At 28.1% G+C, this 215343-nt stretch overlaps 20 protein-coding genes across 39 annotated transcripts in view; 12 read left to right on the top strand and 8 right to left on the bottom strand.

Moving 5' to 3' along the window:
* LOC122718958 (neurogenic protein mastermind) overlaps window positions 1–60840 on the top strand; it is a 221154-nt gene extending 160314 nt beyond the window's left edge. For 5 of the 7 annotated variants that reach the window (XM_043944406.1, XM_043944404.1, XM_043944409.1 and 2 more), the window contains exons 3-7: window positions 44803–45135; window positions 50488–50665; window positions 52289–52591; window positions 53078–53329; window positions 54239–60084. In XM_043944406.1, coding sequence (XP_043800341.1) covers window positions 44803–45135; window positions 50488–50665; window positions 52289–52591; window positions 53078–53329; window positions 54239–54483 — 1311 coding nt within the window. In that variant the 3' untranslated portion in view covers window positions 54484–60084. Of the gene's footprint in view, window positions 1–44802; window positions 45136–50487; window positions 50666–52288; window positions 52592–53077; window positions 53330–54238; window positions 60085–60604 lie in introns of those variants that run through there. The other 2 variants (XR_006347487.1, XR_006347486.1) reach the window with 2 other exon arrangements.
* A 5228-nt stretch (window positions 60841–66068) lies between these two features.
* Window positions 66069–69060, bottom strand: LOC122718650. Its single transcript, XM_043943870.1, has 8 exons — window positions 68904–69060; window positions 68464–68619; window positions 67985–68299; window positions 67689–67853; window positions 67100–67299; window positions 66822–66993; window positions 66591–66750; window positions 66069–66501 (listed from the first exon to the last, which is right to left on the bottom strand). Exons 1-8 carry the CDS (start codon window positions 68973–68975, stop codon window positions 66089–66091), a joined length of 1653 nt encoding a protein of 550 aa, XP_043799805.1. The 5' UTR covers window positions 68976–69060; the 3' UTR covers window positions 66069–66088.
* Window positions 69061–69637: 577 nt separating this feature from the next.
* LOC122718651 (39S ribosomal protein L50, mitochondrial) lies at window positions 69638–74649 on the bottom strand. Its single transcript, XM_043943871.1, has 5 exons — window positions 74411–74649; window positions 74189–74289; window positions 70436–70638; window positions 70215–70334; window positions 69638–69828 (listed from the first exon to the last, which is right to left on the bottom strand). Exons 1-5 carry the CDS (start codon window positions 74477–74479, stop codon window positions 69695–69697), a joined length of 627 nt encoding a protein of 208 aa, XP_043799806.1. The 5' UTR covers window positions 74480–74649; the 3' UTR covers window positions 69638–69694.
* On the top strand, window positions 74641–101116 carry LOC122718649 (mediator of RNA polymerase II transcription subunit 13). 3 transcript variants are annotated; one of them, XM_043943867.1, is made up of 17 exons: window positions 74641–74779; window positions 86048–86381; window positions 88771–88939; window positions 89070–89215; window positions 89372–89801; window positions 91081–91221; window positions 92441–93008; window positions 93082–93288; window positions 93371–95083; window positions 95150–95495; window positions 95773–96068; window positions 96277–96468; window positions 96635–96946; window positions 97282–97620; window positions 98172–98456; window positions 98862–99133; window positions 99475–101116. In XM_043943867.1, exons 1-17 carry the CDS (start codon window positions 74711–74713, stop codon window positions 99605–99607), a joined length of 5952 nt encoding a protein of 1983 aa, XP_043799802.1. In that variant the 5' UTR covers window positions 74641–74710; the 3' UTR covers window positions 99608–101116. The 3 variants fall into 3 exon arrangements, with proteins under 3 accessions (XP_043799802.1, XP_043799801.1, XP_043799803.1); XM_043943866.1 differs by having other exon boundaries at window positions 96602–96946; XM_043943868.1 differs by lacking the exon at window positions 91081–91221 and having other exon boundaries at window positions 96602–96946.
* A 474-nt stretch (window positions 101117–101590) lies between these two features.
* Window positions 101591–103876, bottom strand: LOC122718704 (glycoprotein-N-acetylgalactosamine 3-beta-galactosyltransferase 1). 2 transcript variants are annotated; one of them, XM_043943971.1, is made up of 5 exons: window positions 103828–103876; window positions 103293–103468; window positions 103013–103220; window positions 102814–102952; window positions 101591–102667 (listed from the first exon to the last, which is right to left on the bottom strand). In XM_043943971.1, exons 1-5 carry the CDS (start codon window positions 103874–103876, stop codon window positions 102121–102123), a joined length of 1119 nt encoding a protein of 372 aa, XP_043799906.1. In that variant the 3' UTR covers window positions 101591–102120. The 2 variants fall into 2 exon arrangements, with proteins under 2 accessions (XP_043799906.1, XP_043799907.1); XM_043943972.1 differs by lacking the exon at window positions 103828–103876 and adding an exon at window positions 103569–103605.
* Window positions 103877–106472: 2596 nt separating this feature from the next.
* Window positions 106473–107216, top strand: LOC122718761 (probable trafficking protein particle complex subunit 2). The gene is made up of 3 exons (XM_043944076.1): window positions 106473–106641; window positions 106719–106952; window positions 107027–107216. Exons 1-3 carry the CDS (start codon window positions 106552–106554, stop codon window positions 107123–107125), a joined length of 423 nt encoding a protein of 140 aa, XP_043800011.1. The 5' UTR covers window positions 106473–106551; the 3' UTR covers window positions 107126–107216.
* Window positions 107217–108116: 900 nt separating this feature from the next.
* On the top strand, window positions 108117–111721 carry LOC122718759 (beta-1,3-glucosyltransferase). Its single transcript, XM_043944075.1, has 10 exons — window positions 108117–108161; window positions 108669–108777; window positions 108850–108959; window positions 109045–109227; window positions 109297–109427; window positions 109546–109726; window positions 109836–109971; window positions 110062–110209; window positions 110290–110566; window positions 111457–111721. The coding sequence occupies exons 2-10, from the start codon at window positions 108705–108707 to the stop codon at window positions 111610–111612; spliced, it is 1395 nt and encodes a 464-aa protein (XP_043800010.1). The 5' UTR covers window positions 108117–108161; window positions 108669–108704; the 3' UTR covers window positions 111613–111721.
* Window positions 111722–112178: 457 nt separating this feature from the next.
* On the bottom strand, window positions 112179–115417 carry LOC122718740 (peroxisomal acyl-coenzyme A oxidase 3-like). Of its 2 annotated transcripts, XM_043944039.1 has the most exons (11): window positions 115096–115414; window positions 114866–114988; window positions 114625–114783; window positions 114277–114424; window positions 113902–114192; window positions 113656–113819; window positions 113331–113580; window positions 113025–113258; window positions 112800–112954; window positions 112433–112726; window positions 112179–112362 (listed from the first exon to the last, which is right to left on the bottom strand). In XM_043944039.1, the coding sequence occupies exons 1-11, from the start codon at window positions 115213–115215 to the stop codon at window positions 112270–112272; spliced, it is 2031 nt and encodes a 676-aa protein (XP_043799974.1). In that variant the 5' UTR covers window positions 115216–115414; the 3' UTR covers window positions 112179–112269. The 2 variants fall into 2 exon arrangements, with proteins under 2 accessions (XP_043799974.1, XP_043799975.1); XM_043944040.1 differs by lacking the exon at window positions 112179–112362 and having other exon boundaries at window positions 112514–112701; window positions 115096–115417.
* Window positions 115418–117673: 2256 nt separating this feature from the next.
* On the top strand, window positions 117674–122140 carry LOC122718739 (ionotropic receptor 21a-like). The gene is made up of 9 exons (XM_043944038.1): window positions 117674–117946; window positions 118064–118244; window positions 118310–118458; window positions 119836–120144; window positions 120227–120329; window positions 120452–120738; window positions 120831–121157; window positions 121373–121754; window positions 121856–122140. The coding sequence occupies exons 1-9, from the start codon at window positions 117897–117899 to the stop codon at window positions 122138–122140; spliced, it is 2073 nt and encodes a 690-aa protein (XP_043799973.1). The 5' UTR covers window positions 117674–117896.
* A 1033-nt stretch (window positions 122141–123173) lies between these two features.
* Window positions 123174–125327, top strand: LOC122718800 (GATOR complex protein NPRL2). The gene is made up of 9 exons (XM_043944139.1): window positions 123174–123236; window positions 123340–123470; window positions 123596–123687; window positions 123817–123973; window positions 124040–124157; window positions 124248–124482; window positions 124562–124692; window positions 124754–124923; window positions 125043–125327. The coding sequence occupies exons 2-9, from the start codon at window positions 123363–123365 to the stop codon at window positions 125217–125219; spliced, it is 1188 nt and encodes a 395-aa protein (XP_043800074.1). The 5' UTR covers window positions 123174–123236; window positions 123340–123362; the 3' UTR covers window positions 125220–125327.
* A 35-nt stretch (window positions 125328–125362) lies between these two features.
* LOC122718855 (cilia- and flagella-associated protein 45-like) lies at window positions 125363–127662 on the bottom strand. Its single transcript, XM_043944232.1, has 5 exons — window positions 127285–127662; window positions 126673–127058; window positions 126435–126567; window positions 125695–125988; window positions 125363–125560 (listed from the first exon to the last, which is right to left on the bottom strand). The coding sequence occupies exons 1-5, from the start codon at window positions 127660–127662 to the stop codon at window positions 125363–125365; spliced, it is 1389 nt and encodes a 462-aa protein (XP_043800167.1).
* A 4629-nt stretch (window positions 127663–132291) lies between these two features.
* LOC122718792 lies at window positions 132292–137914 on the top strand. The gene is made up of 7 exons (XM_043944126.1): window positions 132292–133014; window positions 133769–134419; window positions 134678–135852; window positions 135971–136041; window positions 136118–136319; window positions 136420–136650; window positions 136871–137914. The coding sequence occupies exons 1-7, from the start codon at window positions 132450–132452 to the stop codon at window positions 137912–137914; spliced, it is 3939 nt and encodes a 1312-aa protein (XP_043800061.1). The 5' UTR covers window positions 132292–132449.
* Window positions 137915–138727: 813 nt separating this feature from the next.
* Window positions 138728–140754, bottom strand: LOC122718979 (glutathione S-transferase theta-3-like). Its single transcript, XM_043944456.1, has 4 exons — window positions 140555–140754; window positions 139678–139828; window positions 139349–139529; window positions 138728–139104 (listed from the first exon to the last, which is right to left on the bottom strand). Exons 1-4 carry the CDS (start codon window positions 140752–140754, stop codon window positions 138947–138949), a joined length of 690 nt encoding a protein of 229 aa, XP_043800391.1. The 3' UTR covers window positions 138728–138946.
* Window positions 140755–141368: 614 nt separating this feature from the next.
* LOC122718977 (protein rogdi) lies at window positions 141369–144108 on the top strand. 2 transcript variants are annotated; one of them, XM_043944454.1, is made up of 6 exons: window positions 141369–141694; window positions 142664–142735; window positions 142828–142962; window positions 143125–143403; window positions 143638–143847; window positions 143918–144108. In XM_043944454.1, exons 1-6 carry the CDS (start codon window positions 141659–141661, stop codon window positions 143984–143986), a joined length of 801 nt encoding a protein of 266 aa, XP_043800389.1. In that variant the 5' UTR covers window positions 141369–141658; the 3' UTR covers window positions 143987–144108. The 2 variants fall into 2 exon arrangements, with proteins under 2 accessions (XP_043800389.1, XP_043800390.1); XM_043944455.1 differs by lacking the exon at window positions 141369–141694 and adding an exon at window positions 141995–142052.
* Window positions 144109–147010: 2902 nt separating this feature from the next.
* Window positions 147011–151015, top strand: LOC122718699 (sialin). 2 transcript variants are annotated; one of them, XM_043943961.1, is made up of 8 exons: window positions 147011–147320; window positions 147425–147609; window positions 148229–148452; window positions 149135–149371; window positions 149435–149522; window positions 149587–149807; window positions 149882–150409; window positions 150511–151015. In XM_043943961.1, exons 3-8 carry the CDS (start codon window positions 148327–148329, stop codon window positions 150631–150633), a joined length of 1323 nt encoding a protein of 440 aa, XP_043799896.1. In that variant the 5' UTR covers window positions 147011–147320; window positions 147425–147609; window positions 148229–148326; the 3' UTR covers window positions 150634–151015. The 2 variants fall into 2 exon arrangements, with proteins under 2 accessions (XP_043799896.1, XP_043799895.1); XM_043943960.1 differs by lacking the exon at window positions 147425–147609.
* A 1544-nt stretch (window positions 151016–152559) lies between these two features.
* LOC122718709 lies at window positions 152560–156587 on the bottom strand. Its single transcript, XM_043943983.1, has 10 exons — window positions 156213–156587; window positions 155773–155994; window positions 154982–155478; window positions 154722–154896; window positions 154324–154659; window positions 154030–154235; window positions 153579–153825; window positions 153272–153502; window positions 152948–153199; window positions 152560–152880 (listed from the first exon to the last, which is right to left on the bottom strand). The coding sequence occupies exons 1-10, from the start codon at window positions 156312–156314 to the stop codon at window positions 152653–152655; spliced, it is 2496 nt and encodes an 831-aa protein (XP_043799918.1). The 5' UTR covers window positions 156315–156587; the 3' UTR covers window positions 152560–152652.
* Window positions 156588–157276: 689 nt separating this feature from the next.
* On the top strand, window positions 157277–165649 carry LOC122718998 (ras-related protein Rab-5C). 8 transcript variants are annotated; one of them, XM_043944498.1, is made up of 6 exons: window positions 157277–157397; window positions 160670–160838; window positions 160961–161112; window positions 161616–161832; window positions 162482–162606; window positions 164829–165646. In XM_043944498.1, exons 2-5 carry the CDS (start codon window positions 160676–160678, stop codon window positions 162592–162594), a joined length of 645 nt encoding a protein of 214 aa, XP_043800433.1. In that variant the 5' UTR covers window positions 157277–157397; window positions 160670–160675; the 3' UTR covers window positions 162595–162606; window positions 164829–165646. The 8 variants fall into 8 exon arrangements, with proteins under 8 accessions (XP_043800433.1, XP_043800429.1, XP_043800430.1 ...); XM_043944494.1 differs by having other exon boundaries at window positions 157305–157942; window positions 162482–162624; window positions 164829–165649; XM_043944495.1 differs by having other exon boundaries at window positions 157305–157789.
* Window positions 165650–166642: 993 nt separating this feature from the next.
* LOC122718854 lies at window positions 166643–167341 on the top strand. Its single transcript, XM_043944231.1, has 2 exons — window positions 166643–167159; window positions 167235–167341. The coding sequence occupies exons 1-2, from the start codon at window positions 166823–166825 to the stop codon at window positions 167339–167341; spliced, it is 444 nt and encodes a 147-aa protein (XP_043800166.1). The 5' UTR covers window positions 166643–166822.
* A 1226-nt stretch (window positions 167342–168567) lies between these two features.
* On the bottom strand, window positions 168568–182353 carry LOC122718647 (uncharacterized protein PFB0765w-like). The gene is made up of 39 exons (XM_043943863.1): window positions 182029–182353; window positions 181345–181527; window positions 181060–181256; window positions 180886–180901; window positions 180423–180502; window positions 180152–180335; window positions 178490–178525; window positions 178260–178382; window positions 177513–177635; window positions 177378–177428; window positions 177063–177197; window positions 176894–176989; window positions 176688–176810; window positions 176475–176600; window positions 176307–176402; window positions 176044–176178; window positions 175855–175938; window positions 175671–175763; window positions 175435–175593; window positions 175246–175341; window positions 175019–175087; window positions 174855–174944; window positions 174572–174715; window positions 174389–174484; window positions 173711–173773; window positions 173517–173603; window positions 172646–172729; window positions 172399–172542; window positions 172102–172149; window positions 171919–172016; window positions 171353–171845; window positions 171005–171250; window positions 170801–170881; window positions 170488–170625; window positions 170182–170370; window positions 169928–170074; window positions 169595–169842; window positions 169316–169496; window positions 168568–168843 (listed from the first exon to the last, which is right to left on the bottom strand). The coding sequence occupies exons 1-39, from the start codon at window positions 182233–182235 to the stop codon at window positions 168646–168648; spliced, it is 5187 nt and encodes a 1728-aa protein (XP_043799798.1). The 5' UTR covers window positions 182236–182353; the 3' UTR covers window positions 168568–168645.
* Window positions 182354–183098: 745 nt separating this feature from the next.
* LOC122718789 (notchless protein homolog 1) lies at window positions 183099–185441 on the top strand. Its single transcript, XM_043944120.1, has 6 exons — window positions 183099–183515; window positions 183593–183832; window positions 183938–184191; window positions 184305–184542; window positions 184640–184861; window positions 185169–185441. Exons 1-6 carry the CDS (start codon window positions 183143–183145, stop codon window positions 185306–185308), a joined length of 1467 nt encoding a protein of 488 aa, XP_043800055.1. The 5' UTR covers window positions 183099–183142; the 3' UTR covers window positions 185309–185441.
* Window positions 185442–215343: the final 29902 nt, after the last annotated feature.

Raw genomic sequence — 215343 nt, 5'->3', positions numbered from 1 at the left:
AATCTATGAAGATCTATGAAATCTTTTTTTTCTCCAAAATTTTTCTCCAAAAGAATATCTTAATTTTTGGAAATTATTATTATCATTATTGTCATTTCATTATTCGTTAACACGAATCTATGAAGATCTATGAAATCTTTTTTTTCCTCAAAATTTTTCTCCAAAAGAATATCCATGATTGATACACTAATTTTTGGAAATTATTATTATCATTGTCGTCATTTCATTATTCACACGAATCTATTAAGATAACACGAATCTATTAAGTTAACACGAATCTATGAAGATCTATGAAATATTTTTTTTTCTCTAAAATTTTTCTCACCGTAGATAATACAAATTACAATTTTTCAATTAAATGAAGCTTGGAAACGAAAAAGCGTTGATTTCAAAAATCTCGAAGTGGATATCTTCCTCTCCTTCGAGAACTTGGCCTTGTATCGATAAAAAGATGGAAACGATTCTTCGGGCAATGGAATTTAAGAAATGCCTTCGAAGAAAAATTCAAATCCAAAACTCAGATTCTAACTAACAGCTCTCTGACAAGTTCTTTATACTTGTTAGCTGTGTATCGACGATACACCGCTCTATATTTTCCAGCCTCTGGCTACTTGTTTGCGCAACCACGCGACAATAAAATTCGTTTACGAGTGTATTAGGTCCGCGTGCACGGCTTTGTGCGATAGCCACTTCCGTTCCACTTGTAAATCACTGAATTTAGCGCACAGTGTCATTTCTCCACCGCGAAGTGCGCCTAGTACTCTCGCGCCTCTTCCATCATTTTCCTTTTCCCTTCTTTTTCTTTTTCTTTTAAACGTTCAAATGATCGTGAATGATTCGTTTTATCGATCACGATTTCATTTCTTCTTCTTTTAACTTCTTTAAATTTTTTCCAGTAGAGAGAATATTTTTAAAAAATGATGATAAAAGATGTGACAAAGAATCCTTGAAGAATCCTTCGGATTTTGGATTGGATCAAAAAGAAAAAAAAAAAAAAAAATGGTGGAGGAAAATCACCGCTCGAATTGAGATAACCGAGATATCCCTCGCTCGTTCGTACACAAAGAATGATAATTAGTGACGAAGAGATGTTTCCTAATGATACATCGAACGCTGTCTTCTTCTCGTACGCGTGATGACGTAAGCGTGATCCCCTTCGAGTTCACCGACTCGTGATTTATTGCATTGCTCGATTAAGCGAACGGAATCGTTGAAGGGTGTGGCCCAGACAACAACCGTTTTCGAAAACTCGTCGTAAATAGATATTGTAATATATTTTTATGCAACGAACGATTGAAGCGGATTTTTCGCTTGTTACGAAATTTTCGCCACCATATTTCACGAATTAGAAATATATATGAAAAAGTAATTGCGCGTATTGGTTTGTTTGTATAAAGGAGAATATTTTTTATTAAAAAATTAAAGAGCTTCGTGAAAGGATTATAAATACGCATACGGACGAGGGAAAGAAAATTTAATGAACCAAAGACTGTTGGAGTGTTAAGCGTTGTACGTTAACAGGAAGTTGAATGAATAAAGTAACGAGATCGAATTAATCTTTCATTGAAAAGTAAATTCAATGAAAGCATGATGTTTATATATATATGTGGAGGATGTGAAAAATGAATGTTTATAATTAACGATTTATTTGACGTGATTTTGACATAATTGTTTTGGAATTATTGTTAAAAAAAAAAAAAAAATGATGGATTATTAAACGGTAATCTGTTGGAGAGGAAAGGATTGAACGTCAATTGAGCTTCTTTTGTCTCGTATCTGTATAGATAGCGTGTTGTTGATTAGTTACGAACGAATGACGTCACTTGGTGTAGAAGAGGATAGATTGTATTTGTTTCATCGACCATTAATTGTAAATTAATACGAAAATTATTGATTCGAATAATTATAATAAATATAAAGAACGCGTTTCGACTCGCAAATTAATTTGACATTTAATAGATTAATTTAAATATGAAAGGGGATTTAATTAAGAATTATGTATCTTAGATTGTGTAGAGTAAATAAATTTCCAGAAATATGAAATATTATTAGAACGAACATTTTTTTTTTTTTAATTTAATCGTACATGCATAAACATGTTATTGATCAAATCGATCTGCTCGAGTCAGTATTATTGAAAACCATCGTATCATCGAGACCATTAATCATTAATCATTAATCTAATCGTAACATTTGATTTTTTCTAATCTTCTGTATTTCAGTGTTCAGCGTTTTAACTTTTCAACAAAAATCAATTTATCGGGTTTCTGAAAATTTGAACATTTTTTTACTTCGATCAACAAAATTTTTATTAAACGTAACAGGCGAAAAAAAATATCCTATCGCAACTTGGATCGCAATACCCAGATTCTGAATTTAATTCAGAAAATTGTGTACAGTTCACGATTATTATTCGATGCTAATTTCCTGTTATGTTAATTTGCATAAAAACGTCTAATTTGCGATTTTACAACGCGCAAATCGATATTTACGATTATATTACGTATGCGGATCGGAGAGGATGGAAAGGAAAAAGGTTTCGTTGGATCGAATAATTTTTCCTCTTCTTCTTCGATCATCGTCTTTTCTTAGACACTTCCGTTCCATATTTTATTTGAACTGTATGAAAATGTAATATTTTAGAGAATTTTAACACATCTGAATTATTTCCACCATTCGAAACTTTAATACAATTATCTCTCCTTATTAAATAATTTTTCACTTATTTGAATTTGTTACATTTTCTCCGTTTCTTAAAATAAAAAGATTTCTTAAAATTTTCACGTATCGTTGAACGATACTTTGCTTTTATATCGATCGAAGTTACTCTTCTTCTCCCTTTATATAAAATCGAAATTTAAATACGCAAATTCAAATATTTTTTTTTATCTAACAAAGAATAATAAAATAACAGCTAATAATTGAAAGATATATATATATATATATTCTTCCTACATTTTCTTCGTTTCTTAAAATAAAAAGATTTCTTAAAATTTTCACGTATCGTTGAACGATCTTTGCTTTTATATCGATCGAAGTTACTCTTCTTCTCCCTTTATATAAAATCGAAATTTAAATACGCAAATTCAAATATTTTTTTTTATCTAACAAAGAATAATAAAATAACAGCTAATAATTGAACGATATATATAACATGAATATCCATTTTTCCACGTACACGTCTTCTCTGTATTAATTTAAACAAGTTTCATTGAAATATTACCTTCAAATTTATAGAAATAATAAATCTGCTAAAAGTAGTAATGAAATTCGAATTCCCGCCATAATTTATGGATCATGGAAATAAAAATTATCCCAACGATACCATATTACGATTTTCCAACGAATCTCGTTTCTTTTTTCATTTCATTTCTTATTTCAAATTTCACTTTCCAGAAACCGCTCGATTTTCCAACAAGCGGTTTGTTTCCAAGCAACGCGAAACCCAAGCCAACATCCTCTAGAAACGCGATTCATAATTGCGCTCTTCCTTGTTCGAGCCGCAGAAATTAATCCACGTCCGCGGCACCATCCAAATTAGTCCACTTCTTGAATAATTAGGTTACTCGTCTAGCAGCCTAACGCGAAACCTGACACGCTGTTTGTCGCCGCTTTCTGAAACGCATGGGCAAGGTCGATTGCACGTTATCTCGGGGTATATAGTTGCGTCGATGTTGCATAATAAAGGCTTCTCGTTTCGACTCTTATCGAATTTTTCTTCTCTCTCTCTCTCTCTCTCTTTCTTTTTCGCCTCCTGATTAATTAATTGGGAAAAGGGATCGGTAGATTTTTGAAAATCGATTTTTCAAAAAAGCGATTTCGTTTTTCGTATGAAGCGAGATCGAGGGACCGATTGACGTAATCCGTGAAGTCGATTAGGATGTGAAAGTGATCAATGGAAATTGTGATTTATGTTTTTGTTGTACGTTTTGTTGTTGAACTGAATGGAACGATTCATCGACGATTTATCCGTAAGCAGAGATGTGGAACGATATATATATATGTACGTATGTATGGGTAATTAAAGTTGTTTTCGAAGAGAATTTCGTGTCGTCTGTATCGAAAGCAAATGAATTTATATATAGAAATTAGAGATTGGTGAAATATAATATCTGATATTCTCGTACTAGATACATCCGTTATTTAATCGCTTCGTTTATTCGCTGTCGATCTCTGATCAACAGTTTGAAAAAGTTTCGTATATGGTTTCGTATCGAAAAATATATAACTTTTTTATTATTCTACTTTTTTGGAAATAAAATTTATGAAAAAAAAAAAAAAAAAAAAAATTTGGATCAAATATTCATATACAGTTTCCTTCCATTGTTGAATTAAGGATTACGAATATCTTTTGTTGTTGATGTTCCAAATTTGAATATAATATAATTGTTCATGGTATTGTTACATTTACATTATTACAAATTTTATTAATACAAAGTGTTCGTTATTAGTCACGTTTATTATTATATCTCTTCCTGTGTGTTGGTAGTCTTGTTCTTTGATCAGATAATACAGACTCGTCGCTCGGTAAATCGTCGGTTTTAAATGGAATATGATACGATACGAATCAAGCTAGTGGAAAAAATAGCACACCGGATGCTCGTACAATAAACATATAATAAACGTTTCCTATTAACATGAATCCTAGAAAGGAAAACGGAAGACGAGGAGCGACTGCGATTGGGGATATCGTATTTTACCATCGATTCGCCAGAACGGTCTCAGTTTCGTGAAAACATCCACAAAGATCCATAAAAGAGAATATATATATACTACCATTCTACGTTATCATTTAAAAAAAAAAAAAAGAAAAATATCGATAATTAAGATATTACGAAAATCATTAAATATCCAATAATTATACAAAATTGGAACGTTACAAAAAGAAATAGAATACAATACTTTCAACGTTAAAAAATTCATTTTCCTCGATTGAGATCAACGGGAAGAAAATCGAAGAAAAAACTTCAACTTGAGGAAATACTCAAACAAATTAATTATCGTGGAAGCATCGCATCATAGCATCTAAAAAAATGATACAAGGATATAACCTTAAAATTAACCTCTATATATAAATCTCTGAAATCGTTTCATCCCTTTAATTGACCGAATACAGTCACTAAACTAAGTCCCGTTCTCGAAATATTTCCTTTTTTTCTTTTTCAAATAAAAACTCATACTTTTTTGCTTTAAAAATTTTCGATCGTTATTTACCATCTGTCGGTTTTCGATGATCCGCGAAACGGCGGGATCTCGCTTACATCGCTCCTTCCCTTCGCGGAAAGAGGTTATTAAACCTAGTAGTGCCTAGCCTAGGAGCGAGACAAAGATGGAAAGAGAGAAAAGAGTTACAGGTTGAGAACGTTGAAGAAAGAGAGAGAAAGAGAGAGAGGCACGTAGGACGAGAAAGAAAAGAGGAAAAGAGCAGGCGGGAAAAGAGTTGGTCGACATCTGCGCGGAGTTGGAGGGGGGATGGCCACCCTCGGGTGCAGTGCCGTATCAAACGGATGCCGTGGCCCGGCCGAGATCGATGCGTCGCGCGGCTCATCACTTATTTACGCCTTCATTACTGTAAACAATGCGTCTCCCTTTGCGTCCGGCCTCTCTCTTTCTCTCTCTCTCTCTCTCTTTCTCTCGTTCGCTCGTCAGTCGACGCCATTCCATCTCGTCTGCCCGATCCACCGAGGTTGGTTATCATTCGACACATTGGTATACGCGTCCATTTCAGAGAGGCTTTTTTTAAAACTATCTTTGGAGATTTTTACAGCCAATCTTTATGACTCTGGATCTTTCTTTGTGATTTACTTTTACGATTTTTTAGATTCTTGTTACCCGAAACATTATTCGTTACAAGAGAGGATGAATCGGATTTTTTAATTCGAATTTTGAATTTCGAATAGGGTTTTTTTTTTTTTTTTTTTTTGATGGGATATCTCGAATCGTGTGCGATTAATGTTAAATAATTAAAAGGATTGATCCTCGAATTTGGCACGTGTCACGATCTCGAAGGGCGAAGGTGGGTAGGTGTATGTGTAAACTTTGGTTGACCTTTACTATATACGTGGGACGGATTATGACGGAGGTAAAGGGAGTTGCACAGTGTCCAATGATAACGAATAGCAAGTAGGCGTCGAGTAGGAGTGTATAACAAAATTAATACACCCGCTTGTTTCAATTGTTTCAAAACAAACGTTCAAAATTTTGAAAACAATTTTTACACTTCCTTCCCTCCTTCCGATTTTTCCTCGATTTTCCCCCCACCCTCGAGGAATCGAGAAAGATTATTCGAGACCACGTCACAATATGCGACGTCTACGGTAACAACGTCCAACGGTGAATAATTTAGGGGCGCAATTAAAAGGAACGAGAGCCGCGGCGTGCACCTACACGACATTAACGTTCATTAATAAACCACGAATGGATGAGCGAAGGAAGCGAGAAGCTGCTGGGGGTGTCGGTTGGCGGAGAGAGAGAGAGAGAGAGAGAGAGAAAGAGAGTGAGAAAGAGAGAGAGAGAGGGCGATACCAGGGCGAGGAGGTATCGCGAGCCGAGGCGGCGTTTTCAATTAAAATGCCGACATCGCCGCATTGCAGCAGTCGGCGTCGGCGTCGGCGTCGGCGTCGCGCGCGTTATGTGCACAACGTGGCCGGCCCACGCGAACCGCACGCCGCCGCGTTTATCCGCTTTCCCGTCTTCATCGCGCCGCTTCCTTTTTTACCGACATCCGCCCCCCCCATCTACCTTCGATCCTATATTCACAGTCACTGTTTTCCCCGACTTTTTTTTTTTTTTTTTTATTTTATTACCACCCTCGAATATTACCCATGCTGGAGCTGGGGGATGGGAGGGAGAGGGGAGGGGGTTGGTCTCTGGTCTCTTTTCATGGGCGGTGTTCATGGGCACCTGGACGTGTTCCTGGGAGAGATTCTCGATCCTCTTTGCCCTTCCTTTTTGTATTTGCAGTTTTTATTTTATTTCTTTTTGTTTTTTTCTATTTCGTAGGCTTTGTTCTTCGGAGGAAGAGAGAGAGAATGGGTCTTTTGAAGTTTCTTTTTTTTTTTTTTTTTTTGGATTCGAGGGATGGATCGTTGTCTCGAGATTGGGAGAGAAAGAGGATTTTTGGACTCGTGGGAATTCATGGGAAAGCGGAATATGGTTAAATTTGGGCGAATTTGGGGGTAAAAACGGTGGTTTTGGCAATGAGAGATCGAGATTTTTTAAAAAAATTGCGTTTTGCGCTTTTTTTTACTTGAAGCGGAAATAGATCAACGATACGAGCGTTTTCGACATGGTGGGCAAATAAACGTCGTATCCAATCATCGAAATGGTTATGAAAGTTGAAGACGGTATACCAGTTGACACTTGTCAGTGACAAAAAAGTGTTTAAACATTGATGCCACTTTTTTTCCACCCGATTTCATGAATATAAAGCGTATAAACGGTTCGATCTGACCCGAAAAATAACTCTCGTGGGCATTCCGGCTCGCCTCGTGGAGGTCGAAATTCTAGGGCATCGTCATCACCCCTCCGTATCTATATTACCTATATTCTTTTATCACGAATTAACGAAATTTTGTTTGTAAATTTTCATTTGGATTTTTCGATGGCGAAAAATTCAAAAACTTTTAAATTTTCAAAAATCGTATTGAAACGTTCGAAAGCTCAAAAATTTAAAAATTCAACGTTTATACATTCATGATAGTGAAAATCGAATTGAACAAATTGGACGTTATTCGTGTTTCTCCACTTCTTCAGATTCAGAACAATCTATCAGAAGGTAATTCTCGCGCTCTCGAGAGCTAAATGAGAACGCTGTAGGTTCCTCGATTGGAATTCTCACGTGGCCCTTCTTCCCGCCCTCGGTGATAAAAGTTTAATCGAATCGCGGCATCGTCTCCACGAATATCGCATCATCGCGGATCCCACTTTGCATCTTTTCGATCTTGTCACTACCTTCCTATCTATCTAATCAATTTTAACGAGTCGTTCACGTTTTCATGGAAACGTCTACAACTCTGAAAGAGTGCAATGTGTGTTAATGATCACAATGTGTGAAATTATGTTCCTGCGAAGATTCTATTTTTTCGTTACAAGTTCCGAATTCTAGGGATCCCTAGATCGCTAAGGATATAATCAAATAGTTTCATGCGCAAAATTATTTTTTTAAAAACATCTCTACTTACAATTCAATACTTTTCCAACTTAAAAACCACAATTCTCACGTAGCCTTGGTGATAATAAAAATTTAATCGAATCACATCGTCTCTGAATATCGAATCATTACAGATTTCACTTTGCATCTTTTCGATTTTGTCACTACTTTCCTATCTATCTAGTCAACTTTAACGAGTCGTTCATGGAAACGTCTATAACTCTGAAAGAGTGCAATGTGTGTTAATGATCACAATGTGTAAAATTATGTTCTTGCGAAGATTCTATTCTTTCGTTACAAGTACCGAATTCTAGGGATTCCTAGATCGCTAAGGATATAATCAAATAGTTTCACGCGCAAAATTATTTTTTTAAAAACATCTCTACTTACAATTCAATACTTTTCCAACTTAAAAACAACAACTCTCACGTGGCCTTGGTGATAATAAAAATTTATTCGAATCATCTTCTCCGAATATCGAATCATTACAGATTTCACTTTGTATTTCTCCGATCTTATCACTACTTTTCTATCTATCTATCGTCAACTTTAATGAATCATTCACGTTTTCATGAAAACTCTGAAAAAGTGCAAAGGATCTTGTGTTAATGATCACGTGAAATTATGTTCCTGCGAAGATTCTATTCTTTCGTTACAAGTCCCGAATTCTAGGAATCCCTAGATCGCTAAGGATATAATCAAGTAATTTCACGCGCAAAATTATTATTTTTTTAAAAAACACCTCTATTTCACTTCATTTACAACTCAAAACGTTCCTTAACTTGAAAAACAACAAACTTTTTCAAATGCCCATCCACCACGAACAGCAATAGTAAGGTTTTGCCAACCGATCGCCACTTCAAACTTCCATTTCCTGTGGAAATACCAACACCCCTCGCCATATCGATTATTCATTCAATTCGCAAACCAGACCAAATACCCACACTCCCTTTAACAAGAAAATTCATAAACGGCCAAAATCCAACGATATCGCGTTCGTTCCCCTCCCGGCTGGATCGATCCGGCAACCGGAACTCGCCGTCAAAGGACAAACGAGTTTCAGAATTGAAGTTGATCGAAGATCGAATCAAACCCTGATATCACCACGCTATATCGTAATCCAATATTCCGTGGAATCGATGCTAAATGTTAAGTTACGATAAGAGCGAAACTGATTTCGACTTGGGAAGTGCATCATCGGTCGTCGAAGTGGAAAGTGAAAAGTTTCTAATTTACGGATTTGCGTTCTCGTTAAGTTTCTTTCTCTTCTTTTTTTGTAGAACCTTTTTCTCCAATTGTTTTTGAGTCGCGATATTCGAATAATTTTTTTTTTGCCCTCCATATAAATTAATAAATAAAATCAAAGAAATTAACATAATACTAGCTCTGAAATGAGATGCGTTCATTAATACCCTCTGTGTTCCGATCCTCTGTTTGCGTCTAGAGTAAAATTTTATCCCTTCAAAGAGATTTTCATTTTTGCTTATAAACCTTATAATTATTATTTCGCTAAAAGCAGAGACTTTTAAGTATCTGTTAAGAATATTCGTGGAAACAAATAAACACTACGATAGTCCACGAAGAATTATGCGAACAATATCCTAATATTTCTCGAATTGTATATTAAAATGGATAAGCGTTAAGAGTCATTACAATTAAATTATCGTCATTTGATCGTAGCTCCCTCTTTTCGATTAGAATCATAAAGTTGGCAATCATCGATGTAGTGGTGAAACTTTACGACTCGAGACAACCGAAACTTTGGCATTGTGCGAGTTAGGGCTACGTTGGATTTATATTTTGAGAGGAGGGGGTAAGTTGATGAGGGACGACACGTTCACGGGGGATGAAGAAAGGATTGGGTGTGAAATCAGACTGGTTTCAGGGAACTTTTGAAATAAGGATTTTGAACAGAGGAATGAGAGTGAATAAATTGTGGTTTTAAGGAGGCTGTGGTCGTGTCACCGAGAGGGTAATTTAATGGGAGGGAGATATTTAACGGGGATCGTCTTCGTCATTTCTCGAAATCAATCTTATTTTTTATTGTATAGAAAAAATGATTATTTTCTCAAGTCAAATTTTAATTCAACGAAAAAGTTTCTATGCCAACGAATAACAATATGCCCAGGAAAGATTTATTTATACGTTGTGTTATCATATATCGTTTTACCAAACTGCTGTGCGCATTATCATTAATATTAATACAACAATTTACGCGTAACCCGACATTCTAAAAGATTCATAAACGTAAAATAAATTCTACGAACTTGTTCTCTTTCTTTTTTTTCTTTTTTTTTTTTTTTTTTTCTCCCCTTTAACTTGGAAGCTTATTCCAACAATGGAATTAATAACCCGATCCTGTAAATAAATTTTGAATTTTTATTAAAAATGGCGCGTAACGGACACACGCAATTAACACGATTTAAAAACCTCGTGGAGATTCAAATTAAAAATCCCCGCGTGTGTTGGCGAAAATTTTTCCCCTCCCTCTCATTTTGTCTCCGGTTAAGTAGAGCTGGCTTTGCCTTCATGGAATTTTCCATTTACTTCCGGTGAAGGTTGCGCGCAAAATGCTGCTCCAAGCTTTGGGGGTGGCCGGCGTCTAATAGAAACACGCTTTTAAAACTACACACTGCACCGTGTGTTTTTCGCTCGTCAAAAAGAAAAAAAAAAAAAAAATTTGCCATCCATTTTCATCATATCCCTCGTCCTGGTCCCTATTCTTCCTCCATTGTTTCAACGTTTGCTGTGCACGAAAGCGCATTCTCTCTCTCTCTCTCTCCCTCTTTCTCTTTCTCTCTGTTTCCTCCCTTTGCTTACGATTCGTGTTTTTGCTGAAAATAGAACGGGGTTCCCTTCGACGGTGTACGAAACGTTTCGATCAAACGACGGTGACGTTTCTCTCCACGGTTTCTATTCCACGGAATCACGATAGCGCGGTTAATTTACCCTTACGCCCTTTTTGCCAATTAGGTAATCTAGGCAAGCCGTAATAGTAATCTTGGGTAAAGGGTCTCGAAGGAATGCGAATGAGAATATTGATTTTGTTGATAGGAGAAGACGAAGGAAAAGTGTTGCGTTTTATCAAATAACGTTATAATTTTTGAGAAAAAATTGGTTCTTGGTTTTTGCAATAAAAAAAAAGCACGTTTCTGGAATCGATGTATCCTCGACATTTTCTATAAAAAAAAAAAATATTCGAGCAAAAAAAGTCGAGAGATTAATATTACGGATTCGTGAAATATTATTTCGAAAAATTTTTTCCAAAAGATCTGTTATAGATCTCGTATCAAGCTCGTTAAGGAATCGGTGAGGAAGGAGGGAGTTATAGGCAATTGTATAAAGTTAAAGTAATTGTTCTTATCAATTCTCCATCGATAATAAAAACGAAACACTCGAGAAGAAGGATAGATTTATTAAGAAGGTGGATAAAAAAAAAAGAGAGAAAAGGAGGACAGAGAAATAGTTTAAGGATTTTCCATCGTTGTCGAGGAGGAATCTTTGTTCTTCTGCCATAAGTCGACGTCCTTCCCGTACGGCGATTTAAAAGGTTCAAAGATTAGGGCAAACGTAGCCTGTAAATATTTGTCCACGGACACTTGACACCGATCCCGAAGCCGTGTTTGAGAGGGTATACAGGCAATAGCTTTTCAAGTTTAGTTTTCAGTTTACCTTTTCCAACGCGGCCTCCGCGCTCGCTCCTCATTGTTTTTCTTTGCCCCGCGAGGATGCGGTATATTTCTGCGCTCCTTCTGCAAAACCAAACACGTCACAAGGTTACCTGGATTCGTTATAGATGACCCTCCCCCTCCCCCTCCTTTACTTTTGCTTTATTATTCGCGAAAAGAGAAAAAAAAAAAGCGACGAAGAATCGAATTTTAATTAGAGAACGAATAGCGAATAGTTCTATCTCGCCTCGTTGAGTCGTGTTCTCTCTCTCTCTACTTTAAAAAATTCCAAAAATAGGAGTTGAAGATCATTGAAAGGTTATTCATCAAGATCGCTTGAAGTTCCCTTAAATTCCTAATAATAATTCGAATTTACTCTTAGAAAAGAAAAGAAAAAAGTCACAAAAATGATCATCATTTCTATTACTTAATTTCCTCTTTGGACGCATTCCAATTCCTCTCTCGACGCATTAACAAATCAGGGGAAAAGTGGAAGGAATCCTCGGTCGAAAATCGCTCGAATACCCGAAGCATGAATGTATTCAAAGGGGTAGGCGGCCATTAACAGGCTCGAAGACGCGCGCGCGACAGAGAGAGAGAGAGAGAGAGAAAGAGAGAGAGAGAGAGAGAGAGAGAGAGAGAAAGAGAGAGGGACGGAGCAATTCGCGATGGCGGCGGATGCACAACCTCGAACGGCTGGCTCGCATCTACGGTTCCACCATAAACCACCCCCGCGACTTGACACTCCAGGCACGTAGTATAATTCTTTGCCCTCCTCGCCCCCTCCCACAGGATCCAGGGTCCGCAATATAACCAGCGGCACACCGAGGCAACACCGCGCCACGCCATCCCCCGCGTCATCACCGACACCCTCCCCCAAACCCGACCCAAGCTCCTCTCTCTCTCTCTCTCTCTCTCTCTCTCTCTCTCTCTCGCGTTTATCCTCTCGTCGTGTCCTCCTCGTCGTGTCCTTCTCTCGTGCTCTTCTCATCTTCCTCGTCTTCCCTCCCTCATCTTCTTCCCCTTCGTATTATCCCTCGTGAGAAACACGATACCGTATGGGAGGAGAGTGCAATGTTTTCCTGCGAATCGCGGTAAATTTCATCGCGCGTAATTTAAATTGCTTTGCTCTCCGAGAATTTCGGGAGAGGGTGTTGACGATCGACGACGAGGGCGATCAATTGTTCTCGAGAGAGAACAATGATATTATCCGCGACTGTCTTTTAATCGGTTAATGGGCCTTCGAGTTAGTTCTAGGAGTAGTTCATTAACGAAGGATAAATTCGAGCCAAGGTCGAGCGTATTTATATTAGTCAGTAATTGAATTCCAAGATTTTATCAATTTACCGATGCAGATAGATTATAGATTCCTTTTTAGGTAATAGGTAAGTGGGTCTGGATTCGAAAGCAGTGGTAATAAGCACAGTAGTGGAACACCGGTTCCATATTGCTTTTCGATCTACCTAGTGAGCTTGAAATCCCTCCACCTTCCAACTAGTTACCTTTGAACCACAAAGACGAGAGACAAGACGTGTTGAATTTCGACGAATTTTCACTCGAAGTATATATATATACTTCAAGTGAAAATATATACTTATAATATAAAATAAATATATATATATATATATATATATATATATGTAGCCTCAAGTTTCGATCCGATTTTGCAATATCTGACGATCGAACTTCAAGAAATCGTTTTATCACGATTATTTGAAAGCCATCGATTTTCGACAATGCGAGAAAAATTCGAAAGGAAAGCGAGCGAAGGCGTTGGCGAGGATGGAACCTCCCCCCTCCCCAGTTTTCCAACCCTCCAGCAGAACCACAAGTCCGCCGGTATCGCGTCATGTTGCATTAGAGAGGCGACGAGGCGGCACACGCCATCGTCCTCGGGGCTTCTTCCATTTCGACGTCCTGTGCCGTCCCCCGACGACGACGACGACGACCCGTTTCCAATCCCCCCCTCTCCCCGCCCTCCCTCTATGCACACGCGTCCTTCGTTCTACTTCTGTAACCGCGTTTCGCTCTGCTTCGCTCGAAGGCCTCGCGGGCCAACCAACCCCTTCGCACCAACCCCCCTTTCCTTTTCATCCTTAAACCGTCTGCGCTCGGTATTTCCGGCCTGATCGATTTTCTCCCCGCGTTTATTCCGGGATTTCGTCCGGCTTATATTTGTCCACTTTCCCCTCTCCTTTCTGCTTTTCTCGTTTTCGTTCTGTTCCCTTCTTTCGAAGATTATCTACTGTTGAGGGGTTGAGGTTGGAATTTAACCGAGTTTAACTTCAAGATTTTGGATTTGGGATGATTTAAAATGGTTTAAATTGTTATGATTGTTATGATCGTTCGTCAGAATATTTCGAAGAATGATCTTGGATACGTGATATGGGAAACGTAATTTATTTGTGTAAAAAGGAATTTCTTTTTTGATGTACTTATATTATTTCAGAAACTTTTGAACAATTTCAATTTTAATCTATAGCGAGAGAAGTTTGAGATTGAATGATGGAAAGAGAGAGTCAAAAGCAGAGTGGAGGACAACGGGATCATTCAACGTTGAATTGTGATATTTTTGAAAGCGATATCGATGTTACAGGGTTGTGATTTCTAATCTCATTATTTTCTGATGTTGTTAGAGAGGCTGGAGAGGCTGCGTTAGAAAATCTTCAAATATTGATCCTGAGGAGCGTTCAAACTCGAGATATATGCAAGGATTTGCTATTTGTTTAACAACGAAAGATTACAGGTTTGGAAAGAGAAAGACTTGAAATTAAATTAAGAAACGTTTAAAAATTACTGATGCGTCAGAAAAATGTTGAGAAGAGATATATCAAATTAGATGTATTTGCATGTTCCAAATAAAAAGTCTTGGGATATTTATCATATTTTTGACAAAATTTCGAAATAAGTAACTTTAGCAATTAAAAACTGTTTTTCAAGATTTTTAAATGTAAACGTAGAATTGAAATTTTGAAGTTTCCCTTCATGATATATACAGAAGATACGTATTCTATTCCAGTTTCTCTATTTCGATGTAAATTTCGTATTTGTGTATGGAAAGAACCATGGACGTTTTGAAAAATTCACGGTTTACCTGCAACTGTTTCGCAAATATCGTATGTTCTACATTGCAAATCAACCACGTGTCTCACTTGCGCAAATAACATAACCTCTTCCATCACTTTTGACATCGATTCAATCTTGCATCGTGTAACCCATCTCTTAACTCGAGTCATACTTAAATATACAATTGATTTGTTAAAAAGTTGTCATTAAACAATTTTCTAATTATATACGAATTATTTATCCTATAATTATTAAAATCATCTTCAATTTGACTAATCTTTCATCATCATCACTCTCGAATCACACGCATATTTGCTTCCATAGAATCAAGAACGATAGATAAAGCAATTAATTGTCGTCAAATTGTGTGAACAAAATATTCGATTAGATACTCAGAAAGAGAAACAGACTCAGTTTCGAGGAGAAAAAGATCCCCCCCCCCCCCCGATCTGAATTTTCATTCGACGCCACAAAAGCGCATGACCTGGAAGAACGAATCTGTCAAGCTTGGGGAGAAGAATAGGATGGAAAAACGAAGTGATAGGCGATGGAAAAAAAGTGCGATCTTGGCCCGAAGCTATTGACTTTCCTTAAGGTATTACCACTCTTGGATACCACGAGACCTGTCTCTGGTGAGGAAGGACTCTACCTACCCTTCTTCTCTCCTCTAACATCGCCTCGTCCAAGAGTAAGATGGTTTCCAGCCTCGATATGCAGGATACGGAAGGGGAGTGTTTTACGTGTAGGTGGATAGGATAAGACGTGGGTAGCTTCGAGTCCCAGATACCAAACTCTTGGCCGACACAAATCTCTCCGCGGGAAAAAACGATTCTTCTGATCGGCCCGACCTATTCTGGACGCGGCCTTCTCGTTTGTAATTTCGAGGGACTCGAAGGACTAATATCTCACTCTCTTTCCCTGAGCTGAGGATGCTCTCTTGACCTTAACTCCTCTTTAGATATTGCCAAGGTGAAGTCCTTGAGAAAGTTCTGGAAAAAAGATACGCGTGATACTTTTCAACCGTTGGACGTTTGTCGAATGCTAATGGGTGATCTTAACAGGATCGAAGAAGAGTTAGAGTTAAAATAATTTCTTATTAAAAATTCTTGTTAAAAATTATCATTTGGAAAATTACTTATCTCATTCACTGTTACCGCCATATTCTTAATCCATAGGGAACAGATTCTCAGGAAAATACCGATCAGGTTATCCGACTACAAAATCGTTTGTACGGGAAATCCGCCAATTATTTCGTCCATACGGCGTATTTAGAATTCTAACCTAACAGAACGTTCGGAACTTCGATACCATTCGACGGTTACAGAATCCATCGATACCGCCCCGTAGTTGCAGAATCGATAAGTTGGTTGCGTCCTCGTTCGTTATGCACCTTCGAGATTATCGGTGTATTCCTTTTGCCATTAGTGGGACGAGGGAGAAAGAGAGAGGAAAAGGTAGAATCGATCGTCTGCCAGGCTTCTGGATGACCTGGGATCCGTAGTCGCGATAGCGTTGCTTATCGATTACCGTTAAGGGTGGTCGTTAAACAAGTTACCTACCTACTTCTCGAAGGTAACAGTGCTCCACGTTCAATCTTCCAAATAGGTATACCTCTTCATAAATCGATGACGTTCGTTCGAATAGCGAAGGATGATATTTGCACGAGCGAAATTTTGGATAGTTTTAGGTTAAGATGAAATAAATCGACAAGAATAATACAATAAAGATTTTTCAAATTCTTTTTCGACGGTAAAAGTAGCATGATTAATTTCATACTTTCAAATTTCGAAATTCAAATCTTTTCCGATAGCAGCATTATACATGATATCGCGAACCGATTTCACCAAAGCTGAACGAATAGATAAAATCGGAAAACTAATCCATATTCTATTCTCGATATAGATAATCGATATACTATGAAATTTTTAGCAAACTGATTCTTTTTACCAACGAAAAAGATAATCATAATTTCACAGACACTTCTGATTGAAAAATTCATTTTAGGATGTGAATATATTTAATCAAGTCTCGAGAGTTTCAGAATCACGGCTATTCATTTTTCCATTGTTCTTTAAATCCGAAATAATTCAATCTAACCTAACCTCATAAGTGTGCAACCAGTGATATCCAAGCTCTTAAAACAACGTAGATTTTCACGAAATACCGAGAATCCACTCAATCTCCAGTGTCAACAATTGAATTCTCTTGTTTTTAACAAGCTCTCGTTCGCCAAAATCCACGAAGTTTTACACCACAGGTGCAAACGACCACGTGTACGCGCGCACCAGTTTCGTCGATACAAGCGACACGGTGTGCACAACGAGAAACAAGCGAAACGAGAATGAAGAGTGGGGGAAAGAGGAAGCAGAGTCCTCGAAGACGAGTGGTTTTGCGACGAGGAGTCAGAGTAGTGCCGAATAGTCTGCCATTACCGCACTGCCTCTCGGGTAATGAAGGCGGCACCAGTGTCGACGACGAGAACGATGCTGCCGGCGTCGGCGTAGGGCGCACCGGTGCAAAGTAACGGCGTGATCAATGCCGCAACGCTAATTAATTAACATTCCCTCGCGGAAGAGGTCTCTGGTAGACACACCTATACGCGAGAGAGGAAAGCGCCCTTTCTCTTCGTTCTGCCATGGTTAGCGCTATTCTCCCTCCCCTTCTTGCCCCTTTTGCCTTCGTATACCGTTTCTCTTGGATTGCATATAGTTGTCTCTTTCCCTCAAACGCGATCAACTTACACCGACGTACTTACTCTCGACTCGCTGCTGTTTCTCTCTCTCTCTCTCTTTCTATATATATATCTTTCGCTTTCCATCTTTAACGTTCTGTCTCGCTCTCGCTCTATCCTTTTCGTTCTAGCAACTTTAACGCCAACGATCGTTACCGTACCGCGATAACGACGACGCCGACTACGGCTACCAGCCGGTAGAAATATTCCGGAGAGGATTATTTCGTGGCGAACCGAGAGACGAAGTCTCGTGCCGCGGCGAATCTATGAAATTGAATACTAAAGCGTACGAATTGGAGAGATTCGAAAGAATTCAAATTCATGTTGCTGGATCGAAGAAATGCCTGTGTGTTTCTTACTTAAAATAGAGAAAACGATACAAGATGACGCGGAAAATTTTGTAAAGATTTTTCTTCTTCAATTTTTGATAAAGTAAAAATAAATTGATTTTGATTAATCAATTCTCCATATAGTTAACGGTATAAACGTAATGAGGCCAGTTCGGTGACTTCGGAGTTAAGTAAAGCACCGATCGATAAGTATTTCCGGAAAAATAAAACACGAAGCAATCCCATTAAATTTCTATCTTTCTCTCTACTCGAAGCCACGAAATAACTCAAAATATCGATTCGCGAAATAAAGTTCGCTCTCCTTCTGCAAAAATATTACAATCGAACGGTTTAAATTTTAAGTAACAAGGATAGCAAAAATTCGATCAACACACGAGACATATATTTATCCTACGACCGATATAAGATCATCGGCAAAAAAGAAAGAAATTATTCGAAGGAATTCTTTACTCGGCCAACGAAAACACGGTCCCACGAAAGAGGAGGAGGCCTCGCTCGATCGTTCCTCTTCAAAAATGAATCTGTCTATTTGCTTAAAAGCGAGTCGGGCTCTGCCGGCTTTTTCATCCGTCGCCTGACTATTTCACGAGGCAATCCGCTTTCGCGCGAACCGATAGCGACCGTTCGCTTAGACAGACTTGCTTGCCCCCTTCCGTGCACTCGTTCCTCTCCCGTAGGATTAAATCGCGTCTCATCCTCCGGGCTACCGGTCGATATCCAACTCTCTGCCCGATGGAAGAACGTTGACCAGGAGGCCGACGAAACTTACCAAGGATACATTTTCCGCATATGCTGTGTAGCACGCGCGCGCGCATCTCTACCATCTCCATGCATATACACGTGTAACCCCAAAGAGACAACTATGGATACTGAGACTTTCAATGCATTCATTCTTCGAAATTGATGATTGAATTTAAAAATTTCGAGGATTTATTGTACAGGAGACGTAGTTGGATTCGATAGATGATAAATTATTCGCATCTCGCGAATTCTAAAATTTTTTTGACTCTGCAAGAAGAATGGAAAATTCTCACGCAATCATTTGAATTGAAGTATGAAAAACCCAGCACAAGATTTTTTATTATCGAAAGTTCGTTATTACATAATTATCCTCATTAAGGTTTAATCATTTGGTTTCTGGAAAATATAATTTTGGCTCTAAAAGCACCTTTTTAAAATGGATCAAATTTTTGACTTCACTCGTTCTTTCGTAGAGACACCCATCTAGACACCCAGGAGCGAGTTGAGGTGAGTGAATTTAGTTGAATAGTCTCTTCACTTCACCAATGTTCTACTACCATACTAGAAAGCTTTATAAGAGATAGAATTATCAGTTTCATATTGGTTTTTGATCTACTCGGTAAGGTAGAAATCCCATTCGGCCTACCCTACTCTCTACCAGTCTCTCCAAACTAGGACAGCGAAGAAGGATTCTCGCCGCGAGCGAGACAGGGCGGAGGGAAGGCGCTGTGGATTTTTCCGACGTCAGAGTCGGAAAAGAACACGCCAACGTTTCCATTCGCGATGAAGTCTCGCATTATTGGAACCGTGCTACGCTTAACGAATAAATTAAAATCGCTTCGACGTACCGCTGCTCCATTGTTTCAATCGAATCGATCCTCCTCCGATACTTGATTCCGATACGTGATGTAACGCGATTAATTAATTCCCCCGTGTTTATATTCGCTGAAACGTGTATTGCTCATTTACCGCGGCATCTAAATAAATCAAAATTCGCACATTTTCTTTTTTTTGCAGTTATTACAGTACAAAATTAAATTACACAAGTTGCACAATACGGTCATATCGTTACATAAAAATTAGACAATCGATAATTTGAAAACGATTACTTAAACGATTATCTACAACATTTACGCATATAATATTCTCCAAAAAAGCAAGCACGAAAGATCAGATTTTTGAACAAACTTCTAAGAAGAAGGAAGAAAGGAAATTTTAAATTGGAATTATTTCTCCCGATAACATTCCCTTTTTTAAAGATCCTAGAGCAGTTTTTTGAAAGATAAAGAGTCAACGAAAGCTGGTTGAGAGATGGTGGTGACAGACCTAGATCGAGGAGGACAAGAGATAGATCTCGTATACGACAGCGTTAATTCCAGGCCGTGATCGTTTCGTTAATCCGCGCTAGGAGGAATCACGGGAGGATCGGCTCGAAGGAGTTTCAGAAAATCGATCAGGCCTCCTCCGTCCCTCCTCCGCCGTGCGTTGCTCCGTGAACCGGTTTAAAGCAGTTCGACGCAGGGTGGTTTTACTAATTGGTGCTGAGCATCGATTACCAACCACCTTTCCCTTCGCCCGCCCCCTCCCGTGTCGATGCACCGCGTTCCCTCCGCGTTCCCTCTTCAATTTCTCGGCCATATTCGAAGACCTCCTACGCCTCCTCGCGCGCCCTTATCGACGCTATGCGCGCCATACGGATTCGATAATATCTTCTCGTTGAATAACAATCGATAATATCGTTAATACTTGTTTTAAGGATACATGATGCTTCGTAAAAATCCTTTTCGAATATTATCGTTACGTGTATGCAATCACGCGGAGTGGTTTGGTGAACAGAAGAGGAGAAGGAGGAGGAGGAAGGACAATTTCTGACTCGATCGATTTCCATTCCGTTACGTAATACGTTTGTGTTTTGTAGACACGGTTTTGGACATTTCCAGGTTGTGGGAATTGGAAGAGGAGATTGCCTTCCCTTCTCTCGTTCGCGGTTGCAAATTTTTCTTGCCAAATTCGATAAGAAGTACGCGTGTGTACTGAAATTTTATTTGTGGTTTTATTATTGAATTATTGTGAGCAATCCCTATTTTATCTATTTGCTTTTCTTTGATTGACTTCAAATGTTTTGTAACCAGATAGGCACAATTACGTATAATTATATATATTTATATATTCATTCTAAATATTTTATTTATTGTTTTCAATCAATAATTAATCTAATTTTTTGAAAATTTACTTCTCTTATTATCTTTTATATATCATCTTGAAATTTTGCTATGATACACATACTTCAAATATTTTGTAAACAAATAGACACAATTACGTATAATTATATATATTTATATATTCATTCTAAATATTTTATTTATAGTTTTCAATCAATAATTAATCTATTTCTGAAAATTTACTTCTCTTATTGGATATCTTTTATATATCATCTTGAAATTTTGCTATGATACACATACTTCAAATATTTTGTAAACAAATAGGCACAATTACGTATAATTATATATATTCTGAAAATTTACTTCTCTTATTGGTTATCTTTTATATATCATCTTGAAATTTTGCTATAATACACATACTTCAAATATTTTGTAAACAATTGTAGGCACAATTACGTATAATTATATATATTCATATATTCATTCTAAATATTTTATTTATTGTTTTCAATCAACAATTAATCTATTTGTGAAAATTTACTTCTCTTATTATCTTTTATATATCATCTTGAAATTTTGCTATGATACGAGGTTTTTTACCTACGATGTTCTCAAGAAACTGGTTACGAAGCCAGTTACCTGCCCTGTGCACCCAGAAATACACTTCATCTCGGCTTCATTGTCGCGCTGGGGAGGGGGTGACAGGCGTCAAAACTGGGACAAGTTTGCCCGCCCATCGAGGCTGCAGTCGTTAGAGGGTTACTCGGAGCGAGATAGATGCGGTTGAAGCTGGAACGAGGCGTCGTACGCTTTCCGCGCCGCTTTCTTATTCATAATCGCGATCCGCTCGAGGTGAACAGATTCTGCGCTCAAAGACTGCGCTGTGGAAAAGAATCGTGCGGGCATCGATATCGAGGGGGGAGGCCCTTTCGTGGAGAGAAAGCGTGGAGAAGAGGGTGGCTGGCGCGAAAACGGAGAGAGCAGCAACGCCTCTACGCGATAATTAATACGCGGTCGAAGATGGCCGAGGTGGAAACCGAGTGATTAATGACGAGTTTACCGGCCTTCTTCCGACCATTGTGCCGACTAATTATGTCCTGGCCTATCGGACGGTCAGAAACGTGGTTCCTCTCCTCGTGTGGAAACCCTCGACCTATGGATGCAAATGAACTTTGAGATACGAGGCCATTAAGAAATGACTAGCATTTAATTCATCTCGTCACTTTTGTTTGTTTGTTTTTTTTTTTTTTGAAGAAGAAGAAGAAGAAGAAGAAGATTTTTTTGTTGGAACAGGGTGTTGAGATTGGAAGAAGATTTACAGGATGTAATTAGGGTGACAATGGATTTGGAGCTGTTCTAATAAAGAAGGATTACTTTAATAATGTGATATCAGTCGGTTTATCAATGTAACTATAACTTATCAAACTCAACCTGTCGTTCTTTGGATTTTTTTTATATCAATGGTACCATTTACCTTTTTCGAGTTGTTGTAATAAACAAGGATTACTTTAACGATCTGTATAATATAATATTATAGCTTTATCAATGCAACAATAATTTTGTCAAACTCAAGCTGTCGTTCTTTGGATTTTCCTTATATTATCAATGGTACCATTTACCTTTTTCGATTTGTTGTAATAAAGATTATTTTAACGATCTGATATTAATAGCTTTATCAATGCAATAATAATTTTGTCAAACTCAACCTATCACTCTTTGGATTTTCCATATTGTATCGATCACTCCAATAATCAATGATACCATTTACCTTTTTCGAGTTGTTATAATAAACAAGGATTATTTTAACGATCTGATATCAATAGCTTTATCAATGTAACTATAACTTTACCAAACTCAAGCTGTCATTCTTTGGATTTTTTTTATATCAATGGTACCATTTACCTTTTTCGAGTTGTTGTAATAAACAAGGATTACTTTAACGATCTGATATTAATAGCTTTATCAATGCAACAATAATTTTGTCAAACTCAAGCTGTCGTTCTTTGGATTTTTCTTATATTATCAATGGTACCATTTACCTTTTTCGATTTGTTGTAATAAAGATTATTTTAACGATCTGATATTAATAGCTTTATCAATGCAATAATAATTTTGTCAAACTCAACCTATCACTCTTTGGATTTTCCATATTGTATCGATCACTCCAATAATCAATGGTACCATTTACCTTTTTCGAGTTGTTATAATAAACAAGGATTATTTTAACGATCTGATATCAATAGCTTTATCAATGTAACTATAACTTTACCAAACTCAAGCTGTCATTCTTTGGATTTTCTTTATATCAATGGTACCATTTACCTTTTTCGAGTTGTTGTAATAAACAAGGATTACTTTAACGATCTGATATTAATAGCTTTATCAATGCAATAATAATTTTGTCAAACTCAACCTGTCATTCTTTGGATTTTCCTTATATTATCAATGGTACTATTTACCTTTTTCGATTTGTTGTAATAAAGATTATTTTAACGATCTGATATTAATAGCTTTATCAATGCAATAATAATTTTGTTAAACTCAACCTGTCACTCTCTGGATTTTCTATATTGTATCGATCACTCCAATAATCAATGGTACCATTTGGATTTTCCTTATATCAGTGGTACCATTTACCTTTCTCGAGTTGTAATAAATAAGGATTACTTTAGCGAATTTTTAACTGGATTTTCCATATCACTCCAATAATCAATGATACATTATTTCTCGAATTGTTATAATAAACAAGGATTACTTTAACGATCTGATATCAATAGCTTTATCAATGTAACTATAACTTTATCAAACTCAAGCTGTCGTTCTTTGGATTTTCTTTATATCAATGGTACCATTTACCTTTTTCGAGCTGTTCTAATAAACAAGGATTACTTTAACAATTTGATATCAATCGTTTCATCAATAATTTTATCAAACTCAACTTATCATTCTCCAAATTTCATCCAATCACTCCAATGACCAATGGTACGCCATTTACCTTTTTCTGTGCTCTTCTAATAAACAAATATTATAATAACTTTAACAATCTGAATTTGAAGTTTCTTTTAACGTATTAATTGGATATCTAGGAACAATAACTCTATCAAACTCGACCCACCTCAACTCTCTGAATTTTCCATATCCATTCTCATGCATCCTATTGTACCGATCACTCGAATGGTCAACGGTACACCTTTTCACTCGTCACTTGGATAAGCGGGCAAAGAGAGCCGGTTTACCCGGGTCAAAGTACCAAAACGTCAAACTTCGTCTCGACGTTCTCTCTCTCTCTCTCTCTCTCCTCTCTCTCTCTGTATTTCGCATCAGCCAACATAGGCCAGAGGCGCACCCTCTAGTAGCACCGCTCATCACCGGGTATACCTGTGATGGCCTCCGCATCGTCCCCATATCAGACACGTATGGGAGTAGACAGAATATACAGAGCACTAAATGCCGGTATCGGAAATCGATATCGTAGGAGCCACAGGCAGCAGCCACTCTTCGTACAGCCCCCTCTTCCCTCTCCACCCTCTCGAGCCCCTCTTTCACTTTCCTTCCACCTACAACCCATCCGTGTTCCGACTCTCGTCCCTCCCTTTCTCTCTCTCTCTCTCTCTCTCCCTCTCTCTCCCTCTTCTCCCTCCTTTCTTCTTTTCCTCGCAATTTCATTAGGTCCTCGCCCGCCTTACTTTCGACGGCATCTCGCCATCCTTCACTCCGGGTTTTTAACTGGAATTTTTCAAAATCAAGGTTCGAAATCAACCTCGCGCTTGTTATCGCTTCCCTCTAATTCCTTTGTTGACGCTTGTTGCTCTCGTGGGATCGTGGACGAGCAGCGCCCATTCTCAGATTCTCCGTTTTTCGAAATATATTTATCTCTTTCGACGGATCGAAAAATTCAATTTTCATATCGAAATGAAAAATTGAAAAAGTACTCTAGTCTCTATCAAATTTATTTACCATTTATTCTAAGAGTTATATATTTACATATCATTTATTCTATAAGTTATTCATTCTAAATTTATTCCCATTGGCAGCTTTACTTGTCTCTTTCAGCACACTTTCATCCCTTTTTTCGAGAATTGTCGATGCACAGTTACAGTTATATCGATATATCGACTTAGAAATCCTTACTTAGCTCACGCTCTCCTTCGCTAACTGCCTCCACGAATACTAAAGTTAAACAGTGTATCGATCACAACAGCGGCCGTAAGCTAGAAAGAGAGAGAGAGTGTGTGCGTGTAGCAACCCTTCTCCTCGGTAAACGCTTATTTTCGCGTGTGCTCGCGTATGAAAAAGGGTCTCAAAGGTAAAGAGAAATGGAGGAGGAGGGGAGGGGGAAGGGTGGCGCGTCGGCTGTATGGGAAAACGAGTAGAAAGGGGGAGAGGGTGGATGGTTGGAGAGCTCAAAATCACAGAGAAAATAGGGTGCAGACGTGTTCCTCCTGTTACATTAAACGCGGAGCAACGCGGTGTAACGCGCTTTGAGACGCGCTTGGAATTCGCCCAGCCGAGCTTTTAATTCCTCGCCGATCGCGCCACGCACTTTGCGCGAATCCTTTCCTCCTCGAGGAAAACTCTGGTCATCCGATCTTTCTCGAATTTTTCCTCGTCGCGTTTCAGATTATCTTCAACCTGTTTCATTTGTTTGCAACGAATGCAACGAAGAGTGTAATTCTTCTAAAAGATGCATAAATTTCGAAATAATTATTTATTGTGCCACGAGAACGTCTTTCTGCAAAGATGGTTGATACAGTTTCGTTAAGATGTATAATGTATATTCGTTAAGAAATATAATTAAATTATCGATATTATAAGACTTATTTCTGGAAGAGGAGATTTTGAAATTTTTATTATCCTTAAATTTTGTAATCCTTTCTTTGTATCGATTTTGTATAATTTTACACGCGCGATGAGTGAATTTAATAATCGAAGGAGAAGGCTTGTAAAAAAAAAAGAAAAACAGTTTCATTAAACATTTTATTAAACATGATTGGATATCATCGTGTCTTGGCAAAAAATTACATTCTCGAAAGACAAAGACGCCGCTTTCCTCGTTTCCTCGCCTTCTTTCTATTCTCATTGTTAGCCTCGACGATAAAAGGTGCAAAACTACGAAACGTGGTGACTTTCCTTACAACCTCGTTCGAAAACGGTTATCCAAGCGGGCGGATCGTGGAACGGAAATTAACTTATCGAATTTTCCCATACAAATACACAAATAATCATAGGTTGGTCGAAGAGAATGGAATATTTCTTTCAGTGAAAGGAAAAAAAATTTATTCGCACCACCAGCAGAGGGGAAGATCCACTTTCTCCTCGATTTCCTCGGTGGAGGAAATGCGTCCAATGCGCCTCGAATCTCTACGTGTTCCGTTTGGATAAAATGATCAAATTTAATTAATCAACACTTCAGAAACGATGGAAAACGCAAATAGATCCGCGACCGCGCGGAGATTTAAATGCCCATCGCGCGAGAACGCACGGTTCTAATTAAAAAGCTTGCAACTTTTGCGGATTCTCGTCGAATTTTATAAAAAAAAGACTGTATCGAGCGACGAGTGGATCTCGTTCATGAAGATACACACGCGAAATTAATACGAATTTACAGCGAAAGAAACTTACTTAATTAATCGTTCCAGGTAGATTCATTCCTTTGATCATCCCCTGTGAATGGGAAAATACGATAAATTATATATTTTTGATCCACCATAATTTTCCTTCTGTTCAATTAATACACAACTCGGTGATAATTATCCAAAAATGTATCTTTAACAGGATAAAGTGAATACGTTTAATCCTTTTTCAAGATTAAAAAAAATCTGGAAAATATAAAAGTTTGGAATCACTATTTCTCCACTTGTATATATAAATTTATTTATTATACATTAACAATAACAAAATTAATAGAAAAGAACTTCTTTTAACTTCTTGCTCACACGTCCTTTTATTTATTACATATAATTTCTTATTATATAATATATTATATAAATAATTTATTACATAAAAAATTCCCCTTACTGTTACACGATGAATAGATCATTATCGATATATCATAATCAATAGGAATAAAATTAGATACATAACGCGTATCATTTCCTCACTGTTACAGATCACGATGATTAGATCATTATCGGTATATCATAATCAATAGCGATAAAATTAGATGCATAAAGCGTGCGTTTCATTTTAGAAAAATTTCAGGATTACGTATCATTTCCTTTACAGATCACGATGAATAAGATCGATTATCGATATATCATAATCAATAGCGATAAAATTAGATGCATAACGCGTGCGTATCATTTTAGAAAAACGATGTATCATTTTTAATTGAGAAATGGAGAGCGAGTTTGGTTCGAGCGCGCATTCACACACGGTTTTTGCAACGGCAACGTGTTAATATCCGTTTGTTCGAAAGCAGGAAGGGAGATGTCGATCACGTCCCGCGCAATGTCCCATTCCGCAATGTCCACGCGGCCGGCTACTGTACTCTCTCTCTCTCTCTCTCTCCCGACGATTCGTAGCCTCTCAAAGCGCTAACCGCCTTCCTTTGAACCGTGCAATTTATGGTTCGCGTGACAGAAAGCGGGGAAGTTTTCACGGCGGGTTATTTATGTATCCTTGCGCAACTAAATTCGATTAAACCGGGCTTCCTCCCTCCCCCCGCTCGCTAAAATTAGGATGCATTAATTTCGTAACTAAACTTTGCATCGCTGAGTGAGTGAAACTCCCTATAGGCATTCATTTAAATTATTTCGTTTCACTTTTCTTCCTTATTCTCTCTCAATTCGGCTTATTAAAACACCATGATCCACGGTATCTCCTTATCAACCGTGGCCACTCAGCGATTTATGTACTCTTAAAGAAAGTAACCTCTTCGGTTTATAAAAGTAAAGTTTATTTTAGCTCGATTTTATTCACGTGTGATTATTTGTGTAAGAAGAGGTTAATTCGAAAAAAGGAATGTTAATGAAAATCATTACCTTTAAGTCACCTGCAACGCCTCAAACTTAATATAACTCTAAAAATAACTCTAACTCAAGAGATTAATCCTTCTTAACAAATTGGAGAAGTCTCAGCTTCACCTTATAACTCTAACTCAGTTTTATTCATATCCTTGTGATTATTTATAAGATAGAGAGGTTAATGACAATCCGAAAAAAGTAATGTTAAAGGAATTTCACTACTTCTAGATCAGACACCTGATGCCTCAAACTAATAATAACTCTAACTCAAGAATTAAAGAGATTACAACTTAACTATTCGACAACTCTCAACTTTACCTTATAAAAATAATTCTAATTCACTTTTATTCACATCCTTGTGATTATTTATAAGATGAAGAGGTTAATTCTTCCTGACAATCCGAAAAAAGTAATGTCAAAGGAGTCTTGAAATCACTACTTTCAGATCAGACATCTGTAACATCTCCTAAATGTATAACTCTAAAAATAACTAACTCTAAATCAAGAGTTAATTAAAAAGATTACAACTTAATAATTCTATAACTCTCACCTTATCAAAATAATTCTAACTCTAACTCAAGAATTAATTAAAGAGATTACAATACGACAACTCTCAACTTCACTTTATCAAAATAATTCTAACTCTAACTCTAACTCTAACTCTAACTCTAACTCAAGAGTTAACTAAAGAGATTACAACTTAACAATACGACAACTCTCAACTTCACCTTATCAAAATAATTCTAACTCTAACTCAGTTTTATTCAACGCCTAATATATATAACCTGATATAACTCTAACTCCAACTCTAACTCAAAATTTAACTAAAGAGATTACAACTTAATAATACGACAACTCTCAACTTCACTTTATCAAAATAATTCTAACTCTAACTCACTATTCTATTCTATTCACCTTGCCTAATACATAATAAACTCTAATATAACTCTAAAAATAACTCTAACTCAGTCTCACTCACATCCTTCCAATTACTTAAGAACGCGTCGATCCTTTCTGGCAAAAAAAAAAAAAAAAAAATAATCCCAAAGGAGTCTCGAAATCGGGATCAAACACTTGCACCGCCTCGAATCCTAAAAACCGATAAAACCGTTTTCGAAATTATAGAGTCGAAGGCTGCCTTATTAAAACACCATAACCCACGTTACGATACGTCCTTATCAACGTTGGCGACTCAGGATCGATCCGTCGACCAATTAGTCGCGCGAGGCGTCACTGCGAAATTTAAAGGGTACACGCTATATCCCCCGGATCGATCCGGGCGGAGTATGCGCCCCGTGTGATCGCAGCCGGGTTCAACCGTGTCTATCCGTGGTGGGTCAGGAGCTTTGGACGCGTGCACGGGCCCTTCGGCACGTCGGTTTGTCCCTGGGGTTGGTTAATCATCGAGTTACGCGATATCCGCGTGGACGGTGCACCCTGCACCCCGATATCGACCCAGGAAGCCTTAACCTACGCGGAAAGTGTCCCTCGGCCGAGAATATTGCGAACCGGGGCCCTCGACTTCTCGGCTTATACGCGCCATCCCCCGCTTCAACCGTGTTCAACCGTTTCCCTTTCACGATGCGTAACCCGACCTCTATCTCTATCTCTCTCTCTCTCTCTTTCCTCGCTTCGCTACATTCTTGCTCGCCCTTTCCACGAGTCATTAACCACGCGTTAAATTGTACCCTCTCTCTCTCTTTCTCTCGTGCGAGTACACGAGTACTCTCTCGAACCGGCCGAAAATTTGTCACCACTACTATCATCCTCGAGGAGGTTTGTCGACCGCCATCACGAGACCGATGGTGCAAATCGATACCGCTTCCATGTGAATATCGGCTTTTTCACGATCGAGTTGTGCGTAAAATATCCGGAGGGAGGGGTGGAGGAGGATTCAGAGCGATGAATTTTTTTCGGGGGGGATAGCTGTCCCTTTTGTCACAATTGCGGGGAGGAGGTTCGATTTAATACGGTACAAGTATAAGTAATACGCCAAGCTTTGTGCTTGGCGATCGATTTTTATATTTATATTGTAACGTTTTCGATTATACGTTTCGATAGATGTCAACGAGATTCCATAGTTGAGATATAATTGTATTTGCAAAAATTAATTAGTAAGAGTAAGAGAGTTGGAGAGTATACGTAGATGTTGAGAAGATGTTGCGCCTCGGGTTTCGAGAAAGCTTGTACAGGAAGCGGTAGGAAGCCCTCGTACAACGATGATGATGGAATGCAGAGAGCGACAGACATACGCGAAAGATTCCTGCTGGTAATCAGCTTAATTACCTTCCGCTCGAAAGTGGCGGACAACGTGAGCCGGTTAATGCACGGCGACTAATTGACCGCTGTAAGGGTTCACGAGCATGGCCATTTAACACCGGCGATCGTGCGCAGTGTGAATCATAATAATAGAACAAGTGCCGGCCGCCCGCGTGTAAACGTTTCAAACGTTTCGAACCTCCGACTGGTTCTACTTAAATGGCCGTTTCGTGGTATTTTTACCTCGATGGACGCTGCGAAGGAATCGGAGAGAAAACGTGCGGTCGAGTTTATAAAATTATACGTCTAGTTTGAAATCTGTCGAGATGAGTAAGGTGTAAAGTTTTGAAAGTAAAATATTTGTGTTCGCATGATAATTTTCAGATATGGATTTGTAAGTTATTTTATCCTTATCGCGTAATTGTTATTCGCAAAATAAAGTAGAAGAATATTTGAAATTATTTAGTTCTTTAAATCTTCGAGAGAGAAAAATATTATTTAATATTTTTTACATAACAGGTACTAGAAACACTCTTCAACGGCGGTGTGTAGTAGTCGGTTTCGTTTTTTACCAAGCATCGTCCCGCGCGATAATTAGCCACTTGAAACGTTTCTCGTCCTTCAGGGTGGCGCCACCACGGCCGCTCGATGAATCGCATTCTTCCCAGCACGTGAACGCGTAATGCGTTTCTTCCCCACTCTTTCGCCTCCACATACTCTCCCGTGTATTCTCGTTGCTCGTTTCCATCCACGATGCGCAGATGCGGCGACGGATCGAGCGCAGCGAAATTAAAATTATCGCGTCTCCGACGGCGTTTCGGACGCTGTAGTAACGTGGATCCGCGGATAACGAGCATTCCAACAAAAATTGAAGCGATAGAATCGACGAGAAAGTCCGACACTGTGACGATATGTATTGCATTACACATGTAGATGGCGCTGCTTTTGAGTTTCTTATCTGGAAATACGTTATTTTTTAAACATTTTTAAAGTATAATTGCGAGTAAAATTACAAAATACATTTTATAAATCAATATTATACTTATACTTATTTTTTCTAAAATATCTAAAATATTAGAAACCTACGAAGCAATAATCTAACATTATAATTATTCAAATAAAAATATTAATGAAGATGATTGCATTTAAAGAATTGTTTGAGTACAATTAAGAGAAAAAAGCAAAACTTTTTACAAATTCCCACATAAGATTTCAAAGTATGTTCGAAATATTTGCAAAGAGCTCGTGTGGATCAATAGCATACTACCGATTAGCGGATCGATCCAGCTCGATTGCACTAGTCCGCGAGAGGGCATGCCTGAGTACATCTCGCGGTACATAAATTTATCAGCATCCCGGTGATTTCCCCGACGTATTCAAGAGGTTATATCGGGAACGTCGATGCGTTCGCCTGTTGGTTCTCTCACCGCTTTCGCGCTCTCTCTCTCTCTCTCTCTCTCTCTCCTCTCTCTCTCTCTCTCTCTCTCTCTCTCTCACTCTCGACAGAGAGAGAGCGAGTTCCAGAGGCGGCGGGAATGGCAGTTCCTCGAATCAACCGTGTGCAATCCGTACGTGTACTCTGTTCGAGTGGCAAAGGGAATGAAGGGAATATAGTATAGAGGAAGAAAGACGATTCGAGAGAAGGTGAAACAAGAGAGAGATAGACAGAGTTGGGTGTGGAACGCACCCAAGAGGAGGAGGAGGAGGAGGAGGAGGAGGAAATAGTAGATTGGTGAATGCTATAGCTATGGAGGAGGGGGGGAGAAGGAAAAGATAGAGAAAGAAAAAGTTGAAGTTTCGTGTGTGCAGGCTCTCGAGTCGCGTGTGGCCTTCGAATTCTTCATGGAACTTGGCTCGCAAAACCCCCCTCCCCACCCGTTTTATCCGGCGGCTCTGTCACCGTCACAGTCACGTGACCACACCCTTGCGTGTGCCGGAAAACACCCCGCTGTATTTCACCTTTCAACCGCTCGCGGCTATCGTTCACGCGTTTTCTTCTTCCGTTTCTTACCGGACGAGGAATCGATGTAATTTCTTCTTAAAGCGCGGTGAAATGTTTTTATCGCGTCGTGCCTCGTATCGATAACAGCTGATAACGAAATAGAGATCGGTTGAATAATGGTTGGATAAGAGAGAGGAATCGATGTGAGGCACACCTGTTAACGTTTGTGGAACGATTATTCTCCTAGTTTCAGCGTGTTCCCACAGAAGGACACGTCTAAAGTTAAAATTACGATTCCAGGGGTTAATGATTTGTCGTGAAATCAAGGAAGTTTAAAGGATAGTTTAGTAAGCAAGTTTTCTTATATTAATTTAAAATTGATCAAAAAACAGTATTTGATCGTGTTTATTAGCTGTTTCGACAAGGATAAAGTCGTGACCGTTGTTAAAATAAAAGCCTTATGGTATATAGAGTGTTTTCAACTCGAGATAATTTCAGGCATATGTGTATCTTACAAGTGACATAAAACGATTCTAAATAAAGAAGTAAAGAGATCTAGCACAAATCATTGGCCACTTTAATGCCATTTATACTTTTTATCACCGCAAACGTTACATTATAATTTCACATATTGAAATATTATAATTGATTGTGAATATTATTTGCAACTTATAGCTTTAAAGATATAGCGTAATCATCGTGGATAGGTGGATGTTGATTTAAGCACGATTCCAATAAACGGGAGGATAAAAGCGAGCTTCCTTCTCTCGTGCCCGATCGTTTTTAGCCGAGCAGATCCGATCCGGATTATCAAGTAGCTAGGTGAGGAGAAAGGTCTGTCGTGTTCGACAAGAGGTACGGTTGTACTACTGAAAAGCGGCCTCCTCTCGCGTACGTCGGTGGCTACTCCGCTACCGATCTGTGCCCGCCTCGAAGGCTCGCCGATTTAAAGGCGGAGATGACTTGAAGAAATCGAGAGGGGGCGTGTGTTTGTTTGAGATTTCATTTTGTCGAAGGAGACGGTGCAGTGGGCAATTTGGATCGATTTGTAAGGTGACGTGAATACGTTGTATCTTTGGATGAAATGACACAAGATTATCATCTGAAAATATGGAAATTTTAGTATATATATATATTATAAGATTTGGGTAAAATGAAGTATTGTTTTAACATGGATGAATGTACATAGAGGGTTAATTGGGTTAAATATTTTTTGTTCAAATTGATTTATTTATTCAAGTTAAAATATATAATACGTGGATGTTACAATGAAGTAATATGCACGAATTAATTATACACATAGATGGATTGAAATTTCGAATTGATCAAATTTTGGAACGAGAAAATTTCCAGCAGAAAGATCGTCGCGAAAGAATTATAAATTCAATTTTAAAGGGGACGAAAGTTTCGTGTAGAGAGATTAATGAAAACGGAAACGTGAAACAATGAAGATAATGAAAAGGAAGCGAATACAATAAAGGGAGGAAATGGAAGAAATTTTGGAAGCCAATGAAAAATGAGAAATCCTCGTATTTGCTTCAAACACGATCTACCATAATATTTGATATATACATATGTGTATAAAAGAAACGTTTGTGCCACTCTTTCTTCATTCTTTCTTCTGAAAGAAGAAATCACACAATCTCTCGACTATACATCTCTACGATGTTTTGTTAACTTTTCAAATTGTATTTATATAATTGTGTGCATATTTCTCACAATTTCGTGATTGGATACCAACTTTGATAATTCTCGCTTCTAAAACCAGATGATTGATATAATTCGTGAAGAGAAGTTTGTCGAAGTTTTGTTTGTTCGTTTATTTAACAATAATAATTTTTAATTATCGATATTCCCAATAATAATAATAATAATAATAAAAATAATCAATATTTTTCAAATATATTATTCCCTCTGTAAATAGCAACGATTCGTTTAAAAGCATTTAAAAAAAAAATTCGAAGGAACCAAAATTTTGATTTTTCGTTGAATTTTCGGCGGTCAAAATGGCCGCCAACTAATGACGAAGAAGGAGGGAACATCGTGGTAAGAATAATCCGGTCGAAAAAGTTAACACCGTAGAACAATGGCGGTGCATCCCGTGCACTGGTAATCCCTCTCGTGGAAAGAAACTGCGATCAAGAGGATCCCCGATACTCTTTATCAGCCACCACGAGTTTAACAACGCCCCTTTTCTAATACGGCTTCTGCCCTTCCTTTTGAACAAATATGGCGCGTTATTATCTTCTCGCGAACGATGATCCACGCAAATGAAGATATCCTCTCAATGATGGACTCAACAATGAGAAAAGAAAACTGGAAGAAGAGGAGAGGATAGATTTACTCGAAAGAATTTTCAATTTTTAATTTATCCCAATCAAATTGAATTGATATTTTTATAAATTTGTATACAATATAATCTCTGATGGACTCAACAATGAGAAAAGAAAACTGGAAGAAGAGGGGAGGATAGATTTACTCGAAAGAATTTTCAATTTTTAATTTATCCCAATCAAATTGAATAGATATTTTTATAAATTTGTATACAATATAATCTTATTATCTATCAATTATCTATCAATAATAATCAATAATTGATATCAAGGGATGGATTTAAGTTGAGAGATAAGTGTACGTATATTTATTCACCTGTATACATAATGGTGTATATATATATATACGATTCTACGTTAAGGATAAACAGAGAAAAGAATAGAATCGTGTATAACCTCTTGGCTTGGTTAATAGAAATCTGATAACAAACGCAAATGATGCCTAATCGATAAAATCGATTCGAGTTTAATCCAGAGATAGGTGGCAGGTGGAAAAGCGCGCGAGGAGAGCGCGTGGTGGCACGTTTTCATGAATCGCGGGCCACAAATTGCGAATGCACGCTCTGCCCCCGTTTCAATTTGCCCCACAGTTCCGCCTTAATCCCCAGGATCAATTATTTCACCTGTGTCGAGATGTTGCGGTTCGATAAAAATCCTCCAGCTTTGGACTGGACTCGATAATTTCGAATTCTCAGATGACAACACTTTAAAATATTTTTTTAACATATTGTAAATTTTTATAACAGTAAAGAAAGTAAATTGGATAATTTCGAATCCTCGGGTGACTTTAAAAAATATTTTTTTAACATATTGTAAATTTTTATAACAGTAAAGAAAGTAAACTGGATAATTTCGAATCCTCGGGTGACTTTAAAAAATATTTTTTCACATATTGTAAATTTTTATAACAGTAAAAAAAGTAAACTCGACTCGATAATTTCGAATCCTCGGGTGACGACACTTTAAAATATTTAAATATTAAAATATTATTTTAAAATATTTTTTTAACATATTGTAAATTTTTATAACAGTAAAGAAAGTAAACTGGATAATTTCGAATCCTCGGGTGACTTTAAAAAATATTTTTTTAACATATTATAAATTTTTAGTAAAGAAACTGGATAATTTCGAATCCTCGGGACGACACTTTAAAATATTTTTTTAACATATTGTAAATTTTTATAACAGTAAAGAAAGTAAACTGGACTAGGATGACGACACTTTAAAATATTTTTTTAGCATATTGTAAATTTTTATAACAGTAAAGAAAATAAACTGGACTCGATAATTTCGAATTCTCGACCAACGACACTTTGGAATATATAATAAAGATCGAGAAAAAAAATATTCTTTCCTTTCCTAAAAATAATCTTATCGTCAGTTCACGATCTATTTTCAAATCAAGCCTCGACAGATTGTCCTCGATCTGATCATGATAGATGGCGGGTGCGTCGAGGATCATCACGGTATGCGTATGGTTGTTGGAGGTCACTGTCCTTGGGAGGCAGAGGGATCCTCTTTCCTTCCTCTATCTTCTCGAATGGCGTACGCCTGTTCCAGCGCGCCTCCACCGGCGTAAGCGGAGGATTACTGCTAGTCGAGCGCACTTTGGATTTTTCGTTGTGACCAGCACAGGGATTCCCCGTTACGCGAGACGAAAGTCGAGATGTGTGCATTAAGTATTAGGTTGAAGAAGTTATTTATTTTCAATTTGTAATCGCTTATTTCTTAAGATTCTCTTTAAAGGTTTATTATACTGCATTATCTTCAACACGAGCTCCATTTGAGAGTGAAATTCTCCAGAATATTGGAATATTTTTTTTTTTTTTTGACATGCGATTTCGATCGAATAGAGATCAGCGGATAGAAATATTTCTTTATATGATAATTTTTTACGTGTGACTTTTCAATTTCGTTTGAAGAGAGCAGCCGTGTTTTACTGGTGTAAAGATACGTAGAATTTCCTTTGCGTAGCTCTTATTATGGTTTCGTGGATCATTAGACATCGATGTTTGTTGTTAGCACTCGGATTCCTGTGGACTGGTTGCTTTGAGCGTTCAGCTTGCCAAGTGTTTTCTCGCAGCGGGATGTTTAGTTTCCGGTGACGCCATGTTTTCGCGGCGATCGGCTTGCTGTTTAGCTCTATCCAGATGGCGCTGTCCATTGTAAATGGAGTTCTTTTTGATAAATATATTGTTGAAAGCGCAACATGAGATCGTTAACACGATCGTTTATCGTTAGGGGCAGATACAAAGATGTATTAAGAGTATCGTTTTTTAAAATAAACAATAATCTTCGATATGTATAACGTTTCCATTTACAACGAGAGCTTTAAATTATCAAAAGTGTAAAAATATTCAACAATCGTTCGACAATACAAAATTATTCACAATCTTCATTATCTGCCTGATCATAAATCAGGAATCGAAAATCACCCAAAGATCCAACCAATTTCGACGAAATCGTAAATCGTAGACCCAAGAGAGCGCTGTGATTGGCAATTAATGCATCTATATTAAAGGACGATTCTTATTCGTGATTCAATCGTGAATCATGATCAATGATAAATTCGTAAGTTCCATGAAACGATGATAAACCGTGTATCATCAGCGTAAATCCACGTTTCCATCCACGATGAAGAGGTCTGTGTTATCTCTATGTTGTTATTTGTGCTCCATCGTGATTAATATCGTTCGTCTCAATGATGACCTTCTCTCGCGTCGAATTACCTTTGGTACTTTCAATTATGTGATATTATCCTCTGAGAGGGTAGTTCGAGTTGTTTAATACTTGATTCGATAGATTTTCGTATTATCTGCTTCAATGTGCTCTTAATATGATCTTCTCATATGATTCTCTCTCATCGAGATGAAATATTATTCTTACTTCAATATTTATAACAACTTGTAACGCGTTTAGAATTATTTCGAACATTTGTTGAAACAACTTCTCGATCATTTCTCAAGGAAACTTCTCTGGTGCTCGATATTATGATACAAGCCATGCTCCAGCTGTCCACGATGATAAAAATTTATAATTCTGATTAAAATAACATCGATAACTTCGAAATCTTGCAAAATACTCGAAACAGTCTCTCTCCGCATATTTTTTTTATTTATCATCATCTAACAAATAAGAGCATTCACTCTATAATCTGCAATCAAACCAAATCCAAATCTCAAAAGGAAAAAAAATTCTTAAATCCATCCAAAACTCTTCGTCCTCTCTCTCTTTCACTCGACTGTCCCCCATATCAGGCGAGCCCTATACATATACATATATATATATATATATATATATATATATATATATATACACATATTCCTCAGATCGATAACGCGCCGCTCACTCAGTCGCAATCACCGGCTCGAATGGATATTATTAATTACACGAGACGGCGCTAACCGTTCGCCGTAATTAATAACTAATAGCGGGGACAACCTCTAATTTCGGGATACTCGGGATACCTTGCGCCCCTTTGTGAACGCGTGAGCGCGAACGTGCTGCCCCCCTCTCCCGCCTCGATCGTCACTTGACTCCCCCCTCCACCCGCGTGTTATACGCGGCGTACGCGAAGCGAATACAACAGCAGCACGGTAATATAGAGAGCAGAGCACGAAGACGACGATTATGCGAAACACAAACGGAAGAGTCGTACGTACGGTCCGCGCTCGTACGTATGCAACCGTTGCTTATGGCTATCCCCACTCCACGAAGCCCCATCCATCGATCGATAAACACGTTCGGCGTGTTAGGTATGCACCAAAGTGGAATCGTTCGAGGAACGATATGTCGATCGTTAATGGTTACCACTGGGCATCGTCATTAACGAGTATTGCTCCATCGTATTCGTGTTCTAACGAGGATTGGAAAATGATATGATATATATCTTGTGGAGAATTTTCTCTCTTTTTTTTTTCTATTATATTCTCTGGTTGTTCGAGCAGAGTGAATATGTAATCGGTCTCGCTCTGTAATCCGATTGTTTCAAATCGTATTTGATGATACGAAGGGGATGTGTTAATGGAGGAGGAAAATGGAACCTAAATGGTGTTAGGAATTTTTTTTTGAGGGGAAGATTGTGTGTGTATGTGGAAAGGGAGGGGGAAAATATCTAGGATCGATCGTTCGATTATTATTACGTCTTCTTTGGCGAACGAACGTGAGATTAATTGTTTCTTCGGCGCAGAATCTCTAAACAACACCCTCCCTCCATCCCTCGAATTCGGGATTCGAAATCAAACCTCTCTCATCGCTACTTCATCGCATCAATTTCACGCCACATTCATCAACCCGTTTCAACACCATTAAACTCTCTTTCGATCCCTCTCGATTTACCTACACCGCCATCGAGCGCATCAAGCACCAACCAACACAGTGCCGTTTCATCATCCGGATGGAACGGAAGATACGTGAGGATTTTCATTGACGATTTTATGAAGGGATCGAAGGGAAGGAAAGCAGGCGATTTTCGAGTTCGAACGAATCGACAATTTATCTTTTCTTAAGATATTTTCCAACGATCATTATAATTGTTGTTGTTGTTGCAATAAAATATGGATGAAATAAGTAATATATATATAATATAAAATAATATATAATAGCAAGAGATCTAGAAAAAATTGAAATAAAAATAAAAATTTTTGAACTTTATCTAAATTCATTTAAATAATACCATACATTTACCAAATTTTCCAAAGAGACAGAGAAAGAAAAAAAACTAAATCTCTCAGAAAATTAATATTATAAAATTCAAATTTCCAAACCAAATTTTGAATCCAGGATATCGACAACAACAACAACACTGACAAAAATGGTATTCAGATCACCACTATGCAACCACTATTCAAAATGAAATAATCCAAACGATTATTTGCCCGAACAACACGAAGCACAACAGGGAACGTGTTAAGTCTCGATCTTCTAACGATAATCGTAGATAGAATGAGACAGAACGAGGCATCTTTATATCTCGAGCAGATTTAAGGTGTCCAAATGTGTCTTGTAATATGGCTAAAATCTTCCCCACCATGCATAGTATTCTGAATGGTGGGCTCGTTCTTGTCCACGGAAGCTATACGACAGTTTCCAACCAAAATTCCTGGCCGGTAAGCGAAGGATAACAAGACACGTGCTATGCAGATGTCGCGGCCAGCAGATCCCGTCGGGACACCCCGTCGTGATTTAGGCTAATTATGCGCGACCCTAGAGTAGTAGTAGGGAGGGAGGAGGAGAGGGGAGGAGGTGTTCCTCCTCTATGGCGTCATAACTAAAAGCCTACGGTGGTTCCGCCCAGCCACGACCGCTCGTTTCCGCGTTAGAATCTGGATTACGTACGGGGTGGTCTCTCGAGGAATTTAAACACCCCTTTGCCACGTCTTTCTTTTCGTCGTTGGAGAACGATTTTTTTTGTTCGAAATTTGTTCGAAAATTAAATAGTTTGATGATAGAAGAATAGGAAGAATTGAAATTTTTAAATATAAATTTTTAATTTCTTTTTTTGTGGATTTCCACGTTGTGGAAATATTAGAATTAACTTTATCTTTATATCATTTTTTTCTCAAGTTCTTTGTGAAACGCATAACATAATTATAAGAATATTTTTATTAGTTTTTCGCTGGTTAGAATTTGGATTATATTTTCGAGGAATTTAAACACCCCTTTGCCATATCTTTCTTTCCATCGTTGGAGAACTTTAGAATTTTAGTTCGAAAATTGGATAGTTTGATGATACTAGAAAAATAGGAAGAATTGGAATTTTTAAATGTTTGCAATTTTTTTTTGTAGTAGAATTAACTTTATCTTTATATCATTTTCTTCTCAAGTTCTTTGTGAAACGCATAATATAATTGTAAGAATATTTTTATTAGTTTTAGCTGGTTAGAATTTGGATTATACTTTCGAGGAATTTAAACACCCCTTTGCCACGTCTTTCTTTCCATCATTGGAGAACGATTGACAATTGGTAAATAAAAGATGTTCGTTATTCGAAAAATTAAAATTAATAATTGGATAGCTTAATAAAGAATATGATTTGAGAAAAATTGGAATTTTTAAACGTTTGTAATTTCTTTTTTTGTAGATTCGTTATGGAAATATTACAATTAATTTATCTTTGTATCTTCTCAAGTTGTTTGTGAAATAACTATAAAAATAATTGATAATACGGAATTGATAATACGGAAAAATAGGAAGAATTAGAATTTTTAAATGTTTGCAATTTTTTTTTGTAGTAGAATTAACTTTATCTTTATATCATTTTCTCCTCAAGTTCTTTGTAAAATACATAACATAATTATAAGAATATTTTTATAATTTCCGCGTTAAAATCTGGATTACACTATGGTCTCTCAAGGAATTTAAACATCCCTTTGCCACGTCTTTCTTTCCATCCGTTGGAGAACATTCATAAATAAAGGATGTTGGAAAATTGGAAAATTAGTTTTATAATACTGGAAGAATCGAAATTTTTAAATCTTTGCAATTTTTTATCACGAAGATAGATATGGATTCGAAATTGAAAATATTAGAATCAACAATCCTTTTGCAATTTCTTTCAAGTTCTTTGTTGAAATAACGTAATAAGGATAATCCACAATGATAAAATATACAAATTGTCGATAAAATTTTGGAATCATATGATCATCGATATCGATATTTTTGTTATTACTTGTTCAGCCCAGATCCGATCTGGAAGATCTGGAAAGATAGTATACGACTTTACGCGCAGACAGATACGCAGACGGCTGATGATTTGTGGCTGTTTGGAGAATCGATAGGTCGGGGTATAGATCATACGAGGGAGATTTAATCGATCGGGATAAAGGCTGGTCTATAATTAGGAACGAGAATGGCGAGTGTAATAAAATAGTCTGCTGAAACAGGTTGGCCTGTCGACCTTGAGATAGTCGACCTGCTCGCCATGATCATCACGAGAACAACAGTGCGTTTGAATTGTGGCTTTTAGATGGCTTATTGTTGATATATATCGATATACAATTTTCTCTATGCGAAATAAATTACGTAATAAAGTTTATATAATTTTTTCCCAAATTTTTAATCACTTCTAATCTAAAATTCTAATCTAACGATAATCAACAATTGAATTCCCCTATATAAATTTTCTTCCTCTTCTATATTCTCTTTTTTCCTTTTTCTCTAGAATTATTAAACTCTTAAACAAAAATTAACCGATCGACGAAGTGGAACAAAAAAGGGGCAAGTTATCCAATTACTGGAGAAATTCCTCTCGAAGCTCACCTCTCGAATTATTTACGAATTTATCTGCCATCTGACACAATGGTGGTTACTAGTAGCACGAGTAGAGCGTCGAAACAGGAGGACCGTCGGCCCGTTGTTAATTGCCATAATGAAGATTATTCGCGGCGCGGTTCGCGTAAAAGGGTGCGCCGTTGTCTCGGTAAAATGGCCGCGTGACCGTGCAGAAATTCGTTACAATAACCCCTCCCATCTTTTGATTTACAAATATTTTGCCGAGTTGCGAGAATTAGCGATACACAAATGTCGAATGGAATTTTTTTTAAAATTGATGTTGATCTCCTCTCGAGATATTATAAAGGGGGAAAGAAAAAGAGAGAATTTTGCAGTCTTTTTTTCTATTTTTTTTTTTTTTTTTTTTTTTTTTTAATTAAAGAAGCGTGTAATAAAAGTTAAAATCCGAACGGAATAATGTATGCATACGGTCGATGTGACAAAGATTACATACACACACACATGCACACATACATGCACACAACGAGTAATTAAATATTCTAGAATAATAAACATCGATTCTAAGAATATAAATTAGATACACGTATTGAGAATAATACGTGTCGTGTAGAAAATAAAAAAAAGTCGTTCATGACTTTACAATGAAGAATTATAAACAAGAGTCGTGTAATCGTTAGAATTAAGGAAACATCGCAATTGTGAGAGAATTATATAAACATATTTTTATTCATTTAATTACGTATATGCATAATTGATTCGCTCGATCCGTTCAATTTATATTCCTTTATTCAAATTTCAATTTTTGAATCATAGTAAAAACGAAGCATAAATGACATTTCATACCGTTGAAACTTTATTTCTCTGTAATATATATCAATTCTGATTGGCTAGTGATTTTATCAATTAAAAAGAAAAAGGGAAATTAGAATTCCTTCCTCGTCTTAAATAATTTGAATAATATATTATTTTTCTTTTTTAGATTATATATGTACGTATATTTTTTTAACAATAATTTAAACAAACGTAATTTTTTTTGACGAGAAATCGTTCGACAATAACGATATGTAAACGTTCACATACATGTATATATTCATAGACTATTAAATTATCAGAGTTTCCAAAAATTACTTGTTTATATAGCAACCAAGCGCGATAATTGTCATATCAGTGGTAAAGAATGTTTTTATCGCATCTGTTTATTTCATGGTATATGACGATACTTTTCAAGATACCAACAAAAGTAAGAAAACACTTTTAACAATATATTATCCAATGTTAAAAATGGCTGCATTGATAAATTTAATCTGTCCACTATCCAATGAGATTTATTTAAAAAAAATATACGTTCAAAACAATTATAGAATATTTGGATTAAAAATATATCGAAGTAGTATGAAATTCTTTACAGATTTTAAGAAAACAGAAATAATCGTTCAAGAATTGTTTAGATTCTCTTAGATATGATATTCAGAATATGTTATTCAGAAATTATTAAGTGAAAATTTGATATCTATAGAAGACGATCGAGGCTTGATTCGATTATAATACATACACGTGTCCAAGACCTCGTGTCACAGATCACGTTAGTCATTCGCTATAATAAAATATACTGTGACGAGAGGGAGCAATTTACATATTGTTCGGTCAACAAACAACGTCTCGAAGCCAAAGAGAAATGTATTATCCTCATTGTTCGGTTACTCGCGTTTGAAATTCGCGCGCAATGCGTTCAGTAAAAATGGCGACGCCTGTATATCGTACATATTTTCAATCCATACGTAGAAATTTAGAATATTCAGGATTTGAATCGTGCTAGAAATAAAAAGTAGATTTACAAATACGTAATTTCATTCAAAATATATTATTATTAATAAAAACAATGGATGAGAAATAATATCCATTGCGATAATCATAAAATTAGTTAAAATTAGTAAAAAAAAAATTGTTATTATTAATTTCTAATTAATTAAATTATTAAATAAATAATATAATTATTAATATAATTAATAATAATAAATAATAATTATTAAATAAAATTAATAAAAGAAAATTGTTATTATTAATTTCTAATTTATAAGATCGATAAGAATATTTATTTATTTGAGAAATGATAGTTGTTTCGTTATCATAAGGGTGAAGGAGGGGAGGAAAGCTCGAAGTTGAACTAGATTAACACGACTCGATTGTCGGGGTCAAGGGTCAATCGAAACCCGTACAGGACAACGCTCGTGCCTTATACTTCTCTCTCGATCCTTTATCCGTGTCCGGATGCGGATGAGATATTGAAGAACGGTAGCCATTTTGTATCATTGACCTAGCAACGAGCGAGGACAGGACAATAGTCGTCGCCACTTGTCCACCGCTTTTTTGCTAAAAATCAAATTCCAGCCCGCCTGTGGCGAAGCCTCTTGTTTGCCTCTGCACCTTTTTTTTTTTTTTGCTTTTCTCTCTTCTTTCTTTTTCTCTCGACGAGAACCACCTCGAGTCGATCCGATCCACGCTCGATTGTGGATCCATACCTTTAACCAGACCAAATCACATTCGCTGCACAGATCAACATGAGATTTATTTTTCTAATGCGAATAAGTTGAAAAATTGTTCGATTTTCGTAAAATACTTAAAATACTTCTTTAATCGAATAAGAATATTTTTTTTAAATTCTCGAATTTCTATCGTTCAAAGTTGTTTCACTAAGAAAAGGAAAAGCAATCGAATTATACAATCGTATTATCAAGTATATATTTCTGAGGAAGAAAGAGCTGTTAAATTTACAGACTTAATAAACAAACTATACATATTAATATAACTATAAATTGTTATATAATATAATTATATAAATGTTAATAATATCACCTATACAATGTTAATATAATCATGACACACATTTTAGTAAGATGATCTAAAGATGGCTCTACATTTATTTATTAAATTAAATTATTAAAACACAAAGCTGAATTATAACACAAAGCTTTCTCAAAATCCATAAACCCATATTTCTGTACATCAACTTTTCTATTTTCAATGTTCAATATCAATATACAATAATAACCAAATACAATTCAAAATTATCAATATACAATCCAGATTAAAAAAATAACAACCCATACTCCTCCTATATCCTTCGTAACGATCGAAAATAAAGAAATGATCGACAGTCGAAATAAATAAATAACAATAAATTTCTCGATCACTGTTTACAGGTGTCCGCGGGTCAGCACATGCAGCTAACAGGCGACCTGAAGCCGGGGGTGTCGGTGGCGGCCCAGCAAGGCATGTACTTCAGCCAGCAGCAAACGCAAAATCAATCGGCCGGTCAAACGGACACCTACTGCTCGGTGTCGCAGTCCCAGACCATCAACTTCACTCAGCAGAGCCTGAGACAGAGGGCCGCGGCCGCCGCGGCGGGCGGCGTCCCCCAACCTGCCGGCGCTGCGCCGGCACGCACCCATCCCCAGCAAGTGCAGCCGAATCAGGTGGATCAACATCAGCACGCGAAAATTCTTCAACAGCAGCAGCTGATGCGCGCCCAACAGGTACGTAGCTGTGCGCACATGCGTGTGTGTGTGTGTGTGTATTGTTGCCTCCCTCCTTTCTCTCTCTCTCTCTCTCTCTCTCTCTCTCTCTCTCTCTCTCTCTCTCTCTCTGTCTCTGTCTCTCTCTTCGATCGATCGAAGGATTTCCGAGGATAATAGCGCGATGGCGATAACCTCGGAGGGTGTGAAACCTCGTATAGGTGGTTTATGGTTTAATTATCTAATGGCAACTCGCGATGTTTATCTATGGTAATAGAAACGGTGTTACCTAGGTGATGGTAGGCTGGGGGGGATAAGTTAATTCGACGGGTAGGTTTTCAGTTTGATTTAAATGCTGATCTAAGGGAGAATTTTAATTTTGAGAATCGGTGACGTAATTTTTTGAAAGATTGAAGAGAAAGACGAGGAACGCGTTTGGTAAATAAATATTGTGAAATTCGTGTAAACCTGCGTAACGCGTTTCGACGACGAGACGTCTTATTATACGAGTAACGTATATAACGAGTCTCTCGTGAAACGTGAAATCTCGAAATTAGAATTAAAATATAAATGCAAATGAGATGTAAATCGAGACGTGAGCGTATAAATACAAATCGATAAAAATTCTCTTCACACTCTCTCTGTCTTCGATATCTTGGAAACTTTTTTCTAAATACAACGGAAGCCGTGACGTGGCGCGTTATTCGAAACATTAAGTTCGAAGCATCCGCTGGATGGCGTTCGACGCAACAGGTACCGCCAGGTCTCTCCTTCGCAACCAACTCCTCTCTATTCTCCAACTCTCTTGTTGAAAGAAACGGCGCAAATAGGACAACCGTCTTGGAAGCCACGGAACAATGAATAGAAACTTTTTCCGTAACCGGGAAATCTGCGTTCACGCGCACTTCCTGGAGAAAACGTAGTAGTAATGCCCGGTGTTATCGTGACCAAACGAGATCTCTTGGCTTTCTTATGGATGTTTACGGATGCGGTTTGCCTTGCTCGAGGGAGCCCGATCGAAGTAAAATTGTTGCGGTTTCTTATTCATTGTTTTCGTTTTCGTTTTATTCGCGCCCCACAGCGGCTCTCGTACGCCTTTCTTTTGACAATACGTGTTTCAATTCGAGATATAACATCTCTCTATATCGTCGTATTAGTAAAAGCTTCTCCTTTATAATTTTATTTATCTTTTTTTTTTTTTTTNNTTTTTTTTTTTTCTTTTTTGGAAATATTCTTCGATTCGATTTTTATCCCCCTTGATAAAAAAGGAAATCGCGTGTCGATTCCTCTTCTCTTAGAGAGAGAGGGAGAGACTTGCTTATTTAGTCAATCTAAGTCTTTCTTGAATAAAATATTAGAAAAAAATATAAAAAATAGGTTGTTGTAAAAATTATATTAATATTTGTAAATGGATATTCAATTAATTGTTTTCCTAATCATGTTAATATAATAAAATTATTAAAAAAAAATCAATAATAAATTTTATTTAATAGATTAAATTTATTATTTATTAAATTATTTTTATAAAGAATAGTGATATATAAAATTAAGATTGATATTACTAATCCAATTACTCCTCCTAATTTATTTGGGATTGCTCGTAAAATTGAATATGCAAATAAAAAATATCATTCAGGTTTAATGTGAGTTGGAGTATTTATAGGATTTGCAATTTTAAAGTTATCTGGATCACCTAAATAGTATGGATATTGAAGATTAATTAATATAAAAATTAATAAAATTAGATAAAATCCTAATAAATCTAAGTATAAATGAAGTATAAAAATGGATGGCAAAGAAGAAATGACGATCGTCGTAAAGATACATACGTCGTAATAATGAGTTCTTCGGGTATAATAAATGCACACGTTATTACCTTACGCCTTATTAGAGGATTTAAATTACAAGTAAACGCGTTAGTTTAACATGATTTCGAGCCGTTAAGCTGTTTACAATTTGCAATTTTTATCCGTAAAGTTATTGCTCTTTTGTGTGACAAAGGGGAAACAAAGAAAGGAGGAATGGAAGAAAAAGAAGTGAAGGGAGAAACTGTGCTCGCCTGTATCGGGTCGTCTGTTCTAGTTACACGTATGGGTACAATATAACGTCGGCAAGTTTGCAATCAGACAACATTTGCATGCAGTCATTTACATCTTGTCCGGCACCGTGTTCTTCATCTTTTATGCATTTCCAATTTGCATCCGAAGAAACTGTGTCCACGAGCTCAATTACTGTCACTGAATCGTCGTCTTCTTCTTCTTCTTCTTATTCTTCCACCACGAATTATCCTTGCTTGAACGCTCGCTCCCTATTGAAAAATCGCTAAAACATTGAATATAAAATTACACGACGAGCCATCGTGTTGTCACGACACCTGTCCACCTTTTTCTCACCTGTCGATCCCAGGATTTTTAACACACATAGTTCCAGAACTCAATGAGATCCCATCTGTCCTTTAAGATTAAGGTATATTAAATTTACGAATTTTCTTTTCACCGATACATTTAAATTTTCGTAATATCGTACGAATACGTTCTTTTCTTTTTTACAATTTTATTCTCGTCTTAAATTCACTTTCACCATAATTCAAATTTTCTTGAAAGATCAATTTCTAGATAGAAAGGATGATGGAAAAAAAGTAAGTTCCCTTTCGTGATATCAAAACTATCGTAAAGAGTAACATTAATTGTAAGAGTAAACATTAATTGAAAAGAATATTAACGGATCATTTATTCTATCATAGATAAAAGTATATAAATATTGATAATAAATCGATTCCCTCTTTCGAAATGAAATCGAGATTCAGAGAAATGATTTAATAACGATTTCTTAGTGCACGTTTTCCACTCGTGGACACGATTTATTAACGGATGACTCAGTTTGTAATAACGAGCAGTTTGCCTCGACGATGTTAAGATATCGAAGGCGGCTCTTCGATCGTGCTCCAATTACTAATTGCAGGTTTCACGCAATTGGTTAGTCATCCCTCGTCCCCTTCCCTCTCGAGGAAGAAAGCCTCGAAGAACGTATCCTCCTTCTCGCACGATCCGATAAAACAAACGGTTTGATAAGATAAACAACCGGATCGTTTGATCGTTTCGATCGAGGCTCGATTGAAATTGAGAGTTACGAAATGAAGAGAGAGAGAGAGAGAGAGAGAGAGAGAGAAAAAGAAAAGGAGTTTTTCGAGATTGCAGACGACGTTCGAGGGTCTACTTTCTATATAATCGAAGAGCAATCGTGTTTTTTAATTACCGTGAGAACGATGATGGTGTGGCATTTCGTTTCCTCGATCGATCCAATTTGAAAGATTTTGTCGTTTCGAGAGAGATTCTATGTTAAGTATCTTTGCATTCTTTAATTTTTTTTTTTTTAACGACAACTGCTTAATTCATTTACAAAAAGGATCTAAAAAGAGAATGTCAATAAAATATTGTGTAAAGTATTACAAAGTATTTGAAAGGAAAAGAAAAAGAAAACATTTTAAATTATTTTACAAGTTGTATAATGTCGATACTTCGACATAGGAGTCATAAAGGTTAATTAATAATTGTTAATGAATCGTGAATTTATTATGCGCCTAATATCGATTTTTAAAGATGTTCGTTTAAAGAGATCTCGATATCCAGTTCGAAACGAAATGTCATTTTTAATGGTTTTCAATTTTTGAAAAAAATATTGATTATTAAAGTGATTTAGTTTGAAATTAATTTATGAGAGAAGCATTTCACTTCCTTCTTTCGAAGGAGCGAATCGATCGGTAAACACGCGTGAAATTGTTACATGCTGATTTTAAGAACACTTCCTCCGTTCACCAGAAACCGTTTGTGAGAGCATGAGGGCGGTGCTCGGCTAATCGTAGGTTGTGCACGTCGAATAACGGAAAAATGCTTCTATCTGTCTGGAGAGAGTGCTCCATTTTTGCACATTTGTGTATCTGTGCATACTGTGGATAGAAAGTTTGGGAACGAAATAGTTTCGAAAGAAAACTATTAAACACATTGCAAAATGTATTTTTTTAAAGTAAAAATAACGACAAATGGAAAAAAATTTACGTTAATTAAATTATTTTCTACGTGAAAAAATAATCGAACAGTAATACCATTTAAAATTCATATACTTTGCATATACTTTCGATTCATCAGTATTATCAAAAAAAAAAAAAAAAAAAAAAAAANNNAAAAAAAAAAAAAAAAAAAAAAAGAAAGGAAACGAGAATTCAACGTAAAAATGGAACTTCACCTCGGAGGATTAACAATTAAGATAGAGTGTTCTCACTTCTGGCTCGCCATGTGTCAAAAGAAATGGAAAAATGCGGACAGAAAAGAGCATAAAGGGAGAAAGGCGAGGAGAAAATGTCGAGAAACATATACAGTGAATGTATATCTCGGTTGGTAACGAGGAAAATGCGCGGCCACACTGTCTCTGGTCGCCTTTCTGTCTTCATTGTCGTCGCTCGTGTACGCGAGAGCTTTCGTCGTCGGCGGCCACGGCGTAACACCAGGAAGTGGAAACGCAATCCACGAGGGCTTGTGCAACGACACCGATGCTAGGAACTTCCGTGCTAACCAGCCTCGACGACAATACGACTCGTAACGAGTCATCGATGCGTGCCGTGAGCGGACTCGCAATTATTCCCTCGTGGAATCTGTCGGCCAGCTTTCTAACTCGTATCGTTGTTCAAAGCCTCGTTGTTCAATCGTCGAATCGTCCAATTTCCATTTCGCTCGCTGATTCCAATATTTTGATGTTATACGTTCACAATCAGTGTCGATCATTGTGAAAATACTAATTGAGAATAATATTAAAGACTTACGATACGGTGTACGAATATCTTTTATAACTGTTATATGCAAGATATTCCAATTGAACATTAAAATTATTGTTTGAACGATTTCGTGGTATACTTAAGCTATAGGCATGGCGATCTTTCCTTTCTTTGCCGTCAGATGTCTCTAGTCACTTTCTCGCAAGTGAATTTTAATTTCTACGTGTACAAATTCGAATCGTATTTTTATTTATAGTAAAAATCTATAGTAATAAGAAATTCTTCTTGACATTAATTTTAGTCTTAATTAAAGAATAAAGGTATACTTAAAAAATGATAACTTCGTGATACGATAGTTAAAAGATTGGATTAAATTATTGGATATTATTGTTAACGAGATGTTTAATTTCTTACAATTTTTTGACTTTCATATGGAGAATAATTCCATTACTACTGTTTACGAAAATATGATGAGTAACCCTAAGGTTAGACGTTATTGTTATAATAATACAACAGAGGTACGCGTCGAGTTTCAAAGTCACAAGTATCCCGAAACACGTGATTTAATAATGTAATTGAAATCCATTGTTTGGTTGGTCTTTCAGGTGATGCAACAACAACAACACATGGCCGGAGGAATGGGTGGCGTGAGACCGCCACCACCCGAATACAAAGCGGCTCAGGCCCAAATGATGCACGCTGGTATCGGTATGGCTCAACAAGCTAGGTTTCCCAATACCGGGCCTATGCGCAGGGTTACGCAACAACCTATGCCACCTTCAGGTGAGTAGAAAATTGAAATTGAAATCGTTTCATCGTTTGCATCGATTAATAAAACTTTCTTAAAGAAACTCTAACTCTTAATTAAAAATCTAAATATAGGAAAACTATTCATATATTCGATTGTTAAATATTGAACAAATTATTGGATAAATATTAAAATAAAAGAAAAATATCCGCGTTAAATGATAAAAGGAGGAAAAAAAATAAATAAAAGAAATAACATAATAAAAAATGTTCATACGCGATCGAGGGAATAACTAATATGTTCGTACAAGTGGAAATCAACCGGCAAGATCCACTCTGTTAATTTTTTTACGCCGACACTAGTGACGGTTACGTCATTTTCATATGCACTGGAAGTCGGAAGGCACTTAGGGTAATGAGAATCTGGGCGCCTAGTATCGATTCTTTTCGTCGAAACGGCGAATGTTCTTTCGATGCGTGGATTTATTCAGCGGTAGATTTTCATTTACTTTCGAAATTTTATTGAAAAAAATAAAAAAAGAAGAAAAAAGAAAGAAAGAAAGAAAGATAAATGTGTGTGTACACATTTACCTTTCTATTTTATCTTTATTGCAAATTGCAATACCGAAAACTATAAAACTATTTTGAAATAAAATAACATAAATTACAAAAGTATGAAAATTACGATATATAATAAAATATATTTTAAAAATTTTAAACCGTGGAAAGAAAATTAAATTGTAATGAAAGTTTTTAGAATCGTGAAATTTAATTTAAAAATATTTGACGAAAAATATATATATATATATATATATATTTACGATGACATTTCTCAGTTGTGAGCTGAGGGCAAGTAGCAGCGATCGTCTATTAAAAAAAAAATATAAAGTGGAACAAAAATTCGCAATTTTTTTTCTTTCTCTCGAGAACCGATCAACCGAATTATTTCGATTACACGGAAGCAAACGGTGAATAATGGCGGAAAAATATTTAATTGGACGAAACGTCCATTCGAATAACGTTTACACTTAACTTCTTAACCATTAGATAAGTATCCGTGGAAAATGAATCTGATCTTTCTGCTCCAGGCTAAAAAGAACGAGATAGTGGTGAAGATGGGGGTGAAGAAAGGGGGATCGTAAATATTCTTATACGCGTACGAGGTTCCCTCTATCGATCGGCTCGAAGCTACTTTCATAAGATTCTATCCAAACGAAAATCCACAGAGCATTAAGGCTCCACGTTTCCATCGCAATACGTGTATCTTCGTTACGTATCTGGCTGAGCCAGAATGAAGAGACGTTTCTCTCCGGGATCGATCACTCTCCTCCTCTTCGATTCGATCGTGTGTTTCGATTCCCGTTAAACTTGCATAAAATTTTTCCATATAAATTAAATCTAACGAGAAAGATATTCTTCCTTTCCATTTGACGCTGACAATAAATACAGAATCGTTCGTATGGCATTTATTTCCATAATTTTTTTTTGAATTCCAATTCGAAAAACAGATAATAAATAATAAATAAATAAAACTGTAATAAGCAAAATGGAAATCAATGCTGTTTAACAATTTAATAAAATAAAATAAAGAAAGAAATTCTTCGTAAATTTTGAAATTATTAACAATATAATTTTTTTATCTTTTGTTTTCACCGTCAGGTCCGATGATGAGGCCGCAAATGGCGCAGCAACAACAACAGGCATTGCACGCTGCCGGTGGCAATATGTACATGGGCGGTGGTAGTATGGCCGCGATTGGCGGCATGCATCAAATGCATCAGCGTCTTGGATATCCTAGGACCAACAATCAACGGCCGCCTAACGTCAGCGTTGGCCCGCCCGATGGCCTTGGGAATAGCATCGCTGGCCGTGGCGCGCAGCAGGAGTGGCGACACGTTCTCATGCAGCAGCAGGGCTTTCAGGCGCAAATGCGATCGCAATTTAATCAGCAAGGTCACCAAGGTAAGCTTCTCCCCGGTAACGTAACTCGTAATATTCGTGCACTTCGCGCGAGGAATTCTAAGCAATTCTAAGCATTAATTAGTGGAAATCTTTTTTTTCGTTTAGTTAAAGTTGTTTGGTTAGTTATTAGATTTGTTCGAATGGTCTTCGATTATCTTTGATTTTAAGAATTAATTTCCACGGAAAATGGAATATTCAAAGGATCGTACGAGACGGATGTTATTTCCATTTTTAGTTGTTAATGTTACGACGAGGCATTGATGATATTGCGTAGAATGCGAGTTAAATTTTATGAAATTTATAGTTGTATCTTTTCTTAGAAAAGATATAATAGGAATGTGGTTAATTATGTGGTTTAAAAATTCAGACGTAAGAAACTTGTTTATGACAAATGGAAATTGAATTATTGTTTTTCTTTAACTAGTTATTATGAAATAAGCGTATAAATAATTGTGTTAAATCGTTTCACTTATCCTTATCTTCCAGGTGGATTCGGTATGGGTGGCACGGGTGGCATGCAGATGAACGCCGCACAAATGCAGCATCAACAGTTGATTCGCTCACAGAGTGGAGGTATCGCCGGCTCCGGTATGGCCAACAGCACTCAGATGCAGCAGCTACTGTCGCAGCAACACCAGCAGCAGACATTAGCCATGCAGCAGAGTAATAATCAGATGTCACTGCAGATGCAAATGTCGCAGTCCTCATCAGTCAACTCTGTCAGCAGTACTGGAACTGGTGAGTCTTGGACGATGATCATTCCCTGATTCTCATAAAGAGAAAAGTAATAATCGAGAGATAACGAGTTAAAGAAAAGTTATTTCAATTTAATTCGATCATCTGTTGATCGATCAACTAGATAATTTTATGAGTTAATATTAATATTAATAACATTGTTGATAGTATGAATGATAGTGATTTATTTAAATGATTTTATTTTAATTAAATAAATTTACCGCGAAAGATTGCAAAAATTTAGATAATGAATTATAAAATAGACACAAATAATAATTATAGTGTTAGTGATTTGTTAATGATTTTGTAATAATCAAGAAACATATACACAATAAAGTAATTAATCATTTTAATAATGTTTTTAGGAATCGAATTTCTATCGTTGAGATATATTTGATTTTAATCGTATTCTAATAATATATCGATATTTGCGTATAATATTTTATTACTGTTATTTCTATATTTAAATTTTTTAATATCGCTGATTCTAATCAAGTATGCATGTAACTGAATAAAAGCAGTCAATAAAATTCCTTGTCCCAATTAAAACATTGATAAATAATTAATATTTTATTATGTATATCTTAAATATAATAATTACTTACGATACTTATAATTATTACAATAGAATTTTACAATAATTACAATACATTAGTATATTTTTATAGTATATTTTTCCTATCAAAAATGCTTAATTATATCTATTATATATTATATATAGAAAACACCACTTCAATATGATACAAACATTTTAAACTATCTCTTTTATTATCATTTACATTCTCCATTTTTTTTATTAGAGTATAAAAGTATTACTCTTTTCTACTAATATATTATTATATTCACTCTCATTATACATATCACAAAATCCTTATGTTGTCATCAATCATGTTTGAACATAATTCCTTCCAGGTTCCCCTCTACACCCGCATCAACAATACGGCGCTGGCAGTCCAGGAGTGCGCAGTTTGCCACAACAGCAACAGCAGCATGCGCAACCGCCAGTCACTACTACCACGGATCCATCCGTAACCGCGGCGGACTTTAGCCTCGAATTTCTAGAGAATCTTCCGACCGGAGACACGTCGAACTTCAGCGCTCAGGAACTGCTGAATTCCCTTGACTCCACGGGGGGCTTCAACCTCGATATTCTGTAAGACCACGCCTATCGCGGTCTATTCGGAAAATCGGATTTTTATTCACTCAAAGACCGGTTTAAAACGTAAAAAAGAAAAAAAGAAAAAAAAAGTGAAAATGAAATAATAACGATAATTCGTTCACGCTTTAGGATCGATCACCCCTTTGAAAACAGATACAACGTCCATAAACAGACTCGCTTATCGTATCAGTGCAGCTATAATCTTCGTCGCGTGCTGTGCCGATGATTCGATTAACAGTTCCTCGAGATCGATGAATAACGATGGGACGTAATCGTCGCGTTGAAAGGAAGAAAAAAATAAATAATAGTAAAGGTTAGCCGATTCGTGGAATCTGATCGTGTCATTTCTTACTTTCTATAGTAAGAAAGGAATTATAAGAGCGCGGTGAATGGACTATAAATTAGTCGAAAGTAAAACAAATGAAGTGAAGGGGCAACGAGAATAAGATTATTGATTTCCGTGTTGTGACGAGCACTCGAACCGCGACGATCACGTTTCCCTGAAACGCGCGTCCTAACGATCCGTTCATCGATTGACTATAACTTCAAACGCACGGGGTGATTTGATCTAGTCGAATCGGAAAAAATGTCAATCTCGTGTATGATAAAGGTGTATATGATACTATACATATGTATACTAAATTTCTTCGGTTGTTCGGCTTATAGATGCTAAAGGATGAGCGAGTTTAAAAATTCGTCCGTCAGATGGCATCCGATTCGACGTCGCGTGCATGGAAACCGGTCATAGTGTATTTTCGGCAGCTAACCTTCCGGCTGGCGATTATTCTTCTAGGCAATCACTTTTAGTAAAATTTTATTTCTTAAATAATAACGCGAAGAAGCAACAGAGACAAGAGGTAAATAGAGCAAGATAAAACCAGTGGACGGTCGACAGCGTGGGAAATCAAGAGGGATCCGTAATATTCGTTTCGTTGCTCCGCGAACGTTTCATATTATAATAATATACAATAATACATAACACATTTAGTCGCCGTGTATTCGATCATTCGTATATTTTTATTTCGTTCCTCACCGTATTTTCTTTTAGTTAAAACGGTCGTTCCAGAATGAGGATCGATCGATCTTTCTCGAGTGCACGCGTCGACGACGCTACACGATGACTTCGACGCGCACTCCACGCGAAACGACCAATGATAAAATAAAATTTTTTTCTCTTGATTTTTCATGTAACGATTCGCGATTCGAGAATTATCAACAGTTAAACAGACAAAAGAAATCACTCTGTTAATCGTCTATTCATGATCGATCATTTTGTAATTTTTAGTTACACAATAACCAGTAATTAGTTCCATTCTTTGGATTAACGATTGAAAAGACTTTTGGCCGCTGGTTTTCTCGAGCAAATCAGCATTCGACCGTCGCTGAATTTCAATTTACGGTTAATTACATTATTACGGTAATGATAATTGCTAGAACTAGTAGCGTATTTAAACGAATGATACCGCGAATGATGTCGCGTATTCTACAATTAACAGAAAGTCAATTATGAGATATATTATTCGATTTCACGATGAATTCATCGTTGCCTGCGACGACGGGCTAATGTTTCGGTCCGATCGATCGGTCCACGTCTCGCAGGGTTCGCATCGCGTTTGATAATGAGAAGAAAAAGAGACGGAGCGAGTTAGAATGGAAGAGAAAGAGAGAATGAAGAAATCTTTCCTAAGAACGCAGTGTTAGTGTTGCTACAGAATAAATTACAATCTTGACTGTACATAAAACATATACAGCTACGTAAACGCAACATATACACATACACACATACACAGATACATGTAAGAGTTAGAAGAAAATACAGGACGATAAGTTCGCAAACTTTAGCCGATTAAAATATAAGAGCCCTACGATATAGGTGAATATATTATATATTACATATATTATATATGTATATATAATATATGAATATAAACAAATATAATGAGATAATAGTAATTGATGATGATGGTATGTGAGTTAAGAGCGAATGAGGGGGAGAGAAAGAAAGAAAAATAAAAAGTTAGAAAAAGATAGAAAGTTTGATGAAACGAAAGAAAGGTGAATATTAGTGAAATGAAAAAGTGAGACGAATGAATCGAAGAGGAAGAATGAGATGTCATGTGAATATAGTGTATATGTGTTCGCGCGGCGATAAAGCACATTTCCTCAATTCGAGCATATTTATTGAGTTTTAGTTCCACAGAATGTGCTGTGTCGCCGAATTCAAGTTGCACATGAAATAATCACGGTCAGCTACGACCACCACCGTTCTTGGTACGATGAACCGAATGCTCTCTTCGCGAATTTCCCGTTCCTTTTCGGCTCACGTCTCTGCATACGCGGAGAAGTTATTACAAGACAACATTAATATTTATTGTTCAATATAATTTTATTATTTTTAAGTCGGAATTCTTACGAAAAAATATCGAGAAAATAATTTATGAGATACATTGAGCTACAGTTCATCGTGATCAGATGGCGGGGATTCGTGACTAATCTTCCAAATAGTGATACATTCCATAGATAAAGGAAATTGAATAGAAGTTCACAGTTCGTCTAATCAAAACTATTGTTTCTAAAAAAAAAAAAGAGAGGTCGAAATAAGATAAAAACGAAATTAACGAGGAAACATCGAGATAAGATAGACGCGCGAGAATTCAAGAACACCGAGTGAAAAAATATAATGAACACACCCGGTAGAAACTAAAAAAAAAAAAAAAAATAGTAATGAAAGGAAAGTAAAAATAATGAAAAGTAAAATAATCCTCGACCGTTCGCCAAGAAATGCGCACGAATACCTTCCGATCGGAGTTTCGCTCGTTACTCATAGTTATACTCGACGCTCCAAAAGAGATCATATTTCCGATCTTGAGTGTACCATATGTCGAGTGTTCCACATGTCACGAAAATTAGCAACAAAAATAAAATATGAGTCGTTTTTTTAAAGTATGTAAAGTAAAGAAGTAAAAAAAAAAAAAAATATAAATAAAAATAAAAAAAAATAAATAAAAAAAATAAAAAAAATAAAAAAAGAAAGAAGAGAAATTCCTTAAATCGATCGGAATGATGTTATTATTGTCTTGTAAAATATTGGGGCCACGAAACATAATCTAAAGAATGAAAAAACGACATAAAAAAATAAAAAAAGGGAAGAAAGAATAATAATTTAAAAAAAGAGGGAATGAAGAAGACAGATGCTCTGATCGTATTACGTTGATTTAACAAGAACGTATAATGTAAATCGAGAGAATCAAGTACGGTGATGAGATGATGAGATATCAATCGCTACAGTGATTGTTCTGTTTTCTTTGTTTTTTTTTTTAAATTCTTAATAGAATTATAATATACATACATATGTTTACATATGTTTTTTTATGAACGAACGAAAGTGAAAGAGAAAAAGATTGCAAGAAAGGAAGTGTGAGCGAAATTAAGAAATTGAAATAAAATCAAGCACGAAAAACAGAAACGAGATAATTTGTTGTGAGAGAGAGAGAGAGAAAGAGAATGAGAGAATGAAAGAACGAGAGAGAATGAGAGTGAATGAGAGAGAGAAAAAGAGAGCATTAGGGACCAACCAAAAAGAGAGAAAAAAAATGGCGTGCAATGGTGTCGATTGTCGCGGTGGATCGTTTTTCTTTTTTATATGCACATTAAAACAAGAAAAAGAACAATGGAGAAAGTGAGACATCAGTGCCTCGACTTATTTCGCGACCGAATACCGAACTAATAATTTAACCTATATCATTCTTACGGGAACATCATGCGATATGTATAAAACATATCGTTTTCGATTTTCGCGAACACTCGATCTTCCATGTTTAAAAAAAAAAAAAAGAGAAATGGGTATAAAAATTGAAAAATAAATAACAATCATGCTGTTTATTTCTTGCACTGTCGATAGTTAATGATGGTTAAACGATATTCAGCCGAAAAAGATATAAAAAAAAAAAGGCTCTCGTGTAAATCACTTTATCGAGAAGTCTCGTGCTGGATAAATATATCTAATTATTTATAATATTTATAACTTTATATGATATACGGGCATTTCGCATAGAATAAATTTCATGTTGAATTTCGAACTGTTATTAATAAAAAGCGTTGAGTTCCTACAATGGTTTCTTTACTTCGCTTCTGGATAATTATTGTCTCATATCACAAATTGAAAGTTTCCAATTCGATTTTCCATTTTCCATACAATAAAAAACCAAAGAGAAATAAAGAGAAAAATTGATCGTGCAATTCAATGAAATTATGTTTTCATTCAAGTGAATGATAAACAACACATATAGAACACACTATAAACGTCGAATCGGCCACGTTGCTGTTTGTCGAATCTCGTAATTTCGCTAATTGTCGACTCGCATTAAACCCGCAACAAATCAGACTGTTCAATGCGTTTCAACGTCGATTATTTACACGACAAAACTAATCGAAACATAATTCCGCACAGAACAATTGCTAGAAAGGGATAGAGAATAGAGGACCAACCAGTCTCATTGATTTATCCATGATGGTATCTTCCATTCACTTTCAAATATTTTCTAATGTTTATACATTTCTCATATTAAACTATTTTCACAGCTATTCCTTTTAATTAAATTTAATTTTCGAAATGCATTTTTATCGATTCTTTTTGCAAAATCAAAGGCAAATAGATCTCTGTTTGAGAATGTTGGTGGCAATCGTGTAGAATTTACAGTAGCGCCCATCAATTAACACGGCGAAAAAGAGAAAGAAAAGCGAAAAGAGCGAACTCTAGGCGGTCAAATGATGGCGCATGCAAAGTGTATCCACATTGCTCGCGCGATAATCGTAATGAAACTTTGTTCGTTATCGATTCTTTCGAAACTGTTGTTGCTAAGCGGATTCGCGCTTTATGCTAATTTTTGTTCTTCATCGAATGTTTCTATTAATCGATACATAGTATTAGGCTTCATGCGAAGAAATCTCTTGATGTTTTCTCGTGAATCAACTAGTTAATGCGAAAATTTGTTACACAATCGCAGAAAGATAGCATCTGCGCTACGATGTTCCAACACTAGGTCGAACAGTGGTGGTCTAACGTATATAGTCGCGACGGACGCGCGCGCGGAAAGGGGAGGAGGATCAATATCATGGTTAGGGAGAGACCAGACTGAAAATAGGAGCGAGTGTAAAAGCAGCGATGAGGGATAAGGATTACAAGAAGAGAGGGAGAAGAAAAAAGGAGAGAAGCCAACCCGAAAATGTCAATTCGTCGGCCTTGATTCTTCGTGAAATTATAATTGTGACAAGGATGGCTCGTGGCCGATTTATATAGGCTCTTATTGTTTTACTGGAAAATTTTAGTGCGTAGAGCAAATGTTTATGATGATGAAGAAATATTTTTATGAATATTATTTTAAATTGAATTTTAGATTAAAAAAGGTCATAAATGTGAAAATTCACAATTTCTTTTTAAATCGTATTTTTTCATTGATCGATTTAAACTTTTCATAGAATTACGATTATATAGATCGCATTTATATATAATCTTGATTTTTCAATATTATTGAAATATTTTGTTAATTCGAAATTTTATAACTTATATGTTTTATATTTCTTTATATAATTTTCTTGATTTTTTATCTTATCATGTCAATTTATTATTATTAATTTAATTTAAAATTTTTAATTAATTTTGAATCTTATCAAAATTTGTTAACTAAAATTTTATAAAAAGAAATTTTTATAAAAAAAATTATCGTGCGTTATATAATGTTTAAAATGTTTGAATCAATTTAGAGTCCCATAATATTATTATCCCATTAGTATACAATGAAAATTATACATATTTTACGTAATCGTACGTAATCAAGATTATTTAATTAATGATTTTATTGTGTTAATATTAATTTTCTTGATTAAAGATCATGCATTTTGCATTATGATTAAAAAAAATCTCTTCTTTTATGCAATTTTAAATCGATCACTTTTCACCAACATTTTTTGTTAAAAATTAGTTGATAATATATTGTATAATAAATGATAAAAAAAAATTAAATCACTATAATCTCATCGTTATATTTTTCATGATAATAAGTTATATCAACTAGAAATAACTAAGAAATTTGAAATGAAATAATATTTCTTTTTTCTAGTTCAAAAATTTAATTGACAAAAGCACAATGACGATCCACCAGCGACCGACATCGACTAGGCATACAATATTCCACTATAAACACAACACCGAAAATGGCTCATGAAAATCCGTTATAAAACCATTAACTGACCTTTGCGATAGAAAAAGACAAATGACGTGTAATCATTTTTAATTAGAATCTATTCTTATTTTAAAATTACAATTTCTAGCTTCTACAAATTATTTAAACCTTAAATTATGTAGAAATTATAAATATATATTATATAAATTATATAATATAATTTATATAATTTATATAATATATAAATTTTATTTATATATTAATAATATAATAAAAAAAACATTAAATAATAAATATCTCTTGAATTATTTAAATAGTTAAAATAAACGAGAAATATAATTAATAAATTTTTATTTACAAGATAATATTTTGATTAATATTTATTAATAGAAATGTATTTTTAATAGAATAATAGAAACGTATTATGAACATAATTCACAAATATTTTTTTCCTAAAACAACGGATTTGAAATGTCAATCATCCTTCATCGTAAAGGTCAGCGAGATCTTTTCTAAGCTCTTATTCGACAAAGTATATACACACACATAAAATTTCATTCTCCTGCGTGAAACTAAAAAAAAAAAAAAAAAAAAAATGAAAAAAAATGAAAAAAAGAAAATAAAAATACGAAAAATTGGGCGATATATATTTCAAGGTTATATAAAACCAAACTCGTGGTTCTTGTATCCAGTTTATTTTATACTCGCTTGCCTTGTGTGTAGAGCGTCGACTAGATGATTTTCTACTGATCCTCTCTTTACAAGAATACGAAAAACAATCGTCGAGGTCGTCGCGAACATGAAATCAAAACCTCTTTTGAAACACCTTACTCATATAGCGTCATCTGAATTTCGTTTTTTCCAAGGCCGATCTGTTTAAAATCTATTTTTAAAAATTTTATTTTTTTTGATTTATATTTTGAGAAAAATCAATTTTTATCTATTATTTTGTAGTTTTTAAGAATTATATTGCAATTTATAAACAAATATTAATTTAATTATTAAAATCGTATTCTTTTCTTTAGTCTTACTCTTAGTCTTTCACGAATTTTCAATTCAAAGAGATGGCCTTTGGATAAAATGAAATAGATTCTACAATAGGAAGAAACGAGAAAAAGCAGAGTATAACTCAACGAGTTTGAAAATGTAATAATTATATGTATAGTATCTTTTTCTCGATGATTCTTCTCATTGTAATTAATTAACATTAATCAATAATTTTTATCGATACAATTAGTATTATTACATTAAAGTTCAGAACAACGCTTATGGGATCAGTATTTATAACAACATGAAGAGGTTTCGATAAATTAAATAAAAATAATATTCGACCAACACGATGACTACGACGACAATTCAGAATCACGGCGACAGAAGCATAGCAACGTATCGGTTTCTTTTTTCCTTCGTCGTATATTGTAAATAGCGTATAGTGTGTGTAAGCAGAGTACGGTTGGAAAGAAGTAGATAGAGACAAAGAGAAAGCGAGCGAAGCACGTGACTGTAATTTTTGCGGCTGACGGATAATCGGCGAACATCGCCGTGCCACGGAGTCTTGATGTTTTCTTCTTCGACCGAATTGCGGACGAGAGGGGATTGAGAATGCAAACGAAAGCCGTTTCTCTCCCTTCTCGGCGAGAAATCGCTTCGAACAGGTCATAGGATACGGTCTGTGGCGATACGTAATGGGCGTGCACAGTGACAATCTTGAAAAAATAAAAAAAAAATGAAATAATTAGATGTTCATACAATTCGAAAATTAGTTACATTGTTAAAGTTTTCCATCTTATAAATGATCGAATTGATATAAACAATAAGAAAAAAATATACAATTAAAAATAAATAATATCGATTTCAATTAAAATCGATCTTTCGAATTACGAAATTAAGGAACAAAAAGAAAAAAAACAAAGAAGAAACGTATGTGAACGGGATAAGCATGCTAGCGCCTTCATCGCAGATCCATCGACGCAGAATTAATACTCCCTTCATGCTATTGTTCTCAACGAGATTGTGATATATATATTGTTAACGCTATAACGATAATTAGAGCGCGTACATATAGAGGGCGCATTGTTCGTCGCGCGGACGTTTTAGTCAAAAAGGGGGCGCAGCAAGCAGTCATCCCGGAGACTCAAACGAAACGGATTTTTCGCGAGCTCGCCGATATGATTTTCGATGATCCGTGCCGTGAAACTTACGCCTCGCCGTTTCTTTCCGTTCGCGAATCCATGAAAGCAGATGGGGTCACCGAGAAAGACAAGATGAGCAAGCAATAAAATAATAGTGAAACAAAGGAAAGAGAGAAAAAAAAGAAATAAAAAGAAAGAGATAGAGATAGTGATAGAATGAGTGACATACGTTGATTGGATAGAGACGCGAGGGAAATAATGCCTGTAAATAAACGAACAAAACGGAAAAAAATGAAAGAAAGAAAACAATGTTGCGTTATAATTATTTATGTTCAAATCGAAGCGAATTCGAGAGTGAATTATTGTAATAATTCGTAATTTAACACGAAGTACGGAGGAAGGGAAATGAGAAATCATATACACAGATTATGTACATAAGCTAATGGGTAATATCTCCCTTGGTAAAGGATAGTTTATGAATAGTTTTTATTACAATTATTATTACTATAATTATTATTATTATTTCCAAGTAACTATTATTATTATTATTATTCTTAACATTATTATTATTGTCATTATTATTATTATTATTATTATTATTATTGCTATTGCTATTATTATTATTACTTATTATTATTGTCATTATTAATCTTGCAATGGCATACCAAGATTTTTTGTTATTTTAATAGAATACGCATTTTCTTTATTATATCGCAAAATTGTTGCAAATATAAATTTTATATAATTTTTTTTTATATTTATATAATTCAAAAATATATATTTAAAATTATATGAATGAATTTTCTTTATAATTTTTTGATATAGAGTGAAAGACTTGCTAAATTTGAAAGATCTTAATATCAATGAACTGAAAGAATAGTATGCCATTGGAGGCTTAATATTATAATTATCATTGTTATTCTTCGGCCAATGATCTCAAAAGAAAGATAATAATTGTGTTTGGATAAGAGTGTTACTAAATCTGAGCCGATTTCAATTTTTATCAAAGGCCACAATGAAAAAATTATTATCGTTTCATACATTCAACATAAATTTTACTTTTTCATCGTTTTCTCTTTTTCTATTTTCACTATTTCGTTTTTCCTTTTCTTCATATGTTCATTCCTTCCTTCTTTTTATTTTTATTTCTGGCCTATGTACTCTCTAAACATGTTTATGACGCACTCGAAACGAATTCTTCGTCTACAGTTGCGCTTTGTTTCCGGTTATAAATTCCGTTACATTTCTCATACGCGCGTATTCCAAAAAATGGCAAACGTGCGATTTTTATATTCTTTTCTTCGTTTCAATATGTTTTGAATCACTCAGACTTCTTCTGGCTTCAGGAACGTGTTAAATGAATGCATCAAAGAATGAACGTTCCTTTTTTTTATCGAGCCATGCATTCTTTCATTGCATAAGAAAGAACATGAACAAAATAAATAATCTATTATATCGATATAAATCCCGTTTACATAAAGTTTTTTATAAGTTTTTATCGGATAAACAAGAAACATGTTTATTTAAAAATTTGGAACTCCCATTTTTATTGTTTTTCCATCAATACACTTCCAAGATTCAAAAATGAATAATTACTTAATTTTCTCTCAATCCTATTAATGAATTCTTTGTGCGAGAATATTAAAAAAAGAAAAAAATAAATAAATAAATAGCGTTTTAATATAACGTAATTCGAAAGTGACCTATTGAATAAATTTAGTTAAAACTGATAGCGGTGCAACGCTGATCAAATTACTCATAAACATGTTTTATCGAATGAGAGTCAAGACATTTTGTCATGTCTTTGTATATTTTTATGCAATGTTGTAGAATGATATTGTTTCAAATATATTATACAGATAATAATAATAAACAAATTTATATGCCATAATCTCTATTTAATTTTCTTTCATTATATCCCACCATGAGTGTGTATATAATGGAACTTACAATTTAAGTTAATCAAAATATTCAAAAGGAATCTTGCAAAATATAGTTGAATTATAAATATATTTAGTATCGTTTTTCAAAGAATAATTTCTTCTATATATTTTTTTTAATATTTTGCAAATAAATAATAATTATCAAGTTTGAAATATATATGTATATATGGATATATATATATATTATAAAATATATATATAGCATGTAATATTGTTAAGATTTTTAATTAATAGATTAAACAAAGAAAACAGTAAAGTTAATTACATATCGAAATCAATTTTTAACATATTTTGCAAAACAAGTAAGAACAGAGAATAATGGAATAAAGACAAAAATTCAGGAATTAAGAAGAACATATAAAATAATAAGAGAAAAATAGAAATAAAATAAGAATTAACTATCAACTCCATCTTTTGAGTGATAAAAACAAAGATATTAAAAATATTTAAGATAGAAATAATCTTCAATTCTTCTGTTTTTAAAGAAATTTCTTTAAAAAATTAAGAGATGGCGATGATAGTTAATTCTTATCCTATTTTTATTCTTCTATTATTTGGTTTTCTTGTTTATATGTGTTTCATTTGTGATATTTTATTATAGAGAGGTATATATTTATTATATAGAGGTGGCGCTGATTTTTACCTTATCTTCTTCCACTATTTGTTCTACTTGTCTATAATTGGTCTTAGCATATAACATTAAAATTATAATATTAAAATTTATAATATTAAAATTTTTTCTGTACCTTATCTATATTTAAATTATATTTAAAATCGAACAAATTTTGACACGTCTTATCGATACGGCAGTTGAAACATAAATGTGACTTATCTTCATTTGGTAACCATAATTTATGGACAAAGTCAAGCGCGGAGAAAGTATCTACGCTATTTAGATTACAAACGAATATTTTAAAATATGAAATATTTAATATTATACCAATATTTTATTAATTATTAACATTTTTATTAATTTATATAATTTATTGATATAATATAGTAATTTATGATTTATAATTCTTTAAATTTCTCAACTTTCTATAATTTATTTTTATTAATTTTATTTTAATTAATAATTGATTTTTTCAAATTAAAATTAGATTTATAGTTCTAATATTAATTAATTTTTGTATTAAAATATTTTAAATGCCATTTTTATGAGAAAAATAATTGTAGAATACATATGAAATTGATTCATTACAATCTCATACTCATTAAAATCGATATATAATAATGATTCATGATATGAAATATTTATGATAAATTAAAAGTGCATTAATTAATTATTAAACATATTAAATTAAAAGTACGTAAAACATTCAATCATAAAATTTCATTTCAACATTTTATTTGTCACGAATCTCTCTTAAAAATTGTGCTAATTTAGGATTTACATTAATAGCCTTAAGTCTTCGTTCTAATGTTTCAAAATCCACTCTTTCAAGCCATGTAGGTGGATCGATTTCTTTTAAAGGAAGAGAACATAATAATCGTTCCACCGCGGCACATAAACCACACCAAGTTCTAAAATTTAAGGGTTCTTTAATTTCGCCAATTATAAGTTTCAAATATGTTTTTTGTTCTTGAGTTATAGGTTTCCCAATCATATCTTGAAGAGCTTCATGAACGTCATTTGGCAAAACATATTTATTATTCTGTATCATATCTTTTTGAAATTTGTTGAAAACTCTAGCAAAAATAAGTTTTCTTCCCAAGGAAACAAATACATGTTTGCTAAGATATTCCAAGATTGTTAATCCTAATTTTAAATATATTGTGAGAGATTTAGATTAAAAAAATTATTAATAATAATTTAAGATAAAAAAAAAAAATATTATGATTACTTACCACGTAAGCTTTCACTATCAAGAATTTCAAATCGAGCTGTTTGGCGCGAAAATGCTCGCGGTGTATCTACTAGTACAGGATTTGAAAATATTTGAGATTGTTTTGAATGTAAATATTTTTCACCTTTTACACGTAAAGCTTCCTCATATGCAATTTTTCTCTAAAATTATAAAATTCAAATATAATATAAATTAAAATATTAGAAAATTAAAATTTAGTTTAAGATCTCACTCGAATTGAAAATTCTGCTTCCACTTTATCGTTGTCTAATTCTCTGCATAAATGCTTTAAAATATCTGCATCAATAAAACTAGGAAGCATTGTAGAAAATTTATTATTTATTGGAGAAGTTTTCTTAGGAGAGCTTGTTATATTTTCCACATCATCATTATTTGTATGAATTCTATTATAAAAAAAAAATAGAAAAAAAGAATACATACAATTAAATTTCACAAATTATGTAAATAAAAAAGATACAATTTAAAATATAGTAAATTATTTTTACTAACGATGTTCTTCTAGATCCATCTCCTATATGTGAAATTTGAGTTTCTGTTGTTTCAAATAAGTCACGAACTTCTGTTTGTTGTCCATAGCCTGATCCTCTTCTATGCTTTCTTTTTCGTAATCGTTTTCCTCTTCTGCGTACAATTGTCATATCCTTATTTGATTTTTCTGTTTCTTCTTCTATCGCGTTTCTATTAGAATTCTAAAAGATTTTAAAATATGATTTCAGAATTATATAGCATGTAAATACGAAAATATTTATTATTATTAACCTATTTAATAAATTATAATTTCAAACAATAATTTTCAAAGTTATTAGTTAGAACAATAAATAGAATTTTTTTTAAGATGGTATATTATACAATGTAATTTCTTTTTCTTATATACAAATATTTAATATTAGTTTTTAAAAAATGATATTTTATATCATAAATGTTATACATATTTTTATATATCTTTAATAAAATTTTAAGAAATCATTTCAAAATTATATTTAAATGTTTATTAGTATATAATATTTTCTATATTATTCCACAAAATATTTGATTTTGAATTTTTTTATGCATATTATATTGATTTAATTATAAATACCGATTCATTAGAAGCATCTACATTTGGAATATCAATCGTCGAATCTGCATGAATCGAATTTTCTATCGCACGTCTTGAAGTCGGTTTAGATATAACAATCTCATTTTTTCGATGGGTTGGCGGTGGTTCTAAAGTCAATGCATGCCAACTAAATGTTTCATTTTCCTATAAGTAAATAAATTTTACTTTTTAAATATTAATAATATAATATATTATATAATTAATGATTAAAAAAAAATTAATAATTAAAAAAGCTTTAAATTTTGAATTCAACAGAATTAGCACAAATTACAAACCATCTGTTTTTGTGGATTCGTTCTAAGATCTAGAATCAACGTAGTTCGTTCTCTTAAATTGCAAGCCACCGGAAATTCTTCCTGAGTCGCTCTATTTGTCAAAGGAGGACCGCTAGCCAGTGTAGGTGCAGGAGTCAAAGGTCTCGAATCAGTCTCAGTATATTTTCGAAATAATTCCTCGGGAACAGTATTAGAATCATTAGTTACTTCAACTCCAGTATTTCCACTTACATCGGCATTATTGCCTACAGTTACTAAATTCGCTTTAATCATTTCCATTTCTTCTGGTAATAATAATGTTTTTCCTTCATTTGCCTAATATATAGAAGAAAAATTATTAAAAATATTTTTCATCTCATTATCTCTGTTTAGAACATTTCGATATATCTAATTTTTTAAAGATTTCTTGTTTGTCCAGGTGCAAGAATTAATTTTTTTTTTTTTTTTTTTTAATAGTACATTAAAAAAATAAGCTTTACCCATGAATCTTTAGCTCGTCTGAGAACTTCTCTTGCTTCACAATCTGCTGGATGATTACACAATATAGAACAGCCATAAGGATAAGGATTAAAGAGACCAGAAAAAGGACGAAGAATAAAAGGTGCTGGTTTAATAAAACCTGTAAGTTCCACATTCTATAACAAATAAAATATTCATAATTTGATTATTCATTTCTATACATAATACATAATCATAAAATACGATATGATTATAATGAAATTTTAATGTTATATTATAATTTAATTTTATAAATAGTAATTCAGTTTGCGAATTACTATATAATAATTCTATATTCTGTAAAATATTATATTATGAAAAATTATAATTGACTCATATCGTTATGTATACTTGCATTTATGCTGAATTATTTCATTATAATTAATTTGTTAATTTATTATCAATTTTTTTTAATAAATACCTTCGATTTAGGTCGATAAGTTGGTCGGATACGTGCTTCTAAAAGGCCTGTTGCACTTGCGATTCCTGGCATTATTTTATATTAGATTGTTACAATAACACAGTATCATAGGATTCTTTATCAAGGCGACAATAAATCAGTAGTTGATCACCTTGGAGGCCTGTTGCTAACGTGAGTTTGATGGATCGATTAATGAAGAAAATATTAGATTACTTTTTTTTTTATTTAATATTTCGTTATTATATAAGGAAGAAAAATTCAACAAAAAAATTTGAATGGTTTACGGTATATGTTCAAAAATTCTTAAAATTATTATTCCATTCGGTTTAATTTTATGGCAAATATTATATATGTAATTATTTAAAAATTTTTGTATTTGAATCTTAATTTACATTTTTTATTTTTTTAAAAATTTATTTTATTATTAATAGAAAAAAATTGATAAATTTTATTAATAAATAAAAATAAAATAAATAAAAAATTAAAGACTATATTATAAAAAAATATTCTCAGTATATTTTAATTTTTTTTTTATTATAATTTTTCTAATAATACAATTATATAATAATTTTTATTAATTAATCTAAAAAATAATATTTAAAAACATCTATTCAAACTTATAAACAATAATGAAACAATATGAAAATTTTTTATTATCAAATACTTATAATAAATTATTAAATAATATGAAATCAAATTGAAAAATATTTGTTAAATGTTATAATAATATTAGATAATTGTTTATTGTTGTTAAACAATTGTTTATTTATTTCTTGTATAGTCCAATTAATCTAAACCTTAAGCATATTATCTAAGAAAGGATTATCTTGATAATGTCCAGGATATTTTTTCTTATACTTTAATCCAGTTACAAGAGTAGAACTCTTCGGGAATGCTGTCTGACCATTGAACAATGTATCCGTATCTGAAATAATATTGTTTTAATTTATACAAAATTTTATATTTCAATAAAAAATAAATATAAAATATCATAAGAAATATAAATTCTCATTACATAATTATAAGAATTAAAAATTTTTTTGTTTTTTCTCTTTCTTTGTTTTTTAAATATACGTATTTACATTATTTAAATTAATTATTAAAAAATAATGAATTTTTGTATTAAGATTTTTAAGATTAAAAATTTTTTTATATTAAAATTTTATTCAGATTTAAAATTTTCTTTCATAATTTATATGCATAAATTTATAAAATGATGAAAAATATCTTACACAAATGAAAGTTGTATCGTTAAATGAATAAATCAATCATCACAAATAATTTAATTAAAAAATTATAAAAATTAGTTACCAGGATGAAATCGAATATATTCATAATTAATATGTAAATTCTTTGGTAAATCCATTGAACGCATAGCATCTAATGGAGTTACATTACCGATTGGGGTCTTATAGTAATTCTTCAAATCACCTAAAATATAATATAACAAATTGTAACTTAGTGAAAAAAAAATTTATTAATTACAATTTGATTATAATTTATACAATTAAAATTTTCTATATAAAACTTACCAATTGTTTCAATGTAACATAATACAGCATTCGTTATTGGATGTTGAAGTTCTTCTTCACATGCTAAAAAAAGATTGAAACGTTGTAATGGATCTTCGATTTTTGTTTCATCAACCGTTGAAATTTGTTGTGTTTCACAAATTTTATTTATCCTATCACATACATCTTCTGGCGGATTATATTTCTTCTGATATCTCAAAAATCTGTAACAATTGAATCAATTTGTTATATTGAAATATAAAAATATTAATGAATAGGTATTCAAGAAAGATAGACATTTAAATATTATATTATATTTACATTTTAGATTAAAAATCGTCATTCAAACTTTTATTAAACTTTTAAACTATTAAAGAATTATTAAAAATGTAAAAAGATTAATAAAAATATGAAGAAAGAATTAATAAAAATCAATCAGTTCCAATTTTTAATTATCTATCCTTATTTTAGAATAAATTATTTATAATTAAACCAATTTCAAAAATTATTGGATAGACTTTTGATAAACAAATGTGTAAACTAAAAAAAATATAGAAAAATCTTATACTATATATTCCAGATTTAAATCTGGAATTCCCAGACCTGATAACAGGTTTATTTTTCATTAAAATGCGCTCTTTTTTTTCGATATTATTGCTTTTTTTTATTTAATATAAATTTCGATTTCATTTATGCGATATCATTTATATAATTAAGTGATTATCGCATTTATGGAACTTTGGATACAGATACTTTGTTTTGTAAATTATAATGTAAAGGATTGAAGAAAAAATAAGGGAAATAAAAAATTGGATCCGTTTGATTTTTGAATCGGTAAGTCATAACTTTACATCCTTTACCAAGGATTATTTAAAAAAATTATTTACTTAAAAAAATATTTTTTTTAATAAAATATAATGTATTATATTTTTTTAATAAAATATAATGTATAAAATTAAAATATTTAAAAATAAAGAAATTTTCCAACAGTTTTTAGTAGATTTAATGTCTAAAAAAATAGACCGATATCTATTTTGAAAGTCATATAAAATTTATTTTATCACCCATTGTATTTATATATAGTTTGCGAAATTTAAGATTTGTTATTGTTGCCGATTTTATTGAGTTCAATTAATTACCTCAAGGATACTAAACAATGCTCTCACAATTTGTAAAAGTGCTCTAGTAAATCAAATCGTTACATAAGCTAATTTCGAAGTGCACTATTTCTCTCCCTAATAAATATGATGCAAAAGCAACAAAATGAAACAAATTGAAGCTATGAGCAATCTTCTCTCGATAAATGATTCTAATCAATGCATTATTTTTTTTTCGAAAAAATTTCAATATATTTTCTGATCCTTTTTTCTTCCTTTTTTGTTACATTAGAATTGTTCGAACAAGTAATTAATTTATTGTTCATTATATATTAATATAATTTATTAATAAGTAATAAATACGAATCATGAATTCCAAATTTAAAATCTAATATCAAAATCGGTTTAAAATCAAACATCAAAGTATAATTTTGTTGTTATTCATACAAACATATTATGTATCTTATCATAAAATAGATTTTATATAAAAAAAATTGATAGATATTTAATTAATGTTGAATTAATTTTTTATTGTATTTTTGATTGTAATATTTGTTAAAAAATAATTTGTTAAAAATTATATCTAAGAATGCGAATTTGAGAAATTTTTTGAAAATTAGTCTTGAAAATCATTTCTTGTTGGATTCTCGAGTGGACATTATATTGAAAGCGACAATTACTTTCAAATAATACTTTCAATATACTTGCAAAAAAATAACTTGTAAAAGCATTATTCTTAAATAAATTCACATCTTAATAATAGAAAGTATATTGTAGTGAGTAACACAATTTGTATTTCACATTTTTCTTCTCAAACATAAACCTGGTACCACACATATTTTTGCAGAGATTATCGTTGCCAATAGCCATTGATTTCGCATGTTAAAAATCAATATCGTCTCTTCTAGATTATCCCGACACGACTCGCGCCAAACTTTTCGTATTGTGCAAAAGAGTTTGGTTACCGGACGAAGCGCGGTAAGGGAGGCTTCCCTTAGAAGAAGTGGGCAATGGAGCGATGGAGGAGGAGAGGGGACAAGATCGATGACCAACTACCGTACAGTGGTGCCCTCAGTTGTATTTTCTCAGGATACAGTTATGGCCAATATTGGCCAGGAACGAAACAAAATATGGAAAAACCCTGTGATAAGGAAAATTTTTTGTATTCGACTAAAAATATAGTTTACATTAAGATTATCACAATTATTTAGTTAAATTTAAAAATTGATTAATTTTATAACTATTATTACAATTTGTTTATGCATATAATATATAAATGCATATAATAATATGTATTTTATACATATTATTTTTAATAACTATTAAAATTATTTGTTCACGGAAAATAAAAACCAATTTCAATCTTCTTTTGTTACTCATAAATCTTGATCTATGTAGCAGGAGACGGATAATAGTTCGTCAATGTTAATTACAAGGACAGAGAAACTTGGTCTTCGAAACAGGTGTTCTCAATAAAAACTGGCATACCCGGAGAACTAAAATATCCAGAACTATGTAAACTGTTTTTCATTTTTTTTTTCACTTTAAGTATGTTGTCACTTATTATAAATATAAATATTGATGTCATATTATACATATATATATTTTCTAAAAAACAATAATTTAAAAATCTTATATTACATACGTTTATAACAAATTTTTTCGTTTAATGAATTATAGCAAATAAAAAAATATAATTTAATGTTGATATATTTAAAAAAATGCAATTAGAAAATGTATACACCCCTAAATTATCACAATAAATTAGAATTCTCATGATTAACTGAAAACTTCTTATAGTTAGGCATAAAAGTATATCACTATAGTTGTTACGTCACATATAAAAGTGGAAACAAATTCAACTTGCTTATAGATATAGATATCTATGAATCAATTTAATATATTAAAACATTATTTAATTTAAATTTGTGTATTCCGAAAAGATTTATATTTTATTTAATGTACATACATAATATTTAATAAAATATAATCGATATGAAAATTTACGTATAAATTTACATCGAAATATTTGCATATAACATAAGAATACTATTTTAAATTGAATATTTCAATTGAATAATTCAATTATTAATCTTAGCCATGTTTTTAAATTTACATTACGATTTTGACATATTTATAATTATATATCTATCTTTTATTATAGCGATTTATGTATGTTCAAATTTTACATTCTATTATTTATAAAATATAATTTCTTTTGTTATATTTATAAAATTTTTAAGAATACAGTTTCTTCAGATCTAAATATTTTTTCGAGAAACAAATTAGAATAAAAAATTTTGACACATTTCATCAAAATTAATTTCATTTATCAAATGTAATTATCAAAATATTTATCAAAATATCATAAATCAAATAATAATAAAAATGAAATATATTTTGTTAAATTTCAATAATGTTTGCTTTAACTTTAATGTCATTTCATGTCACACGTGTATGAAAAGAAATTATACAAGAACTAGTGAAATGCAAGGGTGCTAAGCATACGCTCGTCTGCCCTGAGAAGCTGTCAAATCCAGCAGTTTATTGGTTGGTGTGTAAAAGAGAGGTGGTAAACGGCAATATGGCCACAGTGTGTCCTTTGCCTGTTAGCCAGCAGCGCGACGTAACGCGAATATTTCGATAAAATTTGTGTGTAAATTGACTAAATTCTTACCCTTTGCAAGAGAGAGACGTCTTTTCATCTTCAAATCTGCTAGTCTTCACTTCGGGACGTTTCTTGCTCTTAAAACGAGTTATATCATATCGTAGACTCGTCTGTAAAATGACGGTGGTTTCGTTAGTGCACGTAGTATATAAATTAAATTTGTTCACTCCCTGTTGGGAGTACTGTGTGATGATGGTGATTAAAAAGTGTACGTGAAGTGTCTACACTAACCGTGTTTACGGCAAGAAAAGTGGATGAACTTTTTAAGGAATTAAAACCATGCCTGATGAGCGCCGCCATCTTCTTCCTCGTCGTCGAAGCGAACTGCACGAGTGAGCAGTAGGGGGCGCCTCGGGCGGCTGCGCTTGTTGTTTCCCATCGTCCGCCATTTTACGGTCGCCATTGAGAAGTGAAAACCCTCCTAAATGTTCTCGAATAATAGCGGCCTCGCCGTGTGATTTTCGGGGCTGAGAGAGGCGCGCCGCCGCGAGAAGTGTTGCTAATGAGTGTACGGCGTACGATGGAGAAGCCATGACGCATCCGTCGCATCAAACAAACGGCGCTAGCCTGGAGGACTGCCACACGAATTTCTTCGCACTGGTGAGTGATCAGTGAGCCCACTCTTCGTAAGAGTCGGAGCACATATCTACTCTGTGTTTGGAGATTCGGAAGAACGAGACTTTGGCTTCACAGGACGGAAACCAGTTGTCCAACGGCTGTTTAACGGTACCGTGTAATGTTGCGAGCAGAAGTCGTCCGGGTTAACCTATATATTGGAGTATTCCCGTGGGCAGTACTCGATCGTTCGTGTCGACGTCGGTGTTGTGTATCGCGGCACTCCCCTCCCCTCCCTTCCATTACTGTGTATATAATATATATATATATATGTGTGTATACATACATATACGTACATAGTTGCATGTACATATGCCTATATATACATCTATATATGTACATATGTACATACATAAGTAGTTATATATATGCGCAAGCGTGTATGTGCGCGCGTCAGTGGGATTTGAAGTTTATGCGACCCAATGTCATGCCTGATTCATGTCGGCCCTGAGTTTTCCACTCGTGAAAGAATTAAGGAGGTTGTAGCAGGGCTGTCCGAAGACTGTTGCATGTATCCTTTGGTTATCGCAGTGAATATTGTTAATTTGTTGTGCTGTGTAGTTGGTGTTCTATTAGTGATCTTTCGATAAACTTGTGGTCGAAAACACGATCTTTTTACAACAGATAACAAGATCGTCTCTCATAACATTCCTTTCGCCTTTCAACAAAGCCACAAAACTGTGTCAGACATTGTTTGCACCACTTAAAAGTCCTCGTCTGCTCTGGTCCGGCGAGTCTAGGAACTTCTTTTCGTTGAACTCGACGAACCTCAAACGTGCTTATGTGATACATACCAACCTATTGATGTATATGGATTCTTCGTATACTTCTACTTGTCTACAGGACGTTTCGAAAATAGGTGCTCCAATACCAGGAGTGTATATTGCTCCTTTTCCTTTTGTGAATAGAATAATTTTTGTGAAAATAGTTTTTTCTTAAATTACAACTGATTTAGTTTGTTTTTTTAAAGTTCTTAAGAATACTTGACATATCTGTGAGATTGCGATTAAATTGTTTTTGATGGTGATACGTGATTATATGTGATTAAACATAATTCATATATGACAAAATTTGATTACATTTTATTATATTGCCGATGATGATATATTTTATTTTGAATTAAAAATGACAATAGAATCAAGTTTATATTTTTAATGAAATATATTTTCTTTCTTATGACTTATGATTCGAATCAATTTAATTTTTTTTTTTAATATAATATATAATCATTATTATTATATTAAGATAATAAATTATATGTATATTATTAAAAAATATTTTGCGTTTTAATAAATTTTTTTTTTCATTGGTTTTTAATATAGTTATTTTTCAAACATATGGTAAAAGAATTTTCTATAATTCGTTTTTAAATTATAAATAAATATTAATAATAAAAATATTTTGAGTGTATAGATTGTATTAAATGATATAATATATAAATATTTAAATATATCAATATGATAATAATTTATATAAATCAATAAAATTATTAAAAAATTCATAATATAAAAAAATATTTTTAATTTTCGTTTATGTTCAAGAAATTTCAAAATGCATAATATATTGAATGTATAATGATATAATATATTAATTTAAGAAATTACAAGTAAAAGAATAGCTAGTAATTTAACAAAACAAAACATCATTATAGTTAAAATATCTTATTTTATTTGTAAGATTGGCAGTATACGTGTCTAAAGTTTAACCACCTATTTTAGAAACGGCCTGTATGCAAGGCCTCTAGGCTGTCTCTTCCTCTTTCTCTTTCCATTTTGACCATGCAGTATGCGCGCGACTCGTGTATACACATACTTATCGCGCGTATAACGGCGAGACAGACACATTTTTCTGTTACATTCGTAGCGCACCGCATTCCCATGAACAGTCGATCAAAACATCTACCTTTAAATGAGATTATAGCGTTCGTTTCATTTATTCTCTTCTTTTTTCTTATTCCGTTAAATTTATGGTCATGTTTTCATAAATATAAATTGAAAAATCTTTTTGAAAATTATTTTAAGCAATTTTTCATCTAAAGTATCATCGAAATAACACATATGACAAAAATCGTGATAAAAGATATCCAAACAAAATCTAAAAAAATTGAAATTCAAAAAACATTAATTTCGGTCATAATTTCGATTATTTTTATATTTTTTTTTTTTTTTTTTTTTACATTTCATGATACGTTTTTATTGAGTTGTATTAAAATTTGAGGAAATTTAGTGTCGTGTCATTTCTATCTCTGTCGGTTGCAAAAACTATGCTTTCGTTTTGACTCCCCTCGTAGCTTTCCCCGATGAAATTCGTTTACTTCTAACGACAGTTCGTCGCCCTCCACTGTTCCGCATGAATTCGATTTAAGAAATTATTTCGAAATTTTTTTCAAACAACTTCGTAACGTGGCATGATTTCGAAGTACAGTATATTCACGCAGTATTTTTATCAATATTACGAAATATCATGATGTGATATCGTTGAGTTTTTAATTATTTTTACAAAGTTTAAAAAAATCTTTAGATATTAAATACATTATAAATTATTTTAAATATATTTTAATTAAAAAATTAATTTATTAATTTTTGTAAGTTAGAAGTATTAATGTATTTAAGATTTATCAAAAGTTACATAAATACTTCGAATAATGTAATATATATAATACTTTTGTTTGGAGAAATTTTGAGATGTTTCAAACAAAATAACTTTAAGATGACTTTTGTATATATACAATTTTATAATTTGTATTCATAGTAAAATTTGAACTGCAACGGTCAGATAGGAGCAATGCTCGGGACAGTGGTTCTCAATCAAAAATATATAGAAGCGTGTTCATCTATTATCTAAAGAGATTGTATAATATAATTAATCTGAAACATTGATAAGCATTGATTTTATCAATAAAAATATATATCAAAACATAGTTGTATATTAGATTATATTTATTTAATAATTTTATTTGCTTTATTCCATAAAAATTGTACTTAATAATTTTTAAATAAAATAAATACTTTTTTTTGTTACACAAATAAAATGTGTATATTACTTGAAGAGTCATTAATACAGATTATAGGATTATAATATTAATAAAATAGCAAGAGCGTGAATTTACTTCTTCGTTGACGTTAAACGGCTAAAATTTTAATATTTTAATTATTAATCACTATTCAAAAATTACAAAAAATTGATTTATTTGAATAAATTATAAATTTATTAAAAAATATTATTTATATATAATTATTTATTAGTAAATTATTTTTTTTTAATGGAAAATACAATAGAATATATATTTTTTATATAAATATTAGTAAAAAAAAAGAAAACTAAAATATATTTAAAATTCGTTAAGAAACATAATTTTAAGATATATTGGAAATAATAATAATATAACTAAAGATAAATTTTTAAAAACAAAAATAGATTCAAGTATGATCATAAATTTATTGTGTATATATAAATATTTAAAAAAAAAAAACTTTATAAATATTTAAAAAAATGTCACTGAAAGTAGACAAATACAAATTATTTTATATTTAACATATATTTAATTGTCAAAATTTTTCATTATCGTTATAAATCATATGATGAGAGAAAAAAATCAATTTCTCAGTTATGATTGACAATTAATTGAAAATATTAAAAAAGTACTTGTTAATTATTATTTTTTAATTTTAATCTAATTTAATCTTTATCTGCAATATCACTTTGAAACAAAGAATAAATAAAAATGATAATTTTCATATCAATAATTTATTACAAAAAATAAATCAAAATATCTCTTTGTTAACACAAATTTTTTGATAATCGTAAGATCTTCCATCTGCCATCAAAATAATTAGAATTTTTAATTCTGAATTAGTATTATGAATTGCCATAACAGTTTGAGTTAGATTTAGATTAGATTACTTAATAATATTATCACTTAAAATGTAGAATATAATTATAATGGAATATATTAAAATTAATATCTTCTTTGTAAAATTTTTTTAAATAATCCTAATTGGCAATTGTATCATATTCAATTTTATTATATATTTGTTACAAATATTTTTTTTTTTTTTTATTTAGCTTTTATATTTTTCACCTCTATCATAAAATTTTTGTTTTCATAATTTAGTTATTGAAAGGTTAAATAACTAAACTGTTGTGGATCATTAGTTTAGTCTAGTATCTAGTTTAGTATCTATAGCTCAATAAAACCAATTGAAAGTTAACATTAGAATTCCAGAAATGATTATTATGACTGCTCTTACTATTATTATTTTTTTTTATTTTTGAATATTCTGAATTAAATAAATAATTTAAAATTTACTGTTCACACACGCACGTACGCACGTATTAGTTTATTATATTAAAATATAGTACACAAGTTTTATATGTGATCGTTAAACTTTAATTGCATCAAATTTTATTCATTTAAAAATGAGGGCTCAAAAAATAAGAGAAAAAAAACGGTATTCCGAGGTCAGCACGAAACAAAAGTAGCGAGCTCAAAATCGGGCGATGTGTAAACTCTCTTGTAGTCTTAACACGTGACGTCCTCGCGGTGCAAGGCTTTCACCTAGGCTGGTCAAGCCCCCTTCGGCTTCTCCTGTTTCTCTCCACGGAGCACCAGTTTCAGCATAATCTAGCCGAGTGACTTCGTCGACGAAGAAGCCGCGTGCCTCGCGTATCTCGCTCGAGAAATCACCAGAACGGACTGATATATAATAGAGCAGTGTTTCCCAACATTTTTGGAATATACTCCTTTGTTATAATAGTTGTTATAATAATTGTCAAATAATCTGTCATTCCTATCTTTTCTCAAAATTATATAAAAGTAAATTATATAAATAAGATAAAATAAATATTGGAAATCTATTGTAGCAAATATGAAATATTTAATTATTTATTAATATATAATCGTGATAAATTTTTAATATTTTTTTTAGTATTTACTATCACTATTATAATATAATTTATTATCAGATAACTATATTGAAATAAATAAATGCTGAAAATTTTTATAAAATTTTCTATATAAATAATAGTAAATAAATAATTATTATAATCTCCTAAAAATCACTTGGCTTTTTCTCAGAGGTCACAAGTTGGGAAACACTGAAATAAAGAATATCCAGTGACTCTCTAATTCTTTTTTGAACGTGAACATTTTTTCTCATCTGATTTTATTCAGAATATGCAAAATAAAAGGAATGTAAATGAACAGTTAAATATAATTGAAGTACTGCATTTGATTAATTTTTGATTTATGTTCATTATAAATTACAAACATTTTGTCCATTTTTTTAAATTTTTAAATAATTATTTATAAGTCATGTCATAATCTAAATAATATAAAATAATGAATGATGAATTTATTGATCTCGAAATTCATAGTATTAAATTATATTTTTTACATATATTATTAAATTAAATTCAAAATAATAAACTGTATTTAAAATGAATAAAAAAATGTAGAAATAGAAAAAGAAATCAAATTATACATATTTTTAATTCTTTTAAAAGAATTCTTTTAAAGAATTATGCTAGAAAAATGAACGAAAGAAAAATAACAAGGATAGTCTTTTGTGCGATTGATAGTATAAAACTTGCTTAATTGCTTGATACAAGTTTAATTAAATATTTAACAGACTTTCTACATACTAATTTTAAAAACAGACTTGTATTATAAAACAAATCAATATTAAATTATGATATTTATCGATATCGATTTTTTTGTAATAAAAAACAAGTTAAATATTTAAAATACGATTTAAAAAAATTTTAAATTACAACATAATATTGTATTTAATTAATTTAGATATATTTAAGTTTAATATAAATTCCTAGATACTATTCATTTATATTATTTATTTCAAAATTGATAATTAATTTGCCATTTACCAATAAATAAATATATGAAAATTGTAAATAACAAATGAAAAAAAAATAATAAAAAAGTAGAAAAAATAGAAAATATTAAATCGTGGAAAAATCGTAAGAAAAATACATAGAATCTCAATGAAAGAAATCTCATATTTTTAATATAGAAATGTATTGTTTAAATTTAAATAATGGAATATATAATTTTTTATAAAGAAACATAATTAAAATAATTAATTCTTTTAATAATAAGAATATATAATATAATCTTAAACATGTTTTATTTTATTTTTACATTTTGTTTGATTAATAAATAATTTTTTTTTTTTGTACATATAATAAAGTCAATTATTCTAGTACATAATATATATATTTTGTCTACTTCTTATCAAAATATATTTTATAATAACACACGAATTAGTCATATATAAAATATTCTATAATGAATTCTATAATGAATTATATTTCTATAATGAAATATTCTATAATGAAAATTAAAAAAATCATTATTGCTTTAGTTTTAATAAAATTGATAATTAGTAATTGATTGAAAATACTTGATAATTTTTGCTACAAATAGTAAGATAAAAATAAGTTTGCATTTTTTTATGCTATATAATATATTATATAATATTATTTTAAAGATTTTTCTGAAAAATTGTTGAATTGATTTTTTTTTATTTTGCTGTAAGATGCTGAATTTGCAATCATATTTTACTAATTGAAATATATATTGAATATACTATTACATTCATTGTTAAAGATTCTTTAATATTATGTTTTATATTAGATATTTATATTAAGGTAAATGATTCTACGTACAATTATGAATAACTTTTTTAAATAACATTTACAATTTTAATTGTACATTGAATATTTATAAAAAATCTCGTTTAAACAATGAAATTCTATTTTTTTTTCTTTTTTTTAGATTTTCTTTATTTATTCTATATATATAAGAAGATATAAACTTTTAGAATTATTATAGAATTTCAAAAAGACAGATTCTTTAATTAACTTTATTTAACTTTAATTAACTTTAAAAACTTGTAAATCTTTATTCTAATTGAAAAAATTATAATGAATAATTGATAACCATAAATCATAATGTATATAATAATGAATATATATTTAATATTATCTTTGATGATATTCACAATCAAACTCAATATCCAAAAAAAATTTCTAAATTTCTAAAATAAGTATAAAATATCGATAAAAAATTATTCTTAAATAATACTTTATTTAAAAAATTAATATTTCTATATTTTAAAAAATTTTTTTATTTAAAAAAACTAGTAACGAATACTTTCGAATAATATTTATAAATCCTCATATTCAAATTTCATTTAGTTAAAATTTTAATTAATAAATATTATTTACAATTTTAAAAAATTGAAATATTAAAAAAATAATTGTATATATCATTATTAAAATAGTAATACTGTTTTATTGTAAAAAAAAGAATTTTTAAAATAATAAGATTCAAATAAAATTGGAAGAATTGACGCAGGAAGTACAATTTCATAGGAAAAAGAAAGACGAACGTCAGTGGCATCGTAGAGGCGTATACTCTATCCACTTTCGAGTGGCTTGTACGCAAGAGAATTCCGCTTCGTTACGCACGTGAATGTAATGTTCGTGCTGCTTTAACGGCAAGCGTATAAGGAGGGCAGTAAATGGGAATTTACAGCTGTAGCTGCATTCTATGCGCACCAAAACATTCTCTGTTGCTATAAAAATGAGATTGTATAGTTTCTTCTATATCTTCATTGATATTCGGCATTATTTCTCTCACCACACGATCAATAATTCGATATGCTACTGTGTATTTTTGACTCGAAATACGTGGATTGCAATCCATTGGAAATTATAATCGACGAAGGTTGTATCAGTAAATTGTCCATGATTGTTCTATCGTTCCATATGTTGTTTTTAATATTTTAACGAATTAAATAAAAGTCAAATATAAATTATCAATGATAAAGATATTTTGATGATACAACAAAATATTAAAATATCTTTGATATAAGATCATTTTTAAACCAATTTTTAGATTACTTAACAATAAAAGATGAGAATTATTTAAAATCATTTTTATCTTTTTGAAAGATAAATTTCATTTTTATTCATTTAGATATCATTTTCAAACGTAAATATTTAAAATCTTATACAAAATTTCAATTTTTTTAAAATTATTAGAAAATTAATTATATAGTTTATCAAATCTATAAAGATTCTATAAAAATATAAAAATTATTAAAATTTTAATACATAAACATTTCACTTTTAAATATATTGAATTAATATAAATAATATAATATTAATATAAATTTAAATAGACTATTATTAATATTATATATTATTTTAAAAATTTATTATTTATTATTTAACAAAGAAAAATTAGACTAATTCTTTTAAAAAAATTTTTTTTAAATAAATATAATTATTTATTTTAGATTCAAACAAATTCTAATAAGATAATTAAAAAAAAATTAAAATAATTAAAAAAAAATTTTTTTTTTAAAGTAAAAAAAAAAATCAAAAAGGGAAAAGAGGGAAAGAGACTGTGAAATGATACCGTGGGAGAAAAGGAATACGAATAGAGGCGCGTATGGCAGAATGGAACGAGGGAATGTGGCAGACTCGCGAGTTGAATCCACGCGGGCGGCCTTGCACGTCGCCTTGCTTGTATTGATCAGTAAGCTTGACAGCCCCGTAGCGTTACGATGGGCACCTTTGCTTACCGATTATTTCGTTGCGTCGACACGATAGGCGCCACTGCGCGCTCTTAATTTCTGAATCGATCTTTTTTTAATATTTTTTCTTTAAAACATAATAGAATTATATCTATTATAAGGAAATATTATTTATATCATTATTATATTTATGTTGTTATAAAATATATTAAAGTATTTAAATTAATATTAAAATTAATTTAATACTATACTTAATATCGATAAAAAATAAATGTCAATGCAAGATATTAATACTATTATTAAAATGAAAAATTTGATTATTTTTTTTAATATATTTCATAAGAATAATTTTTTTAATATTTGATGTATTATTCCTTCATTTACAATTATAAACATACATTTCTTATATGTTTAATATCATATACGTATATAACTATATTTATTCAAGAAATCTAAATTATTAATATCCATAAATTTTTTAATTAGTGTTTGTGAAATTATGTTTGATTTGTATATATAATAAAAAAATTTACAATTTTAAATATAAAATAAAAACTAATTTTTATAAAACTAATTAATACACAATATTAATGAGAAATAATTAAAACAATTATTAAATTTATATCTTATTAAAATATCTTATCTTATTTAAAATAAGTTTCCTCTTATTTAAATTATTCCGATTATGTCAGCTGACAATATGACGTAAGAAAAGGCGCGCATTTGATTGGTTGAGAAGCGCGCGACCTGCTTGCGACTGCGCGTGCCTTTATCAGTTCGTTGTGGCGCCACGATAAAAAGATATGTTTACGATCGTCACGATTTATGAAGATACATTGTACTAAGTAATGAAAAGATTTTGTAAGAAATTCTTTTTCGTTTCGTGTTGATATATCAAACGATGACAAAAAATTACTAAATAAATAATAACAATCTAAAACAATCTAAAATTTTTAAATAAATTAAATTTTGCCAAAATATAATATCCAATTAAGACTTTTAAATAATAATTAATAAAATATACAAAAGATTTATAAATTGTATTCTTTTAAATATGTTAATTGTGTATTTTAACAATTATAATAATATTAATATTAATCCATTTAATAATTTCTAATACTTGAAATAAAAAGAAAATGTTACTTACAATATATTTAATATATTTAAATTATAATAAATTTTAAATATATAAATTTTAAATGAAATTATATAATAAATATATAAAATTGTTTCAATATAAAATAATTTTATATGTAAAACACTTATATAATTATTTTCGTTGTTGTATTATTGAATGTAATTAATTTATAAATACGTGCCACGCCAATTATAATAATATATTTAATGTAAATGTATATAATTAACTGTGTAAATTGAATATCAGTAATTTACAAAAACATTAACTAATCATATATATGTAATCATATATATGTCAATAAAAAGTGTATGAATCAGGTATATTAGTTATCGGATTAGGGTGAATGAATTCTGACTACCAATGATAAGACATTTTATTTTAAATATCGACCTTAAATATAATTAAATGTTAACTAATGTATTATTTATCATTTTTTTTATTTTTATCAGACAATACAAGTTCATTAATATTTTCGGAAAATTTAATACAAACTTAATATAGAAAGTTATACATTTGACTATGAATATTTATATGAATATTTATGTTTTATTCATCGTTTTTCATTTTTTATCTAATATCCTTTAATAGATGATTTTGGTATAATTTCATTATTATTATTTGTTTATTATTATGTTTATTATATGTTTATTATATATTTGCAATATATTTTTAAATTCATATTCGATATGTACTTATATGTATACATTAAAGGAGAATCTTATTGTTCACGGTTAAATCAACGATTTGTTACGTTGCGTGACAAATGGAAATAGAATGCGGCGAAAGTTCAAGGACCGACCTTTCTCAACAGTCAACCAATGTTCCGATATATTCCCTATAATCTCTAATTTATCTTCGCTAATTGGGGAAGTTTGCGCAAGCGTCATATTATTCATATGAATTTCATATTTAATTATTGTTAATATATAAATAATAATTGTTAATATCTAGTGATAACGATATTTTAATTATTCTAATTTATAATCAAAAATATTAATTTAAAATATATTTTTCACTATAAATATTTATTTGATTTAATAAATTTCATTATAAAATATAAATATAATATTCAATATAAAACAATTAATGATATAAAAATGTCAATCTCAAAATCCATTTTTGTTCAATGTTCGACGCAATAAAAAAAAGATATTTCTTTTTCGTAATTAGATTATATTTTAATAAATCAATAATTTTAATTTTTTAATTAGCAAATATATTCACTTCATCAATAAATAATAGTATAATTTGATGTATAACTTGAACATAACATTGATCGATACAATATGAAAACACTTATGATATTCATCTCATGCATTCTTTTTTTATTAAAATTTATAATTAAAACATCTTATTCAATTTATATTGAATATAACTTTCATTATTGTTATTGCAAACAAATATATCCAAAAAAATTCATAAAATCAATTTAAAAAATCGAATATAATCAAAATGATCTGTAATGAGATATATAAGATAAATTTTATATACAAAAAAAATAGTTGAAATTTTAAAGATAACTAACAGATGATTTTATTATCGTTTCATTGGTAGACGGACCTCTGCGGTATCAAATGGAAGAAGCTCGTGTGGGGCGAAGTAGCCGGCGATTTCGGGGGTACTCCCCTCGAGGACCCGGTGTTGTCGAGCTTCTCGCGGTGCCTCGCGGGTGACATTCTCTGCGTGTGGCGGCGGGTTGCCGCTACGCCGGCCACCTCCGGCCCGGCAACCGCCTCGGCAACCGGAGCTGGCATCTTCGACCTGGGCATCGCACCCTCGCCCGCACCGCCACCCCTCTCCCTTACCGCCGCCAAGGAACTCTGGATTTTCTGGTATGGCGAGGAACCTGATCTCTCTGGTCTCGTGTCACCGGAACTCATCGCGTGCGGTGAGTAATGAAGCTCCTGTGTATTATATACTCTCCTATGGATCACTTCGATTCTCAATAGACACAGGAATTGGATGTTTATCTTTCCATCGGATAGACTTTATATATATAAATAATTAATAATAAAACAAGATATTAATAAATTTTAAAAACAATATTTTTTTCACAATAATATTAGCTAAAATTGAGAATATAATTTAATATTTTACTCTTTAATGATTCAATATTAAATGGCATAACCAAATTTCGTATTTTAAATATTCTTTGTTAGATTGTATATCTTCTGATATATAATGAAGAACTGCAATTTCAAGAATTTTCTGGAATTATTGCAATATATTGTGGTAAAATATATTCGTGTGATCAAATAATGTGATCAAAAATTTCGTCAATATGGTATGAATAACTAATATGGATTAAATCGGATTTATTCGTAAGAAAAACATAGATATTTCTATTTTCTTTATTAAATTTTCTTTATTAAAGCAGATTGAAATCTATAATTAAAAATTCTAATAAAAAATAAATTTATACAACAAAAGTATGTCTAAATGACTATATAATTCTATGTCCATCTAATTTTTGATCAGATTGTGTTAAAAGATATAACATTGATATGATTTCATAATAGTAAAACATAAAAAGAAAGAATTTTCAAATCAAAATAAAATATCAAAAAAAAAATAGAAAACATTTATTTTTAATAGATAAAATTTTATTATTTTAAGATTTAATGAAAAAATATTGCTTAAAAATAATGAATATTCATCATGAAACAAAGTGAAAAAATATCTTTGTTCTATTTCTAATTAATATTAATCTCAAGAATATTAATATGTGTTTTTTTTTATATATGTATTCATATGTATTCTTTATATATGTATTTATTTTTAAATTATTCTAAGATTCAATATTAGAGATTCAATTCAAAAAATGAAAAAATATAAATATATTTGTTACGGAAAATAAAATAGTGATTAAATAGTTTTATGAAAAACAATTGTACTTCAAAAATAGTACATCGCAAATTGTAGTGGACATTATTGTAGGAAATCCCGTATGCTTTTGTTTCGAAGAAAGAAGGTGTGCAAAGCGAGCGAAGCGGTAATGTTGGCTAGACCGTGTTTCTCTGCATAGGGTCGCTGAACCATGTACTTGTCTGCAACTCAGTGCGATGCAACGCAAGGTTCCATTATTGTATATCGCAAGAAGTACACCAATTGCGGAACGAACTGATAAACCGTTAGTCTTGGATGAATCCAATCTTTGAGTATCATGGACCAAAAAACTTCAGAAAACGTATATGTTGTATTAAAGATTTGAATGAATCATTGATAAACATAGATAGAAAAAAATATATTCTCAATAATTAACAAATATCTTCTTAACAAAAATCTTCTTAAAAAAATATGAGAAAGTAAAATTTGAAAAAAATTTGTTTTAAAAATTAACAATAAAATTATTTCATTTAATTAATTAGTTAAAAACAATTATAATTTTATTGATTAATATTGAATATAATGTAAAATATATACAATTCTTAAAATTAGAATAATTTTTATAACTATTTTTTTATTTATATTATTTTTATTCTTTACAATTTTAAACAATATTTTAAATTTGTAAAGATTTTAAGATAAAGATTATCTTATAATTTGCATAAAAATTATATTTCAAGATGATACGTAATTTATATTATTATTATTATAATTTTAATTCGTTTTAGAAAGTGAAAGAGAATATACCTTCACAATCACATTTGCAGAATTGATGTTCATAAAGCGTAAAGTTCATTACTATTTCACGAGTAAAGTAAAAATATGTTAAAACGCGAAATATTAGATTTATCATATAAAAATAAAAATACAAGTATAAAAAGGGAACAATTTGATTTTAGTTTATCAACATAAAATTCTAGAATTTTATTTTCTTGGTCAACTCTCTTTTGTCTTCCATGAATTGCCCAGTGTCGACGTGACTCGCTGTAATTTTATACACGAATTGCATTACTTTCACAGTGGAATCAGTCGTTTCTTTCCGCCAGTAAGAATTGTAGATCATAGAGGAAAGTAGATCACAGAAAAATAACAAAACATATTTGTTTCTAAAACAAAATTTCGCTATCTACGAAAAAAAAAATTGCGATGAATTATATATTTAATTTAATTTTTTTAAGAATCTTAATTATATATAAATATGTAATTATTATAAGAAATAGCATATAAAAATATTTAATAATATTTTTTAATTGTTATGTAAGATATTCAACAATCGATATATATCAATTGTATTAAAATTATAAATCTTTAAATATTATATAAAATAATAAGAATTATTACATTATAATAAATTAATTGTTTTTTAATATAAACACTTATTATTATTACAGAAAGTGAGCAAGGTTCTTGGGAAAGCGGATTATCATACGAGTGCCGGTCACTTCTTTTCAAAGCTTTGCATAACTTGATTGAACGGTGCTTATTATCTCGTGATTTTGTTCGCCTAGGAAAGTGGTTTGTACAACCTTATGATGGATTCGAAAAACACCGTTGCAGTAGGTATGTTCTTATATTATTATTAGTAATATTTTTTATTATATTAAAATGAATAATCTGCTACTATTATGAAATAATTAAATATTAACTTCCTTATAAAATTTAATTTAAATAATTTTATTATTCATTACAGTAGTCACTTGTCATTCTCATTTGCATTCTTTGTGCATGGAGAAAGCACTGTATGTGCAAGTGTGGATGTCAGGCAGCATCCTGCTGTGCGACATCTTACAAGGACTTGCTTACAACGTACTCAAACTTCCCAATCTGGTGTTAAAGGTATATATAATAAATTACTCAACTCAATATAATTAATATATAATTAGTATAAATTATATTTTGTATATATATATTTAATTTAATTTTTTTAAGAATTAATATAAATTATGATTAGATATATATAATTATTTGATATATTTACTAATTCTATTACAGTGATTCTAGCTCCTTACGGACTAGCAGGCACATTAATTGGTCCAGTGGGACGTATAGATAGTCAACTTCTTGAAGAATGGAAACACTTTTATCCAATCAATAGCAGTAACATAGAAGCAGGACTTCCACCTCTAGTAGAAGTACTTGTTGGTGGTGTCCGCATGCGTTATCCTTCTTGTTATGTCCTGGTCACAGATATGGATGATAGTCCACCTGATACTCCTCTTTCTCCACCAAGTAGTCCTACTAGTTGTGAACATCCTCTCTTGAGTCAGCAGGAATTACAAGCAGCTACAGAATTACCAGAACGTGTATGGGCAGAATGTACTTTGAGCTCACCAATTTCTGCTTCCAAAACAGAATCTTCCACAGAACTTGGAACCTGGACCTTTATCGATCCAACACAAAAGTCTTCCTGTATCTGTTCAAAGTAAGTAATTTTCATGATTTTTTATTTTATGAATTTAAATTTTACTGCATTGTAAAATTACTATATTTCATAATTTTATTTGTAATTTAAGAAATTAAAAATTTTTTAAAAATTTCATTCAAAAAATGTTTATCTCAAAAATTTTATTAAATAGTATTAAAATTTAATCGTTTTGTGTTATATCGATACAATATAATTAAAAATTACAATGCGGTAATAGTAATAATAATAATAATAACTTTTATTCAATTTCTAATATTATATAAAAGTATATGTAAAGAATGCATTTATGAAATTATTGTTAGATTTTTGACTATTATTTTCTTTGCATATTTATTACATGTAGCAATAAACATATACTTCTTTTGACTGCATTCTATGTTTATCTGATAATATTTAAAATATATAATGTTCGTAATGTTGTTATTGATTCTGTCTGCATGTTTTAGCACAATTTATAAAATGTAGATTATTTAAAATATTACAATATAGATAATAATTTTTTTAATGGCTGCTGCAATATATGCATGTAAATTTAGTTCTTGAGAATGGCTAAAATGCAATTATTTCTTTAAATTAGTATTCTTTATGACAACAAAACTATCCTATATCAAAAAGTTTAATAAAGAATATTATAAATTTTTTACTTTTTTTAAATTATAAAATCTATGCTATAATAAAACTGAATAATAATAAATAGAAATCAAAATATTAAATATTAAAATAAAAAATTATAAATACTATAAAATAATAAATGTGAGGCTAAAAATACTATCATTGCTAAGATTTTATTTATTTTCTTTGTATTTTAAATAAATAATTAAAAGTCTCATAATTTTAAAGTAAAAAATATGCATATTTTTAAAAAATTCTAAAAAAAAAATATTATATATATTATTACATCAGATGTAGGTTTGAAAAATTGTAAAAATAATTAAAATTGATATTAAGTTACAGTAATACTTTGCATTTTGACTACAGGTTGGAATTAAAACTGGATAACGTGTAAGGAAAGTTTGTATCAGGAATGAATAAAGGATAAAGTGAGACAGTATTATTTATGTTTTAGTTAGATAGGTCCATTAAAAGATTTATTTAATAGTTTTGTTCACAAAGATATGACTAAGAAATGACAATGATAGCAATGGTCAATTTGGAGAACAAAATACCAATCAGAATGCAAGACATTACTGTATTTATTTTTGCTCCATATATTGCTGTCCAATAAATAATACAAATAGAAATATAAAAAACAAGATATTAAATACATCGGTTGCAGGTCTGCCACCCCCGGGGGTTGGAAGAGCCTGGCCTTCTCTCAGGTTCAGAGGGATAAAGGTGGACGGAGGGTCGTACCGTTTCATCGACGCTCTACCACCCAGTGGGATGCTTGTCCCTCTGTCCCTACTAATGCCCCCAGGTGGGTAATTTCTGCCCCGATATCAATGAGAAAATCATTTTTTTTTTTTTTTCATATCTTAATTAATCACCGCAATAATGCAAATATCGTTTGATCGTTATAATACCATAACGTCATTTTTTAATTCACATTGCTTATGAAAGCTCCGCTACTTATTTAATCAGGAGTAACTAAACCTAATTGCACGAATAATGCATTAATCAATATTATTATATAATGTTTTCATTTTGTATGTGGGAAGTCTCATTTCTGAAAGAATTATAAATATTAATTATGATAAAGTGTAAACAAAAAAAATCATTTATTATAATTATATATTATAATAAATAACATACAAGATATTATTTAGTACAAATCTTATCTTTAATATTATTAAAGAAAAATAATATACACATTTTGTATATATACATTTAATATATATATTTTATATATACTTTAAATGAAAGCTATATATGCTTATAAATATTATAGTAAGTATATTCATGCAAAATTGGTAAATCAATATATATTGTATATGATGTTATAATATAAATAGTACTGAGGTATATTATAAAACTAAAAACCTTACATAAATATATTTCTCTTGAATAAAATTAATTTTTTTATTTATTTCATATATTATTATACAATTAATTTTCACTTTTAATATTGCATAAAATATTACAATAATTTAATAGAGAAAAATACATATTCTTATAAAATATTATTTAAATATTTATGTTTTGTTTTTCTTTTTCTTTCTTTTTGAAATTTTGCTTTTTTTATTTCGGGTAATTATTAAAGGATGCTTTGCATGTATGTTGTTGTTAAAGAATGCTTTGCAGTATTGTTCACAACTTCAGCATGATTTTTGTATTTATTATATTTCTCTTGCTATATTTATTATATTAATATTGTAATTGAATTTATAATTTTATTTTTGATTACATTTAAAAATATATTTGTAACAATTTTAATAGACAAGTTTTAATAGACAAATATATTAAGTTTATTTTTTTACAATAATTTTTAATGGAATGATTATAATTTCATTATAAAATTTTGTTCATATAAATATTTATTTTAAAAAATCATCATTTTTTATTTCGCATGAATCAGTTTTTGTCAATATTATTTATAAATCATTAAATCTAAAATATTAAATATATTATTAATCTCTATATAACATTTATTTTTTAAAAGAATCTTAATTTATGATTATATTCCTTAATTGGAATAGGTCTGTATTGAACAGAACAGAAGCGCCAAGTACACCACCAGGCGGACCTCCTTCTTATTCAAGAGGACCACCAACAGGAGGAGATTGTTTACCAGTTCCATCTGTTGGCTCACCAGGATCTCCTGCACCTTCACCTCTTCCAACTCCACATTCCGAGCCAGCATCGATTCCACCAGCAGAACCGACAATGCCTACACTCAGCCCTCAACCACCACCAAGTCATGCAAACACTGCCCCACCGCTAACTCCTTCTCAAGGCCCCAAATCAACTTCCTCTGCATGCAATAATCAAGTACATAGTCCAGCTCCTGGACCAACATTAAAACGACCAGTCCTAGTTTCTAGAGAATGTGAGGAGATTTATTTAGAAAATGAACAGTCGTTACGTTGTCTCTATGATTATTCAATACAAGAAGCATGGCTCAATCATCCTGTAAAACGTTTTAAGGAATCTAATAACAGTCCAATTAATGTGCGGAATAACACATTATATCCACCAATGAATTCTCAAATTCCTCAATCTCAAACACCCAAAATAGAAATTAAACAAGAACCAAATGTCAATGTTGTAAGTGATTTTTTCCAGTTATGTAATATTATTATACTATAAATTATAAATTATATCTATTAATGCTCAATAGGGAGATTGTATTGGAAGAAGAACAGATCCGTATGAGTTTGATGCAGCAGGTGAAGAAAACGGTACAAGCGTTGATGGACTTCGACGGCAAAGAGATGATCCTTCTAAACCAGGATCCTTATTTACTAGCGAAGGTCTTCAAGCGTCTTACAAAGATTTAGACCAAATTTTTGATAATTCTGATCCAGATACTTCCAGTGACGAAACTGTAAGTTTTGATTTTTCTTTTTTTACTTTTTATTATTTAATAATTTTTATAATTAAAATAAATTACTTAATACTTCTTGTAGAATTTGAACCAGCTTCAAGTACAAACTCCACCAGAATCAAATAGATCTGGTGGACTTCATGAAGAAACCAGAGTAGATGCCAATAACAGACATAGTAATAGAGGAGTAGGTGTGTTACGACCAGAAGAACTTTCCAAAATGTTTCCAACACCACCATCCTTAGAGCATAATCCAGTTGCTTCTCCTTGTCAATTGAATGACTCTTTAATGGACCAGACGGAACTTTCTGTACCTCAACGACCACTTAGGCATCTGCCTGATATATATCCGAACATGGGATCTCCTCAAGAAGAGCCTATCGATGATTGGTCTTACGTGTTCAAACCTGCGCCCATCTGTAAGATGGTTGGTTCTTCCAAATATGCTCCACTTACAAATCTGCCCAGCCAATCATTACCTCCTGTTACACTGCCATCGCACTGCGTATATAGACCTTCTTGGCAGTGCAATCCTACTTCCAACAATCCAGATAAACCACTTCCACCAACTAGACCTGGTTCAGTCCAACAACAACCTTGTCCTCCAAGTCCAGCACCATTGGGAGCACCATATCGCTCAGCAACTATTTCCGGAAGACCACCACCGCCACCATATGATCAACCGAGTCCTGCCACATCTACTACTTCATCGTATCTAAACAAAAATTTGAATAGCATCGAGGCGGATACACCAGGTCCTACTCGTGCACCAGAATCGAACTCTCTCATAGTGAATATCCTTTTAGGTGACACTGTGCTTAATATCTTTCGTGATCATAATTTCGACAGTTGCAGTCTTTGCGTGTGCAATGCAGGTCCAAAAGTTGTTGGTAATATTAAAGGTGCAGATGCTGGTGTGTATCTTACACACTCATGGTCAAGTGGAGCTCTGTTTCAAGATGATGATCAGATCAGGTGTAGTTGTGGTTTTAGTGCAGTTGTAAATCGGCGATTGGCTCATCAAGCTGGTTTGTTCTATGAAGATGAAATGGAAATCACTGGTATTGCAGAAGATCCAGCGGAAAAGAAAAAAGCGTCTTTGGTTGCTGTAGCCTGTGGAGGGGGTAAACCATCAGAAGGTTTAGATGTGATACCACCTAGTGTGTTAGAATTGCTTAGAGAACAGTGCCTGATCATACAGAGTTCTGCAAGTAGTCTTTACAGAGCATCGAGAATCTACGCTACAATGAAGAGTTATCCAATGCTCACGCCTACCGTAAATATGTTGGAGTTTAATGATGGAAACGAAGTTTCGCTAGCAGCTCTTGATCAGGGTAAAATTAACGGTACGCACAATGAAAGGACTAATCGTATAATTGGAGTGCATCGATGGGTGTTTCTTAGAGCAAAAGGTCCTCAATGCAGTGGTGATATTGTGCGAATGATGAGAGCTTTACAACCATTATTACAAGATGCAGTACAAAAAAAATGTACCACTCGAATGTGGGAAGCACCATATACTGTCGCAGGTCCTTTAACTTGGAGACAATTTCATCGCTTAGCTGGTCGTGGAACAGATGATCGTTGTGAACCTCAACCAATACCTGCACTAGTTGTTGGATATGATCGAGATTGGCTATCTTTGTCACCTTATGCTTTAAGTTACTGGGAAAAATTGCTATTGGAACCATATGCTGGACCGAGAGATGTTGCCTATGTAGTGGTAGCACCTGATAGCGATTGTGTTGTTAATAAAGTAAAATCATTTTTCCGTGAATTATCAACTACATATGAAGTAAGTAAATAGGTTTTTATATAACATATTTTTATTTTAGATTATAAAATTGTAATTTTTTATCAGATTTGTCGGTTAGGAAGGCATACACCTATTTCAAAAGCATTGCGTGATGGTATTCTTCGAGTTGGAAAATCATCTGTACAAAAACAAATCAAACAACCAATAGACGATTGGTTTAAACTTTTAGGAGAGAACCAATTAGGAGAATTGTTAAGATTATATGCCCAAGTCTGTAATCATCGATTAGCTCCATATTTAACACAAGTTATTCAAGATCGAAGTTTATTAGATCCCGGAGATTCGCAATCTAATAAGCAACAACAGCAACAGCAACCACAAACAACTATTCCCGTTACTGATACAATGCCAGCTACGCCCGATGTAATGTCAAGTAAACCTGAATCTATTGGTATGTTTTAATATTTTTCTTGATCATTTTGAATTTCATTGCACAATATATCGCATATATATTTATTGAAATATATTTTTAAAGAATGATTCTAGAGATCAAAACAAATACAAAAGTTAGTATACAAAATTATAAAGATATAAAAATCTCCATAAATATATTAACATCCTTTATATATGAATAATGCCATTAAACTTTTTTTTTTTAATTGAAATATATTACTAAAGTTTAATGTATTTATTTATAAAAAAATTATATAAAATTTGTAAATTTTTAGAAGGAGAAAATCCTAGAAGTGAAACCCCATCGTCAAACACAACAAATACTAATTCTAATACCGGTAATACAACACCAACTTCACAAACTGCCACAGTACACACTAATACCACATCGGGTCCAGATGAAGAGGAAGTTGAGCCTCCAGCTATAGTTGTTTATTTAATAGAACCTTTCTCATTGGGAGGTCCTGAAGATCCTGATCGTCGAAGACTTGCTATTTTAGCTTTGTTACGTGCATATTCGACAGCAATTAATAGCATGCCTGAAAACATTAGATCTAATATAAATGTTCAGGTGAGATTAAATTATAATTTTTCTTATATTTAAATAATTTGATCAATTTAAAAAAAGATAAAAAACAAATAAAAATTAGATTTATATATCAAAAGATCAGTATTTAATCGAATATATATATCTTATATTTTAATATGTAAGGATGCGTTGCATATAATTGTAAATAACTAATTGTAAATAATTAATTTGTAATTTATGTTTTCTTCAGATAATATCTTTGGAAAGTATAATGGAGTTAGGACGAGCTAGAGAAAGGCGTAAGATACAGGATGAGATGAGAGCTTTAGCATTAAATGTATTTCTACAAGGTCGTCGATTATTAAATCATAATTCCACAGTAAAAAGTCTTACTGGATTCGGTACTGCTGCGGCAGCAGATCTTTTTCTTAAAAGTAAAGATGTAAGATCCTATTTTTTATCTCTTGTGTTTAATTGTATCAATTTTTTAAAATAAATCAATTGTGTTGCCCGTGTGCCTATTAAAATGATAAAAATAGTAAAAGATAAACAGGCCATGACTCGATCATTTTCAGTCTTATAGTAATACTCTTGCAACTATACATCAGGAACGAAACAGAGCCCCGTACCGGTTATACTCACCAGCCTACGTCTTGGCTCCTCTACGGGCGAAAAGTGAAGCACCGGAGTCTTTTGGCATTGCTGGACCAGAAGAGTGTGCAGTTTTGTACCTCAGTTACTGCCTAAGCGAAGATCAATCTTGGCTACTTGCGGTTGCAACCGATGATCGTGGCGAAATATTCGAAACAGCTACTATCAATATTGATATACCCAATAGGAAAAGAAGAAAACGCGCCTCAGCCAGACGAATTGGATTACAAAAATTGATGGATTTTATATTGAGTGTAATGTCTCAAGGTGTAAGTAATTTATAAAACATAAAAAAATTAAATGAATTTTTTATATTTAATTCTTATTTTGTGTTCATAAAACGCTTATGATTATATAAATCTAGTCAATAAGTTTAATGAAAAAGTTATACAAATATTTTTAGATATATTTAAAAAGTAATAAATTTATTTAATACAAAAATAAAATTTAATATTAATATTCAATTATTTTAAAATATCAAAAAAATAATCAAAATATAATTAATGATAAAAATAAAAAATAGCAATAATAAATTATTATATTTAATATTTAAATAATTATAAATATTTTATTAAAATAAATACTTCTACATTCATTCATTTAGGTACAACCTTGGAGATTAGTAGTAGGTCGTGTAGGCCGTATTGGACATGGTGAATTAAAAGGTTGGAGTTGGTTATTATCGAGAAAAGCGCTTCTTAAAGCCTCTAAACATCTTAAAGAAATATGTGGCCAATGCAGCCTTTTATATCCGTCAGCAGCACCTTGTGTGCTCAGCGCCTGTTTAGTCTCCCTTGAACCAGATTCAACTCTCAGGCTTATGGCTGATCAGTTTACACCTGATGAAAGATTTAGTCAAGCATCGGTAAACTGCCAATTGTCTACACCACAAGATGTTACATGCACTCATATTCTCGTCTTTCCTACATCTGCTACCACACAGGTAACTTTTTGTTTAAATTTTATTTCAAAATATAAATAAAACATTTAACAAAAACCATTTGAAAAATTCATTAACAAAAATCATTTGAATATTCATTAAAAGAAAATATATAGAATTACAATTTTTTTTTATTAAAAGAAAACATATTTTTTTCAAAACATTAATTATTTTATTAATTTAATAATAAAATTCTTTTATTTATATATTATTTATATATTAATTCTTTTATGAAATTCTTTACTTAAAAAAAAACTTTATTTTCAATTTATCCTTCTTTGGAAATTATATTCTATATAATTCTAAAATATATTTAATAAATAAAAATAATAAAATATATTCTGCATCTTATCTGTACATTCCTATATAAATTAATATATTGAATATAACTATATTTAGAAAAAGTAAAATTTGTTTTTATAAATTAAAAAATAAATATATTTTTAAAAATTAATATATTTATTAAAAATTATTTTTAATAAAATTTCAATAAAATTCTCTTTTATTCAATATCTATAATTTTTAAATATCTAAGAATAATTTTTTTGCTATAGTCATCACAGACTGCATTTCAAGAGCAGCATATTAATGGACCAGAATTAGGAGATGATGAACTATTTTCTGCACTAAATGATGATATGCCAGAAGGTATGGAAGGCATGGGAGATTTCAACGATATTTTCAATGTATGGCCAGAAGCTGGTGCTGGTGGAGGGCAAAGTCCTGGAGGTAGTCCACATCGTCCTGAGGGATCTCCAATGGGTGGAGACGGTGGTGGTTCAGGTTTAGGCAATCATGATGGACCTGGTAGTCCATTTCCATGTAGTAACACACCAAGAGTAAGTTAATATATTATTCAAATTCAAATTTTTATTTAAATTTCTAAAATTAAATATAGTTTAAAAGATTCAATTCATTTCTATTTTAACTCTTGATGTTAGTAAATATAATTATACTTACGAATATTATTGAATATTACATAATTTTTTATTTATATTATATCATATTATATTAAATTATATTATATGAATTTTAATAATTTTATTTATTATTATATTTTTATTTTATTATTATATTATATTAAAAAATAATTTTATCATAAAAAAATTAAATAAAATAATAAGATTTTTACTAATACTTTAACTAAAATTTTAATTGAATTAAATATAACAAAATAAATGTTTTAATTATCATAATTATTATTTATATAAAATTAAGAAAAAAAATTAATTCATATTTGATAGGTTGCAGTTGCTGAACAAGCAGAAGAAGTAGGAACGCTATTACAACAACCTCTTGCTCTTGGTTATCTGGTATCTACTGCACCAACTGGACGAATGCCACCATGGTTTTGGTCAGCTTGTCCCCATCTTGAAGGAGTTTGCCCAGTATTTTTAAAGAATGCCTTACATTTGCATAGTCCAGCAATTCAGCAGAATAGTGATGATCTGTTACAACAACAAAGTGCACTCACTGCTCATCCATTAGATTCACAGTATACCACCGATGTGCTCAGGTTAATATTATTGTTTTCATTAATTATATATTTTTTCTTTTAATTATTTAAAATTTTTATTAGAAATATTATTATGACTAGTAATTTAAATATTCTGAAAATGACTTTTAATTACATCAAAAAGAGTGATATATTTTAAATTAAATTAAAAAATTTTACTATAGTATTTTAAAATTTTATTTAATACTTAATTTAGTAATTTACAATTTATGATATATATATATATATATATATATATTAAAATTTAGTTTAAAATATCATACATTCGTATATTAATAATCTATGTATTTGCTAAATTTTTGATAATATATTTGCTAATTATTATTACTAATATATTTCAGATATGTATTGGAGGGATATAATGCCCTATCATGGCTCGCAGTGGATGCGAATACGAAAGATCGTCTATCCTGCTTGCCAGTGCACGTACAAGCGCTCATGCAGCTCTACCATGCAGCAGCAGCTCTCGTCTGACCCACACCCTCTCCCTTCGTAGTGCAGTATGTGCACCTCTTTCATGCACTTCTTTACCATACCGTCACTTGGGGCTTTACGAGAGCAACTGGTTTCCTACGTCCGTCTTCAACTGTTTTTTAGAGACTTTGAGATTCTTCTGGATAACTGGAAGAACGATCTTTCGACCATTAGTCGAACCTCCAATGCGAAACCGACTTTTTTTTGTACTCGATTCTTTTTTAAATTAATGCGATAATACATCGTGATTGTAGCGTAAACTTGATGATTATCAATGCACAGTAATTCTTTTTAACATTTTTCTATTCGTGTAATTCGATATCCAAAAAAAAAAATAAATAGAATGTATTTTATGTTTTTCAATAATCGCGACAAACGAAAATAAGATAACACGAAATATTATGATGACCGTATATTGCCATATACCAAATGGAATCTAATGAATGGAAGGTAAAATTTTATGTGTGCGAGAGATTGATAGAACGAATGAACTTGTAAGAGAATGAAAGAGTGAATAAAAGAAAGTGTGAAAGAGAGGAAAGAAGAGAGAACGAGTGCGCGTGTATAAATGGAAAAAAGAGGAAACAAAAGAGAACGCGCCATAAGAAGTTAAACAATTGCCTCTCTGTCGGTAGATAGTTCAATTACAAATCAGAATCTCTAGAAAATTACATAACCAAAACGTTTTTAATTGTAAATTGAATTTTGTACAAAGCTTTTATTATTAATAACGACGAAGTAATATAAATAATATTACGTTGTTTTTTAATTTTATATAGATGATATAAATGAAAAAAAGAAGAACGGAAAGGGAGGCGATACTTCTTTTTTACAAATAAAATGCCTCGTACAAGCCCCTGGTGTGAGATAAGTACGACAATTATACATATATTATATTATATTATGCTCGCGCGGCACTGGGTCACTGTTATCATGTTTCCTGGACCCATTAGCGCAATTTTTCGATGCTGTTTGACAAATTTTATTCAAATTAGGTGACCTCTATATATTATACATACATTAATAGTGTAAAATATTGTTTTTAAATAATTTATGAAGTGAGAAACATCGCCGAGATATTAGATAATTGAAAATGAGCGAAAAAAGAGCAAGAATAAAAGAAAATGAAAGAAGGGCACAGAGAGGTTTGTTCCCTGAAATTTAGGAAAAAAAAATGATTTCATAAACAAATAAATGAGCGCGCAAACAAAGCGAAAAAGATATATAAGAAATAAATAAAAAGACAAGAGAAGAGAATACAGGGCGCGTCTGAATGGAAGCCGATGGTGGCTAATTGCGTCAGTCGCATAGTACAAATATGACTTGTACATAGCAATCCCTAATCCTCTCCCCCTTATAAAGTTAATTGGTTAATTTACTCACACACCACACTCACACTGTATCTATAGTATTTATTATCTGGGTAGAACATCATTATTGGGATTATTATTATTAATTATTATTATTATTATTACCATTACCATTATTATATTAATATTACGAAATACAGTTTTATGTGTATATATAATTATATACCTCATTTCACATAAAATATGTGTGAATTTTACAGCTTTGATGTTGCAAGCATAATAGAAATGGTATAATGTCTTTATTTCTGCAAAACTTATTATTAATGTAAAATTAATCATATATCATATTACTTAAAGAAATAAAAAATCTCAATATGTACAGAAAAAGAAAATATAAATTGCTGTAAATTAATGATAACAGATCAGATCATTATAAAATAACTTTCTTTTTTCTTTTTTAAAAAATGATTAATTAAAAAATTTAAAATTAAAAAAATAAATAACTTATAATAAAAATTTATCAAAATATATCTTTATTATTTTCATACTTCAAGAATAATTTCGATTAAATATTTGATGAAAAAATTAAATTTTATTGTATAAATTTATACATGTACAATTATTAAAACTAATTAATAAAAATTACTAAGTAATAATTTATAATTAATAATTAATAATATTCTAATATGCTTGTAACATTTATAAGAGTGCATACCTTGTTTTACTCTTACAATGAATTTATAAATTTTTCATCATTCATATATAGGTACGTATAAACATCATATATATCTATTACGGATATAAGCAAAAATGACACGAAATATCACATATATCACAAATTTTTATTTTTCAGTGAATATGTTAATATCTAATTCGTTGGCCTGAATGGACTAGTTATACTCATTAAAATAAAAAAAAAATTAATATCATCGATTCGAAATGCCGAATAATCAAATCTAAAAACGATTAGAATTTTAAAATGATTAAAAAAAAATTATCTCTGAATAATTACAACATTTAATTTATACAAAAAGTAATTTAAATAGGAAAAAGCTTAATTGCAAATTTTATCAATTGCAAAATTTTTATTTTTATTTTAATTATTAAATTTCAAAATATTTTTTTTTTAATCTCTATATTTGCTTAAAAATTTATAAAAAACAAAGATATTCATTATAGATTAAAATATAATAAGTATAAAGACTAGTATTCAGTCAATACAGTAATTGACTGATCTGTAGTAAGTTTCTCTATACTATGTGTGATACCATACGGTCTTAAGTGATAAATTAAGTACTCAAGAACATACATCATATTAGGTGACACATAGTGAAATGAAATCGCACTATCGGAACAACAATTGAGACCATCTTTGGTATCGTAATAAATATATTTCCAGTACCAGAAATTCTTATCCATGTGATTAGGAATTAAATGATGCTCTGGTACAAAGGGGAAAAATCTTCCACGACCATGTGGATCTCGAGTATCCATTGCTTTGACATTTACTTTTTCCAGGCACTTTCCCATTTCTACATCTTCTGCACCTCCACTGTCTGAACGACACTTTGTTTTATCAGGCAAAGCTTCTTCCACAAATTTACGCAAAGCTTCTTTACTAAGTACATATCCTGCACCACCACTCATGTATCCTTGTTTCACAAATGGCTTAAATCTACAGCCAAAATATAATGGGGAATTTGAGTCATAAGATGATAACATATATCGTAAATTTTCTATCACCACATATCTGAAAATTTAATAATTTTTAAATAATATTAATCATAAAATAAAAATACTTATATTAAAAAAAAATTTTGAATTTTAAATCTTTTTTATTAAATCATTTATTATTAAATATGATTTAAAAATTTGTAATTGCAATAAATTATTTACGTATCATCATCAGCTTTCATAAACCAATCAACTTTATCTTTGTACTTTTCATAAGCATATTTAAAAGCTTCTTTGGTTTTTGCCCATAAATTATCTCTTCCTTCTTTTACTGATAAAACAACTGTAGGTAAATTTGTATCTGGAAATTTATATTTTAAAATAATAATTTAAATTATTATTTATTATTATAATATTTTACCTTTAGCAGAACTCATAAATAAAAGAATATTGCAACGTTTTCCCCATGTTGCTTTCACATGTTGAGCTTTACTTTGGTGATTTTTTGGACCAGTCATAATCCAACACAAGACACGTACTTTTTTTGCAAGTTCTTGTGCAACTTTATCTTCATCTTTATGAAAATCCTCATCTGCACTATGAAATTTTACTTCTATTTCAGGACCAACCTATTACATTTATTAATAAAATAACAAAATTGAATATAAAGAGATTAAAAATAAATAATATAAAATAATTACTTCTGATTCCAATTCTGAATAGTGATGTGGATCTCTTGCAAGCATAAAACCACCAGAAAACCAATTAAACATATATGGCACATTTCTTGTAGAAATTATTAAAAGGCACGCTGAGATAAATCCAAAAATTATACCAATAAGAAGAGTTAATATAAAATGCTTACCATTTCTAACACCTATATAAAAAATAAAATTTATTAATAAAAAGATATACAACCAATGTTAGATTTTCATTATTTAATAATGAAAATCAATCATTTTAAAATATTAATTTACCATTAACATTTAAAAACCTTTGAATCATGATATATAAAAGTAAACTTTAATCCAGCTAAAGGATTTAATTATGTCAAATTACTGCAACAAAATGTATTTTTTTAGCTTATTAATGATTTTTATTAATTAAAAAGCATTAATTTTTTACATATTTAAATAAAATAAAAGAAATTATAAATAAATCGAAGTTAGGATACTATAAATTTTTAAAAATTTTTATCATATCTTTAATAATAATATCATAATTACATCAACATACCTATAAATTTTTGTAGACATAAGTAAAAATTTAAAATTATTTTATTCATTTTTAAAATGAATTATTTTTTATCGGACATCATTCATCAATTTGAAATTTCTTATATTAATATTTTTTTTAATTTAAAATATTGCTTCTGAAAAAAATTTTTTTTTTATGTCATTTATAAGAATATTATTTTAAAATATTATTATTATCATGTTAATAAATAAATTATTTTATATCTTTAACTTATTTTCACAATAGGGTTCAAAAAAAATATATTTATCTTTATGTTTGCAATTAATGACTTTAGATTTATATAAAATAAATATACTTTATATGTTTAATATTATTAAAAAATGATATATAAATATTGTAATAATTAGATTTATTGTTCAAAAAAATATATAAAATAATATTAAAAAATATACATATAATATAAAGACATCATATAATATAAAAACAAAAGTATGTCAAGAAAAAAATTAAGATTTATAAATTGATGAAAAAGTTTTATATTTAAATAAATTATATTATAATTTATATTATATTATATTATAATTATATTATAATTATAATAATATTATTTATAATATATTATTTATAATATATAATTAATATTATATTTTCAATCAATTATATTAATATAAAAAATTTGTCTGATTATATTATCACTTATACTATAAATTTGATACATAAATACATAAAATAACATTTAATTTTTATTATAATTAATTTAACTATAATTTTAAAGATAGTTTAATAATAAATCATAATTAACACTGAACAAAATTATATATATAACACGTATCAAATAATATAAAAAAATTCAAGTATCTACATTTTATATTTTATCAAATCTAATATCTTTTATACATTTTATATATAATCACAAGTGTTTTTTATTTACTTACATCAGCAAATATGTAAAGAGATAAAAAAGACGCGCTAAATAATACGAAAGAATTCATGATTATGATAATCTCATGATGAAAAGAATAAAATAATATTTTGCAAAGAAGTTGATTTAAATATTTCAATAAAATTTTGAGTCACATGATATTTTTTTGTCTAGTAGTTCAATAATAACTGAACATTTTATTCAACCAGTATACATATACAGATATATTGCAAATTTCTATCCAACCTAACTTTTTTTACATCAGCAAATATATATTATAAATATAATATATATTTATTACATACATTTATTATAATTATATAACATTTATTAGAATATTTATAATAATATTTACTATAAATATAATATAAGAAATTTAGAATAAAATATAGTTTTATTATTAGGATATTCGAATATATTTATAATTTTTATGATTTATAAAATATATTTATCTGGTTATAAAATATGCAATTTATCAAAAAATTATTTAATTATTTATGTAAAAAAGTTCATACAAAAAATGATTTCAAATAATATAATTTGTTGCAATTAATTTTTTTGTAAATGAACAAAAAGAAGTCATATATTTTTAAAATAGAAGTAAATAGTTTATATTTTTAAATATAATAATCTGTCTTGACATTTTTTAAAAAAATACAAATCGTACAAAAGTACATATTTATATTGAAAAATCAATAGTTTAAAAGATATTATAATTTTAATTGTGTCAAACTTTGTTACATGAAAGCATGGAAAGCATGAATAATAAAGTATCACTTCACATATTCATTATTTTGCTTATTTTATTCCTTATTTTTATTATTTTCATTATTTTGCAAATTTTAAATTAGAATATTTTTTAATGATTTTTAATTACAGCATAAATAGATTTTTTAATAAAGAATGTTGATCGATTATTTAAAAATTAATTATTCAAAATTACATGATTTCATAAGACTTCAATATTATATATGTTATATATTATAAAAATAATCATATGATTTCTATCTAATCATATACAAAAAACTAATAATATCATGTCTTTTTTAAAACTATTTTTATTTGAAACATTTTTTTATAAATATAATATAGTTTGTCAGTAATTTGTATAATTTATTTTATAACTGGATATTCTATGTAAATTATCATTGAAACTAAAAATTTTAACTTTTAAAATATATTCCTAGAATTTTAATTATTATTCGTTATTAAAATATGAAACATATATAAAAATATTGTTTGTTTGATTTTTGCAAATACGAATATTGAATTATTTTAAATAAATAATAAATAATTATAAAATTATATTTAGCTATTATGAATATATCGGAAAGTTTTATATTTTGTACAAAAAACTAATATTTTTGTAGATATTTTAATAATTATAATAAGTAAAGCGAAATTAAAAATTTTATTAAATTTTAATTTGGATATTCAAATTTTAAAAAAATTTTTTCATTTTGAAAAAAATTCAAGTTTTAATTATCAATAATGCAAAAATTATTTACATGCATTTTTATTACATTTTTTATTTAATTCAATTGATGAAATCACCAATAAAATTCAAATTTTATTAAAATTTTATTAAAAATAAAATTATTTTTTAATAATTAATATATTTTATAAATACGATAATTCAAAGCTATCTTATGTATATATAACTATAAATAAAACATTACGTATTATTTTGAAGTTTATTATATATCCAAACAGTTTTTCTTATGCATATAACTATTAGTTACGTATAGTATGATATACATTTATAAGTATATGTATGACGCTTAATAGAAAACTGTAATTAAAATATCAATGTCAAAATTAAAATATATTATATCAACACAATGACAGCGAATTATTATTTTGCAATTGTCGGACATACGGACAATCCTTTATTTGAAATTGAGTTCAATAATTCTGGGAAAGATACAAAGGTTCATTTTTTTAAAGGTTATGTTTAAACAGTATATAATTAACAAGAATAACACTTATATTTTTGCATTTTTTACAGAAAGAAGATTATACACATTTAAATCAATTTATTGCACATGCTGCTCTAGATCTTGTAGATGAACATACTTGGAAAACAACAAATATGCATTTAAAAGTTGTAGATAAATTTAATCAATGGTTTGTAAGTGCTTTTGTAACTGCAACTCATATACGATTTGTTATGGTACATGATAGTAAAAATGAAGATGGTATAAAAAATTTTTTTAATGAAATGTATGAAATGTATATAAAGGTAAGAAAGATATATTTAAATATTTGATATTTTTATTAAAATTATTTAATAATTATGTTTTATTTCCTTTGTAGTATTCTATGAATCCATTTTATAAATTAAACACACCTATTAAATCTATTGGTTTTGAGAAAAAAGCACAATTATATGGCAGAAAATATTTATCATCCTGAGTATTTATTATCATATTTTATATTTAAAGTTTCTATAATAACAAATCTAACATTATCATTTCGAAATTTAGAAATTTGATCTTTATATGTTTGTAATATGTATTACTTATATACATTATTTATATTCTTAATATTAAATATATATACATATAAAGCAACTTTAAATATAAAAATTTATCATTTAAAAAATTTATATAATATCAAAAGAAAACTGAAAAATGTAATAAAACATTATTAAAAATAATTTTAGTGCATATAGCGCATAAATGTAATTAATTGTCCAAAAAGAATATTGAATTATGATAAATAATATAGAAATTGAGGAAATAAAATTGTCTTTGATAATCAAAATAGATTGATATTAATTATAAAAAAGAATATTACTATACCATTAAATAGAATATTATTTTATATTTAATTAAAGTATTTTTTCTTAGTAAATATTTTTTTTTACTAAGTAATAAAAAACTTTTTTTAATAAATGATGATATAATATTTTTATATAATAGTAATATAATATAAAAAAATTATATATTGTATAAAAAGATTTTTATAAAAAAATAAATATATCTAGAAAGGGATAAAGAGAGTGATTTTAAAATAATACAAAAATTTCAAAAAATTCAAAATATATATTGATTTTTGTAATATTAAATTGATCAAGGAATTATTTTTTATTAAATTTATGATCAAATATGATAATAAAAGCATTTTATCAAAAAAAATAGAAAACAAAATTTTTATTTTGAGGTTATATTATAAAAATATTTATATGTAATTCATATAGTCTATAAACTTGAAATATAATCATAATATTTGCAAAATTTGATATCTTAAAAAAAGATATCTTATTTAAAATTTAAAATAAAATTTTTATATTCTTTAGTAATTTATTTTTTATTCCTATTAAAATTAAAAACCCTATACAAGACCGGCTATATACATAAATGTATATCTATATAAGTATACAAATTTCATAATGAAAAATATTCAAATAAAAAAAATTCAATGATAAACTATGCTTAAGGATATATATGTATGTATAATACACATGAGAATTTTTATTTATTTAATATTTAATATAATAAAGATCATATTTTTTGTATTATAAAAAGTATTTTTTACTTTTTTATTTTAGAAAGATGTTGGACATTATATACATTCCAAATTACATATATAAATAAATCAAAATATAAAATATATATTCTGTTCAAAATTAAATATTTTGTATCTTTTAATTAACACAATCGTGTTAATGTTAAAGATATTATTCTTTATAATATTTTTGAATTCATTAAGTATTTATATATTATCTATAAATTTTTATAATTTAAATTTAGAAATTTAGAATAATTATAATTTAAATTTAGAAATTATAGAATAAGAAAACATTAATGTACATAATTAATACTTCTTTTTAAATATATTTTTTAAATATATTATTAAATTTTTATATATATAATTATTATTTTTTATATTATTCTTATTTAATAATTTAATTAAATATTTTTATATTTTAAAATATTTAATTTTTTTCTTTAAGGAGTGGGTCAATTAATTTAAATTGTTAAGAATCATAATGTTTTTCATATATTCCATATATTTGATATTTTTATTATTATTCCTGAATAAGACTAATGTAAATGGTATAGGTAAGTTATATATAATAATAATTTTTTCTCACATGAAAATACAAAATATAAATGAAATATATTTATTTACAGATCCCAATGAAATAGTTATCGTAATATTAGATCAAAAAGAAGGCTATCATATAGCACATGCTAAAATGTTAGAAAAAAACATTTTTGAACAAGCAGATTCTCTTGACAAAGTATATTTACAATATTAAATATTGCTATATATTTAAAAATTATTATTCTATAATGTTAAAATATAGTAATTAATTTTTTCATTAGGATCCTCCCAAAATTGTTTTATCTCACAAATTAAATATTAATGGATCTTGGACAATAATACCACTTCTAAATTATTTATCAAATACATATACTACTTCAAAATGGTTTTTTTTTTGTCTAGAGAATACTGTAATTAGATTAAATAAACTATTAAATATTCTTTCCAAATTCAAAGAAAATAAAGTATGTATTTCTATTATTATTAAAAAATATATTCACAATTATATGTTTGTTAATAAATGTTTGTTTTAGAATATATGGATTGGTCATGCATTATATGATCATGAACCAACTATCATACATCATTTTGCAGAACATAATAAGAAATTTAAATATCCACACATAGCTTCAGGTTTTGCAATAACATCAATTTTGTTAACAAAGTATTAAAAAAATTTAAACATATAACTCAATTTTGTTAAGAAGATTTTATTTCAAAATATAATTTTATTTAATTTATATAAATTTTATTATTTCTCATTATAAATTTTATTTTTTTAGTTTAGTACATAAAATTATTAAAGATGAAGGACCTAAGGATGATTTTTCAATTGATGCATCATATGAATTTGCATCTTTCGTTTTAAAGATTGATAAAGGAATACGATTAATACATGTACCTCAAATATGTGTCATATCTAGTTCTGAATGTGCTACATATCCAAGATTTTTTCATCCATGTGTAAGTGTATATTATTTATATTATTTGTATTATTTTGTTTTATTGTATTGTATTCTATTATATTATTATTATATTTTTCTTTGTACTTATATAATTTTAAATAATAAAGGATTCATCTATAACTTCTAAAAATATATACTTTGCTGTAAAAACTTGTGCAAAATTTCATATTGAAAGAATTCCTATAATTAAAAAAACATGGGCAAAGTATGCTATAAATATTGGTTACTTTAGTGATATTGCTGGTATGATCATTTTTCTTATATAATTAATTAATTAATTACTATATATATATTAAATATTAGTAAAGTAGCAGTATGTTTTTTTTAGTATAGATAAATATCTAACTGATGCTTTTATTGTATCAAATACAACACAAGGACATTGTGCAAAGACCTATAATATTTTAGTTGAAGCAAGTAAAATTTTAAAAAAAAAAAATCTAAATTGGTTAATTATTAGTGATGATGATACACTTTTTAGGTATATATTTCTGTTTGTTACATATAATATATTATGTATAATGTAAAATATAAGAAATATTAATATAATATTATTTAAAGCGTGGCACGTTTAATACGTTTATTAACATGCTACAATCCAAACATTCCACTTGCTATTGGAGAACGATATGGTTTTCAATTATGGAACAGTTTTCATGGATATGAATACTTAACCGGTGGAGCTGGTGTTGCCTTATCTGCGCCTTTAGTACATGAAATGATAAAATTGGGTAAATGTGATTGTCCATCACCTACAACTCCTGACGACATGTATCTTTTTGGTATATGTCTAGCACGAGTTGGAATACAACCTATACATTCATCAATGTTTCATCAAGTATGTTATGTAAAATTATTTATTTTTAATATTAGAAAGATTTATTTTAGAAGATTTTTAAATATAATTTCTAATTTATATACGGATATAAAAATATATTAAAAATAAAATCCAAAGTCTTTCAACAGTTAAATTAATGGTTTTAAATATATATTATATGGAATATGTATAGCATGTATTAATAAGATATTAATAAGATTTAAAAATTTGCATTCTTGATACATGCACTTATACATAATTTACAATTTTGTATTAGAAAATATAATTAAAAAAAAATAATATGCGAAATTTTTCTTAGAATCTTGAAATATCATATGAATTATACATATATATATGATATAAAAATATATATAAATTAATATTATATGTAGAAACATAAAATATTTTATTTATAAGTTACACAAAGAAAACAAATTGAAAAATTTATTCATATTCTATCTCATAGATATTTAGATTCAGATGTTAAAGGACTAATAATATATTTCTTCTCAAACAATATCTCTTTGTCTTCTCAAACAATATCTTTTCTTTGATTTATTTATTTATTTTTTTTTTGTTTAATTTATGTATAAAATACTTTGTCAATATTTTATAAAAAAAAAATGTAGAGATTTCATATAAAATTATTTATTTTTATGATGTTTAAAAATATTCTAAATGTTCCAAAATAAGAAATTCGCAAGAATTATTTAGAAAATATAATTAATATTAAAAAAAAATAATATAGCAAAATAAAAAAATTTTTTGTTATTAACTAAGAAAATAATTAATAAAATTTGTATTAATTTATTTAAATATATTATTTAATTATTAATTTAGAAGATATATAATTTTAAATATTATTTACATGAAGATAAGTATAATTTTAAAATATAATGTTTTTATTATAGGCACGACCTATAGATTATGCTACCGCATATCTTGCTTCACAAGATCCCATATCATTCCATAAATTTTGGATGATTGATCCTCAACTAGTTTATGATGAATGGTTTGCAGAAGCGGACGAATCATTAATTACAGTTAAAAAACATATGGAATTATAATATTATTATAATTTACATTTAGTTCATAAATATTTATTAATGATAAAAAAAAATTAGTTATATTTTATATGTAATATTATAATATGTTAGTATCAAAATTTTTATTTAAAAAAATATATTTATTATACTTATTGTGCACAATAATTCATAATTAACCAGAAACAAAAAGATTTATATACAATAAAAAATAAGTTGAAAATATATTTTTTCGAAAACTAATTTTTAAATGAAAAAAAAAACTTATTTTATATTTTTTCTTATCATTACATATTAAATTATCTTTTATCGATAATTTATTCGTATCTAATTAGGAAATAGTCAACTTTTTATTTGTATTTAAAAAGTTTTCAAACTTAATTTATTTGAAAATGAAATTTCATTTTATATTTTATTAAAAATTTTATTCTATTTTCGATTAATTTTTTTATATTTATTATTTGATTGTACCAATTATAGGACATCTTATATATAATTTAAATTATAGATATAATGAATTTTTTCGATTTATTTAGAAATATTTTTAAAATAAAATTAATTGAATATAAATAGATTTTGTATAAATTTTATAATAAATTTTTATTGTCCGGAAATGTATAATTTTCATAATAGAAAATATTAAAAATATAACAACAAAATTAATTACATGCTATATACATATCATAATTTTGATCGTATTATTTCTCTCCACCATGATGGTCGTTCGAAGTTTTCTTTATGCTTGAATATTTCTTCTTTAATATGTTTGTATACCTGTATACACATATATAGAAAATAAAATTGGAATATTATAGATTGGACTCTAAAAATAAAATAAACATACTTGACCATCAGCCATTCCTAATGGAGACTTTAAGATAAAATCCGGCGGTGCTAAAACATCAACTAACGCTACTGCTTCTCGAACTAATTGCTTACATAAAATTATGATGCCTTCTCGTAATAATCTATCCATATTACTTTTAGTCGATGCATAACCACCAGCGTAAAAGTCTCCTAATCTTTTTTCTAAAATAACTGCTCCATAAAGCGAGCATAATTTTGTCAATATATTACGTTCTTCTGATCTCCACAAAGGATTTTGTATACATTCTATAAAATACTTCATTATCACATGCTATATAAAAATATTAACAAAATTAATTTAATAATTCAATAATTATTTTGCAATATTAAAAATAAAATATTACCTGTCCGTATAATATAGATAATGTTTGTGCAAAAAATACTTGTGTATTATTTCTTATATCAAAATCATCACAACCTTTGCGTTTTAAGTTTTGTGTTTGTTCATATGTTCTTTTTAAATAATAACATAATAACCATGTAAAGGATAAAAATAAATCTGTAAAAAGTAAGTGTGAAATAAAATCATAAATCATAAATTTTGAATTTTATTTAAATTATCTTCATACTTTCTGGTTTTAATATATCATCGACCGTTGTATAAGAAAATTTTTGTATTAAAATATTATTAGCATCTTTCATGAAATCTGCCGTTTTTAATGGAGAATTTATAGATTTTCCACTGAGTACATTTGACCATTGGTTTAATAACCAATTGCTTGCTTGCTGAATTAGTACATTATTTTCGCCCTCAAATGTACAAGTTACATCATTCTCAGCTCTTAGATCACCCAAACGAGAAACTAATAATTGAAAATAAAAATTAAATAATACAAAAATGAAATAAAAATTGTTTCATTATAATTAAAGCATACTTTTAAGATAACCGTGTCCTCCACAAGATTCTCTACAATCCTGAATAATATCCCGACTAGTCCATGAACACACGGGCTTCGTTGCAGAAGATAGTGCATGTATTTCCATACCTTCACTATCGATATTATCTTGATTTTTTGCATTTATTGTAATAAGTTTCAAATTAAATTCGAACATTTGATTTACAAATGCAACAGAAAATATTTTTATAGCATATGTTGCTGCCAAGTGAGGAAACAATCGCCATTGCTACATGTTTATGTTAAATTTTAATTGTACAACAATTTTATATTTGGTAGATTTTCATTCGACTCATTTAAATACCTGCGCTTGATATTCTATAACTGGCCATTCCTCAAATTCCGATGGTCCGAATTGTTTCCTTACGGCACAATATCGTATAGCAATGGTTATTGCAACAGATGTAAAGTTTGAGCATAATGATGTAATGGTAATACGTCCCGAAGATAATGCACCCAAGGATGCACCTACGCAAATTCAAATGTACTATTAGTATTCGAACTATTGAAATCGAATTAAAAATATTATAAAATTTTTTTAAATTCTCACCAAATCGTTTACTTTTATCCTTTACAGATGCTGTATAATTTCCATCTTCGGTAACATTTGCTGTTTTATTTAATAAACATGTTCGAGAAATGTAATAATTATGAAACATCATAAATCCATTGTCTACTCCATTTAACGCAATTTTTTCACCCATGTCTCCAACATTTATATTTGGGTAAGGTATATGAGTATTTGGATCTCTAATGGGTACAATAAATGTATGAAGTCCATGATTTTGTTTATCTGGTGTAATTAATTGAGCAAATACAATAGCATGAGTTGCAGTTTTTCCTAAAAAAGACATAAATCTTTATTTTATTTTATTTAAGAATTTTAATTTATAATTTATAAAGTGTATATTTTTTACTACATTACCTAAACCACCAACCCAACATTTTGCAGCTTCAAAGTCAGGAGTATTCAAGACAAAACTCTTCGATTTCACATCATACGTAGCTGTAGTTCTTATTCCTTTCGCATTCGTTCCATGCGATATTTCCGTCAGTGCAAAACAACATGTGTACTAAAAAATTATATTATATCAATAATGTTTCTATATAAAATATTTTAAAATTCTTAATAGAAATTCAAATTATAACTAAAATACAATTTTATATATTTTTAATTGTGTTGATTGAATCCTTTATTAAAATCGATATATAAATTTTAAAACTTTAAACAATAAAATATTTAAAAATATAAAACATGTCTCAAAATGCTTACTTGTCCGTTTTGAATTTTTGTTACCGTGTCATAATGATCTTGTGTGCCTAAAGCAAGAATTGTAATTGGAACCATACCATCCATCACACCCATTTTTATCGGTATAGAAGCTTCATATTGATATATTATAGTAAACCAATGTCTATGGATTAATGGATTCTGTAGAAAAATTATAGGTGACTTATATAAGTAAAAGTTAATTGTTTCTTTTTTTCTATTTTTCATTGTTAATAATATATACTGCAATATTGTTATCCTTTAATGCTCGAACACGAGCATTACAAAGTTTTCGTTGTTCATCTAATGTATCACAGACATGGTTTTGAAATATTGGTGACGTTTTTATAAAATCCCACAAAGTTTTCTGAAATGATAAAAATATTTGAAAAGCACTATTTATATCTTTCTTATATGAAAATTCAAAGATAAATTATTAAATATATTACTATAATAAAATTTCTTCCTAAATACCTGAAACTTTACAAAATCCTCTCCTTCTAAGTTGAATTTCAATAATTTCCAATCGAAAGTTGCACATTTTCTATAAGGATCTAAAGGTCCTTTTGGTAAGTCAGCTATTATATCCTTCATTTTAACTTTTTAATTAAAATACCTATATGATAAAAGAATGATTCAACACTGTTTTATTTATTAACATGTCACCATGATAAAGAAGCGACATAAATTTTTGCGGATGCTATATAATTCATGAATAATATCAATAAATTCGTGCAAAAATATTTAATAGTATCGATACATTATTATTAATATAATATAAACGTATACACAATTTTACAATCTTACAATTATTTTTTTATTAACATAGAACAAGAGAAATTTTTTTTTTATAGTAAAGAATATATCATTTAATCGTTTCAATTTAAAATTATGAATCTTATTTTTACAGAAAATTTTTATTATTCTATAAGATACTTAAATTTTTGTAATTCAATGTTTTATTCTAAATTAAAAGATATTCAAATTATAACCGAAAATATATTAACAAGCATATCAAATTTAGAAATAAACGAGAATGAAAATAATACAAAAAAATACTAGAATAGATAAGATAAAAAGATTTAACATATATAATGTTAATAATGTTTAAATATATTTCTAAAATCTGCAACTTATCTTCACTCTTCTCTCGCTATTCATTATTAATGTTTCAAGTTTCAACCTGACACAATTCGATAAAGTAAGAGAATAGACATAATTAGAGCAAGCGAGATACATAAATGCAAAACGTAAAGTAGTTAAAAAGAATGCCACGAAAAAAAACTAATATTGCAATAAAGAAAATTTTTATAATTTATACTTTTTTAAAGATAACATAATGGATTGTCAAGATTCTTTCGATTAAATGAAGGAAATTAATATGACAATATGAAAATACGACGTAAATCGAATTAGTTTTTGTAATTAATAATTAACAATCAATTAACAAATATCTATATTTATAGTTATCTATAATATAACATAATTATTAATAAATTTGAATTCATTTATAATCGAAAGAAAATCAATAATCCATTAATATTATTTTCAATAATTACATTTTTCTTTTCTTCAAATAGTAAGTATATGAAAAAAATAAAAGAAAAAAAAGTTTTATCGTTTTATGATTTACATTTCATTTACAATATGTGACATTTAAGTTTTTAAATAAAATGTTACATATTTTGTTGTATCGCATAAAGCTCTATATCGAAACGATTTCAATTATTTAAGATGCAATAATCTTGAAAATTATATATAAAGCAAAGAATAAAAGAAATAATTAAATATTTAATAATATATTTTTCATTAACTTTCGTTGTTTTATTGTTTTTTTTTATATTTTGTTTTCATATCATTATATTTTGTTTAAATATTCTGCCTAATGTTTAGATTGATGCATTTTTATTTTGCTCTATTGAATATATATTGTATAAATATATTCATTGAATGTTATTAGTAGAAATAAACATTACAATATAAAAATTAATTATGAATTTTGAAATGTTGTTCAATTCTATGAATAAGATATACGAAAATGATAATGATAAAAAATTATTTTTATCATAATCGATTTTGTATGACTTTAAAAATTATAATTTTAAATATGGTTGAATTTGTTTTTCATGCAAAATATATAACAAAATATTTATATTTATTTTTCGAAAAAAATTCAAACAAAAAATTGACATATACACATCGATATTATAAAAATTATATAAAAAATAATAAAATTTTTTTTTATTTTATCTATATACTTACCATTTGCAAAAATAATCATGGATACTAATTTTATAAACACTCTTTATATTATTATATATTTAAATATGTATTATTTAAATATGAATTTATTATTATTATTATTTTGTTATATTTTCTTATAAACAAAAATTTCTAATTAATAAAGTTTACGTTTGCATTAAGAAATATAATACATATAATACAATTTTTTCACAAAAAACAAGTAGAAATTGTCGAAAATTCATCGAAAAACTTAATATATTTTGCGAACGTTGATTTATATCGTAATAGAGGCCTACTTGTATATTAATAATATGTAAAATATGATTTCATTAACTTTCAAATGGGAAATATCAATTAAGTTGGTCGAAGAATTCGCAAAAATTCTCGATTAAATTAAACGATAAATAAATTTTTAAGGAATGAAAAAATTATTATATATATAGAACATTATATACATAATACTTAATTTATTCAGTAATGAATATCAGTTACATTGTAATAATAAATATTGTATTAATATAACTTAAAAATAATCAATATAATTAAAAAAAATTCTTTCATGAAAAAATAATAGATTAAGTAGATTAAAATTACATAGTTTAATGATATATATATATATATATTTAGAGATATTTACATTTAAATTTTATAATTAATTTATATGAATTTAATACAAATAATTAATCATATATATAATTAAGTAAAAAATATTTTATATTATTAGAAAAAATTGTTATAATACAAATTACAACTATAGCTACTATAGTCTACTGTAACTATATATTGTGTACATGTACAATTACACAATTGCTTTTTGACTTAAAATAAAAATAAACTGAATCCACCGTGACCTTATTCAAAATTGCCGTTTACTAACTTGCATTTGCATTATCGATTGCATTGCTTATCCAAGTTAATTCCCTAGTAAATGAGATCTCTAAATATTTGATTTCTTGTGATCGAAAAAGCAAATTAAAAAGACTGATTGAGTTAAATCAGCATTTCCATTTTGATAGTAGAATCGTCAAGCAATGTTACTTGTTACGTTGTTTCTTCAAATCATACTAGTATCCAGTAAAAGGTATTGATATTTTAATTAATTTTTATTTAATTTAATTTCAATTTAAATTAATTAATTTGTAATTTGTGAATATAATTGAAAAATAATTAATCATTAAATATTAATAAAAATGCATAGAGTATTTTATAAATTACATCAATGCGAGAATAATGAAGCAAATTTAAAATCTCTTGCTGAAGAAATCGTGGAGGAAATTATTGAACAAACAAATTGCATTATTTTTGTTACGGATTCGATTTATCAAAATCTTATAGATATTCAAAATATTAAAGGTTCTTCAAATGTATCAAAATATGAGGTAATATAAATATTCAAATTTATTTTTAGTTATTTTCATATAATTATTCATAATATGTATTGCAGATCTTATTACATGATAACGAACAATTTTCACGGCCAAGACGACGAATACAAAGAATTTTAGTCGACGGTAGAACAGTTGACTGTAACGCATATATTATGCTAATCAGTAATGGTTATTTGACAGCAGAATTTTTACAATATACAGAAAGGTAAATATATAAATAAAATTATAATAAATAAATATTATTTGAAATATTGTTAAAATAATTTTATGCAATTTTTTTTGCAAATTTTATATAAAAATATGTATATATTATATTGTATTCATTTTCATTGTAAATTCTAATTTTTTTTTCTGATTATTTTTAAGTGATTGAAAAATATATTTGAATAATATGATATTCGAAAATTTTGCGAACTTTCTAATATAAGTTAAATCTATAAACTTGATTAAATTATATTTCTGTCTCAGACAAATCCAATAGAAAATCTCATAAATTAAAACATTATTTTGAAACAACCTCTATTATCTTATGTAAACATATTTTTTTTTTAAATATAACCATATGATTTTTTTTGTATAAATTGATTTTTTGAATTATTTTTATATTATACGATATTTCATTTTTGAAAATTTAAAATAAGTATTCAAATTCAATATTATCTTTTAAACATTTTTTATTATTTTTTTGAAACTTTTTGAAATTATATTATTTAGTTGTTCAGTAATTAACATTGAATAATTGTGTCATTGCAATGCTTTTTAAATTATTATATAATTACATATAAGTTGATGATAAGAATAAATGTAAAAAAAAAAAGAAAATTAAGAAATTATTTTAAAAATTTATCAATAGCGTGTTATTTACATTACGAATATTTTTAATATACATAATTATAACAAAGTGTTAGATGTATAATTTGAAATGGCATATATCTCTAATTAAATAATTAAATTTAAATTTGAATAAATAAATTGAAATTTTTCTTTATATTTTGAGTTCAAATAATTATTTACAATAATATACACTCTTTTATTTGTTTATGATGTATTAAACAATATCTTCTATCTATATATTATATACCTACCGTATATTCAATTTCACGAAGTGATATATCATCTGAATAAAATTTAATTATAATTTTTTTATTCTTCTGTTGTGATTTTTTCACTTTTTGCACTAATTGATATTAATTATCTTCTTATTTTTTTTTCAATATACTAGCGAATAAATAAAATATTAAAAATAAATAATATGGAACAACGGAACGTAATAATAGGAAACATTCAACTAAACATTGCTTATACTTGCATTATATTTTTTTACAAATATATGTATTAATATATATTAATGTATGCTAATAATATGTATTTTAAACATTATATTTCTTCAACTATGAATTTATACATTATTATATGATTTATGTAATTATAATTATCATAAATATATTAACATTAACAATTTTTATCAATTTTAATTTATTTATTTTACTTTTTCATTCATATTCATATATTTTATGCTTTATTCATAAATTTTATATTTCAAATATTAAAATCTAAAATATCTCTAATTTTTTATTTTCAGAGAACGTCTAATTAATACTCATGGTTTATTTTTATTGTTATATGATTTACGTTTATTCCAATTAAATTTGTATTATCTTTGGAAAAAAATAATTAATGTAGTTTTTATCCGTCAATATAATGCATACAAACATCGTTCTGGTGAAATATCATTCAAAGAAAAAATTGATTTGAATACCGTCTATTTTCCTCCTCGTAAAAGAAAGCTTACTGCGACAAAATATATAGATACGTGGTATCAAGGCAAATTGCGTTATGGTACCAATCATTTTACAGAAAAAACTAATAATTTACAAAAAAGACACTTACAGTTTGTATAAAAAAATTATATATAACTATAATTATACTTATTACTTTTAAAACATTTTAATAACAATTCTGATATATTTTAGAATTGCTGTATTTGAACATATTCCAGCAGTAACAGAAAAATCAAAATTATATTATAATAAACAACCAAATAACATAATACAAGGTTTAGGAATAGAATTTGAAGTATGTATTATATATAAAATATAGTATAAGATATATACATATATATACAAAATAAGATATAAATAAAATAAAGATATAAATAAAATACGTTATTTTATATTTGTATTATTTCATTTTTTCAGTTAATACAGATCATATCAAAAGCAATGAATTTTAAACCAAAATATTATATACATCAAAATATTCCATTGAAACAAAAGGACATTGAAGGAAATAATCAAACTGATACTGGGCTAATAAGCAAAGCCATAGAAGAAAATGCTGCATTTTATTTGGGTGATTTACATTATACATTGCAAAATCTGAATTATCTTGATCTCACTATTCCATATAATATTGAATGTCTTACTTTTTTGACACCAGAATCATTAACTGAAAATTCATGGAAGTTGCTAATACTTCCATTTAAGCAAGTATAAAATGAAAAAAATATAATTCACAATAAATAAATTAAAGAAACATAATTAACAAGTAAATAATATATATATTTTTTGTTTTTAGATTTTACACTTGGATTGCACTTATTCTCACTTTGATTCTAGGAAGTATTATATTTTATTTTTTATCATTATCTTATAAGAAGCACATAAGTTCATATAAAAGTCAAAATACATCTATAAAAAATGAAACAAAGGGATTATACTTATTTACTGAAATAGGAAATAGTATTTTATATACTTATAGTATGTTATTTCAAGTTTCATTGCCACATTTACCAAGCCCTTGGGCTGTACGAATACTAATTGGATGGTGGTGGATTTATAGTATTTTAGTTGCAGTTGCTTATCGAGCTAGCATGACTGCAACTCTAGCAAATCCAGTTGCCAGGTAAAAATTAATAAAATTATTTATTAATAGAATTTATTAATAGAATTAATTCATATATAAATATAATATGCATATAATTTAATTTGTATTTAAATTTTAACAAGCTTATTAATATATTTCATTATAAATATTTAATACTTTAATATTTAATATTTTATATATTGAAATATTTGTATTATATTTTATATTATATTATTTATATAATTTGAATGTAGAGTTACTATTGATACATTAGCACAATTGGCAAAAAGTTCTATGGAAGTTGGGGGATTGAATGAAGAAAGCAAAAATTTTTTCTTGAAATCATCAGATTTCAGCAGCCAAGAAATTGGTAATAAATTTATAATAATTAAACATGAAGATGAAGCTATTGAAAAAGTGGCAAATGGTTCTTTTTGTTATTATGAGAACTCTTATTTACTTCAATATGCCCGTGTGAAACGACAGATATTCGAAAAAGAAAAAAAAAAAAATGAAACTACAAACAATATATCATCAAAACATAATTTACACATTATGGAGGAATGTATTATAAATATGCCAACAGCTCTTGGTATGGAAAAAAATTCACCATTGAAGCCAAAAGTTGATATTTTGGTACATATTCTTTTTTTATAAATTATTATTAAACCATTAAAAAAAGACATCTCATAATAATATGTCTTATGCAATATATGATATGCAATATATGTTCTTAGATAAGGCGCATGATAGAAATTGGATTAGTTCAAAAATGGTTAAATGATGTTATGGAATGGCCAAAAATTATGGAAATAAGACAAGAGGCAGAATCAGAAAAAGCATTAGTTAATCTTCATAAGTTACAAGGTGCATTTTTTGCTATTATTTCTGGTTATTTATTAGCTTTTATGATTTTAATAGGTGAAATCTTATATTGGAAATATATTGTATTAAAAGACCCAAAATTTGACAAGTATCATTTAGATATATTTTATAATAGTAATAATAATTCTAAAATATAAATTAACAAATTATAATTATTAATTTTTTAAAAATGTAAAAATATATTAATTATATTATAAATAAAATGTATTTTATTATTGTAATATAATTCTAGAAGAATATATTTACAATAAAATTGACTTTTTAAGATATATTTATAAAATTACAATACATATTAAACATTGTATTTAAAAAAAATATATATACATATTGTACATAAAAAATTCAAATAGAAAACATATGGTTATAGATTTTAATTTATGTATTATTAAAGTATTAATATATTAAAAGTAAAATATGATAAATATAATGAAAAAATTTATAAATTTTTAATTAAATGTCTATAGTATTACATACCAATATTATAACAAAGAAGGTTCAATATTCTTCCTCTCTTTGTTACACAAGCACTTGTTCTTACCTATTCATTGAATTGCTCTCTCTCTCTCTCTCTCTCTCTCTCTCTCTCTCTTCTCTTTCTCTCTCTCTCTTTCTCAATACTTCTCTTTCATTTTCTTCTTCATTCGTTATATATTATATATTTCTATCATTAATCTTAATCTTTATTTTTATTTATTTTTTTTCATTCACTTATATTATTATCATTATTTAAACTTATCTTTTATCAATTTATTAAGAAATATATTTATATTTATTTTTTCTTTTTTCCATTCATGTTTTTATTTTTTTTTTTATAATATAAACATTTTTTTTTTAATATGTATATTTAAATACAAATATATATGATATATATAGATATTATATAATAATGAAGTTTTGTAAAAAGTTTTGTATTTTAGAGAATATTTACTTCTATAAATATGAATCTATAAAAATTTATTATACATGTTATTTGAAATGAGATGTATTTTGACGTATTTATTATATTTATACATTAATTAATAAATAAATTACAAATTAATAATCCATTCTTCATTTATATAAATTCAAAATACTTAATAGAAATTAGAAAATTTCTCAATTTAATAAAATTTCAAGAAGTAATTATAAATATGGACATAAACATTGAAATTGAAATATTCATTGTTCAATTTTATCATTTAGCATGAAAATATTATCAAATTCTATAAAATTATAAAATAAAAAATAAATTAGGTTATTAATTGATAATAATACAAATATATAAATCAATAACATATTTTCTTTATCTGTTTCATTATAATAGGTTAATAGTACTTTATCTGTTTCATTACAATAGGTTAATAAACTTAATAAATAAAAATGACATCAGTAACAGAAAATACAAAGGACAAGGGACAAGAAGATCCAATTAGATGTATATTTTTTTCGGAATTTCATCATATTGTGGGTCCAATGATTACTTGTCAGGTTAACAGATGCTACATATAATCTATAATTTTAAATATTATTTGGGTATTTTTTTTTTGTTTTAAATTGTTTTTTTATCCATAATTTTTTAAAATTATTATTTATAATGATATTTTCTTAATTAGGTTCCAGATAATTTTATTTCAAAGGATATATTTGATACTGTCAGTGTTTATATAATACCAAAAGCAAAGTTACAACGCAGTACTATTACAGTGTAAGTTTAATTTAAAAAGTACATAATTATTTGAGTTAAGTCATTAAGTTTATATTTTATTTATATTTTTATTTTTTATATATATTATATATAAAATAATATATTTATATTTATATTTATATTTTACAGAACATTAAAAGATTATAAAATACTAGGATTTCCAGTGAAAATTGATGACAAAAAATATGCAAGAAATGCATTTTATTTTAATTTATGCTTTGTATGTGATGCAGAAGCACGTACTGTGCATTATGAACCTGTTGTAAAAAAAATGTCTGATTTCCTAGTAAGATTTTACATCTAGATAATAATTATTTTTATTAATTTTTTTGAAGTTAACTCAATTTTTTAGATGGCTCTTGAAGAGGAAAATTGTTTTTTATCTGCCTCAGAGGATAAAACAAGGTTAGCAGAAATGCTACAACAGGTAATGCACGATTTGAATTTACATAAGATGTGTACATTAACAGGTAAGTTAAGTAAAATGTGTTATAAACAATAATTTTGAATAAAAATATTATAATATAAAATAAATTAAATAGAATAAATTATTTTAATAGAGGGGACAATGACATCTCACTTGAAAGTTATAAAATTAGCACCTGAACCAAAACCAGTTCTTGATCATCAGGTACCAATATTTTTGGAAGGCCGAGAAACATTTCAAACTGATCAGTGGGATTTAACCACTCAGCAAGTATTGCCATATATAGATGGATTCAATCATGTTGCTCGAATAGCAGCTGAAGCAGATGTAGAAAACAATCTGGTTAAAAGCTGTGTACAGAATCTTATGTAAATATATAAATATAAAATTTTATTTTTTAAAATAAATGTGATATATTTTCAATATTAATATTATTTCAATTTTTAGTTATTATGGTGTTGTAACTTTGATTCCAATATTTCAATATAGCAATGTTTATGCTGCTACTCCAAAATTAAGAGAATTAGCCGAAAATACGAAGTTACAAGAACGATGTATAACTTATACTTCAAAATTTCGTAAGTTCTGTAATAAGTTTATAATAATAAAAAAAAACATTCTACAAAAATTTATTTTTAGCTAGACAACCTGCATATCTTAGAGATATATATCGAATGTATGCAAGTATGACACATGGTAGTAGTATGAGAGATTTATGTCAACGTCTCAATCCTCAGAATTTAAGAATTAATGAAAGACGATTAGTACAATTTGGTCTTATTGAAGGTTTTATTCGTAGAGTATATAAGGTTGGTTAAAACTATTCTTATTTCTTATTCTTTGAAATCCTTATGTCAATTTCAATAATTATTTATCTTTGTTAATTACTAATTACTTAATTACTACATACAATTTTTTTAATTTGTAGTATCCAATATATTTATCAGGTTCTCCTTGTAATGAAGAAACGAAGAACAATCCAGTTTATAAATATTTTACAGGAGCATATAGTCTTGATGAAATTTGCTGCAGTACAGGTCAATCAGCTGCGCAACTTGAAGATATTGTCGAACGCGATCCAAATGTTATTATGTTATGGAAGTAATATTTAAAAAGAATGAAATTTGATTTTTGTAATTTTGATAAATGTAATAAAATTCATTCATATAAGTAGAAATATGATAACACGCAGGATATATTATATATAATTTATAATGAATGATAAATAAATAAGTTATAGTTGCAAAGTTATTGTATATTATTGATCAATCGTTTCACTTCACTGATATACATTTCAGGCACTTTGTTCTTTCTCATTTCATCACATTTTTTATCCATTGTTTCGCGCAATTTTTTCTTACGCATCTCAGCTTCTGTACGAATTGCTAAACCTTCTTCAAACATTCTTTGTCTTGCTTCGATACGTTCTCTTTCTTTATTATTTACCTAATAAAAATATATAATATATAATATAATATAATACAATATATTTATTAATTTTAAATTCTAACATGCACGAGCATATTTAAATTTATTTGTTTTATTATAAAATATATAAAAATATAAATAAATTAACAAACCTGTTTTAGTATTTCGCTTCTATGAATTAATGCTTGTCTCTGTTTCTTTTCAAGTTCTTTTTGTTCTCGACAGAAGGCTTCCCTCTGAACGCGTACAATTTTTTCAAATTCACGTCGTTCCCTTTCAAGTTCAATTGCTTCCATTGTTCGTTTATTATTTATTTGTTTCTCTCTTTCTTTGATAAGTAATTTCTGTGCTTCTGCTTTTTTTAAAGCTTCTTCTTTTTCTTTTTGTCTCCATCGTCTCTCTACTTCTTCTTGAATTCTTGCAGCAGTCAACTCATCGAGTCGTTCCTATAAAAATAAAAAAAATCATTATTAAAATTTAAATAGAATTATACATAAAATTTTTTATTTATTAATATATTATTATATAATTATTTATTAATATAATATTTTAATGTAAATATTTAAATTTAACATTTATGATATGAATATATAAATAATATTTAAAATATAATAAAAATATTTTAAATAAATTTATATATATTATATATAGATTATAAGGACATATATATTTTTGCTCATGTTATAAATAAAAAATAAAATATTAAACATAGTAAAATTTTACTCAAATAAAAACAATAATTCTACTATATATATTTAATAATTTAAAAAAAAATTGTTTTAAATTGTAATATCAAAAGAGAAGTAAGAATTATAACATAAGTTGTAAAATTAAAAATAGAAAGATAATTAAAAAAAAGTAAATAATCATATTTAAAATTAAATTATTATACTTGAATATCTTTTTCTTGCAACTTCTGTGTTGCAAGAGTTTCTTTGGTTTTTTCTTTTTTTAATTTTTCCAATCTTCGTTCTTCTTTCAGTTTTGCTTCTCTTTCATCTTTATAGCGTTGATATTCTTTTATCCTATAAAATAATGTATAATTATATTATATATATACTATATATATATTATACTATAGTAATATTATTAACAGTTAATTAAAAACTTAATAATTTAATATATTCTACCTAAGATCAATGATTTTATTTTCTTGTTCTTCCATAGCTTTTAAGTGTTTCAATTGCTCATTTCCTTCAGCAAGTTGTTGTCGAATTAGTGCGTTTTCAATTTCTTTATTTCGTAGTTTTGAAATTTCTTCTTGTTGCCAATTAATATTGCTTAAATTAATTAATCGACTTTCTTCTTGCTTCTTTTCAAATTCTAATATCCTATTTTCTTCATTTTCTTTTATTTGATCCATTAAACTACTAGCAAATTTTTGTCGTTTTATTGCTTCTTCTTGTTCCTTTCTAATTTCTTCTTTGATTGCCCATCTTCTTTCGTTTTCCATCATATCATTCAGACGTTTTTCTTCTTCCTCCATCTCATGTTTAATTAACTTCTTTTCTTCTACCTGAAAAATTATATACTTAATAAATATTATGCAAAAATTTATACAAATTTAACTATTTAACAAATTTATATAAATAAATCTGTTTGTTATACGAGTATAATAATTATTTCAATAATTTAATAAATATATTTAATTTATCAGAATTTATTATAATATATTTTAATAATTAAATTAGAAAATTATTGCACTTTTTTATCAATTCTTCAAATAAAATTATAAATTTTACCTGGGCATCTCGAATGGCTCGACATTTAGTTTCTAAGATGATTCTATTGCATTTTTGAATTTCTTCCTCCTGTTCAAGTCTCATGTTCTCTGCTCTTTCAAGGACATACTTCGCTCTTCTTCTGGCTTCTTCTTCAATTTCGATCAATTGCGGACATTTTTCTCGAGGCCTTTCTTGATCTAATTTACGAAATTCTTCTTTTCTCTCCATACTCTCTTTTATAAGTCTTTCCTTTTCTTCTTTCTCTGCTTTAAGAACTGCTTCTTGTTCTTCCTTTGTCAAACGACTGTATTTCTGATATTCGTCATACTCTTTTTGTGTCAAAGTTTTTGAAGGTGCCGGTCTTTTTTTCTTCATAGCATGAACTTGTATTTTCATTTTAACTTTAGTTTTTTCCTTACCTAACTAAATATAATAATTTATTATACTATTATTATAATATATACGATCAAAATATTAATTGTAAATTATTATTAATTATTAAAATATTCATAAATACATTATTATTCAAATTCAAATATAACAATTTTTATAATTTATTTTATAATTTATGATATTTTAATTTAATTTTACTTAATTTATTTAATATTAGCATAGTATTTACCTTCTCATCTTCTACTGAATCCCTACATTCTGCAGTTTTCGCACAAGGACTGCGATTTGAACAAACTTGAACTTTAAATTTCGATTTATTTCGATTTGTTGGATTTCCAAATGATTGTGTGTAAGTTGTTTTTGACGCATTATTTCCCACTCTTTGTACCATTTTAAATTTTTAAAATTTCTTTTTTATTTTGTTAAAATAATATCTTCTGTACTTGTTGTTTAAAAAAATTAGAAAAAGATTAATTCTTAAATACTATTAAAGATAATTTCTTGACCAAATATTGATTTATTCTTGTGATTTGATAAAATATGTAAATCTTCTTCACGTTTTTTTCTTTGAACAAATAATTATCACAAAGTATCAATTTGAAATATTCTTGCGGTTTATTTCAATGATTTATAACTGAAGATATTTATGTTATTGTTGCTGTTATAAATGTTGATTAAATAAAAATAGAAATAGATTAATCAGAAAGAATTGATTCCAAGGATTGATATGAAACAAGTTTCTTCATTGTTTACAAATGGTAAACTGACGATTGCATCGTTTGTTTGATCAATAGTAATATGACAACATAATTCAATTTTGTTACATAAAGAATACCTTTTCTTCTTTTTATTAAAATGTAATTAATTTTATCAAAATGATCAAATAAAATTTTGATTGATGTAAAAGAAGAAAATTTTATATAAACTAATTTAATTTTATTTCTAAAAAAATTTTTATTTTAAAAAATGTATATATATATATATATATATATAATATAATTATTATAATAATTATATTTGATAATCTAAATGCTAAAAAAAAATTAAATAGTAAACAATAATATTTCAAATAGTATATATATAGTATATAAAAAGAAGACAACAAGAAAAACAACAAAATAAAAAAAAAAAAAAAAAGAAAAAGCAAAGAATCGTAAATTTTTATTTTAAGATTAGTCTCATGAATGGCATATTCAATTTGCATTGATTTGATTTTATTACTCGAGTAAAAAAATAGAAAACCCACAAGAAAAAGTATGATGGGGTGATTCACCCCTTTTATTCGTATATACGTTCGTTGCCGAGTTTCCCTATGTCGTCGACTTTCCTCTAGGTGGGAAAATGCACATATGACTATATGTCGTTTGTTAAGTGTTCATATTACAGACAAAATATACAATTTATATTTTTAGAATATTCGAAATATAAAGAATATTTATTATTTATTGGATTTTGAAATACAGCTAAAATAAAGTTTCATCAATAAAAGAAAATTTATTTTTTAAAATCTGAGGATTTTTAAAAGATCGATGTTAATAATAAATAATATCACAATATAAATTGATCTTTGTATTGAACTTATTATTAATTAAATTTTCAAATCGAAAATACATTAATTAATAATAAATTACAAATATTAAAGAATTATAATAATCAAAAATATTAAATAAAATATATTCTGCATTATGATAAACACTTTACATATTACATCTAATATAAGTTTTGAAATATTCAATATTTCTATTTCATACTTTTAAAAGTAAAACCTTTTAAAGCAAAGCGTTATCATGTTTTATATAGTTAGTAATAACTGTCCTCCGATGAGTTCTCGTGGGAAATATACAACACACCGATTATTTGGCGAATCGATTTTGCAAGGGGAACTTTTACATTTAAGCATTAAATAGTGTCTGAAGAATAAAAAAGTCGATCAATATCATATACATACAATGATCATTTTACACGTAGTAAGTTGCATATTGAGATGATACTATCTCGATATAATCAAAGAAGACACATTTTTTTTCAATTCACTCGTATCTCGTAGACGCGTTATTTATAGTAAGAAATACAGCAAATATAGCAACAATATTAATGGTTACTATATATAGTAAGTATGTAACCGATGAACTTGCAACTATAGAAATACAATAATTACATTGTATAGTATATAACGCTAAGTTATTTTATTTTCAGGTTCAGTAATAATGATATAATATTCCATGAAAAGTTTCAATAAATATATTTTCTTTTTAATTGTAAATATATGTATGTATGATTGTATAGTAGATTTATTATATATACTAAAATTTATTTATTATAATAAATAATAACATAATATTTGTATAAATTTTTATATGTATTGTACAAAAAGCAACAAAAAAAAAGTATTTAATTTGAGAATAATTTTTGTTAAAAAAAATTAATCTCTAATTAAATGACTCTAATAATTTGATAATAATAACAAGAGACAGTCATATAAAATAATTAACGATAATCAGCTAAAAATAAATAATAAAACTAAGAAAAATTTCTAAATAAACTAACTTTCTAAGAAATATATCAAAACTGCTATTATATAATTTCAAAATATAATATAATATATGTTGCTGTTATAAAAATTTTTGTTTTGAATCACATATTATGTTTAAATCTTCCTTTTTGGTATAAATAATGTATATTCTTGTATTGTATGTATGTATTATATAAAAAAAAAAAGAAGAGGGAAAAGTAAACCAATCTGTAACTACCACGTGCATCAAGTTCCAACAATTCCACTCTTCAATCTGTGATGAACAAAGATAGTACATATGTATCTAAGAACGAAAAATAGCTTTCGAAGGCCAGAGAAATATTTATTGTCCTTTTTCCTGCATTGCCAGTAAACATTATATTTCCAAGCTGCGCCAAACGATTGCGTTCTAGTCGACCAATTGCGAAGGGTTTCCCTAATAAGAATTTTTCTAGAAGTGGGAAACATGAGCGTACGTGTAAGATTCCATGCTTTCTGCCTTCACTTTTCGCGCGACACTCGTCTCGCTCTACTTTGATACACGTGCCACCTGAATCAGTTCAATTTAATGATTTTATTACACTTATTGTTAGATAAAATCACATTCTCGTCGAAGAAAATACGATTTTTCTTTTACAATTTTCAATTGCACGATAATATTTATTTTTCAATTAACAATTTATTCGATTTTTAACTTTTTCAGAACAGAATTATTACATTTGCATTAAAACGCACTCAAGATTGTTCTTTTTTGTGTTTTTTTTTTTTCATTTTTAATTGAATATGAATTTGAATTTAAAGAAGTAAAAGAATCAAATTGCATCCATTTTCTTTCAACATTTTTGAATTATTCGTTTATAAAAAATTGAATTAATAATCTATTAAATTATAATAATTTATAAAATTGCACGAGATTATTGTATTATTGCATCTTTTTTTATGTTTTCATTCTTTAATTTAATTCTTTGAATATGTGATTAAAAATTGTGAAATATAATTATACAATTTTGTGAACTGCGAATGATATTTTTTACTGTGATATTTAATATTAGTGCGCGCGTGTTTTATATAAAAAAAAAAAAATTATTTCATGGGATCAGAAATGATGAACAGATGAAGATGAAATAATTAAATATAATTAAATTATTTAATTACATGAAATGTACATATATTTGATGAATCGTGAGTATGAAGAAAATTAAGAATTATACATAAAAAATAATATATAAATAATATGTAAATAAACACACAATATATACCACGTACTATGATAAAAATTAATTATTGAACAAAAAATTTATATAATTAATATTTAATTGATATCTTATTGAATTAAAATTACAATATTTGAAATTTTATTCTGATGCAAATAAAAAATTCATTTCAATATAAAGTTTCGTTCCAAGGTAAAGAATTATAGAATAGAAAATATTTTTCGAAAGATATTTTTCATTTTTTGAATATTATTTTTATATTTCTTACGAAGATTTAAAATTATATAAAACAAAGTGAAAAAAATATAATATACTTGTTTGTTTTAAATTAGTTTGTTATAAATTATAGAATTTTTATGAATTTTTTCTATATTTTTTATCTACATAAAATTAAATATAATAATGATCCATGTTAAATATTATAAATCTAATGTAATAAATGTACGAAGAAATGAGAAAAAGAAAGCACATAATATGTAATATTTACATTTTTCGTAAATAATGCAATTCTTATAACAATTTGATTTAAATTTATTAGATTAAGATGCAAAAAAAGTGGAAAAAAAAACGAATGATGATTTATGATGAATCAGAAAATTAGATATATTAATTAAAAATATTATTTTTTTAAATTTAAACTTTAATTGCTTTTTTTTTAAATTTATAACTTTATAATTATTCCTCAATTTTGATAAATATTTATAAAACATATATTATAAATATATTGATGTTTTCAACAAACTTTTACAAGATTTATTGAAAATGGATGCAATTTATTTATTCTTTATCATTAAACTCGACTATCATTTTGTTTACTTCATTATTTTACATTATTATTCCAAATTATTAATTCCATCCAAATTATTAATACCATCAAAATCAAATTAAATAAGAACATTATTTTACTTATAAAACATTCTCATCCAAGAGTCGAATATATTTAAAAAGTAATCATTAATCTGTCTCATATCGACTTAAATAATCGATACGAAGGACGTATCCCTCTTCTCTTGTTCTGTCACGAACAAACCACTATTACTTCCACTATACTTTGAAGAAAGAAAATGAAAGAACTTGATAGTTATCAATCGAATAATTCACCGAAAAAACAAAGGAAAAGATCGAAGAAGCAGAAATCTACGTATAAATTATTCACAAAGGACTGCTGGCCAAAGGTAATGATATCTCGCGATAATATCGTTTACAAGAAGATCAAAGATTCCTCCGGAAGTTCAAGTTTGTCATTTATCGAAGAATCTTCGAGTGGTTCCCGTGGCAAAAAAGAAAAAAACAGCTGTGAACATTTGTATTGCGAAAACGGGACGAATTTCGAGGAGGAACAAGATGTCTGTTTAATTAGTAGTTCCAGCGAGATTCAAAAAAATTTCGAACTACGTGATATTTTGAGAAAAATCAGAAAAAATTCTGATGGATTGATCGACGAAAGTGAATTCGATTGTTTGCCGGAAGATAAGTATGATCAGCAGGGGCCCATTTTCGTTGATCTAACGACCGATGAAAAGAACACGTGGAAACAAACGATTTTGAAGCAGTTCTGCGATGTGAAGACGATCACGGTTAATGAAATGGAAAGCAGAAACGAGAAGTGTTCTACAGACGTTGTACTAGGTACAAGATTAGTAATATCAATCAAATTGAAGAATTTGTTAATTGATCAATTATTTGATTAATTTAACGATAATTAAATCTACTTTAAAGAGGGAGATACTTGTTAAAAAAAAAAAATGTATGTTCTTATGTAAAATTTTTATGAAAAAAGTACAATGAAATATAATATCTTTTTCAAAATTTAATATATATTATAATCGTGATGAATATCAATAAATTATTTTTCTGAACATTTATCAAATATGCATTTACTATCCGGGAGATTAAATATTAAAATAAAAATGCAAGAGCTTGCTTATTTTTAATTTGTTTTTCAAAAAAAAAAAAAAAACGAAGACACATGGATATAGAACATTGGAATTTGAAAATTAAAAAATTAACAAACAATAATGAATAATTAAGTTTCTTCATAAAATCGATAAATAAGTGTCTTCGAGACTAATTATATATTTAAATATCGTAATTATTATTTCTTACTCGTATAATAAACACTATATACGAAATTTATAAATCGTTTATTGTAAAAAAAAATAAATTATTATTTATTATATTTTTAATTTTTACACATCTATGTGATCTAATTTCTTTACGAATCAAAATTTATTATGAAATTTCTTATGAAATTTAAATATCATAGAATACATGCATATTATAAACATTTCACTTCATATTTTTCTTTTCTTGCACTTCTTTTATCAATTATTAGATATCAGAAAGTTTTGCTTCCCTTGCACTACTTCTCATTGTATTCCAGAACCTCGAATTATAATAGCAGATAGTTCAAGTAAATTAAATTACAATGGGAATGGCAGCTTAGCAACTGCTTTACGAGATCGTGGACCATGTATGATACCAGTACAACCGAATCGTTCATTACCTATTCGTCCAGCACCATCTGTACCTACGAGATTCTTTCGTAAGGATTATTCGCCATCGTTCATGTTACCAAAATCTAGCAGCGCAGACATAGAGGAAATAGAATCTGTAAAACCAATCGGTACGTTGTTAAACGAGGAACTTCATAAGGAAGGAAATATTAATTGTGAAGAACGAATAGCGTCGAAAGATTATGTGAGCTCAATGAATTACGTTCTTCCTCAAATTTCAAGTGTTGGAAGTCTGAGTATGATAACGAGCAGAAACAATAACGACATGGAACACGAGAAGGATAACGTTAAAGAAAATAGAAAGAAGAAGAGATCGCAAGGGGGGAATTCTAGCCAAGGTAGAAAGGATAACGTGGAAAGTTCGATCAAAGAGTTTTTGACCAATTTCTGCGGATCGAACGCGGCTGAAGGAATACAGAATCTATGCACCGATAAATGTATTAAAGCTACTTCGACGACGAAAGAAAATAGTGGTAATAAAGTGCCTCCATTGAGACTGAAAAAAGTTGTGCATACAGGTAATAAGAGTGATTGATAACGATTAGAAAACTTTTATATTTTACGATTTTTCGTATAATTTTATTAAAAAAAAAAAAAAATAATTTTAAAAATAAAAATTGAAAATTATTTTTAATTTGATTATATTAAAATTCACAATAATGTTGTTGTAAAATTGTAATTATTTTTTCTTTTTTTTTTTTTTATTATATTATTTATGATCCTATATAAACACATTAAAATTGAAATAAGTATAAATATTACATATCTGGCAACAGAGATGGAGGGATACGACAATTCTCAAGTCATTCCGGGATCAGAACGCGAGTCAAACTATAGAATCATCACAGACACGACATCTGAATCATCAACAAGCCCAAATCCCAATTGGAATGATATACTCTATGAAAAAGACACAAATCTAGCATCTTTAAGTAGCGATAGCTACAAGCTGAAGTATCGGCGGAATAGATTGAAACAGAAGCTTCGCGAACTACGTGGCAAAGCTTCGGAGTTAGCCAAGGAAATGGCAAACGACTCGAATAATCAGCAAAATACCAGACTGAGACAGGTGATGAATCGTTACGAGAAGCAAATAGAAAATCTGTCGAAGTTGCATGGCAAACTGTCCGCAGCGCTTTCAGTTTCGAGGGAAGTGATCGATGTAAATGACGATGGTATTAATACTAGTGGTAACAAATATCCGTGCATGAATTTGAACGAGAGAAGTTCAGACATGGATATTTCAGTGAATAACATTTCTCCAACGTCGTCACCCGAGCCGCCAAAATTGTCACCACGATCATCTTTGGATTGTATATTGCCGGAAGAAATTCGAAATAGCCCACCAATTTTACCGAGGGTGTGTCTAACTATATCATCGAATCAAGATTCGGTGGAGGAGGAGCTACAAGTCGCAGAGAGGAAAGTTTGGCCTGTTAACGAAGAGTTGATGAAACCAACGTTCTCTATGGACCCTCTTCAGGTTGATTCTGTAAACAAAGATCCTTCAGATCTTGAAAAACACGCACGAACTACTCCTATGGGGAACAATATCAATGTTGATATTGAAAATTCAGATCGTGATGTCGATAAAAAAACATTAAATAATTGTAAAAACATTGCTCAATTTCCAAAGAATAATCGCGCGACTCAAGAAAAAAAAGACGAAAGGAGTAAATCGATGGAAGGATTCCCTCAATGTCGTCTTGTAACACAAGAACCAGAAAAGATCAAATGTCTTGAATTTTCTGATACTGGACCGATAATAAGTTCGATAGCTAGTTGTGTAGAAGTATCGACACCTGTCCAAGAGAATGAGACGTTCGAGATGATGCCTGACAAACAATCTTCTCCATCAAGAAAGCATATATTACAGTCTAATTTTTATGAATCCAATCAAGAAGAAGTTTCGTTCTCGAAAATTCGTCAAGATCCTCTAAATGCGCAAAAGGTTTGTAAAAAAATAATCACATTAATACATAACGCAATAAAGAAAGAAATTTTGAAAAAAAAAAATTTTTTGAATAAATTATTGATTATATAATAATAAATATTTGAATTTATTTCAGGTTTCATCGAGTTCGGCTCAACAAACTCAATTTGATATTCCACGAACAGTATTAAATCAAAAATATTCTACGTAAGTTAAATAAAAAAAAAAATATTTTATTGTGTAAATTTCTATATTTTATATATATGAATATTTATATGAATAGCAGATTACGACAAAATTATAAAGGAGAAGAAACTCCGATTGATTCTGTACAAAGGAATGGCGGAAATCATTCTATAACTGAACAGTTTCCGACTCTTGGTAACTGGTTGGCCCGAATATCAAAGAAACAAGCTTCAATAAGCAAACCCAAATTACAAACTTCAGGAAATGCCTCGTTTACAGCACCAGAGAATACTACAGGCGTAAGAGTTATTTCTTTTTTATTGTTTATTTTATCATAATTTTTTTAATATTGTTTGAAATTTCTCCGATTTATTCTCATAATTTTATAACATATTGCAGCAAGTTTCTGGGACCGAAATACCAAAAATGATAGGTCCTAATATAAACAACAATATAATGAATGTAGCATCTCAACGTAATGCAGAAAAATTGCAATGTCATCATCAACCACAGCAATTACATATTGGAACATCTGTAACTCTTTCACAACCTATTGCAGCAGTTCCACCTTTACGCCCTGGTATTTGTCCGCCTATTTCTATGACACAATTTTATCCAAACAATTATACAGTAAGTAGAATTAAAATAAATGCATTTTAATTATTCTTTTTTGACAAATTTAAAAATCTTTCAAATTATATAATTAATAGATTAAAAAATATATATATATAATTATATATAATAATAATATATAATTGCTTGTAAATTGATACAGTTTATAAATATTCATTAAAAAGAATTAAATAAGTATTTTTATAATACTATAATTATATAAATTTTTTAATTATAGATCGATCCTTACAATGGTGCTACCTTAAGTTATCATCCAACAATTTGTCCTTATGGTACTTATCCATATCATCCGCGTTTACATTCGAGTTCTTTATCAGGGTATCATTTTCCTATACAAGAAAATCTACGATCAATGCAACATATGGATAAACGTTTTCCTTTGATACAAGATCCAATTGTGAGATATTCCTCTCCATCGACGAACACTTTACAGCATTCGAATAATTTGGAATTTGATCGTCTTCGAGGAAACTCTACTACTAATAATATTGCCACTTCAACCTGTTTACCATCGTTATTTTTATCATCACCATCTTTATCTTCTTCGCATCAAACTCTGGCTCGAAATCCTTTAATCGGATATTCAGCAAATAATCAATTTTCTCGTAATAGAATGATTCCGGATGTTGTTGCTGCTGCTGCAGCCGCTGCTGTTGCCGCTGCTGCTTCTTTTGATAGGCAACGCGATACATTAACTTACAATAGAACTGATACGGATACATTATCGACTGCTGGCATTACAAATATAATTGATACAGAATCGCCTCACGTATCAAATGCTGCCAAATCAATTAATCGCGATGTGACTAATCAAACTCAAGATAATAATTTTAACGAAGAAAATCATGAAAATACAAAGTATCAACAAATGCAAAATTTTCTATTTGATCGATTAGGACTCGTGAAAAATACAGATAATTTTGCACAAACAAATTCAGCTATTGATTCCCAAACAATGACGTCTATTATTCCTCCAGCATCATATCGGATGCCATTAATCTCATCACATGTTCAATTATCAAAAAATGTATCAACAAACGAACCTAGAGATTGCGAGACACCACATCTTGGTAAAATGAATCGTAGTCCAAATAGCTTGCATAATTTTACGTGTTCGAATTGTGGTATTATCGGGCCAAAATTTAAATGCTTAGGATGTGAAATGGCATTTTATTGTGATGAACGGTGCCAAGAAAAACATTGGTATATTCACGTTCAAAGATGTCCCAAAAAAATGCCAAAATTAAAAAAACTCACTTAAAATTATTATTTAGCATAAAAAATGTTTTATAATGCTAAGTTATTTTATAATATTAAAGACTATAAATAATAAATATTAATTAATTAATTAATGACAATAATATTATTGTGATTTTAGCTTTAATAATATATTTAACAAAATAAGATATGAATGTTCAAAATTTTACTTTTGTAATAGATTGCTCGAAGAGCAATTGCATAATCAAAACTTTTTTTGAAATTATTTATATAAATATGGAAATTTAATAAATTTTCACTTACTAATAATTAAAAATGATAAATAAAGTTCTTTTTTTATATCTTTACCATTTTGCGAAACTTTTTATTATTATATTTTACATTATTTATTATATTTTTATATTATATCTATATTATTATGTTAAAATTATTTATTTAGTTATTACATTTTTTACATTATATTTTTACATTATATTTATATTTTTTTATGTAATTAACAATTTATGCAACTTGATTGAATTAAATTTCAATCAAAAAAAAAAATATTGTTATTTATTTATATAATTGATTTAAAAATATAATTGCATAATAAATGAAAATAAAAACAAATGTAAAAAAATGTAAAAAAAAAATATAAATCATTATATTCGTTCCATTGTTTAAAACCTTTATCTTTTCACTATATATGTATACAAATTTAAAATTTAAACATAAACAATCATATGGATATGGTATAGTATAATAACTTCTTAAGCACAAATAAAAACAATTATTACAAACACATATATATATATATATATATATATAAAAACTTATAAAATTAAGGTCTATTTATATATAACTGTGCTGTGTTCATTCCATGTATCAACAGTATCAGAATTAGTTATTATATTTATATATAATATTTTATATATCATTATACTCAAATGATATAAATCTTTATATAAACGATACTGTTAAATGAATAGTAAATATAAAAATATAAACAAAAAAAATAAAAATATTAAAAATGTTATATTATATAAAATCAATTAAATTCCTGTATTCATCTAATACATATATGATGAATAAAATTTTAAATCTTGCTCTTTAATACATCTTGTTTTGTCTTAGTTGCAAGCTTGTTTAAAAATATATGTGCTTCTTGATAATAAGGACTTGTTTTATTTTCAACACATTTCATCCATGCAGCTATACGAGGTCGATTTTCTTGAGGATTATATCCAACTATTCCTGCAATCAACAATTATTTCTTAAATTTATATTGTATTTAAAAATAAATTATTTTTCTTTAACAATTATTATTTCTTTATATATTATAACAAATGATGAAATATTGAAATATTAAACATATTATAATGTATGAATTTTTTTATTTACAATTTATAATAATATATATATAAATTAATTAAACATTCTCTGATAATCTTTTCTATTTTTACTATTATTTTTAATAAATATATGTATCATTACTTACGAACTTGTTCCACTTCACATGCTCCAAGAATATCAGCAATACTAATTTCGGAACCAGTTAAAAAAATTTTGTCTTTTAACCAAACATTTTCTAAAACATTAAGTATTTCAATCATATTTTTTTCATATTTCATAATTTTTTCTTGTGTCACTGGTTGTCCACTTAATTTTGGCATCAAATACTATAAAAAAAATTAATTTTTAATGAAAAAATACTAGCATAAAATTTGTATATTTAAACTAATATATATAATTATTTAAACTTGAAAGAATATAAGATTTCTAACATCATTTTATATATTATCTATATATATAAAGAAATTTTCTTACCTTCATAAAAAAATACATACTACAATGTTGTCTGGTATTTAAATGATGCCATTCAAGATATTCATCAACTCTAAGTTGAAGTTTTGAGTCTTTAGGATACCAATGATCAGCTACCTTAAATTCTCTACAGATATATCTCAAAATTGCAACACTGCAAAATTCAATATTTTTTAAATTTTAAAATAAATTATAAAATTTTAATTTAATTTTAATATTTAAATTTATAATTTATAAATTTCTTTAATTATAATTTAAAAATAATGAATAGTTTTATAAAAACCATTAAAATAAAAATAAATAAAATTAAAAAATAAAATTAAAATAAAGTATTATAATGAAAAATTAATTTTATATGATATTACTTAATATGTAAATAAATTTTATTATAAATAATATTTTTTATAATGTTAATGCTAATGTTTTATGGTAAAAAATTATTTTATATTCTATTCTATAATATTCTATTATTATTTATTTGATTACTTAAAAATTAAAGATAAAAAATATTAATAACAGGTTATCAACATATTAATAACATATATAATATAAAAATTATGAAATAATAGTTTTATTTTTTATGTAAGCTAGAAATATTAATTTATAATTTTAAGTTTAATTTATTTTCATACTTTTCAGAATATTAAACATAATTTACATTTCTTTTAATATAATAATAATAATAATCTTAATGAAAAATAAAATAAGCCATTATATTTATATAAATATATATAAATATATAATTATGAATTATAATTTATATTTAACTAAGATTTAAATTTATTTATTTATAATTTATATATTTTGTTATTAATTGTTATTAATTATAATACATATTATAAAACATATTACATATACAATATACATAAAATAATTATACCTTTCTATCATATTAAAACCATTGTGTTCAATAGCTGGTACTTTTTGAAAGGGATGAATATTTTGATATTTTGATATAAATTGTTCACCTTTTGCTAAATTTATTAATTTTGCTTCAAATGGTATATCACAAATTTTTAAAAATATATAAAGAGTTCTACTTGGTTGTGATAATAAATCATAATATAATTTAAGACTCATGATTCTTTGTAGAAAATTAAATTTATAAAGAGAGATTTATAAAGATAATTTTATAATTATATTATATAAAAAATATAAAACTAAATAAAATAAAATAAATTCCTGAAAATGATATAAAAATTTAAATATTTATAAAATTTTGTCAAAAAAAATTATTTTATATAAATTTTATTTATAATAAATATAATATAATAAGTATATTTAATAAATAAAAAAATATTCTTTTTTCCTATTTAATAAATTTTATTATTTCATAAAATGTATATTTTACTTAAAATTTAAGATTTTTTAATATATCTGTTACATACATTTAATATTTCTATACTCATATTATACATATATATATTTGTATAATTTTAAAATATTCTTTTAATATAATAAAATTTTTATACTATATAAATACATAAATATATAGAAATATGACAAATATATATATATATATATATATATATAATATATTAATATATTAAGTATATAAAATAATATAATTAATTTTGATACTATTTACATATTTAAAAATCATATATTATAAACTTGATCATAAGAAGTTATATAAGAAAATACTTCTTATGTAAAGTGATACAGGTGTTTTATTTATATTCGTTGGTATTTATTTATCAATAAGTCAATTTTTTTAATTACTAATTCTAGAATGAAAGAATATCTTACAATGATAACGATTTATCTATTTCAGATTGCAAAATTTCACATCGGAGTAGATGATCAGATTTATCTTCCGTCTTTAATGTGACGATAATCTTTGATTGCGGAATGAGTGACAAATGAGATACATAAAGAAAAAAATAGAAATTAATGAAAGAAACTTAAAGATTAGGCACATATGTACTTAGAACGTTGTAATTTGTAACTAAGAAACAACTGGAAGTATCACCCGATAGAGAAAATGGCTGACTGCGAGAAGGAGGAGGCTCACAATCTCGTAAGCTATTTGCCTTTGTCTACCGTTTATCTAATCACTTAGGCGACCTCATCGTCTCGCAGTTCATGATGATAGTGTTACCTTATCTATCATCGAACTAATCAATTCACTCTTGCTATTCTTGTTAAAACATACTGTTCTTTGTGGTTATGTTCTCTCCAATGAATTTTAATATTATATTTATTTCTTATTTACGTGTATAAATGTATAATTTAATAGTTCTGTTTCAAAAGTTCAAAAGTTAAAGTTTTATATATATATATATATATATATATATATATATATCAATAATCACAAAACATAATATTTATTCTCTAATAAAATGATTGATTTAATTATTTAAAAATATTCATTTAATGTAAGTCATCATCAAGTATCATTTAGCAAATATAAGACACAAAATGATATGTAAAATACTTGGAAATAAACATAATACATTATGTATTTTAATAAATTATATAGTTATAAAATATCAAAATTACAATAAAATATTAATTTATTCAAATATATTGACATTTGCAAGATAAATTTTATAATATAAAATTTAAATGAAAACTTAAAGTATAAAAGAAAGTATAAAATAAAATATTAATTCTTATAATATTTTTATATAATAATTTTATATAATAAAGAATATTTATTAATATAATATAAATTATTTATTATTATTAATTATTATTATATTATTATGATAAATAAATTGTATTAAAATTTAAATAAAAAAATATTTTAAAAATATAATAAAAAATATTTTAAATTTATCTTATCATCTTATAATAACAAATAAGAAAAACTAACAATTTAAAATTATATACATGATATATTCTTTATAATATATATATACATAAATTAAATGTTAATTAATTTACTAAATTAATGTTTGTCATGTTATATTGTCATATTTTTTTAATTAAAATTTAAAATATTATACAATTTATACAATTAAACAAATATTATACAATTTTTTAGCAAATGGAATTTGAATGGGTACTTCATGAAGAAGTTCATTCTTCATTATCACAACTAAGGAATATTTTAATGGTATGTTAAAGACATATAACTGGAATTATTAATAAAATAATTAAAGAAATAATTTCTATTTTTTATTATAATTATTTTATTTTATACTACAGGAATGTGCACAAAGATTTCCATTAGCATTATTTGGCAATGATCAACATAATAAAACGGATAGATTTGTATTTGCTGCACCACATGATCAAGTAAAATGTGTAGCTGTTTTAACTGGTGACAGTATTACAAATGCAGTAAGTATCAATTATTTTTCTATTTTGTAACTAATATTATTTAATATTAATATTAATATAATTAATATATCTTTAAAGCAAAATAATTTTAAATATTATATTGTGTAGTAATTAATTAATACAATTAATTATATTTTATAATTTAAAAAAACATATTTATAGGAAGTTAATTTTAAAATACAACGTCAGCAAAATATTAATATGAGGACAAGTATACAAACAGAACATCCTTGGAAATTACAACAAATACAAGATGCTGCTAATCATTTACAACAAGCAATTGCTCACATAGATAATGTTGATCGACATTATCCTTTTAAAACATCTGATGAAGTTATGCATGTATTAGGAAATATTCTTGGTTGTCTTCAACGTAGTCGTACTAGTTTAATTGTTCCTAGAAAGAAAACCATTGATGATCTGATTAAAAGTCGTAATATGGTGAGTGAATATTTTTGGTAAATATTTAATTACAATATGATATTTCATGTATTTATTATCATTTTTAAATATATGAAAATGATTAAATATAAAAAATAATATAAAACATTTGGAACAAATAAAATACAATTTTTATTTCAAAATTTTCAAAAAATTAAACTCAATATTAATTTTAATTGTAAGATATTTACATAATTTATATATCTTCATATAAATTGAATTTTTTTATTGCAGAAATCATTAAATCCTAATCTTCCAGAAAATTTGGCTATTAGTTTTTATATCCAAAGTTATAAATTAGTCTTAGCAATATATCAATTGGAAAATGCACATGGAAGTGTTAAATATGAAACACAGCAAGCAGAATGTAGTGTTCCATGGTTAAATGATGCTTTAGTATTGCTTACTATAGCATTACAACTTTGTCAACGATTAAAAGATAAGGTTAGTTTATCTATGTTTTTTGATATAATATTAAATCCTCTTTCTTAATTTTATTTAATATATTTTTTAGATTTGTGTTTTTTCCCAATACAAAGATTTTACAGTTGGTTCTCATGTTCCTTCTACAGTGGGTTGGTAATAAAAATATATTTAAATAATCATTAATGTAAAAAATTAGTTCCGTATATATATATATTAGAATATCTCATTTAATGCTCTGGTAGCATTTTTAAATTTCGTTTTTATAAATGAAATTTCGTTCTGGAAATATTAATATTAACATTAAATATAACATTAATATTAAAAGGCTATATTAATTTAAAAAATAAATTTTACCTAGCATATTTTACACAAAAGAAATTCTTGTATATTAATACAAGATCTGAGACTTATTGTCATTTATTAAATATTTTACTAATTAATTATGTCCATCTATTTCTTGATTTTTTCTAATAATTTTTTATTGAATTAATTAAACATGAAATAATTAGGTTTATCATATTTCCTGTGATTTTTTTAGAATATTATAACAATTCCTTTTTTATTAGATTTTAATTTTTCGTTTTCAAAAAAATATAAATGAATTTAAAATTACTAACTTTAATTATTTTATGTTCAATTATTATTTTATTATTTTAATGAATTATTTATTTACCAAAGAAAATACATTATAAAATTAAAATATACATTATCATGGTATGACGTTCCTTTCATCATACTATATCTATGTATTTGTATATAGATATTTGAAATAGATTAAATTAGATTAACATTAATTATTAATTAAATTATTCTAATTAATATTGATCAATTAATTAACTTATTAATATTGATTGTTATTTATAATTAAAAAATATCCAATTTATAAGATTTTTAATATCATTATATTATAAATATATCAGTTTTTATGTTAAAAACGATTGTTATATTGAGTTAAGTGGAACATTTTTATTATATTTTTTAAATATTATTCTATGTTTTAATGAATCAATGTATAATTTTACATTTAAATTTTGTATTTTTTACTTATTTTCTATTTATATTTTTTTGTTCTCTTATTATTATTTATGTTCTCTTATTGATATAATATATATAAACAAGTGAAATAATCTAAATTTAATATAATATTTATTTTTACTTATTTTCCATATAACTCAATAAAAAAGTAATGATTATTATTTATTTTTAGTTATATGTTTGAATTACAAATACTTTACTATATTAATTGATCAAAGTAATTATGTGTGAATTAAGAATTTTATTATATAAAGATAAATTATATTTTTTTCTTAAAATGCAAAAATTTTTATTATTGTTTTTAGTATTATCAATTAAAATTTATGCATTATATTATACAAATATTATTGGATAAATCACAAATTAAATGTAATTATTTTATTTTATTTACTCATATGTAAAATAAGAATAATGAAATGTTATAAATTTATAAATTTACAAGTGCTGTGGTTTTATTAAAAGTTTACAATTTCAATTTATTTATATTATTTTATAATATATAAATACTAATTTGTTTATAATATATGATATATTAAATATGTGACATGAATAAAATATAAAATAGTATTTAAGTAATTATTAAAATAATTCTGTATATTTATTTTTTGCAATTTATTTTTTTTTTTAATTTGAAAATTATTAAATATAAAGCAATTTATAATTTACAATATAATTTATATAATTTTTAATTATTAATTATTATGTTAATTTTTAATTATTTTAATTATGTTTATAATATTTAAATTAAAGAAATTAGTGTATGGAGATATTTCACACATATATGTATTATATTTAAGAAAAATAATATACTTATATGTAATTTTAAATATTTTGAATTTAGAAATAATAAAAAGTTTATTATTTAGGAAAGACAAAATTTTTACAATATTAGAAATTACAATACATAATAGTATATTAGTATATATTATTCTTATTGCAAGGTGTTAATTATTTGTATAATTAATATTTATATATTTTTCATGTTTATAAAATTTCAATAAACAACAAAAATTATTAATTAAGTAGTGAAATGATAGAATAATAGAATAGTATCATGCCAAACAACATAATTTTTGAGAATTTTTAATTTTAATTTTATCATAATTTAAATGTTTTAAAAATTAGAGTTCACATAGTTATAAAATATATGAAAAAAATTTATTAAATATTATATATAATTGTTAATCTTAGCTAATGAAAATAGCATTAAAGAATTTTTTTAATCTTTCATTATTGGAATGGAAATTGTAATCCATTAAAATATATTTGCTAAAATTCTTGCATGTGTTTTTCATGAATCAAATATTATTGTTGGGATTCTTGAATGATTTTTTCATATTTTTTCAAATATCCTAAATACATACGCTGTCATAGTAATCTTGAGGCATGACAATTAATAAAAAAAATGTGATTATATTATAATTAGTACTATTTTTCTTAAAGAAAAATATCTATTAATTTTAGCTAATTTATAAAATTATTGGATTTATAATTATTATTGCAATATTATATTTTGCATAGAAATAATCATTTTGATTAAATTATAAATAATATTTTACAAAATTCTGAACAATTCATAATAAATTCTTCCCATAATATATCCTAATCTATCCTATAATAAAATCAAATAGAAAAAGTAAGTTTATTTCAATAATTGAATATAATAGAATAGTACAATCATATTAACATTATTTATTAAATAATTCTTTTTATCTAATTTTGTCTGAAGAATATATAATAAATTTTATTAAATAATTTAGTATCATTAAAGCAATTTATATAATAAGTATTATAGATAATAAGTTAAGTTATTGTAGATAATAAGTTACTTACGTAATCAGTTTTTTCTATACAATTATAAAAATTTATTGTAATTTTGTAGTACAAAATACATTGCAATATATATATATATATAAAATTATATTTTATTTACTAAAATATAGCAAAATTTACAATTTTTATACTATATAATTTTATTACAATAATACATTTTAATCATCGAACATACTCATTACATTTTAATTTATATTTCAATTAATTTTATTAAGCATGAAAAATTCTAAAAAAAGTAAAGCGCCTGCGCAAGTATACATGTAAATACTTATATACAATCGAGTTTAAATATGTATGTATTAAGCTTAAATGACGTGAGCGCGCAGCAATTCGCGCCAGCGATGATGACAGCAGACGACAATTTACTTGATACGCATCATATCACTGTTAAAATTTCACACAATTTCTTTATTAAATTACATATCATTCTACTATCATATCAATGCTATAAATGAAAAAAAACATAATTATATGTAAATAAAATATATCTTTAATGATTAAAATTTGATGAATTCTTTGTGAAAGTGTTAAGTGTTAAAAAAAAGCGCACAACATGGAAGTATTAGATCCTAGTATCTCGAGAGATGATCAGCCTTTGTGCGTTAATGATTTTTTGGAAAAAGGTATATTTTTAATATTTTGCTATTATATTAATTGTTCAATTTATTTTCATTTGTATATAAATATTTTTTTTTAATAAATATGTTTATATTATTGTATCTTGAAGACATTCAAGGTTTCCAAAGACCTCGTAGCGTGGGAAGGCATTGTTTGGAAACAAAGAATTGATAGGGTGACACATAAATTATTCGCAATACTGTCAGCTGTCAAGCAATTTCTAAATGTTATTTTATGCGGATCATAGATCGGACATTCTGAAAACTTTTTAATGATTATTTTTCTTTTAAGAATGTATGTTATGATTATGCCTTAAATTTTTATTTATTTTTAATATATTTATAATATATAAATAAAAATTTTGCAATTAAGTATACAAATATATTAAAAACACATAATAACAAATGTCAAGAAAAAGAAAGAATCAAAAATTTTATAAAAAATTATCAGAAGATATACCAGGTTAACTCAAAATAGCATTATAATTGTTAAAAATTAAGTTAAATTTTACTATATACTTACTTAAAAGAGAATTCAGAAAAGAATATTTAAATCTTAAATATTTGAAAAATTTAATTCTGTTACAACTTTGTTAGCATTCATAATTTTCTAAATATTTTAATATAAATGTATATTATTTAATATTAAAAAAATATGTATATATTATAATATTATAATTTTAATTATATTTTAAGAAAGAAAGAAAGTTATATTATATAAAAATTGAATTAACAGTTACAAAAAAAGATAATGATTAAAATATTATATAGATTTTTAAATTTTTAAATTTATTTAGATTTTTAAATTTAAAATAATTAAGAATTTATGAAAGAATATAAATTTTGTATATTTTTTATAATTATTAAATAATCAAAATTTTAATGAATTTAATTATGTAAAATTTTATTTTTAGTTACTATACCAGATATTCCACCTGATACAAAATCATGCATAAAAGCAAGGCATACATTAGGTTTTTTAGGATTTCTAGGATTTGCACTTGTGTATGCCATGAGAGTGAATTTATCTGTGGCTATTGTTTCAATGGTTAATCAAACAGCAGTACCACATGATGATGATAATGATACTACAGATGTTTGTCCTAAAGAAAAACCAATTAATGGAACATTTACACCAGTAAGTTTATTTAATAAGTTTATTAATTTATAACTTTAATTAATAAATTATTTTTAGCTAGTAAAATATATTTTATATTTTAATATATATTATATTTTGTATTGTTATATGTATTATATTTTAATATATTACAAATATTTTTTTATTTATATTAATCATATTTTTAATATTATATTAAATATATTTTTAACATACTATTTAAATATATATATTTTATATATATAATATAAATAATAATATATATAATATAATAAAATTAAATGATTATTAAATAAGCACTAAGTTATATTTTATAATTTGATATATTCTATATGTGTAATATGTGTAATATTCTATATACATAATACTGATGTGAATCAAATGTTAACATTAGTTTTGTCTTTATCATCATTTTATTCATTTATCATTATTATTCATATAAACTTATCATTTTTAGTATGACCTCAACATGTTTTTTAACGCCTACATTTTCTGCTTTTATCTTATTATGTATCTCTGTTCTTTAAATACTTAAATACTAGTCAAGATATTTTAATATTATATATTTCTAATATATTTTGAAAATAATATTTTAATTTATAAAAATTTTATAAGAATCTAATATAAATAAAATTAATTTTGAATTTTAAAAAAGAAAGTTGATAATTGCAATTATGTTAAAAAGTAATATAAATTTTCAAAGAGTGCAGGAGAATTTAATTGGGATGAAAAAATACAAGGTATTATATTGGGTGCTTTTTTCATTGGTTATGTAACTACAAATGTTCCTGGTGGTAGAATGGCGGAAAAATTTGGTGGAAAACTCATATATGGATTAGGAGTATTTCTGACTGCTGTATTGACTGTAATTAGTCCTTTTGCAGCTTATTTAGGATTGATACCATTCTTAGCTGTACGGGTAGCAGAAGGATTTACAGAGGTAACTATATTGTAAATTAATATATTTGAAAAATTTAAAAAATTTTATTTTTTTTATAAATAGGGTGTAACATTCCCTGCAATGCATAGCATGTTAGCACTCTGGGTACCTCCTTTAGAAAGAAGCAAATTTGCTGCTGTAGTATATGCAGGTAATTAATTATTTCTTCTTTCATTATATAATAAATTTGATTTATCATATTTGTTTTTATGTAGGTGCAAATTTTGGAACTGTCATATCTTTACCAGTAAGTGGATGGCTTTGTTCATTAGAATTTTGGGGTGGATGGCCTCTTGCATTTTATTTATTTGGAGGGCTTGGTATTATATGGTATGCATTTTGGCTAATTTTTGTGTTTGATACACCTGCACAACATACAAAAATTGATCCTTTAGAAAGAGCATATATTGAAGCTACTGTAGAAAAGAAGGATGAGGTTTATTTCAATTTTAATAAATTAAATTTATATATTATAATGGATAAAATTTAAATTAATATATTTTATAACAGGATGATACGGGAGTTCCTTGGTTATCAATATTTACATCACTGCCCATGTGGGCTATAGCTATTACACAATGTGGACAATCATGGGCATTTTATACACTTTTGACAGAATTACCAACATATATGGATAAAATTTTGCATTTCGATGTACAACAGGATGCATTCTTTTCAGCACTGCCTTATTTAAGTTCTTGGTTAGTCGGTCTCGGTATTTCAAGTTTCGCAGATGCTCTCCTTGCCCGTCAGCTTTTATCTCCTTTAACATCGTTCAAGTTATGGAACACAGTGGCTTCATTAGGACCCAGTCTCAGTTTTATTGGTGCTATTTGGGCTAAATGTGATCGTATGATGGTTCTGATGATGCTTGCTGGATTAGGATCTCTACAAGGTGCAGTTTATGCAGGAAATCAAATGAATCATATTGCATTAGCACCTCGATTTGCGGGAACTCTTTATGGACTTACAAATGCTGCTGCAAATGCATGTGGATTTTTAGCTCCATATGTTATTGGAATGATTGTTCAGGGACATGTTAGTATAAATACATGCGATTTTATATTTTTATAATATTTTTATGTGTTATAAAAATATTAAATTTATTATATAATTATATTTTATCATATGTATTACAGGAAACATTGGCACGTTGGCATACAGTATTCTGGTTAGCAGCAGGAATAAACATGGCAACTAATTGTTTTTATTTAATTTTTGCATCTGCCACAGAGCAACCATGGAGTAGAGGTAGTAGTTGATGACAAAATTTCGTTACACACGAAATATTTAATATGGAAAATAATTTACCATTGGATCAAATTGCGCTTAGTTCATTTTAGTTAATTTTTATAATATTGATCGCTTCTGTCATTTAGGCACAAAGTTTTTTTTTTAATTTCAAGTTTGATATATATTAATAATTTCTTATTGAATGAAATATTTCAATCAATGAGTTATTATATTATTTTGGCAAAATAATACATGATTACATTAGCTAAATTAATAATTAGTAAAAATTTATTTGCATCAGTATTAAATATTATATTAATGAAGTTCAAATATTGAACTTTGTGTATCATTCCAATGTTCACATGACAATATGACTTTTAAAGCTTTTATTTTTGATTTTTAATTTAATATAATAATAACTAGGTTTAAAAAAAGGTGGATATAATCTAAAATTTATTTCTAATTTAGAAATAATTTAATTTATTTTAATCTCATCAAAAAATGTAAATTATCAAAATATTTTTTATATTTATAAAATGAAAAATATTGAAGAGTTTATATTCTTGTTTATATATGTAAGAGTTTTATATGTACATAAAAACAATCATTCATTTAAAATGATTGAGAATATAGAGAATATAGAGAATATATAATATAGAGCAGGATTTAATAATTTTTAAATGGATAATTGAATTTTTATTTTATAATTAAAAAAATGATAAATATGCACAGCTTTTGTGCAATCAAAATGCAAGATGTAAATTGTCTTTATATTTCTTATGATGATAGTATAATAATAAAATGATTTATAAATAAAAAAATTTATAATAAAGAACAAATTTCGATATGAAAATTATAAAAATATTAACAAAAATAATATATATTATATCTATAGTAAAATCTTCTATGTTAAGAAAACAAAAAGATAATTTTATAAAGATAATTTTTATAATTAAATTTATTAGTAAAATAATAAATATAATTGTGTTGTGTCCTTGAATACGAATATAATTAGGATTACATAGAGATCAACTTCAAAAGCAATATAAATTATTATAATTATAAAGAATTTTATTTCATTGAATTAAATTAAATTGAAAAAGTTTGAGATAAATATTGATCTTTATTTTCTTAAATGTATTATTGCAATTTGATTACTTCAGATATATATAAATGAAAATTATATAAAACGGAGAAATGGACAGAATATTTTCGATATTCGATATAAATTGTTTTTCTCTATTTTATTAGATGTTTTAAATTATAACATATAATTATAATGTAATCCTAATCTAATTCTTATGACACGATAAGATAATAATATAGAAATTTAGACTTTATTTTTTTTACAAAAAATTAATAAAATTTAAAGTAAATTATAAATATATTTATTTATACATAAAATGTCATAAAAAAAATAATTATTGCAAATAATTTCTGGTATAAAATACTATGTTACTATGTATCATACTGTAACTAGTTTTGTAATACATATAAATTAATTATAGAAATTATTCGATAAAAATGTTTACACAAATAACATTTAATTAAAAAAAAAAAAAGTAAAGAATTTATACAAAATTTGTTCATATTTGATATGCATGTAATGATTATTATATCATATTTGACAAGCAAAAAAAAAAGAAGCAATAATAACTATTTAATTTATATAAGCACTGATTTTTGTATTTTTAGTTTTAATTATTTTTTTGTCAAAAATAAAATGATTAATGCATGCATTATGATAATTCATGTAAAAAATGAATGAAAAATATCTTACTTTTTGAATTTTACAGATATACACACACATAGAAATGTAAAATATTTAAATAATGATAATAAAGAACAAAATTATATTTACAAAATAAATTATGCAATCTAGCTGGTCCTTAATGTATATGTGCATGTATGTTATTTATTTTTCAATTACTTATATTAAAAATGTAAGAAAAAAGTATAACAAAATTTTAAATAACAAAATTTTTTTAAAATTACTATCAAATTGTTTGATAATTTGAAAATTAATTTTATAATATAAAAATATAATATTAGCTTGTGCTTAAATCTTCCTTTTTCTTAGCAGTAAGTTCAAAAATCATATCTCGCATGCGACTTAAATCCATCAACTCTGCTTTCATTTTTTTAATTGTTTCCTCCTTTTCAGCAATATTCTTTTCATATGTATTTACTAATTGTGATAATTGTTGAGTTTCTTGTTTGAGTGCAGATATATCTTTTTGATTCGATTGAATTTCCGCAGTTTTTAATTCTATTACCTATTTGATATTGAATATATTACATATTAGCAATTCTATTATAACAGTTGAATTTTTATGAACATACCTGATCTTTTTTATTTAATTGGTCCTGCATTTTAAGAAGTAATTTACTTAATTCATGATTTTTATTAGTCATTTCTGTAGTTTTTGCATCTGCATTTGAACATTCAACTTCCAATTCCTTTATTTTCTTAGTTAATATTTCAATTCTATTAATACTACTTTCTAATTCATGTTTATGTTGCACAAGTACTACATTTAAATGATCAATATTAGCAGATTTTTCTGTTACTATCTTTTTTAAACCTTCGATTTCCTATGAACATAATTTTTCTATTTTGAAGTTTTAACTTAAATTTTTATTTTATAAATTCATTATGATATCAACCTGTTTTTTTATAGCAACTGCTTTTTTACTTTGCTCTTCTGCTTCAGCAAGTTTTACAGTTAATGTAGATTTTACTCCTTCTAAACATTGTTGTGTGTCAAATAACATTTGATGTAAACGGCTTGATTCAGCTACTACTTGTGCCAATCTATGCTGTAAACTGGTTCCATGATTACTTGCTGCTTCTAAGCTAGATTGCATTGCCCGTTCTGCATGTCTCATAGCTGCTAACTTTTATGTTATAAAAATATAAAAAATATAAAATTATTTTATGTTTATAATAAAATATATTATAACAAAAATATACCTTATATTCATATAATTCCATTACTGCTGATGTAGTAATATCATTGATTTGATTTGATTCATAAGTTCTTTTCAATTTTGCTAAAAATGCATCAAGCCGTTCTTCTTGTGCGAAAGAAAACAGTGGAGCCATTTCATTATTTGCATTTATAGTCATTTTACTTCCAATATTTGTTACCATTCCAGGAGTACTTTGTACCAATATCAAAGGCTCCAGTTGCTTCATACAAAGCGCCACCGCGGAAACACTTGTCACACAAAAACATGGGATACAATTTGCGTGTGATAGTGAATTTGTCTAGAGTTGTCATCAATAAAAATTAAAATAATATGTTGCTAAAGTATTTAATTTTAATAGTGAAGACAGAGTAATGTTTTATTTTGAGTGACAGTAAAATCTGTTAAAATCTTTGTGTTTTGATAAGTGATTAAAAAGTATGGTAGAAACCTACCATTCCTGGGGAAATCCTACAGTAGATGTCAATTGTAGGACTTTTTGTTTAACATCTGCATCACCAATAAATAATGCATGAGCCATAATCATTTGAATTTGTTTTTTTCTAAGCAACTCAGAATATAATGTTAACCAATTTGAATTATGAGCTGCTAAATCAGCAGTCAATGCTAATGCATGAATACATAAACTTGTAGTAGGATTCTAGAAAACATAATATCATATTATATTTATTAAAAAATTATAGTTATATTTTAAGAATTAAAAATTAAAAGAATTAAAAATTTAGTACTTGAATAAAATTCCCTGGCCAATTATTAGTTGCATATGTTTCAGAATCTAACATTGCACTTAATAATTTACGTATCATTTGTTCATTCAAGGATTGCATTACTTTTGTCCTTAGTGTAGAAGTTTTAACCATTTCTTGAAATAATTGCATTAATTCTGCTAATTTTATTTCTCTTTCTAAAGTTAATTCACATTTTTCTTGAACTTCATCATTTTCTGAATTTATTATAAGCATTAAAACAGAAGCATCTAATTCTGCTAAGACTTCAGAGGATGATTTAGTGCGTCGTGCATCAATTACAGTAACTCTTATCAAAGCTAATGCTTTGGAACATACCTAATTTAGAAATAATTATTAATCTACAATAATTCTTATCTTTATTTCAAATGAAAATATACCTGTTCTACAGGAACCCAGGTCATAGCAGTTTTTACACATAAAGGATACAAAGACACTAAAGCAGATAATTTTAATTTTACTAAAGATGATAAAAATTCCATCATGAGAGCAACACATTCAGGATCTGCATTATCTTCTAATGTAGCCAATACATTTTCTACATCTCTGTCATAACTAATTAACATAATAAAAAATGAAATTATTGAATGAAATATTTTATGTCAAATAATATTGAATTGGAAATTATAAAATAATTTACTGTGAATATGTAAGTAACACAGCATGAGAATGCTCATTTTGTCCAACATCATCAAAAAAATCTATAATGTGTTTTAGCAATAAAACATCTTTTTGTTTCATTGCAGTAATAAGACTGCTGAATGTGACAGCAGCAAAATCCAAAATATATTTTTCTGAAATATTTGTATTTGTATGTTCTAATATAATTAATAGTTTACAACATTGTACACTGGTATTAACATTGCAATGTTGCAATTTTAACAAAGTACGTATAAATGCTTTTGTATCAATTGTTCTCATTAGTACATATACAGCTGGAAGATTTTTATAACAAAGATTCACTAATACACCTAATGAAAGTGCAATAATATTTTCTTCTTTAGATTGTATCACCCATTGTGTTAATATTGATATCAAATAAGGTAAATGAGCTTCTTGCCATGAAATTTTTATACCATATGTTAATTCTTGAAGTAATTTTAATACTCGTATTCTCTTTTCACTTGTTAAATTTGCCTATGAAATTGTTATACAAAAATATATTATATAAATATTAAGATATTAATATATTTAAAATTTTGATGTTTTATATTAGAATTTCATAAAATAAAATATTTAAAATATACAAATTAAAAAAAATTTAATATTTTTAATTATTGAAATAAAAAAATTTTATTATAAATGAAAAATATAGATCTCAAATAAAATAAAATAAATAAAATAAAATAAAATAAATATTTCTATATTTTTTATGTTATATTATTATATTATATTTCATTTATCATTTAATATATAAATATAAATATATACCTCTAATAATCTTGCCAATATAGGTGCAAATTTATATGTGTGAATAAGAGCTTGTCTTGCTGCAGCATTGCGACAAGCATTTTGTAAAACATCAACAGTACTCCAAATTAAAGTAGTTCTAGATGCTAAAGAATTCATAAGCTCATGCAAACTAACATAGAATTCTGCTGCTATGCTGGTTCCAGGATCAAAGATACTCAAATCTAATGATGTACTTATTACCTTTCAAATAAATTTTGTAAAAAAATATTTTACATTAATTAAATCTTTTTGTTCCAACATTTTATATAATATTAAACATATTAAAATATTTCATCAAAATTATTTATTAAAATTTACTATTTTAAGTTTTTTTTAAAATTTATTTTTATCATACAGATTACAAATATGAAAAACAGAATTTTTAAAATTTAAAATAATAATATATAATAATTACTTACACCAAGATTTCTTTGTAAAATTGAAGCAGTTGTTTCACTAGGATGTTTAGTATATTCCAAAACCGCCGATATAAATGTTCTTATATGTTGATACTTGTCCATTGTATTTAATTTAATTTAATAATTATATAATTTTGAATTTTAATATAAATCTAATTAACATTAAAATTGACAAAAAAAGTAAATTTTTATATGTAAATTACAAATATAATTTTAGAGTATTATCTTATCAATGAAATATTTTATAAAATAAAATAATGTATATATGCATATGCAATATAAATAATTCTTATTCGTACATCCCAAAAATATTAAGCATACACGTTTTTTTGACACATATAAACACATTCACAAAGTTATAAATAAGAAATAGCATTTCACGGAAAACCAGTATTTGGCGGCCATTTCTAAACTTTATATTTAAAATTAACCAATTATATCAGAGTTAATCAGAGTAGCTAATAGTTATATATAAAATTCCTATACTTATGTTTTTTATTTAAAAATTAATTAATATTATAATTAAATTTTATTATTTAAAACTTATATAATTAAAATTTATTTTATATTTAATAATTATTTATAAAAAAACTTGTACAAATAAATATTGTGCATGATTGTAAAAAATAGAAATAATAAATTTATTAGACATAAAAATTTACTACATACATAAAAATCTACTAGATCTATAACAAATTTTTATGACAATTTGTTTAATTTAACCAAACAATCTTAAATATAACATCAAATTGAAAAGTATAAGTTCTAATAAATTTTTTATAAAATTTTAAATATTTTGTATTGAATGTTCAATAATTTGATAAATGATGTTTATTAATTTTTAATAATTAAATATTTTAAATATTATAATGCATAAAATTTAAAATAAAAATTTAAAATAATATACATATTATTTTATTAAGATTTATTGTTATAAAACAAAGAATTATCACGTTATTAAAATTATAAATAAGTGCTTTTTTTAACTATATATAGAAGAATGTATTATAAAATCAAAATAATATTATTGGTCAGCAGTGGCGCCGTTCTCTTGTAGTATTCATTGAAATGCGCCATTTCCGATTCGAGGAAAAAGAAAACGACATTGAAGAAAGGTACTCTCAAAGGATCTTCTGAGATTGAAATCTGTTCAACATTTCTTCTTAATTTCACGTACGACAGCTGGTAATTGACTGACTCATTGATTGATCAGTGGTAAAGTTTTGCGTGATCGTGACTGTTGGATTTGACGTTGTAAAAGAAAGTGTCGCAGTACTGTGTGTACCGTGTGCGTGATTCGGATCTAAATCTTAATTCTTTTTAGTGCGATCAACTTTAATTTAAAATTTAATTATATTAGGTTACAAAAACATTGATACCATTCATTTTATCAAAAAAAAGTGTCATTTGGAACAGTTATTATTTTACAAAAAGTGGTAAAAATATATTCTTCAAACAGAAAAAAAGGGAATGTGAAAAAATCAACAAGCTTCGTAGAGTCGTGTATCTGCCTGTGTGTACCAACCGGAGCTGTCATAAATGTACACATTCTATATAGATTGCACGATCTATGCTCGGTTAGTGGGCCGATTTACTGAAGACAAGTGATCGTATTTGACGCGCGGCAGTGAATTGACATTAATCATCGTCGCGCGGTGTTGTGCGCTCATCGACCGTCTAAAGAGCTAGTGCCGCATTCTTATTCGACGGCGAGCTTCCTTACGTAGCAGGTTAAGCATTGAAAATTTGAGTTTTCAATCTTGCCAGGTGTCCCTTTCCTTGCTACCGCTGAAACGCATTTTTAATGTTCTTTTTTGTAACCCGTCGCGGGTGAAAGAATTATGTTTATGAATAGTGTCATCTAGAGAAGCGCAGAATGTGCTTAATGCTGTGTCTATATTATTCGTTTTCTCTCGTGTATTTTATTGCACGAATAACGATAAAATTTTTGTTAGGATATGCAATTCTTTTAAACTGTGCATTCTTTTTGTCGTTTTACTCAGTTCGTAGATTGCTTTGGCTTCTTGATATTTCAGATCTTGCTGACGTTTCACGGGCGGTGACAAGTACTCAGAACTGTAACTATCGTGGCGCATCGCTTACACCCTTTATTTGCTTCTCTTCCCCTTCCTCCCTCTCTATCTATCTGAAGAGAGAGGCAAAGGGAAAGAAAAAGATAGTATGAATGAACGAGTTCAAGAGAGAAAGATAAAGTAAGAGTGAGTGAAAGAAATATTGCAAATGAATAAATGAATGAGAAAGAGATAGAATAAGGGGGTGGGATAGTGGTAAGCGAACTAACGAAACATAAATTAAACGAATAAGCAAATAAGAGAAAAAAAGATAGAGTATTAATAAGCGCAATAAAGAAAGAAACATCTATGTGAACATCTACATGTGTCCATAAGAGAGAAAGAGAAAGAGAATTTGCGCGCGCGTACACAGAATTCTGTCTGTCCTTATCGGTTTCTTTCTTTCTCAGTCCCTATGCACCGCTTTAACGGTTTCTTGTGATTTTTCAATAATGCTATTTTGTCGAAGGTTATGAGGTGTTGGTTACGTAGATAAGTTTGGGGTGAGTTTGTAAGTATGCAAGTTTGACGTAGCTTCATTTTGTTTTAAGTACAAGAATACATTGTGTATATATGTGTATGTTTTTCATTTAGTTTGTTCTCTAAGAACATTTTTTTGATAGCCTGTACCCGGACGGACTCGCGCGATGCGGACCTGTTTCCTTTTCATCGCCGCAAGTTACGCGAATCTCATGATTACCGTGAAGTTGCTGCGTTTAGTCATCGTGTTACCAATTCTCACTGTTCATTCTTCATTAAAACAGACTACACATTATCATTTAGAGAGTTTATTTGGTTTTATCAATCGTAACATTATCGCAAAACAACAGACTGTTTAATTCGTCAAAACTCGCTTCGCGACTAATTGGATAATGTAATTAACAAAGTCTTCATTTTAATGGGTTAAACTACATATACTATTATTTTTCGTTGGTTTTACTTATTGTGTTTTTCGTTTGTAAGTGACTCATAGAAAATAATTGCAACAGAATAGCTATCAAATTTTACATATGCATTTGTGCAAGTCAATTATCTACTTTTTATTAAATTCATCAAAGTTTCATATGTTTCAGAATATGATCGCGACTTAATACTTATCAATTTATTTTCATTACAAAATATGCAAAAATATTTTTTTATTTTATTTTAGCGTTCCTTCTTTGAGTTCTTTTTAAATGAATTTATATGTAGTACATATAAAGTTAATCTTTTATAATTTATTTTAATTCTTTTGAATAATTTTAAATTATTTTATATAGAATATAATAGTAGGAAGTTAAATTACAAAATTAGAAATTGATAAAGTATTTAATTTATGTTTTACTTTAATAATAGTTTCCTTTTTTATAATATAAAAAACTTTACTATTTAATATTTCTGATATTTGTTTTAAAAATCTGAATTTTACAATTATATAAATATATTTTTTATTTTCTTTTTTTTGCAGTATAATATAATTTTTTTTAAATCTTTTATTCTTATCAAAATATTATATTAATATTTATATTCTTTAAATTTTTATTTATAAATATAAATTTAATATTAATTTTTTTAAAAATTTATATGTAAATCTTAAAAAACTTTTATAAATTTTTATATATTTTATTGAAAATTTTAAATTTTATAAAAGAAATTCATGATTTATTATACATTTGTCAATTCATATTATTCAACTTAAAAGATTTAGTTAAATGTTGATTACTGAGTATATAAATGAAAGTCTTATCTATTTATATGGACTTTCACTATAATTAGACATTTATCTGCTGAGATTTAGAGGTTTATTTAAATATTAAAAATTATAAATTATTTTGAAATTTAAATAATATTATAATTTAAAATCCAATTTAAAAATTATTCTAACAATTTATACATAAAACTTTATTATTCTAATAATTTATATAAAAAATTAAATATATACAAATTTTATGTTCCTATATATATTAGGATTTTTATGAATATAGAAATGTGTTTTTAATATTTTTGTAAATTGTAACAAAGCTATGAATAAATTTTAAATATTTTATAAAAAATTTCTTATATTGTAAAAAAAAAAGAAAATAAAATAAAAAAAATAACATAATTTGTGTTGCTTGTTTGTTTATGAAGCATACAATGGAAATTATTAAAAATAATAAAACAAAATTAATATTTTAATTATTTTTAAATTATTATAATATAATTTTAATCTTAATACAAATGTTACAAAAAGAATTACAATATATATATATATATATATATATTGTATATAAACAAATTTTTAAACAAAACTATAAACAAAAATTTTTTAATTTTTTAATATTTAAAATGAGATTATTATTAAGAAATTTACATTTAATTTTATTAAGTAATTTTTTTTATTGTTTTTGTAAATTTTTTATATAGGTGATCATGGCTAATCGGGGTACAGCCCAGAGGCCAAATGGTTCAACACAAGGAAAGATTTGTCAATTTAAGCTGGTATTGCTTGGAGAATCTGCTGTGGGAAAGTCAAGTCTTGTTTTGAGGTTTGTTAAAGGACAGTTCCATGAGTATCAAGAAAGTACTATTGGAGGTATGAATTTCAATATTTTTAAATATTAATTATAATATTAATCACATAAAAGGAAAATAATATAATTATGAGTATCTAATTGAGTAATATATAATAATTATATTTATATTATAATATTTTAGCTGCATTTTTAACACAAACTGTATGTTTGGATGATACAACTGTAAAATTTGAGATTTGGGATACAGCAGGGCAGGAACGTTATCATAGTCTTGCACCAATGTATTATCGTGGTGCACAAGCAGCTATTGTTGTATATGATATAACAAATCAAGTGAGTACAGATTTATCAAATTTAATATTTAAATATATAAATTATAAATATAAATATAATTTTATGTATGTTAAAAACTATATATAATATTATATATATCTGTAAAATATATAATTAAAAGATAAGCAAATAATTACATTCAATTTTATATGTGACATATTTTATATTTATGTTTTGAATTTTGTTTTAATAAAATTTTTGAAATAATTTCTGGTAAAAATGTCATATTAGTCTAATTTTTTTTTATAAAAATATTTTATTGTGACTTTAAAGAATTAGTAATATTTCTAAAAACAGTATTTATAAATCAAGTGACATATATAATAATAAAATAATGAAAAATGTCAAAAAAAATTGAGGAAAAAAATTCAAATCAATTGTAATAATAATAAAAATGTTAATATGATATCTATCATTATTTTTCTGATACTTATTATAAATTATTTTCTAATTTTTATATTTATTGTTAAATTTATATATTTTTTAATTATGTGAAATTGCAGGACACATTTGTACGTGCCCAAACGTGGGTGAAGGAATTGCAACGACAAGCCAGTCCAAGTATAGTTATAGCATTAGCTGGAAATAAAGCTGATCTTGCAAATAAAAGAATTGTAGAATTTGATGAAGCTCAAACTTATGCTGATGAAAATGGCCTTCTTTTCATGGAAACTTCAGCTAAAACAGCAATGAATGTTAATGATATATTTTTAGCAATTGGTAAGATTATTTTATTATATTTTTTATCATGAAAAATTTAATATTTTTAATATTAAATATTTATTAATGATATTAATGAATAAAATCTGACACATAAATTTATAGTATTTATATTTTATATTTAATTATATTTAATTAATCTATTTATAAGTATACAGAAAAATAATCTGAAATAATATCTCTTATTAAATTTCATACAGTATAATAATCATATATAATATTGTCTTGATAAAAATGTGATTTTTATTTCAATAGTAAAATCATCATTTTTTATCATCTATTTAAGATTATTTATTCTAATTATATAAATCTTTGTGATATGTGGTCACATAATAGTCAAATCTTTCTCTATTTCATTCTGGTTTTCATTACTGCTTTTAAGATACTTAAAGAATGAATTATAAGTCAAAAAGTAATATCAATCAATTATTTTCAAAAGCCTAAATTTTTGCTATTAGATGCAATACAGTTCCGAATATAAATAGAACATATTTATTATTGAGTTAATATTATATAGCATATATATATATTTTATATTCATAATATAAAATGTATTAAATGTTTTAATTTCTAAAATTTCTTTGAATTTATTATGTAATATTTTAATTTACTTAAATTAAATAAATTTATTAAAATTATCATATTACAGCTAAAAAACTTCCAAAAAATGAACAATCAGGAAGTGCAAGTACAAGTGGTCAAGGTCGTCGATTGGTTGAAACAGAAGGACAAAAGGCAGCAACTGGCAATTGTTGCAAGTGATTATCCAAATCTGTACGTGTCAAATATTATGTTGGTATATATTTTTATGTTAATTAAAATTTGACACCTTATTATCATCAATGATGAAAGAATATGATACCTAAAAAAATCATAAAATAATTGATATATGCATCAGATATGGATTTAGCATTTGATATAGTAGTATATTGTGTTTATATATTTTTGTAATGTTAAAATATATAATGAATAGAGACATTGATAGATTATTTTTCAATGATAAAAATAATTAGATACCAATTAAGTTAAAATTTAAATATTTTATGCAAAATTTACATATTCTATGCAAAATTTTGTATTAGTCTCATTTGAGTACATATTGTCATAACATATTTTTTATGTTTAATATTTTCATTGCATGTATTTTGACTTATTTTTAATATTTATTAAATAAGTAAAAAAGACACGCAAACATAAAAATCTAAATTAATATTCCCTTAATTTTGAATTATTACATAAAATAATCAATGTTTTAAAAAAGTGTTTTCTTATATAAAATTAAAATTTTTAATGTATAGTAAATGAATTTTATGTTAACTTTATCAAAAATTACTTAATAATTAAAAGAATCATTTATAAAATGAGCATATTATAAAAATATAAAAACTAAAAATTGTTTAATAATTTTTTTTATATTAATATTCTTATCTGCTATAAATTTTCATTACCTTTATATTTATTTTAAGATAAATATTTATAAATTCCAAATATTTTGGCATTTAATAAATAACTTTTTTAGAATATAAAATTGTATTTATATAAGTATATTTTTGCATAATTTTTATGTATTATATATAATTTAGATTTAATATTGAAAAAAGTAATAATGCGCAATCTAAACATTTTGTTTTTTTCTCTTTTCGCTTGTATATTTCTAATGAATCTATTGCTTTTTAATCATTTATGGCATTACAGAATATGCATATATATATTTACATTTAATTGAAAGTAATTTTTATATATTTCATGTTAAATTTTGCAAATTCTACTATATAATGTTACATATAGAATGATTAATAATGTTATATATTATTCTTATTTCGTTTATTTTTATATTTATTATTTAATTAATAATGTGAATGATATACTTTACAATATTAATTATATTGTTATATACAAGAGAGTAAAAACAATCTTGTAATATATTTACAATCTTGTTTGTAGATTTACTGTAAATCATAAAATGACATTAAAGAAAATATTAATTTTTTATTTAAAAGTTGAATTTATTAATTTAATTAACACAACAATAAATAAATTTGATAAATATCTTTATTCAAATATTATAAAATATAAAAATTATATATATATATATTTTTATTTTGATCAGAATTTTATCAATATTATTTCAAATATTAATCATTGTTTAGTTTATTTAAAAAAAATTTTATTTATTAAATTTGTATGATATATTTATTAATTAAAAAAAATTTGTATGATATATTTATTAATTAATTAAAAAAAAAATTTATATAATAAATTATATAGTATTAATTAATTTATTTAAAAATAGAAATAAAAGTAAATATTTAAAATATTTGATATAAATTATTTAATTAAAAATATCTTAAAAATAAAATTATTTAAAACATCTTCTATTTCTATATTTTGTTTTATATTTGTTTTAAATATTATATAATTGTAATTTTATATTAAAATATTTTGATATTGTAATATTATAATTAATATAATTAATAGATTATAAAAATATCAATTATTTAATGATTTAGATTATAACAAATTGTAATTCTGTATAATATTTGAATTAAGGATAAACAAAATTATCAGTAATCTTTAGTATAATTTATCCATAAGATAACTAAATCTATAAATGTAAAAAAAATCATAAAGTGTATATTAATATATATTTTAAATTATTTTTATTTAAATCATAAATATTTTTAATATTTATTAAATATATTAATTTAGCCATTTAATTTAATATATATTAATTTTTTTTAAATGATTAACTACAAATTATAAAGAATTAAATATTCAATTGATATTAGTTTCATAATATATGTAATATAAAAGATAAAATAAATAAAAGGATAATATAATATATAGGATAAAATAAATATTTTAAAATAGGTGTTTTTGTATTAGTAATATATTAATTTAAAAAAATATTTATTTTTATTTATGAAATTTTTCTGAAATTTTTCTTATTTGTAGAAAAAATTTCTTATTGTAGAAAACATATTTTTTGCTTACAGATCTGTACTATAATCTACAAATATAAATACACCATGAGTGTATCTACAATGAATATATATTTGAATGGAAAATAAAACAATGGAAAAAACCACTATAATGGAATGGGAGGTGAACTGTGCAAGATAAACATTTTTCTTGAGTGATTAATAATAAATGCGTGTATCACATTACATTCGACGATATATCATCTATTTTGAGTATCAGATCTATCAAAAAAAGAAGAAAAAGAGAAAAACAGAGACAAATGAAGCTCCCATTTGTAATGCTAGTAGTAATGGGCGGTGTTCGTTATAAATATATAAATATATATATATATAAATTGTATTTATATATATATTCATATATAAATACAATTATAATATAAATCATATATAATAAATATGATTTATATAATAAGTAATGTTAATGGTAATAAGTAATAATAATATTAATGGTAATATTGATATATAAATAATAATAACATTAATATTAGTAATGATAATATACATTTAAAACATACAATGTATGATGAAATTTTGGCACGCGAAACATCTTGTAAGATAGTAGGCCATTCCTGCTGCTATGATTACCTATGTATTTACTTTCTTAGTTTGTAAACATGTATAACAAATTTTTGCTCCGAAATATATTGTATATTAATTTTATTATATAATAATTCATGATAAATTATAAATGATTACGCAAGAAAAAATAAACTTGTGAATATTACTAAGGATTTCGTCAAATTCACTAATTAATTTAATTTCATCCAAAATTATTTAATATTTGTCATGTGAAATAATAGCAAAAATTGGAAATTGTTTTTAATAATAACATTAGTATTTTTTTATCATTAAATTATTAAAAATTATGTTTTCTTTAAATTATATTTTTTCATACATACAAAATATTTCTATTTAATCTTTATATTTGATTTTAAATTTTTATTTCCAAGTAATACTTTAAATAAAAATTTATTTAATAAATAATCCACATTAAAAATTATAAAAACATTTTATTAAATTAAAATAATTTTCAAAAATTCATTTAAATATTATCAAATATCATTATATAAACTGAAATGAAAATAAATCTGAATTTTTAAACTAAAATAGAGAGTAACTAAAATAAAATTTGATATTTATATAAAAATCATTATTAAATTATTATGTAAAATATAATAAATAAAATATTTGCATTTCTGTAAATATGAATTTGTTTATATTTCATCATCGTGCAATATTTGAAAGATATATTATTCTTTTATATGTTCAAAAAATTGCATTTAAATTCGAAGAAATTGAAAAAATTTGAAATTTTATTTATTTTACCTTTTGAATTGTAAAGAGCTTTAAATTTTTATCGAAATATTGTATCTTTTTAAATAATACAAATTATGTATTTTATAATCTTTACATAATTCAAAAAGCGAATAATGTAATATTTTATTTCATATTTTTAGTTTTACATATAATATTTAATAATGGATGGATAAATTTAATAATTTATAATTATTTAATAATAATTATAAATATTAATATTTTATAATTATACTAATTCTCATAGTAAATATAATTATGATTTTGAAAATTATTTTCTATTACATTAATTAAGTGTATGTGAAAATAATTTCTATGTTATTTCATTCTATCGTGAAAAATGTATATGAAGCTTAATGGCGTTTGCATCGATAATTATTTTAACAATATTAAAAAATATTACCTGAAATTATAGATATCAACATTTATATGTATTATTCTATATATTGTATATAATATTTTATGCTAGAATATGTTAATATTAATATATATATATATATACACATATATTATATAGTATATATAATACAAAATGTGTGTATATATATATATATATTTTTTTTTAAAAACACGATCAACACAAACCGTTAATTACTATTCCATTTTCTCTATCAATTTGAATGTCCAATTTAATCTTTACATGTACCTAATTTTTAAATATATATAGCTTGTTCTTTAATAGAAAATATTTAATAATGTCAAATCAATTTACAATAAAAGATCATATTGAAATTAATGGTCAAAAAGAGCAATTAAAACCGATTATAAATGTTAAACGCTCAACTTTATCAGAATATGCAATATCACATATTCGAACAATTTCACGAAAAATCTGTTCAGAAATTCAAATCGTTTCAGATGTAAATTATGACGATTTGTGCGGACCGTGGATATACTCAAAAAATCCTCTTTATAGTCAGTATATTGATATACCGTGTCCAAGTTTGTGCATTTGGAAATATTTTACAGAAGAGGACATAATTTATCTAAAAAAAAATCAAGAAAATAAAAATATGATAGTTTCTTTTTTTGGTAAATAAATATATATATTTCTCTGATAAATATTAATTATGTATGTAAGATAAATTAATATAATTTTTTTTTCAGAGAATAAATTGTTAAATGAAACTACAGTAAAAAATAATACTGTTGTTTCAAATGTATTATGGGAATTCTTTAAATTTGCTAGGTATTTGAATATATTAAATTTATAAAAAATTTATTTTATTTAAAAATTTATGTCGCAGATATATAATATAAATTATAGATTGAAAATAAAAACTTTGTTTTTTTAATTTATGTAATAGTTTCATATTTATATTATATATCTTCTTCTTTCTTTAATTAAATATTTCAAAAATTAATCATGATCTATAAATCAATATTTATAAATTATATTTTAGATTAAATTTATTCACTGAGAAAAGCATTTCTGCATGTTTGGGTATTGTGTATTTAACACATTTATTTTTTCTTTCACATCCATGGTTGACAATTCAAGAAGTCTATCAATTTTTTAATAAAACTATTTTATTACATGTTGTTTTGGTTTGTATATTATCAAATTTATCAAATTATTCAGTTTTATATTATAATTTGTTTTTTTTTAATGAATGCTATGATTTTTAGAAACATACAAACAAATTCTTTTCATATGCATTTTCTTAATTTAATTTTGATAACTGTGTTACATTCTTTTTTTAGATATAAAAAAAAGATAAAATTATATTTTTTGATTAATTTTTATTTATTAAATAATTATTTTCTTATAATATTCCTATAATATACCTATCAAAAAATTGTAACTAAATACATATGTTAAAAAATAATGAATCTTACTTACATGAACAAATGCATAATTCTATTTTGTGTTTTTAAATAATATATTGTAATTAAAAAGCAAATTTATATAGTTTATATAATTTATGTAGTATAAAATAGTAAATACTAATATAAAAAAATAAAAAGTTTAAAAAAAATTATCATTTAAAAGAAAGAAATAACATTTAAGTGAAATTTATATGCAATTTATTAATGCATATGAATTAGATAATGTTTGTATTTTTGTATTGTATATTTGTATTTTCATTTTTATCATAATATTATTTAATAAGTAAACGTTTTTAAAATTTACAATATGTCATTTTTAGTATCCTCCAAAAGGACTGGAAGTATTTACTATAACAGAATGCAAACTTTTGCTTGAATTATTTCATAAATTATATATTAAAAATCTTGTATTACTCCATATTCTTTGTCATACAAATTATCATTTTACTTTAAAATTACGTCAAAAAATTTAATTATGAAAAATTAAAAAAAAAAGCACTTAATAATTATATTTTTTACTCAATGTATATTTACATTTTCGAATTGATTAGGATTTATGAATAAAAAGAAATTCTATTGTATAGAAAATAGTATAAAATAGTCTGATAAATTAATAATTTAATCATTTGTATGTGTATTACAAAATACAGTTCTTTTTCATTCTAATAGACAATAGCAATTCTACATATCATTTACTCGTAGATGATTGATAACCGCAATCATGATTTTCTTCTAATCTTACATCTGTATTCATCCTGTTAAAACAGTTTTCACTACATTCTATATTATTTTTTTGTAATTCATTTACTAAATATTTCATTTTAGGAAACAACCAACCATTATTGCACACTGAAATACGTCGTGTTGCCTTCATGAAATTTAGTTTCTAAATAAAAAAAATATTTTAATTAGAGATAATGAAAAATACATAAAAAGAACTTATAATTCATAATATATATGTATAAAAATCCATAAATCAAAATATAATTTAATTAAATATTTAACAAAATATTTTAATAATTGAATTTTTAGTATAATTAAATGAATGATTGAATATTAATATAAATAGTTTTAGAAAATAAATATAAATAAATTATTAGGAATTAATATTTAATATTTTTTATAAGCTAAAATTAAATATATATATATATATATTTATGTAAATATTGTCTTTCTTAATTATATCATGAATTATAAAATCTTCAACAATATGAATTATAAAATATTCAAAATTAAAAATATTGAATTCTTAATAATTTTAGTTTTTTTCAAATATAAATAAATCAAAATATTGAATTTTAAATGTAATAAAATATAATAAAAAAAAAAAAGTAAAAGATCATATTTTTTTTAATTACCTTCTGTGATGATAAATATTTGGAGTTTACAGGAAAACGTGTATCAATATTTTTTGGTAATATTTGACATCCTACACAAACATTTCTAACATTCTTATTACTATATCGATATACTCTTTTTAATCTTTGCATTAATACATGATTGATATGTCTTAACCGCTTTGTTTCATCTATTAATACTCTGTAAATTATTTTATTCACAATTTTTTAGTAACTATAAACTTATAAATCTTTAAAAGTATATATTAATCTATTTTTGAGAATTCTGAAAATACATACTTTTTCTCAAATCCAATTTGTACTAATTCCTGTTGTTGAGATTTTAATTTTGCACTAAGTTTGTTTACATATTCTCGTTGTTCTTCCATCCAAATACGTATACAAGAAACAACATATTGCGATTGATTACAAAGTTCTGATCTACTCATTGCTGTTTCTGTTAATTCTGCTGATATACAAGCCAAAGACTTATTTTTCAGTTGACATTCTCTTTTTAATTCCAATAAGGATTTGTGCGTCTCTCGTAACTAAAGAAAATTTAAAAATTTATAAATAATTTTTATTGAAATTATATATTAAAATATTTTGTTGTAAAAATAATTCAATATTCACTTCTGAAATAATTTCACAATTATTTTGTTCTATTATAGATTTTTCTTTAACAAGATCATTATTTTGTTCTTTGTATTCTTGTAATTGCTGTATTATACAGCGATTTGATTCTTCTATTTGTTTAAATTTTTCTCTTTCTTTTTCAATCTAAAAATATAAAAAACATTTGAAATTAATATTATTTGAAATTAATATTATTAAAAAAATATATAATAAAAATATATAAAAATATATAAACATTAAATTAATTTCACCTGTTGTTGTAAAATTTCTAATTGTTCTACATAAGACTTGCAAATATCTTGCAGATTGCAATGTTCAGTACTTTTTGATGAATAACTTGTTTGAATTTCTTCTAATTCATCTCTGAGCTTATCTAAACAATTTCCAAGCATAACTTTTTCTTTTTCTATACTTGATAATTTTAAACAATAATCTCTTTCCTAAAATAATTAAATAAAAAGATAAAAAAATTTTTTTATTATTAAATTATATAAATTAAACATCTAAAATAAATAAATAATATTAAATAAAACATTTTTAAAAAAATAATACCATACCATATTTGTTAAACATTCTTGTAAATCAGCTTCCCGTTTTGTCATTATGATTAATTGTTCTTGTGCTTTATTAAAGTCTTCAGTAACTCTACAATAGTTATTTTCAGTAAAGCATAATTGCATTTGAAGGTCTTTTAACTGAAAAAAAAAGATAATATAAATGTTATCTTAAGGAATTTATAATTTTGAAATTATAATAATAATTAAAGATAATAATTATAGATAATATTAGATATATATAAGTATGCATAAATATGTACATATATACAAAGAAGATGTATGTATGTATATTAAGATATTTTAAAATATTTACCATGATTTTTAATTGGCAAATATCTTCTTTGGTTTTATCCTCAAAGTTGCTATTCTCCATTTTTAATATAGAATTATCATTCTATAATTATTTATAACATTTTTAATATTATATTTTTACAATAATATAATAAAAAGTACATTTATTAGTTAATTTAAAAGTTAATTTATTTTATAAAAAATCATCTAAAATATTAAAACATACCTTTATCACTTCATAATCTGCTTGAAGTTTAGCCATATTATCTGATTTTTCTTTTAACATTGTTTTTAGAGATTGTATTCTTTCATGTAAAGTTGACATTTCTTCTTCTGCTTCATTTAATTCAGATAAATATGCTTTGATTTGTTGGTTCTTTACATCTAGTTTTTTTTCAAATTCTTCAATAATTTCTGTTTGTTTTTTTATAACAATTTCATTATTCGAAATTTGACTGCATAAATCATTAATCTAAATATAATGAAATAAAATATTTTTATAAGTTATTATTTAATTAATTATAATTTTAAAAATTATTTAATTATTTTATTAGAATATAATAAAATAAAAAACCTGTATTTGTTTGTCTTCTAATTTTTTTAATAATTTTTCAAATTTCGTGCTATTTTCTTGAGTAGACTGTAACTTTTCCAATAAATCTTCTGTATTTTTTGTTTGTTTTTTTAAATCAGATTTAAGTTGTTCATTTTCATATTGTAAACAACACTCTGTATCTCTTAATTTCTGTAATTCAAATGAAATCTGTTGAATATAAATATCGTTTTCTCTTTCTGTTTTCAATTCTTTATCAATTATGTCAAAATCTAATTTATATTTTTGTAGTTGCTTTTTCATATCTTCATTTTCTCTAATTAAAATTTCAATTTCTGTTTGTAAATCATGTTCATATGAATAATTTGTACATTGTTTCCTATTATCATATGTTATATTTTCATAATCAAATATATTTTGAGTAATACAGCTTTTATCTTTAACTTCTATTTTGTATTGACATTCTTTATCTTCTCCAATCTTTATTTTATATTCAGTTTTTAATGTTTCTTTTCTAAATCAATTAATAGTAATTTTTAAAATATTTTATATATTCTTATGAATAAAATTTTATACTAAAATATTACCTTAATTCTTGTAATTTTTCTTCTGCTTCTTGCCATAGTTTTTTTGTATTTAAATACTTATTTTCCAAATAGCATTTTGACTGTATCAGAGTATCTATCTGAAATGAAATTAATATATTTTATGTGATATAAATAGTAAAACAAATATATTTCTTTTTTTTTTTTTGATAATGATTGTTATACCTCATTTTTCAGAGATTGAATATCATTTACACGAATTTCCAGTTGTTCCTAGAAAATATCCAATTATTAATATATTAGTAAAAAAATATTTTTAATTTTAATTTTTAAAATTAATTTTTAATATTTTGATACTATATTTATGATATTTAACAATAATTATTTTTATTTTAATAACTAATATAAATTTTAATTCAAAATATAATAAAACTTTGATGAAAATAAATATTTTTTATTATCAAAATAAATCAATCAAACATTTCACCACATTATTTATTACAATATTTTATATTTCTCTACCTGTATTGTTTTTAAAATGAAATAATGTGTAATATGAATAAAATTAATAGCTAAGAAATTATTGTATCCCATGGAAATAATTTTTTGTTGAAGATCCTGAATTGCATTTCGTTGAAGCTCTAACAATTTGTCCTGTTTAGCTGCCTATATAAATTGAATTATATTATTATTATAAATATAATAATAAAAATTTTATAAACAAATCATTTATATTAGAATCAAATTATAAAGAAAAGATTTATAATACCTCTGCAAAACATTCATTATATTGACTTTGAATTTCTTCTACATATATCATCAATAAGCGAATAGTTTCAATTTTTCCTTCAGACTGCAAATAATAGATAGTTCGATTCTTTTTTTAAAAATAATACTTTAAAATAATATTTATGTAATAACAATAACACCACTTACACAAACATTGTTTTTCTGTATAAAATTTTATCAAATCACACAATTAATTTTTATATTTGAAATTAAAAAAGAAATATTAATTTAGTTAATTTACAACTATTGATATTTGATTAAAATGGAACAAATACATGCATGTTATTTGTTAAATTATTTATTATAACAATAAATGGTAATAAAATTTATTGTTTAGACATGATTTTTTGTTTAGAGAAATATATTTATTTTTATTTTAAAATGATAAAATAGATTTTTTTAATAAATATTTTTAACAATTTTAACAATTGCCAACAATATTTATAAAAATAAAATTTTAAATATTAATAAATATTAAACATATTAAATCTATACAATTTTTCATACTATTTAAATAAATTTTAAATTTTAAATAATTAAATTTGTATACAAATTTACAGAATTTTAAATATTTTAGATAATATATAATTATTGTGAATCTAAAAATATAAAATATAGTGTAAAAAAATTAAAAACAAATTCAATTATTTTATATAGTAACTGTTAAAATTTAAAAATTACGTTATAGATTACTATCTTATTTATATATTGAATAATTATTTTATATAAATAATATATGAGTTAATTGCACATATTTAATTATTATAAATTAACGTTTAAACATCATGCACATTCCTTTGATTGAATGTTACAGATGGAATTGCAGACCACTGTTCACTCATATCACTCACTGTTCTATTTCCCATTTGATCTATACATTTTTTAGCTTCCACTACAGCATTTTGTAAGTGACCAATAGTTTGAATTTGAAGTTCATTCTAAAGAATAAAGTATATTTTTATTATTTGATAGAAACAAATGACATTTCATATATGAAAATAAAAGTTTTTTATATAGTTTTTATTAATATAAAATTAATACAAACCTGTTTTGATAAATCTTTCTTTTCCTTCTCATATTGAGAAATTATTTGATTTTGATTATCGATCTAAAAATATGTACATTATATGATATATTAAAATTACTATATTTGTGACTGACATACCTTTGACTAATCTTGATAGTTTTAAATTAATAATCACATTTTTGATGAAACAATTTAAAAAGATTATTGAAGTAATAAATATTTTAAGTAAATTATATAGTTTAAGAATTAAATAAATAACATAAACATATACTTTTGTTCTAAATTCTAATTTTAAATTTCTTAATATAAATAATATAATTATATAATAATAAAATTGTTAATTTTTCATAACAAAAAAGATCTGTGTTTTTATTAGTATTTTATATAGATCTAAATTTGTTTTTGAAATATGAGAATTGCAATCTTTGGACATATATAGTTTTCTTATTATTTCTTATTATTTGAATATTGAAAAATTGAGCAATTTATCTTATAAGTTAAATTTTTAAGTTAAAAAAGTGAAATTTTTAAAATTCCAAATTATAAAATAAAAAGAAAGTTTTTAATTTCTTTTGTTATGAAGATTGTTTTTTTTTGTTTTTTTTTATAGTTTTAAATATTTTATACAATGAATTATTAATATTAAATATTATAAAATAATTCCTTTTTGAGATAGAAGACTTAATGTTAACATACCTTTTCCTGATACTTTTGGTGAAGTTCTTTCAATTCAGTTTGTGTCATTACAATGGAATCTTTTTGAATATCAATAATTTCCTTCATATTTTCTATCTATAAATATAGTTGTGATTATATATTATTAATATTTTTATTGATATTTCAATTCTGTGATTTTGTTCAAAATTCAATAATACTTACAAGTTTATCTTTGGAATATAATGCATTTTTGAGTTCTTCAATTTCTTGAAAGCAATTGTCTAATTCACTTTCATGTTTTTGTAATATTTCCAATAAATTCATTAATGATCTTGCAGAGGAACAACAATTAGAATCTTCACAAATCTGTAAGATATTATTTTAAAATAAATAATATTTATAATTCATGCATTTATATTATAATAATTTTATAGTAATTTTTATTTAAAATTCTATACATTCATTATAAACATAAAATTAAATAAAATAAGAAATTTATACAAACCAATTTTTTAAGTTCTGTTTTAAGTTCTTGAAGACCAATTTTTGTACATTTTATGCTATTTTTTAATTTTTTAAATAATTGATGTGCTGTCTATAAAAACAAATTTATTAATTTTAATTTAATGTAATTATATTTATTTTATATAAATTATCAATAATATTTACCATTGTATCATGTCTAAATTGATAACAGCTACATTGCAACAAAGTTTCTTCCATATTATATTCATTGTGCTTTTATTTAGACATATAGAATATAAAAAATATAACTTATATTAATATAACTTATATTAATATGTATCTTAAGGTTCTAAATTTCTACTATTAATATTATATTATATTATATTAAGAAAAAAAAAAAAAAATGATTCAGAAATAAGAAATTAACTTACAGAAGAATTTAATAATTCCTTAGATTTTTTTAATTCAATTTCGATATCATTCAATTCACGTCTAAGAGTACATTCAATTTCTTTTTGAAATTTAAGCTAAAATTATAAAAGATATAAATTATAAAAGATATGTATAAATAATTTTATTTAATAACATTAAATAAATATTGTATGTAAGTAAATATTTACAGTATTTTCTAATTCTATGATTTTTTTTTTTAATTTCATGTTATTTATAGAATGAGATCGTCTATAATTGTCTGCTTTTCCATGTATTATATGAAGCTCTTCTTCTAATGATTGAATATTATTTCTTAAAAAATTATTTGCTTCTTCATTGCATTTAGCCTATAAAGATAAATATAATAAACTGATAAATTAATAAACAATAAACATTAAATATTCAAAATTTAAATATTAAATACCTCATGTTGTAATATTTTAACTTGATCTTGTAAATCAGTTACTCTATATTTCCATAAACATGTTTTTTTATCGCATTCTGAATTAAGTGATTTCTGTGAAATAGTTATTATAAACAAAAAAATTGATTTATAATATATGTAATTTAAATAATATAATATAATATATATATATAAATATTCTTACTTGCGATAGTTTATACTTTAAATCATCATATTCTTTTCTTAATTTGTTCACACTTTGTTTAGTTTGTAACACTTCATGTAAAATCTAAAATAAAAAAAAATTTATATTAAAAAATATATCTATATTATAGTATTAAAAATTAAGTAAAATTTTATTTAATTATAATATAATATAAATACAAATATATACATGTTCTTTTGAAGAAAAAAATGTTTCTAATACATCTTGTACTTTTAAATGAATTGTATCAACTTCTTCTTCTAATTTTTGTAATTTTTGTTCTTTTTGTGATAGTGTTATTTCTACTATATCATGTTCTGTCAACTACAAATAATAAAGCACAAATTAAATAATGATATGAAAATAAATAATGATTCATTTACTAGCTAATGAACTAGAATTGAAATTAATAAATAGTAATTAATCATATTTATAACAATTACTATACTAACTGTTTCATCTATTTTGTCATGTAATTTTTTTGTGGATAAATCTACTTCACAAAATTGATTCTTCAACTTCTCAAGATCTTTTACTATACAACACCCCTGAAATAATTTAAATATTATTTATTTAATATTAATATTTTAATGCCAAGTAATAAGAAATTTAAAAATTACTTGAACTTGAAATATTTGCAAACTAGATGATGTTTGTTCTATTTCTTCAATTATTGAACATAACAAGTCATAATTAGATATATTTGTACAGTTAGATATGTCTTCTACACAATATGACATATTTTCCTAAAATTTTGTTGAAATAATTATAAATAATTATATCATGCTTTTTAATTAATAAAATAAAATAATTAAAAAAAAAATGAATCCTACATTAGACTGCATTTCATTGACATGACATAATTGAGATTGAGTAATATTTATTTCATTTTTTATATCTTTCAATTTATTCTCTCCTGAAATAATTCTATCATTATGTCTTACTCTTTCTTCTTCCTATGATAAAGAGAAAATATGTATTAATTAAAATGATATAATAAATAATAATATTAAATTTAATTATATTTAATAATTCTTACTTGTAATTGTAATTTATTAATCACATTTGCTATTTTTTCTCGACATTTTATTAACTGATTTTGTACATTCAAAACTTCTTTATTTAAATCGATATACTATAAAAATATTTTGTTATTAATATATAATAATATAAAATTTTATATATATATATATTAACATATAATTTACCTTTTGATGTCTACATTTAAAGGAAGAAACAATCATATTTATTTCATCTTTGATATCTTCCATAGTAATTTGTGCTTCAACAGCACATTCTCTAAATATATCCATTAACTTAAATTGATTAATATCTGTATTTGGCTAAAATATAGAATTAATTTTCATTTATTATTTTAAAAAGATATTATATATTAATATTATATTATAAAGTATTATATAAAATTTATTTGTTAATTATTTGATTTACATTTAAGTAAAAATTTATTTTCCTTAAAATATATTATTTATTAAAATAAAATTTAAATATTAGCTAATACTTACTAATAAATTTAAATTTTCTGTATGAAAAAGATTATCATTTTCTACTTGAAGCTATAGCAATATAAAATAAAATTTTATAAATAATCAATATTTATATATAATTGTTTAATAAATAAATAAATAAATTATACATACTAAAGAATTAATTATTCCAATTAATTCATCCTTTTTTGAGTATATTTTGTTTACATACTCAATATTTCTAGCTAATTTATATTTTATGTTATCCATATTAGATTCATTATTAATTTTATATTCCTGTTCAATTAAAAATAACAAAATATGTATATATATATATATATATATATATATTATTTTTTAATGTAATAATTATATAAAATTTTTAATACTATTGTTAAAAAAAATTATTTTACAAAAAATTAATTTTGCAATAAATTTATAAATATTAAAATAATTTATTAAAATAATTATTTTAAAATTAATATTAATAAACATTTTTCAGAGAATATCACTGTTAACACAATTCACTAATAATATACAATTTTTATTTTATATTTTGTTACAATTGAGAAATAAATTTATCATTAGAATTAATTGACAAGAATTGTTTCTGTTTCTATAAATTCTGAAATATCTATTAAATTTAATTATATTTTACAATTTTTTTACGATATCGATAGTACAGATAATTGAAAAATGTTTATCAATAAGATTCCAAATTAAAAACAGTTTAATTTATGCATATATTACATGACATAAATGTATATCAAGCATTTAAACAAACTGTTTTTCTAATTGCTGAATTAAAAAATTATACACCATTTTATTCAAAATTTTTTAACTGAATATTTCATAGAAATTTATACAAATATATAATTTTGAAATTTAATTAAAATATTAATTATATTTAAAGTTACCAACTTCATTTTTCTCACAGCATAATTTTTCAACAGTTTTTTCCAGTTCTACTTTTAATTTAGAAAGATCTTCCTTTTCTTGTTCCATCAATGATTTTACTTTATTCAAATATGATACAATTTGATTCTAAAAATTATAATCCATATAATAACAATATGTATAATAACAATATGTAACAATAGCAATTATAAATTATTAAATATTGAAATTTACAATATTTATATTTATATTACCTGTTGATTTATAGAATTCCTTGGATTTTTAATATCCTAAGGAAAGATAAAATTTTAGATTTAAATTAAATTTAAATTTTTTAAATTATTAGTTATATTTGAAATTTAGAAATACTATTTTTATTATTTTATTAAAATATTTTTTTTTAGATATAAGAAAAAAGAAACAAAATTATTATATATATAATTTTACCAACCTCTTGAAAAATTTATATATAGTTTTTTATATTAACATAATCATTCTATATATTATGAATTTCCTGAAATTTTATTTTGAAATATAAACAAAAAATATATTAAATAATAAATATATGAATGAAATATTGATTTCAATGTGTAAAAGAAAAATGAATGAAATATATATATTATATTTTTATATAAATGGCAATCATATTGAAATATAATATTGAATATTTTAAATTTATAAATTATATATATATTTAATATCAATATATTAATTATTATATCACTTGATTAGTATATATGTACATACAATATATTTTAATTTTCAGAAATAAAAACATTTTTGTTGTCCAAAGATTGTTTACATATATTAAAAGGTGGCAATTTTTTGCTGTATTTCAAAATTTTTTTATCAATATTATGAAATTTTGTATACATATTAATTTTACTAAACTCAGTGTTCGCACAATAATCTATTGTTTTATTTTCTTTTGTTTTCATTGTAGGTATATTTTTTGTTAATTTATTACAATCCAAAATATTTTCAATATAAGTTTGTAAAATAGAATTATTTTTATGCTTTGTAGATGTTTGCATCATTTTTGATACAATAATTTTTTCACATAATTTACAAAAAAATTCCATCTCTTGATTATCAATAGTAATTTTGTTATAACAATTATGAGTAGAAGAAAAGAAACTAGAATATAGACACTGAAAATAAAAAATATCATTATTATTCATGTACAAATACACGATTTATAATTTATACCTTAGCTATTCGTCTTAGTTCTTTTCGCATTTTTTTAATGATGCCCTCTTTAAAATGAATTTGCATATTTGCATAATGACATTGCTCTTGCAATATAGTCATTTCTTTTTGAAGAGAAGTTACTATTTCATTTTTTTCCATCACTTCAGCTGTTAAAACACTTTGCTTCTCTACTGATTCCTGATAGTTAATACAAATAAAATTATAACTAAATTGTTATTTTGAAATAAAATACACATGCAAGCAAAAAGTTTTAACACAAACTTTTTGAAGATTAGCCATCTGTTGCTCTATATCTTGAACTGTCTTGTACTTTTCATTCAACTGAATCTTTAAATTATTCAAATTTATATCGCTATCGCGAACTGTTATTGCCAAATTAGATTTCGCGTCGCGTAAACGTTCGTGCAAAATTTTTATTTCTACATCTTTTTCAAGTAATAGATTTTCCACAATATCAGCCATTAACATAATCTGGATAGCAATAAAAATTTAAAAAATAATTTATCATTATCAATTTAGAAAATCTCATATATTTGAAAATATTTCAATATGATTGCCTTATTATTTATTATTTAATATATATTTAATATTTAATTATTTTATTTTATTAGAATTATGCATATATTATGTACACATGCATATATGAATAAATATTCTAAATTTCAATCTATATTAATTATTTTATTTAAAAGATGTTAACTTACATCAAAAGTTTCTTGATTATTTTCTATAAATGTACTGCATGCAATTTGATCTGTAAATTTAACACGTCTTCTAAGATTATCACTAAGATTTTGAAACTGAAAAGCATATGTTTTAATGGTATCTTCCTTTATTTGTAATTTTGCATTAAGATCAATTAATTTATCCTCTAATTCTTTTTGGTGTCTAGAAAAATAAAAAATTTATTATTTACAATTATATGTATGATATCAAATTTTCAATATTTAAATTCTTTTTTTTATTTTTACTTACACAATCATTTTTTTTTCATTTTCTTCAAAATTTTTTATTTGCAATTTTAAAGATTGTACTTTTTTGTGACTTATATCTTCCTAATTTTAAAATCAGAAAATTAATTTCAAAAAATTAATATATTATTATTAATATATATTATAGAAAATTTAAATATAATAAAAACGACAATTTATACATAATTATGTTACATACCCACCATTTATTTTGCATAAAAATTGTATAGTATATGTAACAAAGGATTTAATAAAAAGAGTGTAGGAAATTAAAATATAAAATAAAAATATAAAATATATATGTACATATATAGCAAAAAATAAAAGCTTAATTAAAGAGTTGTTGAATAGGAAGGATGTATCATGCAAATACTTCTGTCTAATGGATAATTTGATTTATTCATGAAGTCATGACTAATTTGTATTCTAAGTTTGAATTTCTTATCACCATCTATGTTTATATTTACCTGATCACAGGTACAACTGCAAAAGTATAAAAGAAACTGTTACTTAATTTTAATAAGGAAAATTTGTATATTTCAAATTCATATAAATTTAGAAATATTAAAAATAATTACTAATAATAAGTAATATAAAAAATATACATATAATATCAAAGATATTTGATTAAGAGAACTTACTTAGTAGGAACAGGTATATCACTAGGTTGAATTTCAAAAAATTTTATATCATCCAAAGTCCAATGATTTTCTTGTGCAGCACGCCGTATTAATTCTAATAATCCTCTAATATCACTTTGAAGAAATTCAATTTTTTGTTGCATACATTCTTCATCTTTTTCTAAATTACTTACACGATTTAAAAGTGTACTTATAGTCTATAATAACAATTATGTCTTATATTATAAATTTAGATTATATTATTTTAATAATTTAAGAAAAAAAATTTTAAATATCATTAAATACCTTTTCTGTATTCGTTGACTTTTTCATATTTCCAGAAACTAACATTGATGAATGTTTCAATTTTTCTTCTAATAATTTAACTCTGTTACAAGCAGCTTGTTCTAAATCCTCTACTACTTGTACTAGCATAATGTTTTGTTCTTTTAAATTTTTAATCCATTCCTTTGAAATTTCTAATTTCATCTATAAATTATTAAATATTAATAAAAATTAAAATATAAACATATTTTTCCATATTTTTCCATATTAATTAATTTATTTCTGTTTTTTTCATTAAATATTATAACATATAAAATATATTTTTTATAATTAAAAATTTTCTATTAAAATTACAAATTTGTTTAATGTTTTTAATATTTTTAATGTATATTAAAAAAAATAAAATCTTTTAAAGATTTTATATTATAGTATATAGTTTGAAATAACTTTAATTGTTTTATTAATAAATAATGTAACTTATTATTTATTAATTAATTAAGTTGAATTTGAAATTGTTAAAAAAATATACAAAAAAAAACTTTGAAAAATTTATATTTAAATTACTCAATGTTAAAAGTATATAATTGTATTTATTTTAAAAATATATATATGTAATTTTTTTAAATTTAAATAAATAATAATTAAATTATACAAATAGAATGGCAATAAATACATTAAATTAACTTCATATTAGAAAGAACTTACACAAACTTGATCAAATTTATTTTCAAATTCGCGATCAACATTTTCAATACGTGTCTCATACAATTTTTGAAATTCATCGATAATTTTTAAAGTCTCAGTTTCACCGCAAAATTCCCCGGTAGTTTCATCAATAGCAGTACAATTGCGATCTTCATCGGAAAGTTTAGAAACACATTGAGTAAATTCAATCGAATCAAATGAATTCATGGCATATGAATGTAAAAACCAAATAACATGTATGAATTATTAATTTGTTAAATTAAAAATCTTCCTACACTCAGATTATAAATAATCTTAAAATAACAATCAACACATACTAACTCGCCATTTTATCATTATAGTTGTCAACGTATTTTTATATCTATGAATAGTAGATAAGTGAGAGGCATAACTCTATTTTTTTTTAATCCTATAAAGAAATTAAATATACAAATATTTACATGAAAGAGCGGCTTTAAAAAAATAATTTTTAATTAAATTGAAATTGTATATTTCTAAAATTATCAATATCAAAGAATGATAATTATAAATAAATTTTATATAATTTCTTATTTATTATATTATTCTTATTTTTGATTTGATTGTTGATATTTTTATTATAAATTATATTTTTTTTATAAAAACAAAAGAAATGCAAAAATAAATTCTTATTGGTAAATATTTATTAAGAAATATTAGATATAACAAATATTAAATAAATACATTATAATTATTTAATAAAATATATTAAAAAAAATATTGATAATTAAAATATTTTAAATGCATTAAAAAATTTTTCAACGATTGAATTAAATTTAAATTTTCATTGAAAATTTGACCAATTTTTATTTCATTTATAAATATAAATAGGTTAGAATCACATGTTATAATCAAAATCATAATTTTTAAGTTTTGTTTGTGAATTTTTTTCTGACCATGTGCATAACATTTCTTTATGTAAATAATTAATTATTTTTATATGAATTTAAAAAAAATTTTTTTATTTTCTAATATAAATAATGTTAAAATTAATACGATTTTATTAATGCAAATTTAATTTATATAAATTTTTATAATATCGTTATATCGTTATATCGTTTTAAGAAATATCTAAATAATAATTATTTAATTAAACATGAATAAAAGAAAATTTGAAGAGGAAAATGAAAATAAACAAAATAATGGAAATTCTTCAACAGAAACAATAAAAGTTAAACGGATTTTATCACGTTTTAAATCAGATAAGGGTGAAATATTACCTGGTGGTTTATTAGATTTACCTATAAATATTACAGTTGATAAATTACAAGCAATTTGTAATACACTTTTACAAAATGAAGAACCTATACCTTTTGCTTTTTATGTAAATAATATTGAGATCACAGATAGTTTGGAAAATAACATTAAAGAAAATTTTAATGTTAGTGAGGATATAATTGAAGTTATATATCAACCACAAGCAATTTTTAAAGTAAAAGCAATTACACGATGTACTGGATCTTTAGAAGGTTTATATTTTATTATATAGAATTATAAAATTTTATATATATTATATTAAATAAAAACAAACATTTATGAAATATAGGACATAAAGAGGCAGTAATATCAGTTGCTTTTTCACCTAATGGAACATGTTTAGCTAGTGGTTCTGGAGATACAACAGTTAGATTTTGGGATATATACACACAAACTCCATATTATACATGTGAAGGTCATAAACATTGGGTATTATGTATATCATGGTCTCCATGTGGAACTAAGCTAGCATCTGCATGTAAAAATGGTACCATATTATTATGGAATCCAAAAACAGGAAAACAGATAGGTAACTATTAGAAAAATTTACTTTTACTTATAAAAAAATGAAAAATAAATTAATTTTTTAAAATATAAATAATATAATTTATATTTGATTCTTATACATTTTTAGGAAAAGCTATGTTAGGTCACAAAATGTGGGTTACTTCTTTATGTTGGGAACCATATCATAAAAATTCTGAATGCCAATATTTAGTTAGTGCTTCAAAAGATTGTGATTTAAGAATATGGGACACAATACGTTCACAAACAGTTCGTATTCTTTCTGGTCATACAAAAAGTGTAACATGTGTTAAATGGGGTGGAAATGGTCTTATTTATTCTGCTTCACAAGATAGAACTATAAAAGTATGGAGAGCTAAAGATGTAAGTTAATACATAAAAAAAAACATACTAAATAAAAAATAGCAAATATATAGTAAATTTCATAAAGTGTTTATATAATTAAATTAATATGAAATTAAATTGAATACATATAGGGAATTCTATGCAGAACATTAGAAGGTCATGCACATTGGGTGAATACTTTAACATTAAATGTCGACTATGTACTCAGAACTGGTCCTTTTCATCTTGGAACAGAGCAAAATGAAACTGAAACTCGTGTAGAATATGCAAAAAAATATTATGAATCTGTGGGTGAAGAAATACTTGTTTCTGGTTCTGATGATTTTACATTATTTCTATGGAAACCAGAAAAGGAAAAAAAATTCATTGGTATTATTCATTATAACATATATATAAACATATATATATATAAATAGACGATTTTCATAAAATAAAAATATAAATATTTTTTTCTCTAAATTTTTAGCAAGAATGACAGGACATCAGCAATTGATTAATGATGTAAAATTCTCGCCAAATGGTCGTATAATTGCATCTGCTTCATTTGATAAATCAATAAAATTATGGGAATCAAATACAGGAAAATATATAACTTCATTAAGAGGTCATGTACAAGCTGTATATTCAATTTCATGGAGTGCAGATTCTCGTTTACTTGTTAGTGGCAGTGCAGATTCTACTTTAAAAGGTAACTAAAAATAACAAATATTTTTATGTTATTTTAATATATATAAATATATATCAATATATTTTTATTTTATTTTATTAAATAAAAAATAAAAATAAATAAAAATAATTGGATGATACAGATGAAGATTTTATTTGATAAAAAATTTGATAAATTTAAAATATTATTATTATTTATTATATTCTATTTGATGAATCTCTAAATTAACTTTTAAGAAAAAATAGATTAATGATAGCATAAACATAATCATTACATAATTTAATTAGAATCAGTTTTATAATAAAATTATTTTTTATTCTTGTTATAGTATGGAGTTTAAAAACGAAAAAACTTTGTCAAGATTTACCTGGTCATGCAGACGAAATTTATGCAGTGGATTGGTCTCCAGATGGATGCCGTGTCGTATCCGGTGGAAAGGATAAGATTTTACGACTTTGGCAAAATTAAACAATGTGTACAAAATTTTTTTTAATAATTTTGAAGTTTTATGCAATTAACAAATGAAATTTTCACAAACAAAATATTTATTCGAAGAGATCTTAGATTTAATTAAGATCTTAGATTTAATTATTATGTAATTATTAAGAAATTGTTTGAAATATAAATATAAATAGATGGATAATCTTAATTTATTAATTTATTAATTTATTTAGATTAAATCTTAATCTAAAATAATCTAGAATAATTTTTTGAAATAGGCATTGATAACAAAGGCGATTGATTTATTATTGTTAAAATAATAACGCGAATAATAATGAATTAAATTCTTTTAAAAAATCAATAATTTTGTTCAGGAAAGTAGAATAAACTGATCATGTACATGTAAATACAAAAAAGCCATGCTCAGATAAATGAAATAAGCTGTATGATTGAAAAGAAATGGAAGAATATAATATCTGTAATATTTTATAAAAATTCTATAATGTTCCATGATATATTAAAGATTTCTATCTTGCAACTTATATTTAAATATAACAATATAACATGTACATTCATATAACAAATGAAACTAAACTTCAATCCATATAATTTTTATGCTACTTGTATTTTTGTTACAAGTGTATTATAAATATATATATTATGTCTTAATAGATAGAATATTTTTTATATATATTTTCGTATTTTTATTTCAGAAAAAAATATAAAAAAGAAAATAAATAATAAGAAATAAACGGAGAAGGATTAAAAAATATTAAAATCAGCATCATTTGTTAAGTTTCGCAAATGAAACAAAAAAAACAAGAAACAATAAAAGAAGGATAGAGTAAGAGAAGTTATTATTAGCGTCATTTCTTGAGTACTAAAAATATTTCTCAAAAATCAAAACATTCAAAAAATGATTAACAATCAATTCTTATTATATCTTTATCTTTTTTTACTGGTTATTCTTTCCTTGTGTCTATTTCATTTATAATATTCTCGACATGACATTAATTTTCAAATTTTTATTGTCTTTTTACACTATTTTTTCTGTTATAATACTTTTAATATGCAATCATAGAGATACAAGATGTCAATTGAACATATTCATCGTTTTTTATGTCAAAAGTACAATATATTTTGATCTTTAATGTAACAAAAAATAGAGACATCATTTCTCGTATTAAGAATATTTATTTTTTGCTTAATTGTTTTTAAAATTAATTTAATTGTTTTAAAAATTTTTATAATATTTTTTTAATTTTTTTATTAAAAATTTCAATCAAGATTATGTTTTGGAAAACAATACCAATTATTAAGTTTCACTATAAAAAGATGATCATGTCAATCAACGATCTCTTGACATCTCATGATAAGTAAAATAATATTTGCAATCCAAAAATCTAAAAGATTACGTAATTCTTAGCTTGATATTGTTTTCTAAACAATAATCTTTGGAAAATTTTCAAACGATAAAAAAATAAATAAATAAATGAACAAATAATATAAGTAAATAATATCTATAATAAATATCTATAAGTAAATAAAAGAATAAATAAATGTAAAAGTGTAAATGAATAAAAAAATTAAAAAATAAAAGTATAAATATATGAATAAATAAGTGTATGAATAAATAAAAAAATAAATAAATAAATAAATGAATATATAAATGAAAAAGTAAGTGCAAGAGAAAATAAATACTAATTAAAAAATAAAATGAATAAACAATATATTATATGTACAATAATATTAAATATTAATTAATAGAATAAATGTTTTAAGAATAAATGATAAAAAATTATTCTCTATAATCAAAATTTAATTAAAATGTTATAATTTCGAACTATTATGTCAAGCTTAAATGAAAAACTGTTCGTTCTCTCGCGATTTCGCTTATATTTATAGAAAATCGCTGCCGAAATTTGGCGAATATGTACGTTTTTTATCGATTGCTTTAAAACTAATTTTTGGGAATAAATAGTCAATAATTTAATATTTTTTGGACTTTTATTGTTAATAATTTTATTGTTAATTATTGTTTTACTATTTATTATAATAGTAAATATATATAATAATAAAAATATAATAATATATAATAATAAAAATAATAATAATAAAAAATATATATATATAATATAATATATATTTTTACAAATTAAATTAAAATAATAATTAGATTTACTGTTTTATTAGTTTTTAACTTATCTTTGTTAATAAAATATTCTAATTGCTATTTTAAACGAGAAATGATTATAAAATAATCAAAAATAAACTTATAGTGAAAATAATTTACTAATTTTTAGATTTTTATTTTATAATTTATTACTTTAATTACTTATAATTTAATAATTTTAATTACTTTAATACGTTAATTTATTTTATAATTTATTACTAATAAAAGATATAATGATACACAATCTACTGATAAGATAAATAACGATTTTTATATCGTATTTATATTATACTTTAAAAGTTTATAAAAATTGAATAATAACAATTTGCAATACTTTTTTATAGAATAATAATTTTATATTTATAACAATTATATAAATATTAATTTAGAATTAATATTATTAACGAATAAATGTTTAAAATTTATTTTTCATATTCTTAAAATTTAATTCAAGTTTTATAGTTATTGATTTATTTATAAAATAAACCAATCACCTGTACTAAAAAGTACTGCAACTTACTGTTCGTAGATAATACACCAATAAGCAAGTTTTGCCATTTGTCGATAATAATGATATGTATCGACAATTAAAACGCATGAATAAATATATTTTGAACACTCGTGAATAAAAAATGTAATTAATTATATTCGTGCGCAATTTTAAATTATATATTAAAATTAAATGCGCATAGCTTCGATATCTGAACAATACAATCGAAACGAAATTAACTTTACTTTTTCTCATTTGGTAACCGTAACTCGGAAGATCACGCGCATTGATATCGATAAAAAAACAATTACCTGTAGATTTCAATAAATACTTTAATATACTATATTTAAATATAGTATATAAATATATAAATGTTAAGATTTTCATTATTATATTAATAATTTACTAATTTTATGATCTATTGATATAATAATACAATAAAAAAATGACACTATAAGTAAAAAATGAAAATAAAATTTTATATTTTTATACCGTCGATCAATCGTATAAATAATTGTAAAAATTTATAAAAATAACCATATTTTCGATCGATCAATTCAATTTTTTTGAACAATTAAAACGCGTATTAGATGATATTCCATAAAAAAAAAAAAAAGTACTTTACTTCTATCCATAAAATTTTATAGTTTGATTTGCAACTTCCGCTCCTTTGGAGGCAGCACTTCCTCCTCTTTGTCGTTATTCAATTAAACCAATGAATCCGCTAGAATTTATAGCTTTTTTCTTATTATCCTGGAACTTTCAAAATTATCATAAATCCATTTGACCACGGTGAAAATGGTTTACAACGTGCAATAAGTACGGATTACCCTACGGTCAAAAGGAAAACAAATACTTACGTATCCGCACGTAAAATTCTTTATTTCATACATAAATCGATTTCCACGAAAATCGTTATACTCCTCTGCGTATACAGAGAGTTGAACACACCTCAAAGTGCGTTCTAATCGTGTGTGAATAAGATCCGCGTAAATAACGATATGTAAATTTCCCGTATGTAGTTCCTTCGCCTCTCTCTCTCTCGTTTGTCACGTCACGCCATTACGCGCATCGGCCATGTTTGATTTCCTTCGACGCTATTTGCGTTCACATCCTTCCGCTCTCTCTATTCCCGCGTTTCGATCCCCATTGTCTGCACCCCATCGATCTCGTTTGAACACTTTTCACAGAATTATTTCTCGCGCACCTACGAGACGAAACCGTTTCCCACATTTGCACGCGAAAATCGGGGATCGGCAATCCTAAGATGGATGGCCTTGCACGATGGTACATTTAAGCGAAGCTATATACAAGTTGGCTTTGCGAAGGGCTCGGTTGCGTGCATCGCATAAGAACGAAATTTTTCCAGGTACGCATTGAGACGGCACAACGAATTCTCCAACGTAAAGACGAGGTTTTATGGACAATTTTATTTGTTCACCGTGTATGAACGTATTTTCAGGGACGTATTTATTATATTCTCACCGATATCGCGTACCAGCCGTAAAACGTGTACTCGTTAGGGATTCAGTTGTTCCGCCAATGATTTTTTTTTTTCTCTTTCTTTTTATTTTTATATCCTATGATTCCTCTTATTTTTTCTCCTTCTTCTTTTTTTTTTTTTTAACAAATACATCGACATACATAGGCTCGTTTAATTAATGCTCGCGTGTCAACGAAGACAATGAAGTTCAACCGTGTTTTCGAGATATCATTACGTTACTGCGATGTTAAAAATTTCAAGGCTCTCGTTGTACGTGCTATTATCATTGATTGTGATTTCTTTGTGTGGGTAACGTTCATGTGAAAAATAATTCTCTTCACCAGCGGTGAATTCTCAAATCTGGAATTATTATACGAATATGGTTTCTGCTTGCCTCGATGCGGCATCGAACGTTATAGAAAAAAATTAAGTGTGTTTGATATGACCTGATAATAGTGAAAAAAGAGAAATTTTTTGGTAAATGGTAAATTCTCAAGAGTGATGTATTTGATACATGGAATTAGAGATTATTTTCAATGTGAATCCAATATAAGATTTATTTTATATTCCGATTTAAATTCCACAAATAATTGACTTCAGATTCCAGAATAAATGTTTGTAGGATTCGAAATTTATGTGACATATTAAAGAAGTCGTTAAATTCAAATATAATAAAATATTAAATTATTTTATATAAAAATAGGAAAGCATAAGACTAAGATAAACGCTTATTACATAGAACAAAAATAAATATTGCATTCTGAATTAACGAGATTAATTTACGAAAAATATTATCAAATTTCGTTTAACCAATAATAAATTCGATTAAACATTTACCGAAAATTCAATTTCCGTCAAATCATTTTCGTTCAGGATTATAAAACAAACGGAATACAAATAATTGCATACAATAAATTAAATACGACTTTTTAGTTTGAAATAATGTATTATTTCCATATTGCTCGATTGGTCAAGATCAAAGATGAATATGCGCGTATCGTGTATACAGCAATATTGCATTAATATCGATCCTTCTTCCAACTCATTTTGTAATACGTTATTTTCAGACAAGCTTCTTACTTTTATCCATTATCCCTTTTAATATTTTCTGCTTCAAATCATTTAACATATTCCATTAAATATTATTCTATATTTTCCTCAAAATATTTTCTCGTATAAAAAATAATTTCTAAATAATCGCACTTTGAAATCTTAGACATCTATTATCTATTTCAGGATATTTTTATTACAATACCAATTACACGGCATTACATTAAAAATTTTCAATATCGTAGCTTAAAGTATTTTATGATTTTTCACTGAAATGTATTCTTTTCTAATTGATATATCGAACAAAACATATCCACCATTAATTCACAATACAATAATTCCTCATCGCTTGGACGACTAGTTTTATCGCGGACGTTGGAAATCGCTTCGAATCCGTTCCCTTTAAATCGATTGGTTCGGTGGTAACGCGTGATCAGAAGTCGCCGCTCGTCCCGTACCGGAAAAAGGAATTCGACTCGAGAGTCGAGGACATCGGGCCGAGATTCGTCTACGTCTGTGTGTTCACCTTTTTCCCCTCCGCAACTCGATAATAAATTTTCGAGTCGTCCGCCGGCGTCGTGCAACTCTGGAACGATGTTATGGACGATGCTCGAGAACAAGAAGGGTGGTTACACACAGGCAACCCTCCGCACATACTAACGTGGATTTATCGAGCCCATCCTGCCGCGTAACGACGACTCACTGCGGACGAGTCTATACTCCTCGAGAAAAAGAGAAAGAGAGAGAGAGAGAGAGAGAAAGATCTGGAAGTAGAAAGTTACAGCTGTATTCCGACTGTATCAATATCTCGTTAGAAGCTACGACGGAAATAAAAGCGAGACTACTGATCCTCGCGACTGGCCGTGCAAGCGAAATTGTAATCTTCCATATACCAGTGTATATCGCGCCATCTGCTCGTTTACGATGATAATCGTAATTCGAAAATAGAAGGGGATCGAATTGGCGGGATGTGTGTGTATATATATATAGATAATCGATAGTCGAGTATACGAGGGACGAGAAGGTTCGAAGACAATTATCGGTTGTTGGAAATTGGCGACAAGTTGCTCGATTTTCCCCCGAATTCGGCCCGTTTTATGCTCGCCGCGTTCCACCATGCAAATAGGATAATGCTAGTTGTATCGAGCAAAAATGGAAATAGAGGGATATCGGTTCCCTCTTTGGATAATATCGAACGAATTTTCGATCGTGTAGTTATGTATTACGGATGGTGTGGAATTAGTTCTCGTTTCTTTTTTACGCAATGGTTAGATGGTTGTTGCAATATGTAGGTTAATGCTAAATTCTTGAAATTATTTTTCAACTATGTATTAATTAAAGAATTTTACATTTTGTGTTTACAATTGGTTTTATGTCGAGACGAAAAATAAAATTAATTAATAAAGTAAGGATAAGAATGAGTATTCTCTGAGTATTCTATTAACTTATAAACTTATTGAAATAATTATATAACAATTCTAATTAACATTTATTTTATCTACTTTCAGAGAAAACTATAATATATATAATCTATAAAATACAAATACAAATGTAAATTGTTCGCGAAAATATAAAAAAAATTTGGCAATTACTGGCAGAATACCTTTGAGAGAATCAATTTACGTCTGTTAAATGAACTGTATGATTTTTATTAAGTACTTACAGGTACGAACATTGATTTCATTACTGGTAAGTGTCGTGTTTCACTTCTCATTAAACCAGTAGATAGATCTTTCGAATCTCCGTGTATACCGTGGCCATCTTACCTCTCTTGGATGTCTAACCAAGTTGAAATCTGATCGTAATTTACAGTTGGTCCGCGCGATCATGGCGCCCGCAGACAAGCGGGCTCACATACACGCGCGCCACCTAGGCAAATATATGTACACAGGGGAGAGAATAATTCTTCGCTCGCAGAAACGAAATTAAAATTTTTCCCCGTCGCTGCCGGCCGCGGCACGCCGCCGTTTCAATTTATACGGGCTAGATATCTATTGCCAGCGCTGCTACCGTTTCTAAAAATTACACTTCGAGCAATTATTTCCGCGGCGTAACCGTATAACGACGAATAAACATGCGAGAACGCACTTAAATTTCGTTTCGCTACGGGGAAAACTAGCGTGTGATACGTGCGTGAAAAAAGTGATCGTTCTTCTCCTTCCTGTTTTTTCATTTTGATAAAACAGGAATGGGATTGCATCGTGATGGTGAAAAGAAGATCATTGAGTTACGATAATGCTTTTGTAAAGTGTTAATGTATAAGACGAAACATTGTTCTCTTATGATCTTTTTGTTAGGTTAGAATGTGATTGTATTTAAGCATTGTGAAAAATGAAAGTGAAATCGGAAAAAAAATTGTACGCGTTTGAAACTGACGATGAAATAATTTTTTTTAGAAAGATTTTCAAGATTGGTATTTTATTAGTAGAAGTTTATCAAGAATATCATTCTTCCATCGATAAAGATAAAGTTTAAAGCGAAGTTATTTATTTATATATAAGTTGAAAGATGTTTATATGAAATATATAATTTTTATTGTGATCGCGTAGTTAATTACGTATAATAGCTTTTATTATTTTTAAACTTTACAATAAAGTCACAAATAGACAAGTGTAGAGAATTTTATTAGTATACAAGGTGAAGAAGAAGGTATCTCCTTTTCTTTCAAGGTTCTTATCTTATATTAATATCTTACCGTTATTTTTACATGCTCATAATTTTCTATTAAAACAGATCTGAAGTAACTTGCAAATTATAAATTAAATAAGTTGATATTATATTTCATATATTGTATATAATATATATATATATATATATATATATATGCACACACAATAAAAGTATATATGTTTTATGAAAATTTTGCAATAATTAAAAGTTCAGTACAATGATGATGATACTGCTCGTTAACTCGTTAAAGCTACATTATCCAAGTCGCTCGGTTGAAGGCTTCGTTCGAAAATTTTAAAGAGTGAAACTCTTGACAACTCATGCACGGATGATGGAGATAGGAAAATTAAAAAGGGAGAAAGATTACGTCGAATTGGCAGCAACTTAATCGATCAAGGAGTCGCGTCAGCTCGCCACGAACTCAATGTAGATCCATCAAAACGTCGTGGATGATGCGCTTCGGGCAACTTTCATCCGTATTGCGTCGTTGCACCATCAACAATCTTCCGCTAAAAGTTTCGAGCCTTACCTTTATTCTACTTCGACGATAAGCAGTCTACGAAGAACACCGATGAGTTATTTTTGACAATGATTTTATAATAAAAAGATTTATATCGTTGACTTTTTTTTTTAATAAAAATACCGAAGGAACGAATTTTTTAGACTCTAGATTAATGGAAGAGACGAAAATGTTAAGAAGAGCAAACTTAATGACTATAAATTTCAAAGTTCGAAGAGCTTTAAAACAATATCGTCTCTGAGCTCATTGATCGACTGCAGCGCCACGACGTCATTAAAACAAAGTACCAACAACTGGTAAATAAAATGAATCTGTTTGTGGAATTACATTTACCTGCAACAACACAAATCTTTTCTTTGAAATCTGAAGATTCAACAAACCCACTATCCTCGCTCTATACATCATTACGAAACATTGAAACGACTGATATCTAAATCGTATCATCAATGCCTGGAACTCTCTCCAATCCACAAATAATCAAAATCGCCCTTCTATCTGCCACTATCAACCTCCTCTCTATACATACTCTCCCCCTTTATATACACGCGTACACATCCCTGTCGACATAAAGAGCAGGCAACTGGTGGCTGTTAGTACTTATGTTCGCGCGTCTACACGGGGGAAGGAGGGGATAGCATGCACACGCATCGAGTCTCGCGAGGAGGGAGGGGCGCGCAGACGACTGGTTCGAAAACGGCACTTCCTAACGTCTATAGCAGCTGGCATGCAGCCAGTCCCGTGGTCGACACCCGGTTTCGAGTGTCCACGTTCCTCCCCTCCCCTCGCTCTTTCCACTCCCCGTTGTCCTGTTATACGAGGATTACCGTGCGCCGTGTAATTACGTCCGTGTATTCTACTCTTTATCGCCGGTTCGGCGGTGGCCGCGCGCGTATACAGTCGGCCCCACGGCATTTGCATCGCCGTTAAACGCCGTAAACTTGTCAGAGCGGGCTGCTACGCGCAGAATCCCGCGCCATTGGCCCGGAGCAACGTGGTTCGTGGTTCTCCTATTTACGGGAGGCAAAGCACGCGGCCCTCTATCTGCGATCCGTTACGATCGACAACGATCAGGATCGCACGAGGGAGGGGAAGTGGGATTAAGCTGCTTATATTATTTTCGCGCGGTTGTTACGCCCGCGATATGCTAAAGATATTGTCGATGGTTGGGGCAACGGGGAGATTTCTCTTCTAAATCTTAATTTTATTCAGAGGGAGCGTGTTTCGTTACGTCATTGGATTTTTCTTGGAGGGGGAGTTGGTGAATGTTTGTGGGGGATTTGAATTGTGAATATGAATTATGCGAAATTTACCGTGTACACGAGGATTTATGGAGAGAAATCATTGTGAATTTTATGGCTTACATCTTTATCGTGTTTTGAATATGAAAATCGTGTGGCTTACATCTTTACAATAAATGTTAATAAATCAATACTAATTGCTATATTATGATAAATCACGATATTTATTATATCGTCCAACGAGAATGTTCACAATCCTTTCCAAAGAAGGCACATTTTTAATAATCTGATTTCTCCATCAATAAATTGATTTTCTTCGAAACTCGTTTCATCAACGGCGTGTCATTCGATACGCTGCCTTTTAAGCCAAATTGTCCGACGTATCGCGACGGTGTGGATCATTATAAGGATGCGTGGTCGGCGCGGTTTTTCATTTGTGTCGTACCGAGACTTATGGCCCTATTAGTCGATAATGGTGAAAAATACGAGTAACAGGGGTAACGATCTTAGCTTATAGCGATCATAAATGTTGGATAAAATGTCGCGCAAAGCGAAGGGTAATGTCGGCAATGCGGCCAGACCGAGCATAAATTCACGGTAAGTGGCGTGAGTTATGAAAATTTCATGGTAGAACCGGCCCGCTTTATGCATTCATAGTGTGCCCCGCAATAGTGTGTTAAAAACGCGTGCTTGCTTTCTTTCAGTCGAGGCCTTAACGAACATCCCTTTACTTGGAATCCTCCCACTATGGAAGTCGAATTGAAAATTCATTTATCTTCTTTCTGATTTATCTCTCTACCTTTATTAAAATTTTTCTATTAGCTTTGGTATTACCACTACTAGTTTCGCTCATATTATTTTTTTTATTCTCATAAAATATCATTGGACAATTTTGTTATTTTGTTATTAAACGAGAGAAAGAATGGAATCTTGTTATTGGATTTGAATTTAAAGAAAATGAATGGTCGGATGGAAAATTGAGTGTCGAACGCGGGAATAGTTTTTACCAGTATATCTTCCAAATATTTATTTTTTTGAATAAAAAATTTTTACCATTGCACGGGGGAGGGGACGAGGGTACTACAAAAAAATTAACTAGAAAAACTCGCGTATTTTTTATTTTTTCGATACAAAAATAAACACGTCCATCAATTGTTTACTTACTAGGGGAGAGGGGAGGGGGGAGAAATCGATTTTTCGCCAATCCCTTAAATACAAAATACATCGTTCAAAAATCACTTGAAAATTTCGTAAATATACTCTTCAACGATATACCCTTCCGATATAAAACTATTTCAAAAAATATGCATGCAATTTTTAATTTCAAAAACAACTAAAAAGAGAGAAAGATAATTTCAAAAAGAAAACGCCGCCGAAGAAAATATTTTCCAACGAGCACCGTTTACAAAATTATTTCTCTTCGCCCTTTTTCCTCAGCCTCGGGTAAACGTTTCATAAATCTTCTTCTCAAAAAAAAAAAAAAAAAAANAAAAAAAAAAAAAAAAGATCTTCCATCTCCTTCCCCTATTTATCCTGGTTGATGATTGCGTATCGCTTTCAAAAAACGGCGAACACCTTTTGATCGTTTCGTTCGGATTATTTCGTCGTTTCGAAGTTGAGGAGAGGGAGGCAGGTTGCTTGGCGAAAATTGGACGCGTCTACTTTCGTCGACGCGTCGTTTTCAACTCGGGCAACGCGGACGAGTTAATCCGACAACGAAGTGTCGGCCCCTCGTCGGAACGGCGCCCAAGACAGCCGGCTAAGATTTAATGAATATTAAAAGGAGAGCCGCGAGTATCGAGTTAGAATCTGTAGCCGCAGTCATAGATAGCAAATTGGGAAAGTTGTTGGAGGCCGGTGGGAGGGAGGGAGGGAGGGAGGGAGGGAGAGAGGGGTGGTTCCGCTGCCAGAACGCGTTCACGTCTTGTTGTATTATCTTAGAAAGTTCTTGACATCTTATAAGTTTCCAACTTTTGTTATATACGTATTCAAAGTTGCGTCTCTACGTTGCGGCGTGACGTTATTATTGAATATGAAAGGAGTTACTCCCTCCTCTTATCGACGAGTAAAAAAGTATCCTCCCCCCGTTGTCCTGTCGACGTTTAAGATTATTGGACAATGAAAGAGCTCATACATACACACACACACATATATATATATAATCTTCTTCATTCCTTTCACTAATTATATTAGTAATATAGTAATATATTTATAATTTTTTTTTAGTAATTATTTAGTATTTTAGTAATTTATTTAGTAATTAATTAGTATTTTATTTAGTAATTAGTAATATATTTATAATATTTCACTAATTATATTAGTAATTATATATAATTATATAAATAATAATTTTTCTTTTTAAACATGTTTCGATTTGTCAGACACGATATGATTCATATTACCAAGATATTAACCAATTTTTAAAAATAAATTTAAAAATAAATCGTAACATTAACGTTTCTTAATTTTTGCAATAATTTTCTTTCACTTTTTCATACACACATCGACAAATATTTCTACGAAAAATTGCACAATAATATCCGCAGAAAATAAACTCTCTCAAAAAACTTAACCGCAATCTCCCCCCTCCCCCTTACCATTTATTTATTCGATCGTACGTACAGCACCGATTCGTATCACCTTGGGTCGATCTTTCGTCGATGAATCAAAAAGGGTTAATCAAAACGAGGGATCTAACCCGTATACACACACACACACATCCGCTTTAAATATTTCGCGCGAAATATTTAATTTTATCGGAGCATGCGCGTGCACGCCGTTCGGGCGGCGATGTCGCGAGCCGACGTCGTCGCATTCTTGTCCTTTTTAATTATGGTATAATAATTTTCCGCGGGGAGGCGAAACCGCGGAAGATATTCATCGTACAATAGAATTTTCATCAAGCCGGAAATGTTTATTGTTTGCAGTCGGAGGAGAGAGCTGCCGCGTCGTTCTGCCCGTCGTTTAATCAGGAATATTTCGTGCGCGCCGGTGGCTTCATGGCAACTGTAAAACTCTCGAGACGGATAGTACACACTTGATACATTCTTTGCCGAAGTTAGGGTAAACATAAACTTCAAACTCCGCGGAGAAATAGAGAGCGGAGGGGGAAGGGGAGGGGGGAAAGGAAGGGAGAAGCTTCCTCTCCTTCCTCAATCCTGGAAGATCGAGGAAAATCATCAACCCGTGGAAAATCTAATGAACATTCCATTGGATCCTGCTAATTTTCTATGATATACGAAAATGTGTGTAAGCAAAAATATTCCACGGTTGGCGGCCATTGGCGGTCTTTGCTTAAACGAAAGCGAATCGCGGGAAAATTTAAAAAAAAAAAGTCAGTGATGTCGATAATAGTATCGATTTGATTTTGAAATTTAGATTTTGTATAAAATATATAATTGATGCAATTGCGTATAAAGAAATTTAATTTAAAAAAAATAGAAAAAAAAGGGAGGGTATTTTTTTTTAAACGATTCAGAATTAATTCACTGTGTTGAATCGACGAACAACGATTCGTTCCGTGATCCGTTTACTTTTATCCTCCATTTATATTTCATTCGATTTTTTTTTCTAATTTATTGAATGTTTAATTATCGATTCGCGGTTCGCGTTGGTAGTAAATAAAATTTCGCATAAAATATTTATAGACTTGTCTGTTTTTTTTTTTTTTTTTTTATTTTAATTTTCAAGTTACATACGCTTGATGTACACACACATACACGCACAAGTTGGAACAAAAAACCTGGTGCTTTATGGAAACCGCGCTGCCCCCTTTTATATTTTATTATAATCGTAATACTTTAAAGAAAAAGGAAGCGGAACATAAAATGTGTACTGTGTATAATTAAAAGAATTTACTACGTTTTAACAACCTGTTCCCACTGTATAGCTGTATAATTTAAAAGGCTGTACTGCAATGTTTATACCGTATATTAAAATTTAGTGAAGTGTAACGATAAAGGAATGAAGTGATAAATCGGATAAATCAACCTGAAGGTATGAAAAAATTTTCATTACGGTGTTTTTACAACGTACTGCATACCAACTATATTACTTCTTAAGCAGTTTCCTTCACGAAATTCAATTTATTAATATGAATTAATAAAATAAAAACGCTCCTTGAAAGTATTATATTATGTATACGAACAAAAAGAAAATTATAATTTGAAGAGAATTTATTTTAATTTATTAATTTATTATAATTTTATATATTAATTTATTATATAATAATATAATATATAATTTTAATATATTAATTTATTATAATTTTTTTTTAAGTTAAATTTCAATAATGATCGTATCGATGCAATAATTATAACAAAATGTGAAATTTTCATCGTTTAATCCCTCCTCTTTTGTTAACTCGTTTATTTTCATTTTGCTTTTTTTTTTTTTTTTTTTTTTTGAAAATGACCACAATTTAAAAATAAATCCCCGCCACAGCTCTTCCATTTAATCCCTCCATCACCCTACAACATTCTCTACTCCCCAGAATTATATCCTAAAATATTAATTTGGGGAATATTAAATTTTCTTCGCACAACCTGTACACAAATTAAAATGATAAAATTTAAATAAATAATTAAAACACGCTATTATACGCTATATATCCTATTCCTATAAAATTATGAAAACGTATTATTTTTTTCCCTCTCTCGTTGGACTCTCTCTCTCCATTGTTTCTTCTCAAAACTGTAAAATTATTTTATATATAAAATACACAAATATTTGATAACCAACAATTTAACATAACGATACAGATGTTTCGTAACACGGTGAGCATCCTTTAACGGGAAAATATCGAACAACGATTCGAACAACGTATTTTCCATGGATCACAATTTCACAAGTTTTACACGAACTTTTATAAAGTTGAGCGATATTCTAAAAATCACCGTGGACCTTTGTCAATTCATTACAACTTTCATAACTGTTATCTATACCTAACAACGAGCTTATTCAGAGCCAAAAAAAAAAAAAAAAAAAAAAAAGAAACAATGAAAGAGAGAAGAAGGATAAGTTTGATATAACGAGGCAACTCTAACCGGTTATATAGGCGTGAAACGAAGCATTTTTACCATTTAAATATATCGATGTTATCCGAGTAGCAATAAGTGGTTGCCACTCCACAGTTATCGCGACGATTTTATTACCGGCGTGATGAAAAAAAAATCCAATGAAACACGAGTATTCATTCACGGTGTAATGCGTGGATCAATGTTTTCGATGATGATAGTTTAAATTGAAGTCTGATTCCCTTTGAATGTACACCATAATAAATATCACGGGAGAGGGATGATAAATATTGCGTGTACGACATGAGTTTTATATGAGTTATATAACTGAGGTGAATGGAAATATAATTGACAGATTTTCGTGATTACGCGATAAAAGTAAAAAATTATAAAGATCGAGAAAGATAAAAATATTTTTCTTTCGTATTTGTAACAGCACAATGTTTTCGTTGAATCAGTGTGAATATAATTTTAGAAATTTTTATTCGATTTGGATTTTATTTTGATTAAAAAGTTGATTAAAGGCCATCACTTCGAAATACTTCGTTTAAAGATTTTAATCCCTGTAATTAAGATTGGCATATTTCAATTCTGCTTAAACGATTTTAATATCGTGGATTTTTGTGAATTTATTAAATACGTTATTAAATATTTTATATCATTTATTTATTTATTCATAAACGTACCTGTTATCGAAAAGGAATTAAAAAGCTTGTTATCTTGCTACTTCGTATAAAACTTTAATACGGGTTATTTCACTAACGGGACTTTCTGATGCCCGATATAATTTCTCGATATTATATCGAACCTTATAATCGTTCATTAGACGAGATAAAGAAGGGAGGTTAATAATTTTCAATGAAATTGAATTATCAATATTATATATTTCGCGAGTATTTTCGATCATGCACGCCTTTCATTTGTTTCTCTCTATAACTTTTCACGATATCTAGAAGATATCGCGGATGCGTCAAGAACGAGATTAAGATGGAAAAGTTTCTGTCGAACTATTTCGACGATAGTTGTTCCAAATAAGGAAATACGATGAACTCGATATCTTCTATTCAAATCAAATAAAAGATGAGTAAAAATAATTTACTGATCGATCAGAATCTGTAGGAACAAGCGAAGAAACGAGTCAAAAGTTGTTTTGTTTTCATCAATGTAGTCAAATATAGAACGATAAGATGAAATCGATTCGTGAATCCATTCCTCTTCAAATGAATAAAAAATAATTATTTGAAAAAAAGAAAGTAAATAATTATTACTTGTTGAATTTGAATGAAATTCTACTATAATAGATTCGCTTATCTATTTGGAATAATCTTGAATAAATTTATCTTCACCTATTAAAAAAAGAAAAAAGAATAAAATAATAATAAATTATCATTAAAAGCTTTTTTCCCTTAAATCATCGTACTTCGTTCGATGCAAATATATATACGTGTTTCGATTTCTTGTTACATCTTCCCTTTACACATCCTTTTATGTATAGTATTGCGTAACGCCGACGTTCAATTTGATACGTGGAGGGCGTTACGGATTCCGCGCGGATAATTGGCACGTTATTTTGAAAATTCGCATAATAGAGCCAGCTATCACGGGATGATGAGATATGAACAGCGGTATAACGAAGACACGTAGAAAGCACGCCGCAATATATCATGCATAACAAGTGACTAGGCTGACTGCATGCCATGCACGAGCTGTCTAAGGGATGTTATCCTCGCAGACACAATCAGAATCATATTTCTTACATGAAGATATTTCTTACATTAGAGAAACCCGGTTCTCTTCCCGGTTTTTGGCGAGGCCAATTTTTCTGTATCAATGCCTCGTTCTGGGACCGCTTAGCTTGGCCCACGATAAACGTTCAAGATCCCGAAGACAGGAAGAGGGCAAGAAAGAAGTAGATGAGCGTTATTTACGACTGGTAATTTCACTCGACACGCTGCACCATTAAACGGCGCAACAATTATTACTTGGCTGCTCGTTCGGCTTGGATTGGTATGAATGTAACTACTTTTATCTTGCTTAATCCTCGTGGATTCGAGCTTCCAGAATTTGTATAAAGACGAAAATGGAGGTTAGAGATTCAGTTTCCCAGATGTAGCCAAAATATTTCAAATGAAAGGAATTTAAACACTTTTGAACTCTGATAATAAGATTCTAGGAATCCCTAGATATCCTAGTTAACCCTAGAAAATCCAAAACTTAATTCTACCGTAATTTCAACGTATGATGTAAGAAATTTTTTAACACATTCTTTTACATTCTCCTCGGCAAATATACGCAGAGAGAGATTTTAGGAATAAACTCGCCATATTTCCTCGAAATAGTTGCTCGATACGGTACGTTTAACATGGAACGATCGAATTCAACATAACCAGACGTTCGTCTATTCGACGAACAGAACTGATTGATCTTATTTTAGCGTCTGATCAATTACTGTCAGTCATCGAATCGTTTGGACGTTGATCGAATACATGATTAAACGTGGCTGAATCGCAGGAATCTATTTCGAATCGATGTTCGAACCGACTCATTGAAACTGTCGGCCAACAACATCCAACGAGTATCGAGATCGTATCGAGATCCCGGTTGGGAGGATAAGCATCGATCGAATCCAGAGATGGTCGACCTAGCAATATGAACGTTCAGTCAGCCAGCCTGCCTTTAGCCTCGAGTTTCGCCTATCTGACCAGTATCGGAGACTGTTCCGCCCGATTTGTGTTGTCTGGCCGATTCCCGATGGGAATCGAAGTTCGGCGTCGGCCATCTTCGTTCGTTGAAGAGTCGTATCGGCCACCGGCCAATCGCGGCTAATCCTGGTGACTTAGGACGCGACTTTGGGAACGCTTGTCGAGAGTTAAGACGGATTGAAAGTGTAGAAGAAGATGCGGAGGTTTGAGGTTAGGATCGGTTTGTTATGACGAAACAAAAAATTGAATTTGCTTTTGGATAGGTAAATAAAATATTTTTGAGGATTTTTCATCTTTTTTTTATTTTTTTTATTTGTAAATTGTAAATCGTTATCTGTTGTAAATTAATCAATTAAGTTTGTAAATTTTGCGACACGAACGGATGAAGCTGCGATTATTTTTCGACCAATTAATTGTAGTGAAAATGTTCTCGTTGATTGCTTTTTAGGGGCTTTTTCAAAGGGGCTTTGCACTTTCAAGGGGTTTGCGTTTCATAAGTTCCTGCATTTTTTGACATAGTTTTTTTGTTTCCTGGTATATAAAGCGTACTTGTTAAATCCGTACCGTGCTTATAGTCTATGAAATTTGACAAAGAGGTAGTAAAATATGTACAAAGTAATTAGACTTTTTCAAATCTAAAATACTTTTTCTTCATTTCTTATGTTTTATTCTTTGGATTCCCTTCCCCCCTCTCTGCAAACGAAATGTTAATTTTGCAATTTTCTAACACTTACGAGTTCATTTCATTAGAAGATTTCCGTATTTGTAGAAGATAAACTTTCAACCATAAATCTTCTCAGAAAAACTTCATTCGCACTTTTTTTAACCGGAACTCTTCGCTTTCGTATCTGCAACGATACAATTTACCTAAGCATCCCGGTAAACTTTGACTACACGATTCATCAACACCGGTACGGTTTCTTTTACGAAGTAACAAGCTCTTAATTTTCCCCAGATAATCGCTTCTTGTCGTTCCAATTCTTTTTAGAAAAAAAAAAAAAAAAAAAAATCTCTCAACGGATCCAATAAGCAGCTCGAATAAAATTATCTTCCATCACTGTTTTTCTAAAAATCATCGATTCTCAATTTTTTCCTCTTTTCGATGAAATCGAAGATTAATCGAAAAGAACAGATTGATTCACAATTAATCAAGCCGTGAACTCTTTTCTTTCCAGAAAATTACCGGGGATTTGAACCGGGCTACGTGACTCCACGGAACAATTCCTTGCAACTCGAAGCCAGATTATCACGATGAACGTGGCTGTCTCGTTACGCACGAAGTCTGTTCGATACACGTGCACGTGGCTTGATGCATTAGAATGATGCCAGTCCCTCCCCGTTTGCTGCCCTCCATTTCGAAGCGTGCCACGGTTTGGTGAAACGGCGAAGGTGCACAACACGTACACACACACACGCGCACACGCACGCACATACACACAGACACATAGACACATATCTCTCGACGTGTACATCCGGCAGGAATTAACGTTTCCACGTTACGTCATGCACGCGCCATCAGATACGCGTCCAAGAACGTTAATCGTTGATTAATTTCCATACCGTTTCATCGGTGACGGTTTCATTTTCACTTTTCTGCTCCCGATTATTAAATACTTGTATCTTTCGCTAACATGAGAGCGTTATATTTTGGTTGAAAGACGTTGGAGAGAGGAGTTGTTGTTTAATTTTGATACGTGATATAATGTATGAATGGATTCGTGATCCATCTTTATCTCGTAATTATATATAGATAAATGTTTGGTTGATGAATCGTGCCGGAAGAGTATAATAATTATTAGTAGAGCAAAGTAGTTGCGTAAGTAGTAAGGTCTGTAATTTGTCAGACGAAGAATTCGTACGCATTTTATGCTTTTGATAATTATTTTTGATAGTTAATTGGATTTCTTTGAAAATTCTTAGATCTAATTTTGGTTTGAATAATTTTGATATGTAAGAATTTTGATGATGAAAGTTGATCGAGGTAACAAACTTTCTTAAAGTTTTGGACGTCGACGTTGCACGATTAATGAAGTTTTACTTCATGTGTAATAATGTTCTAGAACTTTTTTTTATTATTATTAAGGAAGATTATAAGATCAATTTTGAATAATTTTTTCGATAAGAAATATATGTATATATATATGGTCTTGTGTGTTGGTGATATGTGATAACTGTTTGGGAACTTCTAGGGACTTTTTGAGCTCTCGAGTTTCGCAACGTGAAGAAACACAAAAAGTTTCGGTACTTAGAAAGACATGTGTTCAGTGAGTTTAGCTTTTAGTGGAATTAAAGATAGAAAAGTGGCGCGTACAGGGTAAAGAAAGATGTGCCATGAAGAAGCGGGAAAAATTTCTTCTTTCGTCATTTGTATTGTAATAATAATCATATTTCCCCACTGCTCATTTGAATGGACTTCGCCTACTTCCTTACATTATTCATACATTCTTGGCAGCAAGTCCAAAACGTAGTATGTAACTTTGAGAAATTCTGAGAACGATCTAGGAGTCAGAAATATGGCACAGTAGTTGAAAATTTATGATTAGAAATGGAACTAGAAAATATAGCAGAATTTTATAAAAAGATATTTGATAAGAAAAAGAAAAAAAAAATGATGATAATATATCGCATCCAATCCAATTTTATCATTCTTACAATATTCGTTACTTCGTAAAATCTGTCCCACAAAAATTCGAGTTACTTTCTCACGTGTTCATACATCCAGAAAAAAAAGTAACAAGTACGTGAATATCAAGTGAAACGGTAAAATCAGTCCCGTTGTTTGCGCGTTCTCCTTTTTTTCTCGCCGCGCGGCGTGTAAATGACGCTAGTAAGATAAAACTTGTAGGCAAAACTTAAAACTTTGATTCCACTTTCAACCCCTCGAAGTTAAGATTTACTCTCGAACTTTAAGATCTAAAATTGTCAACTTTCGAGCAGGGAACGAGTACGGTCTCCTCCTTCCTTTTCCCCACTCACGACACTTTTGTCACTTTACCGTCTAACGCACCGCGATAAATATATATAAACGTGGAATTTCCCGAATTAGAACTTTGTTTTCCACGACGGTGGTGAAATAACACGAAATATATATTATACAGGATGCATATAACGTGAAATACAACATGATTCCGCGAAAGTCACGAAGCGTTCGTTAACACGCGTGCACGACGCGACGCCACGCGTTCCAATTAACCTATACGCGTTACGCGGAGCGTATTCAGTGCCATCTACACTGAGAGAAATGTAACTAACGATCTGTATTGTAAATCATATACCTTTGACGCGTTTTGTTTTGTCCTGCTAATTAATTAATTGCTAAGCTAATGACCGACGCCCGCTATTAAACTGCTTGTGTTTAATAGTGTTTAAAACGCGAAGCAATAGAAATATAGCAACAGAATTTCGTAACGTTCCAAGTAGAGATAATATCGGCTCGAAATGCTCGCCGTTTCGACTCGCAAGATATTTTTCCCCTCAATTCCGACGAATCTGCGTTACCATAGGCTAAGTGACCTAAGCACGATCAATGTTTAAAGAGACGATGGTAGTGCGAAATTCGACATCGAATTACAGGTTACGTGTTCTCGCGGCACGGAAAGAGAGAGAGAGAGAGATGGATAGAGTGTAGGGGAAAGAGTAGAGGACACAATCCATGAATTTTGTCGAGCTATGAATGGGTGAAGGAGGGAGGGGGGAAAGGTCTCGTGCATTAACGAAATGTAATGACCCGACAGAAATGGTATCTCGCATTCACTTTGTCCGCCAACAAACTGTGTAATACCAACTCGGTCGATATAATATGCCGAATAATTTAGACGAAATCAGAGAGAGCATTCGAGGGGGTATAGATTCAAGAGGAGTCCATCAAAATTCACCCGTGAGCGGCGGTTTATGTACTTAGAGCATGTGTGTTTCATGGCGTGTGTATGGAGAAAATTTATTTGTCGATGGAGGAAATGATATTGGATAAACATCGTGTAAACATAATATCGTCGAACGTTAACGGTTCGAAATATATATATATATATATGTTATATCTCCTTTGGAAAAGATTAATATAATTTTGATTGATTTTTAAATCGCGTGTTTAAACGAATATAGATATATTATTAATTATTACAGAAAGCTATTTCGATTATTTACGAGAACAGATTTCTTTTCTCTTATCAGTATTGACTATCGATTTCGTTTTCTTCTTCGAGTAAACTCGATCATCAGTTATACTTAGCAAAGTATATATACATTTCACAAGATTAAAAAAAAAAAAATAATCACTTAATACACGTGTCTTATTCAACTCAATGAAAATGTCCGTTCGAATAAAATTTAAAATTTTAAAACGCGAAGAATATATATATATACGATAATCCAATCTTAGCCGTTTAAAATTCGCGATCGCGTTGTAATCCTTCGAATTCGTTTCTAAAATTCGTTCGAAATTTCGTAATCGGCGGCACGAAGCGGGATTGTTACGAAGTTGAAACTGCGAACAAAGCGAGATTTAAATCATCCCCCGTTAACGACAGGAAATTAAGCGACGGGAGCCTGGATCCTCCTCTCTCCCTCCCCCTCCCTCCTCCCTCTCCCCAACCAACTTTATTTGACCTACTGTCTCGCTAATACTCGCGCGATGTTCAAGGTAACGCTTGCAAATTGGACGCGTTGGATCGTGTTTGCATTGAGCGTGCACTACACGTCGTTGTTTGCCCCGAAAGAAACAAACGTCCGATGCGTTAATGTATTCCATGCAGGCGTGGCTTGTTACGCTATTTGTATCCATTGCTTGCTCTTGCTCGGACGTTTCGGCGCCAGAGTGTGAGTGAGTGAGTGAGAGAGGGAGGGAGAAAGACGGCGTCGTTGCCGCGCGTCAACCCTTTCGTATCACGGTTGATAACGGAGACTCGTGTAGCGTGGAAATTTGTGCAAGTATGTGGCCGGTGTTTTATCGAAATACCGGAAATCTCGTTTTCACGTTTCGAGTATCGTTATCCCGTGGACCTCTCTGTTAATTGGACAACGGTGTTGAATTAACGAGTCCCCGAGAAAAGCTTTTATTTTATTTCACGGAAAGGTGGAGCGAGTGTATCGTTCTCTGAAACGATATTAATATTAATCGAATAAGGAAATGAAAGGAGGTTGGTAAAATTAATCCAAGGTGCTTATCCAAGGTAATCGAGGGAAGAAATATATAACACGTATAATTAAGATCATTTTGGTTTATTAAATTGATGATCATTAAAAAAAAAGAAAAAATATGGTTTCACCAACGTCATAAAAGAATATGATTATATGAAACGAGTGAATTTAGGAGTTTATCGAGTGACATCGTAATTTCGTGGCCATTATTTTCAATGCGCTACACGAAACGAGAAAAAACAGAGAAAGGAAACGGGGACCAATTACACGAATGTCGAATGCGTTAATGTTAATTCTACAGGCGTGGCTCGTTTATACATCGTTTTTTCGTGTTGCGATGCTTTTCTTTTGCATTTCCACGAAGAAAGGAGAAGAAAAGGNAGAGAGAGAGAAAGAGAAAAAATGGCCGCGGAATTAGTTCGTGTGCAAACGATGTTAAAATATTTCATCGCGTTAGACGGTTAAATTTCGCATAACCATGTCGGGTTAAAATCGTTCGCAAAAAAAATATTCCGCAAAACCGTCCTCGCAAATTTGAAAAATTAGCATGTGCTCGGTTCGAAAGAAGAAGAAAAAAGAAGAAAAAAGAAGTTATAGAATAATACCGCGAAGGGAGGTTAAAGCGTAAGTTTCAAATGGCGTTTCCTAAATTTAATTCGAGTTAACCAAAAAATGGAATTTTTAATTCGAATTTTTAATTTCAACCGTGAACAACCGTCGAAAAAAAAATAGTCTTACGAAGACAGTGCGTTTCTTGATTTAAGTCAAAAAAGAATGATTTTGAATTAATTTGTTGAAAAGAAGATAGCATCGCGAGGAGAGCTTAAAAATAATATTTTCTTAATTTAATTCGACTTCGAGTCGAAACAGAGGCCGAATTTTCGAATTTTTTTTTAATTTAAAACGTCGATATCGCAGATCCTCGACGATCGAGAATCACTTTGTGAAAACTCGACGAGTTTCCTGATCCCGGGGAAAATGACCGGGTTGAATTCGAAAAGAAACTTCGACGAGCTTCACGGGGAAGTTTGCTTAACCCGGGACCTAATCTAGACATAACTCAAACTCTGCCTCCCAAGGAAATGACAACTCTATTTCGGGGAGGGGGGATCCTGGCAACGTGTACGGCAGCAGTATTTCATCCGAGCCTAACCCAGTCCGGGCCCAGGCAGGTAGAACCACGTCTAACCTCGACCTAGCGAGCTCCTAAATCAGATCCAATTCAGGCCTAACGACCGGCGACAACTGAGAAACTTGGCTGACGTATCAGGGGGTGAAACGTTTGAATCGTGCATTTTATTTATCGAAATTCACCCGAGTCGGGCGAATTTATTAAATAATAATTCAAAAACTTACGATAAATTTATTTAAAAAAGAGAAAAATAGAATAGAAAATATATATATATATATAAATAGGATACTATTATTGTTGAGAAAAATATTTTATCGAAATATACAACGCATAAAATTTTTTCAAATTTAGAGATAGATAAACTTTAACTCGACGAAAATCTAAAATTCTATTTTTGTAGATTAATACAAATAATACAACCTCTGCGGAGAGACTCGTGATTTACCGCGAGATGCAAACTCCCGATACGTTCCACCTCAACTTTTGTTTCAAACTCGATCCACTTTGATTTTCAGAAGAAACAACGACTTCGATTCGAACTCCACCTCGAAACCAGGGATTCTACTTAACCAGATCGACCCGGGACCAAACCGCGAATCAATTGAGAAAGTTGATCCGACACGCGAGAGAGAGCTCGAACCGTTCCGATCACTGGCCACGCTTCGATATATATATATATATCACGTAACTCACTAGCGCCACCGTTAGTAGTCGAAACTGCAGCAAACCAAAGCGATGATAGAAAAAGAAGAAGAATAAAAAAAGGTATCCATGTGACGGACACGCGAGCACGTTGGCGCGAGATCAGAGGAGCAGAGAACAGATGGCGAGGAGGAAGGGATAGAAAACGATAGAAAGAAAACGGAAAACAGGCAAACAAAGTGGAGAGTCTTGGCGAGAAGGAGTGCAAAAGCTGTGCAACGGAGAGGGGAAAGAGCGCGAGAAAGAAGTTGGAAGATTTCTTCCTTTTCAAGCCGTAGTCGACGAGATAGTGGAAGTGATGAAACGAACGAACAAAAGAGAGAGAGAGAGAGAGAGAGAGAGAGAGAGAGAGAGAAGTGACGTAGAACAGAGGAGAAGAAAAAGATGGAAAGGAGAGGAGTGGATGAGGCTAGAGTGAAGGCAGAATGGAGCAGAGAACGGGACGCGTAGGGTACACGTACACGGTAGCTTGGCGTCTATATTTTATATCCGGTACACGAGAAATGTCGCCAGAGCGCAGACTCGAGGCAATCGGGGTCGGTCGGCTCGCCAGTTACTTTTCGCGATCCACCGTGGCCGCTCTGCCGCGGCGCAGGTACACACAGGTCGGGCGGTCAGTCTCACCACGGAGTTCGTCAGTCCGACCACGGATTGGCAAAGGGGGAGAACGTAGTGTTCGCGCGTATCTCCAATCATCCGTTTGTCTCTCTCTCTCTCTCTCTCTCTCTCGCTCTCTCCCGAGAATTCGCCTCGAGTATAACTATTCGGATCGACGCAACGCGGGAAGGAAGGATCGAGCGACGATATGCTCGCGTGATATTTATGCGACTGGTTAACTGGTTGGAAACGGGAGAAGGGGGAACAAGGACGAGGATATCGGAGGCGTCGAGCGAAGAAGAAAGGCGGGAGAGGCGAGGTTGGTTGCAGCCAGGCGGAAAGGGAGAGAGTAACTGTCAGCTTACCGATTGTACGGGGGGCTGCTGCATCTGGCGCACAAAAGCACAGCTTGCGCACTGTTACGCCGCGTTACCGAGCTACTTGCGCGAACCACTGAACTGTGCCGCTCGGTCATCCCTGCCAGTCGAGAGCTTTCGTGCGAAGTGTTTACTTCGTCGCGCGGCCAAACATACACGTTCCCGCTGCTCGCTGTCCCCGTTTTTCGTGTGCTTCTTACTTCGTGCGCTTCCCTCGTATCGACATCATATTCATTTATCGTCGATTATTATATATATATCTTTGTCTTCGCTTCGTTCGTTCTCTCTCTCGCGTTGCCGCGCGTTTGTTTCTCGATCCCCTGCCGATCGATCGGTAACAGGTTATCGGTTAAGCTGGTGACCAACTGGGTGATATCCGTCTGTGCTTCGTTTCGAACTGCCTGTGTCTAACCTCGTGTCTAACACGATACCTACGTAATCTTAATAGTTGAATGTCTCGTTAATCAGTGAATCAATCGGATCCCCATTTCTTTTTTTTTTTTTTTTGCTTTCCCCGCGTTTAATCGTGTTCAAACAACGTGAAGAAGACTCTCCTCCTCGCGTGTGCGAAAAAAGTTCAAGTTCATTCCTCGGGACGAATTCGTTTCTATCTAATCTCTTCTTCGATTCGAGTGAAACGGTGAAATGAGAACTGTTCGCCCGTCTTTCTGAGCCTCGATCTTTCTGAAACGACGAAAGTGTGCGCGCCGCTCCCTCCCGCAGGATTGAACCGCGCGTCCGTCCAAGAACGGGACACCTTTGTCCTCCTTCGTCCGGCGTGGTGGCGCGCTAAATGCCATCGTTAACAACTCGTCGTGGTAGCGCGCGCGACACGGCGAGCATCGTCGCGTGAGGGAGGGGATTCGATTCGTTTTTTTTGGTGAACCGTTGTGCGGCAAAGTGACCTCCTCAAAGTGCAACGACGACAACACCATACAGCCTCGCGACGTGATCGTCAGCATCAATGATAAACGGAATCAGAGCATCGAACTGAGGTGAGTCCTCTTTCTCTCTTTCTCTCGTGCTTGTTAACGTTACGTACGTAGATGGATATCGATGGGTGGCGATCTCTTTGTCGCGAGGATTCGATTGATTCCAGCAAACGTGAATTATTCGCGCTTCTATTCGTGGCTCGTATTTAATTACAGAGAGAGAGAGAGAGAATTAGGTATATACATACCTTTCGTATTAATCGGTAGAAATTTCTGAGAATTACGATCAAAGAGAGAGAGAGAGAGAGAGTTATACTGGTGAATTAGACGAGCTTATACGATCGTGCTCGATTGTTCTCCGCTTCTTTTGTTCCCCTTTGCGCTAGTGATTTTCACACTACGTGTATCTAACGCGCGTGTATATAACACACGTGCACTTGGTGTTCTTGGGAAAATGTTTTTCGACGTCGATTAATCCTCTTCGTGTTCATTGCCGCGCGAAGGAGCGGGACGTTCGCCTGTAAACGTTCCGTTTAATTAAACGACGGGATGCTTTGAACATCGGGTATCTGAATCGCGTATTAAAAGGGGAGGAGTTGTAGCGATGCTCGTTATGATGATCTTTATATTTCCTGTGTTTCTTCTATTTCCCTACGAACCGTGGGACGGATGTGCGCTTTTTCACGCGGTCGGTTGAATCGTTTCGAAACATCTCAATCGTAGAAAGTGGAGGGTAAGAGGATTTGTTTCAAAGGGGATTGGAAGGATGATTTCGGGAAAATTATATCGTTTGTGTATAATTATATATTGCGTATAATTGTGTAAAATTATTATTACGATGGAATAAGTATTTTTTATTAATACGATTGGATGCAATAAGATAATGAATTCGATTGCAAATGTGTAAATTAAAAATTGATATTAAAAGTGTGTATATTTGAATCGATCTATTTCTACAAATGATACAAATCTTTTTCTTTCTTCTTGTCGTCCAACGTTTCGAAACGTTGCAATGGTTGATCCAATGCAATTGTACGCTGGGAAGCGTTAGAAGCGTCTACCCTATTTAAGACTATTCTACTTAAAGGTTCAGTCAATAGTGGAATTAACGCCACAACGTGTTTCGTTTACGTTCTCGTTAAACTTTCTATCTATTACTTTAAATCCCAACAATTGTACGTTCAATTGTACAACGATATTATAATTTTGAAAAGGTTTTTTCGCGATGAAAAATAATCTTACGCAACATTGCACGATACTCGAGGTGTCCGCATAATTTAAGACTACGCTACTTAAACATCGGATCGTCACTTTTCGCGATAAAATTTCTATGTGTTCATCTACTTTTTCAAAATAAACTCGAAATACGTTCAATTGTACAGTGATATTCGAATTTTAAAAAGATCTTTTCGCGATGAAAAATAATCTTACGCAACATTGCACGATACTCGAAGTGTCCGCACAATTTAAGGCTACGCTACTTAAACTTTCTACGTGTTTATCTATCTCTTCAAAATAAATTCGAAATACGTTCAATTGTACAATGATATTCGAATTTTAAAAAGATCTTTTCGCGATGAAAACTCGAGGTGTCTGCACAATTTAAGGCTACGCTACTTAAACATCGGATCGTCTTTTCGCGATAAAGTTTCTACGTTTCTTCATATATCCCTTGAAAATAAAGATTCGAACGAAACTACGATTCGAAACGTGGGATCATTTCCATTTTTAAAAATTGCTTGTGCCGAATCTTTATGCGATTTAGAAAGATGTTCCGTTGTATCTTTCGGAATCCCTCCTCGCAAATAATGTTATTTCTCAATGTCTGAAAAGTATATTAAAACAGATTCGTGGACTTACGTTAACCGGCCCCTTCGTTCCTCCCGGCTTGTCTATTTTTACGAGCGTTATACACTTTTAAAACGATTCGACCCATTTTTCAGATCATCCTCCCGCATCCTCTTACAACCTCGAAACTAAAGGAGGGATGCTCTCTCTCTCTCTCTCTCTCTCTCTCTACGAATTCCTCGGAAATTGCGCGAAGAACTTTCTCACGCGGCTGTACCGATATGAGGTACCTCCCCTCGTTTCTCACCCTTTTCTCGCGGATAAATCTCGGTATTTCGCGGCCCAATTTATTCGTTTCGCGCGCAAACATTTTTCAACGATTATTCTACGAGTCTCTCGCGGATAGAGATTTTTGCAACCGTGTTCCATGCGAAGAAAAAATTAGAATAAAGCGATATTAAAAATCATATAACGAATATTATTATTTATTATTATTTGAATGTTAATTTTATTAATATTACTTGACGTCCTATCCTAAATGGGATGGGATTTCATCGATAAGAAGATGATTTTTAAAAAGTATTTGTAATTTGCTTTATATTTTGTAACCGATTGTTTATAAATTCGTATTATATTAGTGAATCGGTTTTTGTTTTTGAAAAACGATTAAGAAATTAGAGTTGAAATTGAAAGTAACGATATTTTAAGCGGTTATACATCCACTCTCGAACGAGGAAAATTTCTAGGAAAGTATTCATTAAAAGGAAAGCAGTTTATAATCTTTGAAGAACGTTTAAATATTCATCGATAATTTCGTTACTCGCGAAAGTAATATCCATTTCCCGCGATAAAGCTTCTAAACTGGTAGAAAGGTAATGTAAGACTCCATAATATCGTGGAAAATATTTCGATTGAGGAAAACTCATAGTAAAAATCTTATATTAATAACGACGTGATAAAAAAGATCTTTGCCCACGGCAAATATTTAAAATATCTGGAAAAGCATAAGATATGTTCAACGTGTCTGACATTTTTCTCTTACTTCTTACACGGCAATTTTTAATTCAAGTGACGTTCAACTTTGCCGCACTATACCATTTTATTTACTTTAATAAGAATGACAAAAAAACTTTGACTCTGTTCTACATTCATTTTACTTAATCAAAAGTGTATAACAAAGAAAAATCTTTCTTTAACACGTCGTACGAATTTTATATGCTTTATTCGTAATGCTAAAATGCTTTCATCTATTTTACCACAAAATTGCGTGATATAATGATACAATCGAGAATAAAAAATAAGATATGCTTTATAAAAATGTTTTATAAATTTATACAATAATTAATAATTATTTAGCATTTTCAAAAATATTAAAAAATAAATAAATAAGTAAAAATATTCTCTTCTCTTTTGAAATTTACGTTTTTTAAATTGCGTCGTTATCAACGCCAAAGCAGTGATATAAACCCTTCGTTTTCGAAAAAGAAAAAAAATAGAAACAATTGCCATCTATATCGAATATTTATTCATTCCAATGGTTATCGAGTTCGAAATAAAAATAAAGTTTGTCACTAATCTTCGTAAATAGTTTGTCAAACAAGACCGCGTGATCCGCGTTTTGGAAAACCCGCCAATACCGCGGCGCGATATTCGTTAAGCTTAATTGCCGATTAAATCGGTGGATGGCGCATGCGCGTTTCGAGGCCGAAGGTAGTCGATTAAATTAAGTTGGTCGCTTTTACAAAGCGGCGAATCGCCACGGAGCCCGCTCGTTACATGGTGCACGAACTTTTATCCGCGCATCGCCAATGATCCGGCCATAAATGATCCGGTCACGTGACAACGCCGGTAACCGCGAGTTATTCGAGTAATCGCTTTTATTACAGTGTATGCGGCCAATTTTCGCGGCGTAACTCGATTTCACACGATTACAAGTGCACCCTCGCTTTTAACAACTATTAATATCGACTCTAACTCTTTTAAATGGCGAATAAAAGAGAGAGAGAGAGAGAGAGAGAGAGAGAGAGAGAGAGAGAGAGAGAGAGAGAGAGCGTATA

Source organism: Apis laboriosa, unplaced genomic scaffold, assembly GCF_014066325.1.
Source record: "Apis laboriosa isolate Shangri-la unplaced genomic scaffold, ASM1406632v1 scaffold68_cov148, whole genome shotgun sequence".
Classification (NCBI taxonomy): domain Eukaryota; kingdom Metazoa; phylum Arthropoda; class Insecta; order Hymenoptera; family Apidae; genus Apis; species Apis laboriosa.
Note: the sequence above shows the minus strand (reverse complement) of the source record. Positions and strands in the feature narration are given on the sequence as shown.

Bases quoted from the DNA above. Each gene is read 5' to 3' on its own strand.
- LOC122718800 (XM_043944139.1), top strand. From the start codon at position 123,363: ATGACATCAGTAACAGAAAATACAAAGGACAAGGGACAAGAAGATCCA. The intron at 124,158-124,247 runs GTAAGTTAAGTA...TTATTTTAATAG, and splicing joins TAAGATGTGTACATTAACAG to AGGGGACAATGACATCTCAC. The intron at 124,924-125,042 runs GTTGGTTAAAAC...TTTAATTTGTAG, and splicing joins TTATTCGTAGAGTATATAAG to TATCCAATATATTTATCAGG.
- LOC122718759 (XM_043944075.1), top strand. From the start codon at position 108,705: ATGTTTTTCATATATTCCATATATTTGATATTTTTATTATTATTCCTG. The intron at 109,727-109,835 runs GTAAGTGTATAT...TAAATAATAAAG, and splicing joins CAAGATTTTTTCATCCATGT to GATTCATCTATAACTTCTAA. The intron at 109,972-110,061 runs GTATGATCATTT...TTTTTAGTATAG, and splicing joins TTACTTTAGTGATATTGCTG to ATAAATATCTAACTGATGCT.
- LOC122718651 (XM_043943871.1), bottom strand. From the start codon at position 74,479: ATGGCGGCGCTCATCAGGCATGGTTTTAATTCCTTAAAAAGTTCATCC. The intron at 74,290-74,410 runs GTTAGTGTAGAC...GTCATTTTACAG, and splicing joins CTTTTCTTGCCGTAAACACG to ACGAGTCTACGATATGATAT. The intron at 70,639-74,188 runs GTAAGAATTTAG...CAATTGTTACAG, and splicing joins ACGTCTCTCTCTTGCAAAGG to ATTTTTGAGATATCAGAAGA.
- LOC122718739 (XM_043944038.1), top strand. From the start codon at position 117,897: ATGTTACTTGTTACGTTGTTTCTTCAAATCATACTAGTATCCAGTAAA. The intron at 120,330-120,451 runs GTATGTATTATA...TCATTTTTTCAG, and splicing joins GTTTAGGAATAGAATTTGAA to TTAATACAGATCATATCAAA. The intron at 121,755-121,855 runs GTACATATTCTT...ATATGTTCTTAG, and splicing joins AGCCAAAAGTTGATATTTTG to ATAAGGCGCATGATAGAAAT.
- LOC122718699 (XM_043943960.1), top strand. From the start codon at position 147,251: ATGGAAGTATTAGATCCTAGTATCTCGAGAGATGATCAGCCTTTGTGC. The intron at 149,523-149,586 runs GTAATTAATTAT...GTTTTTATGTAG, and splicing joins TGCTGCTGTAGTATATGCAG to GTGCAAATTTTGGAACTGTC. The intron at 149,808-149,881 runs GTTTATTTCAAT...ATTTTATAACAG, and splicing joins CTGTAGAAAAGAAGGATGAG to GATGATACGGGAGTTCCTTG.
- LOC122718740 (XM_043944039.1), bottom strand. From the start codon at position 115,215: ATGAAGGATATAATAGCTGACTTACCAAAAGGACCTTTAGATCCTTAT. The intron at 114,425-114,624 runs GTAAGCATTTTG...ATAATTTTTTAG, and splicing joins CAAAAATTCAAAACGGACAA to TACACATGTTGTTTTGCACT. The intron at 112,955-113,024 runs GTATGAAGATAA...TACTTTTTACAG, and splicing joins TGATATATTAAAACCAGAAA to ATTTATTTTTATCCTTTACA.
- LOC122718789 (XM_043944120.1), top strand. From the start codon at position 183,143: ATGAATAAAAGAAAATTTGAAGAGGAAAATGAAAATAAACAAAATAAT. The intron at 183,833-183,937 runs GTAACTATTAGA...ATACATTTTTAG, and splicing joins AAAAACAGGAAAACAGATAG to GAAAAGCTATGTTAGGTCAC. The intron at 184,543-184,639 runs GTATTATTCATT...CTAAATTTTTAG, and splicing joins AAAGGAAAAAAAATTCATTG to CAAGAATGACAGGACATCAG.
- LOC122718650 (XM_043943870.1), bottom strand. From the start codon at position 68,975: ATGCCAGGAATCGCAAGTGCAACAGGCCTTTTAGAAGCACGTATCCGA. The intron at 67,854-67,984 runs GTTTGTAATTTG...ATTTACTTATAG, and splicing joins CGAATCCACAAAAACAGATG to GAAAATGAAACATTTAGTTG. The intron at 66,994-67,099 runs GTTAGTAAAAAT...TTTTTATAATAG, and splicing joins GATGGATCTAGAAGAACATC to AATTCATACAAATAATGATG.
- LOC122718998 (XM_043944494.1), top strand. From the start codon at position 160,676: ATGGCTAATCGGGGTACAGCCCAGAGGCCAAATGGTTCAACACAAGGA. The intron at 160,839-160,960 runs GTATGAATTTCA...ATAATATTTTAG, and splicing joins TCAAGAAAGTACTATTGGAG to CTGCATTTTTAACACAAACT. The intron at 161,113-161,615 runs GTGAGTACAGAT...GTGAAATTGCAG, and splicing joins TATATGATATAACAAATCAA to GACACATTTGTACGTGCCCA.
- LOC122718704 (XM_043943971.1), bottom strand. From the start codon at position 103,876: ATGAATAAAATAATTTTAAATTTTTACTTATGTCTACAAAAATTTATA. The intron at 102,953-103,012 runs GTAAAATATTAT...ATAAATTTCCAG, and splicing joins ATTTATGAGTTCTGCTAAAG to ATACAAATTTACCTACAGTT. The intron at 102,668-102,813 runs GTAAATAATTTA...TTAAATTTTCAG, and splicing joins ATGAAAGCTGATGATGATAC to ATATGTGGTGATAGAAAATT.
- LOC122718761 (XM_043944076.1), top strand. From the start codon at position 106,552: ATGACAGCGAATTATTATTTTGCAATTGTCGGACATACGGACAATCCT. The intron at 106,642-106,718 runs GTTCATTTTTTT...CATTTTTTACAG, and splicing joins ATTCTGGGAAAGATACAAAG to AAAGAAGATTATACACATTT. The intron at 106,953-107,026 runs GTAAGAAAGATA...TTTCCTTTGTAG, and splicing joins TGTATGAAATGTATATAAAG to TATTCTATGAATCCATTTTA.
- LOC122718854 (XM_043944231.1), top strand. From the start codon at position 166,823: ATGTCAAATCAATTTACAATAAAAGATCATATTGAAATTAATGGTCAA. The intron at 167,160-167,234 runs GTAAATAAATAT...TTTTTTTTTCAG, and splicing joins TATGATAGTTTCTTTTTTTG to AGAATAAATTGTTAAATGAA.
- LOC122718977 (XM_043944454.1), top strand. From the start codon at position 141,659: ATGGCTGACTGCGAGAAGGAGGAGGCTCACAATCTC. The intron at 142,963-143,124 runs GTAAGTATCAAT...ACATATTTATAG, and splicing joins GTGACAGTATTACAAATGCA to GAAGTTAATTTTAAAATACA. The intron at 143,848-143,917 runs GTTAGTTTATCT...TATATTTTTTAG, and splicing joins GTCAACGATTAAAAGATAAG to ATTTGTGTTTTTTCCCAATA.
- LOC122718709 (XM_043943983.1), bottom strand. From the start codon at position 156,314: ATGGACAAGTATCAACATATAAGAACATTTATATCGGCGGTTTTGGAA. The intron at 155,995-156,212 runs GTAAGTAATTAT...TTTATTTGAAAG, and splicing joins TTTTACAAAGAAATCTTGGT to GTAATAAGTACATCATTAGA. The intron at 152,881-152,947 runs GTATGTTCATAA...AATATCAAATAG, and splicing joins AATTAAATAAAAAAGATCAG to GTAATAGAATTAAAAACTGC.
- LOC122718649 (XM_043943866.1), top strand. From the start codon at position 74,711: ATGACGCATCCGTCGCATCAAACAAACGGCGCTAGCCTGGAGGACTGC. The intron at 95,084-95,149 runs GTAAGTAAATAG...ATTTTTTATCAG, and splicing joins AATTATCAACTACATATGAA to ATTTGTCGGTTAGGAAGGCA. The intron at 97,621-98,171 runs GTAACTTTTTGT...TTTTTGCTATAG, and splicing joins CTACATCTGCTACCACACAG to TCATCACAGACTGCATTTCA.
- LOC122718792 (XM_043944126.1), top strand. From the start codon at position 132,450: ATGAAAGAACTTGATAGTTATCAATCGAATAATTCACCGAAAAAACAA. The intron at 133,015-133,768 runs GTACAAGATTAG...ATTGTATTCCAG, and splicing joins TTCTACAGACGTTGTACTAG to AACCTCGAATTATAATAGCA. The intron at 135,853-135,970 runs GTTTGTAAAAAA...AATTTATTTCAG, and splicing joins ATCCTCTAAATGCGCAAAAG to GTTTCATCGAGTTCGGCTCA.
- LOC122718979 (XM_043944456.1), bottom strand. From the start codon at position 140,754: ATGAGTCTTAAATTATATTATGATTTATTATCACAACCAAGTAGAACT. The intron at 139,829-140,554 runs GTATAATTATTT...TGAATTTTGCAG, and splicing joins GGTTTTAATATGATAGAAAG to TGTTGCAATTTTGAGATATA. The intron at 139,530-139,677 runs GTAAGAAAATTT...TTTTTTTTATAG, and splicing joins GTATGTATTTTTTTATGAAG to TATTTGATGCCAAAATTAAG.
- LOC122718647 (XM_043943863.1), bottom strand. From the start codon at position 182,235: ATGAATTCATTTGATTCGATTGAATTTACTCAATGTGTTTCTAAACTT. The intron at 178,383-178,489 runs GTAATATAAATA...TATAATTTTTAG, and splicing joins GGAATTCTATAAATCAACAG to AATCAAATTGTATCATATTT. The intron at 177,429-177,512 runs GTATGTATAATT...ATATTGCTATAG, and splicing joins TTGGAATAATTAATTCTTTA to CTTCAAGTAGAAAATGATAA.
- LOC122718855 (XM_043944232.1), bottom strand. From the start codon at position 127,662: ATGAAAATACAAGTTCATGCTATGAAGAAAAAAAGACCGGCACCTTCA. The intron at 127,059-127,284 runs GTAAAATTTATA...ATAATTTTTCAG, and splicing joins GAGCCATTCGAGATGCCCAG to GTAGAAGAAAAGAAGTTAAT. The intron at 125,989-126,434 runs GTATAATAATTT...TTATTTTTATAG, and splicing joins TGCAAGAAAAAGATATTCAA to GAACGACTCGATGAGTTGAC.